This window comes from Patella vulgata, chromosome 5 (genome assembly GCF_932274485.2).
Source record: "Patella vulgata chromosome 5, xgPatVulg1.2, whole genome shotgun sequence".
Lineage (NCBI taxonomy): Eukaryota > Metazoa > Mollusca > Gastropoda > Patellidae > Patella > Patella vulgata.
This window is the reverse complement of record NC_065883.2, coordinates 27,437,581-27,696,993: the sequence shown is the minus strand read 5'-3', so window position 1 is coordinate 27,696,993 and position 259,413 is coordinate 27,437,581. Positions and strand designations below refer to the sequence as shown.

Below are 259,413 nucleotides of genomic sequence, written 5' to 3'. Positions count from 1 at the left end.
TCAGTGCACACTAATAAAGAAAACGACCGGGATTAAAGAAAGTTGTCTGCGATATCACCTCGGTGGAAGCGGACGTAAAATACAACTAACTAAGAAGAAGATTAAAGAAAATCTTGGTTGTCTTCAACAATGACCAGGGTACTTATTACATTAATACTGGCTCGTATGTCACATTTACAATGTAAACGTAAAATCGCCATAACGTAAGCTAGATTTAATAGATTTGAACAAATTTGAGACAAAAATACATTTGATAAAAGTACATTCTATATATTCAACCTTTATTCCCGGATCTTTAGGCTGTAAGAACCCCCACTGTTACATTATTAGACACCGGAATTTCACATTTTATTTCCTTAAAGATACATTAGTTAAGAGTTTAATAAAGAGTTGGTCATTCTTGCTATAATAATTCAAAAATAGATGATGAAAAAAGAAAATGTTGAAAATTTCAGACAAATTACTTCATTCTCAGCCAAATTATCATTGTTTGTAGTTTTGACAAGATCTGTACATGGTGGTAACCAGGGCACTGGTATAATCGAGACTTAACCTCGCTTTCCCATTTTTGAATTAAATTTTTAAATGGCGAACCGTTTTAATCTAGTTAAAATCTCGGGTATCCGATGCCATCGAGAGTCGATTATAGTCTTGTTTTGTTAATAAATGTCTAATTAATAGTTTGTATAACATTTCAGGCCTAAAGAAAGACCTGCAATAGGCAGATTTAGCTCTTGCATAGTGTATGTTTAAACAAAATCCAAATTTAGAAATTTCATCAACCAGAAATATTCAGTTAAAATACAAAAATTCAATGGAGGGTCCAACAATTTTTTTTTTTTCTCCACGTTTTATAAGACCTACCAAGTGTTCCAACAAGAATGTAGATCCACGTCACATATTGGATGTACTTGAACCGATTACTTTCCCAACCTAAAGGGATGATAGAAAATTTCGAATAATTTTCCATATATTCTCCTGGAGTATACAATTTTCTACGTAGATAAAGGTTGTGTCAGGTATTTTAACACTATTAACGTTTTACAACTTAGGTTTAAGGAGCTATTGAGACAAATCTCCCCCCCTCGATAAATCGTCATATCGATAAGTGGACCCTTGATTAAATTATATCACAAATTGTATCTATCATAAACACCTTATCTAACAAATCATGATGTTATACATACAGGAAACGATAGATTTATTGTCCTAAATATTACATAAAGGTAAAAAATATTGATGAATGGAACCCATAAATACAATAGACAGTTCCCCATCGCATGTATTTAAAACTTTCTACACAATCAAATGCAGATAAATGTCCTTCATTCCCCATATAAGTGTAAAGCTAAACTTTTAACAGGTAAAGTGATAATTAAAGTTTTAATGCAATAAGTACATGTACATACATATAAAACGAATGTAAAGTTTAGAACCAATAATTCTTATATTTAATTTATATCAGTGTCACGTGTAACATAATTAATTATTATCTCATGGTAATAACATATTTATTATGGAGAGATTGTTATTAATCTAATTGTAGGTCAACAACTTAATTGTTACATTAAATTACTGTTAAATGGATTATAATTATAATGCAGATTTAAAGGTCAACAACCGATTAATATTACTACACCTCGTAATTCAATCTATAGAACAAAGGGTAAATTAGAGTTTGTGTGAGGTATTTTCTTGGTGTGTTCCCACTTAGCCGGCAGACTGTTATTCCTTTGATTGATCTTAAAACTATAGTCTGTTTAAAAGTAGTCACTCAAGAACTGTTCACTAGTGTTCAGCATTAATGAGCTCTTAATCCCTCTTAATAAAATTTATTAACCAACTAATTAATGACATTTTGAACACAGTTCATGCCGGCGTTATGATTTCAAACATGAATTCAATTCACTATATTAATATAAATAGATGGTCGATCTGTGTCGAAATTATATTTATTTTAAAATGGCAAACGTTCAGGTTAATATTTAGGTTAACTTAATAAAACAAGAACAATCCTATGTCGAAATCACCATTTCACAGATATTATTTGGTGGTACCAAAAGGCCTCGAGTTAAGAAATATCGACAACTTGATACAAGAATTGAACATTTGAAAGTGTAAATCTGTATGGAACAAATATTTCCTATTTAGTGGGGCTGTAAAATGATTGTTATGTTGTAAGGCATTTATTTATAAATTATATAATGCTATTTAATAAAAGTTAAATGTGTAAATTGTAATGCATTTTTATATGTGTAAATCATTTAATGTTATTTAATAAATATTAAATTTGTTAAAATCAATATATTTTTATATGTGTAAATCATTTAATGTTATTTAATAAATATTAAATTTGTTAAAATCAATATATTTTTATATGTGTAAGCTATTTAATGTTATTTAATAAAAGTTAAATTTGTTAAAATCAATACAGTTTTAGTCTTAAAAAAGATATGGACTATAGTTTATAACACCATTGTTCTAGGATTAACTCTGGATTAGCGGCAAAATTTGACATCAAAGCCTGTCGGCTAATAGCCCGTTCAGACGCTTAAGTTGAACTGGTTTAAAAACCCCGGGGATCGTTAAACCAGTTTAACTTAAGCGTCTGAACGCAAATGTGGGGCAAATAAACCAGTTTAATAACCCCTGCTCGCGACCTGGCTTCGAGGAGGCTTTTTATTTTAAACTGGTTCATCTTAGCCGTCTGAACGGGTTGGCTTAAAAACCTCAGCTACAGCTTGCTTCGAGCATGCGCAGTACGCAGTTAGTTCCATTCATGTGAAAATATTGGGGTCAGACAGTGCCAATGTTATCGAAAGCGTGCGAGAACCGAATAAAGAATATGAAGCTACCCATGCGCAGTTAACTCTAACCTCCGACCGAAGAGGTCAGAATAGTTAAACTGGTTTGGCTTATAGTACGTGTGAACGCAACACGATGCTGTCTTAAAAACCCCAGCGATTATGAACTGGTTTAAAAATAAGCGTCTGAACGGGCTATAAGTGGGAACACGCCATTTTCTTTTTAAATTACATAACCGCGTTCACAGTTGCAGAATCTTAATACGATAAAGTGTTAATATAAAACGTTTAAGGTGACAAAATATAACATTTACCACGATAAAACGAATTAAGAAAACAGTCTTTAATACAATAAAATGGTAACATCAAATTTCTAGGGTGATAAAATGAAACAGAATCTTAATATGATAAAGTGTTTTCACAATGATAAAAAGAAACATTTATCACGATAAAAAGAAATAAGAAAACTGCACAATCTTTCATGCATATAAAATGGTAACACAAAACTTTTATATAGGGTGATAAAACATTTACTGTGATAAAAAAAACTAGGAAAAGGAATTCTTTAATACGATAAAATAACATCTCTAAAACGATAAAATAATATAATCCTTAATTCGAGAAACGAAGAGTTCAAAATGAAATAAAAAGAAATGAAAACACTTTATAAGCGACGAGCTCTTTATTATACTGGTTCCCCCTTGTCAGTGATGCAGGACGGGGGGCCTGACAAGGACAGCTGTCTAGTCCTTCGGATGATACGAAAAACCAAGGTCCCGTGTATACATTGGAATGCACGTAAAAGATCCCTTGACAGTTGGAATTCGATATAAGAGTAGGCGATAGTGCCGCTGCCCGGGCAAAATTTCCCTCATAGCACACTGTACGGCGTATGCCCGTCTTCATTAGCCCAGCATATATAGGAGCAGAACAGTATGACGTTAAACCCCATTTCATTTCATTTCATTTCTTCATTATACGTGCACTATAAAACGCACTTTTTAATGAAAGGTAAAATGATAAAATACGATTAAATAAACTTTTTGATGAAATAAAAAACGATGTTTTTAAAATGAATGAGAAGGATAAAATGAAATCTTTAATGCGAGCAAATGAAAATCTTCAATACGAAAAGATAAAACCACCACTATGATAAAACGAAATCTTTACGATTAAACGATAAAAATAAATGTTTACGATACTAGTCCAGTCAATCTTCGGTAAATTTACGGCAACCTATAGAACAAATCGCATCAGAAGTTTTACAACATATCCATCACGTTAATAGTGTTTATCTCATTCAAGTTCGAAATCTTCTTGCTTCTGCACAAAACGTGAAATCTTTACATTCGCTACCCGAGTCAGTTTTATAGATTCCAAACAATCTCGCTTCTGGTGCATTTGACTGAGTAACGTTCCAATTTACAGACTTAGTGGATGATTTTGAGGGTCGGCTCCATTGATGCGGAGTCCATTGTTTTGGGCCCTAATTTGTCTTCCGCAAGTCTCCATTTCCCCTTTTCTGGCCACAATTCACCGCCCCCCTCACCCACAACTGCACCTGGTAGCATACACGGAGACCATAATACTTTGCAACATCCGGACTTAGTGGCAAGTTCTGAATGTTTTTGCGGAAGTTCAAATCCACTTGAATATTTTTGAAAGCCACATTTGCCAATTCAAAAAAGTCTGAATGTTGTGTTACACCTCGGAATCATGCACAAAAAGGATTCAAGAGGATTCGAGCATCGAACTGTGTTTGTATGGTGGTCAAACGAATTAAAAAACTAGAAAGCTTTCGCATGGGAAATCTTAGAGAAAGGCATCACATGGTAAAGGGTAGTGAAAAGTTTGTCTTGTGTCCAGATAAAGAAAATGCCGCCAACTCCATATGTTGTAAAGTATCATGGTTTCCGTGTGTACTATAAGGTGCAGTTGTGGATGTAGAAGGGTGGTGAAGTAAACCCAGAAAAGAAATTGTATAAAATAAACATATCATGGTTTCCGTGTGTGCTACCGGGTGCAGTTAAAATGGATGGATGAATTAAGCCCGGAAAAGAACTTGCATAAGATAAACATCCAAAATACCATGGTTTCCGTGTGTACGCAGGTGCAGAGGGGAGGTGAATTAAAGGGCCAATCCCAATAATTTTTTGGAGAATAAAACTGCTTACTTTTGTGTTAAAATGCCTTAAAACCCTCTACCTACGGACCGAGCAAGTAACTCAATATTTGTGATACTTTTGCAAACAACTTAAATCCGTCAGTCTTCATCTGGAAATGGAGACCGGTGTCTCAAACTGTATTATACGGTGTCTGGATAAAACCAGACCTTTTTTTATAAAAATAATATTTAGGTGAAATTTACCGCCCGTTATCAAGTACAGCACATGGGTCATTCACTGTATCGACCTCTCAAGAAACGGGAATCGATTATCAGGTCACCCAACGAAAAAATTGACCTGAAATCTTAAAAGGGTTACGTGTCCGGATAAGCAGTTTTGACGTTCACGTCCAAACGACTCAATATTTTGAGCTGAAATTTTGAGACTAGGTCAATACACCATTCCTATATATTTTAGTGCTTAAATTTCATACGTACTCGGACTTTAATTTTTGAGACTCTGTTCTAATCGGGAAATGAAATTGTATAAGATAAACATGCCCAGTATCATGGTTTCCATGTGTACTACCAGGTGCAGTTGTATATGGGTGGGGGGTGAATTAAGCCTGGAATAGAACTTGTATAAAATAAACATCCAAAGTATCATCGTGAAAAGAACTTGTATAAGATAAACAGACAAATAGAATTTGGCACATTTGATGGACTACTAAGACTTTACAAGACATGAGACACTATCTGACTGCACTGTAATCTAATTATTTACATTTCAATTTCTATTACTTACTGAGACGGTTTCTTGAAAATTGTATCCTGGCGTCAACATTTAACGTCGAAATAAGACATGAGGATTGATTTATGTTAATTTCTGACTAGATATTCTGACTCACAGGGGTTCTGTTTCTATCTGTAATAAATTTATAAGATGAAAACTCAATAGTAAAAAGACTAAGATACATTTGGCGACCCTTTTGAATTTATGCAAAGTAGGTCATCTCCTCGCCCCGAAAATGAGAGAACTTTGGATATGTTGAAGAGATGATCGTACGAACACAGCGGTTCCAAGAAACCTTCTTTTGCAATTTGTTCTAGTTACTCTAAACGATTAAATGATAAAACGAAATCTTTAAAACGATGAAACGAAAACCTTTAAAACGATGAATGAAACGAAAACCTTTAATACGATGAATAAAACGATCTATTTAATACCATGGTACTCTTTAATACAATAAATTTAACTTAATAAGATAAATTTTACTCTTTAATACGATAATGCGATAAAAGGAATTACTTTTTAGAATAAAAAGAACTCTTTATTGCGATAAAACATCAAAGCAACTCTTTAATACGATAAAATGAACTTTAATACAATGAACTTTAATAAAATGGACTCTAATACGATAAAAGTAATTATTTACTACAATAAAACAAATTCATTATTACAATACAACGACAAAGGCATTCTTTAATACGATAAAACAAAATATTCTCATTTATTTAAGTAAGAAGTTCACATAGCTAACAAGTAGGATCGATAATAAGAAAAACACGATTTACTCCCACTGTGCCAGTTTTATTGTTTAGGGATTAATCAAATAATAACGATACAACAATGGGGATTAGTTAGGATTAAGGGTTTACCAGAGGATTAACAGTTTAATTTAATATTTTATTCCATTTTAAATCTACCGTTTTTACAACATTATTATACTAAAATACAATATTTAAAATTTTTAGCATATAATGTACAAGTTATCATTTTATTTAATCAAACATTTTCCTATTAATAATACATCTTCAACAAAATACATCTTACAATCCAACTAAATGGGAGACAGCATCCCCGTACTCGACGACGGTGTAATGCCCTTCATGGAGGCGCCGCTTTTCTGTTACCAGTCTGTCTTCCAACTGCCGGTACTTCCTTTTTCTGGGTTTGCTAGAGGCACCAGCAGCAAGCTGTTTCCCCCCTCTATACACCAGATTGTGGCCACCCTGAGCATTTGGTATGAAACTAATATCTACTTGAACGTTTGCCATCTTGTGATATCTGTCAGATCAATGTTGTTGACAAATCACAGTGGTTCCATATATATAGTGTCCTCTGAACGGAGTTCACCACTTAACTAAGTTTTAACAAAAAAATGCTTATCATCATGATAAAATAAGATGAACACAGTTACATGCCATATGCTGAACGAATAATCTGTTGAACACAGTTCTCTACACCATAAAATTGGCCCACTTGATTAAGCCAATTAAGGCTGTTAATTAAAAAATCCGATAATCCATGATAATCCAGGGATTAAAAACTGGCACAGTGGGAGTACCCCAAAAAAACATGAGAGGACATCAACAAGATATGACATATCGGAGTGTGAAAAACCGTTGAATTGTTTTCACTGTAATACAATATCGGATTAAAGAATACTGTGAAATTAATTGGCAGAAGACATAAAGGAATTTAATTATTTGATCATTAATTGATGTGTTGATTTAATTCATTTTTTTTTTGTATACCTTATGCGATTGTAAATACCATTTTCATTTGGTATTATTGAATAGGTAACGTACTGTATTGAATACAGCATACCTACAAACCACATTTAGACAAAAGAAAAACAAATGATTAAATGTACAACATTTTGAAAATGTCAAAGTAAATCAATCTGTTAGCTACAAAACAACACACCTTTTACAGAATAAAGTCCTTTGTCAATAATCTATAGATTATCATTGTTACAAAACATTTATAGAGCAATGTCTTCACCAAAAGTGATTTGCTAAGCTCTGTATAAGAAAATGTCCGTATGAAAAAAATATTTTTTTTTTAACAATTAAATGATTTTGGAAGATGAATGATAAATATAAAAAAAAACACGAAAGGGACAAATAAAGAAGTAAATGAATAACAACTGAAAGCCTGAAAAAAATAAATGGGTTTTAAATTATTATTGTGTAAATTAAAAGAAACGCTTTCCTTGGTTTTGCAGCTTGTGCACTTAAACGCAGGGCCTGATTAAATAATACACGCAGAGGCACTAGCACTTAAATGGTTTTGGCTCCCGCATATAATATGTAATTCAAAATAAAATAAAAACAATAATAAACCACAAACAACCCTTAAGCACGTGAGTTTTTCTGAGATTTTATATACGTCATTTTTACTTTTTGCTTAATGGTTGATCCAGCACTGTTTAAACGTTTACAGAAAAATCTTTTAACTAATGGACAACTTCTTACAGGCGACCAATACAGTTTGATTAAAATAGGAAATATGTGTTTGGTTTTGTACATGTAATAAGTCTAACGTCGAATTTTGTACTTTCTGTGGTTAATGCATTAAAGATACGTTATGGAAGATTAGATAAATTGCTGACAGTTCTGAGAATAATAGTTACAAACTAGATGGTCTAAATGGAATATGCTGAAAATTTCAGTCAAATTGCTTCAGTCTAAGCCGAGAAAACCTTATTTTAAAAATCACTGTAACCTCGATTGTCATTATTATCGCTGTCACGTTAATTAACAAAGTCTCGATTATCCATTTTTGCGCTTAATCATCAACGGACCTAACATAGCAGATCGAATTCAAATCCAATGAAAATCGGACACATAAGATGTCATCGAGAGTTGATAATGGTGTTTTCATGTTAATAAATGCTAATTAATAGTTTATATAACATTTCAGGCCCAAAGAAAGACCTGCAATAGGCAGATTTACCTCTTGCATTTGTAGTAAGATTGGTAGAATTTTTGCTCTTTAAATTAATAGCATTGTATTAATAATATATCCTTAAATAATTATTAGATTGTATAGAAATCATATCTAATGCAATCAAATAATGAGTGACGGATTTAAACATAAAAGAGTTATAATTTGATAAACACAGCTTGTTACGTGGCAATCAGAATATCATGTTTAACACGTGATTGGAAATTTACTAATTGCATCATACACTGTAACTATCCAATCAAATTCATTATATGCAGAATCTTAAGTCATGACGTAAGCAAATCTGTTAAAAAGCCTAAATCAGCCATTTTAGATTCAGATATCTTTGGTTTCCGGACAGATACCATCTGAGTTCCTAGAGACTGCCTCTGAATTCTCATATAGGGTAGACGTCACCTTGGTTCTTTAGACGACCGTATGATGTAGCCGTTTCCTGAGTCTAGCCATGCTGGTTAGACTTCTACAGGAGTTAGGTTGAGAGAAAGATATTGTTTTTAAGTAAGCTAATGTAATCTATCATGCTTGTAATCTACGTAACTCAGTGCTTTATATAAAGCGCTGGTAAGACAAACGTCTTAACTACTGAGATATTAAGAAGAAAATACACAACGTGAAAAGGAAGGAAAGAAGACAATTACAAATACTAGACAATCACAAGGCTATTAAGATATGTAGTACGAAAAGAGTGCATGGGTTATATACGTAGGATGTGGCGACCGCTTTTAGTACGTGTCCGCTTTCCACGTCTGACAAACGAACCATGGTACTACACATAATACACGTTTAATTAGTTTAGCGAGCGTTTGATTCGAATATTTCCGGATCTATCTATTTCTTTAGCGTGTTGGTTTGATCAATATCCGGATCCATCTATTCCTTTAGCGTGTTTGATTGATCAGTATCCGGATCTATCTATCCATGTAGCGTGCTTGATTAATATTCAAGTTGTGAAGAATCACCCCGTAGATTTCAACTTTGGCAGTTTGGCGAGAAATAACTTTTAACAGAAGCTGAATATAAAACGAATCACGCCTGATAGCGTTGCACATACTACTTCCGGTTTCGGAGTTATACTACTTCCGGTTTGACGAAGCTCATGCAAGGAAAGGTAGTATTATCTACTAGGTGTCGTGTAAAGAGTATAAGCTTACTCTGTCAAGCGGAGGACATCCACCACAAAAATATTATATTGGTTGATATAATAGCCCACTCATTTCTGGAATTCCCAATGTGAAAAGGGTTTTACAATAATGTAACTCACAAAATAAATGAAATAAAGAGCAGTCTAATTTTAATTAAAATGGGGCTGCTACCGACAGATATCTTGTTTATTTGAAGGCCATGGCGATATTGTTTATTGACCTTCTACCAGTTAAACCTTTTTCTACCACGTGATATTAGTAGTAGTAGTAGTACAGGCGGCGTGCAGAGGTTTAGTGGTGCAGGGTCCAACTCTAGTACCTAGGAAGCATTTTGAATATGCAAGAACAGATAAAATGAAATTTTTATTCAAATAAAGTAGGGCAGTTTGTACAAGAAAGTTGACAGCGACAATTTTAATTTAAAATAATTTTTATTTTTAATTTTACCTTTTGATTGCATGACCCCGTGAAAATGATGCCGGGAACGGTCGCCCCCTCTGCCCACATCTCTGCAAGTAAATGCGTATAGTGTTTGAGCGGTTAGTTTACTGAGGCCATTAGAATGTCGCGGCGCTGGCCGAGAAAAAAAAAATTATTTAATTCAACGCCTGATTCCCATGCCGGGTTAGGGATACGACAAAAGACACGGGGCCACATACATTTCCCATGGTCATTGAATTAATGATATGTTTCAAAATAATAATCGCATTGTATTACGTGGTTTAAAATCCATTTATATTTTGTCCGTTCATGGGAGCATATAACCATTTCATTTCATTTGTCCGTTCATTCACCTTGTATATGACATAGTTCTACCACACTTTATTGAAACCTGTATTATACAAGCACTTGCCTTTTCCACTTCTATAACCAACATAAAACAAATACAAGACATTGATCAAACTTTATAACACATCTCTCTTACAAAAATAAACAAAACCGTTACCTTTAGCAACCGACAACTCATTCAATAGCTGAACCCACAATGTTTATAAAAGACGTTACGTAAAATGAAAGTAGGAGTATAAAAGTGCACAATATAATCTAGATTCGAACTAATAGATCATTATAAAAGGATGCCATATCGGAATCAACTAAAAAATGTATCTGGCCCCAACCCCAACCCTGAACACTGCGGTTTGTAAAAGACATAATGTCTGAGTTGGACAGATCCAAGGCATTATTCTCGGAAACTGAAACTGCTCAGACAATGGAAAGGCAATATACTTGAGATATTATCTTGTGAATTTTTTTTGTGGTGTTCAAACAATAAAAAGAAAACAATAAATGAAACATAATGCAATATCCAAATTGGAGGAAACGAAAAGGCGAACTTCAAAAGGATACGTCGAGGAATAGTAAATGAATAAGAGACACTTCCAAATTGGATACATGCGGGTGGGATGGGTGGGACTGGTGCATCTTTTCCTAGCTTGGGATTTTTCAAATTTAGGTAAAAACCGATGAAATTCACTGGTCTTTTGAATTGGACATAAAATGAGGCACTCTGTACCAATGAGTAGAACACGTTACATGTTATAGTTTATATTCTACAACCTATGGACGGAAACACTGTCGGGAAACCTTCCCCATAAAAATGATAAAAAGTGCCGTGTTGATGGGAATATGTTCTCTTTCTGTCTTTTCGACCTTTTTAACCTGTACGACCCCTTAGACACCCCATAGAGTTTACACATCTTTATATATTGACACATTTATAGTGGGTATATTGTCATTATCATAATATTATACAAGTTAGCCATATATAGAGTTTTAAGAGATTTATAGTTATGACCAACGCAGTGAAAGCTATATCTATTTACTGCCGAAGTAGTACGGAGATCAATTAAAGTGGTGTTTATTTTTGAATTATGGCCTTACAGCTGCTGAAATATAATATCTTCATGTTTATAGATTTATAGATAGACTATGCCCATGGATCTTAAATAATGACCACAGGAAATTACACTTCAGTTGTGCGGTAACTCAGTACAAAAGGCATTCCAGGATCACAGCCACGATAAGAAGGAGAATTCCGTATACCGACCAAGTCATATTTCTAATTCTCCGGTGTGAAAACCCGAGGTCCCGTGTACGCATTTGTGTACAGGTAAAAGAAGCCTTGCCAGCTGGAATTCGAAATAGGCGTAGGCAAATATTCCCTCATGGCGTATGTCCATCATCGGGGCTTACAGTAGAACGTTAAGCCTCATTCCATTTCTTATTATCATTGTATAGCAAACAACAAATCTGTTACCGTATATTAACGTATTTATACAAGATTAAATAGGCCCATAAATATGAAAAGGCAGGAGTCACACCGACCTATCGGACTGGTCACATCAGTTAGAGATAAAATTTATGCATTCATACCGAAGTGTTAAAGGAGATAAATCTCTAACTCAGTATTTTCCATAATATTGGACTAAATAGGTATAAACGACTGCCATTCAATTTGAACTTTTCACGTATTTCACCGAACATAATTGATTAGAATAGAAATTACAATATTTTTTCAGAACATTGAACATAAATCACTTCACATACATTCATATTCCTTTAATGTGTGCTTTTGGAACCCTTTTCGTCTATTTCGAGGTTAAAAAAAACAGAGCCATACGCCCTTTAAGTGCAGATTTATCAAACGGAACACTAGGCGCGTACTTAACAAACGAATCACCACTCAGGCTATCCTATAGATCAATTAAAAAGAACAAATTTGGATTTAACCACATAAAAGTAGCAGCATTGGTTGACATAAAATGCATAACCACTAATTCTTTATTGAGGAACATCAGCTTAACAAACAACTCTATATATCAGTCCATGACCAAAGTGTGGACATCATTGGAAAGGCTCCAAGAACGTGAGAAGAAAGAAACATTTTGAAAGACTTAAATAAAGTTTTAAATAAAATCATTCCTTGGAGACAACACAAAATTGCAATAAAAATTTATTGTCATTGTGTTTTTAAAAGTACATGTACACATGTTATCTGTAGAAGTGGTACCATGTGTTCTAAAAAGAGTTACCGTATCTTTTTTTATTATTTATCAACCCGGAATTTGACCGTTATCGACTTTCTAACCTCCAAAATCTTAAATTAACGTTTTGTCATCTTTACTAAAATTTAAAATGAAACAGTCTAAAATGAAACGATAAATCAGCCTGAAATGCAACCCTTGACAATCGTAAATCGAAAAAAGAGTTCGTGGAAACACCACTGACGCACTGTTCAGACACAATAATCACCCTCGTATTGCACACATAAGCATATACAAGGCAATTACCATATTATGTTAGTCTCAAAATGGCCACTGGTTTGACAAGACGTTAAATCCTATTCAATTCCATGCATAAAATCAAAAGACCATATGAAATTTTAGAGTCTCTTGCTCAACGGGAAATAAACTGTATACGGATACATTCAATTGTTTATAACACCATAGCCAATATTTATATACACAATTATAAACTCCTACATATAAAAGAAAAAATAACCGTGTAAACAGGGCTTATATTAATATAATGGTCATTGAATATAGGTGTAAATATGGTGAGTTAATATCAATATAAATATATATGAGATAAGTACATTATCAATACAGCTATATTGCCACTACAATGACTAGCATCCGGAGCAAAAATCTTGACCGAGAGGACAATGGTTCTAGTTCCCCACCCTTTACCCATTCAATCAATGTCTGAGGACATCACGGTAAATGCCGGACATGCCCTTAGCGCAAATGGATACAGACCACCCAAAAACTCTACTTAATGAGTTATCCACGACTGGTAAGTGTTTAAAGCATTTCTTTCTATTTATACCGTTGACACCGTTGACAGAGTTAACAGGTTGGCGATGTTGAAATGTAGGGCCTTCAATCCAACGAAATGTTGGGAAAAAGTTAAAGACGAGAATTAACTCTAAAATCAAAGGAAACTTTTGTTGTGATTATGGTCTGTGAATGGTTACAGGGCTGTGACAGATTTTTCTTTACTTTGTAGATATGATAACTAAATTGTCCGAAAATGTGATATAAGATAGTTCGACCATTCATTATTTTTTAAAGCAGCATTTCAAACTAGGGAGAAAGTTATGTGATTTAAATTTCAAATTTCCAAATTTTTAACATTAAACATATATTATGCAAGAGTCAAATCTGCCTATTGCAGGTCTTTCATTAGGCCTGAAATTTTATCTAAATTATTAATTGGACATTAATTAACGTATCCAGAGCATAATCAACTCTTAATGTCATCGCTAGCCTGCGATATTTACTGGATTAGGATCCGATTTGCTGCTCAACTTTCATTCATGTTTTTTTTTATCGTAACAGACTTCAGTAATGACGATCGAGGCTAGGCCGAAAATTCAATCGCTAAATTCTCGGTTCAGAGTGGATCAATTTGACTGAAATTTTCAGCAAATTACCTTTACATTATCTAGTTTGTAACTATTATAGTGCGATCTGCCAGCTCTTTATCTAATCTTTATTAAAAAAATAATAATGTAATGCAACAGAAAGTATAGATAATGAGAAATATGATAATTTTACTCAATTTGGTCTTAAAATCAGGGCAAATTCATAGAATCCCCACCCACTCGACATGTAGAAAAGAAGTCTTTCATAAGTACTAAAATGAGTCCTAAGATTATAAGGCCTGCAATTGCGTCAAGTGGCGTGGTTTCGATCCCAAGCTTGTATGTGTAGGTAGGTGTAGGTTGCCTTCCCAACCTCGTGGGTTTTCTTTGGGTCCCCATATCCCCTCCTAATGCTAAAGACTCTTGCGCAAAAACGAATTATTATATATGTTATTCCCGAAATGACTAAAATATTCTAAAATATCAAATATTATTATGGCTTAAAATTAGGATTAAAAGGATTACGGAGGAGTCCCCCCTTCCCTTTAATTCTATCTCACTGATTTAATATAGATACTTTTTTTGTGAAATAGGTCGTCCTATAAAATTATTAGGATTTTGTTTCAGTATCATGGTCGGTTACCTTTTGAAGTTTCTTTTTTAAAAAAACAAATGACGTTTGTCACGTGTAAGCCACTCTTGTCTCATCCCCTCGCATGTTTTCCAAAACAAATAAGGGTTTGCTTTGATTAAGTTTTAGTGGGATGGTGACAGATAGATCAAGTCAAAATAAAACAATCCAGCCAGTGCATGGTACAGAGCAAATCATTAAAATTACGTACACATATGAAATATTTTATGCCGACAGAGCTGAAGTGTTTTTTCACTGGAACGTGACAAGGACGAGAGATTTTATATTTGCCAATATTTGTTTATTTAATTTGATTTTTGAAAAAAAAGAGTGATTGATCATTGACATTAAGACATTTGACATCTGATCATAAGGTTGACATGACCCATGACTCAAGATTAAAGGGGCACATAAACATCTTGTAGAAAATACCAGCATAGCCACAAACCAGTTTTTGATGGAAACGCCGAAAGGAATGCAATTACGTAACCCCTAACCCAAATATAAATGTAGAAATGCGACGACGTTGGCAACCCCATAGTTGAAGATTTCTGAGCGAGATTAAAAATGCATTATTCGAGATATAGAAAACAAGTCAAATTCCTTTATTCTAAGCGAAGTTATAAATGTTTAAAGTTTTGACAATAAGCGGTCCATATTCTTAGTGGTCAAGATCTATTTTCAGGCCTATTATCAACATTCGAGCATGGCGGGTATTTTTAAAGCCATCAGATGACTTAGAGGGTTGATCATAGGCTTGCCATGTGAAAAACTGTCTAAAAAATAATGTACATAACATTTTAAGCCAGACAAATGTCTGGAAATGGAAATAGGCAAGTATATTATAGCTGTTGCGTAATATATCTTTAAACATTTTGACTACTTTCACTTTAATAAAAGGTCCAATATCCCATCGAAATACAGGACATCAACATTACCTTATCGTGTTAAGGTCTGGTTATTAGCAGGAGAACAACGCAGCAGCTGCTGTGCAGTGTTGGCGGATTCCATAGCCGATATGTTCCGATCTCTGTTTTAATTCATCTCATTTTATTTATTGGTTATACTTTATTTTTTGCTTCAGACTGTTTATCAGAAAAATGAGTGATATTATGGTATTTTACTCAGGAGGAGGGAGATTATTAGAAAAAAAATTTCATGGTCGTCAACAAGAAAAGTGTTGCTCACGCTTCTTTAACAAATGATATGTGTAGTATATAAGATATGTAGATCTTGTCAGTCTATTAAACATGCATTATGCAAGAGCTAAATCTGATTATTGCAAGTCTTAATTTAGGCTTCAGATGTTATAGAAATTATAAATTAGATCTTTATTTAAACAACAGGACCAAAATCAACTCTGTAGACCCACGGATGGCTCGGCTACAGCTCGGATTTAAATAGGATTTCACTAATTGATTAAATCAGATAAGGGGTAACCTGATGAAAATACGTCTGTTAGATCGAGGCTAAATGATAGAGTGTACTTAGCGAGGCCGCTGTAAAGCGTTTCCGTATGCCATTGAAAACTTTACTTGATAATCGAGATATGTAGGTGGATTTAACGCCTGTCAATCAAACTATCAGCGAAGGTGAAGACACAATTCGCTACCATTTCTAGGCAAATATTACAACGATGATAACTATGTTCAGAATAAAGTAATTTGACTGAATTTTTCAATATATTCTTCTTTCATCATCTACTTTTGAACTGTTATAGCAAGAATGGCCAACTCTCTATAAAAAATCTCCGATAATGTATCTTTAAATAAAAATAATTTACTGTGATGTTTATCTTATATCTAAAGTGTAATATCACACATAATATATTGTGTAATTTACATCGACAATAACCTATACCAACTGTCAATCAAGTCTTGTTTATTTATAGATATGATATACCTTTAGTCAATATCTAGCTGACTACAATCAATATTTAAATACACAAAAAACGTTTTAAAAAAACAAGTATGACATTCAAATATTTGAACACGGGGTGATCTTATATCTTCAGTCTTAGTATGCCTTTAAATTCAATTTTTCTGGAGTAACGGTATAGGCTACGGTGGCTGATTTAGGACACGCAAAAAAAAATAATATTAAGTCGAGCGCTCGAGATACTAAGTCGAGCGCTCGAGATACTAAGTCGAGCGCTCGAGATAATTAAGTCGAGCGCTCGAGATAATTAAGTCGAGCGCTCGAGATAATACAATGTCCTTGTATTGCGTGTCCTTAATCAGCCACCGTAATAGGCATAATATTGAGGTAAATTTGGAAGATACACAACTAACGAATGCAAACCTTTGGAAATTGACCGAAATGCAAATTGAATCGTCCATAGTTCATGGTCCATCCCACAGGCCTATAACGCGCAAGAACATCTCAGCATAACTTATTTAATCCAAATTCATTATTACAATGCTACCTGGATATCGGGTTTCATTTATTATTTTATTTATTTATGTTTTTGTTTGTTTTGTTTTTTGTATTGTAATATGGGCCATACGAAGGGTGCAGGTGAGTGTGCGGGAATGGGGGAGGGGGTCATTTGGGTTTTGTCGCCTCCCAACACCCTTCCGCCCCACCCGCCCCGCATCGATCAACGGCCATGCTTGGAACACGGTCTAGGCTGGGAGTCTTAAATTGTGTTGATTTGTATCGTGGTATATTGTGGGGTTTTTTTCTATCTGATCTGTTCATCTTTATAATGAGATATAGATAAGATAAAAAAATACTCTTCTATACACAATAATTACTATCGTTTCTATGAACAATAAGAGAAACAATGACATCTAATCCAAACAAACTATTGTAGAATTTTTATTACTTAGATAAAAGTGACAGATATCAACATATTACTGTAAGAAAATATAGATGCTTCAATGATATATATAAAATAAAGCAAAATACCGCTAGATGAATCAAACTGATTTCACTGTGACTATTAAAAAAAAACATAATAAAAATATCTAATGGAGTGGTATTAAGTATTTGATTTCTGATTAGTATTTCGTCCCATCTTGCATTTTCGTTACATCTCACTTACACATATTCGTCACATCTTACATTTTCGTCACTTCTGGACATTTTCGACTGTATCCAGAGCAAAGTAAAGATTGGATTGTTTTAAAAGAATGTGGTATGTTAAACAATAGTTCATTAACCCTACAGGCGCACTTTTATTAAATCTAATTATATTTATATCTTTATTCTGTATTTATGGCTTTTATAATATATGCGATACATAAAATCTAAAATATATTCAGAACGACTGTCGTTCAGGTCGCTAGCTTCGGTCGTGTTTCGTACGAAACTTCGGGGAACATGTATGCGATGTCAGTACACGACGCATTGCTAAAACATGTCAAATTTCAAGTTAAATAAGTCGATAAAATATAAAATACAGATGAAAAACGAAAGACAAAAAGAAACGAATATTATGCGATTGACAGTCTTGGTATTAGTTTAATACTCTAATCTAAGGAGAAAACAAAACATTCAGTGATTAGTTTGAATAGATGTTGGGATCGAGTAATTTTAAAATGGGTCTGTAACATTTTCTGTCCATACCGAAAAACGGAATCACCCATAGATTTTTGTTTAAATGAAATAAGCGCATGCCTTTATAACAATTTATTATAACTTTCCTCGCCATTGAGTAAATCCCTTTGTTTTAGGTAAAACTTCAAACTGTTGATATAATTAGGTCTGGTGTTTTGGGAAAACCTTCAAACTGTTGATGTAATTAGGCTTGGTGTTTTGAGTAAAACTTCAAATTAGTGACCTGTTGAGTTATGGGGTAGTTTTGTTTAGTAATGTCTGTTGATCTCTCAATGTTTTAAATACCAGGGCCCTGTTTCTCGAAATTTTAACTAAAGATAAAATCCAAATTTTAGTAGATACTTCAATTTTGATTGGCTAAGCACTAAAATCAATCTAATATTATCCAATCAAATATCCCGTTGGAATTGAATATGTGAAAGAATTATGGGAACGATTGTAGCGTGACAATCAACCATCAAGAGAGTAATAAAACGCCTCATCGAAAGTTGGTTCGGTCATAGGGTCAACAGGAAATAAAATGGAAGGATTTAATTTCTAAAGCTCTTCATAATATAGCTACTGAAATGACATGTATCTGGCCCACCGTCCCGAAACTCCTTTACTTAGGTCAATTTAACACGACTTATGACAGCAGACTCGAATCTTAGCTGTTCTCGGGATGAGCAAAAATTTATTTTTCACGATCCCATTAATTAAAGACGCAAATCGTCATTAGAATTTTTCGAGCAATATCAAATTTTCAACGCTGTATGCATGCTAAAATTTACACAAATTGCAAGAGATAAATTTGCCTCTTGCAGGTCTTTCTTTAGGCCTTAAATGTTATATAAATTACTTACCAAGACCATAATCAACTATTGATGCCATCGCTAGCCTGCGATATTTAGCGGATTGGAATACATTTCTTGAAAAATAATTCAACGTATAAAAATGGATAATTCAAAAGCTAATATCTCGGTTCAGAGTTAAGCAATCTGACTGATATTTTCAGCATAATATTCTACTTACGTTGTCTATTTTTTTTAACTATTATAGCGAGAACTATCAACTCTTTATCTAATCTCCCATAATGCCCCATTAAACATTCTGTGATTATGTGCTGTTAATATTTTTAAAGTATTAAAATTAGTATGTGAGCGGTCCTACCAAAGCGTTTACTGCAAAAATTTGAACGGAAGATAATCTCCTGGCTTCAATCAAACTGATTAAACATAAACCCCGTTTACATTACAAATTTTAAGCGTGCCAGGAACGGTACCTGGCACGGCACGGTTAATTTTTTTGTAGTGTAAACGGGTCAAACATAAGCGTGCCGTACTGAGTACCGTGCCAATCTGGCCCACTGAAATTAGGTGGTCTCGGCACGGTACCAGGCGCGGCGCGGTTAAATTTTCTTAGTGTAAACGATATCCGGTCTGAGCACGGTTTCAGTACGGATAACTGCGCATGCGCGAAATGAACCTTGACCTTTTTCCCCGCAAACTTTGACAGTTCTATCATCAGTTCTGTCAAAATGGCTGCCCAAACTAAATCCACCATCATAATTGTTTTCATCTGGGTAATTTGTATAGGGACTGAAATTAACTTTTCTGTGAAGAGTTCCACATTTGGAGTGCTTGGCACGGTTGTTTTAGAGTAATTTAAACGGGTCAATTTCTTGAAATTTATCGCGGCCTGGTATCGTGCCCAGAACGGCACGCCTATCACTGCCAAGTGTAAACGGGCCTACAGACCCATCAAAAGATTTAGCGAACGGGGATGAGCCTTTTTTGGACTGATATTCTTTTTAGAGATTCCAATTCCACAATACCTTATATTGTAAAGGATTAATATTCTCTCAAATCCTGTTTAAGCAGCTTTAAAGAACACCCTTGGGCAACCATTCATACATAGTCATAGTCTTTGATGGTTCGATTCAAAGTAGCAAGTATATGAACTATATAATATTTGCTTCGTTTATTTAAAGACTAGTTATAGATTAATACAGATTAATATTGATCTAAATCTACAGGTAGATAATTTGTAAAGTCAACAATAGCACTCGGCAAGTGTCGATTTACTCCAACGGGAGGGGACAATATTGAATTATGTTGTATAGGAAATCGAATTGATTAGAGTTTGTTGAGTATCATTGTCAATGTGAACAGTTCGAATCAAAAATGTCACATTTATTATCGAGCGTTGAACTAAACGCTTGTTGTTTTTTACGTGTGTTGTCTGAATTTATACTTCCATGCTATCGGATCATGTAGTTATCAACAGTGATAGCTGTGGTGTAAGAGACATGATATGCTTAGGCGTTCGTATACATGTAAATCATTATTTTGACACTGCCGTAGTTTGGCTTCTTGAATATTACATCTTGCAATCAATAATTGGTCCATTTATCTGACTATAGGTATACTGATGTATCCCATCGCCGGAATGCAGCAGACGGCTAATGAACATTTTTAAATTTAGAAACAAAAGAGGATTGGAAATTGGTTTTTGGGTCCTAATTTGGACGGTTAAAACCAAAATTAATTGGTTAGGTAACATCCTGAACTCGATATTCATAGATATGAAACAGGGATTAACTGAACTCGGCGATCGCACTACGGATATACCAATATTGTAAATTGTAATCAACACTGAAAAATAATTTTATTCTAGTATTGTAATATTTTATAATAAAATAATGACATTGTGTATTAACTACCCTGATAATAATTATTTATGACAACAATGATAAGGAGTGTTATTGTTTTATTATTATTATAACAATATACAATATTATCACGACATGACACCATTGTTATTTTCTTGAACTGGCAACACTGGTGTTTGTTATCACGAATGGCAAGACTGCTTTTAGTGGTGTACGGTAACACTGATTTTTGTAGTGTATGGCAAGATTGCTTTTTTGTAGTGTATGGCAAGAATATTTTTTGTAGTGTATGACAAGATTACTTTTTGCAGTGTATGGTAAGATATTTTTGTAGTGTATGGTAAAACCACTTTTTAAAGTGTACAGTAAAACCATTTTTTAAAGTGTACAGTAAAACCACTTGTTGTAGTGCATGGTAAACCGGCCTTTTGTTGTGTATGGTAAAACCACTTTTTATTGTGTACAGTAAAACCACTTGTTGTAGTGTATGGTAAAACGGCATTTTGTTATGTATGGTAAAACTGCTTTTTATAGTGTACAGTAAAACCGCTTGTTGTAGTGTATGGTAAAACAGCCTTTTGTTGTGAGTAGTATCTGTGGCCTTCTAGCCATATTTTTACCAAGGAGAGTTGACGCCTTTGATCTATTCACTAGATTGAATAGGGGTATTGTTATCCGAACAATGGGTATATGAATATAGATAAATAGGTATTGTTATAATGAACTCTTGTTTATCCTTTGACCTCATTTGACTTCTGTTACGAGGTTAGCTGGAGGTCACGCATTGATTATTGAGAGTGAGTGGGGTGGGGTTGTCTTTATAGGGGTTCGTGCTGAGGTCAGGTCGTGCGTGGTCTAGCGTTAAGGGTTAACGTTAAGATTGACAGGTGATTGTATGAAGATTTTTTGTGCTAAGCCAATAGTTTTTTTATTCTACATATTTGGGGGATAGTTAAATTAAGTTTCGAGAAAATCTACGTATAAAAGGAGGGGGTTGTCTACATGATCAAATGTAGAATTGTTTTACGAAGTTGAGCAAGAGGCTAACATCATGGGTTCTGACTTGTATCGAAAGGATATTGGAAATGATTATTTAGTTGTGAAATGTATCTGGCAAGATGTTGTGTGTTATCACATCAGACAGTATGGTTACAGTTTTAAGCGCGATAGATTTCCAACACCCTGCGGTATCATGTTTTTCGATCGGCAATGGCAAATGTTGATAAACACCGCCCCAGAGATAGATGAGTATCTACAAAAAAACATTGTGAAGAAGTCCGTGCATATTGGTAATGATGTGTACATAACGGTTGACAATAAATTCCCTGGAGTCAACATTCGTAAATTTTGGTGGTGTGAAGAGTCCCGAATGCCAAAACCTACCCGAAAGGGTGTTCATTTAAACTTGAATCAATGGGAGGCCCTGAAAGTTAGTTTCAAAGAGCTGTGTGAAAATAATTTTACGGACGAGGAACCACCCCTGGGTGTGGTCGGCTTAGGAGTGGTGGAGACGTGTGTATAGTTTGTGTCAAACATTTTTTCATTGGCTTGACTGCGAGAACCAATGGTGTAGCGAGCTACATATATATATAAATATAAGGTATCTAACTATTAAGTTATCATACGCGACAACATGGCGGCCCCGAAGATATCGGATGTTTCAGTCGGTTTGACAATGAATTTAGAGTCAAAAGATAATACAGACCCCGAAATATACCTGAAGGCGGGCTATTTAGGTTTGAAACGAAAAATGGTTTTCAAGATGACGTTAAAAGAATGGAGTAGGGTTGTTGATCGTTTCAAGCGATATCTAGGTTGTACAAAACCTACAAAATTTGCCATCAACCCGGAACTCAGTTGTGAACTAGGGACAGCGCGTCAAATAGTACTGCAACGGAAAAACGGTAGACAGCTGGTGATGCCTGAAAAAACTTTTTCCGACCTGACAGCCGTATCGCGAGTTACAAGATCTTTCAAGAGGGGTCGTTATCAAGTGTTCGGATGCCCCCCCTCCAAACTAGGGGTTGCGGTTGAGGATTGGAGTTTGTTAAAATCGGGTCAGACGTGGTATGCGACCCCCGAAGAATGTGTTTCTGCAGCGGAAAATGAAGGTTGGGATCAGCCCGACTGTTACGCGACTCAAGTACGCGTAGAAGGTGTTTACGACGAATCTCAACTCATTTTGCACGAGGATCTTGTTGCCGAAACCGAAAATGTTACACCTCTCGTACCGTGTGCCCTGTGTTTCAAACCTGTACATGCGTCTGAAACTCATTACTGTCCGCCCGAAAATGTCCGGTCGTTAGTCTTGGAAATCTTGGCAGACTTGATCAACACTGAAATTTCAAAATGCGTAACTAGTCAGTGTGACGGTTGTCTCAATGAGCGTGGCGGTCAGCTTGAACATACGTGTTTGGGGATTGACTACTGGTTCAACGAACTCAGCTTTGTGGACTTGTATTTTGAAACCTGTTTTCTAGAGGTGAATAAAGAACGATTTTTACAGATAGCCCGATTCGTACCAGAGATTCGTGATCATAGTGAAGAATTGTTTCTACATGGAACCCTGTATTGGAAACCTCAAATCTTAGAATGTGTTCGGACGTTGTCCAAATAACTCTTTTTTTTTTATGATTATTATTTCTTTTCTATATGTATTACATTACACCATTTGTACTTTGATATAATAAAAGATTAAACATTCTTTTAAAAGGTGTTAGTTATTTTGACCCTGGCATATGAAATGGATGTTAGATTAAAGTGGCCGTTTACTTGTATGATATCAGGGCCGACGCAGTCGGGTAAGAGTCAGCTGGTCAGACGCTTGATTCTAGAACTACCCCAAGTTGTCGATCAAACCGTAGATCGCACTGTGTGGTGTTACGGTGTTTGGCAACCCCTGTACGCAGAATTAGCGGGTGTCGTAGAATTTGTCGAAGGGGTGTCGGTTAGCCTAAATCCCAAGGAAAGAACACTGTTGGTCATCGACGATCTAATGGATGAGACGTCCGATAAAGTTTCAAAACTCTTTACTAGAGGGAGTCATCACGAAAATGCTTCTGTCATTTATATTGTTCAAAATCTGTTTCATAAAGGAAAGCACCACCGGACAATTAGTCTGAATGCACATTACATGATTATATTTAAGAATCCTCGCGATGTGTCGGCTGTGACACAACTAGCTAAACAGATGTATCCGGGGAAAACTAATTTTGTTCGTGAAAGTTACGAAGATGCGACACGGAAACCCTATTCGTATTTAGTTCTCGATTTGAAGAGTACAACTCCAGAACTTTTGAGACTTCGGAGTAGTATTTTCCCTCGGGACAACCCTACAGTGTACGTACCAAAGGTATAAAAAGCAATTGCTTCTAACCCCTTCCTATACATAGTTGCCCTAAAATAGATAATGCACGGTCTAGAACGTCATGCAGAGTTGTTACAAGCACTCAAGCGTTCCAAACCCCGGCAACGATTACATATTATTAAAAATGCGAGTAAACCCGTCATTAACGCATTGTGTGAGTGCTGCCTTAACATCTTGAAAGGTAGAGTTCGACTCTCGTCATACCACAAGAAACGATTGTCGAAACATAAACGTAGCCTAAGACATGTAGTGGACCGTAAAGTCCCGCTGAAACAGAAGAAAAAAATTCTACAGAGGGGCGGTTTTCTAGGGGCCTTGGTAGCCCCGCTGGTAGGGGTTCTAGGTAGTGTGCTGCCTAAATTACTTGGGTTGTAATGGAATTTACTAAAAAGATGGCTCTAGTCCCAGAGAGTTTGTTGGAAAATTTGCAAACGCCTAAATCACAGATATTACAACCACCATCGGTGAGAAAAGTTTCGGAATTAGATGGTGAAATACGCCGCATCCTTGAGGACCCCCACTTGAGTGATTCGGAAAAAGCCGAAAAATATGGACAAAGGCTAAGAGAGTTTATATTTCATAAAAATCGCGCCATGGAACCCCCGACGGTATACGTCAAACAACAAGGGTTAAGTACTGATACACCGTACAAACAGCCGGCGGCAAAGGCCGAAGATCCAATCATCGCGCCACCACAAACGGAACAGGTGCGGGTTATCCCCCCTGAGCCTCCCTTAAAATCAGACATCATGACTACAGTTCCGAAATCTTTGAAAAATAAGGCCGCACTCTTAATAGAAAAATTATATCAAACACCAAACATCACGTGGGATGATAACGGTACTGTTACTATACAAGGAGGTGTTGTACAGGGTTCAAATATAACCGATCTCGTCAATGATTTGCTACGAAAGAGAAAATACTTTAACCCCATAGGATGGCAAGCACTAAGCAAAGCCTTGTCTACCTATAATTTACCTCAAGATTTGGTAGGTAACGCCGACAGATATCACTACATGAACAACCCGAGCCTTATGGGGACCCCCGGCCGTAAACAACGTCCACGTTCGCGCTCGGTTGATCACACACCTGAAAGTAGATGGATGAGGGGGTATATAAATGACACACCGAAAGCCGGTCGCGGCCTTGAATCCACCCCTACACGACCTAAAACACGCCGAAGGCAGGGCACCCCTGACTGGTTACCTTACCGGGCCAAATGAGACCCCAGGTAAATGAAATTTTGACAAAGATTTATTATAACCCCGAACACCCCGCTGGATATGGGGGTATGCACAAGCTTCATAGATATCTTAGACAGACCAAACAACCAATCCCTCTTAAAGATATCAGGGAGTGGTTAATGTCCCAAGAAGCTTACACTAAACACGTAATGCCACGGAGACATTACAGACGTGATAGAGTCTATGTACACGGGATTGACCATTTGTGGCAAATCGATCTTTGCGATCTTACGTCATTGAAAGAACATAATAGTGGACATACGTTCCTATTATGCGTCATAGATGTTTTAAGTAAATATGCATGGGTGTACCCGATGAGAAATAAGAGCAGTAAAAGCGTTGTCTACGCCTTCACCCACATTTTGAAAAGCTCGCAACGAAAGCCTATTACTATACAAACGGACAAAGGTACGGAGTTTTTGAACAAATCCTTTCAAGCTATGCTCAAGAAACGGGGTATAGGGTTTTATGTTAGTCAAAATGACGATATCAAGGCGGCTATAATTGAACGCTTTCTGAGAACATTGAAAAATCGATTGTTCCGCTACTTTACGAAAAATAACACGTACCGTTACAGGGACGTTTTACAAAAGCTAGTCAAGGGCTACAACAATGCGAAACACCGTAGCATACAAATGGCCCCGGCTAATGTGACACCGGCCAACCAAGATAGAGTGCTCGACGTTCTTTACAAAAAGAAACCACACGAAAACAAAAGAGAGAAATACACATTAAATGTTGGTGACTATGTGCGAATATCCGGGTCTAAACATCCGTTTAAAAAAGATTATTTGGGGTCTTACAGCGAAGAAATATTTCAAGTGGTTCAGAGATTGCGCCGGGATCGAGGCTTGTATAAAATAAATGACCTACAAGGTGTTGCGGTAAAAGGTACATTTTATCGTGAAGAACTGATCAACGTTATACCCCCTAAACATTACGATATCGAACAAGTCATTTCTAGAAAGACGGTACGCGGTTCAAAATATATATTAGTTCGGTGGAAAGGTTATGGTAAAGCCTTTGATAGTTGGGTAAAAGCGTCGGATATCCGTCGAAAATGACAACGTTAAACCCTCGAGTTCACAACCGTGCCCGTACGTTTTTACAAGAGGTAAAGAGACCCAACTGCGATGACGCATTGTGTGAGTTGTTTCTTTATATATTCACGGGGCTCCTCATACTGGCTATAATAATTGTTGAAATTTCGAATACCGTGATGCTAAACAAAGAGTTAACGATTAACAATTCATCGAGGTTGTAATATTTTTACTTAAAAGGGGGTGTATACCGTCCAGACCAACCCCACAACTCCCAAACGACAATCGTATCAGACAAGTCAGAATTAGACAATCATGTCCGAAAGAGAAAGTTTCTATTTAATATTACCTTCAAATAGTAGTGAAAGATATTTTTCTAATAATAAGATTAGTCATTATACTACCAAATTAGCAAAACCAATTCAATTAGAAGGCGCATGGACATGTTCCCTCGTGGAGATTCACTACCCTTGCAGCTGGAATAAAATCTTTATCCAAGATTGTTGGCTTTCATACAGGAGTAAGACTGGAAATGAGGGGCCGCACCGTTTACGTTTTGCGGTACCCGACGGGTACTACGACACAGGTAATGACATAATCAACCACCTTAATAAAGCTGCTTTGGAAGTTGGAGCGTCGCTATCTATTATGAAAGATACCGATGGGCATATATTATTACTTTTGGGAAAAGACGGCCGAAAAGTACATTTATCTACCAATTTGGCCAGAATATTTGGTTTCATGAAAGAGAATGAATTTACAAGCAGTGTGAAAAGTGATGCAAAGGTCGATTTAGATTCCAATTTTCACAATATTTTCATTTACACGGATATTATTGAAAATCAGTTGGTCGGGGATAAAAGCGCCCCATTATTACGAGCAATACAAGTTGACCTGACTAAACCCTTCGGTTCGGCAGTCTATAAAACCTTTGACACCCCATATTATATACCAGTTAGTCAGACCTACATAGACACCATTGAACTCGGTCTTTACACAGAATTGGGGAAATTAGTGCCATTTGAATTTGGTGTAGTTTTAGTTAAATTACACTTTAGACGCGAAGAATAATGACATGTCTTCACCCTTATAGGTGTGATGAAACCAAAGTACGTCGTTATTATCTAAGTCAAACGGGTGAAGGCTTTCCTGTATACAGCGGTACCCCTTATCAGAAAGGATACGGTGTCGGTTCAGTTCTATCAAGCTTATTTAGAGCTGCAACCCCTCTCTTAAAGTCTGCCGCCCGAACTGTTGGAAAAAAAGCGTTAACTACGGGGTCGAATATTATTGGCGATGTTCTTCAGGGTAAAAATTTAAGGACCTCCGCTAAACACCACTTACTGCAGGCGGGTCGGGATCTAGGCACAAGGGCACTTAGTTCTATAAGACACTCTACACCACGTGGTTCGGTCAAACGTGTAAAAAATAACAGAGGAAAGAACAAGAAGAGACGAAAAAAAGCAGCCCTAGACATATTTAGCTGATATCCAGATCCCTTTAGGCGTTCAAAAAATGATCGATCCTAGATCATGTGAATGTGTATCCACAGGGTTAGAATTATTTTCACACCCAAATACCAAAATAGATATCGAAAGTGGAAAATGGCACGAATATCACCCTATATCTAATCTAGACAGTGGAGCCCCTCTTGAATTTTACATGTCGGGGTCCGGGGATGAATATCTTGATTTGGCACAAAGTTTTTTTACCGTCCGGGCCAAAATAACCAATGCCAACGGTACAAATATAGCAGACGACGCTAATGTAGGTCCTGTGAATAATTTCTTACACAGTCTGTTTAGTCAAGTCGACGTAACCCTAAATGGAAAGAGAATCTCTCAGCCTGCCTCCGTCAATCCCTACCGTTGTTATCTGGAGAACCTCCTCAGTTACGGCAGTGACGCCCAAAAATCTCACCTATTATCGTGCATGTGGCGTTTAGACACCCCTGGACAATTCGACAGTCATGATGTATCAGACGCGGGGGGTAATACCGGGTTTAAGGGTAGATCCAGATATTTTTCATCGAGCAAGACGGTGGACATGGTTGGAAAGTTACACTTGGACTTGTTCAGTCAGAATAAATACTTACTTAATGGCATTGATCTTAGAGTTAGAATGGTGAGGTCTAAAGATGCTTTTTGTCTCATGGCAGACGCCGATGCCTTCAAAGTAGTCATAGAAAAGGCGTCACTTTTTATCCGGAGATTAAAACTGAACCCCTCGGTTATCGTGGCACATGGCGCAGCTCTGATGAAACGAAATGCCGTTTACCCTATTCGACGTGTAGATGTAAAAAGTTTTACCATACCTGCAGGGAATCGTAGTTTGGATAAAGACAATCTGTTCTTGGGGCAAACGCCTCGTCGAGTTCTTGTGGCATTTGCGAGTAACCAGGCCTTTTCAGGTAGTGTGGAACATAATCCCTTCAGGTTGCAAAATTTTGACATTAACCATATATCACTCCAGGTTAACGGTGAAGATGTTTTCGCTAAGCCTTTGACCCCCAATTTCAGCGAAGCTTTGGGGTTTGGATATACAAGATCATTCAATACATTATTTTCGGGGACGTCTAGCCTTTTTCAAGACAAGGGTCCTGTAATTACCCTGAATGCTTACCGAAAAGGTTTCTGCATATTCTGTTTCGATTATACCCCAGAACTCTCTGACGACAACACAGTACATCTAACCAAAACGGGTAATGCTAAACTCGAAGTTCGATTCGGGACCCCCTTGCCGTCCACTGTGAACGTAATTCTATACAGCGAGTTTGAAAATAAGATCGAGATAGACAGTGCTCGAAATGTTATAACAGACTTTTGAGATGAATACAGACCAGCTGACGACTATTTTGAAAAGTGACCCCCATACAGCCGCTTATTTTCGAGGGGTATTTGCTCGGGATAAGCTACCCAGGACCCTACAACCAGGCGTGTACATTTACAATTCTCATACCGCCAACAAAATAGGGGAACATTGGTTACTTCTTTATGTGGGCAGTCAAGGGGTGGAATATTTCGACTCTTTCGGGTTCAAGCCTTATCACGGCAATGTCATGCACAGGGTTAAAAAAACGGGGTTGCCTCTGTTATATAACAAACGTCGCCTGCAAGGATTGTTCAGTGATGTTTGTGGGCAATATTGTGTCTTTTACGCCTATCACCGCTGCAGGGGTAAGAGTATGAAAAGAATTGTAAATACATTTTCTCGAAACCACCGTGAGAATGACAGATATGTCCATCGTTTTGTTGCTCTTAGATTTAAAATGTAAATGTCCATACCTATATAACCACCCCTTCAAGCTAAAATGTAACTCTAGATGCTGAATAGATGAATAAAATGATTTTTTTTTAGAAAAAACAAAACAAATGGTTTTTCTTTTTTTATATCTTTTATATATCGTATATACACAGGGTTATCAACAAATGGTGTTACAATATACGAGATTACAGTTACAAAAAAAAACATTATTCATTTTGTTTGACGAAATCCATAAGGCATTGTATCGTAAGAATCCTTAATTTCTACGCGTTTATCGTAATTGAATGATAAGGTTTTTGACTTCTCTTTCATAGAAACCACAAACACTTTACTGCGGTGGAAAGCTTTCGGGTATGTGACTTTGACCTTACGGCAGTGGTCATGTACTAATTCAACAAACGTTCGAAACTCGATACGTTGACTGACATCATGGTTAAACGTAATACCTTTAGATTTTATGGTGTAAGAGATTTCACGTGTTTTTTTATTTTCTATTTTCAAAGCGTAGGATTTGGGGGCGGTAGCGACGTATTCAAGTATATGGCAGTCAGGGTCTATTTCGTCCGTAAGTTCACCTAAATAAACCCCGGTTTTTACAGGGGTATCATTGGCGGTCTCTGTGAAAATGATGGAATCGGTATCAAAATACAGAACCCGATGGTTCAATTTATCTAAATATTCGTACAGTTTCATACGTCCGTAAGCGGCGGTGAAAGCCCCTATAGGTACATTTACGTGAGGGGCGACAGGGACAAGATCTTGGCGGTCTGTATATTGGACCAAGACCATTTCTTCATTGAGAATTTCGATATTTTTGACAATCTTTGTGCCGTCATAAAGATAATCATAGAAGACGGTTGGGTCGTGCACGAGGGCAGCGTGTACCCTTGTATCTGTTCGTTCAGCGAATTTTCCCCATAAACTATTTAAGCAGATCTTTGATACATATCGTAGCCCGGGGTTTTTAGATATTTTATTTGCTTCGAGAGTAATGTTTTCGTGTTGTTCGTAAGCTTTAATATACGCCGCCCGTTTTCGTTCGAGATCCCCCCAATCGATATGACAACACGTATCTAGATTATCACACGAGGTACACGCAGGATTAAGCGCGTTTGGATACCCTGAACTCTCTTGTTTAATTTTGAGAAACATATTGATATATTCGCTGAACAGGTCTTTTTCGGGTAGTTGGTCAAATATATCCTTTTCAGGTATATCCTCGTAATTGTCTTTAATTGTGGGGATATGGATATCGTAGTCTTTCTGATCAAGCTGAGCATCGTTGCTGCAATATCGGCGCGTGTGTGGGAAATTCCACACCTCGAAAATTTTAACCAGGCTGTAACCTTTTTTAATTGCGGCGATAACTTCAAATATAACCCAAGTCCCCGTCAGCGCCCTATCGTCGTCATTGTGAGTACACGGCTCTTTGTTTCGGTTCAAAGCGCATTTAGAACACAGTGGAAACAGTAGCTTACCGTTAGCCCTAAACGGTAGGACTGGAATATATAAGGAGCGGGGTGGTAGAATTTGACATTTAACGAAACCTACATAATTCTCCAAAATATCGAAGTCACGCAGAATAAGCATTGGATGTCCGACCGGGTATAGCATTCTCTTATTCACAAAAGGGTAAAGCGACGTGAAATCCAGGTAACGAATTCTTTCGTTTTCACGGGCCTTGTGATAAAATTTCAATAAGTTCGTCCTCCCTCCATAGAAGGCGTCACGTACTTGCAAGGGTTCTGTCAAGGTGGGGGTGCACGCTTCAAAGGCTAAAAACATAGGGGTATTTGTGAGACGCTTGTATTCGCATTCCCATATACATCGAATACGTCTGGTCGGAGTCTTCAACCTCTCCAAACGGGCCAGGTGCTCCTCGTACAATGCGGCCATGGTTTTGTTATTGTATGGGGAGGGTTGATCTCTGTTTTTGATACAGAGACACCCGTGGAAAACGCAGCCTAAATATTCGATACACACCTCGATGTTATTTTCCATATACCAACCATCTACAGACATATTGAAAATGACCTTTTCACCACCGTTACGGGCGTGTTGTATATGACGATTTTCAACATATTCAAGATATTGCATGTACCGTATACATGAATTTGAATATTTGCGTGCGGATACATACTGACCCTGGGGCTCTATAGCTATCGTGAAGGGGGGTAAGAATTTTCGCCGATAGACGAGGTTACACAAGGATGCAATCGTAATAGCCTTTTGAAATGGCGATATTTTGGTTAATTCCATGAAAAGCTTTCTATAGCTAGCCGCGCCTAACCGTAGAAGATCAACATCCGCTTTACAGTATCGCACCAATTCAAACTTAGCGTCAAAATGATTGTTTAGAAGCACCCGCTCATTATACCATTTCATGACCTTATCGCGATCACTAGGGGACATAGATGACGTTTCGTAAAAACTTATCGAGGGCATTACGCCTTTATATTCCAGATTTTCGGGTTTAAGGAATGCATACGGAAATATACCCTTCGCAACAGGTAAATCAAATGTTTTGCTAAAATCTGCAAGTTTCATATGCATAAACGCTAGGCTATCTAAAAAACGTATATTACCGGGTATAGTCATACAAATGATTTTAGACCCGTTTGCAATGATTTCCGGTAGAATTCTAGTATGTGTGACGAAATATCTCAATACAAATAGGGCATCGAAAGCTTGACTGTTATGGGCTATGAATCTGGAATGCCTGTGGGTTAGAACGGTCGTTTTTTTACCTTCGAGGTCGACATTTATTTCGGTCTGAATTATCCAACGGCAAAACTCTGCAACGCAATATTTACCATAAAAAATCCACTCTCTCTGGGAGTTTTTTAAGTTACAGCCGACACACGGCGCGTTAATATCTATCTCCAAACATAAAGGACACACGCGATGAGCAATGCATAATATAGGAACGTGTATATTATTTTCATCCAAAATAGTCTCAAAGTCATAAAAAACAAAATATTTGATAGTCTCACCTTCAACCTCCTCTGATAACCGTTTCATATAGCATCTATGATTAGGCTTGCACAGTTGCATACAATTACGACATTTGTGCACGTCACAGGTGTGCTTATTAATCGCATCCTCTTCGTGGGTGTCTATTGTTGTATAACACTTTAAGCACGCCCTATATTTCATACACGTCGACACTGTGTATAACGGAACATTTTGGTTATGTCTCTCCAAACACTTTTTGCCTCTAAAATAACGGTGACAAAGTTCACACTGTATTCGCGGCCTATCCAGAGGGCAGGCCACTAATTGCCTGCAGCTTCGACATAGCGCTTTACACACATGGTTATTCTTATTAGAATATGGTTTTTCACACCCTGAACAATAGTATGAACGATTAAATAAGCTGTTGATTTTCTTTATATAGTAGAAATGTTTTTCCATTAAATACAGCCTTAAAACGGGCACATTGGGGTCCGCGTCACCCCTGAATATGATACAGTTGGCCGCCTGTCCATCATAGATGAGAATTTGATATTCAGCTTTTAAGTGTTCTTGAAATATACACCATTCAGGTCGACCTGCGGCTACTAGCGGGTTAACATTGAATTCTTGATACATTTCCATAGCCATGTCAATCTGCAGCGGCCTTTTCGCATAGGTGGCAGCTACACGTTTGTAATGTTTAGTTTCTTCGGCTGTTGGGGAAATTTTCTTATGATAAGAAATTTCGTTCATACCCAGGACTATAGATTGCCCAAAACAAGTTTGATAACCAGCGTTGGCTACGGGGGATATAAATGTCCGTTTTTTTCCACTCATAAAGGCCTCGTTCAAAATCGCCTTATTTGCTGAAAAACCCCCTTCTTTAGATGCAACGTAGGTAACGGTTATAGAGGTTTGATCGTCTATAACGAGGGTTTTTTTTGACTGCATAACTTTCGCAATTTCATCCAAAATTAATTCCAAAGTTAGTTCACTGTAAGGCCTAAACGCAAAATATAATGGATTGTCCAAATCAGGGTGATTTAATTGTATTCTTACCCTCTCGTTTGGTTGTACATTGAAATTTTCTCTAACGGTCGCTAATATCTGAGTGAATAGTCTCTCTAGCCAATCGGGAGTAGTAGGGTCATCCGTGTTTATAATTTCCAGACGTAGCAATTCGGAATGTATGTTAAATTTCCTTGAAAACCGTTGTTCCACCGAAATCAGCCTTACTAAATCTTCGCCGCCACGGCCCTCTTGACAAATCTTTAAAAAAAAACAAAAAAAACGGGAGTTGGTTATTTTAAAAAAAAAAAACCGGTGGGGTTAACAAATCGAGAATATCGACTACCTCCCCATCTTTTTCTTCACACGCCTTAGCAACTAAAGATTTGAACTTAGAAGGGGTTGCTATGTCACTCGTTAATAGAGCAATTAAGGGATCGTGATGTTCGCTTTCTGTAGACGAATTAGGTTCCCCATTATTTTGAGTATCGTGTAAAGTTTTTTTGCTCACCTGTGCCATGTCAATGTCACTATCGTCATCCGAAAATAATACAGGACTATCCAGTTGGCGATGACCCCTTTCGCACCTTTCGTCCTCCGTGTCGTCATCTGTGTCGGCGTCAGACCGCTGGTGTTTAGTCCCCGCTCTTTCATTATGATTACTTGTTTGATTTTCAATCTCGGCCCTGTCTAAAGTTTCGCTAATTGCCAGGACTTGACTCGGTGTCCAAAATTCAAATTCATCTGTAAGCCCTATTATTTCATGCCATTCAGCGTCTGTGTAGTTTTCAAACGGGTCCATCTTAAAAGAAAATAGATAATTTTGTTTTTTTAATTACTAATCGTGTCGGAGCCGGTAAGTATTATTATTAAACATACATTATGCAAGAACATTATGTTAAAATGGCCCCGAAGTGTATATATTAATGTTAAAAACAATTTAAAATTAACAATAATAATAATAACATAATAATTTAAAAAAAAACACAAACAAAAAAAAAAAAAAAAATGGAGCTTATGTATTAAAGGAGAGATAATGTTAGCAAAAGCCCCGATTGAAAACGTATAAAAAGGGGGATAACTCTCTTTTTTTTCTATTTCCGGGGTAAATAAAGTTAGCAAACGTCTCGGATCGAAAACGTATAAAAGGGGGATAACTCTCTTTTTTTCTATTTCCGGGGGAAATAAAGTTAGCTACCGCCCCCAGATTGAAAACGTATAAAAGGGGGGGGGGGGGGATAACTCGCTTTTTTCAAAGATTTCAAGCGCGAGTCTATTTCCGGGGATAAATAATTAAAAAAAAAAAAATTAATAAAAAAAAAAAGATTAAAAAAGAATAATAATAATAATAATAACATAATAATTTAAAAAAAAAAAAAAAAAACACAAAAAAAAAAAAAAAAAAAAATGGAGCTTATGTATTAAAGGTGAGATAATGTTAGCAAAAGCCCCGATTGAAAACGTATAAAAAGGGGGATAACTCTCTTTTTTTTCTATTTCCGGGGTAAATAAAGGTAGCAAACGTCTCGGATCGAAAACGTATAAAAGGGGGATAACTCTCTTTTTTTCTATTTCCGGGGGAAATAAAGTTAGCTACCGCCCCCAGATTGAAAACGTATAAAAGGGGGGGGGGGATAACTCGCTTTTTTCAAAGATTTCAAGCGCGAGTCTATTTCCGGGGATAAATAATTAAAAAAAAAAAAATTAATAAAAAAAAAAAGATTAAAAAAGAATAATAATAATAATAATAACATAATAATTTAAAAAAAAAAAAAAAAACACAAAAAAAAAAAAAAAAAAAAAAAAATGGAGCTTATGTATTAAAGGTGAGATAATGTTAGCAAAAGCCCCGATTGAAAACGTATAAAAAAGGGGGATAACTCTCTTTTTTTTTTCTATTTCCGGGGTAAATAAAGTTAGCAAACGTCTCGGATCGAAAACGTATAAAAGGGGGATAACTCTCTTTTTTTCTATTTCCGGGGGAAATAAAGTTAGCTACCGCCCCCAGATTGAAAACGTATAAAAGGGGGGGGGGGGGGGATAACTCGCTTTTTTCAAAGATTTCAAGCGCGAGTCTATTTCCGGGGATAAATAATTAAAAAAAAAAAAATTAATAAAAAAAAAAGATTAAAAAAGAATAATATTAATAATAATAACATAATAATTTTAAAAAAAAAAAACACAAAAAAAAAAAAAAAAAAAATGGAGCTTATGCATTAAAGGTGAGATAATGTTAGCAAAAGCCCCGATTGAAAACGTATAAAAAAGGGGGATAACTCTCTTTTTTTTTTTCTATTTCCGGGGTAAATAAAGTTAGCAAACGTCTCGGATCGAAAACGTATAAAAGGGGGATAACTCTCTTTTTTTCTATTTCCGGGGGAAATAAAGTTAGCTACCGCCCCCAGATTGAAAACGTATAAAAGGGGGGGGGGGGTAACTCGCTTTTTTCAAAGATTTCAAGCGCGAGTCTATTTCCGGGGATAAATAATTAAAAAAAAAAAAATTAATAAAAAAAAAAGATTAAAAAAGAATAATATTAATAATAATAACATAATAATTTTAAAAAAAAAAAACACAAAAAAAAAAAAAAAAAAAATGGAGCTTATGCATTAAAGGTGAGATAATGTTAGCAAAAGCCCCGATTGAAAACGTATAAAAAAGGGGGATAACTCTCTTTTTTTTTCTATTTCCGGGGTAAATAAAGTTAGCAAACGTCTCGGATCGAAAACGTATAAAAGGGGGATAACTCTCTTTTTTTCTATTTCCGGGGGAAATAAAGTTAGCTACCGCCCCCAGATTGAAAACGTATAAAAGGGGGGGGGGGGGTAACTCGCTTTTTTCAAAGATTTCAAGCGCGAGTCTATTTCCGGGGATAAATAATTAAAAAAAAAAAAATATATAGTTTCAGGGCCTAACCATATGTAACAGAGTCGTTTAATTATTATGACCGGAATAATTCTAAATGGACAGATATATGTATTACGGTATAGCCATGCCCCATATTTATAACACATACCTATTTTGAAATAAATTATAATCTAATGGAGACAACGCGGTTAACAAAAAAAAATTAATATATTTCAGAAAAAATACTATTACCTCAAAAAGAGATTAATAAAATTTATAATAATTTTCCCACCCTAGCAGCTTGGTTTTGTTTACGATACGGTTAAGAGCACGAATAATATATCCAATGACCGGATTATTAGTCCCCAAATGTTTTCATAGCATCTAGACTAATATTTTTGGAATATTTTTTGGCATGATATCGAAAACAAAAAAAAAAAATCTTACATAATGTATCTTTAAAGAATAGGCTTACCATAATTTTTTCCGAATGTGTCCTATAATGACGACGTGTATACTCAAAGACAACGTCTCACGAGTTGGGTGTTGTTGCTACTTCAAAGTCCACGGAGCTCAATGACGTTAAAACGACTGTCGCATTTTTGGTCAACAAACCATGAGAGCCTTCCATGATTGGTTAGTATGGGTCACGTGGTTGTTTAGCGCCAACTTCTGACCAGTGTCTTTGTCTCGTAAAGGGTCGTTAATCCTTTAGTTCCAGTCGACAGAGTAACTACAATGTCTGACGGTAAACCCCACGACTGAAAGGTGTTATAATTATGGGGACGCGTAGTGGTGTCACGCTGTCCTTAAGGTAGTCACATCAAATAGTGCTGGTTGACTGATTTAACATAGTACTCTTTAGAAATGCCCGCGACAGTCCGAGCAATCGTTTTTATAAAACTTTTTAAAATAGCGGAGACACACCACCAATTTTTTTTTTAAAACTCACTTTACAGCGTTTGTTCAGTTTTAATGTATTTCATTTTTAAAAAGAAAATTTTAAAAACAGTTCTCGAACCCTCAATTTGCAGTTGGTCATAAAATTATGCTATACCCTTTAAAAACAGCCGTACTTATGAAAATTGTCACTTCGACTTGTGGCTGAAAAGAATACAACACCAAAACAGAAAGACTTGACGAAAAAAAACTATACAAGAAAAGACAAATAATTTAAAATGTAAGTTACTTTTTTTTCTTTTTCTTTCAAAATTATGATTCAAAACCTACTTTACAAAAAAAAAAAAAAAATCTGTAATCGTTAGACTGAAAGCATGGGGGTGCGGGTGAGGGGGGGGGGGGAGATGAGGGGGGGGGGCCTTAGACCCTACATAATTTGAAGCTTTTAAAGAGGCATAACATTGTATGAGTACGGTATGATTTGACGATATATTCGGTCTAAAAAAACATTTTCAAACTATTTAATTTATCATAATTTGGCTATAATGCATCTTGTATGGATTAACAACGATACGTGCAACTGTCGTTGGATACCGTTGTTGAATTCGTTGCATAAACACGATTTTTGACCGTGATGTGGGCCGAACCCTTGGCAAGACAGGTGCTTAGTCGTCCGGATAGGCCGAAAACAATGCAGAACTCCACGGGTACATAGTCATGTACGCGTAAAAGATCGATATAAGCATTAACCCTTCAACCCACACCCTGCGACCTAAATATTTTACGGTGAAAATATCTTTAATATTATATTTTTTTTTGTCTTTTTTTTAAGGTATGCAATTGCTGATGTAAGAAATTTTATATTATCAACCATTAGCCTGATTACGGCGACATTGGCACCATATGCACCGTCCTTAGGCACGCCTGATGTTGTTATACAATTACGGGGTATTTTGGCAGACGCAGACGCTTTGTTGTCGACCCACAACCCGTTCATCCCAACTAGACCAGCCACGCCTAGCCAGGAAAAAGAAACGTAAGTTTTTTAACTACTTGTATGGTGTTTCGGTAGAAAGGAGGGTGGGGTGGGGGGGGGGTCGCCGCCACCTTTGCAATGAGAGTCTTGTCTGTATCGGGTTGCCCATTCAAGGATGTTCAGTCAAGCAGACTGTACTTTACAGGTCACACGTGTTTGTTTGTTTGTGGTTTCTAAGTATCGATTCTTGAACGTAGTTTTGTTTTGAACGACACCAATATAGCCTATGGCATTAATTTAGGTATAGGAAACAAACAGTGAGGCAGTTAAACGTCTCACTCCATTTCACCTCCCACCATTTGAAGATGCTTGCGTGTATACCCTCCGACCCCACACCCACACACCTTGTCGTCAATACCTAAATGAAATGTAATATGGGGTGGGGGGGGGGGGGTAAAATCCTACTGTTCTACTCCTAACGTGGGCTTAGGAAGGACCTGGCCTAAGACAGACCGTGTGCTATGAGTGAAATTTTGTCCGGGTACCCCGACTACGACCTACTCCTATATCCTTTTCCGACGGTCAAGGGATCTTTTACATGCACGACAATGGGTACACACGTCACCTCAGTTTTTCGTCCCATCCGGACGACTAGACGGCCGTCCTTGGCTGGACCACCGACCTGAATCACAGGCAATGGGGAAACCCCTCCAGAAATCGGGGTGACCTTTCTCAGCCAATGCTAGGGATCGAACACCCGACCTCTAGGCTAGCGAACCCAAGACTGTAATCAACGCTATTCTTATAATATTAATAATATTGCTTTATTTACCTGATACCTATTTGTTTTGTTCTTTTCTGCAGATTGTTAGCATACACTGACTACATATTGGCACGTTTGAGGTTGGTGGCCGACACAAATCCGGGGTTCAAGAAGCCAATGGATATTTTAGAGACTTACAGGGAATTGGCCGACTGGAACTCACCGGCACTTTAAAATGTAAATCAAAAATAAAAAAAAAATATTGAAAAAAAAAAAACAAAACATTGTTAGCTTCTTGCTTGTCACTAATTGAAAAATATAGAGGAATGAAATGGGGGGGGGGAGGGGCACGTTGGGGGTGAAGGGGGAGGGGGGGTGTAACTAATTGAAGAATATAGAGGAATGAAATGGTGGGGGGGGGAGGAGGGAGGGGGGGGGGGGGGCTCTGTGGTGAAGGGGTATGTGGGAGAAGGAGGGTAACTGAGTGGAAGGGGGGGGGGGGGCCAACCCCGGATAAACAATCGCAACCCAATCAATGGTCAATCTTAACGTTAACCCTTAACGCTAGACCACGCACGACCTGACCTCAGCACGAACCCCTATAAAGACAACCCCACCCCACTCACTCTCAATAATCAATGCGTGACCTCCAGCTAACCTCGTAACAGAAGTCAAATGAGGTCAAAGGATAAACAAGAGTTCATTATAACAATACCTATTTATCTATATTCATATACCCATTGTTCGGATAACAATACCCCTATTCAATCTAGTGAATAGATCAAAGGCGTCAACTCTCCTTGGTAAAAATATGGCTAGAAGGCCACAGATACTACTGTTGTGTATGGTAAAACTGCTTTTTTGTAGTGGATGATAAGACTTCTTTTTGTAGTGTATGGTAAAACTATTTCTTTTAGTGTGTGGTAAGACTATTTCTTGTAGAGTATGGTAAGACTACTTTTCGAAGTGTAGTGTATTTTTCTCTACGTAGGATATTGTGTCTTTAAAGTTGAACAAAATTCGTTGTTACTATAACGTAGGTTTCTGAATTATTACATCGTGTTATCTACCTCCCATTCAACAGTATATGTAATGCCCGGAGTAGGAAATACTTACTTTTTCAGTAGCATTAAATATTTATAACTGCATCTCAATGAGTGGAAAACTTCGCATATTTGCACTGCTTTACTTTTATACAATATGTACTTTAGATAAGATGGTTTATTGATTGTAAAGACTGAACATAGACCAAACCTTCTTAGTAAATACAAGATAATGATTCATGTATAATTTATCTTATGAGTCAACGTGAATAACATCATCGTTATTATCAGGAACCGTCCCTCGAAGAGCAGCAGTAGCCATGTGGTTAGACACTTTTCGACAAGCTTCGCGTAGGCGGGGATCTAGCTCGTATTCAGATCTTCAGGGTTATGACCTCTAATGACAATGGACGCATGTGTAGTCATTCGGATGAAACGAGGTCAGGTTTCAATCCCCACGGAAATTGGAATTTAATTGCCGGTCTGTGAAGATTCTTCCATGCATACTATATCACGAGAAATGTTCTCGGCTACCATCGGGATTGAATTCGAGACTTCCAGTTTAATAAGTCAACACCAAACCCAATAAGCACACGAATGAACTGATTTAGCCACACACGTAATATTCAAAAGAGTTTAAACTACAATTTATTGCCGTTCTCGGGCCCGGCGGAGTTGGGGGGGGGGGCAATAATTTGGCCGCAAGTACTCTTTTCTCCCCTGGACCCACGCCTATCAGGACCTAGGAGGGAAGCCCCCCCCCCCAATCAAGAATTGCTTCCGCGGGCCCTGGTTCTAAAACACCAAAATGTTACACATTTACTTGAAGTGCTCTTTCCACTCAACTAGTGAGACGAGTTTTGGATGCTGTAAAAAGGGTTTTTATATCCCTCCCCTTTAACTACATTCGTTATTGTTGATAGAAAGATGACAGGATGCAATGATTTTAGAAACCTACGTTATAGTGTTAAAACATACATTATGAATTATTGTAGCACAAATCAGAAATTTCCTCGATTCTGATTGGTCGAAAGTGTGGTCGAATGGATAATAACCCCCCTCTAAATTATTACGGCGAATTACTGCGTATAAATACAACAGTGTACTTTTTTTTTCATTTATGTGCTCAGTTAACTTTCTCAACTCTAATCTTTATTGACAAATATCTTCAAGAATTTCTGCATACATGACTATCACACCATTTTTTCAAACGCCATCTTTTATGAAAACACATTCCTGAAAAACATTAAAAATAAGTCATTAGTCACAAGAAATCGCTTGAAAATATAATGAGGGAGTCGAAAATAGTAGCTGAAATAGGCCTAATAAACAGGAATTCTATGGCAAAATTGACATTATTTTGTTGACAACACGTCAGAACAGTATAGCCTACATAGAAACCGCTAGAATCATAGACATCACACATTTTAATAGGGTATTTTTGAGGGTGTAAGCATGAAAAGCAATTGTCTGAACAAAAACGAGACACAGAATTGTGATAACTGTCTGCAAATAAAATAATAAAGTCTGAATACTTACCAATTTTATTATGAAACGCTCGAAGCGAACTCATTCATCTTTTTTGCCAAGAGTCTCGGTTAACAGGTCGAAACTATTTCATTCGAGGCTGACACGGAAACACCTCAAAACACCGAAATAAGACTAATTTCATGTTCTATTAAAAATCTCCAAACGTTAAATGTTCTTTTTGGCGATATATGAATAAAATTTTCTTTCATAATTCATTTAAATTTGCAGGAAAGCGAAGACGACTTAATCTACTGAAAATATTTTGAAAAATGAACGCAAGCAAGTTCCGGAGAAAATCCCTAAATATTTGTGCCACAATATCGATAAACACGTTCTAGTTTCGTATATCGAGGGGGATTATTGTCCATTTAACCATGTTGTCGCGCCTAGTGTTCTATCGATGCAAGCATGGTTAAACTGACAATAACCCCCCCCCCCTCCAATACAAAACAGGAAGTGTTTATCTCTTTAAACTACAGACACACTACCCGAGATTAAAAAATAAAATGGGGTTTTTAAAACGTCTTACTGGGCTTATGGCGACGAGCAGTGTGCCTACTCTTATGTTTAGATCTATTTGATGCCAACAGAGCTAGCGTTAATCCCAACCCTAAACCTAACGACTTTACGTTGACCCTTGCCAGGCCCCACTGACAAGGGGGAACCACGCCGGAAAATCCCGATAAACTTTCTCGGCCAACGCAGAGATCGAACACGGGGCCTCCAGGCCAGCGAACCAACATTCTACTCACTGAGCCACCGTCGCTCCTCAGATAAAAAAGAAAACATAAAGAATAAAATGAAATTGGGGGGGGGGGGTAACGTCCTGTGTTTTTCTGTGACGACCGGGATATTAATGGCGGAGATAATTTCTTGCCTATTAATCATCAAATATCGACAGCCAAGGGTTCTTTTACATACACGCCAACGTGTACACCGGATCCCACGTTTTGTCCCCTACGAGCAACTAGACACGATTCCTTTCCATGTCTTCCGCACGAAAACTAGATGAACAAATGAAATGGAATGAAATGAAATGAAATGGGGTTAACGTCCTACTGTTCTACTCCTATACTGGGCTAATGAAGACGGGCATACGCCATACAGTGTGCTATGAGGGAAATTTTGTCCGGGCAGCAGCGCTATCGCCTACTTTTATATCGAATTCCAACTGCCAGGGGATCTTTTACGTGCATTCCAATATATACATGGGACCTCGGTTTTTCGTCTCATCTGAAGATGAAGACGCCACTGTCCAAAATGTCCCTCATATCTATAGCACACTGCATGGCGCGTGCCTGTCCTTATTAGCCCTGTTTGTGCAGAAACGTAAGACGTTAAAACCCATTTCAGTTGACAGTATCCTGTAGTTTTAATCAATTACTCTGTTGATAAACATAAATGTCGATGAATTTTATTGTCAAGAAATGTTTCCTTTTTTTTCAAATTAGCATGTCTAAAAGAAAATTGGATTAAGTGCTTCAGAAAAATGATGTTAATACGGACAATAAACACTGCAGGCTTGTCAAATGCATTAAAAATCACGAATATCGAAAAACAATTTCTTCAATGCAGACACGGCAATCAAGTACGACATCGATAGAATACCGCCACGGTTGAAGATTTACTTTGTATTGGTAATCAAGTATGACAACCTAGAAATGAATAAAAGATGTGTAATGTGATTGAGAGTTCACAAGAACTTATAGATGACGCAGTTCCTTCTTGTTCGGTCATCTGGAACAGAAATAAAGTCAATAACTCTGCACCAGAGAAACTTTTACCGCAGCGTGTTTGATCTTTAAAGACAAATGTGAAGCTATATGGTTGAAGTATACTTATGAAGTATTAGAATTCAGTAATATATAATTAAGTCAAAATAAATTGTGGAATTGTTTTTTATCTTTTTATCCCGCACCGAACAAAGCTAGGGAGGGATATTGAATGGGGGGTCTGTCCCGATTTCGTTTCCGGAGCATATCTTATAAACCGTTCAAGATATTTATCTGAAACTGTGTACACACCTCAACCTGTTATAGTAGTTGTGCCTTTTGCTATTTAGGAATTTCTGGGATTTATATTTTTGTGTTTCCATGGAAACAAATTTGACTTAGTTTTGGGTGTATAATTTTGTTTCCGGAGCATATCTCATAAACTTTTCAATATTTCTCTCTGAAACTTTGTAAACATATCAACCTATTACAGTAGTTGTGCCATTTGCTATTTAGCAATTTCTGGGATTTATTTTGTTGTGTGTTTCCATGGAAACAAATTTGACTTAGTTTTTGGTGTTCAATTTTGTTTCTGGAGCGTATCTCCTAAACCATTCAAGATATCTTCATGACACTTTGTACAAACATCCATCAACCTGTTATAGTAGTTATGCCTTTTGCTGATTTAGAATTTCTGGGAATTAATAATTTTTGTGTTTTCATGGAAACAAATTTGACTTAGTTTTGGTGTTCAATTTTGTTTTCGGAGCATATCTCATAAACCGATTAAAATAGTTGTGCTTTTTGCTAATTTGGAAGTTCTCGGATTCAATCATTTTTGTGTTTCCATGGAAACAAATTTGACTTAATTTTTATGTACAATTTTGTTTCCGGAGCATTTCTCACAAACCGTTCAAAATATATTTTTGAAACTTTGCACACACATCATTCTATTACAGTAGTGATGCCTTTTGCGAATTAGAAATTTGTCGGATTTAATAATTTTTGTGTTACCATAGAAACCAAATTCTTTGTTGAATGATCTTTACTACACATTTGAAACTGTTCGAAGTACCTTTATAACACTTTTCTGATGACCGTCATTCCGTTCCGATTTCATTTCCGGAGCACATTTCATTATCCGTTCAAGAAATCTTTTTGAAACTTTGTAAAAACATCAAACTATTATAGTATTTTATTTTCTGGTGTATAAGCTATTAACATACAGCAGCTGATTGAGGTAGGTAAAGGCTGTTGTGCAAACCTTATAAGGAGATCGAGACTTGCTGAGCTACTGTGATCAGTGTATGAATCTTCTGACTAGTCTCATTGATATGCCAAGAAGTTGTTTTTCCTTATGCCTTCCAAACAAGTGCAGGGGCGCGGGATAGCGGTGACTGGCCATCTTGTTGTTATTTCATTACGTAATAGCGCAAGTATTATTCTCTTAAATGTTCATTTTGGCAGACAATGCGGAAGTTTGTCGACTATTAAAGTCTCATTGCGTCATTTTACTTCATTATTGTGAAAGACGGATCTGTAATTGGAATGTCGGTCCAAAAATAGTTTTAATAATTCCGCCCAGTATTTGCAAAGATCTATTGAATTGAAATTTCATTTCAGCAAGCCGCCATTTTGTTGTGACCGACAGAATTGATAGACCTATGCTAAATCCGGTTGAATCAAATAATTTGCAAAGTATTTGCAAAGATCTATTGAATTGAAATTTCATTTCATTTCAGCAAGCCGCCATTTTGATAGACCTATGCTAAATCCGATTGAATCAAATAATCAACGTGTGTACATATCAGCGTGAATTAGGCCGTGAGAAATTTGCAAATGACGCATCGTTGCTTTAATCACATCGTTTTACCACAATGACGACTGTTAAACACAATAATACCAATGTGTACACGTTAATGTTTTGTTTTAAATATGTATCCATTTCTCAAGACAAAATTTGTTATTGTTAGTTTTATATGGCATCAATTCAAAGTAGTTTGCAGCTATTCAATTCGCGGTTCTTTGCTGAACCAAGCCGATACAAGTTGTCAAGACGAAGAGAGAGAGAGAGAGAGAGAGAGAGAGAGAGAGAGAGAGCTTAACGTCCACTCGATAGAAACTAGATCATTTCGGGACTAACATAATAATATGGTTCAATTTTATTTCAGTAATTCGCTTGCGCGTAGGGGTTTTTAGCAGTGGCAGGAAACCGGAGCACCCGGAGCAAACCCACGAGGTTTGTCAGGTGACCCTACTCCTTGACACGTACAACTAGGGAATCGAAACCAGACCTTATGATACAAAGCACACGCTAACCGCCAGTTGACTCAATGGCACCTTATGATACAACGCACGCGCCAACCATTCGCCATCCACCCCCACCCCCACCCCACCCCCCATCAAGACAAAGAGAAACTGTTTGTGCAAGACTACCATGTATGATAATTCAAATACAAGTGCTGATATTGAATTACCACAAATGACCGATGACAACGTTTACGACTTTAAGAATACATGTATATACTGTCAATTCATGCATTAATTTTGATATCATGACCGATGACAGCCTTTACGGCTTTGAGAACATATACTGTCAATCAATGCATTAAATTTGATATCATTAGAAGTTCGAAGACCTAGACATAATTGATAATTGAAAAGAAAACAACATAATTGATTAATTGATTGATTAATGCAAAAATGTATACTAGTTAACATACAGACGCAAACATGTAGACGTTTTCTGTGGTTCCGTGTTGGTCGCGAATAAATTCACTGATTATTATCTATAGAAAGTGAGTCTTGTTATGTAATTAAATTCTACTGTAATAATTTGATGAAATAGACATCGTATTATGTTTTAGCTACCGATAATCAAACAATTCTCTAAATAAACTATTGCACTTTTATATTATATTATTAATGTACAGGAATCATAAAATATTTAAACGATGTGTGATATTAAGATCGGTACAGGGAGAGTGGGGTATGTATTTTCTTCTCTCTACATATTTTATTGTCTTAATTACCTTTTCCGTGATTGTGAGGTAAATGCCCACCAAGGATGGTCTTATTGACCAACCATACAAACCTTGTCGGTAACTTACTCGTAGAACAGGAAGATGCAATTAGATTTATCGTGACGTAGTTTAGTTTGGATTATTTGATTAAATTGTTGAGTTTTATGACACACGCTATTTTGTAAAATAAAATGAAAAGGCCTACTCTTATTTCGGATTTCAAAGACCAAGGGTTCTTTTATGAGCATGCCAGTACACGGGATCTCGCGAACGATTAGACAGTGAACTTGTCCGGCCCTCCGTCCTGAACCACTGACTGGTGGAAACCGCGCCGGAACACCCCGAGGAACTTTCTCGGGAAACCCAAGACCTCCTGGATAGCGAACCACGGCGACTCCACAATAGTTTGTATTGATTTAAATACAATGTGTTACCACTGGTCGCAAGTTTTAGCTCCGTCAATACGAAACATTCTAAACGCTTTCCCATTGTAACATTACAAACTATTAATAAATACTTCAAATATTTTTAATAATTTACAAACTATTAAAGATGCATTATGTCAAATTCAGACAAAGAGCTGACCGTTCATGATACGGGTTTCAGATGTATTGAAAATGTCTGTCCAATTTCTTTATTCTGAACGAAGATATTAGTGTTTTAAAGTTTTTGCAAGATTTAGTCTAAATAATCTCCACTGTCAATTAGCAACATTGCTACGATAATAAACAACGTGTCGATTATCCATTTTAAAATTGAATTATTTAATAGCGCACGTGTTCTAATCCATATATTCATTTTTTATCATCTATTTGTAAACAATTGTAGCAAGAACGGCCATCTCTTTATCGGAATCTTTAACCACCAAATACATATAATATATTGATAAATTTATTTTTGTATAATTATGAAGTGTGCATTTTGTATACGAAGTGTGCATTTGTATATGAAGTTTGCATTTTGTATATGTAGTGTGCATTTTGTATTATGATAACGACTAGAAAGACGAATTAATACTAGTCCTCTGTAATACTGTAGATAACAGAACATCAGCATAATGACAGGAACTTTATTACGGATGAAAGTTGTGTAGCACTTTGTCACACCTTCGCTTGTTTTTGAATCTTTATACTTATACTGTTTATTGACAATATTTATACCTAATACGAATCTTATCTTAATACAATATTGTTCAAAATCAACTATCCATTAAATATTATAAGACAACATGGAGACAACAATCAGTGAACTTCCTAGAAAGAGGGGGGGGGGGTGGATGGCTGAATGGTTAGCGTGCATGCGCGCGCTGTATCATAAAGTCTGTCATTGAGTCGACTGGTGTGGTTTCGAATCCCCGGTTGTACGTGGCAAGGAGTAGGGTCGCCTGTCCAACCTCGTGGGTTTTCTCCGGGGCCTCCGGTTTCCTCCCACTGCTAACGACCCCTACGCGCAAGCTAATTATGTAAATAAAATTAAACCATATGTTAGTCCCGAAATGACCTAGTTTGTGTCGAGTGGACGTTAAACACCATTTCTCTCTCTCTCTCTCCTAGAAAGAGATAAAATATAATCAACACCCTGATAGCGAAGTAACATCTGGTGTTCCGGGAGAGTAAACAATCTCGGCCTTGCGCGCGAGACGCGTAACAATAGTGAATTCGCAGACAATTAAGTACCAGTAAATAAATATCAAGAAAATGGACGATCAACTCAAATTAGTTTGGATAATTCTACGGGTCCGCACATAAACCTTATAACTTGCCGCGTTATCAAAATAACTTATATGCATAATATGGCCGCTAGCGACAGATTCTATATATAATATATAAACAATTTTATAATATTCTATTTTCACATAATTACAAATATAAAAACAGCGGATACCATAAGCTATTAAGCTAACGAAACTTTGAACCTCATTTTAACATAGTAACAAAAATCTATATATGTAAGATATTCAACAACTGAAACTGTCTTGTTTCCAAGTTTGCGGACCCACAGAGCTACAAGATTTAACATACAAATCGGTATTTAAAAACACGAACAGCAGAGTCTGGGTCAGTTTTATTTTGCATTTTTACACCATAAATTTAATAATTAAAATAAACTTACCTTCTATCTTAAATAAGCCAGGTACAGCATTTCCATTACATATTATCTCTGTTTACGCCATCGTGGACGATACAAGTTTCACGGATATGTCGGACGAAAAGTATTTAGCCTGTCGGTGTAATTGAAAGCATCTTTAATTAATATTAATGAACCCTGTACTATTAATTACTGTATTAAATATAGTGTTATAGAATACGTTTTAAAGGTTCCCAATGAAGATGCGACTACGTACTAAATAGTCAATTAAACTTTTTTTTGTATAGCACAATACTAAACTAAACGCACTAAGTTGATAATCTGAAGACAAACAAACTATCTGTTTCTCGCTGTTTCTCTCTCATCAGGCAGAGTGAAAACCAAGCTACCTGTAGACACGGTGAAGATAAGCCCATCTGTATATATATATATACAGGTATAATATTGATTAGTTACATACTCTATTTACCTGTGCGATTGTCTTATATTCAAATCTACATGTTACCTGCCTGTAGAACGTGAAAGAAAGGTCTATCATCTTTTCAGATTTTAAGCAGGATGAATTGGATTTCTGGTCATCTTCCCTAATAGATCTAATAAAATTGCCTAAATTATTTTTAACGTCGTAATTATATAATTAAGCCGTCTTAATTAGCCTAAAGTATTTTTAACGTCGTAATAATATAATTAAAGCCGTCTTCATTATATAATTACGACGTTAAAAATACTTTAAGGTATTTCAATGTGTTATCAAAGGGATAAGGTTCCTCAACAATTTAAATGCATATATATTGATGTTTCTTGTATCTTTTCTGTGTACATCATTAGAAAATGGCACTGTAATGATTTACCGATAAATCGATGTTTTAAAACACACACTTAAAAAATATTTTGTGATCGAAACAGCGTTTTATTATTTACATTAGACTTAACCATTCTTAAATAGTTTCAGTATCTATTTTTAAAACTTAAAAATAACTTGTTGAGTTACTTGTTTGTCTCATATTACCTAGTTACTAGTTTACCCCGTGTTGAGTTACTTGTTTGTTTCATATTACTTAGCCCTTGTTGAGTTACTAGTTTGTCTCATATTACTCACTGTCTGATATTGCCCATCTCTTGTTAAGTTACTAGATTGTCTGATATTGCGCACCCCTTGTTGAGTCAATCGTTTGGGTGATATTACTCACCCCTTTATGAGTTAGTTTGTCCGATATTATTTACCCTCTGTTGAGTTACCAATTACTAGTAACAGTATGATACTAATGGATTGCTAAAACACACTAAACAAAATTACGTTATCAGTGAAATTTTCAAACAAGTTTAATCCAAAGGAAGTCCAAAATATAACAAATGGTCAATTGAAAACTAGTGACGATAACGGTATTCGTCCCAAACACTCAAATAATGACATTCTATATAACTTCAAGGATGTGCACCAAGTTACATGTGTCATACCTAATTAACATAAAAAAGCAAGCTGTTGTTAACCAAGCTAAATCAAATCCAGATAATCTACAGTTTTGAGTGCCACAAGGATCGGTTGTAGGCCCATTTCTGTTTACAGCCTACACTACACCTTTAGGTAATGTTATTGAAATCCATAATCTGGACTATCATCACTGTTATGTCGACGATGACATAACAGTGATAGTCCAGATTATGGATACAACTACATTTAGCTAGCAAACCAGACCCTCAATCAAGTAATATTTCCAACATTGAAAACTGTGTCTTATCAATAAAAGAGTCGATAACAAACAATTTCCTGAAACTGAATGACAATAAATTGTCCATCGATAAAGTTGTTTGTTATGAAGTGTATCCTGCTAAGAATGTTAGAAATTTATGTATTTATTTTGACATTAAATTTAATATTGATAATCATATATTCTCGTCTATCTGTAAATCAACAAATTTTCAACTGTATAAAATTGGCCGGAAAAGAAAAACATTTTTGTTAATAAAACCTGTGAAATGCTTGTATATGTACTCTTGTTATATCTTGCTTTGACTACTGTATTTCCCTGCTATGTAATCTTCCTGCAAATAAGTTGTCTCTCCTCACTAACATGCCTACAACTTCTGTGGCCACAGTACGGCCAGCAGACAAACTGCGTAAATACACTTGGAAGTACAATACACATTGTTAGTATAACTGAACATCCCAATATTGAGAGGTGGTATCAGACGTCAATAATTTACATATGGTATATTTGTTAAATTATAAAGAATTCAATTGTTTTCTTTTACAAGGTGTGCCTTAGAGCCGTCTTAACTGACGGGCACGCTATGCGTTTACCCGGGAACCCCATGCTGTTTTCATTATATTATAATACTGTTAAACATACATTATGCATGTGCTAAATCTGCCTATTGCATGTCTTTCTATAGGCCTGAAATGTTATCTAAAATTTCAATTGGACATTAATTAATTTATCCAGACCATAATCAACTCTCGATAGCCTGCCATATTTAGTGGATTTGAATACATTTTGTGGTGGATAATTTGACGTAAAAATGGATAATCGAGACTTTGTTTGTTATCACACTAACGTCGGTAATGACGAACGAGACTAGCCTAAAATTCAATAGATAATATCTCGGTTTTCATCTCTATTTTGTAACTATTATAGCGAGAACTGTCAGCTCTCTACCTAATCTTACCTAATGCCCCTTTAATTAAGGCCCTGTGGATTTATTTTTTAAATTGTCATGTTTTGTGTACCTGCAATCACATAATCCTCGGTTGTTGCAGAGGAAATTATGGGTGAGTGGATGAAGAAATGTAAAATGACTTTAAAAAGACCCTTCAGTTGCTCCTTGTTCTGTAGTGGTTATTTAGTGATGTCAAACTATACCGCCGGGACTTTTATCTTCAGAACAAAGAAACATGTCAATTAATGTGTTCTTTTCGGGTTACATCTGTACTTTTATGAATAAGTGTCACCTGTCTTTATTAGCCCAGTCGGTGCTCAACCCCAGTTTCATTTTATTTCAGTAAGGGTGATGCGTATAAGCCATCGTTGCTATAGGGCAGAGTTCTTCAAAACAGAATGTGATGTTCTGGGTACATAACATCATGTTGACAGAGACAAGGAAACATACAGCTAACCGATGAACTATATAATCAATATCTGTCATTTAATGTTAACACGTTCTAGAATACAATACGTGGCATTCAATTAGATCATATACCCCACATTAGCGCAACACATATTGCATAAAACATGAAAGTGTGGTGATAGTTAGCAATTTTACTCAGATTTTAATGTGGGGTATGTCACATAAACCGTGACATAAAATAAAACCAAGTACGAACAATCCAAACCATTAGACAAAAGCCTTAAAAAAACGGTATAGGCAAATAGTGTAATCAGCAAATGGACTGTTCACCGTGTACAAAATACACGACAAACAGTGGTAACAGGTGTCCGGAAGAGTAAGCTTATCCTGCCTGAAGCTGCACCCGCCATAGCTGCATGCAAACCATTAGACGAAAACTCGGTAAAATAGCGTATTTGGCCAATGGACTTTCTGTATACAAAATGCACATGATGATTCGGGGCGTGGAAAGCTAGAGTGAAACATCCTATATATAACACTTTAGGTCCAGCACGAGGTACGTTATGTTTACGAATTCTAGAACAGTTGATACCACTGCAAATCTAGCACGAATCAGAGTAAACTTAGTTATTCTAGAACAGTTGATATACCACTCCAAATCTAGCACGAATCAGAGCACACTTAGTTATTCTGATACAAATTCAAATCTAGCATGGATAGGTGATTCTTACTTTTACTAGAACAACGGTCACCAATATAATATCAGAGAAGATTGCCAAGGCTAAGTGGGCGTCTAGAATTAGTAGAGCGACGAGAAGTGTTATCTAGAATTGAAAAAAATTAAATAAAAAAAGCATGGCACCCCTGGCTACTTGCGACTTAATGACGTATTAGTTTGAATTTGGTAAACAATCAAATTATCTTTGTTACATAATATAGAAAAGGATTAGTGTATGACAATTTAATAAAAAAAAAAATCCATTACTAGCAACATAAAGCAATATAATGACAAAGCAAGGTCTCTTTTTTACAGGACCTTCAATAACAGGGTGTTAACAGAATGATATTATTATTGCTAGTTAATAATTCATATTGCTAATATTATGCAAACGAAGGTATGTATTGTATTCTTCTTGCAAGATTAGCTTTCATCTGGAATTACAAGAAATTATCCTCCTCTGTACGGTTTTTTGTTTGTTTATTGCAAACACATTTTAATGATATTCATCTTGAAGTCGTTAATAAATTATTATGACGTGCTATTGTTTTATTGTTGAGTAGGTCTATTCGGGGCTGGTACGATATGCATGTATAATGATGCAGTGAAAGACCTATTGTAAATAAGCATTTCTAGACACAAATGTTAAAGTGGTTTCATTCATGCCCCGTAGTCACATTCGGTCTAAGATTTCCAATCAGATAGGCAATCAGCGTTGATGTTTCTAGTGGGTTCCCCACAGTTCCGTGCTCCTCACGCCAAAATTTCGCCGTAACAGACATTTTCATTGGCTAATCCATCACATCATCCAGAACGCGGGTTATATAACAACTCTTCCAGATCCTAGTATAGTAAAGACAAGTAAAATGAAATTTTGAACTATAAAAAACGAAACGAAATAGGATCAGTGTTTTAATCAGATTGCAGTCAAAAAATAAATCACCGGTCACACTGAGGGAGGGAAGAAGACAACTTGGAAATATCATTGAATCCTACAAAGGTCCTGCCACAAATTTTGAGTTTTCTTGGACTTTGGACGCTCGCAGGGAGTTTTCGTTCATGTTCAAAAACATATCTGCGCCCAAACTGGTCCCTGAAAATCGTAATAGTCTTGGTTGATCGTGCTTTTTTAATAGTTTTTTTTTCAGCATAGCCGTCACAGAATAAAACTTGTGTCCCACTCGTCTGCGTTTTGTAGTAAATGAATAACATTCAAGGCTAGGGGGGGATTTTTCGTACGATCACCTAATAACTATATACCTTGCAGTTGTTGATATAGTTATATGAGAAAGCAGTAAAGATAAAAGATAAAATAAATGGTTGTATAAAGATATCAGACGCAGAGTCGTTTAACTAAACATTTTACACCTTCAAAACATTGATCTGTGAAAGTTAAAACACATATCTGTTTGAAGAAAGTCGTAATATAAACAATAATAGATCCAGCCACACCTAAAATGAATAAAACCCAAATAGAAATTGATTCTCAGATCGTGCCATTTAAAGTGTAATGGTCTGTTTATCTTTTTTATCTTTTTTTTTTTATCTAAAAGTGACATTATAATATCGTTATATTATCATCTTTGAATTGTTGGCTATTCTTAATTAAAGAAGCTACATAGTGATAGGCAAAAAATATGATTTAATTATCATTTAGATATACAGAGAAGGGGTTAATTCTAGGGTTTTGGGGTGGGTCTTTTGGGGTCGGCAGTGGAAAACGTAATCCGTTATAACTAAATGTGCAACTAAAATTTTAAATGTAGACAATAATGTTCACTTCATAAAGCGAAGGAACGCAACAAACTTAATTAAATCGAAACTTTTATTTTATTTTAGTATTATTATGACCAAAATCAAAGACCAGAACCAAAAATATAGATTCGACGAAGTAAAAGATGAAATGTAGAATATGCAAAATGAATCTGGATTGTTGTTTACCAATATTGAATGTTTGCACATTATACTTTCAGTATATTAAAAAATGATCTATAATTTCTTCGAAGGGCGTCATTATAACCGTAATGTTTCGTGCAAAAAGATTTTTGTTTAAAAAGACACTTCTGTGTTTCGTCCCACAGTATCATTGCAATGATTAGCTATGAGTGGACGCCTACTTAAACCTTTCGGAAATAGAAGCAGCCAAACAAGGACTGGGATCTCGTGATTTGGGAGCCACGGTGACTCAGAGAGTCTCAGGTTCGCTCCAGGTGTTGGTCAAGAAAAGTTCCTCGGTCTTCTCTGTCATGGTAGTACAGGCCCGATTCTGACGAGGAAAGAAACGGCGTATAGTCTCTTGGCGTGCTCGTAAAATAACCCTTGATACTTGCGATTGGAAATAAGAGGAGGCATAGCGCCTAATTTAGAAATAAAAGGTTAACAATAACAGCAACAGCAACATGTTCTCGATGGTGGAATAAAATCAACAGCAACCACTCTAGACTTCATTATAAACTTCAGAGATCCAATTCCGTTACGTTTTTTTTGTAGTTAAAAATTGAGCTCCGCTAAGTCATCGTATATATAAAAAAACGAAACGAGATATGTATCTGTATTTAGATCAGATTGGTTTGGATGAATCGATTTGAATCAATTTTCAATAAAACTGATAGTGCATGGTTTCAAACTCAATCTTTGTCGTTTATACCGGAATGTTCTCCTTTAGAAAATATTAAAATCTCGGTCGCTCGGTCGCTTGGTATGTTAAGGATGATTATGTCATGAATGTGAAAGGATGTATACGATGTATGAAATAATTGTTTAAATGATAATTGAAACACGTTTTAGCCCTAGGGTTGAATACGAAAAACAATACTCAATAAATTTTATGGCGACCGCTCAGGAGATGAAATACGGAAATGTCATCATTCTAAAAGAAAAACAACGAAGACGAATTGTATTAATATAACATGTTAAAATGTTTGAAGAATATCCTGACGTTTGTTTGAATAAAATGATTATCGAATATTTTAATGAATAAATGTCTTTCATGTGCTCTTCTTGTGGTTAATATCAATATTGATACATTCTTACTTTCTATTAATTATTTTGTGGACTTTTTTATAAATTTCTAGATTGGTTCGTAATTACTCTACTTGCAAGAGTTGTCAAACTTTGTCTGTTTGTGTGCGGGGTTCAGCTACCGCTTTATTTTCTTTTCCTTTTGGGGACAGGGTGTTCTTCCAACTGATAATTGAATTTAATTACCAATAGTTCCAAATTGCGAACTTTCTGTGCTACTTAGCTACTGGTGTCGCCGTTTGAATCGGTACCCGGTTTGACTCAGCAGAGCACGCTATAAACTTGCACGTCGATCGTATTTGTATTCCTGGAAGGACATTGCCCCCAAGAATAACAACAAGAAGATGGATAGGACTTGATGACCAGTCCCTGGCCAAAAGATGCGACCGTAGTCTTGACATTTTACAGTAACAATTATAGGCATACATTATATATACAATAAATCATGCAATGGCAAAAGTTAGGGCCTACGTAAACATTTCACAAGACAACATTAAAGATGAACGTGTGATGTGATATCAGGTGTTCTATATAGAAAGCTATACGTCACAAGTTTTATCTGTAGTACAGGTTTTGGTGTTGTATTTGTTGATACATACGCATTAACCTGGACAGAGATTTTAATCATTCAATGAATGTGACTGATTACTTGATAACCCATTAAATATTTAATGAGAAAATACTATATAGTACGGTAGTGTTCTGACAATGTTATCTTTCCTATTACAATTTAACCCCATGATATGCACGTATAGATAAAAGGAGTGGATCGGTCAAATCAAATGATTATTACTACAGAAAAGACTTCTAAATTACACGGAACCACGGTGGCTCCGTGAGTCTGGCACTAGCCGACTAGCCATGCAGATAGTCCGGGGACATAATCCAGTGATGACCTAGGAAATTCTTCCGGATGTGCCACCTTGAACTCCCCTTGTCAATGGTGCAGGGCGGAGGATCTGGCAAAAAAGGGAGCCAAAAGCTTGTTTGGTGAAGGGGCATTATGTAAGATTAGATAAAGAGCTGATAGTTCTCGCTATAATATTTGAAAAATAGATAATGAAAAGGGAATATGTAGAACATTATAGTAAAATTACTTTACCCTGATCCGAGTTAGCGTCCATACAATTATAGAGTAGCCTCGATTGTTATTGCTAGAGTATCCGATGGCAGCAAAAGATGGTTATGTTCTTGATAAGATAATTAATGTATAATTAAAAATTTATAGGTATAAGTCATAAGGAAAGATCTGTAATAGGCAGATTTAGCTTTTGCATAATACATGGTTAATTGCACTGTTCAGCTTTCAAAACAAATACAATCACTTATCGAACCATTAGGTTGGTAATTAAACTTAAATTAGACAGGTGATGAAGCAGATTACAATCTTTACGTTTATATAACCGACTCCAAGTCTACCCATCCCCTGTTCCATAAACCTTACTTATTATTTAACCCAATTATTCTGATCTCAGATTCATGAAAATTTAAGAGGAAAATAATAGCATTGGGTGTAGCGCGGTAGTATACAGAATAATTATATCAATATGGGTTACTGAACTTGTTATAGAAATAATATCAGGCAAAACAACATCTTCACAATGGTTTGATGTAAGAATAACAATATCGTTTATTATAATAATATCGATTAAAGATGCATCGTGTAAGAATTAGATACAGAGCTGTCCGTTCTTGCTATAATAGTTCAAAAAATAATAATACAAAATGAATATATTAAAAATTTCATTCAAATTACTTTATACTGAGCACAGATTTTACAAGATGTGGCATAGATTGTTTATTATCGTAGCAACGTTACTTGTTAATCTACACTAATCCCCAATTCACCATTTTAAAGTAAATAATTAAATGGTGACCGTGTTTTAATCCGTTCAAATACCCGCCATTTGATAATGTATGTAAATTCAACGTTTCGAACAAATGCACTTAGTCGTGTAAAGAAACAATAACACATCATCAAGAATGTGATGCCCTAATTAGATTCAATGATAGCCTGATAATGGAAACTAAAATCCTCGATAAAACAGATTATCCGTTTAATATACTATACTAATTACCGGCAATAAAGTTTTGTTGTCCATAGTGCCCAAGTTGTCAAAATTATGGAAAAATGAACTGTTGACAATTCGTACTTAAAGATGCATTATTTATGATTTGGATAAAGAGTTGCCGTTCTTGCTATAATAGTTTACAAATAAATCATGCGAAATGAATGTACTTTACTGTTCGAAGTTTTGACAAGATACGGCACACATTGTTTATTATCGTAACAATGATGCTTGTTATGTCGATTTAGCATCTTTAAGAAATATCCCTTAAATTGACAATAGCAGGTGTGGGTTAATATACATGAACCATTTCATTACATAAGTTAGTTTTTGTAATTGTACGTGAACGGATTTTTATGTTGCCAAACGGAAAAAAATCCGCTAGCATACATCGTCGTTGCATTTTTAGGGCAATCATAATTTTCAGAAACAACCATCTTCTAGGGTGTCCATGCCCAGTGCCGGATTAAGGCTCTGCTGGCCCTAAGGCACATTTTGATAGGTGGCCTGAAACTACTGACTAGAGATTTACGAACGGCTGACCAGGCTGAGGATTGTGTTTTCACAGAACCGCCATCGGAATTTTCACCTTGGCTTTCCTAGTCATATCAGCTTGATTTCGACAATGTTTCACTCGTTATGTTGGTCTATGCATGTTTATAATTACGTGAAATACATCTAATTTCAATTGCGAAATCAATGAAAATTTTAAAAAAATATGAAATTACTTACGAGATTCTTTCCCACAACATGTAAACAAACCTAACGTGTGTAAAGGGACGAAACATCATGTCAACCCTTTGCCAGAGTAGATGAAGAAGGATGCAATTTATTTACATAAAAATAAAGGCAAGCATTTTTGTCACCACCTGATAATTACCAAAAAAGTTTTACTTTATTATTTTGTGGCCTGGATTTTTGGCTGGCCCTAAGGCACGTGCCTTATTTGCCTTATGGTTGATCCAGCACTGTCCATGCCTACATCTCATATACACGATAAGTAGGTCAATCCAATGGAATCTTTGGTCTTTGTTATGATGCTCACACAATCGTCATGATCAATAGTTGTACCGGTTTTCGTGCAAATTTTGATAGATGAAGCAATTAGTTAAAACTGTTAATTGTATCGATCTATTAGAGTTCATTCCGTGCATCGTTTTGTTCTTCAATAGCCGTCTTTATTTATTGTAATAATTCGTGTTAAATAGGTCTAGCATTGTTCAGTCCAAACGTCAATAAAATCCTTTCTATTGTTTTAAAACATACCATTTCAATAGCACCTCATTCTGTGCAGTGGGCCGAGCTGGTGATGCTCTGAAAATCACTTAAAAATATAGACAAAACAATATTCAAACTGTCATTCATCATTCATACAAAAACGTAAACAATATAATATTGTTCAATTAAGGATAAAGATGCACATGGTTATTTTCAGGAACATAAACATTTCCTAGAATGAAATGACAAAAGATAAGAACATAAACATGCAAGTACTGCAAACTAAGACGCAGTGTCGACCGTTCTAGTTACGTAAAGTTCCTATGTAACTATATATACACAATCTTATGTTCTCCTAAGCGCGTGGTTTCGAATCCCCGGTTGTACGTGACAAGTGGGTTTTTCTCGGGGTCCTCCGGTTTCATCCTACTGCTAAAGACCCCTACGCGCAAGCGATTTGTTGAAATAAAACTGAACCATAGATTAGCCCCGAAAAGACCTGGTTTGTGTGGAGTGGACATTACTCCCCCCCCCCCTCTCTCTCTCTTTCTCTCTCGCTCTCTCTCTGTGTAAACCTCCGAATTACAAAGAAACTGTGCCATGTGTTACTTTCCATTTAACTGAGAAGCATTATCATGTTTTATACCTGTGTGAACTTTCTATTTAACAAAGCAGCAGTATAATATGTTATAGTTGTGTAGACTTTCCATTTAACTAAGCGGCAGTATCATATGTTATAGCTGTGTGAACTTTCCATTTAAGTAAGCAGCAATATCATATGGTATGGCTTTGTGAACTTTCCATTTAACTAAGGAGCAGTTATAGCTATGTGAACTTTCCATTTAACTAAGAAACAGTGTCGTGTATTGTAGTTATGTGAACTTTCCATTTAAATAAAAAGCAGTATAGTGTGTTATAGTTATGTAAACTTTCCATTTAACTAAAAAGCAATATCGTGTGTTATAGCTATGTAAACTTTCCATTTAAATAAAAAGCAGTATAGTGTGTTATAGTTATGTAAACGTTCCATTTAACTAAAAAGCAATATCGTGTGTTATAGCTATGTAAACTTTCCATTTAAATAAAAAGCAGTATAGTGTGTTATAGTTATGTAAACTTTCCATTTAACTAAAAAGCAATATCGTGTGTTATAGCTATGTAAACTTTCCATTTAAATAAAAAAGTAGTATAGTGTGTTATAGTTATGTAAACTTTCCATTTAACTAAAATGCAATATCGTGTGTTATAGCTATATATACTTTCCATTTAACTAAAAAGCATTATTGAAGAATTTGAGTTTTTAAATGTTGTATTTGAAAATGTGGAGGTTAGTAGATGGCCATAAAATAGTATGTTTTAACTTCATGCAAAGACCCAATGGAGTTTTCTGTCATCACGCATGCATTATGCATTATTTAGATAAAGAGCTGACAGTTCTCGCTATAATGGTTGAAAAATAGATAATGAAAAGAGAATATTATGTTGAAAATTTCAGTAAAATTACTTCATTCTCGATTAACCATTTTTCCATTTTTAAATTAAATCATTATCCGCTAATCGTATTTAAATCTGTTGAAAATCTAGAGCACCCGATGGCACCGAGAGTTGATTATAGTCTTGGCGAGTTAATAAATATCTAATCAATAATTTATATAACATTTAAGGCCTAAAAAAGGACCCTCAATAGGCAGATTTAACTCTTGGATAATGCCCCTTTAAAGACGGTAAACTATAATATGACTGGGGGGGGGGGTATTCTTTTGTCTCCTGTATCTTATTGACTACCGCTAGAATGAAATAGTCTAATAGGTCCGATAATAATGACAATTAACAGTATGTGTTTCAATCTTTTAACACGTCAATGCGTTGGTCGAATATCAGAACGCATCTCAAACATTAAAGACAAAGCAATGAGTTTTCCAATAAAAGGTTTCAAAAACTAAACAATAGAGTATCAAACCACCCATTTATCAGTTTTATTAATTATTCAGGAAAAAATTCCAAGCATTTTTCTGAAGTCAGGTGGGGGTAAATAAATGTACCAACCAGGAAGTGAGAATTGATGAAGCGTCTAAAACAATGAAAAATTCAATTTATGTAATTCTGACAATCAAAAGCGAGAAGCTGGGGGGTGTTTACCGCCTCCGGTTCAGACGACAGAAAATAATATTCTAATGACCTTTACCATTATGCAAACATTAATTTATTTTCACTAACAATAATGGAGATCTCCAATAGTACGTACAGGACAACCGTGCCCACACACATTAGCAAACAGAAACCCAGAAGACAAAACAACGGACCGTAACACGCCCGCAATGTAAGTCACAAAAACCCGAAAGCTCAAGCAGGATCCGAATAGTCATCCACCATTTCATGGTATTTTTTTTTTTTTTTTTTTTTTTGAAAATATCTTTCCTTATCGGTCACTTTTTTGCAAGAATTTGGGTGGTAATAATTTGTACGGCCTTTTTTGTCAAAATGTCAATTATCCATAATCTTGGCAAATATATATATTTTTTTTTTATGAAATCCATTAAAGTTTGGATAATATGATGTGTAGAATGTGTCGTTAAATTTTTGCAATATTTTCGGCGCTACTCACTAAAGTAAACGCTCTGGTAGGACCGCTCACATACTAATTTTAATACTTTAAAGAAATTAACAGTACATAATCACAGAATGTTTAATGGGGCATTATGGGAGATTAGATAAAGAGTTGACAGTTCTCGCTATAATAGTTCAAAAATAGACAACGTAAATAGAATATGCTGAAAATTACAGCCAAATTGCTTAAATCTGAACCGATATAATAATAGCTTTTGAATTATCCATTTTTACGTTTAATTAATTTTCAAGAAATGTATTCCATCCAATCCGCTAAATATCGCAGGCTAGCGATGACATCGAGAGTTGATTATGGTCTGGATAAGTTAATAAATAAGTTAGGCAGATGTAGCTCTTACATAATGTATGTTTAAATATCTACATTAAAATCGACCAGTGTGTTCTGGTGCAGCAAATTAAATATTTCATGTCCTGTTGAGTCAATGACAAGAAATTAGTTTCAGTATGTAAAACTTTAAACCTATTTTAAAGTAGCTAAGTCTCTTACTCAATATCATCCAAAGTCTTACATGTTGAAAACGCGAATTATTTGTCAATTCAAATCAACATTGATGTTGTCATCTTACTGGGGAAAGATAGGCTTCTGATATCCAATATTTAAGACAAAATAAACATTTTACCATTGGTACACGAATCGTGTGGGTTTCAGCGTCATTTGTAACAATTGACCAGAAAGAACGGGGCTAGACATATTCCACATCTCATGTCAAACGGTCACGCCATATCTTATCTGGAGAGCATGCGCAATAGACTGGAATAACCAGACGTTAGAAATTGCTATTCGGTTGAGACTCATGCCGTATTTCGCTGGACGTAACTGATTTGAAATTAGAGTCAAAACGGAAACAATTGAATGTAAATCAGTTTATATACAATCAGATTACGTTATTATATGTGACCCATTTGGGTCAATTTCTAGGTCCCAAATATTAGCGATTTAGCTTCTTTAAATTTGATTATATAGCTCATTTAATTAACCTATAGACTAGTTCATCATATCCGATTAAAAGAGCGTCTACCATGAAGGAGGCATAGTACAATTTACGATCACCTCCTTTTGTGATCAAACATGCGAGAAACAAATCATTTTAATTTTATTTGATGACCCTCCATAGATGGGGCTTGAAAAATGTCTTCCTTCGAAATTCGACGCTTGAATTTAATGTGTTTACCTGTCTTGTACTGTATCTAACCTCATACTAGAACACTTTCGAAAATTTTACTTTGCCCCCACAACTCATTAATTCGTCTTATGGTTTTTGAGAAAAATACCACGCACACTGAAAAAAAACCCGGGTAAACGGAGTAAAGTGTTTACGGAATGCTAAACATCAGTCGCACCTTTCAGTCGTTTGTAAGTACTCTAACTTTCGTACCATTTTTCTCAAGTTGACCGATTTCTCTGTAAACATGTAGGTGCACGGGTTCTATTATTGATTGCATTATTTCCTTTTGTAATAACTTGATGACGTATGTTATATCTATTATTTTATTGATATGAACGATGTATTAATTAATAACGATCATAAAGGTTTTATGTAAACTATGATAAACACTGTACCTGGCACAAAATACCAATAATAAAACAACCATGGTCTAAAAACAGAGTTACGTAAGTTATCCTAACAGCAAATTGTCGAAAAGAAGTTGCTAAAACTATAAATATTCGACTACGCGTCACAGAATTGTCGAAAAGATATTGCTAGAAATGTTTAAGATCCCGACTAAGATGGAACGGTATAAACACAACAGAAAAGCAATAGTGGGTGAGCAGATGGAGATGGGCCCCGTGGTGGGCTGCATACATCATCCTCCTCACACCAAATATTAGTTTTTCGAAGTGACATTGTGTCCCCAAATAGATGATAAAAACTTAATTCGGGGTCCCTTTTACCATTTAATTAATATCTGTCCAATGGGAGTTCCCTCTGCCTGCGAAATGAGGGAATGATCTTTTCCGAGACTATAGAATCCTTTTATGAATTACATTATGGTATATACCGATTGAAATATATAACTTAGTGTAGTAATTTGTTATATAAAATCAATCAAATTTTATCCTTTGAATACATTAACATATTACAGTAGACTTTACTTCTCCATTCAACTGGTAGAGTACATCGCTTTATAATATACATGTAGATTTATTTTGACATAACAGTAATTAATGGAACAGACAGGGGTGAACACATAATATACAATATTTGGATCAATAAAAATATTATTATATTAAACTGATCAATTATGACAAAATTCCAGTATAGGATAATTATATTTAATAGTAATAATACTAAAGGTTGACCCGTTGTAGCACGGGTATAGCCATGATGTAGCACCATGGGCCTTCTGTCAGAAGTGGAGAGCGGACGTTACCAAACCGGTCGCCACATCCTACGTACGACCCATGCACCATTTCTTACTACATATCTTAGTAGCCTTGTGATCGTCTAGAATTTGTCTCTAGCTGTCTCTTCTTCTGCTTCACGTTGTGTATTTACTTAAGACGTTTGTCTTGCCAGGAATAACAATGCAACAGTTCGTTTTTACATTTTATATATCATAGCTGCTTACATATGGTACAATGCATAATATAATAAGTCATTCTCTCAAAATTCATTCAGCCAGACTAGCTTGGCGAGTCTGCTGATTGAAATTGCTACATCTTTCCCCTTCTGGAATCAAGCTGCTGTCCAGGAACTTAGATCGTAATCTCTCCGGAATATAATGAAAATCTGTCTTAAAAGTTTACCATGAGTTCTTCTATAGGACTCATGGATATCACGCACAGAATAAGCTAGTCATGACCCTGAACCTGTGCAATTACTGATTATGATTGATTACTTTAGCCAAATGATGCAATTAGTAAATTTCCAAGCACGTGTAATCTATGATATCCTTATTCCCACAAAACCAGCTAATGTTTACCAAATTATACTAGTAACTCTTTTTTATGTAACCATCTGTCATCCATTCACTAAGTTGATTTAAGTACATACTACATATATGTGAATCTACTAACTTGCCAAAGATATTAAATTATGAAATATAATGTCACCATTAATTTCAAGAGCAAAAATTCTAGCAATATTAATACAATGAACCGGGGTAGCATAAACCAGGATGTGGCTGCCCAACGCCACCAGGCCTATGCTACTCTCTATGCACCAAATTTCAGCCTCGGGACAACCCTATAGTGTAGCCGACAACCCTGAACAGACAGACAGACAAACAAACGACCGTCACAAATATTAGTATAGATATGGTCACGTCGATACATCTTCACCCCATCAAGTATTGTGAGAGTAACATAAAAGATTTGCTGGGTTTTGTTTTTATTCCAAAGGGTGTCAAAGCACTGAATTTCACCGTGTTCATCCTTATGAGTATGTGATTACACCGTGCAAATTTCGAAAACAATCAGTGATAACTTTTCTGATAATAGGGCAATAGCTCCATAACAAAATTTCTGACGCATTTAAAGGGTCATTTTGACAAGGGCGATAACATTGTAAATAATTGTAGAAATAGACTTATTTTAATAGCATTCGTTTTACGGTGGTAAGATTAATCATATATTGCCCGAAAGATCAGGGGGCTTGACTGGTCAAATGGACGTGCGCTTTGGGTCATAAGGTTTGCCGTGGAGCAAAGTGGCGTGGTTGCCCGTCTGTACGTGACACGGAGTAGGGTCGCCTGTCCAACTTCGTGGGTTTTCTCCGTTTTCCTCCCTCTGCCTGCCAAAGGCCACTACGCGCAAGGAAATTATTGAAATAAAATAGAACCATGTTAGTTCCATAGTTTGTGAAGAGGAGACGTTACCCACCTCCTCCCCCTCTATCTCTGAAAAAAAAAAACACACACAAAAAATAAGTTAGGTTCGGGGAAAAACCGCCATCTTTAGTTTTTCTTTCAATTGATGTGTTTACTAGGTTTTCGCGACAAGGGCAATTGCTTTGTAAATTTTTACTTTCTGAAAAATCCTCACGATGATCTGATTAAGCCATGTCAGTTGCAAAATTATTCATGGATAATAACCAAATCTGTAGAGCGCGCATAACATTCCCGAGGGCAAAAACGTTGTAAATAATTGCAAAAATCACAATTAGATCACATAAGTTTCGGGTCACCATGCAGGACTTACCAAATAAAGATATTCATTTTCTTATTTGTGAACTACTGGGAATTGCTCAAAATTTACTCATCTTTAATAATTATGAACACGTCCTAATGTTTATCATTTGATTGAGACCTCTCCCTTCACGATTATACAAAAAAGTAGGACGTTAAAACCCATTGTATTTCATTTCATTTTACGATTAGACCTCTGTGACCTACAAAAATACCTCAAAATGGACCCACCCCAAATCTTTACCAACACATTCTAATGTCTACTTTTTGATTGAGGTCTCACCCTTCACCATTAGCCAGTTCGTGCTGTTTTGATCTTGAAATTAATTGACCTTGTTTAAAATATTTAAATATATAGTGTAATTAGTAATGTTTACACCTAGTGAATCTTCCCCAGTGACATAAATTTCTCGTAAGATATTTATCTAATACCTAATTAAAAACTCCATTCGGTCCCTCAACGTGTGTTTTACATGTTTGTCAACACGCACCATGATTGACTTCGCAAAAATATCGAAATGGCGCTTTAAAAGGCAAGTACGATGGGCCAGTAACCGAGCATGCTATGCTGTCATCGCCACCATCTGCGAATTATCATTTGTCGAAAAGCGTCGCACGCAAGAAGGATAATAACAACAAGGCGAACAGCGATTGGGGCCCAGTTCATACATCAATGCTGACGGGAGACCATGTTTCTGCTCTTGATCGGTGTGTCTAAATACTATTTTCATTGCGATCAACGGTTGCCTTGGACCAATATGCTACTGAACATGAAAATATCAAACAATAAAAAAACAGTTTTAAATCGGGTTTTCCACAAGAAATTGTTCAGGAACGTAGGTCTGGTTCCTTTAACCAACAGACAGTCTAGTTGTTTATCATAGGTATTCTAATTGTGTTAATTGTATAAAAGTTTGATCAGATTTACCGCTCTGTCTCCATTAATTACCTTATATAATACTTATATCTCAAATTACGCCCGATTGCGTGAGCACGAGCTAGTCACGAGAAGGTGAAGGTTGAAATATATTCAGATAGATTGTAAAAGTGACACATTCCTGAACAATACATGTTTGGAAGGCTGACTAGGTTCTTCCATATAACCATTCAAAAATCGCACCATTAGCACGTTCATGAATTTGGAAGTAAACGTACAAATAACTCCGAAATATACCATTTAATTCTTCTGAACTATATCGTGTTCACAGACTTTAACTCAGCAAAATACATTTGGGATTTGTGATCCGTACATTTTGAACCTAGAACAATCTCACCGAGTTTCAAAAGCTTCTTTTAAGAACTTTTTTCCTGTATCGCGTTATGAATTTGAATGTAAACGGGAGATAATTCATAGATATAGGCCTACCATTGAAATGAACAACCCCATCATGTTTTATTAAATTCCGTTGAAAAAATTGTCATATTTCGCCGTCCCAAGCCTTAGCAGTCAAAATGTAAACGGCGAATTATGATCTTAAAATTATTTAGGGTTCTTTCGTATGTCACTATGGGCAATTTTACAGTTTCAAAATCAGCTGGCAACAACTCTGTATTGTATCGCCCTGGTAAATCGTTTTTGCACTTTGAGAAGGCGCCTCCTCGAGTTTAAGTGACAAATATCACCAATACCACATGATTTCAAGATATTACCAGAAAGAATAACTAGCAAAAGACGTTCGAAATTTACGATGTTAAAGTTTGGAAATTTGATACAGCCCTCCCTTATAGTCCGATGAACAAGCTCACCAAGTTTTAAACATTTCTAGCTAGAACAAGATTCCACATTCCCTAACTAAACTACCAACGAGCGTATTCGATGACAATACGTCTATCAATGGTAGTATCATTAAATGTGAGCGTATAGAAAGTACCAAATACTACCCCTTTAATCAATACGTGCAAATTGTATTATAGCTAAAGGTCGCCGTAGCCTTCAATCTGTTTGACCTTTGAATAAACAATAAGGTCACAATGATCTACCCATAGATCTGTCCATAGGATGGATCAAATTTCGACAAGTAGAAAAAAATGTTTATACACAAAGGAAACTGCACCATGCAAATAAACTAAAGAAAATAAGATCACAAATTAAATATTTTAAACGATATGCTTGATATCTGTGTGTAAGTAATGATGATAATAAATTAGGAATATAAAAAAGAAAATAAATCAATTTTTAGGTATAATATTTGTACACATACAAAAGTCCAGTTTAAATATATATACACCAAATATATTAACATAAATAACCGATTATTTAAATTTGGAAAAGTGGCCTCGGGTCTTTGTGATTTCCGCCACAGTAGAAACTGAAGAGCATCTATTTATTCAATTGCCGTATCTTGATTAAAAATAAAATATAAGCTTACAGTAATCTATTACCTTCTGTCATAAATTCTGCATATTACAACTTACATGATGATATTAACTAAATATTTCATTTTCAAATTAAAATGTACTGGTAAAACACCGTCTACCAAACATTTTATGGCAACTAAACAGGGTGGCTGAGCTGGAAATGTCCGCAAACCCTAACTTGAGTCCAAAATGACAACATTAATTATGTTCTATCTTAAACATACATTAGGCAAGAGCTAAATCTGCCAATAGCAGGTCTTTCTTTAGGCCTGAAATGTTATCTAAATTATTAATTAGACATAAATTAACTTATCCAGACCATAATCAACTCTCGATGTCATCGCTAGCCTGTGATATTTAGTGGATTATAATCCGATATGCTGCTCAGCGCTCATTCATGATTAAATTAAAAACTGGATAATCGAGACTTATGTTTCTTATCGTACCGACTTTAGTTATGATGATCGAGACTAGGCCCAAAATTCAATCGCTAAATTCTCGGTTCATAGTAGATCAATTTGACTGAAATTTTCAGCAAATTCCCTTTACATTATCTAGTTTTTAACTATTATAGTGAGAACTGCCAGCTCTATCTAATATTATGTATCTTTAACTTCTTAAAGCCACTATCCCCATAAACATTGCCACATGGGGACCATATGGGGAAAAAATGGGCTGTGGGCCCAGGTGATACCACAAGGTCCCCATATAGGACCCATATTATCTTACCACATACAAATGTACGCAAATACACTTTATTTTCATATATATATTAATATCACAGAGATAAACCAAATGATATAATGGTTACTTCTTTTTTACATTGATAATCTGACCGTATAGTGTGTGTATCAGGGGCCAATATGGGATCTATATGGGATTTCCCACATTAACAACTCTGTTTTTGTACACTTGGGGCCAATATGGTGTCCATATGGGATTACCCGTGTGTGTATCTGGGGATAATATGGTATCTGTATGGGATTACATATAACTTTTGCATATCTGGGGCCAACATGGTATCTATATGGGATTACTTATTAGTCTATGTATGAGTTCATTATTGAATCCATACTTTTAGTTGTGTATATATTAATATCACAGAGATAAGGCAAATGATATAATGGTTACTTCTTTTTTACATTGATAATCTGACCGTATAGTGTGTGTATCTGGGGCCAATATGGGTCCTATATGGGATTTCCCACATTAACAACTCTGTTTTTGTACACTTGGGGCCAATATGGTGTCCATATGGGATTACCCGTGTGTGTATCTGGGGATAATATGGTATCTGTATGGGATTACATATAACTTTTGCCTATCTGAGGCCAACATGGTATCTATATGGGATTACTTATTAGTCTATGTGTGAGTTCATTATTGAATCCATACTTTTAGTTGTGTATATATTACTATCACAGAGATAAGCCAAATGATATAATGGTTACTTCTTTTTTTACATTGATAATCTGACCGTATAGTGTGTGTATCTGGGGCCAATATGGGATCTATATGGGATTTCCCACATTAACAACTCTGTTTTTGTACACTTGGGGCAAATATGGTGTCCATATGGGATTACCCGTGTGTGTATCTGGGGATAATATGGTATCTGTATTGGATTACATATAACTTTTGCATATCTGGGGCCAACATGGTATCTATATGGGATTACTTATTAGTCTATGTATGAGTTCATTATTGAATCCATACTTTTAGTTGTGTATATATTAATATCACAGAGATAAGGCAAATGATATAATGGTTACTTCTTTTTTACATTGATAATCTGACCGTATAGTGTGTGTATCTGGGGCCAATATGGGTCCTATATGGGATTTCCCACATTAACAACTCTGTTTTTGTACACTTGGGGCCAATATGGTGTCCATATGGAATTACCCGTGTGTGTATCTGGGGATAATATGGTATCTGTATGGGATTACATATAACTTTTGCCTATCTGGGGCCAACATGGTATCTTTATGGGATTACTTATTAGTCTATGTGTGAGTTCATTATTGAATCCATACTTTTAGTTGTGTATATATTACTATCACAGAGATAAGCCAAATTATTTGATGGTTACTTCTTTTTTTACATTGATAATCTGACCGTATAGTGTGTGTATCTGGGGCCAATATGGGATCTATATGGGATTTCCCACATTAACAACTTTGTTTTTGTACACATGGGACCAATATGGTGTCCATATGGGATTACCCGTGTGTGTATCTGGGGATAATATGGTATTTGTATGGGATTACATATGACTTTTGCCTATCTGGGGCCAACATGGTATCCATATGGGATACTTATTATTCTATGTATACTATAAGTTCATTATTGAATCCATACTTTTAGTTGTGTGTAAATCAATATCACAGAGATAAGTCAAATGGTATAATGCTTACTTCTTTCTTACATTGATAATCTGACCTTATAATGTGTGTATCTGGGGCCAATATGGGGTCTATATGGGATTACCCACATTAACAACTCTGTTTTGTATACATGGGGCCTATATGGTGTCCATATGGGATAACCCATTTGTGTATCTGGGGATAATATGGTATCTGTATGGGATTACATATAACTTTTGTATATGTGGGGCCAATATGGTATCCATATGGGATTACTTATTTGTATGTATAAGTTCATTATTGAATCCATAGTTTTAGTTTTGTGAACCAATCTGCACAGAAAGGATTACGCATATGTGCACCAGAAGCTTGTGTGGTATGGATATGATATAACCACATTCATGTATATTATGTTTATGAGTTCAATATGGTATTAATATGGGATTACCCACATGTGTATCTGAGGCCAATATCTTATCTATATGGCATCTACCACATATAAAATAATACATCTGGGTCCAATATTTTACCCATATGGGATTAGTCGCACTTGTATCGGCTTCAATGTGGAATCATACCCATTGCATTTGGTAGATATTAATAAGTATTCAGAAAATTAAAATCAGAATGTCATTAAAGTGTTTATTTGGGATATGTTAAACTTATTGGGCCCTCAACAGTTGTATTTACATGACAAGTAAACAGTCGCACATACAGGTGCGATTTACATTAAACCATGTTACAACTACACAGATTTGTTAAAGAGCATAAGAATTTTTACAGGTAAGGTCTTTTTGCAATTTCTTTATTGATCTACTTTACTTAAAAATATTTTCAATTTCCCATTTCTCCTTCATTAAAATTTAATGTTTTCGATTAATTAAACATAAACATTATGCAAGAGCTAAATCTGACTATTGCAGGTCTTTCTTTAGGTCTGAAATGTTATATAAACTATTAATTAGACATTTATTAAAAAGACCATAATCAACGCCCTCGATGGCATCTTATGAGTCCGAATTTCATTAGATTTGAATCCGATTTTCTGTCCAACGCCTTTGATTAACCGCAAAAATGGATAATCAAGTCTTCTTTTTATTATCGAAACAGCGGTAAAAATGACAATCGAGGTTACTGTGTATATGAATCAGATTGAAGCAATTTCACTAAAATTTTCGACATTTCCCATTTACATTATAATCCGTTTTTTATCTATTATATATTGTCAGCTCTTTATTTAATCTTCCATAATGTATTTTAAAGTCAAACAATTTCAGGGCAGGTAACCTAACAGGTTACCGCAAAGGCTGTCTGGAAATTATTTGTAGCAACCTAGATGTATTAATGATGAGACCGTCTTTGTATGTAACCTGTAGGAATTGAGAAGTAAGAGATTAGAATTTAATAAAATTGAGAAATGAAGTCTTTTTTCTTTGTTTTGTTTTAATTTATAATATTGAACATGAACATAACTTTTTAACACAGGGATCACGTACAGGGGTCAATGGCACAAAATTCTTGAATTAACAATGGATCGGAAGCACATACTGATATAATACCTGAACAAAATATCCAATCTTGCTGAAAATTGGTACAAGGCATGTTCGATCGACTGTCGATGTATACAGGCTAATCACGATGTCGGCCATTATCAATCAATTAAAAACAAAAAAATGCGTTAGATTGTTGAAATCGTAACTGGTTATATTCATGGTGATGCGACTATGCAAATTATAGGTGAACAAATTCATCACCAACATATCAAACTCAAAATAAACAGCATTTATAAAAATAACACTTTTGTACTTCTAAAACCAATACAGTAATAACAAATCAGAAAAATATTACTTAAGATTAAATTAATTTTCAAAAAGTATATAATATTATGAAGCCATACTTGCAAAGCTGCTAAAGCCTTTGCGCGCAATATAAATTGGTACTCCATAGGTAGATGATTTATTCTACTGCCGTACTGAAATTTGTTTTATATTTTAAATAAAATTAAAATCCAAACAATTTGGAGATCTTTTATTAATATTTTTAGATTACTATAGAATTAAGTGGTGCACTAATATATACTTTGCAGAGATTAAACAGATTACAGCAGAATTCTCCTTATCACAGACTATAATAAGTTTACCATGAATAAAAAATAGAGTTTGTTTATGAATGAAATTGTGACACATATTTTCATTTTAAGAAATATGTACTTCTCTCTACCATTCAAAATAAATGCCCGTCTCTGTAGAGCTTTAAAGCAAAAGAATCGTAATACATTATTCTTTAAGGAAAAAAGTCAAAGAAATCAGGACTAAAACTTATTATGAATACAGCCTGGCTGGTATAGGTTTCTTGCTAGTTAGATTTTAATGACTATAGCAGATTCTGTACTCAAATTATATAATATCTGACCATACAGCAGAGTTCATCAAGTCAACCGTGAATACCTGTCAGCGCGTCATCCTATAACAACCAATTTAGTCTGGTCATTGGTTTAATTTTAGATTCTGAACTGCAGAAGTATATGTGTATAGCAGCTAGAAACAGACCAAAGTGGTACACATCTCTGCAATCAGTTCACAAAATTTAATCAAAGGTAAATTTGTCCCATCCTTCCTATACTACAATATATACTTTTTGGTGTATCATTAAATTTTGAAAATTTTTGCTTTGACCTATAAAGGCTATATCTGTTACTTAACTGACTTGATCATTATATAAAAGTTTTATAATAATATGAGGATGGATTTGAATGGATGTTTCTTTTTTTCAGATATTTTGAAAATATTGGCAAATTCTGAAACAAGAAAGATGTCATTTCAAGAAAGGTGTCTTTTTACTTTTTAACTTATAACACGCATTAATGTGTGTCATGGCAATATATAGGTTTCTTGCTCTCGCTGGAAAAAAACGTCGGAAAATTTTATCAGCTATACAACGAAATACATATAATATGTATAATATTATTAGTCTGCTAATTAATTCCGGTACAGTCTGTCATTTATTTCTATATATTTGTATATTAAATGTGATTTGTACAATGATGTGGTGTATTATTAAGTCAACAATGTGGTTTTCTTTGGAACATCCGATGACGTCGAAGAAAGGTTTCGGCAGGTTTGCGTAACATACCCTCTAAAACCCTGCTGGTCCCTTATTGGACTACTACGGTATGTTCTCTGGTAATTTATAGTTTCTGCGGGGGCGTGGGCGCGATTTTGATGTTGTTTGGGCACAAAATGCCAACTGTTTAATGTGAGCGAGAAAATGGTAGCCCAACACCACACCACCCCACCCCACACGTCATACGTCACTGGTTGTCTGTGGTATTGTATTTTTTTTGTTTGTTTTATATCGTTGCTTTACTTTCGTTTTGTGATAACTGTAAATCTATAAGTAAATATAGAAATAGCTGAATTTCAAAAAAAGAGAATTTAGTTTATTTAAGTTGAATTGTTGTTTTAATCCGAAATTGGAAATCTGAACAAAAACATCATAAATATTTTAATTTAGCTGCACCAAACAGTCGATGCAATCTGTAACCATGGTTGCTCTCAATTTAGCCAAGTTGTCACATTTCAATGGCCATGGCGTACTTATTTTTGCTTTATTTTCGAAGATGTTTTGGTTTCGTATCTAGAGGAAGAATAACAAGTTCATGACGCTTTATACCTGCCGAGAAACACAATGTGCTAAGGAAACACGTGTCAGGGTGTCGTAGCATAACTGACACGTCTTTAGTTACGTACAGCACAGCCCGACAGTTGCGCAACTGATCATCCAGAACACCAGCCACGGTTAAGGGGAAATAAGCGATCATTGATCTCCTTGGTAAATGTCTGGCTAATTTGTCAACCCACATTACTTCGACGTCTGCTAAATTCTTAAAATAAACTCGTAAACAATTTAAAATAATTTCAGTCTTCTGATGACAAAGTTGGCGAGAAAACGACAATGTTTCTGGTGAAATGCAAAATTCCATTAGATTTTTCTTGACTTTGTCTTGTGGATTTTTAAATCTACCCCCCTGGGTCTGATTTTTAAGAAGGACGTCCAAATATTCCATGTTTGAGAAATATCCCAATCTGGGGTGATCTAGTATATTATCATCAAAAGAAATAGTTTTGTCGTTCGTATCGACATCTAAAACATCTCCGTAGATGCTGAATCTTGATTTATCCTTTTTGCTTATCAAGAGGGTCTCACTCTTCCTAACCTCTGGACTGGTCAGCTGTCTCTTTCTCTGATATTTTGAACACCATGCATTGATTTCAATCCAACTAGATTCATTTATTTTTTTGTCATTTTTTCTGATGAGTTGATAATCTGAATTCACTGGGATATATTTTAAGAATTGTTCTTGTTTGTCTGAAAGTAACGGGCGTTGATAGCTTGTGCGATTATATTTCTCCTCGCTCACCGTCCTCCTGGGCATGGACAAACTATCCGATTCTTCTACTGGCAATGCATCATTTTCCCAAGCACTGTGATTGTGATTTTTCTCAAATATATTTGGGCTTTTGAAGTTTGTAACTCTAGTTTTACCTTTTAAAGACATGGGTATGGGTGAAGTTTTCGGCGAATTTCTAAATGATCTTCTGCGGCGCTTTGAGTTTGAGCGACGTTTTAAAAATATAAATTTTCTGAATTTGATAACTCTCACAACATTGTTATTTTTATCGCATTTCCAAACACATATTATATTATTTTCTAGATTATCACAAACATTTAGGGGCCCTAACAAGGAATTGAATTTGTGCAATTTATAAGAAGAGGATTGCGTCGTCTGCTCTTTAAATTCTTGATCCTGCATCACTTTTCTTTCAACCAAAATGCCGATTTTTCTCGATTTTCTACATCTAAATCTTCTTATACTGGAAAACCTTTGTTTAAGTTTTCCTAGTAACAACATAATGTACAGATTATATTAAAAGTTTATGTTTATAAATTTTTGAAGTAGCGCGTGCATTTGTTTACATCGGTGGCGCTGTTTAACGACTTCCTGATTATAATATAACATAAGGGACCTAACTCCCAATAGATTTTATCTCTCCATGCTTTCTGAAGTTTGTAAACAATCTCTGGATTATTTTCAGAAAATCCTTCAAATTAAATAAATAAACATGACTGAAAATGTAATAAAAGAAGGAACCCGAATCATTCTACAGAAAGGTGATGACTACAAATCATGTATTGTCCAGAAAGACAGGTAAAAAGTATTAAGAGATGAAAATTAACAATTTAAAATTGCAAAAGTTGACCATGCCATCTGCAGACGCAGTTTAACTAATCCCATTTTTTTTTGTTTTTTTTTGTTTTGGTGGTGGTGGTAGTGGGGGGGGGGGGGATATATAGTTCCGCTACAAAAGCCAAGGGGTTGGAACAGTAGTCAGACTTAATGGGCATTATGGGAAATTAGATAAAGAATTGGCAGTTATTGCCATAATAAAAGTAATAGCCTTAGCCTAGTTAAGAAATAGAAAACGTAAATAGACTGCTGAAAATTTCAGTCAAATTGCTCCACTCTGAACCAAGATATTAGCTTTTGAATTTTAGGCTAGCCTTGATCTTCATTACAAAAGTCGGTATGATAAAAAACAAAGTCTCAATTATCCATTTTTATGTTTAATTATTTTTCAAAAAATTTATTCCAATCCGCTAAATATCGCAGGTTAGTGATGGCAACAAGAGTTGATAATGGTCTGCATTTAGTTAATTAATGTCTAATTAATGATTTACATGTAGATAACATTTGAGGCCGAAAGTAAGACCTGCAATAGGCAGAGTTAGCTCTCTGAATAAATTGAAACTCTACTTGAAATATTTTTCGAGACTCTGTAGTCATGACAACTCACGTCTTAAAAGTGCTAAGGACTTGAGTTGCTGTGAGGGGACATAGCTCTTAACATGCCTTATTCACCATGAATGGTTGACTCATTTAATGAACTGGTGACTACAACAGCTCTTGGGCTTTGTACTCAGATTCCAGTCCCGTGACTTGTTCCCACGTCTGCTAAATCCCATTACAATCATTCATAAAAGCATTCAGGAAGTTTCCTAAATGCTTTTATGAAAAGATGCAATGGATTTATTGGAGGACACAACAAAAAAATATCTCCGGAACTAAATTCCATATTGGATTACTCAAGGCATGAGGATAGAATATTGACTCAGATTATATAATCTGTTTCATTCTGTGACAATACAGCAAAGCTCCTCTCTAGAAATTGTAGCTGTCTTAGTAGGGTATTTGACCTTTTCACTATTAATATACTGTAATGTAGAGTTTCAAGAGATCCAAGATGTCGCACGTGGGCTATCGAAATTGGAGCAATTTTAGAATCTGAGCCCTAATTTTAGAATCTGAGCCCTAATAATTCTGGCAAAGTTTACCAGAATTCAAACCATTGTTTACCGTACAATGAAATATGGGTATTGTCATGGGTGAGACATTAATTCTGATATTTCACTCTTTTATTTTTTCAGTTTAATAAGAATGGCTAAAGTTCGATTTAATTTGAGTGGTTTGATTGGGACAAAATTTGGAACTTTGTTAAAAATAGAAAATGAAAATTTAGTTGTACATTCTGAGGGACAAACAGAAATCCAGCCTATGGACATACAAGGTGAAGCTTGCTGTCATACAATTTGAATACAGGGAATTGTTCTTAGTTGGATAAGGCACAGATTTTGGTGGGTTTTTCATTTAGAGATGCCTTCCCACATACAAAGGGTGTGATTTAATGATATGATATATTTGAACTAAAAATTTATTCAAACTAATTTATCTATCAAGAGTTTTCTTCAAATTCCTCTCAAAACATTTTAGTTGGAAGAAAAATACCCTGCGTTGCAAAAATCTATTTTTATCACCGTTGTTTGTCATGTTGGGGTTTGGATGGCAGTTAGCATGCGCACATTGTATCATAAGGTCTGTCATTGAGTCAACTGGCATAGTTTTGATTCCCCGGTTGTATGTGACAAGGAGTAGGGTGGTGTGTCCAACATCGTGGGTTTTCTCCGGGTCCTCGGTCCCCTTCCACAGCTAAAGGCCCCTACACGCAAGCGAATTATTGAAATAAAATATATTTTGGTCCCGAAATGACCTTGTTTTTGGTCAAGTGGACGTTAAACCCCATTTCTCTCTCTTTTTTTTGTTTGTCATGTGACTTGACTAAGGGAGAATCCATTCCTAATTTGTACCATAGATATCGAACCCTAAGTAAATACCAAAATTGTCATACTTTTATTGGAAATAACCAGAATGTATCATTAATGTTTTTACATATTAAAAGTTTTTTGGGTTTTTGTTTTTCTGAAATTTGTTTTATTTCCTGTTTTTCTTTCTGTAAAAGGCTGTAGTACAGATAGAAGTAATAAAGAATTAGTGGAATCAGACGAAAATCAAAAGATTAAACAAGAAGAAATACAACAGATGAAAGATTCAGGCATGAAAGGGGAGGTAATTCCATTAATCTTTATAAGGGGAGATAATTGTTAACTTACCTAATGATGATTGATGTTAAGAATGGTTCTGTTCACATCTGGAGAATTGTACTGAGAAAATACCATGTGCAAAGAAAAGATAACTTGGGAGAAAGTCGATGTTATAGACTTATTGCTTTCAAATTTAATGATCTGACTATATGTTACTATTATTCATAGATAATTGATGATAACTTAATTCACAGTACTAAAATTATACAATAAATTATTAAAACAATCTATTTAATGGGTATAGCAAAATGTAGGGTACTAGCCTACAATCTATAACAATCTGATACTCATGGTTGGACAAGATTTTTTTTTCAATTAGCTATACAATACATGATATTGATTATGTTATTGTTTAATACTTAAATATTATTATATTTTAGCAAATAGTAGACAAATTGGTAGAAAACAGTCAAACATTTCAAAATAAAACAGAATTCTCGCAAGACAAATATATCAAGAAGAAAAAACAAAAGTAAGCCATTTCTTTTCCTTACACAATCAAGCATTCTTAAAAGATATATAACAAGTACATAAAGTATGTTGAGATGTGAGAAAATGACTCTAGCAGAAATCTAATTAAACACTTTTCTTGATAATGCCCTTTTGACTAATAAAGAAAATGAAGCAAACAGGGCAGAGTGTAGAATGTCATGCCTGGAGGTTCTGTTCATGATAACATGGGAGCCATGGTGACTCAGTGAGTAAGGTGGTGGTTTGAAAAACCAGGAGGACCTAGGGTCGATCCCAGTGTTGGACGAGAAAGTTCCTTTTGATGTCTTATGGCTTAATCAGAGAATTCAGATGGTTTACTTGGCTTTTTAGATACCAGTTTCAGAGAAGGGCACCCATCTGTGTCTAGTGAGTTAGTCAGTTAGTTAATTTGGCGTAGTAAGTTAAGTCAACAGATTGCATGATATCACACGATAGACTAACTTACTATAAGGCAGCAAATCATTATGAAAATGAAATGGAGTTGATGTTCTAATTAATGTTCTGCTCTCTCCGGGCGAATGAAGACGGGTGATCATTATAAGCTGCACAATACATGTAATGAAGCCCTGGTTTACAGATTATTGCCCTAAGATTGTCCTAGTAAAACTATTCACTAAATAAAACACTGCTTTGAATTTCAACTGCCAAGGGTTCTTTTATGTGCATGCCACTTTTACAGACAGGCCTCGGTTTTTCATCCCTTCCAAATGACTAGAGGCTTTTCCTTGTCAGACCCCCTGTCTTGCGTCACTGTCAAGTGAAAATCATAGCAGCTTTCTCAACCAACACCTGGCTTGAACACAGTACAACTATTGGCAAACTTATAAAGAAAGGTATGTTAAAGATACATTATGGGAGATTCGGTAACGAGTTGGCAGTTCTCACTATAATAGTTAAAAACTAGATAATGTAAAGGCAAGTCAGTACGATAAACAGCATAGTCTCGATTATCCATTTAATCGTTTAATCGAGAAGGAAAGTTATGCAGTAAATCGGCTTACAATCCACTAAAGATCGCAGGCTAGCGCTGCCATCTAGAGTTGATTATGGCCTAGATAGGTTAATTAATGTCTAATTAATAATTTAGATAACATTTCAGGCCTAAAATAAGACCTGAAATAGGCAGATTTAGCTCTTGCATAATGCATGTTTAAATTATCAAGCATTTATTTGTTTTGTAGACACATTCTGTTGGTTCGTGTTTTAAAACCTACAACACGATTAGTGTTTAATCTGTTTTACAATCGAAACCCTGCTGATATTGGGTAAGTATAACATTAGATTTAATTAAGACAACACCAGAAGTTCATATACAAAGTGTTTTGAATTCATACATGTCTACAATGGCACTCATAGTTCTGATTTTGTAAGAAAAAAAAAGAAATTATTCCAAATGTGATTAGACAGCTGAACCTTAAGACTATCGATTATAAAACTATCTACTGTCAGAACAATCAGTATTAAATATAATTTAACATCCTATCCACACATTGTTACATCAAATGTTTCATCTTAGACAAAGAGTGTTGCAGAATATTGCTTTGAAGATACATTCCCGGGTACAAACTGCGTGATTTGATGATATATTTGGACTAAATACATATTCAAACTAATCAATCTATCAAAATTTTGCTTCAGATCCTTCTCAAAGCATTGCATTCGACAGGGAATACTCCTGCTATAAAAATATATATTAAAAGAGGTCATGTTTGTGTCACGTGACATGGATAACACAGTACCTAGCAACGGGTGCGAAGCTGGAGGAGAATTCATTGCATATACAAGATGATGTTGTCTTTAATCACTGTCCATTTATTATAAATATCGAAGCCTAATTAAATTCTTGGATTATCCACTGACCACGTCTTTTTCTGTGGTTTTTATCTCAGAAACTGTTGTACGCTTATGCTCAACATCTATTTTAGCAACATATACATCAAGCACTCACTAACGCTAAGAAATCAGACAATCTTCGCGAGCAACCTTTGACATCACTGGAACAGACATCTGTAATTGTCGGGTTGCCGGTTAGGTAAACTCTTACATTTTTGTCCTGTATGCGCTCTATGGGTGTTTTTCAGGGAATCCAATATTTTTCTAGTAAGATTCAATGTTTCTACTTATATACCAAAATTGCCATACTTTTATTTGAAATAACCGCCTGAAAAATACTTTTGTGGGAAAGTAGCTTTAAACCAATACGCAATATTCTGCAACACTCTTTGCCATCTTGAATAAAATGTCTGAAATCTCACCTTTCTCTGGTTGCTGGTATCTTGTAAATTCTGAATACATTTGTGAAATCCCCAGTCAACTAAACAGTATTATAATATCAGTTGTTTTGAATATGGGTTCCCGAATACAAACTGGGTGATTTAATGGTATATATGGACTAAAAACATATTCAAACTAATTAATTTGTCAAAATTTTGCTTCAAATCCTTCTCAAACATTGTAATTGCGAAGGAATGTCCTGCTATAAAAATTCGATCAAACTAGGTCATGTTTACATCATGTGACTTAACTCTCTTGGAAGTCAGAGGAGAATTCATTGCATACCTAAGACAGTGTTGTCTTTAATCGTTTACTATTTATTACAAATATCAAATCCTAATTAAATTCTCGGATTATCCACTACCCGCGTCTTTTTGCTTCATTTTTATCTCCGAAAGTGTTGTACGTCTAACTCTTCATAAAGTTTATCAGCTTGTACATCAAGTGCTCAATGTTCGCATGTGACCTTTGACATCACGCATGCAGAAATTCCTTATCGTTGGGCTGTTGATTGGGGGAATCCCTACATTTTTGTCCTGTATACGCTCCATGAGTATTTTTCTAGTAAGATTGGATATCTCTACTTTCCATATATACCAAAATCACCATACTTTTATTGGAAATAACCACCCGATAAATACTTTTTTGTGAACCCATCTTTAAATGACATGAGTATTTGATTATGATGTATATTTAAGGTATATGAGAGTAGACACGTATTCACAGATTTTATCATTTGCTAATTTAATACCTGGTAGTAATATTGGTATTATTGATACATATAGAGGTTTATTGGTGGCTGCTGCTTTAGAATTATTAGGAGGTAAGTTAATGTAATAATTTTTTAATAGATGATAATCATGTATAATAGAGAAAAGTCAGTGCCATATTATCCTTAAATCTGAGGTGAGCCTAGGAATCTAGGAATCCATCAATCAGCACAGAAAAGTAGGATGTTAGACCCCATGTCATTTACTTAGTATCACTGACATATAGATCTGTATCCACTAGACATAACAACAACAATATACGACTAAATATGCCAGTCAGATATGAAAGCTTTCTAATGACATCAGTCAGATCTACTTATATTCCAAATTTCAAAGAAATTAACAAATTCGTCTCAACTTCCGGGACAAAATCACGGCAAAATCAAAGAAAAAAGAATTTGTAAAATAGGTAAAAAAACAACCTTACGACTGTATTATTAACTTTTTTGTTAGTAAAATTCGGTGATTTTGGATTTGTAAAACGTTTTAAAAATATATTTATTCCAAAGCCACCACCAATTCATGCGGGTGGGGGTGCAAAGTTTCAAAGAGATCCTATGGTTAGATCCTGAGATATAAGCTTGGCAGCAAAAAAAAAAAAAAAAAAATAATATTAATATTAAGAAAAACAGTAAGGTTTCATATGAAATATGAAAGCTTAAACATACATTATGCAAGAACATTAATTAACCTATCCAGACCATAATCATCTCTCTAGATGGCATCGCTAGCCTGCGATCTTCAGTGGATTATGAGCCGATTTACTGCATAACTTTCCTTCACGATTTAACAATTAAATGGATAATCGAGACTATGCTGTTTATCGTACTGACTTTAGTAATGATGGTCGAGGCTAGACGGAAATTTCAATCGCTTAGTTCTCAGTTCATAGTGGATTTTAAATTGCCTTTACATTATCGAATCTCCCATAATGTATCTTTAATGATGTGATTGTATGTTTTGTTTTATTCTAGGTACCGGTAGTGTAATACAGTTAATACCAGATAATATATTTCTCAAGTGAGTTTATCTTTTCATACACCCTCATCCATAATTCTTGTAAAAACTCTACAGGTCTGAGTTTTTAAAAAAATTTTGAAGACTTCATTTAGAAAAAAGTTGCTGTCATTGTTCAGCTGTACATAAGGAAGATGGCTTTTGGAATTCGAAAAAAGCAATTTTGTGTTGGTTTTTTTTTCACTTCTCCCAAACTGACGTATGTTGGTTTACAAGTAGTGCTAAGATTTTTTTAGTGGTCTATTAAAAATCATTATATCTTCAGCGTTTTATAAATACATTTTTGGGTTCATTTTCTTGAATGTACTTGATAAGAGCAGTAAGGTTGTTTGTCTAATCTCATGGAATTTTTTTATTTTCAGAGATTGTTTAAAATATTATAATTTATCAGAAGAATCATTAGAGACTCATTATCATTATAATATTGAAAATCTAGCTACATTAGAAGCTGAAATTAATAAAGATGATACGTTAGATCCCATGGGTAGCTCGGCTACAACTTCAACAAACGTTGCTGATATGGAGTGTGAATCATCAGATAATTTAGTCATAGATGATAACCAATCAGCAAATGGTAACGATGCAACCAAACCTGAGACAGAAATTAACAACAGAAAACGTAAACGAGTAGAAAGACAGAAAAAGGTATATGTCATTTTAATAGTTTGTTTTTAATTTGAATTTTGGTTATATTGTTCCTAATGATCAATAATTGTATATTTTTGTATTGCTTTATCATGCCACATTGCATGAAGTTAATAGGAAAGGATATTGAAATGGGCCATGTATGTCTGTCCATGTTATATTTCTGGACCATATATCTCATCATAAACTGTAATAAAACTTTGTACGCTCATCAACCTATTATAATAGTTGTGCTTTTTGTTAATTAGACATTTACCTTTCATTCTGTCATTACGAAACACACTTCAACCTGATGTGTTATTTGTACCTTTTGCTAATTAGAAATTTCTCTGTTGAATATTTTTTATGTTTCCACCAAAGCAAATCTTGTCTGATGTACTATAGGCTATACATCTTAGAACATATACACTACCGTTCTAGTATTTGGTTGTTGAATGCCAATAACACAGAGATTGTCTATTCCTTTGTTTCGAACATGTTGTTGATGACTTGAGTGTTCTTACATAATTTACATTCGTATGTATGATTTGAACTTTTCACAGACACCCGAAGAACTGGAAGCTGAAAGAGCACAGCGTGTCAAGAATTCTATAAAAAGAAAAAAAGCTCAAAAGATTTTACTAGATAAAGATTTAGATGGGTAAGTAACCAATTTGAAAAGAACAAATCTTTTGTAGTTTTGACTTCCATCCAGTCAATAATCACTAATCTATTACATGTGCTCAATATTATCTATTGATTGAACAGTTTGGAAATAATCACTCGATTCCATACACTGTAAGCCAAGTATCATTTAATCTTATAGCACTAATTTCTTCCTCATATGTTTTTTATTAAATTTTTGTTTAAAAATTCGTAAAAAACGTTTAGAATCACCATAAACCATCTAATTTGTACTTGTGTCCAGTTTAAAGCTGACCATTCAATTTTGATAATGAGTGTCCAATTTACAAGTGTTTAATTTCTCAATCATTGTTAAAAAATAAACAACCCAATGGATTAATGATGTATAATGATTAATCTTTGGACAGTGATCCGGAAATTAAATACTTGTAAATTTGACACTCATTATCAAATTTAATCAGTCAGCTTTAAACTGGACACAGGTACAAATTAGATGATTTTTGGTGATTTTAAATGATTTTTTAAACAAAGATCTGATATTAAACAAATGTGAAAGAAATTAGTGCTAGATACACAAAACTAAATGATACCTGGGTTACAGTGATAACAGCATATATTGTGTAACACATTACATTAAAGGAATTTCATTCTTCAATTGTATGATTCCCAGGTTATACGTGACACTGCGTGACAAGGAGTAGGGTCGCCAGTCCAACCTCTTGGGTTTTCTCCGGGTCCTCCGGTTTCCTCCCACTGCTAAAGACTCCACACATAAGGGCATTATTGAAATAAAATTGAACCATATGTTAGTCCCAAAATGACCTAGTTTGTATTGAGTGAATGTTAAACCCCATTTCTCTCTCTGTCTCTCATCAATTGTATGAGGAATTTTTAACCTTGACATTCATAAACTGTGGCACAAATGTAGACATGGAGTTTGGGTTGGGGACTTATGGCCAACTCAACATGGAAACTAAAGTATTTATTTCTTTGAAAAAGTATCACAGAGCTTCAAATATTTGCACAGGATTATGGGTTTGTGGAATTTACCAATTTTATTTGCTAAAATTATGTCTTGGACTTCTCCTTTAAACTGCAGATGTTTGATGATGAGCATTTCCTGCTTAGCCCAATAATATTTTCCACTGCTTTATGATGCTTGTAATTAATGTATAGATTCATTACATCAATATCGTGACTAAATTTGATAACAAGCCTTTTCTGCTCAGGTTTGACGATAAACAATGTGATTTCTTTATGTTTTATAAAAAAATTAATGTGCAAGTAATTAATAATTTGGTGGGGCTTATATGAGGCTACCATCCTTACCATTGTCTTGTTAATGCTACAGACAAGTGCGATGAGTAAAAGCAGTGGAAAATTAAATTTGCCAAATTAGAATATTTCAAATTCTGTTTCCTAAAGCAATTAGTATTTTAATGAAAATGTGCAGAATTTGATAAACGAAAGGTTAATGTCTCTAGTAATATATGCCACATAGAGCTAGCTATAATAACTGCTGAGAGGGGTTGCATGGCTATAATAAATGCTGAGAGGGGTTTGGTGGCTATAATAACTGCTGAGAGGGGTTGGGTAGCTATAATAAATGCTGATAGGGGTTGGGTGGCTATAATAAATACAGAGAGGGGTTTGGTGGCTATAATAACTACTGAGAGGGGTTGGGTGGCTATAATAAATGCTGAGAGGGGTTGGGTAGCTATAATAAATGCTGAGAGGGGTTGGGTGGCTATAATAAATACAGAGAGGGGTTTGGTGGCTATAATAACTACTGAGAGGGGTTGAGTGGCTATAAGAACTGCTGAGAGGGGTTTGGTGGCTATAAAAACTGCTGAGAAGGGTTGAGTGGCTATAAGAACTGCTGAGAGGGATTGAGTGGCTATAAGAACTGCTGAGAGGGGTTGAGTGGCTATAATAAATACAGAGAGGGGTTTGGTGGCTATAATAACTGCTGAGAGGGGTTGGGTAGCTATAATAAATGCTGATAGGGGTTGGGTGGCTATAATAAATACAGAGAGGGGTTTGGTGGCTATAATAACTACTGAGAGGGGTTGGGTGGCTATAATAAATACTGAGAGGGGTTTGGTGGCTATAATAACTGCTGAGAGGGGTTGAGTGGCTATAAGAACTGCTGAGAGGGGTTGAGTGGCTATAATAAATGCTGAGAGGGGTTGGGTGGCTATAATAAATACTGAGAGGGGTTTGGTGGCTATAATTACTGCTGAGAGGGGTTGAGTGGCTATAAGAACTGCTGAGAGGGGTTGAGTGGCTATAATAAATGCTGAGAGGGGTTGGGTGGCTATAATAAATACTGAGAGGGTTTGGTGGCTATAATAACTGCTGAGAGGGGTTGAGTGGCTATAAGAACTGCTGAGAGGGGTTGAGTGGCTATAATAAATGCTGAGAGGGGTTGAGTGGCCGAATTGTTTAACACATGCACTTTGAATCACAAGATCTGTCATTGAGTCAAGTGGCGTAGTTTGATTCCCTGCTTGTACATGACAATGAGTAGGGTCATAGGTCCAACCTTGTGGGTTTTCTCCAGGTTGCACTGTTAAAGACCCTCCCAAAATGACCTAGTTTTTGCCAAGTGGATGTTAAACACCATTTATCTCTCTCTCTCTATAATAACTGTTTTCTTTACAGATTAATTATTTCTAGTAAATTTCATCCAACACCGTTATTAATGAGGATGCTAGAGTTTATTAATCCTTCTAGACCTGTTGTTATTTATTCACAACATCAAGAGGTAAGAAAATCAGTGGCGTTAAAATAATGAATTATATCCAGAATTAAAGATAGATTCCTAAAATCCATTGAATATAAAACTTGTCTCTAATTTCTTACTTTCATTGATTTGAATATGAGAACTTTCATAACTTGCCCTTGTCTGTATGACCACCTAAATTTATCACAATAAAATTATAGAACTCCAGATTAACATTTATCAGCAAAGGAAATTCATTTTTTTGGTGTGGTACAAACTATCTTGTGCTAAAATCATACAAACTATTGAGATTCACATGCATGATTTTATATTACAATGTGTGTCTAGTATATAAAACATGATTTATTATTTAACAGCCATTGATAGATTGTTACATGAAAGTGAAAGGATCAGGAAAGGGAGTTAATCTACAACTAACAGAAACATGGTACCGAGAATATCAGGTAATGAAACCAAATCAAATTCTCCTTCTCGTCTATAATTCTTAATTGTGTTCTTTATTTTTTGGACTTTCTAGAATCTTTAGTTTTACATAGAGTTAGACAATGAATGACCTGATTGCCAGCTGTTTTGATTACATAGGAGGTACTTTCTATATAGTAGACAGGTTTAAAGTACATTCAGATTTCAAAACAAGAGAGGTATATTTTAACTATGAACAGGGCTTTATTGATAGTTTAAATGTACATTCAGATGTCAAAATAAGAGAGGTATATTTTAACTGTGAACAGGGCTTTATTAATAGTATATATTATAGGTAATTTTCTCATGTTACAGGTTTTACCACAAAGAACTCATCCTGCTGTTAGAATGACTGGTAATGGTGGATATCTTCTAACTTTTACAACTGCTGATGCATCTTGATATAAATAACATCCAAATACTATCATCATCATCACACTTATGTACAATCATAATATTCAGTCTATTTTGAAAAACCTTTATTTAACTATCTGTGAGAAACAGTATTGTATATTTAAGGAACTAATCCCATTTTATGTTAATCTACATGCAATAAAAATAAGTTGGAAAAGAACCTAACAAATACGAAAAAGCAGACAATATGGTTGGCAATTGTCCTGTCGGCAGATGTACTTGCAGGAAGTTGTCTGCCGGTTATTGTCCTGCTCCCTGGTCTACTAGTAAGCGGGATGGATATTGAAATGGCTTTCCATCTGTCTTCTCTTCCATCCTGGGTATTGTTTCCAGAGCATTTATTTGGGGAATTAACTTAACATCCCACTATCATCATTCTGTAAATTTATATCTTGGAAAAACTGTTCAATTCTAATGGTCAAAACAGAAGGAGCTACCAAATTTATTGTAGGATGGATTAAGAAAAACATGCATCATGGCACTAGTTATGTTGATTACAGAATATTCATTATTGGGTTAATAGATTACAATTGTGTAAAATAAACACAAAACTGGTATTCAATTAAAGACACATCAATCTCAATTTCGACAATAAATATCTGTGGAAAAAAGGTTGATTAGAATCTGTGGTATCATTTGTTTCATTTACAGGAATTGAAATATTTTCTTACAGATAAAAAATGAAATATATGACTGTATTTATATGATTAGGCTTTGAAATAATCATTTGTTGTATTTTGTTATTCATTGTTTGTAATTAAAGTATGATTTGTCTATTTAGTTCTAAAATCAATAATTATTGTTCCCATATTATTTGAAAATCAACAAAATTGAATAATAGTTTACTAAACAACTGTATGAACTTACATATTCAAAATGTTCTTCAAATTCCTTCTGCTTCGAGGAGCCGTTGTGGTTCAGTAAGGCACAGGCTCGGTCACATAGAGGTCCCATTTTCAGTCCCGATGTTCATTTAGAAAGTTTCTATGGATTTTTGGGCATGGTTTCTCCCTTGTCAATGACACAGGATCTGGCAAACAACAGCGTCTTGTTATTTGGATGGGTTGGAAACCTCGGGTCCTATGTACCCATTGGCATGCATGAAATAGAACCCTTGACAGTTGGAATCGGAAATAAGAGTAGATCATAGCCCTTGTAGTAGATTTCCTTCTACTAAGATACTTTATTATATTAGCACCTTCCTGTTGACATCTGTATGACATTCAGAGTGGTCACCGATATATTATCTCTTGGCATTAGCTTGAAACAGTAAGTCATGACAAATACTGATGTTATGATTTATGTTATTGAACAAAATATGAAAGTAATTGTAATGTAATCGACCCTATGTCTATACATTTATTTAAGATTACTAGTATTCTCCAGTCTGAGAATATAAAACTTGTAAGAAAAGGGTTCGAAACCTGAGAATCTCTCCTGACCAGAGCTCGGGTGTCAGTCTTTTTTGTGAAAATTACCAACTGAAGAATTAACCTGACAGTCTGCCAGTGTACATGCCGTAAAATTTTAATTTATCACACAATAAATACAGTTAAATTTATAGTTGCTATGGGATATTGCTATGTTAACCAGCGGTTGCCAGGCAAGAAACACTCACATTTTGCAAGAGGTAGAGATAGAGAACAAGCTAAAAAAAAAAAAGGAACCAAGATCTTTGGGTAATATACATACATTTCAAGTTTCATTAAAATTGTGCCCCCTAGAGTGTCCACATGCTAAAAACGTGATTTTTCAAACAATCGGGGACCATAATTCATGAAGCTACGGTCCAATACATGCCGATATCGAAAGGAACCAAGATCTTTGGGATATAAATCTATATTTCAAGTTTCGTCAAAATCAGATAAAAATTGTGACCGGTATAGTGTCCTTAAAGTGATTACAGACAGGCGGATGGGGGCGACGACAATATACATCCACAGGAAAATTAGTCTTCTGACAAAATTTTTAAATTGGTAACGTTTAAAGTACAAATCCCACTTCAAGATACACGACAAACACAACTCATTTGAAAAATAATATTTAATGCAGGAAGCTATAAATATAAAATAATTCTTTTTTTACATCATAGAAAAGATACAATTTTCTTAGAAGAAATGGCTAACATTGATCTGAATTGGAAATTGTAAACACTATCCAGCAAAGTATTACATGTATATATTGTTCATTTATTACTTTTGAGCAGAAAAGACTATAGCATTCTGTTGATTAAATGATCAGGATTGATATAAGATTAAGAGAATATAACATACCATAATACTTAAAGATTTAGTCAACAGTATTATAGCTTCTTTAGATATTATATAAGCATATTAAAAACATAAGAAATTAAATGAACATGGTAGACTCCACTGATTTAATACTTGATATTACAATGTAACATGGGTCAAAGTTAAAGCAGAGACAGTTTATCAAGTTTTTCAACCCAGAATATATCATATAATCATACATGTGTGTCTCATTGAAATAAAATAAGGCACTTAATCTATTCACTCTACATAATCAATATTTTACAAAAAATGTCCAACTTTCTTGGGTTTCTATAAACAGCAGTAACCTTAATAACAATTAACATCATATCTACATTCTTTGTTTTGTCATAGTCAAATATATCTGCCTTAGGTATATTCATTTAGTTACCATGTATACTTTGGTCAGTCTAGACAATGGGCCATTTTCAAGGATTTTCTAGTTGTAAGAGTTGTTAAATATGCATTATATAAGAGATCAACATCTGGCCTTTCTTGATCGAATTTTGAAGTTTTGACAATAGTAATGATTATGATTACCAGTGCTAGAATAATAAAACAAAGAGTCTTAATTTTTAGTCTTTCAAACAACAGTCTCTGTGAGTGCCGTCCATTTTAATGCTTAAATGGACAATAACACTCTTACTGGCTTGAAAGCTCCAGAAAATAAATAATATCTCTATCTAAGTACTAGATGTTTAAGTGTCCTACCTGTTGTGTAAATTATCCATTACATCCAATTTTACTTGTCCAGAGGGCTCGAAAATATTTTTAAATTGAAGTTTCATTTGAAAAGGTTTACGTTAGACGTTTCAAACCATTATGTTGAATTTTTCAAAAATTTTAAATAAGGTGTGTTAAGATGAAATTTGTATCATCAATTAATTGAAATATTCTAAAATAGTACAATTTGTTGACCAGAATAAAGATTGGGACATACTATTCAGTTACAACAAGAGTGGTATTGAGCCTTCAATGATAATATGGTTGACATTGTCTAATCCACTCAATATCTTAGCCATCTGATTAGCTAGAGAGTTTAGTCCCGAAATGACCTAGTTTGTGTCGAGTGGACTTAAACCCCATTTCTCTCTCTCTCTCTCACCTGGAGAGTTGATTATGGGCTTGTCATGTGAATAAATGTCTCATAACATTTGTAGCTAGACGACCTGCAATAGGCAGAATTAGCTCTTACATAATGCATCTTTAATAATCAAATTTTTAAAAATAATACTGTAGGTTAGTGGCTATGATTGCACTGAAGTATGTCTTCGGACACTGTTTGTAGAGGTATATTGATAAGCTGGAGGCAAATATCTAACAATTTCTTTTATACAAAAACAAAACAAAGGTAGTTCTAATTATTTTACCCTATTTTACCATACGGTCTTTGCTTCAAGTACAGCAAACAATAGTCTGAACAACATAGCATCTATTGTACATATAGTAACTTTGTGTTCACTTACTGGAAAAGTTTCAATCCATATCCAAGGTGACGGTCATTTTTCAAAAAAATGTATACATTTGGGTGTTAATTTGTCCAGACTATATTTGTTTGAGTTGAAGCAGTAACAATATAAGCGGACGTAGTAGAGATTTAACAATGGTACTAAACTTTCTAACAGCAGATTCAAATCCATTATAAACTATGGAATATTACTATTACCCTTAGAATAAAAAAAAAAGAACTATCTTTCCAACGATAGTTACTTTCTATATCCTTTTAATAATAACCCTGGTAATCATCCTGTGAAAGCTTCAAACTTCTTTAATAAAACAATTATATCTATAATGTCTTATCATTTTACTCTGTGTTACCATTACATACAAATAACTTAAAATACAATTTTTAGTAAAATAAAGACAAAGAATATTACCCACGTAAAACCAAACAAAAAACATCAAAACAAAAAACAACTACCGGTACATGACTAGGGATTTGAAAACTCCACACATTAAAATTAAATTCTCTAATGATTTCTTAAATAAATCTTAAATTTTGCTTTTAAAAATTGTTTGGAAAACATAATTAAAGTCTGTGATTGTCATTTGAGGGATTTTTAATCCCTTGTTAACTAAAATATTGTGAAAGTTGAATCTTTAAACATAATATCAGTCCAAAAATGGTTCAATTCCATTCAGTACTTACTGAAAATTTGATAACAAACAGCATCCTGTATAATATGATATGAAGGCTTATATGGTCAGACAAGACAGCTCTACCATTGATATTGTGATTTGGTTTTCTTGATTACAATTTTAAATGTTAAATAATCAGTTTGAGTACATTTTAGTTAATTGTCTGAAAAATGCAAATGTCAATCAGCAAGCTTTAAATATATTCACAAAATAAACAAATCCAATTACACTCAATTCCAATGTTTAAAACTATGTTAAAATAATAATCCTTAATAACATTTCATACATTACATCAATTGTAAACTAAATATAAATTGACTCATAGAAAGTTATAAAAGTTGAGTATTATTTTAAAACAAAAGAAAGATCATACAGCATAAAATCACATAATCATAAATATTTATTAAAACAAAAGAACTGTCATGATAAGCTATTGTTGACACAAAAAATACTGTCATGAAGGTTGCAAAACAGCCATCATAATAATATCCATGAAGCTAATGTCTGACAAAAATAAATACTTGTATACTGATAGTGGCCATACTGGAGGACAGACATTAGGTAGATCAACAAAGGAAATAATAACAACAATGTTATGATAATTATTACAAATGTCAAGCTGTAGGAATAATACCAATAAACATAGGAATAATAAAATAATATGTGATAGACAGTAGTAGACAGGTAATGAAAATAATAGATGATAGTAATAGTAATGGTAATAATAAATAGGGGATGAGCAGAAGTAAGGATAACTAATATGGAAATGATTGATAGAAAGTAGTAATGCAAATAATAGACAGAAAGTAGTAGTAATGATAATAATGATTAATAGACAGTGGTTTGTAGTATATATAATAAAAAGAGGATAGTCATAAAAATGATTGATAGAAAGTTGTAATAAAAGTAATGGTTGATAGTTTGTAGTAATGCTAATAATGATTTATAGTGTCTGATAAGATGATTAATAGAGAGTAGTAGTGGGAGTATTAATGATAGACAGTAGTACTATGAGAATGATAGACAGCAGAACTATTAAGAATGGTAATGATAGACAGTAGTACTATAAGAATGATAATGAACGACTATAATAATGTTGACATTTAAAAGAATAATAACAAGCAAACAGTAAGGCTGATGTCCCCTGCCGCAATCCCAAAATAAATAGATGACACATATTAATTAATTACACTTTTAATTTTATCTTTTTGAAAAGTATTGTGTAATCAAACTGATTAACTATACTTGGTCTAAGCATAAAATGTTCACGACCAAACTCTATCAAGGTTCTGAAGTACCTGGTTTTGAAACTATACACAAAGTTTCATCACTCTCCATCAGTTAGAATAAAAGTTATTGACCTCCAAAGTCTCAACCAATCAAATTGCTTACCTCTCGGCTAACGCTTAGCAGAAAATGATCATTATGTAACTTAGTCAAGGTACTGATGTAAGGAAACATACACAAAGTTTCACAACTCTCACTCAATTAGAATCAAAGTTATCGAGCTACAAAGTCTCCATCAATCAAATTGCTTATCTCTGCTTACCCTAAGCAAAAATGCTCATCTTTAAGCTTCATCAAAGCATTCACCTAATAAACACCTACACCAAGTTTGTACATTCTAGCTCAATTAGAAGAAGAGTTATTGTGTCTTAAAAAGTTGACAGGCAGATGAACAGACCCATTTTAATAGTCCACTGCTTTCTTCGAAAGGTGGGGGACAAAAACAATGGAATTTAAAGATCCTAAATACAATAGCATCTAATATCAAATGGTGTGTATATTGGTATACATGTATGGAACTTATAACCATCATCTAAAATCTAGTTTTACTTATTGTTAAGAGAGGCCACTATTGGCCCATTATTTTCTGTTAATAATTCTACTGACAAAATGTGAAAATACAGTGAACACACTTTAACATATATGAAACAAGGAAGACGGAAAACTGAACGCACTTTCTAAAAAATTAAAAAGTAGCAAAAATATAGGTGGAAAACGAGGATAATGACATAATATATCACAGAAAAAAGAAAGGTGTCATATGACAAATGATATCAACCAATCCGCAGATTTTCTTTTGGATCTCACAAATTATTGGCCTAATAATGATGATGAATCTTAATGATAAAATCATCCAGAAGTTCATCAATCAAAATAAAGCTTGCATTTGTCTGAACTCTGAACCAATGACAACACTTCTTAAATGTTTATTAGAATCAACTGGAAATAATAACCAGTTTATCTACGTTCCTTCTGGGCAAACAAAATGGTGCCTCAACAAAGAATAATAAAGCTTGTTTACAATGTAAACAATATGAATACTTTTAACTAGATAGTAACTTGTCGCGCTAACATGACAGCTGGTTGTAAATACTGTTGAAGGTGAAAAATAGCCAATGGTTGTTTACTGATCATATCTTCAAATGGAAATTTATCTGAATTTGCTTTCCTTGGACCAAAATCCATCTGAAAAGAGTAAAGAAGTACATAATGATAAAAAGTGTCAAGGTTATAATATTTCTGTACATCACATGCACATAAATTATAACGTCTACCATTGAGTCAAGTGGCAGGATTTCAAGTCTGCAGACATGTATGTGATAAGGGGTAAGGAGGTTGTCTGCCTAACATAGTGGGTTTTCTCCGGGTCATCCAGTTTCCTCTCACTGCTAAAGACGCTCATAAGCGCAAGTGAATTAATGAAATGAAATTGTCTCATATTTTAGTCTCAAAATGACCTAGTTCGTGTTGAGAGGACATAAAAACCATTTCGCTCTCTCTATACTATATAGGTACCTAGATAATCATATCTATAAAGTCATTGTTTTAAGTGATCGTCACGATTATCAAGTCAATCAAACAGTTTAACAATGAAATTCCCTAAATGAAGTTTGTACAGTACACAAACTAACCTGCATCAAGTATGTTACAATAGAATAAACTCTTTTATCTTTTCTTGCTGGTTCTATGATCCAACCACTCGGTAATAACTAGAAAATATACCAATAAATACTACACAATATGAAAATGATAATTACATTAATAACAAAATTAAAACAGAAATAAAAAATGCACCAATTCTATTTGTTTTAGTTTAAATTCCACAATTAGACACTATAGGCCATCAACAAAATACATTTTCAAGAAAAACAAAGTGTCTTTAAGTTTTTCTTAACACAAATCCATACAAACTCAAATGAACTATAAAGTTTGGGGACATTTTCCAGCTTATGATAGTGCTTTATATAATTGAATTTGGGCCTTAAACATACATTATGCAAGAGCTAAATCAGTATATTGCAGGTCTTTCTTTAGGCCTGAAATGTTATCTAAATTATTATTAATTAGACATTTATTAACAAAACAAGACCATAATCGACTCTCGATGGCATCAGATACTCTAGATTTTAACTAGATTAAAACAGTTTGCCATTTAAAAATTTAATTTAAAAATGGGAAAGCGAGGCTAAGTCCCGATTATACCAGTGCCCAGGTTACCACTGTGCACACATCTTGTCAAAACTACAAACAATGATAACTTGGCTGAGAATGAAGTAATTTGAATGAAATTTTCAATATTTTCTTTTTTTATCATCTATTTTTGAATTATTATAGCAAGAATGACCAACTCTTTATTAAACTCTTAACTAATGTATCTTTAAACACTGGTGCATAAAAATCATGAAATATGCTGCAATTCGGATTTCCCTATAAAAAAACAGCCATCATAAGTTGGTAACTAAAGGAGAACTCATGCCATCGAGATTCCCCTGTAATGTCACAGACATGATACTTTATAAATTAAAGGAGAACTTGAGCCATAAAGATTCCCCCTACATCACAGTCATCATCCATGTTAATTAAATACAAACCAATTTGTACATTGGGTTGTGAATGATAGAAACTATATATTTCAGTAAAAGACATGAATAAACAATTGCAAGGGTTGAAGTTCTCCTTTAAAGTGTAATCTGATGAAAACCATAATGTTATTGATACATACCGTAGGTTTAATACATGATTCACTTGAAGGTTCAGTTGGTTTATAATCTATAGTTTGATATGAGAGAGTATACTTTTCACTGTCTTTTCTCTCACTCTGTAAAACACACATCTCACAACAATCTTTACGTAATAACTGTTGTACTTCATGATACTGATAAACTGTTGATAAAAACAGATATTATTACACTGATAGATTGTTGATAAAAACAAGTATTATTACACTGATAAATTGTTGCGAAAAACAAGTATTTTTACACTGATAAACTGTTAAAACATAATTGTGTTCTATTGTGTTCAACCACAAAGCGGTGATAATTCGATCCTTTTGTCATGCACAAATGATTTATTTGTGAGTTTTAACCTATGAGTCATATATGAGCAGTCACACTGATCCTACAGAAACTGTATCTATACATACCTATTTTCATTCTATCAGAGATTTTTTCTAAAATATCGACTTTCTGAAATTAAAATACATTAAAAAATTAATTCCAACTTGATCTTTTCCTATCAGCAACATGTAACAAACAGCAACAAAAAATATTCATGAATTATATAGCATGAAAACAGTGTTAGTCCTGAAAAATAATGCTTTTTATTCATGTTACAATACAGAGCTATCATACATGTGGAGGTGCTGCTTTTGGTGGACACTAAACATTTATAGCATACCAAAACGTTTCTTCATTTGTATGCTAACCTACACTCATTCAACAACAGAGATTTGTGTCAGAACCAGTCGATACCTTATGAAAAAGGTAATATCCTGAATTCAGATATCCCAAATAAAAATATTGTTTCAATAACCCCCCACCCCCAAAAAGACCCCAACAAAGTAATATTTTGAAAACAAATTTACAGGTCAGGAGATATACCTCTTATTTTCCTTGTAGAGTCTGAAATGAATAGTTTAAAAAAAAGGTCACCAAATTTGGCAAATCTCCTTTAAATATTAAACCATATTTTCTATTTCCAGTGCACTACAGTTACCTGGACAATGATATAACATATTGTGAAAGATGAACAATATCTACAATACCATTCATTAACATACCTTTAAAGTCTCATCATATGTAAATCTTGTTCGTGGATTTTTTAGATTCTCCCAGACTATTTTAGGTGGAGCTTGAATTAAACCTTTACCCATATAACTAGATAAAGAATAAAATAATTGGCAAAACATTTTACAAAAATACACATATTCAAACAGAACAGTAACAGGTTGCCAGGCAATGAAACACAGACCACAGTCGTCAGAGCCGTCTATTAGTTATATCACGCTATGAATTTTTAAGTAAATAAAAAGCAAAATCTTTATAATATAAATTATGTGTTGACAAGATTTTGTGTTATAGTCAATGGAAATAAATCTACAAGTAGTTGTCAGGCATTGGTGTAATTGTTATTCATCGCAATAATCGAAAATAAGAACATAAATCTAAAGTAGATCAGATAATGACTTTCTGTGTTAAAAAATTCGCAAGTTTCTGCAAAGTCAGCTAGATAAATTTCAACTAGATTGGATTATAACGCTGTTTAACCCTTTCATTGCGTCTAACCGGTAGTACCGGGTTTTATAAAATGTCATTAAAATACACGTACCCGGTATTACCGTGTACTCAGTAAAGCCCTCGCTAAAATTAGTACCGTAACTGCAAGTGCCATCTATTGTATTTTCTATACACTATAACATATTTCCACGTGTTTCAAAGCGGCAAACCGTAAAATGGCGGAGTGCATAGTGACAACGTACTTGAACGTAGACAATGCACTCTCGATGAAGTCGTGAATGACGTCTTGCGGACCAACACGTGGACAATTTCGAGGCGGGTGATACACATAATTCGTTACTTGATAATGATAGTAGTAAGGACAGTGATTGGTATTCCTGAGTCCCGAACGTGTAGATCTATTGACTGACTATATTGATAATGATATGAGACTTGGGGATGAAAGTGAAAGTGAAAGTGAAAACAAGGTATTGCAATCTGCACGTGGTGATGACAGCGGGAGACGTGATACGCGTGTTCGTGGTGGCATTGCTCATGGCTGCTATTGATATTTTTGTTCAATTTATATATCTAATGAAAAAAACAATATCTCATAAGTATTTCATTGAGAAAAATTCGTTTTCGTGTTAGCTTTAGTGAAAAATGAGAAATCCAAAATGGCCACCATGACGTCACGTGACTACATTATTATGCAAATTTCCAAAATGCTATTTTTTCCTCTTAGCCCAACCTCATGCCCATCTATTCCTTTCTTTCAATCTTTTGCATGTTTAGATGGAGTAATGTTGTCAGTACTTACCACTGAACTGTACAGGGTTCTTTAAAAACTTTCTTTAACATAACAATATCATTCTCTATACCAGTAAATCTGTATGTAAAAAATTATAGTATAAAAACAGATTTATAACTCTAAAAGTTGTGTCAGATATTTCAACTATGGTTAAAGTCAGTGATCCTGACTTATAGTATACCATCACACTGTGTGCTTTAGTATTTCAAATCATTGAAAGTAAATACATAAACAATTCTCCCTGAACCGAGTACAGACTAAAATCATTCGGAATAACAATATGTTATATCCTGTTTGAATGATAGAAATGGAGGATGATTATGGGTGAGGTATTTAATACTTACACCCAACCCCTAGGTGATTAAAATGAGTTATCAAATAGTTGCACCAAACAATTAGATGACTATAATTTGATATCTAATACTTACACCCAACCATTAGCCGATTATAATGCCATTAGATGATTACAATGAGGTATTGATTATAAATACTTAGATCATTATTATGAGGTACTAAATACTTACACCTAGCCATTAGATGATCATAATGAGGTATAAAAATACTCATACTCAAACATTAGATGATTATAATGAGGTATCAAATACTTACACCCAACAATTAGATGATTATAATGAGGTATTAAATACTTACTCCCAAATTCTAGATGATTATAATCGGATATTAAATACATGTACACCCAACCATTAGACGATTATAAGGTATTAAATACTTACACCCAACCATCGGATGATTATAAGGAGGTATTAGAGGAATATAAATGAGTATTAAATACATAGAGCCAACCATTAGATGGCTATTAATGAGGTATTAAATACTTACACCCAAACATAAAATGATTATGATAAGGTATTTAATACTTAAACCCATTAGATGATTATAATGAAGCATTAAATACTTACATCTAAACCATTAGATGATTATATAAATACTTACACCCAACCATTAGGTGTAGGATAAAGCATGAGACTGAGGTTATGCTGGGGAAAGAAAGACAGAAGAAAATAATCTGAGAAAAAGAAAAACTGAGATTGACAGGCCAAGGTTTTTCTTTCAAGGTTTTTTCTGAAGTCTTTCTTCCCCAGCATAACCAAAGTCGAGGACTTATAAACCGCCTATGTTTACATGTATGTAAAATTAGAATATCCCAGAATTCCAGTAAGAAAAACCTTATTTCATGTTTTCTTATGGAAAATAAAAACCTACCCGGAAGAATAACCTGTAACAGGTTTAAAGAAACATTTCTAGAAGAATAAAACCAAATTCCCCTGTATATATTCAGAGTGGCCCCCAACTTTCATACTGCAAGTTATTTCGGGCATAGAATATACCTCACATATCAAAGAGATTTAGCGCTATAGGTTTATAAATAATTATAATGAGGTATTAAATACTTACACCCAACCATTAGATGATTCAGCTTGTTCTTCAACAGATTTATCTAGTTCTATATTAGAGGCTTTCAACGCTTCAGCCATTATCTCTCCTGCAGCAAAATTAGCTAATGTTTTATACTGACTTTCGCTTGGATCTGTAATGAATTAATAAACACAACACTTAAAACCCATTACAGTATTATTATGAATTTTCATTTGACAATGAATATATTTAAATGTTGTGATAAATCAAATGAATTGGGATTTAAGAAAAGTTGTGGTAATATAGGTAATAAATTCAGTGTTATCATCAAACTGAATACTTATTTTGTCATTTGAATAATCACTGCATATTCAAATATTTCATTCAATTCAAATGGTCCATGCTTTGATTGTTTTTGGCATATTTTTAGATTTCTAGAAATTGTGAATCCCTGAAAGTAATATATTTCATTATCTGTGTATTTATATTAACATTTGTTGATTTCAATAAATTTGTAATCGAATAATAAATAATATCAAAAACTAATTAAATTCAAATATTTGTGTTAGCATTAATGTCATCCATTACAATCATTTTGATTTGTTAACAAGTTTGAAAAATCCAGAAACGGTATATATTTTAATACCTGATGGTGATCTAGTCAAAGGAATAGATTTAGTTTGAGATCCATCTGTTTCACTGGCTGATACATTACTATCTACGTCTGCTTGATCTGTTCTACTTATATTGGTGGCTAGATCATCGCGGTCTTGACTAGATTCATTACTACTGCTTCTCACTAAAGGCTCTTTTTTTTTCACGCTGCTACTTCCCTCATCTCGCTGTAAACTAGATGAACGATATCGTAATATAGAATTGTATCGTTTTAACTCTGATTTTTGCAGTTCTAAAAGTTTTCCCGAGTTTCCTGACATGAAAGAACGAACACGCGTGAGAAAACGTGTTGGATTTCGTTTTGTCCCGTCAATTTGATCGACAGAGCCGTTTGGCTCTGACTTAGTTTCTATTTGAGCTGGACTTGGCATTGTGAGTGTTGATAGCGGTGTTCCCACAAGTTTTCGATTAATTAAATATTCCTCTAATGCTGATAAATTTCTAGCAGAATAACTGCTTGATTTTGTTTCATCTTCTTGTCCACAATGGCTGATGATTGATAACATACATTGGTCAGTTTCTGTTAAGTAAAAATAAAAAATAAAAAAGGAAATTACTTTCAGAAAAACATCAGTTCTAAAATAGTACATATTATATTACATTGAAGAGTACTTCTCCGTTATTTTCATTCTCATTAAGAAAATAAATGTCATTAAATTTTGTTTATAATGTATCATATCCAAAATAAACTTGGCTAAACTTTTTATTAAAAATCTTAATTCTATTAAGTTTAACATAGATAATAATATGACTGTAGCATGTCCCTACTTATACATGTAATTAGGCCACATAAAGAAATTGTTTTAACAGGGTCGTATGACATGTTTGCATTTCTTGAACTGAGGTGAGGCATTTATATTAGACATTCCCAGTTGAATTTGAAAGTGTCCAGCAAGCTCAGCTATCATGTACACAAAACCAATAAATAAGATTAATAATTATAAATGGCGATATGCGATTATGGACAATGATGAATTGACTATTTTTTTCAGGAAATGGCGATCGCTGATCCTTCAATTTAAGTCCTCGAGATATTTTCAGACCATTCTTTTGCATATGATAATTATCCTGCAAACTTTATCTAGTAATCTGTGCTTTTGTTGCTAGACTGAGAACCAGAGTATTCATTTAGTACGGCCTAATATACATCAAACTCTATACAGAATCAAACATAACTTGACACTTTAAATGGAAAATGTTTCTGTTTTGATTGATTTCCTTTAGAAATATATAATAAAGAGAATAATTTAAATGACAAATAAGATAATATAAGAAGTAAAAAAAGTAAATATCCAGAGTCAAACAAAAAATAAATATAGATAGGCATTAAAATAGCTTCTTTAAATACAAATCTGATATCATTAAAATGAAAAAACAGTTGTTTTTCCCCGTACAGACATTCCCTAACATTCCAAACAGGTGTTATATTCAGATAGAATCAAGAAATAGTTAAGCATTTAAAATATTGCTACTGTTTGTGAGTGAATATTTATAATTTTGTTATATAATTACAATAATGATTGTTACATTGGTTTGTCCAAATCATGTCTCTAGTCTTCATCAGCGTACCGTATTCAAGCAAATAAGCAATTACCAGTATGTACTCAAAAATTTTGATGCAAGAAAATATTCAAATATGCACATAGTTAATAAAAAGGCTTCATTTCACATCTTAATTTGTGCATTACCGATATCAATGGCAATATATTTCAATAAAAAAAGTACACCTATTTAAAATGATGTAATCCTTCCTTTTATCGAATGTAAGAATCAGTTTTGAAGCCAATAAACCAATAATCAATCCCCTACACAGTTTCTTAAAGAAATAAATAATATAATAAAGATACCGTCTACGTTACCCCCATAACCATCCATGCCATGTGCTATAAACAGAGAGGGGAGATAACTCATTATAAACGATACCGACCAAACCAACCTTCTACAGGCTGAGCGAGATAAAATGTCCATTTCTGTCCAGCTTCATTTATTTGTAACAACCAACAGCATCCATTCTCTTCACGATTAGAATACCTGTAATGTATTAACAAAGATATAGATGTAAATTAATATTCAGGGAGTGAGTACTGAACACTGAATTTGTTGTACTTTAATAGAATTTTTATTTCAAATTTGAAATAAATTTTTCCCAGATGCAACATCAATTTATCATTTTCTCTTCATCCCAATTCTTAAACTTTTCTCTTTTTTTTTTCAGCTACTAAAATAGACATAGGGCAATTAGTTATCCCTTCTTGATGAAAATATACAGATTAGAAATACATTTGGTTAGATTACTAACTTATCAATACTTATCTTCAGTTAACTATTTCAGATCAACACTAAATCTTCAGTTCATTATTTCAAGACAGATTCAGTGATGGGATTTTCCCGTATATTCCGGACATGTCCGACGCTATTTTCCAAACGTCGTAAATTGTCCGACCAGGAATATGCCGAATCGGACATCAAGACATGGTAAATAATATTCAAAATTCCTAAATTAATATAGTGTACTGAGTGTACAACTACCACTCAACCCGATTATCGTTGATAATAGGCTGGATTGATTAGGTAATTAAGTGATCAACGTATTTATCGTTTTATACGGTCTATACACATACCTTGATTAACTACGTACTTAATCTACCTTGATTGACTGACTTAATTCTTTGTCGGACAATTCATCAATTCAATCCTGAACAGAAGTCATTGCTTCTCCTTTGTCAGGCTATATATCAATCCAATAAACTTAATCTATGTGATTAATCCTTGATTTCTTTATTGTCTCACGTTTTAATCTCCTTGATGTTGGCTGTAGTCATATATGTCACATATCCTGATAGTATATAACACCCCAAATCAATATACATTGTGTCTGATAACTTGTCTGTGATATTTCTTCAGTGGAAGGAAGCCGAAGTTAAATAAAGCTATTTCACACACACGCAAAATGAAAGTAGAAATCTCGCGAGACACGTGGAATTAAGAGGTGTAAACGTGCCGAATCTAATACGTCTGTTGTCGGGAGAAAAGATTCTATTTTGATGGCATATTGTCGGATTTATGATCATATTTTGAATGGGGTTTATGTTTTTAAATAAATAAATAAACACGCTAAAACATGTTGACGAATATTTTGATTGGAATAACGTAAGTAGTTACGGTAATTGTTTTAGACGATAGCACATGCTTCGAGTCGAATGGGATTTTTTAGCACTTGGTGTCACTCGCTCGTTGTATTATAGAGCAATGTTTACTACCGTTTACGGTCAATTATTTTACCTTCCGTATATAAATCGAAACAGAGTATAGGACGAATGCCGGACTTCGCTGAAAAATGTATCAACTTATGACCCGAAAAATACGGTAAATTTGGGGGAATTTGAAACCGGTACGGATGGGCAGTAGTCGGCACGCTTTCATTCTATACTGTCATGTAATTTTGTAGGAATATTATTGACATAAATTTGAATACCATACGGGAATTAAATGTGAAAAATAACGAGGTGCACCTACTTTTTTTATTGCGTATGAATTTGAATATTTTGTTGACACGTGATTCTTAATTGTGGTTTGAAAACGCCTGCTTAAATAATGATAAGAGTTATGTCCCTTTATTTTCGGGAAGAAAATGTCCGACAACTAAAATTTTGAAATCCCATCACTGGTTAGACTCCTTTATTCAGTTAACAATTTTAGATCAACACTAATTAAATCATTTCAGATCAATGATTAATCTTCAGTTAATCATTTCAGATCAACATTTAATCTTCAGTTAATTATTTCAGATCAACATTTAATCTTCAGTTAACTATTTCAGATCAACACTTAACATATTCAGTTAACTATTTCAAATGCAGTTCAGCTACTGAATATTGTCGGATTTGCTATTTTAGGCAAACTTCTGACTTGTACGGCATCTCCCAGGTTAGAGTCACTGAATATTTTAGCGACATGTACACAAGGTTTGACAAGTGTGTTTTTAGTCTATTACCATATAGCATTTCTAGCATGCCGAATTTTGAAAGAAAATTTACTAGGTTTACCTCCATTATACCAATAAACTTACCGACTGTATTCTTCGGTGACTGTCTGTGTAACAAGTGACTCCCAAGATGGCTGATTTAGCCATGTTGATTTACGATAAACCTTTTCTTCCTTGATAATATCATGATGTACATGAGGCGTTGTTCTGGATTTGGTTGGAGTTTCTTGCGGCGTTGTTGAGGTGAGGACGAAGGACGTTGCTATGACGCCAGGTTTCCATTCACAAGTTAAAGAAATGTCTTTTAACAACTGAAGAACAAACTGGAAAAAAATTGCATATTTGTTCCATTAAATTTTACTACTAACAGAAAGAAATTTATTATTATAGAATTATTTCAACAGTATTGATTTTACAATGATTGAGAGAGAGAGAGAGAGAGAGAGAGAGGGAGAGAGGGGGAGAGAGAGAGAGGGAGATGGGTGTTAACGTCTCGACACAAACTAGGTCATTTCGGGACTGGTTCAATTTTATTTCATTAATTCGCTTGCTTGTAGGTGTCTTTAGCAGTGAGGGGAAACCAGGGGACCCAGAGAAAACCCACGAGGGTGGACAGGCAACCCTACTTCTTGTCACGTACAAGTGGTGAATCGAAACCACACCACCTGATTCAATGATAGACCTTATGATGCAACCCGCACATGCTAACCATTCGGTCATTTAACCCCCCTCATAGATAAACAGAAGACAAACGCACATACAAGCCAAATAATACCACAGTGAAATTGTAGGCTATAAACATTAAAAGTATGATCAAATCAAGAGAATGATGGTTTTGAATCTTCCAAGAAGTTGGTCAAATAAAGTTGGTTTATTCAAAACAGTAATTAAAACACATTTCGGTTTCTATTAAGGGCGCTAAATCACTAATATTTGGGACTTAGAAATTGACACAAATGGGTCGCAACGCATATAATAATGTAATATGAATGTATTTTTACTCTCATTTCAAATCACGTTATGTTTGGCTAAATACGCTGGACGTCTCAATCGAATGGCAATCTCTAGCGTCTGGATATTTCAGTCTAATAATAGTATTTATCGCACATGCTCTCCAGATAAGAATATGATGTCCCTGTTTCACATAACTTGTGGAATATGTCTAGCCTCGTTTTTCGAGTCCCTTTATGGTACAAGATTCGTGTACTAATGGTAAAATGTTTATTTTGTCTTCAATATTTGATATCAGAAGTCCATCTTTTCCTGGTAAAATAACAATATCAATATTGATTTTAACTGACAAACAATCGTGTTTTCAATTACGAAAACTTTGGATGATCTGGAGTTAGAGACTTTAAGCTGTTGTCATGTATGGGGCAGTCCTCTTGAACTATTAGATACCATTATTAGATCTTTTCTTTTTTGTCTGTTGTGTGGTAAGATTATAGTTCAATCATGATCGCTCATTTGCAATCCATTATTTAGCTCACCTGTGAGGAAGCACGGACTTTACTGTAAGCTCCATAAACTTTGACATTGTTGAGAACTTGATGACCATCGGGCTGAGTGAGAAAATGAAACCAGACTCGATGTCCATGAGAGAAGCTATCAATCTTCCAACCCTTCTGACAGGATACTGGAAATGGCTGAAAACAGATTCCAAAAAGGTAAAGGTCTGTAGACAGTCTAGGTACATAATTAATCAATACCGCACAAATTACTAATCACTTTCTTTTTTTAGATACTGAAGATTTATGATGACTTCTTTCAATTAATGTCCAATACTAGTAAATGTCATTAAAGTGAATACCGATAGTTGGATCTACTTTTCAGTGTCTGTTCTACTGAATTGAAAAGCCCTTCTTGATTATATCATAATTAGTACATTTACAATTGAGAGTTGTGAAATGCCATGTACCCAAAGTCAGTGGCATGCAAGGTGTTGGTTATTGATTGTATGTCATCATGGCTCAAGTATAATGTAGGACTCAGAAATGTGAGAAAGTATATAAAACAGATGAAATAAACTTTTCAATCAAATTAAGTATGGCACCTTGTACTCGAGCTCGAACATCAGACACAGTGTCACAGACATTGTCGGGTACAAATTAACATACTGTATAACATATATATATATATATACATTGTGATAATTTGTACTCGACAAAGTCTGTGACAGGTTCCTTATATCCAGGCTTACGATGATTTCAAATAGCCAAATTTTAATTTCATTCTTTGATTACATGCCACTTCCTGTCACTGAAATTTAGTCAGGCATGTTTATACAATATGAAATTCTACAGAAGTATTTATAATACATGTACATCATATGAGAGAGAGAGAAATGAGATTTAACGTCCACTCGACACAAACTAGGTCATTTCGGGACTAACATATGGTTTAATTTTATTTACATAATTCGCTTGCATGTAGGGGTCTTTAGCAGTGGGAGGAAACCGGAGGACCAGGAGAAAACCCACGAGGTTGGACAGGCGACCCTACTCCTTGCCACATACAACCGGGGATTCGAAACCACACCAGTCGACTGAATGACAGACTTTATGATACAGCGCGCACGCTAATCATTCAGCCATCCAACCCCCCCCCCGTACATCATATGGGAGTTACATGTACGTTAAGACTTCATTACAGCATTCACTATACCATGGCATGGGTAACACCATAATATAATGTTCACTTTATTAAAACAGGCTTTTGTGGCATACCATACATGCAGGGCTTGTGCTACCATTAGGTCAGGTGAGTGCATGCTGACCTTTGACAGTCACAGTTTTTGAGAAAATAATCAAATATTGATATACTACCACACTTTATAATCTAAAACTAATTAAACTGTTTCAAGCTCATGCTTTCATTTTTTTTCCTGTAAACATCTTTCTGTAAAGATCAATGTTAGCACAGAAATGAGCTGGCCTTGTCCTGGGAACAAAATAGGCTGGTCTGGAAAAAGCCTTGTATGTTACATGTACCAAGTTGATTAAATTATCACCTTTGAAAATTTTAAAAGATCTAAAACATCCTTTGATGTCAACCTTCCTTCAATCTGAAAATACAAAATAAAAACAATATATAGATTTAGCTTACATATTATATGAAAATGATTACATTAATACTTTAAATGAAATGTATTGGCTCAGTGTGTAAGGTGCTAGCTCATTTAGCCAGGAGGTCCTGGGTTTGATCTGAGAAAGTTCCATGGGATTTTTCAGGCTGTTTTCACATCATTATAAATTAGTGGTATAGGAAGAAAGATACTGGCAAGAAAGAGTGTCTGGTCATTCAAACAGAATGAGAAACAAAAAGAACTCTTGTCAAATGCAATTCAACGAAGACTAGACGTAATGTTGCTGTCCTCGCAAAAGGTCACTCAAAGCACACTGCTTAACACTCCCACCTTTATGAAGACTGCATTTGTCAGAATAACTGTATAAAAATCTCCTAAAAAACATTATTATAATAGAAATATATGTTCAACTGGTTTTAAAAACTTGTTTCAATTGAGTCTCTAAGTCCGATGTAAAACAAGCCAATAAAGAGGCTGATGTCCCCTGCTGAAATCCGAAAATAAACAGATGACAAATATTAATTAATTACCCATTTACCTTTTTCAAAAGTATCAAGCAAACTAATTACCTATACTTAGTCTAACCAGAAACTGTTAACGGTCAAACTCAGTCAAGGTTTTAAAGTACCTGGGCCCTGTTTCACAAAAACTTCAATCTCCTTAAAATCATCTTAAACTAAAATTCCATCCTAACTTAAGGTAGATGTGTTTCACAAAACGATTTTAAGCATTTTAGATAAAATCCACTAAAATAATATTGTAAGTTAATATTCTATCTTAACTTAAAATAGTGGCGTTTCACAAAGCTATTTTAGGGACAATTTTACCTAAAATCAATTTTAACTTAGGACAGCCGTCACCCTCTCCTAACTTAAAATCACGACATTAACAAACATTGATTAGAGCTACGTTGTGGGATCTATTGCGACATATGGATATATTTGGAATAATGATAATATTGTCATTGTCCCGGGTTGTATAATTTAAACATACTATCATTCACAAAAATAATTTTCATTCATTTTTTTTTTCATTTCATGGGAAATGGTAATATAAGCAATTAGATGATACCCCAAATAAAAACCCCAAGAACAAAAGAACCCCTCAAAACTCTTTGTTACTATTTTATATATTACCATGATTCAAGTATAAATAATATTATTTTCAAATAATTAATAGACCCCCCTCCCCCTCAAAAAAAAATCCTAAAAAAATCTAAACACACTTCATATCTAATGTCTAAAAAAAAATATTTTTGTAGGCCTACAATTGTTTAAAATGAGAGAGAGAGAGAGAGAGAGAGAGAGAGAGAGGGAGGCTTTTCAGGACTAACACATGGTTCAATTTTATTTGAATAATTCGCTTGGGCGTAGGGGTCTTTAGTAGTGGGAGGACACCGGAGGTCCCGGAGAAAACCCAAGAGGTTGGACGTATAACCGGGCAATCGAAACCCCGTCAGTCCTATAATACTAGATACGCCATATGCAAAGTAAATGAAATGAAATGAAAATGAAATGAAAATGAAATGAAATGGGGTTTAAGTCCTACTGTTTTGCTCCTATACTGGGCTAATAAAGATGGGCATACGCCATACAGTGTGCGATGAGGGAAATTTTGCCACCTATCACCTACTCTTATATCGAAATCCGACTGCCAGGGGATCTTTACGTGCATTCCAATATATACACGGGACCTCGGTTTTTCGTCTCATCCGAAGGACTAGACAGCTGTCCTTGTCAGGCCCTGCCTCCTGCATCACTGACAAGGGGGAACCAAGCCGGGAACATATGCAAAGTATTTATGGCTTTGGGGTTATGATGATTTATATCGGAGCCAAGGGTATTTTATATTGGGAATAGATAGGCATTATCCAATAAGGAGTGTGGCACTTTGGCATTTTCAAATTAGTATTGAAAGGGTCCATGGGACTGACATTTCAAATCTAGGCATCGCCGGGACATTGGTTATTTCGTGTATTAATTTAAAAGTTATTAAATACTTTTAAAAATCGACAATAGTTTAGTCTAGATTAATCGTTTGAGTCAGAAATATCACATGTTTGTGACAATTTCTCAGTAGTTTCTGTTATCTAAAATACCATAAAACTACGAAATTCAAGCGATTTAGTTTATCGATACACATTATTTCCATTGAAGCCTGCGAGTAAATCAAATGCCAAGGTCACGAAAGCAACATGCAAGTTCAAGGCCAACCAACTGATACATTTCAAAACAAAAAACATGTAAAAAACTTATTTATTTCATCTCTCTACGATTGACTGACCATGTGCAGACATTGTTACAACGTATGAAACCCCCTCATTGGTATTGTAACGGTTAGTTCAACCTGGCAACAGTTTTCAGTTCCGAAGCGTGTACACTCACACCCTATGTGCCCTCACTGGAATTGTGCACTGTGCGAGAGCGAAAGCAATTTTAACTAAAATCTATTCAAATTGCATTTTAAGTTACAATCGATCTTCGTGAAACGCTTAAAATTTAAAATTTCATTTTGATTTTAGTTAAAATCTATTTTAATGATTTTAGTATAAGTTTTTGTGAAACAGGGCCCTGGTGTGAAACTATACATTAAGTTTCATCACTCTTCATCAGTTAGAATCAAAGCATCGACAAATGAAATTACTTACCTCTGCTTAGATTTAGCAGAAAATGTTAATCCCTGAATTCAGTCAAGACATTCACCTAATGAACATCAAGTTTAAACATTCTACCAGTCAAATTGCTTAGCCTATGCAGAAAATTCTCCTCATCGAACTTAGTCAAATAAGATATTGATATAATGAATCTATACTCAGTTCCATCACTCTCACCCAATTAGAACCAAAGTTATCATTTTCCAAAGTCTCAACCAAATTGCTTATCTCTGCTTAGTGGAAAACGCGCATGATCGTACTCTGCCAAGGCATTCACCTAATAGACACCTACACAACGTTTGAAGATCCTATCCCAATTAGAAGGAGAGTTATTGTGTTCCAAAAGTCTCAACTATTCAAATTCTTTATCGCTCTGCTTACCCTAAGCAGAAAATGCTCATTATTGAACTTAGTCAAGGTATTGATGTAATGAAACTATACACCAAGTTTCACCACTTAATTAGAGCTAAAGTTATTGTGTCCCAAAGCATCAACCAATCAAATTGCTTACCCTACGCAGAAAATGCTCATCTTCAAACCCCACCAAGGCATTCACCCAATAAACACCTACACCAAGTTTGAACATTCTAGCTCAATTAGAGGGAGAGTTATTGTGTCCCAAAAAGAGTGATGGATGGACAGACAGACCCATTTTAATAGTCCCCTGCTTTCTTCGAAAGGCGGGGGACAATATAATTTAACAGTTTATTACCTTACATAGGTTGTTGTTTAATGTCTAATACATAGTATTATGGACAGGTTTATCAAGTTATTTACATATGAAAGAGTAATATACAGAAAATGGGTGAAAACACGAAAAAAGTACATGTAGGTCTAGTGCTTTAATAAAATAGTGAAATTGGTGTCCAATAATGACACTCACATTATACACGAAGAGAGAGAGAGAGAGAGAGAGAGAGAGATGTGGTTTAACATCTACTCAACATAAACCAGGTCATTTCGGGACTAACACATGTTTCAATTTTATTACAATAATTTGCTTGTGCGTAGGGGTCTGTACGTAGCAGTGGGAGGAAATCGGAGGACCCAGAGAAAACCCACTAGGTTGGACACTGGACAGGTCACCCTACTCCTTGTCAGGTACTAGTGAGGAATTGAAACCACACCACTTGACTCAATGACAGACTTTATGATGCAACGTGCAAACGCTAACCAATCTGCTCCCCCCCACACACACATTATATAGTATAGTATAGTATAATATAATATAGAATAGTACACATAGTTCTACTATATTCTAAACTGCTTTATGGCTAAATAAAAGTACAATTATTTTAATTAAACCACTTCTGATAAAATTACTCTAGATGCAAACTATTAAATGGATTTCATGTAAACCTTGATAATTTTCAAACAGCTGTTGGGAGTTTATTTATAGCTGATTCATCTGGCAGTTTACTGACATCTTATCAATTTTATAAAAAAATAAACTAATATCCACTTGGCTAATGGAAAAAGCAGTCAACCGTTTGGAAGTTTAATTTGAAATTAAGGTGAACCAGACATTGATTGCTAGGGTGTACTAGAGCCTGGTCCACCTAAAATTATTTTCTGAAAGCAGATTTATAGTGCTCATTTAGAAAACTTTACAAATGAATATGTAGAATATACAAAGTAATACTAATATGTGGTATTATTTGCAAACCAGTTCATTTGATTTGATTGAGAAGCTTACCATAATTATATACTACACGTATAACATGTTTTAATTCATTGTCTCTATTTTCATTAATAAGATAATATACACAGTTTACTACAATTTAAAACTATTTTTTGCCATGATCTACACATTACTATATATACATGCATATCTATTATATTTTTACTGTACATCCCAATTGTAAATGGGAGTACACTATCTGGCTTACATGACTGTGGTATTTTATTTAATACAATTGGTGATTCATCTTGTCAAATAAATCATAATTACTCTGAAAATATAGTATTGTTATCTTAAATACATTACATTACAGAGAATAAACAGTAAATATGTAATAAAATAAATCAATTCCTTAATGATGTGTTAATGACCTGTGTATAATTTATACACACTAACACTGAATAAATTTTATATGTCCCAGTTTAGAGAAGTATAGAAAAGCCTATAGTATAGTGTTAGGGTTGTCATACATGTAGAACTCCACCTGTTATACAAGTGGCAATAACCTCTGTAAGAGTTTATTAGGGTTTCACACTGGGTAGCCAGTGTGAAACACTATTGTTTTTGTTCGGATTATTATTGTCATTAGGCTTTCAGACTTTCGTCTGAAAGCCTTTTGAGATTACTAAAATTATTATTAGGCTTTCAGACTTTCGTCTGAAAGCCTATTGAGATTACTAAAATTATTATTATTATTATTATTATTATTAGGCTTTCAGACTTTCGTCAGAAAGCCTATTGAGATTACTAAAATTATTATTATTATTATTATTATTATTATTTACCGCGGGAGCCTATTTCTCCATGATCGAAAACAGATATCGATCTAGGGTTCAATTTTCTCTCGGGAAACCATGTGGTGGTTACTCGATAAAGTACTTTTGAAACTTCTGCGCAGACCGGAAGTGGCCGAATTTTGAACGGTAGCAATAAATCAAAAATCGGCCGTGGTTTCGCAAATTCTTTACCTACTTTAAAACAATTCACATTTTTGGAAACCCCGAATCTTTTCCGAGACAATGGCTATCTCACATTTTTCAATTTCGAACATTCATCTATGGCTTTTGTCGTTCGAAATTTGAAAATTTAAATTTTTACAAAAAACTTTTTTATTAATGAATATTTTTTAGTCGTGTTTTACACAAAATTAACGAGTCAACTGACTTGGGCAAAAATGTGATTTTTTTTGTCTCAGTAATTTTCCTTGGCCGCCATTGGCTAATTCAGTTTTTCAGTCCTAGATTAATTATTTATTGCTCAATTTGTATAAAACAAAGTTCACATACTCCATTGTCTCAATTGTCATTTTTTTTGTTACCAATAGAGTTATCTGTCTGCACCGGAAGTGGCTTAATTTTACCAAAAACTACAATTTTGACAGTTAGGTACCATTTTTCGAAAGCAAATATTATTTTTTTAAAAAACTGATATAACTAAAAGAGTGTGCCCTTTAAAGGCGCACAAAATGTTGGGAACAGTTTTTTTAATTTCGATTTCATTTTCGAGCAAATTCGATTAAGAGGTGAAAAAAGGTGTAAAATTGACCTATTTACAACCCATTCAGGCTTTTCAGATTTTCAGATATTTCTACGTAACTTTTATAAACTTGTAGCTATAATCTATACGAAGAAAATGTATGTTAAAATTAGTTTGTAATATAAGCAGTTACCTAGAAATGAGCAATTTTGCATAAGTCACTATTTTCGTTATTTTGCCTGTAAAATAGTCAATTATTATTGGATTTTCACAAAAGTGACACCATTTGATTCAAAAAGCAAGTATGCGTCGTATCAAATTGATTACAATTTAAAATTGACACCGGCAGTGACGACATTTTGTCAAAAAGTGCATTTTTATCTTTTAAAATCAATATTTTTTTCAAACAAGAATTATTTAATATGTATTAATAATTTTAATTTTTTGTTTACATTCACATATTAATATAATCCACAAGGTCATATAGATTTCACAAAATTGTTTCTAACTTGTTCAGTTGCGGAGAAATAGGCGATTTTCAACATTTCATTTTTCAAGGTTTTTGGTCCATAAAAGTGTCAATTATTATTCGATTTTCATAAAAAATTTCACTGTGTGATACCTAATGCCATTTACAATGTCATACAAGTAATTTAAGATTTTCCTTATCACCGGAAGTAACGTCATTTTGGCAAAAACTGTATTTTTAGCCTTCAAAACAGATATTTTATTCAAATGAGTCTAATTTGTAATGTTTTTAAAATTATGATATTTGATTCCAATCAACAAATAGATTAAACCCATACGATCATACAGATACCAGAAAATGGTTTCTAACTTGTACGGTTGCAGAGAAATAGACGGTTTTATACAAGTCACTTTTCAAGGTTTTTGGTCTATAAAAGTGGCAATTATTATTCGATTTATATAAAATTTTCACCATGTGATGCCTTATGCCATTTCTGATTTCATAAAACTAATTGGACATTTTCATTATCACCGGAAATACTGTACACTTACATGTAACAAATGTATAAAATGAATTGATATTGCTGGATTTGGTTGATTCAGCGTCCATTTTATTTGATGTGTGCAATGCTTATGTGGAAACCTGTTTAATGGTTTCATTGGTACCGGAAGTGACATATGTTTAGGGTAACGTGGCACCGGTGAAACCGTAGTCATATAAATATATACTATTCAAAAAAAGTAGGGGATATTTGATTTTGGGGGCATAATACTAAAATATGCAAATGACTACGAAAAAAGTCACTATAGAACCTAACAGAAGAAACATTTCCAGTTACATGTGACGCCCAAACGCACCAATAGCTACCGCGTGGAATGCAGGTGATGCTTGGGATCATCATGGGGGTCCAACCCAAGATTTGCACGACTCTGACTTTGAATGTTACAGTCATTGTGGCATTGAATTCCAGGGTGGAAACATCAGTTTAATTGTTTTAGTGACCAGAAAACAAATTTTGATATGCGTCGGCTTACCCAAAATGAAAGGTTACGTGCCCTTGGCATGCTACAGATCGGTACAACACAGGCGGTTGTGGCGCGGACGATGAATGTTTCTCAGTCTGTCATAAGCAGGCTATGGTCCAGATACCGTGATACACAATCTGTACAGGACAGACCACGCTCAGGTCGACCAAGGGCGACAACTCAAACCCAGGATCGATTTATCCGTACCTTGGCCTTGAGAAATCGTGTCATCACAGCAAATCAGATCAGCGCTCGTCTTCAAACAGACACTGGTGTGAGAGTGAGTGACCAGACGATTCGGAATCGACTGCATAGGGGTCACCTTCGCGCCCGACGTCCTCGCGTGATCCCTTGTTTGAGAGATCATCACATTCAGGCAAGACGTCGTTGGTGTAGGGATCGTCAACACTGGGATAATCGACGCTGGAGCAATGTGATGTTTTCAGATGAGTCAAGGTTCACTGTTGATTTTTTGGACAGACGTAGGAGGGTGTGGCGTCGTCGAAACGAGCGCTTCCAAGCCGTTAACGTCATCAGACATGATCGATTTGGGGGTGGTTCTGTTATGGTGTGGGGAGGCATCACTGTTGCTGGAAGAACGGCTTTACATGTTGTTGCAGGGCGTGTTACAGGCCAGTACTACCGGGACAACATCTTGACAGTCCATGTTGTGCCGTTCGCACGACGTCATGGCCGCCGTTTCATCTTCCAGGATGACAACGCAAGATGTCACAGGGCCAGGATCGTTACAGGTTACCTCCAACAACAGAACATCACCACATTACCTTGGCCAGCACTGAGTCCCGACCTCTCCCCCATCGAGCATGTCTGGGACATGCTTGGACAGAGGTTACGTCAACGTCAACAACGTCCTGCCAATGTCCAAGAACTTGCTGCTGCGTTGCAACAGGAATGGGACAATCTGGACCAAAATGACCTTAGACGTCTCATTAGGAGTATGCCACGTCGGATCAATGCTTGTTTGGCAAACAGAGGAGGATTTACCCGTTACTGACTTGGTTGTGATGCTGTGGTAACTTTGCTGTTTGACCCCGGGTATCATTTTACCCTTATAATGGTCAGTCTGTGCCTTACTTAGTCTAACGATCATTTGGAATAAATCGATGAATGTGAACTTCATTTCATTTTGTCATTTGTTTCTTCGTCAGTTTCATTAGGTGACTTTAATAACACTTAAAAATCAAATATCCCCTACTTTTTTTGAATAGTATATTTGATATTAAAAAAAAAAAACCAGTTAAAATCGGTGCTCTTGCAATAATCGTGATTTCACGGTCGGGTGTGACCGGATTAAAACACCTAAAGTATCGTTTAGCAGCTCGATGAATGGGCTATTGTATGACACACTTCCTGTCTGATTTCTGAAAGCCGGTTCAGTGCTGCTTGCAGGTCTAGTTATTATTATTATTTACCGCGGGAGCCTTTTTCTCCATGATCGAAAACAGATATCGATCTGGGGTTCAATTTTCTCTCGGGAAACCATGTGGTGTGGTTACTCGAAAAAGTATTTTTGAAACTTCTGCGCAGACCGGAAGTGGCCGAATTTTGAACGGTAGCAATAAATCAAAAATTGGCCGTGGTTTCGCCAATTCTTTACCTATTTAAAAACAATTCACATTTTTGGAAACCCAGAATCTTTTCTGAGACAATGGCTATCTCACATTTTTCAATTTCGAACATTCATCTATGGCTTTTGTCGTTCGAAATTTGAAAATACGTTGTTTAGGAGACAATTTTTGTAATTTTTCAAAATTTGACCTATATTTTTGGATTGCTGAAGGCAATCCGATTCCAGTAATATAACTTTCATTCAAAGTTATCACCCTTTATCGCCCATTTTGTGTGCCCGAATTTCGTTTTACGGCAGAATTGACGTTTCTGAAACTTATGGAACATGAAGTTATAGTCCAAAACCAACTGATAAAACTATTTCGACAAGAATCCTTAAACCGGAAGTGGTCGAAAAATTGTCTGATATTTTGAAGAAAACGCAAAAAATGGGTGCTTTTGGGAAAAACGTGATTTCTCCATGCGATATCAACGGATTAAAGAAATTAAGGTATTGTTGGGTGAACCGCGGATTTGACCGTCATATGATACCCATTTCACACAGATCCTATGAGAGGGCAGCAAAATATGACATGCTGAAAATCAGGTATTTTCTGATTTGGAGCGTTTTTGGACGTCTGTATCTCGAAAACTGCTCCAAGGATTTTTTTTAAACTTTCCCTATCGAGAGTCCCTCTGGTAGTCTTGTGCATGAATCCGTCCAATAAGACATTGAAATTTCTGGAATAGGTAAAATAACGTACTGAAAATCGAAAAAAGTTGAAAAATCATGAAATTTTGGAAAATGCTCTATTACTTTATTATTTAAACAATTTTTTACAAAAAAGTTACATATAGCTGACGTAATTATGATTCTAACGATGTATTATATGTATTGAAATATTTAAATTTAATTTTCGATATATTGCCATTTTTGCATTTTTGGCACTATTGAACATAGGATTTCCCAGGGGCATTTTATCTGATCAGACAATGTAATAGATCATTACATAGCCCTGTGGCTATTTGATAAGCCAATTCGCTTATTAAAACTATCCCGACAATAATCTCCATACCGGTAGTATGCAAAAAAGGTTTAAAAAAATAGCGCTCTTGCGAAAAACTTGATTTCTCCATCAGATGTTAGCAGGCCAAAAGACCTAAAGTATCGCTGGATAGCCCCATGAATGGACTATCATATGACATCTGAATGATACGATTTAGATGGCTAGAAAATAATTTATGGTACGCCGAAAATCTAGTATTTTCCGTTTTGGAGCATTTTGAGACGCCATTTTCTCGAAAACGAAAACTACGATTTTTCTTAAACTTCTTTTACTTAGAGTCCTATCGTTGGACTATGGCGTGAGTCCAAAAATAAAAGCATTGAAATAATATAAGTGGTCCAAAAAGAGCCTCAATCTTGGAAAAAAGTTGAAAAATCCTTAAATTACTGAAAATGCTCTTCTATTTTTCTTTCTTTGGAAAACAGCTAAATGGATTTTTCTGAAACTTCCTGTACAGAAGGATAGGTAACCAAACAACTTGTTAAAACTATCCCGACAATTTTCCAAAAACCGGAAGTAGTCGAAAAAATATCCGATATATTGAGAAGAAAAAAACATAAAAAGGAAAAAAAAATGGTGATTTGCGAAAAGAGTTATTACTACGTAATATTTCACCGAATCAAAACAACTAAAGAGTCACTGGAGAGCCCGAACAATGGACGATCGTATGACACCTAAATGGTAAAAATTCGAGGGTTAGGCAATATATAATGGAACGCTGAAAATCTATTATTTTCCTTTTTGGAGCCTATTCAGACGCTTTTATTTCGAAAACTTCTCTTATTTCCTTTCTAAAACCTATGTTACTTAGAGTCCTAACGGTGGTCTATGGTGTAAATCCAAATTTAAAAGCCTCAATATTGTATAAATGGTCCAAAAGGGCCACAATCTTTGAAAAAGGACGAAAAATCGTTATATCTGTAAATCTGCTTCTAATGGTATAAGGGAGGTAAAACTGTCCAATGGATCTTTCTGAAACTTCTGGTACAGGAAGTTAAGTTCCCATTAAACTTGTTAAATCTATCCCGATAATGATCCGTAAATTGGAAGTAGTCAACAAAATATTTGATATTATTTTTTTTTTAAAAAGACAGTAAAAAATCGGTACTCTTGCAACAATCCGGATTTCACCGTCGGGTGTGACCGGATCAAAACATCTAAAGTATCGTTTGGTAGCTCGATAAATGGGCTATTGTATGACACACTTCCTGTCTAATTCCTGAAAGCCGGTTCAGTGCTGCTTGCAGGTCTAGTTATTATTATTATTTTTCCACTTGAGCATATCTCAGAAACTACTTGTCGTATTGATTCGATGTCTTCGGTTTTACTGGGAAAGACTTAAATTTTAAAGCTATTTGAAACGTTCTGCGACAATGACAAAAATGTCCGAAATCACCGAAGTTGTCGTTTTTCGAAATTTTGCCGTAATGTTATCAATAATTGTCGGATTGTAATATTTGATACATTTTGACATAGCCGGAGACAAGGCACATAGCTACAGTTCTTTACATTTTTTATTTTCGACGAATCTTCGGAGATATAAGGCGCCAAATTTTGAAAATTTAAATTTTTACGAAAAACTTTTTTATTAATGAATATTTTTATGTGGTATTTTGCCTAGGGTTAAAGAGTCATCTGATTTGACCAAAAATGGCAACATTTTTTGTCACCGTATTTTTCCTTGGCCCCCATTGGCTAATTCAGTTTTTCAGTCCTGGATTAATTATTTATTGTTTGATTTGTATAAAACAAAGTTCATATGCTCCGTGGTCCAAAATGTCATTTTTTCTTTACCGGTACATTTTCCGTTCGATAGCGTAAGTGACGTAAATTTAGCAAAAACTGCAAATCTGACAGTTCGGTACCACTTTTTGAAAGCAAATATTATTTTTTTCAAATCTGGTATGACTGAAAGGGTGTGCCCTGTTAAGGCGCAAAAATCATCGCGCTCAGTTTTTTTAATTTTTAATTCGTTTTCGGACTATTTCGATTTAAAGGCGAAAAAGGGTGAAAAAATGAGCTATTCACAACCCATTCAGGCTTTTCATATTTTAATATATTTTTTCGAAACTTTCATAAACTAGTAGCAATAATCCATACGAAGAGAATGTATGTGAAAATTAGTTTGTAATATGAGCAGTTGCCGAGAAATGGGCAATTTTGCATGAGTCACCCTTTACGCTAGTTTGCCTGTAAAAGAGTCAATTATTATTCGATGTTCATAAAAGTGACACCATTTGATGCGTAATGTCAATTTTAACAAGGTCAAACCAATTAAACATTTCCAATGTCACCGTAAATGACGTAATTTGGGCAAAAATTGTATTTATAGCCTTCAAAACCAGTATTTTATTCAAATGAGTCATATTTGTTATTTTTTTAAAATTTTGATATTTGATCCCAATCAACCAATAGAATGAACCCATACGATCATATAGATATCACAAAATGGTTTCTAACTTGTTCAGTTGCGGAGAAATAGACGATTTTCAACAGGCAACTTTTTAAGGTTTTTGGTCCCTAAAAGTGTCAATTATTATTCGATTTTCATAAAAAATTTCACTGTGTGATACCTAATGCCATTTACAATGTCATACAAGTAATTTAAGATTTTCCTTATCACCGGAAGTAACGTCATTTTGGCAAAAACTGTATTTTTAGCCTTCAAAACAGATATTTTATTCAAATGAGTCTAATTTGTAATGTTTTTAAAATTATGATATTTGATTCCAATCAACAAATAGATTAAACCCATACGATCATACAGATACCAGAAAATGGTTTCTAACTTGTACGGTTGCAGAGAAATAGACGGTTTTATACAAGTCACTTTTCAAGGTTTTTGGTCTATAAAAGTGGCAATTATTATTCGATTTACATAAAATTTTCTCCATGTGATGCCTTATGCCATTTCTGATTTCATAAAACTAATTTAACATTTTCATTATCACCAGAAGTAATGTAATTTTGTCAGTATCACTTACATGTAACAAATGTATACAATGAATTGATATTGCTGGATTTGGTTGATTCTGCGTACATGTTATTTGATGTGTGCAATGCTAATATGGAAACCTGTTTAATGGTTTCATCGGTACCGGAAGTGACATATGTTCAAGGGTAACGGGGCACTGGTGAAACCTGTCATTACTGCATCGCAGTTCTAGTTGTTATTTGTTTATTAACTACATGTAGCACTCCTAGTCCTTATACCTTATTATTATCCTAATCTGCATGTAAACATATTCTCTTAGAAAGTTTAAATAAGTCAGTGTGTCCCTATTGCAATTATGGAATATTTTGTTCGTCGTGTTGCAATTACTTTTTGATAATTTGATATCAGTATTATAATCAATATTTTAAAGACCATGCATGAGTATAGTGCTAATGAACTCCTATGAAACTACAATATTCTGAAAGCTGAATCTCTAATAGGAATATCAGTCCAAAATGGTTCAGTTTCATTCAGTATTTAAAAAGATATGACGAATTTAAAATTTCATCGAGCTATGTAACAAAATGCTGCCATCTATATTTGTTGTGACAGAATTGATAGGCCTGTTTTCAACCTGACCGAAACTAAGCCAGGAGATTATCTAGCATTGGTATTTTGATTATTTTTTTTTCTTAAATAAATATGTTAAATAATCAGTCTGAGTACATATTAGCGTGGATTAAGATGTGAGAAACTTCCTATTTTCAGAAAAATGAAAATCATACATCATTACTATAAATCTACTATTTAACAAAAGGCAAATGCTTCTAGTTCTACGCAAATATATGGACCGCTGTGATACATTTTAAAAAAAATATCATAATGATTAATTGATAGAAATAAAGTGGATCTCTGAAATACCACTTGAACATTCCCATTAGTTTTCAAATGTTATGTCATGTTTGTTTCGATCCACCCATAGTTACTGTTTACAGGTTTAAACCAATATGGAAATGTTTCTTTATTTATGTACAATGTACAGCCCTATGCCATACATACATGTACAGTGCAACGCGCAGCTGTATAAAGCTTAGTAGTTAGTACTGAACAATTAGGCAGTCATGCAGAATGTTCAGTAAATATTTCTACATGTGAGACATAACTACATGTGAGAAATAACAGCAAATTCAAAAGTGCACTAGGTGTAAACAATTTAACCCAAAATGTCAAAAGTGAATCAATATGTCAGCTACATCTACATGACCCATCCTCTTGACGGTTCAGACTGATGGTACAGTGTCTTACCCTCCCAATTTGTGAGAGAGAGAAATGGGGTTTAACGTCCACTCCACAAATCTAGGTCATTTCGGGACTAACATATGGTTTAATTTCAATAATTCGCTTGTGCATAGGGGTCTTTAGCAGTGGGAGGAAACCGGGGGACCCGGAGAAAGCCCACGAGGTTGGACAGGCGACCCTACTCCTTGTCACGTACAACCGCGGATTCGAAACCACACCAGTCGACTCAATGACAGACTTTATGATACAGCGTGCGCACGCTAACCATTCAGCCATCCACCCCCCTCTCCCAATTTGTAGCCTAGCTCAAAGTGTTTGTGAGCAGAATGTAATAATGGGCTTTAACCTACGTTATTCTCCACACAATACTTTGGTCATTTTCAAACAGACATAATTGTTATTTCTCTGGTAGGAGAATGGCTTTCCAACTGCCAAGAAATCTTTTACAAGCACAAAAATGTTTACACGCATAGACCTTGTTGGGTTTAGGGTTTTTTTTGGTCCCTTCTGAATGGTTAAACACATCTTACGGTAATAATACGAATATCTAATGATTAAATGATAAAAACCTGATAAATGAAAGTAAATTATATTTTGATTGGCATCTATAGCTACTTGAATGATATGCTGATCTACGATGATAAATATTTATGATATAGGCCCTAACCGGGAAAAGCAAGAAACACTGACATTGTAATTTTAGAGGACTTGGTCCCTTAATAAAATCCTGTCAAGTTGTACTGTGATCAGCTATTTTCTCTATCAAATATGAATTGCAATCAATATACCAGTACTTTTATCGCACATGATGCTGTTGGTTGTGCTGTCTAAGCATAATTTAAGTTCATATATTTGTCAAAAGAATGCCAGTGGGCATGATTTCTTTTTTTTACTAAATTGACCTGAAGTCGAAGTGAAATCTTATTGAGAATCAAACTATATACTCAGTTTCGATTTAACAGTGCTGTTAAGTTAAGACATTGAAACCATTTTGTTTAGATCATCGTAAAGGCGAAATCTTTTTGATCCATTATCCCACATACATGTATATTGGGTACACGGTCACACTATAGGACACAGTTAATCAACTATAGGACAAATTAATCAACTTACAACAATTCATTGAATTTAGGAGTATAAATTGGGGCTATAATTTATAAATATAAAGGGGAATTCTCCTCCTCTCCCTTAGATCTTAATAGATCTACCTTTTTTTCTCTCAGAAATGTACATGTTTTTACCTCTACCTTGAACCTTCATGTTTCAAATTTAGTTCACAAATACAATGAATACACAATACAATGAATACACAATACAATGCATCCAAAATATGCCAACATCTACATGTATGGCCTACTGATGGAACTGGTTTTTGCATTTCAACTTCAAGAATTCAATGGAAAAGTATAAACTCAGTGTATAATTAATTGCACAACCTGCTGGTGTACGTACATTTATATATTTAAGTCCATGATATTAGAATTCATCAGCAGCCAGACCGAATATTACCTAAATTGGGCTGTCAGTGTGTGAATTAAATTACCATTTACGTTCTATAAATAACCCAGTTTTTCCCATCACAATAAACAAGACAAATGAATGATGTAAAAGTTCGTATACAAATAATAATACCTTGCTAAACACATAGGCACGACCACTTATCCATCTTAATAACGACAAATATCGTAGACTTATCACCAAAATACTGAATAGAATCGCTGCAACAGTAGAAACATAGAGCAGATCCATTTCTCAGTTTTTAATATGTCTATGGTATTGTATTTGATTCACATTTAATACATCTATTTCTCCTAAAGGCGTAACAGGTTTCAAAGGAACAGACCATGTGACTAGAGTCTCATTTATCCAGACATGGAAGTTTCTGGGGAATCCCGGGGATTCCCTTTCTTTGTTTTCAGGAAGTTCTTGTAAGAGTGATTTCCCTTTTGTAAAATGGCGGCCTCCATTAAGTCATTGTGAAACTAGAAATTATTGAATGAGAAAAGGATGTACTAGGTTTGAAAGAAGAGGAATAGGTAATCTTTTTTTTATTCCACTAAATGTTGCCTTTTCTTTGCACAGGCTAACCTCGAAAGATAAACTACTAGACTGTCGGGCGGGAATTTGTTACTTCATCTTGATCAAAATATCTTGTTATTCATTCATCTTTCATAACTCTAAATAAACTCATGTTGTCAAATATATAAAACCTTCATAATTAAGGTTTTCAAGTGATGTAAAAATTGTTAATTAATTTCGTTTTTATTCGCCCACATTGAAATGTGATCGTAGTCATGTGGTCATAACGGTATCACGTCATTTGGGACTCAACATAAACGACATTTGGGACTCAGTTGACGACGTTTGGGACTTGATTGGCGTCAATTGAGACTCAACACAAACGACATTTGGGACTCAATATAAGCGATAGTTGGGACTATTTATTTATGAGATATATAGTAACAGCTGTCTTAGTTGTCTTTCGTTTTATTTATTTGATCGGTGATTGTTGAGACCTCGATTAACTCTGCTAGTGCTAGTTCTCCTTTGTTTTGTTTTATCTGCGAGTATAAAACTTGACAATAATATATTGTTGAAAATTTGTGTATATTTAGTAATACTTCGTTGTTTTTCTTTTATCAAATAATAATCAAGCTTGATTGACCGTCCACTGCTAATGTTTTTTCGTGAAACGGTATAACTGCAATCAACACACGGCCGCCATTCTTGATGATTCAATTGATTGACAACTCACGTTTTTCCTCATCCACCAAAGAACCGTTAGGTTTCTTTGAACATACTGCAATAACATTGGGATTATCAGTTAATCAGCTTTAATTATCCCGCTTTGATCGTTGCGATTTCTTATATTTTCCACAAAAAAACTTTGCCTTGTACGCACTAATTTATCGATTGGTATTGCCAACGGATTGTCGTTAACAATTTCTAGGGGCTTGTAAAAAAGATTGCATGTTGTGTAAATATTTATTTGTTTTTTTGTGTAGGTCAATTTCAAATAAATTCATCAGCATATTATTCGTTTTAAATAAATATATATATTATGAGGAACGATGATTATCAAAGAACCGTAAGTGCAACTAATGTTTTATCGTTTGGTTGAGCCTTTTACTAACCACGTGTTTCATGTTAATAAATATTTTCTTTCGTGTTTTGAATTGGCCTATTTCTAATAAATTATCCCGAGTCCCAAACGACTTATACCAAAGTCCCAAACGTCGTATACCCGAGTCCCAAATGTCGTGGTCATATTTTTTTTAGTCCCAAATGACGTGAGTCCCAAATGACATGTAATCGTCATAACGGCCCTAAGCCATAACTGCCAAAATTGATTTTAAAGCGGCCTGACTTATTAAACTAATAAAAGGTTACAAGGTAGAGTGGTTCAATGGTCAATTAATTGTCCTTATAATATGTAACAGGCATTGCCTGAGTAGAGCGAAGCTGATGTGATTGTTGTTAAATATAAAACCTTCGCAATTAAGTTTCTCAAGTGATAAAGTAATGTTAAATAATCTTGTTTTTCGAACTGATTTTAATTTACATCTAAATTGTATGATTAATTTTGTTTTAAAAACAAAAGAACATTAAAGTGTGATAATTATTTTCATTGACGTCAGAAATATGTGACGTCATTGATTAACATGTCATAAAAATGTTTCTATTAGATGCATAATCTTGCTTGGGCGAGATTTGGTAAGTTGGCATGCGCATTGCCATTTTTGCCCAGTGTATCCGGTTCCGGTCTGAATTTTTTTTTAATCAAAAGTCTGTGGTGACAGTTTTAGTTATGCTCCTGTGTTACCGGAAAAGCGCTTTGCTCAAGCACCGCACTTCGCGCAAGCACCGCACTTCGTGCGATGCTTTAGAGCTTCGCTCTATATAAACATACACAGTTATCTACCTGACTGCACCGTCCGTGAGATTTTCTGAAGTGAGCAAAATGTTGTCCCGCGCACATGAGTTTGGATGTCGCAGCAAATATACGTCACAAGTAGCATTCCACATGGTATTATACAAACATGTATTGGTATATAAAGCCAAGTAAAAATACACTCATTACTGGTTTCGACTTTCGTGTTTATTTAATAGCAAACATGAGCAAAAATTTCGATTGCACTCTTTGATTTAATTTTTGATTTTGGCGGTTTGGGTACAGAGCTAACTGTAATAGCTTCGTTTCATTTCTAACTTTTAAAACCATGAGCGTGGCAAGATAAACACATTAGGGCTGGACGATATTTTCGATAATTCGATAAATCGCAATATTAAAATTTGAATTCCGATATTTTATAAACCACCTAAAAAATCGCGGTATAATGATATATCGTATTGTGTGTTTTTCTATCAATATACCGGTATTTTACACGATATAATCACAATGTTATGTGCTGTATTTGGGATGGGATTGACATCAAACAATTTACAACATTACGTCACAATCGATGACTCAGATGACTTGTCACTTGTTCATTGACAAGGCCTACTAAATACATGACTAGTCTAGTAGTTTTCTCGATTATTAAACTTGATAAATAAATATATAATTGAAATTTATTATTTAATTTATAGAGGCATTCCCCTCTTGCCGTTGGAATTTGTCATTATAATGTCAAACCCGTCGCTAATGCTGTGCAACACTCGAATAACCAGCCAAGTAAGTCATGGCGTAATATCTTCTTGTCGCCGTCTTCGGTCAATTTATCATTGGCACTGTTGGGAAACAGTTATTATCATTTAATGTATGATGCCGTTTGTTAGTTAACTATCATTTTGTGTGTGTGTTTGGGTGGGGTTTTTTTTGCCAATTTTTAAACTGAAGCCGATTTAAATAAAAGTAAAATGTTATTTGTAAATAAAACTAAATTGCGTCTAGATATTTGAGATTTAGACAAACTCCAGAGTTATGCGCCGTTGTAGTGTACCGAATAGGAAAAATTACGTCTGGTTCTTTGAGTCTACTCATACCCACATGTTATTCAACATTTTGAAAGATGGCTGAACATTGCGAAGCTCAAGCTGATCGAACAGTAGTAATAAAGCCTAAAAAACATTGCACGAGTAACCCTTGAACTTAATTGTCGGTCTGTGCTTTTGAAACAGGGATAATGTACCCTAAGGGGGGAGGGACTGACCTGTTTTTAACACTTATATAATCACATCTTTTATAATAAAACTAAAATATCGGGATATTGTGATATATCGCGATATATCGTTAGCTTTTTATAATAAAACTAAAATATCGCGATATAGTGATATATCGTCGTTTTTTTGGGAAATATCGCGATATTTGATTTTACCAATATCGTGGAAGCTCTAGGTTAAAGTTAATATCCAATTGACTTTAAATTTATACACAGTGTTTAAGGTCATAAGACGAAGAATCCTATAGATTTTCAATGATTTCCAATAATTACTGCCATAGTTTTGGCCCTTGATCACTTTGAAAACTCTTGTGGACCCTCTGGAGGCTAAAGTTAATATTCAATTGACTATATATTTATACAGCATTAATAAAGGTCATGAGACAAAGAAGCCTATCAATTTTCAACTATTTCTGATGATTATGGCAATTGATATTAAATGTTTTGTATGCTAAATGTTAGAATAGGACAGAACTAGAAGCCACATGGGTTGTTACTAGTAGTCGTAATCAGATTTTAGTGTGTTGTAAATGTTTTCATTTCTGACAAAAGAACAAAATATGAGAGAATCCTTGTTGACTCCCCGAATGACTTAGCTGCTGTGGGCATATGTTTCTTTGCCTGGCAACCTATCTTTATGACAGATGCCGTTCACTTCCAAATTCAGAATATTATGTTGTATACGCCATCATGTGAATGTGAATAAATATTGTAATCAACCTTTCTGTCCGCACAATAGAGGCTAGAGTTCTACGGTGACATCTAAGTAGAAATTAGTCTAAAGTAGGAGTATTAAAGTATCAATTCACTCTTTGGTAGCTCTTTACGACAGATGTCTGTCAACTGTCAAGTCTGAAACTTATGTTTTTACACACTCACATTTACAATCACATTTTCTGTCAGTGCAATAGAGCACAATTTTTATAAGAATATTCTGAAACTTACAGTTTAAGTTTTGACTCATAAATTGACAGATCAGTTGAATTAAGTTTTCTCCATATATGGCTAAAATAAGACCCCCATGTAATAATATTTTTGTAGATGGTAAACATGATTCTTGTTTGATTTCTTTTTCAGGTACCAATTAGCATTGTTATCAGGAACCAAGATGACATCAATAATAAAACTTCATGTTTTTTCTGGAGCTCTAGATGAATCTCCACCATGTTATCTTCTACAAGTTGATGAATTCAGATTTTTATTAGATTGTGGTTGGAGTGAAAATTTTGATATGACCATGATTAAAGAATTAAAACGGTAAGTATTTTTGTTTTGTTTTAGAGTTAAAGCTATAGGTTGACGTTCTGTGTTCTAATTACATAATCATTGTTTATTCCCCTTTATTAAATTAATTTATCTCATTATTCTGGGGTAGCTGTATTGCAAAATTGACTTGCAGCATTTCAATGTGCAGATTTAACTAACTTTTAAAGTTATCGGCAAACTTGGATATATCTTTAAAATGTTAGATACTGTAGTACAGCCAATTGAATACTTAATGGCTAATTCCTTCTGTGTTGGCCGCGTAACTTTATCAAAATCTGCTACATGTATAATTTGCTGCTTGACATCCAGTGTCAAATCTGTACTGCCGCACTTTGCAGGACGGTCACACATTATGAACACAATATTGTAATATAATGATAGTGATTCTTCATCTTGTGGTAATAATAAACATATTTTTTTCTAATAGTACCGGTAACAGGCAAACAGATGGTACATGTATGGCAGCATCTGAAAGCCTGAATATATGTTTTTAAAGCCTTATAAAGTGAAATGGGGTTTAGCGTCCTACTTTACTGCTCTGACTGGGCTAATGAAGACAGGCATATGCCATTTAGTGTGCTACAGGTATAATGGACAGCAGTTCTGTAGCCAATTCCTAATTCAAATTCCAACTTGTCACAGGTTCTTTTACGTGCATGCCAATGTGTACAAGGGGCCTCAGTTTTCCATCCCATCCAAACGACTATACACTGTTCCTGCCAGGTCCACTGGCACTGTCCTACACCTCTGACAAGGGGAACCACACTTGGCAATCCAGGCCAACACAGGACCTCCAGGTTAGAGAGCCAATGTCTTACTCACTGAGGCATAGTGGCTCCTATAAGGCCTTTAACGGCTATCATTCTTTTCTATCTGATAATATATTTTACACATGTTCTTTCTTTATTTTTTCCAGATATGTAAATCAGATTGATGCTGTATTATTGTCCTATCCTGATAATATTCACCTCGGTGCGTTACCGTATTTGATTGGTAAATGTGGTTTAACATGTCCAATATACGCCACAATCCCTGTTTATAAAATGGGACAAATGTTTATGTATGACTTGTACCAGGTGAGTAGCCTAAAATAACTTCATTTGTTAAATGGTTGAGGCTTTAATGCTGTTGATAGTAGCCGAGGAAGCTATTGGGATATTTTTATGAAGCACTATTTGTGCAGATGTACATGTATATACCATAGTAATCATGCTTTTGTCTCAAATTTCAACGGTGTTTTGTTTGCCATAGTCTTGGTGCTAAGATTGCAAAATCGATTAAAAATAATCAAAACCCATTTAGAAACCATTTTAGACCGTAAAAATGTTCCTCTGAAAGTCAGTTGAAAGATACTGTTATAGGTTATTCTCAAAATTACCCATAAAGCATTTCTGTATTAGTTTATGGATATATTCCTGTAAAATGTCATGTTGATAATTAGAGGTCTACTTTCATTTTAGTCTCAACACAATACATCAGATTTTGATTTATTTACGCTGGATGATGTGGACTTGGCATTTGATAAGATTACCCAGTTGAAATACTCACAGACGGTGACTTTAAAGGGTAAAGGCCATGGCTTACAAATAACGCCGCTACCAGCTGGTCACATGATTGGAGGTACCATATGGAAGATTGTTAAAGATGGAGAAGAAGAAATAGTTTATGCTGTCGATTATAATCATAAAAAAGAACGGTAAGATGATCATTTTTTTTATTCATGTCAAAAATGAGAGCTGCAGATTATTGAAGATACAGATTTTTGTATGTGATGTGGTGTCACAAACAAGATAGTCATATGACTATACAACTTTTTCGTGCACTCATCCCACTCTACAGCTTTGCTTCTTTCTCTGCTTGAGTTATTATTACGTTGAAACAAATATTAAGTAACTTTACACACCTTGGGATGTTATTTCCATTGATCTCCATGCATGTTATGAAAGTACCAACGTCATCTGAGGGTGATATCTGATATCGGATGATTTCACCCTCTGATGATGTCACAATAGGTTTATACCACTCTGCAATGAAAAAGGACACAAATTTTTTCTTTTAACATTTTATTCACTTATTTGTATAATGTTGTCAAATGATTTGGACAACGAACTTTGCCAGGCTCATGTAACTTAGTTTCTTCATCTGACAATCCATAACTTTCAAATTTTGGATTGTATAGTATATCCACATAGTTTTTTTTGCAATCCGTAAATGTTGAACTATTCCCTTAACTAAATATTGAATTCCTCATTCTATTTTGCTTACTTCCAAGACAAATCTAGACATCCAAAACTAAAATCTTATATAATCATATTTTCCAGCTCACACAGGATTTTTTGCTCACTATTGTGTTTATTATTCTGCCACACTGACCAACTGACCAACTGACCAAAGCGTTCACAGCCCACTGCGTTAGGTATTTATGGGCACAGCATTGTTGGCACATTCACTGACATCTTTTTGTCACTCGAAATTGAAAAGCGTTTATCATTTTTATCTTCCTCAAAATCCAAAATATCCGAGTACATTAAATCCTTGTTAAATATTTTCTGCATAAATTCTACACTTTGACTAGCTTTAACCCTTTTAATGCTAGACGTAAATCCACTGCCTGTGCTAGACCCTTTTTTGAGGAAAAAAGTGGGTTTGGAACTAAATGCCAAACAGTACTTATGGAAGCTTTTATGAAAATTCTTTTTGTGTGTTGGGATGGACATGATGTTGGGCTAAGAGGAAAAAATAGAATTTTGGAAATTTGCATAATCATGTAGTCACGTGACGTCATGTCGGCCATTTTGGATTTCTCATTTCTCACTAAACCTAACACGAAAACGAATTTTCCTCCATGAAATACTTATGGAATAATGTTTTTTTCATTGGATTATGATAAAGATATATAAAATGAACAAAAATATCAATAGCAGCCATGAGCAATGCCACCACGAACACACGCACCATGTCTCCCGCTGCCATGACCACGTGCAGATTGCAATACATTGTTTTTACTTTCACTTTCATCCTCAAGTCCCATATCATTATCACTATAGTCAGTCAATAGATCTACACGTTCGGGACTCAGGAATTGCCTATGTTTTTTTACGATCCAGCAGGCCAACATTATTATCAACATCAGAATTATCGTCAGAATCTACTGAAGACATACTACATAGGGCTGTCATGTTCATGTTGGGCTTGTTCATCATGCACGGGAGACATAGCCATAGGCGGAAGGTCGCGCAACAAATCACGCATTTCATACTACCAATCACTGTCCTGACTACTATTATTATCAACTAACTGGAAACGAATTATATGTGTATCAGTACCCGCCTCGAAATTGTCCACACTGTATTTGTCAGCGAAGATGTCATTCACGACTTCGCCGAGATTGCATCGTCTACATTGTTACTATGCACTCCGCCATTTTACGGTTTGCCGCTTTGGAACACGTGGAAATATGTTCTAATGTATAGGAAATACAATAGATGGCACTTGCAGCTACGGTGCTAATTCTAGCGGGGGCCATACTGAGTACCCGGTAATACCGGGTATGCACATTTTAACGACATTTTATAATACCCGGTACTACCGGGTAGACGCAATGAAAGGGTTAAATAGTTCTTTGTCATAATCTACATTTTCTTTTTCAACCATATTTTTTACAAACTGACTAGCTCAGATCAGTTCATCGTCCAAATCATTTGACAACATTGTACAAAATAAATGCCAGTTTGTGAATATGTGTTACTCTAAAATGTAATGCACATGCAACTTACGACTTGTTTTCTTTCTTAATTTTGTCATATCAGTCGCAGGACCGATATGGGTTAAACCATTGTCTGATAGGTGAAATCAATTAGGATATATTTAACATTGATGTCGGTATGTAAGACAAATATTACCCTAATACCCTCGGTCGATATTTCACATATCAACCCTCGATGAGAGTAATATTTATCTCATACAATGATAGGATACTTGAAAACCATTTTCGAAACAATGTATAGTGTATTGAAAAAGAATTTACCTGTTTTCTGAATTTAAATGATTTCTCAATATTTGTAAATTTTGAAAATATTGACTGATGTTATGATCTTATGTGTGTTTTTAAAACCATGTTTTCTTCTTTTTTTTGGCAGACATTTAAATGGTTGTTCACTGGAGATGTTTAATCGTCCCTCGTTGATGATAACAGATACATATAATGCTAGTTATACACAATCACGTCGTAGACTTAGAGATGAACAGTTAATGAGTAAGTTAGCTCACACAAGATGTTTAAGCAGACAATATTTTTTTTATGGTTAAACCTTTGTTTTATTGTCCTCTACACTATGATCTAAATTGGATTTTAAACAGATATTCAATGGGTGAGGTCAAATGGAGTGTTGGTCGTTGGAGTATAATAAGAATATTGTACCACTTCTAACTTTTGACCTCAAATAAAGTGTTAAGCAGAAAGGGGGAAACTTACAGCTTCATTATCATTCAACTGTGGATAAAATAGCAAGATCAGACTCTCCTGACAACACCGATTATCGGTTTTGATAAGTTCTTGATTTATTTGTATATAATTGACCCAATAAAATCTGGGATTTTGTGTATAAATCTTAAAGGGCTTTTAATCCTGAAAAATGATATTAGACGAAAAACATAACCACATTTTGTGAAAATTAGATAACACTTGACATCTTACTTTTGACTTGGATAAGGACTTAAGGTGATAATTCCTAGGAGATAGAGGTTCTGTCCTATTGAAAGATTAGGGAAACACTAGAGTGACACTAGTGTTGGATTCACTTCACTTGAGTGAGAGAGAGAGAAATGGGGTTTAACGTCCACTCGACACAAACTAGGTCATTTCAGGACTAACATATGGTTTAATTTTATTTACATAATTCCCTTGCGCGTAGGGGTCTTTAGCAGTGGGAGGAAACCGGAGGACCCGGAGAAAACCCACGAGGTTTGACAGGCGACCCTACTCCTTGTCACGTACAACTGGGGATTCGAAACCATGCCAGTCGACTCAATGACAGACTTTATGATACAGCGCGCGCACGCTAACCATTCAGCCATCCAACCCCCCCTTCACTTGGGTAGTTTAACGCTAAGACTACGCTATAAATCTGTGAGTTAGTTTTAAGGTTTGAAGTAAATAATTAAGTAAAGAAATTAAGTTTTAACTTTGAGAGTCTCAACCGAATCATATAATTACCCACTAATAATGCTCTGATATGTAGATAGAATAAACTAGATATTCAAACTGACCACAAGTTTCAATTTCAAACTTTGATAATATGTGACCAGCTCCCACAAAATCAAACTCTTGGTCATTTTTATTCAAATAGAGCTGGCAGCATATTTGAATAGTCCACAACATAAGCTTTCCCAAAATGCAATTCATTTTGAATTTGTTGTATCATCTGGATTTGAGTTTGGTTCATTCACAGCAACAAGAAGGCATACAGTTTATGCTTTTGTGCCCGTAGTACAAAATGAAGTCGTGCAACAATCGCCTGGTTTTGTGGGAGCAGGTCACATATTTTCAAAAGTGTAATGCTAAATGATATGATAGATTGAAGTTATCTCCCCTGGATTGCCAACTTTTATGTACATTATTAATATTCCTCATGACCCAACATGTCAGTTAGAAATACTATGATACAATTAACTGTATTTACACTAATTCTGATTTTATCAAATTTTTGTTTATTCTATTTTAGCCACCATATTACAGACAATGCGCAATGATGGAAATGTTTTAGTTGCTATGGACACTGCAGGTAGAATGCTTGAGTTGGCCCAGTTACTGGTGAGTTTGTTATATTAGTTTGTTTTCCATGTATCTGGGTTGGTTTTTTTTTACCTCAGATTGTGATGTGTTTGTGTATGTGGCAGGATATGCTTACATATTCCAATACACTTTATGCCACTTGATTTAAAAAGTTATATTATTTTTTGTCAGTTTTTGGGGGGGGGGGGTGGATGGCCGAATGGTTAGTGGTGCGCGCTGTATCATGAGGTCTGTCATTGAGTCAATTGATATGGTTTCGATTCCCCTGTTGTATGTGACATGGAGTAGGGTCGCCTGTCCATCCTTGTGGGTTTTCTCCGGGTCCTCAAGTTTCCTCCCACTGCCAAAGACCCCTACGCACAAGCGAATTATTGAAATAGAAGTGAACAGTGTGTTAGTTCAGAAATGTCATTTCTCTCTCTCTCTTTTGTTAGGTTAAGTTGCTTATTAAGAACGAAACAGCCTCTTTTAAAAATTGTTTTTTAAGCTGTGGTAAAATATGGCGAGTTCAGATGGAAAACCTTGTGACTTTTTAATGTAAGAAACTTACATTTTTTTTTGTTTTTCAACAGGATCAAATGTGGAGAAGTACTGAATCTGGTTTATCAACATATTCTCTTGCATTATTAAATAATGTCAGCTTTAATGTGATAGAATTTGCTAAATCACAGGTGAGGAATATATTTGTATTTATTTGTTATTGGTCTTTATTAAAATATATAAACAATTCTTCTTTTCTTTTTCTGAAACAGCCATTGCTTTACTTACCAATAGAAAGTGGTCTAACACAGGCATAGTGTCTATCCCAGGCTTGTATAGTCAGTCCCGACATGGCCTAGTTTGTGTTGAGTGGGCGTTAAACCCCATTTCTCTCTCCCACTTCTTTTTTGAAATATATACGTACCATATGTTAGCCCTGAAACCAACTTTCCTCGGGATCAATGCGACAATGACTTTGTTAGTAAAGCACTGGCTCGCTAACCAAAAGGTCCTGGGTTTGATTCAGGTGTTTTTCGAGAAAGTTCCCCATCATGGTTTCTCCATGTCAGTGCTACAAGACGGAGAACCTGGCAATGCATATTGTCTAGTCACTCAGATGATACGGCAACCAAGGTTTTGAGTACATGTTGGCATACACATGAAATAATACTTGACAGTTGGAATGCTAAGTAAGAGTAGGTCATAACACAGCTCTCCAGGCAAGATTTCTCCCATGCTACACTGAATGGCAATTGCTTGTCTTGGGGTTTTCTTGACAAAATTTATTGTATTGATGGTTTATATTTTTGTATTAGTAATATTTATTTTTTATCTTGTAAGGTTGAGTGGATGAGCGATAAAATAATGAGAGCATTTGAAGACAACAGGAATAACCCATACCAATTTAAACATTTAAAATTATGCCACAATTTGGCGGAACTTTCACGCATTCCAGAACCAAAGGTAAGTTATATTTATTTACAGTAAAATGTAAGATAACCTTTTACTGGTATATACAAGCAGGCCATACTTCTGCTGTACTGGTCTGTTGTATATGCAGTTCTATGACAGCCTAATTGTTGAGATATATTGTTATCTGAAGATAATACAACATTGTCATACACAAGTCTTGGAACAGAGCAAGTAATGTTGAAATAATAAACTGGTAAAGATGACTTTGGGATGTATTGAAATATTAAGGTCAAATATAAATATCGATTTCGGAAGCTTATTTCGTCAATAGGCAGACGAAGTGACTTATCGTCAATAGGTTACGGTAGGAAGATAAGTCACTTCGTCTGCCTATTGACGATTTAGGCCAAAATAAAAGATACTTTGTGTTTATAGTTACCCAATCGGCCCCCTTCTGTTTAGCCAAAATCGTTGACCCTAAACCTTTTCTCTCTCAATTTTCAGGCTCTATAGCTCAGTATTGGCGTGACTTTCTCTAGACAGATTCCAACATATAAATTTTGGAATTATTTTCAAGAACCTTGTTCTGTAATTAAGCTTGAAATGCTGGGAAATAGATAATACAAACCCCAGGAAAAAAAATAATATGAAAATATAAAAAAAAATTCTGACGAGCCCACCATATTTTTGGGGGCCAAGTAGCCGTAAACACAGGTATTTTTTTTCTTGGCCTTGGCAAAATTACCTGACAGATAAAGCCATATCAAAAGTATATACTGATTCTCAGACCTTCTTTGAGCAGCATTTAGCAATTGACATACGTAATAAACACAAAAACATAATATGGAACACAATTACTATTTTAATTAAAGTGACGTTTCATTGATTGCTCTCTCAACATTTTCAAGCAAAACAAAACTTTACCTTAATTAAAATAGCAATTGTGTTCTATATTATGTTTTTGATTCTCAGATATTGGCATGTCACTTGAAAAGTGCAGCCTCACCTCTTTTATTCTTATCGGTTACTGTGTTCACTATAATTAGTTATTGTTTGTAAATAAACTTGTTTTCAGCTTAGCAAACAGTAACAGTAAAATTTAGATATGTAGCACAAGAATTTGCGATTGTATAAGTAAATTCATTTAAACTGTGTAAAGAAACAGATGATTACATAAATGTAGAACCTTGAAATGGGGATATTAGTGATAAGTCACTAAAGTGATAAGATTTTTTAAAACGATTTTTGAAAAACATGTCTTTCTTTGTGTGGCCTAAATGTTGAATGTCGGATAATCTACTTATAAAATATAAGTACTCACGAAGGGGTGAAATTAATAAATTAAAATTTGTTAAAGAAAATTTTCGTTGATGTTAAGACTTCCAAAAATAATCCATATAAATGGCACAACAGTAAATGTTGAATGTCGGATAACCTACTTATAAAATATAAGTACTCACGAAGGGGTGAAATTAATAAATTAAAATTTGTTACAGAAAATTTTAGTTGATGTTAGAGTTCCAATATATAATCCATATAAATGGCACAACAGTAAAAACAACAATAAATCATTTTTAAATTTTTTTATTTAATTTAACAATAAATTGAGTGATGAGTTTGACAATGTAAATCATTGTTAAGATAGAGCATTCTACTCTTTGTTTACTGTGGTAAATAAATAATAAGCTTGAATGAAATTAATTAAATTAGAAAAAATTCAAAATTTATTATTAATAAGTGCAAAAATATTGTTAAAGGTGTTAAATATGTAGTAGTAACATTATAAATTTGAAAAAAAAAACCAACATAACTTTACCATTTGACACACTATAAAGTATCTATCTATATTAATTGATCACATTTATTATATCTAATTACAAACTACACACTTGCTATTTAAATGATATCTGTTTTCATATAGCGCTGCTTGAGGGCCTTTGACTTATGTTACGCTTTTATAAAACTTCAGCTGTCATTCTGTATCGTCTATCCTTCAGTCATGCTTCTGATTATAAGACACAATACATATATCATAGTATCACCTCAATATTTTATCCCATATGTAAATTAACACAAAATATTGTCTTTATTATTTAAATCACAGGGAATCAAAGTGATAAAATAAAAGAAAAAATGGCTATTCTTCATCTTCGATTATTATCCTTTTCTTTGTCGGAGTGCCGAGCTCTAAAGTATTATTATAACCGGTGGTTCGTGAATATTCCGCATATGTTCCATTCATTTGAATTTTTTTCAAACCACTTCCCAAAAGTCGCCCAAATTCTTTTCTGAAATTGTCATTTAACCAGCCGTAAAGAAATGGATTCACACATGCAGAACTCATCGCAAATATTTTAATCAGTAAATCTGTCAGACGTAAATATTTCAAGGGAATACTTTTGGGGAAAAATTCTGTCACTAAACCAAAGATATTCCATGGTAACCAACACAATGTAAAAGTTAAAACAACAGATATAAGAATCTTATTGGTTCGTCGATTCCTTCTTGTTTCATGTTTTTTGATTGGTCTATTTTTTAATACAACACAGATTAAGCTGTAAAATATAGTTGTTAACAGCAATGGAATCACAAATTGTAGAACAAACACAGATAAGGCGTAGATTCTTTTTGATTTTTCTTCCCATCTTTCAACACAGTAAATTTTATAAAGTTGTATCATTGGTTCGTCAATGATGTCAAGTTTTGTAAATACCATTAATGGAATAGCCACTATTAAAGTTACCATGGTGATTAACACAACCAATAACATGGCTTGAATGTTGGTCATACGATTTTTAAAGGGATAAACAATAAGAATAAATCGATCTATTGCGATGGCAAGAATAGAAAGGCTTGACACAAATACCGGTACACCAAATGTAGGATTGATCACATGACACAGAATGCGACCAAACGCCCAGTTGTCCGTCAATTGGTAGTGAAGTTGAAATGGTAAATTGAACAAACACAATGCTATATCAGCTAATGCTAAATTCACAATAAAAATATTAGTCACTGTGTGAAGTTGTTTATAACGGACTATCACTATGACAACCAGTAAGTTACCGATAAATCCGAACACAATAACGATTACATAAAGTAAAATTATTCCGATCTGCCATCTTTTATCGCGTAAGATGTCAAACTCTGTTTCATCGATTCCTTTGGAAAAGTTAGCATACACTTTGAAATTTTTCAGTAGATCTGCTGTCGACATATTCTCAAAATCCAGAGACAGAAGGCTGTATTCTGCCTCAGCCATTTTGAAATGTCTTAAGCCTAAAAAAACAAAAACAAAAACCTTTTAATAACAAATTTCGCTAATATTTGGGACCTAGAAATTGACACAAATGGGTCGCAACGCATATAATAATGTAATATGAATGTATATAAATTGATTTGCATTCAATCGTTGCTGTTTTTACTGTAATTCTAATCAGTTAGGTTCAGCAAAATACGCCAGTATTCTCAATCGAATTTAAATCTCTAGCGTCTGGTTATTCCAGTCTACGCCGATAGTATTTATTGGGCATGCTCTCCAGATAAGAATATAGCGTCACCGTTTGACATGACTTGTGGAATATGCCTAGCCTCGTTTTTCGAGTCCTTTATTACAAATAGCGCTGAAATGTTTATTTTGTCTTAAATATTGGATATCAGAAGGCCATCTTTTCCCGGTAAAGTCACAACATAAATGTTGATTTGGGGATAACGTGGCTAAGTGGGTAAGACGCTAGCTCGCTAGCCTGGAGGTCGGGTGTTCAATCCCTGCATTGGCCGAGAAAGTTCATCCAGATTTTCCGGCGTGATTCTCCCTTGTCAGTGATGCAGGACGGAGGGGCTGACAAGGAAAGCTGTCTAGTCGTTCGGATGGGACGAAAAACCGAGGTCCCGTGTACACATTGGCGTGCACGTAAAAGATCCCTTGGCAGTTGGAATTCGATATAAGAGTAGGCCGTAGTGCCGCTGTCCAGGCAAAATTTCCCTCATAGCACACTGTATGGCGTATGCCCGTCTTCATTAGCCCAGGTTAGGAGCAGAACAGTAGGACGTTAAACCCCATTTCATTTCATTTCATTTCAATGTTGATTTAAACTGAAAAATAAAACTTGTTTTCAATGTCGAAGATTTCGGATGATATTGAGTTAGAGACTTAGCTACTTTAAAGTTGAATTTTCGGGTTAAAACAATAAATTTAACCCTGTCCAGCTTAGATTTATTTTTTACTTCCAAACATACCATACTATAAATAGTTTTAATATCATTTGATGTCTTTCGTGTAACACAGATTCCATCGTTATTAAAGTAAAGGCTGTCATATCCTTGATGAAAATCCAAATTATGAATTACCTTATTACTGGTACGACAATGGATACAAATCACTGTTTCAACATCATTATTAGCTTTATACTATAGTCCATGGCACACTGCTGAACATTTTTCACATGGACGCTAAAAGAAAAATTACATTTAATTACTTATTCTATTGCAATTTATTAAAGTTATGAATTTTGAAATCGCAATGATTTTTTAAATCAAATAAACATATAAATGGTATTAAATTCTCCCAAACTCATGCATTATCTGTAAAGAGTTTAGGTTGACCGTTTTTCTGATGTGCATCATGCGTTTTCATTCTACTTTCAGTAACAAAGGTTTTTTATTGGTTTTTGAACTTAAAATATTGCACTTTTTTCCTGAGTATTGATTTATTTTGTAGCAATTTCTACATGCATGTTTTTTTGAACAAATTGTTTAATAAATTGAATATTCTCAGTGTTGTTATATCTGCATGATTGCGATTCCAGTTTACAAGATTACATAACTGTTCTTGTTTCCTAACAATTCACGGAAATAACAAACTTTTATCCAAAATTTTGAGAGCTGATTAGTGCCAATCAATAATAGGTCTGATTTTACAGCTGAACTTACATTTCAAACAAACATCATGACAAACAATAGTTTTAAAGGTAATCCTAGTAAGTTTATGAGAAATCATTGATTCTATTCAAAAATACAACAGATGTTGTAATCTCACCACCGATGGACACATTGTCAAAGTTTTATCCAAGTTGTTGTCCCTTGTATAGCTCAATAAATCTATTTAGTAATTACTGTAACTGAATTGTTGAGTTTGACCGAGCATGAGATATTGCGGTTATCTGTGAACAAGATAAGCAGGACTGGCTTACCTACTACTATCACTATTTACATTGATTGAATTTTCTGTCCTTCTTGCTGTTTAGTAAAACTCTTAATATCACTCTCAGAAATTGGCAATACATGTTCTGCATTTTATCAAGTCTATTGAGCAGCTGTCTCTTTTCTCTGTATAGGCTTACTCGAATTATATGTATCACTGTCATAAATATTGCCAATATTATATGTTTCAATAGTAAAGAGCTATTATGAATAATACAGTCATAAATAATATGACATCTTGTAGATCAGAGAGTCAGTGTGTGTACATCCACTCATAACTCATAACCACACATAGTAGAATTAGTAAAGGCCACTGTCATCATTTTTTATCTTTTACTTATCTTTGTATACAGAGGTCTATCTCTTGACATCTTATTGTTACAATAGATATATAATAGATCTAGTTAACATGTACATGTAATTTAGGTTGGGGTCAATAGTTGAAATATCACCTCGATTTTGTTATATTTTAGAGTTTTTTTTATAAGGTACTAATAATAGAGTAGTGATAGGGATGCTTTTAGGTCTTTGTCACTTTGTATGGTTTTCCTGCATTTCATCGTATTATGTTTTCGCTCTCAACAATCTGTAATATAAAAAATAATGTAAAATTATCAAAGTGTAAAATTATAAAAAAAAGATTTCATGTGCTAGAATTACTGAGATTTTGTTTTTATCCCATGTGCTCTGTACATATAAACTGTAAGTCCTGTTATCTACAATGTATGCAAGTTAGATCCCAGGTTTGTACGTGACAAGAATAAGGTCTGCCTACCTAACTATGTGAGTTTCCTCCAGGTACTCTGATGTCCTATGACGGACATCTGTGCACAAGCGATTTAATGAAATAAAAATATACCATATGTTAGCCTTGAAATGACCTAATTTTGAATGAATGTTAAACCACATTTCTCTGTCTCTCCTCTTAGTAAAATGCATTTATAGTTAATTGCATGTACATGTACCTTACTAGAAATGAATTGCAATCCATAGTTAACAAGCAACCCTATCCTGTTCTTCAAGGTGTTATAAGAACAGTTTTTTGACTGTGATGGAATACAATGCTTGATTTCCTTCTTATTCTTAGACCCCCTCATCTTTTCCTCCTTCTTGCAGCTGTCTTTAAATTACAGTTGTATTGACCAGAGGTAAAATAATTACCAAAATATTCTCAGATTTTCCATCATAGTTTCTGCTGTGCTTGTATCAGGTATAATCATCTAAACTGATGGATGTAAAGATTGTACAGGTAAACATATCAGCATATTTACACCTCTAATCAATTACCCATCACTCAAAATATATATCTACAGGTTAAGTTACAGTTTGTGTACATGTTAGATATGCTTTTGCTGAAGTTAGGTATTTAAATGATTAAAACAAATAACATAGGCTATATATCATATGGTCCGGATGTTTGTTGATAGAAATGAGTTAATGTTTAGACATCAACAGACAATTATAAGAAATCAATATAAAGTACATGTAATGTTAACTTTAAATGGCCATAACTTAAATGTATGTAAGTTTTTATCACCTATGTATTTGCATTTTTGTCTTAAAGTCTATAATATTAGCCATTTGTTCTGGAGAATTGAAAAATATGACTACTGGGAGGGTAAATTAGTATTTGATAGCAATGTTTTGTGCGTCCAACCACTTTCACCATGCTCCATGAGCGAAACAGATTAAAAGATGTCTCTACCCGGAATGTATCACTGAAACATTTCTCAATTGGCCTCAAATTCTTTACCAATTGCCCAATTTAAAATTCTAATTATATATTAGTCTTTCAGAAGATTATATTTATAGCTCTGAACACAACTATGGTTTTCCATAAATATAACTAGTGAAATTACTAAATATATAGTAGTGAAATTACTAAATATAAGTAGTGAAATTACTAAATATAAGTAGTGATATTACTAAATATAAGTAGTGAAATTACTAAATATAACTAGTGAAATTACTAAATAGAGAAATTACTAAATATCACTAGTGAGATTACTAAATATAACTAGTGAAATTACATGTACTAAATATAACTAGTAAAATTACATGTACTAAATATAACTAGTAAAATTACTAAATATAACTAGTAAAATTACTAAATATAACTAGTAAAATTACTAAATATAACTAGTAGTGAAATTACTAATATAACTAAAATTACTAAGTATATACTGGCAGTGAAATTACTAGATATAACTAGTAACATTACTAAATTAACTAGTGACATTACTAAATTATCTAGTGAAATTACTAACTGTATTAACTAGTGAAATTTCTAAATATACTAGTGAAATTACAGAGAAGTGTCCAATGGTGCCCCGCAGAGAAAATCCTGTGTGGAAGCTTTAAAACACATATGCAAGTTTCTATGAACTTTATTATTAGTCTATAGTAGAATAAATGTTAAATTGTTTTTTGACCAGCTGTTATTTCAAAAAATGTTAATATCTGATGGTTCCATTCACTGATCAACCTGTATGCTTCCATATTTCACCTTTCATTAATTTTATTGAATTTAAATTAAGTTCATCAAGTTTTAGCATAATAATGATATATAAACATTCCAATTTATATGACAATTTACTGTATATTATTAACTTTATTTGAATTTTAATGATATATTGCTTTGACGTTTGACAACCATTGACATATCCATTTAAGGTTTATATCTAAACTGAAGGGACAAATATACAGGTTAATGAAAACAAATTATAAGTTATGAATGAGAAGGCCATTCTGTTTCAAATTTAAAAATACAGCCATTACAGAGCCATCACTTAACCATAGGTGTGTGTGCTGTTTGTAGCCTGTAGGTAGATAGCTTCATTGTACACCACAGCTATCTCTTCACATTTTAACAACTATATATCAAAGAGTTTTCAGCCATCTGCCAACTTGCATTTGGCAGATAAGGATTTTGTTCTTATTTTATTCCAGCCTATAATTTTACTTTTTCACATCATAATCTTTTAAAATCGTTTTCTTTTTAATCTTATTATCTGCCATTTATTTTTTTTTTTCTTGATGAAATGTCAACTAATCTATTTGGATACTCTTTAGTATGAATTAAGCCTTAGATAATTAGATAATCTCTGAAAAATGCTGATCAGCGGCTTTGAATAAATGTATGTATATACAATGTATGTATGTATATTTTTATGACCGCCAAAAATATTTATCTTAAAAGATATTAAAAAATAAAGTAAAAAAAAAAATACTTCAGCATTTACACCTACACATTTGATTTATTCATTTGAATTTTGTTACCATTAAATGTTGGCAGATTAAATATTATATACATAGTAAATAGTATATCTACATGTATTAATATTAAAAAGGAATATGAAGCACTTCTAAAAGTAATATGCGCCAATAAAAATTCATAATAAAATTTTATTGAAAACGGTATTAAAGGACATTAACTCTATTATTTAGAATATTATAATATATGAAATTGGATCTAAAAGTAATATGCGCCAATAAAAATTCATAATAAAATTTTATTGAAAACGGTATTAAAGGACATTAACTCTATTATTTAGAATATTATAATATATGAAATTGGATCTAAGAGCAGATATTAATGTGATATGAATATATAAAGTTAATGTACAATTCTTCAAATTGAATGGCAGTCGTTTAAGCCTACTTAGTCCTTTTTGCATGTTTTTTGTTATTATTTTGTCATTTGTGAATCAGTCATTACTAATTACTTCTGTATTGTCTTGTAGCATATGTTTTTCTTTGTTGATTACAAATGGCACCCGCAACCATAGAATACACGACTCATGTACTGATTTTAAAATGTACATTATGTCTTAAATTAAATATTAGATATTAGGATCCCATATTTTCACGTCAAGATAACAACATCAATATTTTGGTTGAAATGGACTAAAATATTGAATTCTAATTCATGTTTTTAATTTCAAATTATATGGAAAATATTGAGTTAGAGGTTTAACTCCTTTAAAGGGATAAACATACTGTTGTCTTAAAAGATATTAAACAGAACATTTTCTGTGACTTAAATTTTATTACATCTGTCTTAGGACATGGACGTTCTTTCTTCATGAGTTGGGTCTTTGCCACTCATTTTGACATTTTGGATTATCTGTGCAGTTTTTATTTGTCAGTTGGTGATACACTCTTCATACTGTACAATATTCTTATTGTTGGGGTGTTTTATCGCTAGTTATCACCTCATACTCATAGCTACAAATTGAGATACGTGTTCATGTGCTTACACTTTTTTTCTGTGTTTTTATAGATATTTTTAATATCAGTACAAATACGTCTCAAAGTTAATAAGGATAACTTGGTTGAGCTTGTCAGGTTCAACTGAAATTGTTATTTCAAGTCCTGGATTTTTGATGCTATATTAATTCTAGCTAGGGCTTGTTCATACAACCATCTGGTTACTGGTCTAAATTGCTGAGGGCTAATCACTGTTCCGTTTATTACATTTAATTTCAAGTTAAAACAAATAAAGCATCTTCAGAATAGTACAAAAAATCAAGGTTAATTGCTACTGCATATACAAGATCTCATGGCGATTAAATTTTGAAATATATAGGAAGAAACATCATCTCTCTTTACACTGCACATAATCATGTACCAATAGAAATTTAAAAAGGTCTGTTGGTATTGTGTTTACATGATGTTATAGCTCTGTTCTTTTCTTTTTTTATTATAGACCCCCTTTAAATCAGTTGATGATTTTCAAATTTAAGTGGTGGGGGGTAGATGGACGAATGGTTAGTGTGTGCGTGCTGCATCATAAGGTCTGTCATTGAGTCAACTGGTGTGGTTTCGATTCCCCGGTTGTATGTGACAAGGAGTAGGGTCGCCTGTCCAACCTTGTGGGTTTTTCCAGGTCCTCTAGTTTCCTCCCACTGCTAAAGGACCCCTACGCGCAAGCTAATTATTGAAATAAAATTGAACAAAATGTTCTCGAAATGACCTAGTTTGTGTCAAGTGGACATTAAACCCCATTTCTCTCTCTCTCTCTTTTTCAAATCTAAATTGATCGAAATTAGGAACTGAAAAACTAGTAGACGTATTAAGTGTCTCTGACATCGTTTGACATTTTGTAATACAATGAAACCTGTCGGAAATTGGATAGATTTTCTTTAGTTTATTCTATGAGATATCAGGTGTGAAATTAGACCATTTAGAAATCTAGTCCACTCTAAGTGTCACGTAGCTTTAACCAATAAAACTAATTATAACATACACAGACTAGTTAAAGATGTCCTCCAGGATCTTATAGAAATATCGTAATTACTCGATCGATAGCATTATTACAATAATAGGGCTATAAAAATTTTAATGTGGGCTTGAACCTAATGATGCTTTGCCCGAAAGTATATTGAAAGTACAGTCAAAGTGATTGATAGTTAATTTTGATGAACTTTTATACATCTTTGACATTTTTTTAAATGCTGTTATTTTTAAGTAAAAGGGACCCAATGAACACACTGTCTGTGCGAGTTTAAACAAGTTGGAATATATAGGAACAATAAAAATATGTAAGTCTGGAAATATTGCATCGGTCACAGATGCAGATTTGTCTTTTTCCTGTGTTTAATTTATGGTACTGTATACAAAGTGGAAGATTGTCAGATACAACCAGAATGGTTCCTGACATTTTGTCAGTTAACATTTAAATTTGCATTTTCAAGACCTGACTATGTAAATTTTCCAAATATATATTAAAAAAAAAAACCCCTGATATCAAAACCTGTAACTGCAACAAATATTTTCAGATGAACATTTTTTATGCATAATTAAACTTTGATTGAACAGAACTTATGACCTATGGTGTTTTTTCGTGAAGTTCTATAAAATACATAAAATTTGGGTATTTTAATTGAAATTTGACAGATATTCAAATTAAAGTATATAAAATACATGATTTCTATATCTAAAAAATAAAATTTCTTCTTTTGTACAATCTGATTAAAATACAGATCTATATTTCATTTCGTTTTTTTTTATATTTTCGATGGCCTACACTACATGAAGATCTGACAAGTTATAGCGTTAGGTCACGTCAGGGATCAAAAGACCGAATTATGACCCTATGATGTCAGACATTTGATTAACCAATCAGCATTGATGTTACTAGTGGATTACCAACAGTTCCGTGAAAAACACGCCTAAAGCTCGCCATAGCAGACCGTTTCATTGGCTTATCCCTGACACCATTCAGAACACGAGTTAAATAACAACTCTTCCAGATCCAAGTGTAGTAAAGACAAGTAAAACGAAATTTTGAACTATAAAAACGAAACGAAATAGGATCTCTGTTTTAATCAGATTGTCTTTTGTATATTGCAATACATTCTTTTCTACATCAATCAAACACTGATTAATTAACTGTAGATAAGGGCCAGTTTTAGACTATTTTGCATACTATACAAGGCCAGCTACTTGCACTTCTTCACCTCTCAAGAAATTAACATCTTCAAAATGTCGAAAACATGAAAAGCATATTAAGTCTTTAAGTATCACTGGCTAGCTTAGACTATTTTTATTAACTGCCAATATTTATAAGGAATTATAATTACTTAGAAATAAATGTAAATTAATCTGGATATAATACCGTCTGGTTTTCCCTTATGATCAGATGGTAGCGTACATGGATTACACTTCTTAGCTAATCTCTCGACTTTTCTCATCTACTTCTTTGCCAATAATTATTATGAATTATCAGAACATGTGCTAAGAACTAAGTTAATCTACATATAATACCGTCTGGTTTTCCCTTAAGATCAAATGATATCTTAAATGGATTATCTGGTTTCATCACTAATCTCACTAACATTCACTTCCACTATTTTTATACGTCCACATTCATAATGTGAACGTATTATGCCGTCGCCCCTGTCTGTGTGTGTGTGTGTGTGTATGTATGTATGTGTGTGTGTGTGTGTGTGTGTGTGTGTGTGTGTCTGTGGTTCGCCTACAGGGCGCAATTCTTCATGGATTTTCTTCAAACTTGGTATACTTATTCCTTATACCCCAAGGAAGATCCCTATTGTTTTTGGTGCATGCCCGACCCCCCGGGGCAGAGCCACGCCCATTTCTAGTATTTGTTTGTTTGTCGTCTACAGGCCACATTTCTTAACTAATAATCTTGAAACTTTGCATACACATTCTTTGTACCCTAAGGAACATCCCTATCGTTTGGGGTGCATGCCCAACCCCCAGGGGCAGAGCCACGCCCATTTTCTTTTCGTGTGTCTTTGTGTCGCCTACAGGGCGCAATTCTTACTGGATTTTCTTCAAACTTGGTATACTTATTCCTTATACCCCAAGGAAGATCCCTATTGTTTTTGGTGCATGCCCGACCCCCAGGGGCAGAGCCACGCCCATTTCTAGTTATTCTTTAAGTGGCATTTAGCGATCAGGGAACAAATTAACAGAACACAGTTTTTATGGGATACAATCACTAGTTTATTCTAAAAGCACGACGTTTCCACAAGTATTCTCTTATCGTTATCAATCAAGCAAAAAAAAACAAAAAAAAAACGTCATGCTTTTAGAATAAAGACATCGATTGTTTTAAAATAAAAATTGTGTTCTGTTAATGTGAACGAAATGTTATACTGATAGCAGTCCTACAACCCAGTTTTATTTCACAGACCCTCAATGCAAACTGGACCATATCAAACAAAACAGGAATGTGGACGTATATTGCTGCGTTAGCGATGCTCTTGTTGTTATTTAACGCTGAATATATACTAAATCGACATCGAATTTGTTAATTTCTAAACTTTGCAATTTTCAAAGCTGTTACTAGAATTTTTTTTAACCAAACACATTTGATGATTAAAAAGTAACTTTAAAATATATCATCCACCATTTTTATGCATGTAAGATTTGTAAAAGTCAAGTGACTTCTGTCACATTGCTCTGACTCTGATATAATAAATGCAGGACAACCACACCACACTATACGGTCCATGCACAAATTCGAAGATATTGAAGTCTGAGTATCCCCTGCACAATGTTTACACTTTGTTTTTGTCTCATGATTATTCTTTTTATGTACCATATGATAGTGGAGATTTGCATTATGCTTAATTTTTTAATCATTAAATTGTAGTTACTAATTATTGTATAAATAACTGTCGGAAGCTATGGGCAGAGAAGCATATTTTTTTTGCTTGTTCGGGCCGATTGAAATTTGCTAGCAATTTTTTATGGTTGATCATGAATGGGCACACGTTGTGATCTTCTTGAGAGTGTAGACCTACACCACTCTGCAAGTAAATTACATTGATCACTTATAACTTTAACAAAATGGCGGATCTTCAAAATCGAAAGATTGCTGTGGTAGCTGCTATTTATTTGCTACTAATGAAATGCAGAATATATAGAAGAGTTCGTTGGAGAAATCACCAGTTCTAATTCTTTTGTTAGATTCCACGATTTTGCAGTTGAGGCAGATAATAGAAATGGTTCGCTCAATAATAATCGCCTGACAGATTTGCCAGCGTAAAATATTCGTCCGAAAATATTTAACATGCTAGATACGGGCAATCAATCAGGCGGATGGTTCGCTGAGCAGAATCTTCGTCCCCATGAATGGGCACACAAGCGATATTTTCGAGTGATTTTAAAAATCGGTGCAATTGAACGCAAAAATACTATCCTATAGGCTTTACTTCAGTTCAGTAAGAGCCTAGTGGCGAAGGTGGTCATGTGGTTATAGGACACTAGCTTCACAAACAGAATGTCCTAAGTTTAAATCTAAAGGCAGAGGACAATTTTCATAATTTAGTAAGTCCCGTTTTCATTTGTCAGGTGTGTCACCTGTGGAGTTCAAGATTATTTCTATTTCTTGTGAGTGACTGTATGTGAGTCCATTTATATTGCTCTAATTCCACATATAGTCGTGCTCATATATAGTGCTACAAAAAACACAATCACTTTTGCAAATATTTCTCATTGTCCTCAATCTGGATTTAAAGACATCTAATGATGGACTGGATCTAAGATTTTCAGGTAACAAATTCCACAAATTGGCAACAACAATGTCAAATGAGCAAGCTCCAAATTGGAGCTGAGTTTATATTTTGGGAAACCAATGTTGTGATTAGTACTTGATCTTAGATTTTTATTTATTTGGGCTAGTAAACTATTGCAGCAGTATAATCAGGAAAATACTTACTAATAGAGTGGACCAGTGTTGCCGTGGCAGAAGGAGTCATTTTATTTGGGATGGAACAAATATTTTGAAAAAACATTGTCAACCTGTTTATTCATAGGCAAAGATGGATCAAGAATAAGGATGAAATACAGATGCTTGAGTCAGCAATTTAAATGGGCCTGGTATTGTAATTAGACACTTTAGTTGTTCCAAATATTATAGCTTCAGTCTTGTTTTCGTTTAGCTTGAGAATATTGGAGTTCATCCAAGTCTTGATCTTGTCGGAAGACTCTTCCAGTTGAGACAGTGTTTGATTATATTAAGATAGATTGGTTGAAAAACTATATAATAATTGGGTATTGTCAGCGAACAGATGGTGTTTCGCTTGTTCATTACTTGTTCAAAATAGGACCAAGGACAGACCCTGTGGTACACCACATGTTAATTCAGCTTCTGAGGATTGATGTCGGTCGGTTAAATAAGAAGCGAAGCATGAGAGAACTGTACTTTCGACACCAAAGTCGAGGGCGAGAAGATTTAAGAGTAGTTTGTGATCAATTGTTTCAAACACAGCAGAGAGATCTAACAGTTGCAACAGAAATATGTCACCGTTATCAACTGCCATCGAATGTCACTAAGAACACGAATTAGAGCTGTTTTTGTACAGTGTTTAGGTCATTTGAAATGTTAGTTGCAATACATTCCCGTTCTCGTCGGTAACAAAGGCTATTAATTTAACAGTATACTTCCAAGAGTTGCTATTATTGAAAGACAGATAAGTATATGTTGTTGAGCAAATTGTGCCTTTATATGCTTAGAAATATGGAAAATGTCATTAATTTTGAATAATAATTGCCTACACACACACACTTTTGTTAAGCACCTGGGTGTTTGATATATTGAATACTTGAATTGATGCCTCAATATTGTAAAAGTCAAATACAGTTTCCGTTTGATCATGATGATCAAATTCTTAGAATCGATGAACCATAATGTATGTTAAGCAGTGATGGAATTTCGCCCGTATATTCCGGACATGTCCTACGCTATTTTCCAAACGTCCTAAATTGTCAGACCAGGAATATGCCCATCAAGACATGGTGAATAATATTCAAAATTCCAAAATTAATATAGGGTACTGAGAGTATATCTACCATTCAACCTGATTATCGTTGATAATAGGCTGGATTGATTAAGTAATTAAGAGATCCCTGTGATGCCGTCTATACACCTACCTTGATTAACTACTTAATCTGCCTTAATCAATCCAATAAGAGTGATTATGAATTTAATCTGTGTGATTAACTCTGGGTTTCTCCATTGTCGGATATTTTAATCTCCTTGATGTCAGTCAACAACATGTAGAAACTAGTCAAATATGTCATATTATCTCCTATTACATCTATTAATTTCCCCTGAACACACATATGCATTGTTATAATACAATAACCGAAAATTAAAGTAGAAATCTCACGAGAAGAGTGAAATGACGAGAGATGTAAACAATACAATTATCACATGAAAAATGTCGGGGAAAAGATTCTATTTTGATGTTTATTCTCGGGTTTATGATAATATTTTGAATGGGGTTTATGTTTTTTTTTAAAAAAAAGAAACAAGCTGAGAAATTTCGACAAATATTTCGATTGGCATCGTGTAAGTAATTAATAGTTTTAGATGATAGCAAAATACGGTAATTTTGGAGGAATGTTACTGGTGTGAATTTCATAAAATAAAAAGTACGGGTCGGCAGTAGTCGGCACGCTTTCATTCACATAATTTTGTAGGAATATTACTGACATAATTTTAATACCGCACAAAAATTAAATATGAAAAATAAGGAGGTGCACCCATTTTTTATTACATACGAATTTAAATATTTTGTTGACACATGATTTTTGTGTGTAGTCTGAAACTACTGCTTAAAAAAACTATAAGAGTTATGTCCCTTTACTTTCAGTACAAATGCCCATCTATAGTTCAAATTACATTCTATTGATTTAATGTTGCCATCTTTATTGTCTAAGAATCAGCAGTCAACAACTGTCCATGAACATGAAGGTCAAAATGATATGTAACCACATGTTTTTGTTTGTGGTTTTGTTCTCATCCTTGACAATGTTATTTGAAATCGGGAAAAAAACCTAATGGCCTTCTGGCACACTGCGTTCTTAAGTATTTTATTTCACATCTCTAAAAAATAACTAATTCGCTGCTTTAAAGTTATGTAGTTTTTGATCAAAGAGTTCCAGCATGAAATTTAAGCCAACAGCAATGTTTAATTGCTGAAAAACAAGAAAAATTAATTTCGGCTTAGTTTTTTTTTTTTAGAATATTAACATCTTTATTTATTGCATTGTCACAAATTTTGTAGTCAAGTCTTTATCTGGGAATAATAACAGTAAAAAACATTGATTGTACATGTATGTGATTTTTTTTAATGAATAGCAAAAGCTTAATGTAGATTTTAAAGAATTAAGCCAGTGTTAAAGAAAAGAAAATTGATGGTATTCAAGTAGCTAATAATAACAGTAAAAAAAAAAACTGATTGATTATCATATATTTTAATTTGTTTTTAATGGCTATAAAAGATTAATGCAGATTTGAAAGAGTTAAGCCAGTGTAAAAGAAGATAAACTTTTTATTTCGTATGGCATTTAAGTCTTCATCTGTAAACAATAACTGTAAAACATTGATTGTATTTGAATTTTAATGGCTATACTAAAGATTGATGTAGATTTGAAAGAATTAAGCCAGTGCAAAATAAAATAACATTTTTGTTCCCCGCCTTTCGAAGAAAGCAGGGGACTATTAAAATCGGTTCGTCATTTTATATGGGATTAAAGTAGCTACATGTACCTACATTAGTAAAATATGAGATGCCCCACATTTTCTCAAAACACAGCCAATCTATTATTATACAGAGCTAGATATACAGGTGTTAAAGAGAAGAAAATTACACCCCCGGGTATTGCTCAGCGCAGATATAATAAAGATATTATCACTCACATCTCTAGCAGTGTGATATATTGCGTGAAGATCCTAATCACTGGAGGCTAGAACAGATTTTACATTGTTCTAATTACTTGTTAATTATCCAATCATATGGCTATGTACAAAACTAACAACCAGAAGATGTAGATTTTGCTAATTATCTCCCCTAGTGTGTCAATCCACTCACAAACATGTTTTATGGTCTCAGCATTATGAAACACTCAAATTATCCATTTTTTATTATTAAAATATATCTGAAATAGTGCTTGAAATTCAGGCCTTCTTAATGCCGCTCAGATTTTTAATTATTCAAAAACAAAAAAATGTAGTTTTTATGTCTTACTATAGTCATAACCCATGTCCGTCATTAACTTTTTATATTCTCAAGTTCTTTCTCCTGAACTGCTTGATGAATTACAAAATAGATGGTAATTTTCTTGCTTGGGTAGTCAGCTGATTGATATTTTTTAATATGAAGTAGATTAATTCATAGAGTTGTGTTAAGTCTTTTGAATCTTAAAATGGCCATTTCAAATGATTAATTTTAACCAAATTCATAAGTTTGTTCCTTTAAATCCTTTCTCTAGTATAGATCGTCAGATCTGCTTTTAAATCAGATTGGTATTTCTTTGTTTCAGACGTTTGTGTATCTTAAATTACAAATGAAGAACTGAACTTTCAGTAAAAAAAGGGTAAATTAATCTGTTTTCAGTTGGAATTTGAAAGTTTTTTGGGTTAAAATATATTTTGAACTCGGTGATAAAACTTTAACCTAAACAGATTTATCTAAAAATCCATGTTTTTTTTTTTCTTTTTGAAAACCTTCCAAATTTTTTTAGTTGAATTTCATGCCAAATATGTCAGGTAAACATTTCCTTTGTTCCTTGATGTACATGAGTTTTGTTAACTTCTGATTTACATCATCTATCATATGGTAGTTTTATTGGCATCGTATGATGCCGAAATTTTGTTTTCAAGTTGCCCACTCTAGAGGCTAAGGTTATCATCTGATCAACGGATTGAAATTTATACCCAAGAATTGACCAACAGATTTTAAGCGATTTCCTTTAATTACTTCCAGAGTTATTGCCCATGACCACTTTGAAAAGACTTGTGAATTCTCAAATTGCATTGGCTTTAAAGTTATGCACATTGTTTATGGTCATGAGATGAAGAAGCTGATAATTACCTTTGATCACTTCTGATAATTTTGTGGTCCCTCTAGCTTGTGGCTACAGTTATTATCTGACTGATCTGAAATTTATGTGTAGTGTTTATATTCATGGGACAATTTTCAATGATTTCCAATAACACAAACGGCAAAATTTACCATTTGTTTATCGGTACAATTTTTGATTAATATATATATTAGCACTAAGAATAGGACAAGAAAGTGTCCATAACTTCTAACAAAAGAGCATTCCTTTTAGTCCTCACATTTTGCTTGTGTACTGTTTTGATCTAGCTATGTGTAAACAAAGTGTTTGTATATGACTATTGTTTATTATAATATTGACTATAAGTTATGAAGTCTATTAGACAGTGTGTTAGTTTTTATATATGATAAATTATAGATAAGTAGGTAATAAACATAATATGTCTGTAAGTAAAGATGATAATGGTAATATGTCTACAAGCTGATTATTATAACACATGGAAATACTCATAACAGTCCTACAAATATAAATATATACCAGATATTGTTAAATCTAGCTCAAAATTACCAGATACGTATATTCTCCAAATGAATAAAGACTATAAATATTAGTAGCTGCAGGAGGACCGTGCCACAGATAAAAAAAACCCATACAAGAAACCCTCGGACAAGACACAACACAGACATTTGAAATACATATATCATCAAATGAATATTTCAAATCAAGTGAATGGATCTGTGGGCCCACTGTAAGAGTTCACTGCACTCACACACACCTACCTCTCCCCCATGTTTTTTTAAAATAAAGGTGAGTTGGGTGGATGAATGGTTAACACATGTGACATCCACATGAAATATGTCGTCTTCAGTTAGAATTTGTTTAGCACCCATAATGGATTGTTAATGGTTGGTGTCGAAAATACCATCCACAATACAATTCATGTCGTGTGACTTGCAAGTTATGCACAAAATATGAATTAAAAAAGTACTGTTTTCCAAAATCACAATAACCGAATAACTTTACCATACTGTAATTTATACGCTATTGTGGTTAAAAAAAAGTGAACTGTTACATTTAATTAATGTTGAATATTCATGGTAGATTGTAATTAACTGCACCTCAAATGACCAAACTGCTACCAATTGAATTCATCTGACAAGATCAGAGACAGCACATGGCTGCATATGGTAAACAGGAAATAATTTATATTGTGTCCATGCCCTAGATAAAATTGACTAATGGCAGAAATGGTTTAACAGTTTATTGCGTCTGAAATTCAAATCGTGGATGCCCATCAGCTATTGAATTTATGACATTGAATTATAGTGGCATCATTATTCTTTAAGGAATATTGACCTAGTTGTATTTATTAAAGTAGACAAAAATTGTTAATGCAATAAAACGGCAGATCTTGGACAAATAGAAATTAATTGCTATATGTTCGTCAGCCAGTGTCTTGAGGCATAATTTGGAAACGCTATCAAATGTTCATAATGTGTTGAATTGGTTCAAATCTCAAGTGGTCGATCATGCTATGAATGCTAGCAGATAATTTGAAATTGCTAATGATTCTCATAGGCGTAGGGCAATGAAAAATTCGACGACCTTTTTTTTCTATTAATGTTTAGAGAAAAAATATAACTAGCTTATTTCTATGAGATCCACACTACCCGAAAAGTATTTTCTCGTCTTTTTCTTGTCCACTGCATGCCCGAAAATATGCCCGAAGCTCTCTTATGATAGGTATGCCCGAAAAAACGGTATTGATTTCGGGCAATTTTCTCTTATGCCCTCCTGAATTACTTTGAGCTCCTACGCCTATGATGATTCTGTTAGGACCAAGTCGTACTCTATTACGTATTTATTGTATTTTTTGAAGATGTAAATTCACAATGCTAAATTTTACAATTTATTATTGAAAAAGGATGTTTAATTTTCAATAGATGCATGCTAAAATGATTGGAAAAAAAGTGGTTGGATTCACTATTGAATGTTTATGTTGGCATCTGGGATTCTATTTTCTGACAAAGTAAATGTATTTACTTTGAAAAATGCATTTTTGTAGAAAGGTATACCCTACTATTATATTCTTACAACCTACAATAATGGTAATATAAATAGATTACTACATTAAAAAGTGATACGATAGACATTTATCCTCATAAGTGGATTTGTACTAAAGTGAAACTTACATTTGCTTTATTTCAAATATTCTGGCTAAGTTTGTGAACACTTAAAATTGTTTCAACCAAAATAGAGAGTAGATGAACTGGTACCACTACTTGATTCCTTAATCTGTGTTTGTTCTTGATATATTTTGGGGAGACTATATCATTATTATAATAATTAATTGAAGACTGATCAAGCAATGCTGTGCTTCCTTGAACTTGATAGACTTTTAGAATTATTTCTACAAATTAATACATGTACACCATTATAATAATAATTATTTGAAGACTGAACAATGCTGTGCTTCCTTGAACTTGTCATTTCCATTTTCAGTCTTTCCATAAAACCAAGGGTCCTAATGGTCACTATCAACCAGTGTCAAGAACAACTAACATCAAATTACTCATAATTTCTATATAGAATATAATATAATAGGCAGATATTACCGCTTGAAATTGAGTAAATGACTTTTAATCACCTCAGATTAGCCCTATTTCTCTCTCCCTATGGGATTGAAGTGGAACTCACTTTCCAGACAAGTATTTAAAATTAAAATCTTAGTATTAATTTTGAATTCTTTTCCCACAAAACCATCTTCAAACTTAAGTCTGATGCATGTCCTTAAAATTATTCCCCATGGTAATGTTTCCTTTTACATATCCTTTGTCTGTTGATAGAGTTATTAAATATTAAATGGTGTTGATAAAGTTAAGTTGAGGACACAACAATGATAATTACCTGATAACAATGCTCAATTAATAATTGATACCAATAACACAAATAGTTACCATGTCTCACCTGGCATGGGCTCAAAAAAACATTATTTACTTTATTGACTTTCTTCTGTAATTATTTATTGGCTGTAGGTAGGCAACTGAACTTTCAAAATGGTACTAATAATAGTATTTTAGCAGTAACTCGTCTAGTTTTCTAGATAAGCTCATTAACCTCTATTATGTCAGTCTTTTGAACAAAATATTTGTTGTCTAGATTAGGAATTTTATGTAATTGAAAACCCCAATTTAGAATTATACAGATTTAATGTCTTTGACATTTAAAAATGTCAATTCAGGAAATATGTGCATATAGGAATAATAAGCCATAAACATATAATTATTTATGTAAATGTCTTTTTATACGCCCACATTGAAATGTGCCGGCGGCCGGCGTCCACAAGCTCTAGAGGCTAAAGTTAATATCCCATTGACTTTAAATTTATATACAGTGTTAAAGGTCATGCGACGAAGAAGCCTATTGATTTTCGGCAATTTCCGATAATTACTGCCGGAGTTATGGCTCTTGATCACTTCAAAAAAATCTTGTTGACTCTCTAGAGGCCAAAGTTATTATATCCGATTGACTTTAAATTTTATACACAGTGTTTAAGGTCATGAGACGAAGAAGCCTATTGATTTTCAATGAATTTTTATGACTTGGAACAGCTAAATCCATGATACAGTATTAAAAGTTTTGTATACAAAACGTTAGCATGGGGCAGAACTTTATAAAAACTAAACAAATTCTAATGGTTTTCTGAGTTGTTGCTCTTAATCAGATTTTAGTGTATTATAAATGTTTCATTACCGAAAAAAAGTAAAAATATGCGACAACTCTTGTTGACTGCCCGGACGATTTAGCTGCTGTGGGCGTATGTTTTGTTGCCTGGCAACCTATCTTTATTTTTGTTCACATAATTATTTAGTTACAGCTGGATATTTAATTAAATATACTCAAAAATGATTTGTAATTTCAAAATATATGTTTGTCGATTTTATGTGAAGATTGCTAGATGATAAATTAAATTGACTTAAACTCTTTTGTTGATCTTTCTTTTACAAAATATTGGAAAAAAAAGTTGAATAAATATTTCAATTTAAAGATCAATAACTAATATATATGTGTGATTGGTTTTGAATTTAAGTCTTGTTTTGTTTGTTTTGTTTTGTGCTTGTTTACTGTTGTGTTTGATATATGGTTTTGCAGTTGTGTTTGATGTTTTGCTGTTTGACAAAATTTCAGTGCAGAATCTTTAGGGGCATTCACTGGATGAAAAAAAAAAATTAATTTCAATTTAACTATACAGTTATACAGGCATTATGGTATTTTAATTAGATTGTATGCAAAATTTGATGCAAACCTGCCAGTCTATCGCTGAGATTTTGATGTTTTAAAGATTTTGTATATGTCATACATATTATTGTATACCTTGTAGATGTTTCCTCAAATTCACATTGCCAGTCTGTGGATTTTCAATAAATTGAATGTTATCATATAATGTTATTTGAAATTAATTTCATCCATGTTCTTGAACAAAGTTCATATGCCTCTTCAACCACTCAAAACACATACAAAAAAATTCTTATCTCTCCCCGTTTATATAAAAAAAAAGACTACAAAAAACTGGAAAAGAAACAAAACAGTACTTACATATCTATTTAAATTTTTCTTACATTTGTGAAAATGGAAAACCATTGTACATCCTTACTATAATAAAATACTGGTTATAGATATAGACGCTTCATACAGAGTCTTCAACATAACAACACAGTATTACTATAGTCAGCAGTTTGATTGACAGCCTTTTTATTGGGTTTTAACCAACCATTATTTGTATGAGATAGACACAGCGCTTTTAACACATCCACCAATCATAGCCCTGCATGCATCACATGGGGCTCATCCAGTTACCTCCATTGACATTACATGATGGCCCATGTAGAAAGATAATTATTCTTGATGGTCAGTGCAGTGTAACTAATTGTTTTACTTTATATCCTTTCATGATTAGAGTTCCTTCCTATTAATGGTCACATTGAATAATGATATCACCTTTTTATGCGCCCACATTTTCATGTGGAGGTATATTGTTGTCGCCCATGTCGGTCCACCGGTCCGGACATCCGTCCACAATTGTTTGTGAACAGTCTACAGGTCACAATTTTTATCCGATTTCAATGAAACTTGAAATATAGGTTTATCACCTATATTGGCATGTATCGGACTGTAACTTCATGGATTATGGCCCCTGATTGTACGAAAAATCACGTTTTTAGCTTGTGAACACTGTAGAGGTCACAATTTTTATCCGATTTATTTTAAACTTTAAATGTATGATTATAACCCAAAGATCTCGATTCCTTTCGATATTCGCGCATATCTGAACGTAACTTTCTGAATTATTGCCCCTGCTTGTACGAAAAATCGCATTTTTAGCTTGTGGACCCTATAGAGGTCATAATTTTTATCGGATTTAAAAAACGTATTACTATATCACTGTTCAACTCTAAGGACGGCTGAGTTCGAATTTCGTGAAAATCGGCCTAAAACTGACAGACAAAATGGCCGCCGTTCGTTCTCAAACAGCGTAAAAATATGGTATATCAAGGTTGTGGGCCCTATAGAGGTCACAATTTTTATCCGCTTTTGTTGAAACTTGAAATGTAAGTTTATTTCAATATTTTCATTTATCATTATTAATGATTAAACTGTTATAGTAAGAATGGTCAGCTCATTATCAAAATCTTACATAATGCATCTTTAAAAATCATCGGAAAATTTTTATATAATTTTTTTAAGTAATTATGTCAACGCATATCCTTTCCAAAAGTATAACACAAGCCCATGTAACCATTTTATTGGGACTTCATTATTTTAATTGTAGGTTACAAGCCTAGGGTTTTAATATTTGTTCTGTCTAAATTTGGATTGTCTGAGAACAAAAAGTAATTTCCTTACTTTTAAATGAGTTTGCTTCTTTTGGTTGATTGTCTTGAGACATGAACTATTGCTAATACCTAATTGCTCTTTTACCATGAGCAAAATTACCCTAATTATTCATTCTTAGCTGGTTTAAGAACTGTGTTCCTACTTCAAATCTATATGATTAAATCATTTTTGGACTCACACATTTGAATCATCTTTTTGTCTCCCACTTTGGATGTTTTTGGATCATCTTTTTAGCTCCCACTTGGGTTGTATTTCGATCCTCTTTTTGGCTTCCACTCATAGGTTGTGTTTGAATCATCTTTTTAACTCTCATCCGGTTGTGTTTGAATTATTTTTGGTTTCCACTTCATGGGTCCATTCATTCATCTGTTTGTCTGTCTGTCTGTCTCTGTCTCTCTCTCTCTCTCACACACTTTTGGGAAATAAGAATGTGCAAACTTGGTGTGGGTGTTTAAGGTAAATGCCTTTACTGCTAAGGCAAAGCAGAGATGAACAATTTCATTGATTGATACTTTGGGACAAGTTTGATAATGAGTAAACTGTTTTCAAACATCTGAACAATTTTAACATACAAATTTAGTGCAGAACTTCGCAAATTGAATACAAGACATGTGTTTAATATGTATCTGAAATTTGCAGAAGGCTATAGCTATACGGTCTATCTTTTTGGTTGCAGTTGGAAATGGCATTTCAGACACAGGTTTGCAAATGTTGTATAATAAGAATTTGTGCCTTAGGCTAAGTAGCAATAATTGCCTTGATTATTAAAGTTTTTGGAGCACAATAACTGGCTGCACTTAATTGAGGTAGAATGTTCAAACTCAGTGTAGATGTTCAATGATTATTACCTTTCATGCCATCTATTTATTTTGGTTTCCCAGTCAGGAATTGTGGGGGCCCAGGGGGAAATCAGCTTAACAGTTGGCTAGTTAATCCCCCATAATGTTTGAATCATCTGGCTCTCACATTGTTTGTGTTTGAGTCCAACTTTGGTTGTGTTTGAATCATCTTCGATTGTGTTTGAATCAATTTTGGCTCCAACTTAGGTTGTGTAATTAATTGTGTTTGAATCATCTTTTTGGCTCACACTTATCACATGTTCACATTTATTTCACCTGAAGCAAATGGCATGAACAGAATAGAAATGTCAATTTGTGGGTTATAGTAGGAAACTGGAAATAGATGCAAGAGATTTGAATGAAGAGTATTCATTCCGTGAAAAGTTATTTGTTAATTATAGACAAATAATTGTTATTAACTTCATTATAACAACACATTTAACTCCTTTAGATCCCGTTATTGGTTCAATGTTGCATGTAAGTAGATTTTTGCAGCCCTTGTAAAGAGCTATAGAAGAAAGCATTACAGGATAGTATTAACAATATGTTATGGTAGGTTGATGTGTAATTATTTATAATTGAAGATATGACCAATCTTTATTAAGATGTTTTACTGTGTACTTATTGTGAACTCATCATTACAGATTACTTGACATGAAAAAGGGGGGAAGATAAATTTCATTACGAAAAAAAGTAATATGCTCTTAAAAAAGCCATTTTAACCTATTGTGCAATAAAATAAAATATCAAGCACTGATATATAGGCTATGAGCATCCAGTTGAGTGGTTCAGAGATATATTTCCTTGAGAATATCAAAGACCAGATGACCTCACGGATATATCACTGTAATTTAAGGATTTTTTTCTGAATGAGATATTGCTGTGATTCTTTAGTTATGATTAGGATTGACTCTATCAAAAGAAGGTGAGAGAATTGTTTTGATTTTGCAGAGTTATTGCCAACCAGAAGCATGTAACACAAGTGCTAGGATCTGTTCAGTAAGTCTTGATGACAACACTATCTAGAATGATAGAATAATGTGACAGAATAATTAGAGTATGTGGACAGTAATTGATGTATTAATATACAAGAGCATGGAAAGTATTATGAAACAATTTTTAACCTCACATCAAATTGATAAGAGCCAGTTTGATAAAGGATGTGAAATATGAAACATACTTTTTCCATTAACAACACAAGCTTTAATATAAAAACTACAAGTTGTGACCTTCAGTATAGTGTACTAAATTTTGTACACTTATTGTATAATTACAACAGCTTTCGCATGTTATATAGATAAAGGCACTAAATCTCTTTGATTTAGATCAAGATAAATTTTTTAATAGGTTGCAAGATCTTGTGTTCTTTTGATTGGGCATGGTGAAAGTTCAAATGATTAAATTTGAATAGATTAAACAGAGTTTGTTTACTAGTTTTAGTTTTAATTTTTGACATGTCGACAGTGAAATTTGAAAGAACAATTTTGTAGTGTTATGAATTTTAAAAAGATAATGTTTCTTGTTCAAAACAATTTGGCTATTAGAAAATAAATTTGTGCATATATACAAAAACTAAAAAAAGCTGTTATTCATTATACAAGATGCACAGACAGGCAGACTAATAAATATAATTTATGATTGAATTAGCACTATCCTTGTAACAGCAATTGTACATCCATAAATATTTATTGTCTTATAGCTTATCAATTTACTTATGGTTTAGAGTTTTATGCAGTCTTGGATATTTGATACAAATGAAATTTGTGCATATGTACAAAAACTAAAAAAAGCTGTTATTCATTATACAAGATGCACAGACAGGCAGACTAATAAATATAATTTATGATTGAATTAGCACTATCCTTGTAACAGCAATTGTACATCCATAAATATTTATTGTCTTATAGCTTATCAATTTACTTATGGTTTAGAGTTTTATGCAGTCTTGGATATTTGATACAAATGAAATCAAATAAGTAATGATCTATGTTTGATTTACCTTGGTATGAAAACTCTGTCCTGAAAATTTTACACCTATAGATCTGAGACCCAAAAAAAATTGAACTATAATTAGCAAACAGTTAAGCTCATAGTATATTAAATCTTTGGAAATATAATTTAATTGTATAAGCTTGTCCCATCACAATTCAGAATAACACTCTAGATTAAACTTATACTTATACAACATTTATGATTACCTAATCAAAGAGGATTTCCGTTATGGTTAAAGAGGATTACAAGTTTATAAAGCAGAATTGTCATTTTAACATGTGAAACCCCAGAGAACAATCACGGAGGTTTGAAATTTGTGGATTGCTTTAGAATTTTAAAGCATCTAATTTCATTCATTGATCCTAATTTGTTTTCTTTATTGTGGTGATATACCCCATATATTCTGTAAGATGTCTGAGTTATAGAAGAACCATAACATAATTTACATTACGCCATTTACGTTTTACTTAACTATGTAACTCTTGAAAATATTTTCATCTGACTAAACTACAACATGTCGAGAGGGAAAAATTGATCATGTTACTTGAACTGTATGACAGTGCATTGTCCTTAATTATCCATCAATATCACAGCTAGCCTTATATCTCTTGTGAATTAAAAGATATTTAATTTGACATAAAATCTAATTTTACGGACATTTGAATACCTCCCTGGATGTAAAAATTTATTATTGACACATCTGGATGATGGTGATAAGTCTCACTGCATCTTGAGTGATTAGTTTGAAATTGCTCATTGATATGTCAAGATGAACAATAGATGTGTATTTATTAGAGCATATTGATATTATATTGAGATTGATTCAAGCTATTCTCAGATCCTTGTTTCCATATTTTCCAGTCGTAAATAGATGCCAGCAGGACTTCTATTTGACCGTTTCTGCTTGCACTTGTCATATTTTTACATCATATCTTTATAAATAGATTTGCTAAGCAATCTATTCACCAGTAGATATGATTATGTTGGTCTCTCAGATGCACATTCAATATGCTGAAATTTATAACAACCGGTAATAAGCAAATAGTATTGCTAAATTGTATTGTTTTTCTACCAAAGTGTACAACTGGTTATACAGCAATTGAATCAAATTAAATAACCCTTATTATGATGATGAAACAAGAAGTTGTTAGACATCAAAGTTCAAAGCATACAATGTACACTCACAAGCCTTGCTTTACATGCTGCATAGTCATCAGTTTTTCATAAAGAAAATGTAGTATAAAATATCCAAAGATGTCAATCACTTAAGTTTTCAGTTTTTCCCCTCACAATTTTAACATTTAGCCAAAGGTAGAAATAGAAGGAAATAATGGAAGAAAAAAGGGGTTATTGCTCACACCTATCTACATCCCTTTAAGCATTATTCATATTGGATGAGTTATTTGGTGACACCTGGTGGAGATGATCTCTAAAAATTAATCCATAACTAGATAAGACTAGCAAACACTTAAACTTCATGCTGATAATTGTTCACTTTGTTTAGATGCCAAGATCATAGTCTTGGATCATGTCTAAACATGGTCAACTTAGGCAACTACTTTGACATCAAAAAATTTTGTCAAAATTGTTTTTGATACTGTGTATGTATATGTTTAACCAGGAATCAGCTGATAATTATTTTGATTATTTGGAATACTTCCGAGACAAAGATAACTGTACATAAAATTGATCTCATAATTTTCAGCCCCCCCCCCTTCCCAAATAATTTGGCCTGTGACTGCTGTAATTAACCAGATAGTGTGTGCTGTGAAACTCCAATCATGTCTTTGTCTTTACCAAGAAATTATAGTAGGATCAGCAGACAAATTATTAAAATGTAAGAATGTAGATGTAGCTATATCCTTATCCATAGACCTTTTTACTCCCTCTAAAAGAAATGCCTTCCATAGCTTACCAGTTACAGCAGAAGAATTTAAGATTGGTGTGTGTTTCTTATGGATTAGATTTTAGCACATGTGTATGTTTTACTAAATATCTGTTTTATTAAATTGTAGGTTGGTTTTCTTAATGCTTGCTTACCCCCAAGAATTTAGATACCTTTATAGGAAAACAAAACCAGGACATATTATTTATATGTTTTTTTCAGAAGCAAATCTATAATAGGCTATATTATAGAGATACCAACCACCCCGGTGGTAATGTGACTCCTCTCTCCAATCTTCATATGTTGGCATCTGTAATAGCGATATTGATGGTAAAAACTTGACCAATAGCTTGGAAATGGTTGAATGCAACACTGAAAACATTACAAAGTTTTCCAAAATTTTTGGAGATGGCATCAAAGAATATTGATTATAAACAACAAAATTACCATTTCAAATGTAAATTGTTTTAGCTGGGTCATGTATATTTTTCTTTGGTTTAAAGTTCATCTTTCTACTTTGTATTATTTAAAATGTCCACAAGTTAAGTTTCAGAATAAAAAATGTGTGGGGAAAGTTCCTCCATGGCTTTAAATTGTTTTGTACATATTTGTAAAATGAGGCCAATTCAATTATTGCTTTATGTTGTGTTTCTCAATTGTAACTAATCCTATAAAGGTTTGCTGAAGTTCATTTATGTTTGAGTAGTGGGGTTAAATGTGGAATCAGATAACATAGTCATAGATTTGTATTTATACAAAATTATTCCCAGAAAAGATTAAAATTACATGTTATTGCTTTACTTGAAATTTGCCTCGTTTATCATTGGTTCGATCAGAAAAACAGACTAAAAATGTATAACATCAGTGCTCAATTCTTCTGTTACTGTTATCCGTTTTCAATTGAATTAGTGTCCAAATTGGAACGAGAATCTGTCACTTTTTCCTAAGCAAAAAGTACATTTAGTTAGTTGGGTAAAACAATATTGTTATTAGGAAATGGTAATGTGATAAACATGCCTTTGTAAACAGTCTGTGCACTATAAAAAATGCATATTATATCATGTTTTTTCTGGCAATCTCATAGATTGGTTTTCCCAGACTAAATAGTAATGTAAAGAAAATACTAAACGAGGCAAATACTTGGTAACAAAATGTTCTCAATATATATTCTGGTTTATTGAAAGAATTATAAAAATAGAAGTTATTTTTATGATAACCAATTTTGTGGAGGAAATTTCTGTTTAATGTGTGATAGCAAAATCCTGTGTAGAAATTTCAGTCATATCTATATATTTTTTCTGATCATGAATATTGTTACATAAATGTAAAAGGGTATTTAGTTTTGATCGAGTAGTAATCTGCTTACAGTTCAGAAAGTATTCCAGACAGATTAGCCGTAAATACATGGTTTTAATAGCAGATTGGAGGAATGAGGGATTATCAAAACAGTAATGTGCCAGTGAAAGTAACCCATACTTATCATTTAGGACATAATGCATAGAGATGGATTGTGTTCCAAAAACCAAAATAAACCTGCAATGTTAAAGGGACAATAACACTCTTGCTGGCTTGAAAGCTCCAGAAAATAAATAGTATCTCTATCTAAGCACTAGATGTTTAAGTGTCCTACCTGTTGTGTAAATTATCCATTACATCCTATTTTACTTGTCCAGAGGGTTCAAAAATATTTTTAAATCAGTTTCATTTGAAAAGGTTTACGTTAGACGTTTCAGACCATTATGTTGAATTTTTCAAAATTTTTAAATAAGGTGTGTTAAGATGAAATTTGTATCATCAATTAATTGAAATATTCTAAAATAGTACAATTTGTTGACCAGAATAAAGATCGGGACATATTATTCAGTTACAACAAGAGTGGTATTGAGCCTTTAATGAGTAAAAGTCTCAGACAATTGAACAGATCCACAGCAGTCCATACAGACCGTCCCATTTTCTCTTTTGAGTAGTGTGAGCATATGACATGAAATGGTGGTTTATAAAACTAGAGTTCATCTGATATCTATACAGTCCAATATTATAAACTATAAATTCCAGAAAATATAAAATGGGTCTATTTGTCCAAGTGAGAAGAAATGACAATATTCAAGAACACTACAGATCAAGACTAAAAGGCTTCTATTGGAAATGATGTGTTTCTAATAAAATAGAAAATGTTCTGATTCTAAAATAATGTTAAATTCATCATAGATTCTTTGTCAATAAATGGTGCTAATTTCACCCAATTGCTTATGAATGTTCACAGACTTTCATGAACTAAATGCTACATGTAAGTATATAAATCTTTTGAGTGTGGCCTACATTTAACCACTAAAAGAATACATACATGAATTTAATGTCATATAAAGATGTTTTCAGTTTGCTTTTACTTTTCTAATTTCTCCCATGGGCCATAGCATTATTTGTAATTCTTCATTATGGTCAATTTGTGCTCTAAAGAAACATATTGTTATATTTTAACATTAGATCTGCTGAGAACTGAATATTTGATAATTTGAGCTATTATATTGGTTCCCAGTATGAATGGAAAAAGCCGTTAATAATCAATTTCATGGATAAATGAAGGATTATTTTTATTATCAATACTACTGGAAACAACAAACTCATCTCTTAACCAACAAACATTAAAGCTATAACAAACTTGTATCTTATTATACACTTGATCATCTTGTTAATTTTATAGTAGATATCACACGCCTAAAGCATGTTAATTATACCATTATTATTGAGGACTGAACCTTGATAGTACATGAAGCTTATTTTACATACCTCATCAACTTATACCGCTTTCATCTTTATTAAGATACATGAAAACAAATTCTGCTGGCAGGTAGTAGATAAGAAATGTAAAATACACCCTATTGCAGATATATTATAGCCTCAATATAGTCATTTGCAATAGGTGCCATTTAGAAATGCAAGTCAAATGTCTTAAACCATAAATCTTTATTTCTTAAAGTGGCATTTAGTAATTGAACAGTAACACACTAACACGTATTTATGGAATAACAATTGCTGGTTTATTAAGATGCAACGTTTCGACGATGATACTCAAGCAGATGATAAAGACAAGAGTATCATCGTCGAAACGTTGCATGTTAATAAACCAGTAATTGTTATTTAATAAAAAGTGTTAGTGTGATAAATCTTTATCCAATGTACATAAACAATAATACTTAATTATTTGATAAATACCCACAAAAAATCGTACATGATATCAAATGTTCAAAGAAAACCCAAGGATTATGAGAGTATAGTATTTACAATTGAGGCATTGCAAATACCAAAATGATTTGACCCCAGAGACCCCAGGATGATACTGATTGTATATTGTTTAATATTAGGAAAAGTATAATCTTTTAATTTTAACATTGGACAATAAAATTATTGTGTTATACAGCATGTACATTTACGCTTTGAGGCTTTATCTATTTTGACAGAGCCTGCAACCAACAGGAAATATAGAATTAAGAATGTGTAAAATGTAGGTTAATAACAGTAATTAAATCCCAATAAAATTACTGATTTAAAATAATATCATGGATTTACCATGATTAATGTTTATGAACCTAACAAGTTTATTGTTGTGGATATAAAAGAAATAATTAATTGGATTGGACTTGTCCGTGTAGAGAATACCATAGTTTATTAGAGTGTCCAATAAGGTGGTCTGCCAAGTTTATATACTTCTTGTAATGTCAATAATGATGAATGTAACAAATTGTTAAATGTGTCACTGGAGTAGAATTGAGATCTTGGAAACCAAAGCCATCTGGATAATAAATAATCTCCCCTTATGTGCTGTTGTGTTAGTGCTTTTATTAATAGGTTAACAAAATTGTTGTTGATTGTCTGTTGACATAATTACATTAAAGGGCAAGGTAGTAGGGTAAACAGGAAAAAAAATGGTTTTATTGAATTATCACTTTATAGTGCTCAAATCTATACACCCACATTGTCCATCATCGGTTGGTCCTTTGTCCACCACTGCCTTTCAGGATCTAGAGGACACAGTTATTATTGATATGGACTGTTATATTATTAAGCAAATGTTGATTTTCCAACTACCATTATTGTTGATAGTTACTGTCAGGCATGGAAATAATGATTTCAGTTGTACCTGACAAAATGTTGGACACTAATGAACCACCCTGATATTTTGACCTCTGTGCCTTACCTGTATTAATAAAATCAATTAAATCGGTGAATTTGTGTCCAAAAATGTCTGTGATGAATGTCACATTTCCAGGCTTGGTTTGATACTACAATGTTAATTACTTGCATCTTATCATGTTAGTAATATAGATTATTAATTCTTAATACCTGAGGAAATATTAATGTAATTGCACGTACCTAAAAGGTTACGGTTGTAGAGATAGTTAAGTATGGTGATACATGATTCCACTTTGATGTACTGCTTGTTTCGAGTAAAGATATACTGTTGAAATAAAATGGACTGAACAAAGGATAATAACTGTGACTCAATCTGTAATACGAGGGCTGTTATAATAAATTGGCCTTGGAAATGAAAATGCACCTAATTTTTGTTAAAATTGTTCAAAACCTTGTAATTTAGAACTTTATGAAAATGACTTTCTTTTTTTTTTTAAAAGTTGGCTTTATACTAACCAGGAAATCCCAGGTTCACTCTCAGTGTTGTCCAAGTAAGTTGTTCAATATTTTTCGTCGTGGTTTCTCCGTACCATTGGCACAGGACAGTGGACTGACAAGGTTACTTATCTGGTTGTTCTGATAGTAAGAAAAATTTCCATTGCAACACACTGCATGGTGTATGCCCATCTTATTAGCCCAGTTGGTGTAGAAAAGTATGACATATAACCCCATTTCTAAAACTCCTTATAAATATATACTCTAGTTCGAAATATACTGATTAAAGCATGTATATATACAGCTATTTCACATATATCAATTGGTTCCTAAAAAATGCCTCATAATATTGTATCTTGTGTGACAAAGTGCTCTATAACTTTCATCAAACTGAACGATTATTTAGTTGCAGTGAACATTTTGACCTTCAGCTGGTTTTGATAATACATGTATATGATATTATCTTTTCAACTCTACGATAAATGTATTCGCTGTGTTGGAATTACGGAATTAATTAATCCCATGTACATGTATATAACCTGGCCATTGTCTTAAAATGAAATGCGTATATTGTCAGCTATACATACAATGACCTAGTAAATAAACAACAGATAGAGAGACAAGCGAAGAGGGGCAGAGGAGAGCGGAGACCATTGTATGACCTCACCCGAGTTCAGCCGCTGCCGTGGCAGAGGAGCTGAATGATTATAAAACCATTCATGTACTGTGTTGATGTTATTGTTTATGTTCCTGATATAGTTTAGTTCCTGTTTAATTTACGTAGCTGTTTAATATTCATGTTCCTTATGTAAATAAACCTTATATTTCAGAAACTGATCTCTGTTTCACTATAATAAGTGTTACACTTGGTAGTTTTATACAAAGTTCTAAAAACAGCCCCTGTAGTAATATAACTTATCAAAACAACAATCAATTAATTCATTCAATTTAATTTTATTTGGTCCTTGATTTCTCCTGAAGCATAAGAATATATTAATTACATGTAGGGATCCTATGCAGTCTTCTTAAGTCCCACCATCTAATGACTATCATCCTGGAACTAGAACAGACATATAATCAAGTAATATAGAGTTACTAAGAGTGACAAGGACTACAATCAAGCAATATATAAAGTATTTAGTAGAAGTGACAGGTTAATTTGTGTTATTAGTAGGTTGGTTCAGTAAAAACTAAAAGAAATGAGGTTTCTGTGTCAAGTATTGGTGGATTCTGCTCTAGGAATTTTACTTTGGTAATGATTGGCTATCATTCATTGCTTTTCATTATATAATTTAAGCTTACTTAGGTCATCAATAATATTGAAAGCAAACATCTAAAATGTGTAGAATGGATGAAGTCTTACAGTGAGTTGAAGTTGCTGACAGATTGATTGACTCTTGACATTTTGGATATTTTTAATCTGTTCAGACACTTATATTTAAACTAGTTCAAATACTGGTTTTTTTTTAAATTTAAAGACGGGATAGTGTTGCATACACACATATGCTATAAATCAAACCAGTATAACTATTTTGACCTTGTTGGTTAATTATGGTTAGAGTTAATTATGCATGGACACTGTGTCCTTATTTTGCTAGGAAGATAGATAGTAGGATGTTAAACCCCATTTCATTTTAACTTTACATTATGCAAGAGCTGCCTATTGCTGGTGTTTTTTAGAGGCCTGAAGTGTTAAACTATTAATTAAACATTTATTAACATGACAAGACCATAATCAAATCTTGGTGCCATCTGATGGATCCGATTTTCATTTGATTTAAATCTGATCTTCTGTTCAACAGTTGTTGAAGATTAACCATAAAAATGGATAATCAAGACTTGGTTTATTATCGTAACAACCCTAGTAATGACGATCGAGGCTAGCATATATTCTCTTTTCATTGTCTATTTTTTATACGCCCATCCATCTGGCATCAGTCCGTCCATCTGTCTGTCCACAATTTGTTGTGGACACTACACAGGTCACAATTTTTTTCCGATTTTGACGAAACTTGAAATACAGGTTTATATCCAAAAGATCTCAGTTCCTTTTGATATTGGCATGTATCGAACCGTAACTTCAAGGATTATGGCCCCTGATTGTAAGAAAAATCATGTCTAGAGGTCACAATGTTTATCTGATTTTGATAAAACTTACAATGTATGTTTATTACCCAAAGTTATTAGACTGTAACTTCTTGGATTATTGCCATTATGCAGCTGATTGTACAAAAAATCATGTTTTTCGCTTGTTGACACTCTAGAAGTCAAAATTTTGATCCGATTTTAAGTAACCTTTAAATGTATCACCAATACACCCTAATGACGGTTGAGTTCCAATTAGGTAAAAATTGGACCAAGACTGCCTAGCAAAATGGCTGCTCCTTGTACACAAATAGTGCAAAAGTATGTAATACCAAGGTTGTGGACCCTCTAGAAGTCACAATTTTTATCCTATTTTGATGAAACTTAAAACATATCTTATATCCCAAATATCACAGTCCCTTTCGATATTTGCGCACTTTAGACCATAAATGCCTGGATTATGGCCCCTGATTGTATGTTCTCTATCCATATCTTGCAAAATTTTGCATAACTTGCCTATCAACTGCTGGTTAACTATTAAAGCAAAAACTGTCAGCTCTTTATCTAATCTTACCTTATGCCCCTTAAAGAAAGACCTTCTTAAACTGTTTTTTTTTGGTTTCAGATGTGCAAGTTTAACGATCCCAGTTTGTTTTTTTTTAAGCCTGTTTAACTTATGTGTCTGAATGGGCTTTTAGTGTCTGCACCTTACTTAATTACACCAAGTAAATGTGTGCTTCCTGAATTTGTCCCTATAATGCCCCAAAATAGTCACTTCAATCAGCACCAAGCAAAGATGTACTTTCTCGATGTTTCCCTGTAATACCAAAAACATTTCATCCAGTTCTGGTCAACACCTAGAAAATGTGTCCCTATAATGCGAACAAAATATTATTCCCAGTCCGCTTGACACCCACCAGATATGCCATTTCTAAATTTGTCCACCAAATGCCAGAGGAATATTCATCCTATTCCGTTCAACAGCAGAAAAAAATGTGCTTTTGTAATTTTCCTAAAAAAAAGAAAGTTCACCCATTCTGTTTGATTTCAAGGAAATTTTACCATTCCTAATTTGTAAAAGAAATATTCACCCATTAATGCCAAGCAATTATGCTCTTTTTAAATTGCCCTCCATTACAAATTTCCTACCTCTGCGCTTGTGTTAATTTGTTTCGCTGCATTATAATAATATCAGATAGATATTAATATATGTACAACCATAAAAGTCATTATATATGTTATGCATTAGATACTGAACAAAACTTTGCATTGTCCCCTGTGAAAATACACACTGAAATTTCAGTGAAATCTCACTGAAATTTCAGTGAGAGATTTGGTCAAAATATTATTGAAATTTCAGTGAGATTTTACTGAAATTTCAGTGAGATTTCACTGAAATTTCAATGAGATTTCACTGAAATTTCAATGAGATTTCAGTGAGATCTCAGTGAAATTTCAATAAAATTTTGACCAAATTTCTCACTTAAATTTCAGTAAAATCTCACCGAAATTTCAGTAAAATCTCACTGAAATTTCAATAATATTTTGACCAAATTTCTCACTGAAATTTCACTGAAATCTCACTGAAATCTCACTGAAATTTTACTGAAATTTTACTGAAATCTCACTACTATTTCAAAGTCTTTATTAACATGCATTCTGAAAAAATACCTCCAAACAATTGCAATATTACTATTATCCCTCAAATTTCTGTATTCCATCTTCTAAATTTTCTTTTTCTTCTAGTGTTGTCCTTTTCTTCAATGATAATAAAAATATATGGCCTGATAATAAAAATATATGGCCTGAAATGACACAATCAAAATAATATTAAATAAAGATAGGCACGTGCCATGCAGTGTGCTCTTAGAGCATTCAGCTCAGCAGTTTCAAAATTATCCTGTCAAAAACAAAGCATATATATAAATTTTGGGATAAATGTGCATCAGCTGTCACCAGTGGCAGGCATTTACTTCTGAATACACAAGGTTATAACACTGATAATTTACTCTTAAAATATATTTTTAGTGGATCCGTAATATATATACACAGAACCGTTTTACCTTATTTTTTAAAAACTAAGCATTGCCAGGTCACACAATTTGCATGACGAAATTAATTTACCAATACATAGCCCGATCTACTAGAATTTAAACAACTATACTCACCAGTCACCATGGCTGCTTTTGAAAATACGCCTTATCAGTACATCCATTTTATAATTAACTACTTCGAAATTTATCCATATAATCCAAAAATTTTCGTGCACAAACAGTTCTATGACAAACACAAACGTATTATAAATTACGCGCCTATTTTCCAGGAATTTCAACATTTGATTAAAAATTCGGAAGCCTTTAGCGAAACGGTGAAAAGAACTTAGGTTAATTAAGCCCGTTAATCTGTTTAAATAGCGACACCGGTTTATCAATTTAGTAATTTAACATGCACGCGAGGTCATTTTGTTTGCATGAGAGTTTCATATAATTTACAACCATTATAGGTTTAAAAATTTCTTCGTTTGTTTTCCATTCCAAAATTTTTAAAAACAGTGCCTGTAACTCGACACCCTTGGAATCTCGGCATCATTGACATACATTGTTTACGCTAATCGGCAATGACCTCAAAATTTGAATTTAAAATGAGTTAGGTTTATTCTCTCTTTTCACAATAAAATAGGTTGATTTCAAAACATGATTATATTAATTGATCGTAAAATATTTACCGTAAATGAAATTTACTGGTGCCGTAATTGATGAACTCGTTTCCAAGTATGGCTTTTGAAACACGTGTGTTACGTTTGATAGCCATTCTATCATAATATTAATACAATGATTATCGGAGCATATCGGAAAAAATTTGGACGAATAAAATAAACGTCAATGAAATTGTCTACTTCAGGAAATAACGTGTTAATTAATGGAAATTAAAAACATTTCGTCTTCTGACACTATTAGGCTATAATTTCGAAGTGCTCTCTTTCACAAAGTACAAATCTTTATATGCAGTTATTAAAATATTTGCAATGAAAAAATGACATTTTTATGTTTTGTAATTTCAGTGAAATTTCAATGAAATTTGCAATATAGATATTTCAGTGAAATTCCAGTAGACCAAAATATATTTTATTTCAGTGAATTTTCAGTAGACTTGTTTTTTATTTGAATCTAGAACTAAATAAAGCAAATAGAGAATCCTTTAAACTGTTATCTTATAGTTATTTATCTTAGAGATAATTAGCTTATATTGATCTATAAATTTACTTCAATAGTTTTAAAAGAAGGAATGACAATAGAAATTAATAGTTTCTTGACATGAAACACTTATATCTCCTGTTGTATGAGTTAAAAGAGGCTGCTCCACATAAACTAATATATAGATCTGGTTCTACCAAAACATCAATAAGAAGATGCAGAGCCTCGTTTTTGTTGCTTTATCAACTTGTGTTGATATTTTTTGATATCAAAAAAGATGAGTAGGAGATTTTATTTATCACCCAACCCCTTCTTACATGCACAAATAGATAAATATAATTCTTTGCTGTAGATTTCACTTTTACTGAACATTACACTGTAACCCAGGTATCGTTTAATCTTGTGTATCTAGCACTAATTTCTTTCACATTCGTTTAATATCCAATCTTTGTTTAAAAATTTGTAAAAACTGTTTAAAATCACCATAAATCGTTTAATTTGTACTTCTGTCCAGTTTAAAGATGACCATTCAATTTTGATAATGAGTGTCCAATTTACAAGTGTTTGATTTCTCAATCATTGTTAAAAAATAATCAACCCAATTGATTAATGATGTATAATGATTAATTTTTGAACAGTGATCAGGAAATTAAATACTTGTAAATTGGACACTAATTATCAAAATTAATCAGTCAGCTTTAAACTGGACACATGTACAAATTAGATGATTTTTGGTGATTTTAAACAATTTTTACGAATTTTTAAACAAAGATTTGATATTAAACGAATGTGAAAGAAATTAGCGCTAGATACACAAGATTAAACGATACCTGGGTTACAGTGTTACGGTGTAGTGATACATCAATTTTGGACAGCAATTCAACCATTGCAAAGTCCTTTATATTGCATGACCCAGTGTTTCCATCAAGGTCAATTGAATAAAAATAGTTCATTTTTAATTTTAAAAAAGTTACTTTTAATAAGAAATGAACTGTTCTTTGAAAATAAAAAAAAGTAGTTCCTTTTCAACTGATCAATCAAATTCATATCGCAGTAGATTATGAAATATATCACACAAGCGATATCTACTTTAGAATGTATTATTGGGTGATAAAACCAAATTCAAAGCTAAATATATCGGCCATGTTTTAAAGATCAATGTATATCACATACATGTATCAATATTAAGGTCTTTGCATTATACAGAGATCAAATTTATACTTGGCTGTATTCTGATTTTTTGTATCTTGTTTAGTTATCATATATGACTATAGTATCAGTCAATTTAATATTTAATAGAAGGATTGAGTTAAAGAAGGGATTTTCAAGGAATGAAAAAATTAATATAATAAATATAATACATGAAGGGAGTAATGAAATTTTCTTTGCCAGAACTGATACAAGGATATCTTTTCTTTTTATTGAATAATTTTCCCAGAAGCATTTTATTAAATTTATTTTTTACAATCATAAAAGCAAGCTTTACTATAAGTTTTCTCAAATTTATCATGATTCCAATCAATTTTTTGTCATATATTGTCAAGATGCTTTATAAACGATATCGTAAAGGAAAAACCCCGAAAATGATCTATGGAAGTTTAAACCGGATCTCATAAAACTTTTTACTTCTAGAAAGAAATGATTCTCAAAGTCAGTTAAATCAGTCAGTACTCGTAAACATTTTATCTATATAGTCATATGCCCCTCTTAAACAGAATCTCCATTAGGCCAAACAGAAAATGGTTCAATGGTTGACATTTTGTTAAATGTGTCCTATATTCGTTTTTTTGATGTCCACGTGCGTTTTTATATGTTAACAGTATTTTTCATATAAAATGTAATGGTGTCGATGTGTTTAATTTCAGGCTATTGATAAATGCAATAATTATATTTATCACATTTTATGGATGATATTACATAATTTCAATTATTATTAAATTTTCAATTTTTATTTAGTTGCAAAATTATTATTTATGGACATTCTTCATATTTATTCAGATTTGGAAAGAAAATTGTAGAGCAGTGAAACGATGATAAATGGGGGTTTAGATAAATGGGGTTTTACTTAGGAGATTTATATGAGCCAATTATAGGAAATTAAAAGGTTTTCTCTCAGCATCTAATTTAAGTTACTGAGCTCTTGTAATTTACGTGGACAAAAACGTGATGGTTGTCAGATATATCACGTTCTAAATGTACATTTACTTACTTAAATCTTTTTATTAAATTTAAAATGACAGATATGAAATAAATCAATAAGATTATAAATAATGAACTTTAATGTTAGTCTTATCTGAATCTACAGCTTTTAAAATCAATGATAACATTTGAGATTTTATTGTAAGCTTCTGGTAATTCATATTGCTTGAGATAAAGAATTTATCCTGTTTCTATACTGTACAGTAGTTTTCTATCATGCAGTAGTCTGATTGATTTTGAAATTTTTAGGAGTATAAAATTTGTATAGTATAGAGACATATATCACTGTAACCCAGGTATCATTTAATTCACATATGTTTAATTCGTAAAAAACGTTTAAAATCACCATAAATGATTAAATCATCTAATTTGTACTTGTGTCCAGTTTAAAGCTGACCATTCAATTTTGATAAAGAGTGTTCAATTTACAAGTGTTTAATTTCTCAATCACCCCATTTGATAAATGATGTATAATGATTAAATTTTGAACAGTGGTCGGAAAATTAAATACTTGTAACTTGGACACTCATTATCAAAATTAATCAGTCAGCTTTAAACTGGACACAAGTGCAAATTAGATCATTTTTGGTGATTTTTACAAATTTTTAAACAAAAATTTGATATTAAACAAATGTGAAAGAAATTAGTGCTACATATAGCCTACAAGATTAAATGATATCTGGGTTACAGTGTATGTAGTTGGAAGAGAGAGAAATGGGATTTAACGTCCACTCGACACAAACTAGGTCATTTGAGGACTAACATATGGTTTAATTTTATTTACATAATTCGCTTGCGCGTAGGGGTCTTTAGCAGTGGGAGGAAACCGGAGGCCCCGGAGAAAACCCACGAGGTTGGACAGGCGACCCTACTCCTTGTCACGTACAACCGGGGATTCGAAACCACGCCAGTCGACTAATGACAGACTTTATGATACAGCGCCCTAACCATTCAGCCATCCAACCCCCTAGTTGGAAGAGAACAAGCTAATCTGAACAAAAAACTTGGTGAACGACAGTGCCCTTTGCATGTTTGGAAAGATACATTGAAAGACATTCTCAAATTTTTGATAATCAACAACCAACTAGGGTCATTCCATGTCAAGTGGACCAGATGGAAACTGACCCCCTCAAAAGATTCTGAAAAAATATATGTACATATATATGTACATGGTCTAAAACTAAAAATTACCAATTTTCAGCTTCGTTGGTCAAATATTGGCAGAGATAATACCATTTGAAAAAAAGGTTGCCAATTGGTATTAAAAATTCTCTTACCGATATTTCTGTTAGTTTTCAGCTCTGTTGTTTATATATTTCTAAAGTGTCTAGAACCCCCTAACTTGGCAATATAACAGAACTGCAAACATAGATACCCCTTGGCCTTACCCCAAATTTTATCAAAAAATCATGATCTACATAAATTGAGTTCAGATCACCATTGTTTTTAAATTAAAGTATCAAAAGTCTGAAAAGTTATGATTTAAAGCTTTTGGTTATATAAGTTGCTGAATATGAGTGACCATTGGGGCACGTTTGACTGTAATGTACTTTAAGTAGCACTTCTAAGAAAATAATCTATTTATACTAAAGAAAGGCGAGCCACTAATCTAATTAATAGAGGCATTGAACCAGCTACTGGATAATCTATTTATTACAAATATAGTACACACATTTAGCCCAACTTTGATTCAATAGATGATGAATTAGACAGGGGCCCCTGCAATTCCAGAGGCACAGCCAGTGAATGTCAGATGTCACCTTAGGTCTATTAAGGATGTTCATGATCTGTAACTTTATAGAATTCTTTACTCCATGACCCCATGAGTTACTGATGAAATATACCATATCAGATCTAATTCCACTTCACTCTCTTAATTAATCAAATCTCCTTGGACCTGATCTCTCTGTCACTGGCCTGACACTTTTATCAAGATCCCAGTTTTACAAATTCTGTATGAAGGAACAAGTTGTTCCAAACAGACCAGATAAGATGAGAGCTTTCAAGAGTAGTCAGGGTTATTAGATGAAGCCCCTTGAATAAAGCTAGAGCAGTCATATTTCATCAAACCATTTATGAATGTTTTTCTTTGATTGCGAGAGGCCAAGAAAACTGTTCAGATTAACGCAAATAAAAAGAAATGACATACATGTACAGTAGCTTAGCAAGGACAATGAAAATATTAAAGCCATCTAATAACACAGCAGGTGCACAAAATACTAGAGCCCCGTTTACACCTGGCCGCGATAAGCGTGCCGTTCTGGGCACGGTACCAGACCGCGATAAATTTCAAGAAATTGACCCGTTTAGATTACTCTAAAATAACCGGTCTCAGAACCGTGCCAAGCAGCTCAATGTGGGGGGGGTGGGGGGCAAGGTTCATTTGGCAGTAATCCGTGCTCAGAACGGTTAGCGTTTATACACTACGAAAATTTAAAGCGAGCCGGTCCTGGTACCATTCTGAGACCACCTCACTTCAGCAGGCCAGATTGGCACCGTACCAGGCGCGGCACGCTTACGTTTGACCCGTTTACGCTACAAAAAAGCGAAGCGTGCCGTAACCGGTACCGTGCCTGGTACGATTACAATTTGTAATGTAAACGGGGTTTAAGATGATAAAATCATCCAGTGTTGGGGTACCCCTTCATAAATAAATATCTGAAAAGGTAAACGACAAGCAGCCATTACATCAGATCATTTTTTATTGTGAAACAGGTTATGTGCTCGTGGTTTGAAATTAGTCCTCCGTAAGCAGTCTACCGACCGACTGTACTCCGACTAATTGACAGGCCGGAATAATCAATAAATCTAATTTAGTAACTTGTGAGTTAGGCAACTCAACAATTGTTTTGCGAACCCTGAAAAAGCAAAAGGTAAATACTAGTATTCTATTCTTGCTGAACAAATGAGCTTCGGAGATATTAATTTTACTAAACCAACAGATGCTGCTTTTAACGGTATAGTTAATAATAAAGAAAATTAAAAAAACCCAAATGAACATAATATTCTAAAACATAATAACCTAAAAGTTGAATGTAACTGTTGATCAGAATCGTTAACCATAGATTTTTAAGGCTTTGATAGATGTGTAGAAGATTTAATAGGAGGACACTAGTCGTTTTTTCGCTTTGATGAGTTCAACTTGTAATAGAGCAAATTTCGACTGTGTGGGGTACCCTACAAATGCAGTTATAAGAAAAATCAAGTCAACTATTTGGGAGATCATGCAATAAACCCCACTCAAAAAGGGTGATGAGGTAGCCTTATGATTACATTACCACTTTATTCTACATCAAGTCTGTACTTCTGTTGATCGATTGGTGTCTACTTTCTCCATCAGCATCATCTTTTTATTCTGCAGCCACAGAGATCTGCCGGCCTGTCGAGCCTCATAGCTACTCTTTTTAATGGAGGGTTGCTGATCTTCCTCCCATTTCTTTGTAATTGATACTATTATGTTGCTTAAATTAAGTTTTTGATCAGTTTCAAATTTCAAAATGGACCGCTCTATTGAATTGAAGGGGGAAATGAGACCAATTTGAATCTTTCAATGCCATTATTCTTTTCTCCGCAAAATATGTTTGTAAGCCATAAGAATATTAAGCAGATAATTAAACGAATGTCTGATCCGTGGCAAGCATGGTTAAAGTTTTATTGATTCACATTATCTTGTTTTCTACAAAACAGGTGGCAATTGTAAAACAGACTGTAATCCTTTAATGACAGGAGAACAGTTTTATTGATGTCTCTTTTAAAGGAGTAGGATATATGGGTTCAATTGATCTAAAGTGTATTGCAGATTATCTATGTGAGCATGAATTTGATGTCACAAGTTTGTCAACGCTACATGTGAAATCATGTCTATAGTTAAATCTTAAAATAAAGACTTGAAAATTAAATTACATATTTTGTACAAATTTGTTGGCATTTTTAATAAATATAATTAAATAAGATCATATGTCATCCAAAAATTAAAAATATTGAAAAGGCCCTTTGTAGAGAAGTATTACATATATGAACTGGATCTACGCTCTCTCCAAATAAAAAGCCAAATTCCCTTTGATCAATTAACTAGTTGTCATCCTGCAGCAAGGCCCCTTTTCCATTTGGCCTGTTTTCACACAACAGAGGGTAGATAAACATGCACAACATAAATGACCAGAAATAACAAGGTATTACCAACAAGAGAAGGCCCCTGCCCCATTTTTGAATTAGGACTCATCAGACAGCTTTTCATGATTAGGCCTAATATCAACAATATAATGTTGGGTTCTTAAAGGAGGCAACTGCAAGTCATTAAGTTAAGTCTCGGACATTGCAACACGACTTATTGGTCAATTTAAATCAACATTGATGTTGTTATCTTACCATGAAAAGATGGGCTTCTGATATCCAATATTTAAGATAAAATGAACATTTTAAAATTGGCACGTGAAAAGCGTGCCAGAATACTTTCCAGTGCCATTTGTAATGAAGTGATTCGATGAATGAGGCTAAACATAGGAGAATACTACTGGTGTAGACTGGAAATCCCAGACGCCAAAGACTGCCATTCAATTTGAACTCTTTACATAATATTTCACCGAACATAACTGATTTATAGAAATTACTGTAAAAACAGAAAAGATTGAATGTAAATCAGTTAATAAACATTCATAATATATTATTATTTGCATTGCAACCCATTTGTGTCCATTTCAAGTACCAAAGAATAGTGATTTAGCCCCTTTAACTGACTGCATTATAGCATGTAAAGAAAATCAACTGTATTGTACATTGTATCATTTTATATATACTATTCAAAAAAAGTAGGGGATATTTGATTTTGGGGGCATAATACTAAAATATGCAAATGACTACGAAAAAAGTCACTATAGAACCTAATAGAAGAAACATTTCCAGTTACATGTGACGCCCAAACGCACCAATAGCTACCGCATGGAATGCAGGTGATGCTTGGGATCATCATGGGGGTCCAACCCAAGATTTGCACGACTCTGACTTTGAATGTTACAGTCATTGTGGCATTGAATTCCAGGGTGGAAACATCAGTTTAATTGTTTTAGTGACCAGAAAACAATTTTGATATGCGTCGGCTTACCCAAAATGAAAGGTTACGTGCCCTTGGCATGCTACAGATCGGCACAACACAGGCGGTTGTGGCGCGGACGATGAATGTTTCTCAGTCTGTCATAAGCAGGCTATGGTCCACATACCGTGATACACAATCTGTACAGGACAGACCACGCTCAGGTCGACCAAGGGCGACAACTCAAGCCCAGGATCGATTTATCCGTACCTTGGCCTTGAGAAATCGTGTCATCACAGCAAATCAGATCAGCGCTCGTCTTCAAACAGACACTGGTGTGAGAGTGAGTGGCCAGACGATTCGGAATCGACTGCATAGGGGTCACCTTCGCGCCCGACGTCCTCGCGTGATCCCTTGTTTGAGAGATCATCACATTCAGGCAAGACGTCGTTGGTGTAGGGATTGTCAACACTGGGATAATCGACGCTGGAGCAATGTGATGTTTTCAGATGAGTCAAGGTTCACTGTTGATTTTTTGGACAGACGTAGGAGGGTGTGCAGTCGTCGAAACGAGCGCTTCCAAGACGTTAACGTCATCAGACATGATTGATTTGGGGGTGGTTCTGTTATGGTGTGGGGAGGCATCACTGTTGCTGGAAGAACGGCTTTACATGTTGTTGCAGGGCGTGTTACAGGCCAGTACTACCGGGACAACATCTTGGCAGTCCATGTTGTGCCGTTCGCACGACGTCATGGCCGCCGTTTCATCTTCCAGGATGACAACACAAGATGTCACAGGGCCAGGATCATTACAGGTTACCTCCAACAACAGAACATCACCACATTACCTTGGCCAGCACTGAGTCCCGACCTCTCCCCCATCGAGCATGTCTGGGACATGGTTGGACAGAGGTTACGTCAACGTCAACAACGTCCTGCCAATGTCCAAGAACTTGCTGCTGCGTTGCAACAGGAATGGGACAATCTGGACCAAAATGACCTTAGACGTCTCATTAGGAGTATGCCACGTCGGATCAATGCTTGTTTGGCAAACAGAGGAGGATTTACCCGTTACTGACTTGGTTGTGATGCTGTGGTAACTTTGCTGTTTGACCCCGGGTATCATTTTACCCTTATAATGGTCAGTCTGTGCCTTACTTAGTCTAACGATCATTTGGAATAAATCGACGAATGTGAACTTCATTTCATTTTGTCATTTGTTTCTTCGTCAGTTTCATTAGGTGACTTTAATAACACTTAAAAATCAAATATCCCCTACTTTTTTTGAATAGTATATAAGTAAAGACATAAATATTCTTATATATCTAAAAGAAAATATAACCTTAACGCTATACATGTATCTTTGAAAGAAACATTTTTATTTTCATATCTTTTTCTCTGAGGTGATGATACCCACTTTAATTTACAGTAAATATAATATGACAAACAGTCTTGTGTTTTAAATGAGTTAAGGAAATCCCTATACAGTCTAATTTTATCAGAACCAATTTCCAGAATAACTTTAAGTCTGATAGATGTTCAAAACATTTAAGTGAATTGTTGTTAACAAGTTCTATCATAATAAACTGATTCAAGAGACATTTAGTTTAACATGATCTGACAGTTTAAACTGACTACTGGGCTTATAAAACCTGGATTTGTATTTTTAGACTGACACTCCATTTTATTGTCCCCTACCTCTCAAGCAGAGCATGGGCATCACTCCGGGCCTGTTTACGATGTGTTTTATGTGCGGGCATGGGGGGGGGGGGGATTTTGCTAAGACAGGTATCCATATCTAACTACCAAATGATCTTCCGAGAAAATAATTAGACATGGACACCAGGCAAATTTATGTAAAATTGAAATTATGAGTATGCTTCCACCGTTAACTCTAATTCATACTGAGTAAAAAAAGGTGCCTTTCAATTAATACATATATAAAACAAAATTAGAGCACAGAGACGGTGTCAAACTTTTATTGATTTTAATTTACAAGCACTATCTTTTATTCCTAAATAATAAACACTGTATAGCAGTATTCCTGTGGGAAGGTCATGATCATTATATTGCATGATGTCTCTTTTATAGTGAATTGTATGGTGCTACATCTCCCTATGTCTAATGCTGATAATTGTATTGAATCTACTTTAATCTAGCATAGATGATCAGATTATCATCGCATCCTCATTCCTAATACCCAGTGGTGCGTGTGATAACGTTCAGTTTTATTTCCCATGATTGCTGTTATCAAGTTACAACATTTATGTTAGTAAACAATTAGATCTTTTCAGTTACATTATCTGTTGAAAAATGTTTTTAGTTGACTGCTTTAGGGACATACTAGTTCTGAGTTCAATATATGATTAAGAGCTTTTATCTAGAATGTGATAAATGCCATCAACACCTTCCCTTTTTCAATACCATACTAAATTCAAGACAGTTACAGTTATCAGGTTCTCTCATTTTTTTTTAAAAATAGTATTTATTTGTAAAAGATCAAATGAAATATTGTCTTAAAATCATTGGCTTTACAAATGTATGTAATTTTTATTTTGAAAGAAAACTCACCTTTACGAGCATTTAAGTCATCTATTTGACTTTAGAAAAATTATATATCTTAATTATTAGGTTGATATCTTAATTATAAAGATTGTGTAAATATTTTTCTGATAAACAGGGGAATAAAATATAGATTCAAAGTGGCAATAAATCAAACTTTGATGGCATTTGTATATATTCTATTCCATGCAATGCAGTAACTTACATTTTCTTGTTAAAAAAAAGAGCAAAAACAAAGGCAGGCCATGCCAATATCCAGTATATGGCATGTTTTATTATATTATAAAGTGTACCAATAGGTATTTAAGAAATGTCCAGTCCACACAGGATATGGATAATGTGACATCAATTGATAAGATATGCCATTTTTACAGTTGTCTGTCTGAAAATGTAATGTTAGCACTCTTGATACGTTAGCACAACCAATCTGACTTTCATGGCGGTATTTACTCATAATGTACCACTTTCTTTATGGCAAAGAAAGCCATATTTCCGATGCATAAACATGGCGGTTGGCATTTTCGCCTTATTCACTCGATCATAATGACTTTGACCCCTGTCCTGTCCTTATGTAACATTAGCACATGATTTTAAAGTTAAAACTTGCTCCAGGGTAGACATACTATATCATATTATTAATACCTTTCATTGCAGACTATTTAAAATTTTAGTTAAAAACAATAATTCTAGTAATTGCAGTTATTTATGTAACATTAAAATGCAACATTTGCATGCCCAATAAATGTTTAGATTTTAGGTTATTAAAATATGATTATATATAAATCTTAAATTCTTAATATTATGCTTTTTTTTCATATAAAAAGTCTCAGGACCTACTTACATTAACAATATAAAGAAATTTTCTTTAAACTTTAGATAATGTTACAAATTTGCCAGAATGTCCACATGTAACATTATATAGCAATGCACTTATTTTATTAATTAGATGAAATAAGCCAACCAAGTGAAAACATACCTATTTGATGGAGAGAAGAGCCGTTTTCTGGCTGGTTTGGATACATTTTTAATACTAAATTATTTGGTCTTTCTACGTTGTTGTGCAAAACATTTCACAACATAAAGAATTGAATGGCATTAACATACGGTTGTTATTGTTTGGGGTAAGACAGTTTTCCTCTTATTTTTTAGAGCAAAAGTAAATTGTGGTTGGCTTGTTTCATCTAATTAGTAAAATTATAGGTACCTGATCAGACAAAGAAATTGTGTAGCAATAATATTTTCAGTAAGGTAATAGTGAAGAAAACCTCATCCAGTTGAGCGAGTGATGGTTGAAATATAGCTAGTCGGATGTGGACTCTGTGCTTGACAAGGCATACACTGCCTATCTTCTTATACCGGCCATCAGTCGCCATATTTGTTCTACAAATTGAAAAGAAGTATGGTGACTGTTTAGGACGTTATCTTTTTTTTATTTTATTATTTCTGTAGTTTTGTAATCAGAATTCAACTTTAAGCAACAGTACCAGTAAACATAATATAACATTTTTATTTCTCTGTCATTTGAATGAATTTTGGAATCTATTTTCAGTATGCCTTGTAACAGTTGTGTGAACTTTTTCATCTACATGGACAGTTGATATGCCAACAAAGTCCATTTAGAAATTAAAGTTCCTATTTCTGATCTCTGTCATCATCTATAAATAAATATCTAAGATCAGTATCAGTATATGTAAAAGTCTTTGAAATAGATTAGAAATGTGATAGACTGGTTCTATGGCAGAAAGAATGTTATCCCTTGTTATGTTTTGTTATTTCAAGTTCTTTATTCTTATGAAGGTCTTTGTGAAACCTGATCATATTACTAATGAAATACTTCCTCTAAAGAACATAGATGTGCACTGCATAGAACACATACTCAGAATGAACTAATTTCTATTATGAACATCCAGTAAACTCGAGATATTATTTTTATACACCCCACATTTAATGTTGTTGCCAAGTAATTTTAGTTTCTAGCAAATTTTAACTTTGTATGAAGCATATCAAGCACTCAATCGAGTGTCATCTATTTATTTTGTAATTATGGTGTGGGAACGTCAGCCTCACTTTTAGCTTGTTTCATTAATTTCAGATCATATTTGGACTTTCAAGGCATGAATGTGATACAAAACAATTTCCCTGTGTAAAATTTTAAAACTTGTTCTTTTGAGCCTATTATTTCCTTTCAAATTTTAGAATCTTGTAAACACAGAGTTCTCAAAACAATATACCGGTAATTCAGTTGTTTTTGTTGTGTTTACTGACACTGTATAACAAAGAATCTTGCCTCATTTCAAATTTTGACTGCTAAATGATGTGAACATGATTCACTGTAGATAGCTTTTGTGCTATGGATGTATAACCGGAGTTTTGATTGTACCTTCCTTTTTTATTACTTACACAATCTGTGGGTGATGTTTATTGTCCTCAGATTTGTCTTCTTGGGTTTAGTTTGTTTCTTTATCTGTGATGTGGTTCTCTGTACTTACAAATAGACTTTAAAATGCGATTTGGGTAAATTAAAAATGTATTCTTTCAGAGCGAAATAGTCAAAAATCTTCATGATTTGTAGGCTACATGAACTTATAAGAAATTCATTCTCTATTGTATTATAATTTCAGGTAGTTTTAGCCAGTACACCAGATTTACAGTCCGGTTATTCTAGAGATCTATTTATAGCCTGGTGTGGTAATTCTAAAAATAGTATTGTCCTGACCACACGGACATCACCTGGAACTCTCGCTCGAGAACTCATAGATAATCCACAGTTACGATGTATTACTATAGATGTAAGTTAATACATTTTTATTTATCATGCTCATCTCTGAGAACAGCAAAGGAGAAACCCAGTCTGCTTCCTCAAAAGCTGCCCAAAATGGCCATGTTCTTTGACTGTGATGTAGAAAAAAGATTCTGGGCTAAAGTTGCCTGTGAAAAATAAACGTTATTCTGACCAAATAGAAATACATGTGGAAGAAATGTCAGACTTCGAATTAGTTTCTTTTTTCTTACAGGTACAGCGTCGTGTGAAACTGGAAGGTGCAGAATTAGAAGAATATCAGAGAAAAAAACAAGACAAAGGTTCAAATGACTCCAGATCAAAAATACAACAAATGTAAATATGAAACGTAAACCATTGGTCATGTATTTTATTTTCATGTGAAAGTAAAAAAATACATGCATTTAATTCTGATTAAAGATTGTCGAGTCTCTCTCAAACCCACCAGCAACATTTAACACAAGCAGGATATGGTCATCATCAAATTTAGTGTTCTTGTCAAATTTTGCCATTTTCAAAGTGAGCTGAAGTATGTTTTTATTACCCACAATTCATTTTGGAAAGAAAATAGAATGGCACTTTTGATCTTGTTTCATGGTAGTTGCAGAAATAATTCATGGGCACAATGAAACACAAAACCAGCCCCCCCCCCCCCTCTCTCACTCTCAAATATTTGGCCTACTGAATGTGGCTTAGTGAGTAATGGCACTAGGTGAATAACAAGTTTTGTCCCAATGTTGGCCGAGAAAGGTTCCTGGAGAATTTCTAGTCTAATCAGCCTTTGTCAGTTGTTCAGGACTTACGGCAAGAAAAAGTGTCTAGTTATAGACTAATATCTGAGGTCCTGTATATAACATTGACAGGACGTCTGGGGGTTTAGTTCACAAGTACCTTTCTCTGGTTTCATTAATATATTACAAACTTCTATTCCATTTAATCTAACAATTTTACATCATATTCAGTAAACTAAAGACTTTGTACAATAACAGTATGTTTGTTTATTATTCAGGACTATAGAAGATGAGTCCAGTGATGAGAGTGAAGCTGAGATGGATGTGGATGGTTTATATCATCTTAAAGGAAAACATGATCTTATGATGAAATCAGAGGTTTGTATTTAATGTATTAATGTACAAGTTGCGAAAACTATTATTCTACCCATGGTCTATAACAGGTATGTCATCTGATCGGCTCATGCTAGATGTCAACAGATCAAACCTTTGAAAGCAAGACATGCAAAAGTCAACACAATCGTTCAGGCACCTTACAAAATTTAAAGTGATATGATTATGTCATGATATTTGGCTCTGATTCCAGGTGCTAGCTTTATGCAATTGAAAATGGCAGTACCTCCTATTTCTCTTGCCTTTGCTTTCTGGGTCATTCCATGTATGTTCACTTCAGAAATCTGTAATTCTTAACCCGAACATCTCAGATTTTAATGAAATTTTGTATATAGGGTTGTTATGCCTTAAAAAGTTGAATTTCATCAAATTTTCAACTCACTCAGACTTATGGTTTGGTGTTTTCCTGCACAGCAACCATATTATATACCATGTTTGATAGAAATCTGAGATGACAGGGTGTTAGGTGAATTGACGTGGAATGACCCTTCTGGTACTGCTATTGAAATGAATATACCCCATGTTATAACATACCGGTAGTCCCTAGGAGACACGGTGGCTATGTGAGTAAGATGCTGGCTCGCTAGCCTGGAGATCACAGGTTTGCTTCCGATGTTGGATGAAAAAATTCATCAGGATTTTCCAACACGGTTTCACCAATACTGCACGCAGCTATCATCTACATCATACTTCGAGAATACATAACTGCCCTAAATACCATCCATTTAAAATGCTCACATGATCATTTTGGGGTGGAACTTATCGACTGGCCTACTGCTTTGTACACTCGAAGCACGTGGTTTATGTAAACAAATGTCAAGTTAGCAAAATGTCGACTTCTGCCACTCCGGTAAAAGCGATATATAATATGTGCTAGTGCATAATATTGCAATACATTCTTTACCATTGTACACTGTCTTTACAGTTTCAATGTGTTTATCTTTCAAAACAAGGTTAGATACTCCTGAATTTGTCTTTGCAAACAAAACCGCTTCTGTGAAATTATCTTTCATGGGCGCCGCCATATTGAATAATTAGTGGACTATTTCGTGATTCTGCTCCGATCAGTTTGACATCTTTCATACACACAACGGCTAAATAATCACATTTAATTTCATTCAATATGAAAATAGAAGAAAAATAAATACTTCTAAAAATTTCTAAAAGCATACTCAGTGTTTACAACTAAAATCTTCGATGTAGGAATTTAAGTGTCGGTCAATCAGGTTATGGCCTGTTCTCAGGCGGAGCTAGCTGTAGACAGGCAGCCTAAGTTTGGGATGAGTTTCGCCTTGTCAATGGTATAGGACGGAGGTCCTGACAATGAAAGCTGTCTAGTCATTCAGATGGAACAAAAAACCAAGGTCCTGTGTACATATTGGCATGCTCATTAAAGATCCTTTGGCAATTGGAATTCGATATAAGAGGCAGTAGCGCCCCCTGTCCAGGCAAAATTTCCCTCGGAGCAGAACAGTAGGATGTCAAACCCCATTTGATTTCATTTTTTTTATAAGTCCCAATATAACCTAGTCAGTGTTCAGTAGACATTAAACCCCATTTATCTCACCCTTTCTCTCTCCTTTAAATTTTAAAAGATGCGCTTTTAGTCATGAAATAAACTAGTTAAGCCCATCGCAGACCGGCTAATACTTGTTTGATTTTAAAAACATTGTTTGGTCAACAAATGTTCTTGTTGGTCTCATTTTCATTGAATTTCAACAAAGAGTGACACATTTTAATACAGATATCCAATCAGTATTTCGCCATTTTGTTACCAAGAGATGTTTAGGTCAGTCATGTGACATCAGCATCAGTCTCTTTTGAACAGATGTTGGTTGTTTGTCTTAAACATTCGTTGTTTTCTGGAAATTTAAAAAAGGTTGAAAACATTTGGTTTTATAGATGCCAACAAATGTTAGTCGGTATGCACTGGCCATGGGCTTTAGTGGTTTAATTTAACCATCTCTCTCTCTCTCTCTCTCTCTCTCTCTCTGGAAACTTGTACAAATCTTACAGTGCAGATAATAACCTCCATCTAGACAGCCAGGTCTGTTATATCAATTACTTAGTCTTCCTGTCTCATAATCATTGTCCAATTATATCTTATAGTCATGTGACATGTTGACCTTTGGTGGGGGGTCAACTGGTAATCCTGTCTTTAATTTGGCCACATGTTAAATTGACCTGTCAATCACCTCTCATCACACCATCAATGACATCTGTAACTGATGAATTAAGACACTGAGACCTAATAAGGAGTTGATCTGTGCATGTACCATATATAAATTTCTATCTAGCTGGATTGTTATTTATACGTCTTTTGAAAGAAAATAAATTTCCTGATTATTACTCAGCATTACCGCATTAAAATTATAAATAAAGTATGTTAATTAACAAGGGTGAGAAATTGAGGGGTGAGTTAATTAATGCTAGGGGTAAAAAAACTGTGTGATGGTGCATTTTCTGTAGAGGTGTGTTAATTAACCGACCGGTAAAAAATGAATGTCAAGGTGTGTATTATTCAATTGATGTGTTTTGTCGATAGTTGCGATAACTGCACCAAAAGGTTATTATAAAGGACCAGCAGGCTTTTTCTGACATGTACGTGTTAAATCAAAATTTAGGTAGTAAAACTGTTTTACCGTGCAATTTATCATTCGATCGTGTGTTTTACGCAGGTCTTTGTATAATTAAAGACAGGTCTTTAGATAGGCGTGTGTGCTCGCTATGATAAACGTTTCTATTCTTTTGTATTGCTTTCATATATAAAGTTGCATTTAATGAAATAAAAATATGGACCTTTTATCTATCCTTCGGAAAGGTGAATGTAATGTCGTCATTTATAAATGCCCAGCAGTCAGAGCCCAATTTGAATATAGCGGGAATGTAGAGAGTATCATCCATCAAAAACTAATTTTTCTACAACCGAAATATATTACTGCTTCATAACTAAAAAGACGCGCATTGACTGTTTCATATTCATTAAAATTATAAAAACGTGCCACTATGCGTAAATTGTGCATACGACACAAGCAACCGAACAGTGGTAATTCACTTACAATCGAACGATCCTCATTCCAGAACTTTTAACTTATAATGTAGCCGTTTTCATGCAATTACAGAATTGCCCAATGATAAACCAGATCAAAGAAACACCTACGACCGAATTCACATGTAATCATTTTCCGAGACTTGTTGTATTCTATTCTTACGACTACCTGGTGCCTGAAATAACCCAACCATATCAGAAAGCATGCAGTTCCTCCTTACAATGAGTTTGATCAATTGATTTAAGGTTTATTTGATAATGTAGTTTAAACCCTGATGTTGTTGTCCGCGATATCACCTTATGAGTCGCATTTTGAAATTTTAAGTAGATTCTTATACAGAATTCCGGGTGCAATGATAGGTTGTTAATCAGGTCTTGGGATGAATAGACCTGCTCCCATTTAAACTAGATGATATATTACTTGAATACTTGGGATGTGATATGGATATTTAAATAGTTCATCAATAACACGTCTGTATTTCTAATCATTTTAAAATTACGTTATTAGTGTACTAGTATTCTGTATATACAGTCAAAATGGGAAAAATATTGTCATCTTTTTGTCATGGTTGATTGATCAGAATGTTTAAATACGTTAACCTAGGTGTTAGGTAACAAATGCGGTGTTGTCATACCTGATTGGGGCCATAAATTAATTTAACAAATTAACAGCACTACATGAATTATTTACTTCAACCAAAGTGTGTATTAACAGTTGCTGTCTGAATTATTTACTTCAACCAAAGTGTGTATTAACAGTTGCTGTCTGAATTAGGGTTGTTAATTTTGTTTATAGATTTATTAATTGGTTGATTTCGTGCAAAATGAAAAATAAGGTAATTTATTGTTAAAACTTTTATGGCATGTAGATAGAATACATAGAAACGTGTATAGTAAAATTTACTGCAACCAGTAACAAACTATCTCTTGATACAAGTGTACCTGTTTTATGGTATAATCTACCATTTTGTTTAATATGTTGTATATATCAATATTCTTTAAAAAAAAAATTATTTGAAACACATTGATTTAAACAGGTTTTTAACGGACTCTGTATACATGTCCATAATCTTGTTTTTTTAAATATGATTAAATTGTCACTTTGTAAAGTGTCCCTAAACAATTTGCATGAAAGGGTGCGTAGGCCATAGTACTACTGTTCGGGCAAAATTTCCCTCATAGCACACTGTATGGCGTATGCCCGTCTTCATTAGCCCAGTTCGAAGCAGAACAGTTAAACCCCTTTTCATTTAATTTCATTTCATGCACTATTCATATATTTAATGTAATTTGGGAGCAGGACAATTGCAGGCAGGAGAACTGCTGGCGAGGACAACTGCCGATGATATCATTTGTTTTTCTGTATTTATGTCCTTTTTATTAAAAAATAACCAATACATAATGATTAAATATTCTTTATTATTATTATACAGAATCAGTTTACTTAACACATTGTCTATAATAGCACTCAGTAAATGACTGACTGACTATCTATAATAGCACCCCCTAGACACAAAGTTATCACAGCTGAATATTATGTGCAATACCACTAAGTCCAACACATGGCAACTGTTGAACTTACAACAACTTTAACTGTTGCCTCATTTATCATTTAATAAACTTTACCAAAAAGAACAAACAAAATCACTGGCAATAAAATCAACAGTTATAAACTGTAATAAAATAAAATAAATAATAAAAAGGTTGGCAGTTGTCCTCACCAGCAATTGTCCAACCAGCAGTTTTGATTTATATTTGATATCTGTGATTGATATCCAAATATCATAAAAAAAATGACCTATTAAAAATTAACATCTAACTCGTTAGATGTTCTTTGAAAAAATGTTCAAATATCATAAATTATCCGCTAACTGTTATGTACAATACACAAACAGGGTAAGCGATATTATCAGGGCTTCCCAGAGACATAACAATTTATCAGAATTTTCAAAGAAAAAATTTACAAACTTTATAGTTTACTATCAGTATCTTTTCAAATAAAGCAACCAAACAGTTTTCCAATATGTGCGAACAAGCTTGTGCACACTTTTACATGTATAAATAGAATTGTTACTTTGATCAAGGAGCCATTACTGACCCCTTGACTGCACACACTATTAGTGAAACAGTGGGACGTGAAGTCTGCAATGCTTGGGTTGACATTTGAATTATATTATTCAGGAATCCGTTTATATGGTACAAATTGGAAGACACCAATAATAACTTGTCAGCAGACTAGAATCGGTATATTTACATACAGCAAATTTGGCCTATTCACTAAATACCCAGGGATATTCAAATCGGGGCCTACCTGTTCGATATTTATAAATGACAACATTGCACATTTCGTAAGATAGACTAAGGTCATTATTTTTAGTTTATTAAAAGCAACTTTATCTATAAGTAGCGTGACTATATGATACGCAGTATAAATGCCAGATAGTCGTAAGAATAGAAGACAACAAGTCTCGAAAAAAGATTACCTGTGAATTCAGGCGTATTTGTTTCTTTGATCTGGTATATCACGGGGCAATTTTGTAATTGCATGAAAACGGCTGCATTATAAGTTAAAGTTCTGGAATGAGGATTGTTCGATTGTAAACGATGTAAATTTAGTGAAAAGTGAAAGTAATTTTAGTTTAAATATATCATTGTGTGTGAATTACCACTGTTTGGTGGGCTGTGTCGTATTATTTATCAATATGGAAATTTCTATTTTGGATATTGCTATTGAAGGTAAGATGCATAATTTACGCATCGTTGCACGTTTTTATAATTTTAATGAAATAATCAATGTGCCTCTTTTTATTATACGGCCACATTGAAATGTGGTCGTATATTGTCGTCGCCCACGTCTGTCCGTCCGGCGGTCCGGCGTCCACAAGCAATTGTGGACGCTCTAGAGGCTAAAGTTAATATCTGATTGACTTTAAATTTATACACAGTGTTTAAGGTCATGAGACGAGTTATGGCCCTTGATCGCTTCAAAAAATCTTGTGGACGCTCTAGAGGTCAAAGGTAATATCCGATTGACTTTAAATTTATACACAGTGTTAAGGTCATGAGACGAAGACGCCTATTGATTTTCAGTGATTTCCGATAATTACCTCCAGAGTTATGGCCCTTGATCACTTCAAAAAATCTTGTGGATGCTCTAGAGGCTAAAGTTAATATCCGATTGACTTTAAATTGATACAGAGTGTTTGAGGTCATGAGACGAAGAATAATATTGATTTTCAACGATTTCCGATAATTACTGCCAAAGTTATGGCCCTTGATCACTTTGAAAAATCTTGTGACCCTCTAGAAGCTAAAGTTATCATCCAATTGACTTCAGATTCATACACAGAGTTGAACAGCAAAATCCAGGATGTTTAAAGTTTCCTATACTAAACGTTAGCATGGGGCAAAACTTTATAAAAACCAAACAAATTCTAATGGTTTTCTGATAATTACTTAATGAGTTGTTACTCTTAATCAGATTTTAATGTATTATAAATGTTTCATTACCGAAAAAAGTAAAACTATGTGACAACTCTTGTTGACTGCCCAGACGATTTAGCTGTTGTGGGCGTATGTTTCGTTGCCTGGCAATCTATCTTTAGTTATAAAGCAGTAATATATTTCGGTTGTAGAAAAATTTAAATGCAACTTTATATATATGGTAAGCAATACAAAAGAGAAATGTCAATCATAGTGAGCACACATGCCTATCTAAAGAAGCGGCAATACTATATACCGAAAAACAACCAGAAACACCATGTGATACTGAATACCGGAAAACACTTGAAAAACACTAAATACAGGAAAACACACTAAATACCGAAAAACACCCTAAATAGGTAACCCGGAGCCTGGTCCTCTGTGTGCGTGGGTTAGGGTTAGGTTTTTCCAGTGTTTTCCAGAGGGCTAGGGTTAGTTTTTTCCGGTGTTTTCCAGAGGACCAGGCTCCGGGTTACCTATTTTTTTTGTGTTTTCTGGTATTTGGTGTGTTTTATGGTATTTAGTGTTTTTCAGGTGTTTTCCGGTATTCAGTATAACATGGTGTTTTTTGGTGTTTTCCGGTATATAGTATAGCCCCTAAAGACCTGTCTTTAATTATACAAAGACCAGGGTAAAACACACAGTAAAACAGTTTACTACCAAAATTTTGATTTAACAAGTATGTGTCAGAAAAACCCTGCTGGTCCGTTATAATACACCTTTTGGTGCAGTTATCGCAACTATCAAGAAAACACACCAATTGAATAATACACACCTTTGACTTTCATTTCTTACCCGTCGGTTAATTAACACGCCTCTACAGAAAACCCACCGTCGCAAAGTTTTTCACCTCCAGCATTAATTAATTCACCTATCAGTCAGTTTCTCACCCTTGTTTACAATTTTAACACAGTTATGCCAAGTAATAATCGGGAAATTAATGGGGTTTTTAACAGACGTACAAATAACATCCCGGACAGAGATTTATATATGGTCCATGCATGGATCAGACCCATATTAAGTCTCAGTGAGAGGTGAGATGGGTATTGAGGGATTTTGCCAGATTGTAAAATTAGTTCAACTACATGCAACAGCATGGTCTGTCAGCCACAAAAAGTACAAAAGAAGCTTCTATGAAGTCCAATGTTCATGCATGATAATTTGTATCAGGTGTTCTAGCGAGTTTAATCAACATCTTGATTGTGGACATTATCCGGCAGAAGCAGAAGTAAACCTCAAACTCAATATATTCCATAATGAATTAGAATTTAATATTGGTGCATTTCACTCAATACTGATGCTGTTATCTTGCAGTGAAAATATGGGACCATAATATTATAATGAGCATTTTATAATCAGTACACGAGTGGTGTATTCTATGGTTTCAGGCACCATGTGTAATGAACAAAGAAAAACATATCCTGAAAGACAATGTGGAAGTAATAAGTAATGGCGGATTCACAAATGACCAAACTATAATAATAATAAAAACAAATCGTGTAGAATGAAGGAAGCAGGTGTAAATGACTGTCGTTCAATTTAAACTGCTCACATATTTCACTGAACATAATTGATTAGAATAATTAGCAATAAATTTTTAGATAACTGTATATAAAATGATTTATTTATATATTCTTATATAATAATATGTGGTTTAGATCAATTTTCATCCATTTTAAGGTTCCAAAGAATAGAGCCATACACCCTTTAAGCTTACCCTGCCTTGTGGACTATGAACAACTGATATCAATATAAGTAATTCACATGTAACAGCAAAGCATAGGCCTAGCTACTATTAGAGTACAGATTATGTTATGGCCAGATCGTAAATTTGAAACAAATATCCCAGAGATATGTTCAATGATTTCTGATTACTAACAGCTAAAGTTAGTGCTCCTACGGTTAGGACTTTTTATATACGCCCACATTTTCACAGATAACTTCCTGAATTATGGCCCTTAATATATGAAAAATCACATTTTTAACTTATGTTCCCTCTAGAGGTCACAGTTTTTATTTGATTTGATAAAATGTTTGAATATATCACCGTTACACCCTAATGAAGGTTGAGGAAGAATTTCATGAAAATCGGACCAAAACTGCCGGACAAAATGGCCATCCCTTGTACGCAAATAGTGTAATTATATAGTATATCAAGGTTGTGGACCCTCTAGAGGCCACAATTTTGATCCGATTTTGATGAAACTTGAAACCCATGTTTATAACCTAAAGATCTTGGTTCCTTTTGATATTCGCGCATATCAGACCTTAACTTCCTGAATTATGACCCTTGATTGTACGTTTTTAACTTGTAGTCCCTTTAGGGGTCACATTTTTTATCCAATTTAAAAAAACATTAGTTCATATCACCATTACACCCTAATAATGGTTGAGTAAGAATTTTGTGAAAATCTGACCAAAATGGCCGTCCCTTGTATGCAAATAGCGTAAATATAGGGTGTGTCAAGGTTGTGGACCCACTAGAGTCCACAATTTTGATCCGATTTTGATGAAACTTTATATTTTTGTTTATATCACAAAGATCTTGGTTCCTTTCAATATCGCGCATATCTGAACGTAACTTCCTGGAATATGGCCCCCGATTGTTCGAAAAACCTCATTTTTAGCTTGTGGACAGGCTAGAAGTCACAACTTGTATTGTTTTTTAAAAAACGTTTAAATATATCACTGTTGCACATCAATGAAGGTTGAGTTCGAGTTCTGTGAAAATCTGATCTAAACTGACAGAGAAAATGGTCGGTCCTTATACGCAAGTAGTGTAAATGTATGTAATACCAAGGTTGTGGACACTATAGAAGTCACAATTTTGATCCGATTTTGATGAAACTTGAAACATATGATTATAATCCAAAGATCTTGGTTCCTTTCGATATTTGCGCATATCGGACTATAACTGCCTGGATTATGACCCCTGATTGTACGAAATATCACATTTTTAGCTTGTGGACCCTCTAGAGATCACAATTTTTATCTGATTTTGAAAAAAACATTTAAATGTGTCACCGTTACACCCTAATGACGGATGAGTTTGAATTTTGTGACAATTGCATCAAAGTTGCCTTTCTGCAAATAGAGTAAAAGTATGTAATACGAAGGTTGTGGACTCTCTAGAAGTCAAAATTTTTATCTGATTTTGATGAAACTGAAAACATATCCCAAAATTACTGGATTATGGCCCCTGTTTGTACAAAAAATCACTTTTTTTAAGCTTGTTCTCTGTCCATCTCTTGCAAAATGTGGGCGTATGTCCTAAGGAGATATCGCAGTAGATTATGAAATTGATCACACAAGCGATATATCTACTATAGAATGTGTTATTGGGTGATAAACTACAAGGTCACTTTCTAGCCTTTATGATTATATTTTGAATGGTAGTTACAATTTTAAATAAATATTAAACAAAGTAGAATATAGAAATGCCGAGAAGTACTTGGATTGGATTAACAATAGCAAAAGTCAGAACAAGGTCCGTTGACCTTGCCGTTCGACTACGAGTGCTGTTAATAGTATTACTTTTTCGCAGTTGACATCGTAGGGCAACAATTACATTCTAAGATTTTCAAACATTCTAAGATTTTCAAACATCAAATACAAAAGGACAACGGGCAACTTTTATTATAAAGAGGAATATAATTTGAAACATCTCCGAATAACTGTACCGTTCAATTTGAACTGTTTATCCATCCGATTATAAACATTTACGGTTATCCATAGGAGCACTAGCTAAAATTGTTATCTGTTGCCTTTGATCACTTCAATCACCAGTTCAAAAATAATAATGTGCCAACCTTTAATGACTGCTCTTATGACATGGCTATTGTCTGCATTTTTTTTTCATTTGCTAGCAACCTTTGCTCGAGACAGAGAGAATAAATAAGTGCTAAAAATGTAGGATATAAGAAAAGTGTTTCATCTAAGTTATCTTAATAGAACATTGTCTTTAGATTTGATATAGTTTTAAACGATACTCCTTCTTGTTGTCCCTGTAAGTAACCAATCAAGACATAGACCAGAGATTTTGATAAAGATTTACCATCGAATGTACAGCTTTTATAAACTTACTGATGATGAGGTCTGTTTCATGTACTAAAAGCCTTATATTGTTAGTTGGATCATTTAACAGTGAATTACGAGATAGTTTGGGTGTCTGTAACCATTTGCTTCACAGATCGTTTTTTAGATTTAACAAATGAGAAAATAAATTGTTAATCACAAGAATGTAATCATATTAAGGGGCCCCCAAATTAGTACATTTTTTTTTATTTACCATGAATAGATATTTCATTATTTTATATTATTATGTCTGTGCTAAATAAATCTATCTAACGTCCATACTGAAATACAAATTGCATTTGTTTGACTGTAAAGGTCAATGACCAGAACATGCCCCCTTTTCAATGTTGATGTAAGAGTCTCAGTAACATTTTCAGCCTGGGGCCCCCTTGCAACTTAACTTGGTTATGTATTCATCAAATTGCTCGTTGACACAAGAAAGACTAAACTTATCAAACGATTTACTTAGATTTACAAACAGGTTTTATTTTCAAGAGATTTATAAACAGGTTTTATCTTCAAGAAATTTACGTTTTCCTCTGGTTACTTTCACAATATTGTGGACCCTCTTTTGGCTAAAGTTGTCATCCAATTGACTTATATTTTACATTCATTGTATGGACCATGTTTTGTTTTTACAAAGATGATGCCCTTGATCACTTCAAACATTCTTGTGGACCCACTATAATGGCTAAAGTTATAGCCCAATTGCTTTGAAATTGATACACAGTTTTTATGTTTATGAGAAAAAAACACTATTGATTTTCAACAATTGCTAATAATTAATGTCAAGAGTTTCTGCCCATGATTGTTTTGGGCCTCAAAAAGATAAGGTTATCATCCGATTGATTTAAAATTTATATGCAGTGTGTTTATGTTCATGAGAGGTAAAAGTCTATTGATTTTCAATGATTTCCAGCTAAAATTATTATTTGATTTCTAGTTCATGTTTTGTTAATATTCCTGATAATTGCTTTTTAGTGTCATGTAAAAGCTTCCATTGCCTACAAAAAAAATAAAATTTAACAATCGGCTACCTGTTGTGGATGTATGTTTTGTCGCCTGGCAACCAAGCTTCCAGATACACAACTGTTTTCTTCTGTAATCTGAAATATTTATATAAATGTTTACAGTATGCCATATGTTTGACTCAAAATTACCTAGTTATGCTGACTATGATTTAAAATAACTTAGTTGTGCTGACTAGAACTTAGAATGACCTAGTCAGGTTGACTAGCATTTTAAATGACCTAGTCAGGTTGACTAGAACTTGAAATGACCTAGTTGTGCAGACTAGAACTTAAAATTATATAGTTGTGCTGACTTAAACTTAAAATGACCTGGTTCTGCTGATTAGAACTTAAAATGACCTAGTTGTACTGACTAGAACTTAAAATGACCTAGAACTAGAATTTTAAATGACCTAGTTTTGCTGACTAGAACTTAAAATGACTAAGATGTGCTGACTAGAACTTAACTGACAAAGATGTGCAGACTAAAACATATGATAATCCAGTTGTGAAAAATGTTTGAATTTTGCAAAATAAAAACATGGCGTGTCAAACGGCATACAATCGTAGACAGAGACTAGTCATAAACACACAGACTGACTCAAACTACATAAAGAAAAACACAGCTATGAACTTATCAGTAGACACCAGTGAATACTCTATTGGGATCATGTGGTTTTTCACATTTTCTTAGTGTGCCATTCTAGATTCTGTGGCACACTGGTTGAGAATCACTGACTTAGAGTGATCTAGTTGGGCCGACAGAACTGAAACTGATGTTGTCCTGACTAGAACCTACAGTGACCAAAAAATTTATTTTGCTATTCTGAATATTATGAAGAAAATAAACATTAATATTTTTGTTTCAGGGTAAAGCACGCACAGGTTTCTTTAAACAAGCTAAGAAAGCCTATCCCATGTTTCACTTCCACGAAGAAAAGATACGCTGGGACGAATACGGTGAAATAATCAAGTAAATTGAAATTTTATGATCAAAAATGTAACCTATTTGATAAGTCATATGTTGACATACAGAAAAATATTATGTGCTCTCTGCCATGGAAGACAATTTTAAAGATGGGTTCCCAGGAAAGTATTTATCGGGTGGTTATTTCCAATAAAAGTATGGCAAGTTTGGTATATATGGAAAGTAGAGATATCCAATGTTACTAGAAAAATACTGGATTCCCCGAATCATGGAGCGTATACAGGACAAAAATGTAAGGGTTCCCCAAATCAACAGCCCGACGATTAGGAACTTCTGCACGCTTGATGTCAAAGGTCACAAGTGAACATTGAGCGTTTGATGTACAAGTTGATAAACTTTATGAAAAGTTAGACGTACAATACTTTCTGAGATAAAAAAGACGGAAAAAGACGCGGGTAGTGGATAATCTGAGAATTTAATTAGGATTCGATATTTGTAATAAATAGTAAGCGATTAAAGACAACATCGTCTTATGTATGCAATGAATTCTCCTCTGACTTCCAAGACATGACGTAAACATGACCTGGTTTGATCGAATTTTAATAGCAGGGCATTCCTTCGCAATTACAATGTTTGAGAAGGATTTGAAGCATAATTATGACAAATTAATTAGTTTGAATATGTTTTTGGTCCATATATACCATTAAATCACCCAGTTTGTACGCGGGAACCCATTTTTAAAACAAATAACAAACACACATGGTTTATGTGAACTGTCATTTATTAAATGATGACTGAAGCATATAGGTTCTGACAGTAATTAAATGTAATTAGATTGCATTAAAAATATGTGCATACTAAACTGCTTATTAAAACTATCAAGCAAATACATTGAAGAACTGCATGCTTCTGAGGATCAACAAATCATTGGGCCGAATCGAAACCCATCTAACCGTCCAGACACAGCTCTAATCACACCTCATTTGCGCAGTTGTGCCCATATTTTCTTTTTTTAATACTTTTGGTGAGAAATATTTCATGTTTAAAATTTTAGACCAGAAGATTACACTATAGCTGAAATAGTGCAACCAGAAGAAGAAGTTAAGGTAAAAGATACTATTTTTTTTCCTCAATCTTTTCAATTTTAAACTAGTTTATAATTTTACTTGCTCTTGGTAAAATAAAACAAATGGATTTGAGAAAATTTGACATATAGTATATTTCTGACGTTCATTCAAGTCCCGAAAACTGTGTTAATAATAGATATTGTTTTTTTAGAAACCAGAAAAGGGTCCAGAAGATGAGAAAATGCAAGGTTAGACCCTATATTTAATTAATACTGCATTTTTTGTTGATTCAGTTGTTAGTAATTTGATTGAAATAATGTCTTTTTAAACAAAACCTTTATTGAACTTGTATGTATTCAAACTTACACTTATTACATCAACAAAATAGAAATTGTCTCTGTTATTATTTTTCTAGAAGTAACAGATTTACCTACTAAATGTGTCTCATCAACTGTAACCCTAGATGTAAATGCTAGAATACAGTATATTGATTTTGAAGGCCGATCTGATGGAGAATCTATGAGAAAAATTTTAGAGAGAGTCAAACCAAGACAATTGGTAAGTAGATAAGATATTTTTAGTCAAACTAAGACAATTGTTAAGTAGATAAGATATTTGATAGAAAATCAAACAAAGACAATTGAAAGGTAGATAAGGTATTTTAGAGAAGAAAGTTAAAGGAGCTAAATTGCTAATATTTTGGATCTAGAAATTGAAAAATATGGGTCGCAACGCATATAATAATGTAATGTGAATGTATATAAACTGATTTACATTCAATCGTTTTTGTCTTTACTGTAATTTCTAACCAGTTATGTTCGGCGAAATACGCTAGAAGAAGTTTCAATCGAATGGCAATCTCTAGCATCTGGTTATTCCAATCTATACCGATAGTATTTATTGCGCATGTTCTCCAGATAAGAATATGGCGTCACCGTTTGACATGACTTGTGGAATATTATCTAGCCTCTTTCTACGAGTCCCTTGTTAAAATGGCACTGAAATGCACCATGGTACACGATTCGTGTACCAACGGTAAAATGTTTATTTTGTCTTAATTATTGGATATCAGAAGCCTATCTTTTCCCCGTAAGATTACAACATCCATGTTGATTTAAATTGACAAATAATTCGTGTTTTCAATGTCAAAGATTTTGGAAGATATTGAGTTAGAGACTTAGCTACTTTAAATCAAAACAATTGGTAGGCAGATATATTTAATAGTGTCAACCTGAGACAATTGATAGGTCATTGTAGTAAGATGATAGATATGTTAGAGTCATGGCAAGATAATAGGTAGGTAGATATATTGTAAGATATGCTATTTTAGAGGGCGAAAAATAAAAATAATTCGTGGGTAGATGAGATATTTTAGAGAGGGTCAACCCAAGACACTTCAAAGGAAAATAAGATATTTTAGACTTAGAGTCAAACCAAAACAATTAGTTGGTAGGTTGATACATTGTAAAATGAGATATTTAGAGAGAGTCAAATCAAGATAGTTGGTATATATAGCAGTTATTTTAAAATGAGTCAAATCAAATTACTGTTATTATTCATTGAATAGTGCATTCATCAAAGACCATACAATGGAGTTATTCCTATATACTCTTATTCTTCTTTAATCTATATAGAGAGAGAATCAGAGTTTTGTTCAGTGATGGGATTTCGCCCATTCCGGACATGTCCGACGCTATTTTCCAAACGTCCTAAATTGTCCAAATTGTTATCATTTAGTATCAATTATTGTGTCACAAAGAATAAATCAGAAACAGTTATTATTTGTCATCTCGTTTTAAAGGATGAAAATATCAGATTAGCTCTCTGCAATGTAATCATTATAGCGTTACAATAAGAGAGATGACATGACAAAGATTGCTCAGCTGTTTAGACATTTTGCCAGGAAGTACTTAGTGAAGTATAAGAGGTTTCTACTATTTTTATCTTCAGGTTTTAGTTCGAGGTACACCAGCTGCTACTGAGACATTAGCCGAGTTTTGTACAAGTTCTTCCCTCATTCAGGGAAAAATATTTCAACCTAAAGTTGGTGATAGTATTGATGCAACAACAGAAAGTCGAATATTCCAGGTTTGTTTAGTTTGTTTCAATCTAACTTTTAACTTGATGGCTTCCAACAATCAAAATGAACCTGTTGGTACAAGGGAGATAATTCTGTTAGAGTAAATAAAAAAAAAATAGGATTGAGACACATAAATTGTTATTAACATGTTTCAATAAATTTGTGGAATTTTCGGCATATTTAAATTTTTAATTATCCAAATTGATATTGATAAAACTTATTCAGAATATCAAAGAGAATAAAAAGCAAGAGATGTTTGATGGAAAATGTTTATCTTTTCAGGCCAAATTACGAGATCATCTAGTGACATCATTAAATTTTTCTACAGCCCGTGATGTGGAATTAGCATGGATTGATGCCCAGTTGAATTATATAGAAAATGACGAACCAGTCGATTCAAATACTTTATTGGAGGAGAGGAATAAAAAAGGTACTGATAAGGAAAGTGTGTCCAGTCATACAGATGGGATAAAAAAAAAAGTCACTTGTTTATATCATTAAGCATGAATGTAAATAGACAATTTGAATTTAAAGAATAGTAGCCAGAAACACTGCTGCCCAGGCAAAAGTCTCCTCCTCGAATTGAAAATGTACTCATAAAAATATAAATTTTTGTGTGTTAGTAGTATTATTATGACAAAATGTTAAGTCTCATTCTGTTCTTATCATTTGTTTATATCTTGAGTTAAAAAAACATTGTAAAAAATGAATACATGAATTGTAGATTTATTCTTCTCATCTACCCTTCTATCTATATCATTCTTCTGAACCTCTATAATAACATGTGTATTAGTCCCAAAATAATCCACTTGTGTTGAGTGGACATTTAACTCCAGATTTTACTACTGTATAGAATTTGCATAGTTTTAACTACAAAATATGTGAGTCAACAAGGAATGTTTACGTTACGGATATTGATGGATTTATAGTGATTTCTTATTATTTTCTTAATTTACAGAAAAAGATTCGGAAATAATACCAACATTAGATTGTCTTCCATTAAATAAGGTAATATCATAGTTTATATAGTTCTATATGGGCATTTATTGTTGTAATCCCTTCCAAATCTGACAGACTTTGAATTTATACTATATTTGAACCATATACCTTTTATTTTAATTTTAAGCTAATCTATAATGAAAATAAATGTCAAGATGTACAATTTGAGTAAGGGTGAAACTCGATCAACTATACAACAACAAAGGTTTGGTTGTATAACTGCTATTGTTTAGAATTAGTACTCCCATAATTCAGCTACATTAATTGGCATATATAGCTGCTAGTGAATGGAATTGGTACTTCCAAGAGTTCAGCTATTTCCACTGAAATACTCTACTGTGGTTGTAAAACTGCCAATGACTGGAATTGGTAGTAATTTGGTACTTACACTGGTTCAAAATTGTTACATGAATTACACACAAATGATAGAAATAAACTAGAATGATGTAAGGCTAAGTTTACTTTCGAGTTCAATACATGACACTTGTCAAAGAGAGATAAATAAAGTGTCTGTTCAGAAATAACAAAACACCAGAATATAGTTACTATATATATATGTCATCAAATAATATATCCATATGTAGTGTTACCAAGTTTTTATGTACGGGTACTGCTCAAATATATATTAAATGAAGAAATGATACACTTTCTGTTTTCTAGGTACCAACACATACATCTGTATTTATTAATGAACCAAAATTATCTGACTTTAAACTGGTCTTATTACAAGAGAAAATACCATGTGTGTTCGTTGCTGGTGTTTTAATATGTGATAACAAGGTGGCAGTCAGAAGGGTTAGTATGATTTGAAATCAGTTTTATCAATAATGTTGCAATATAAGCTAATATAATTTTTAATTATTTGGACTTGTCGAGACTCGACTGGGACTCCGCAGTCACGACAAATGCTACTTGAAAGCGCTAAGGACTCAAGTCGATGTGATTAGACATAAATCGTAACTTGTATTATTTGCCATGAATTTGATGAAGACTTGCGACACGACTTGACTCAGCACTAAAGTCAGTGACTTGGAATTGAAGTGCAACAACTTGTAACATTGAATCATCTGAGTTTACGGAAATTCAAGCAGAGAATTTAATGCAAAATTTATTTGTAATATTTGGTTAATTACAGTTTTAATGTCTTATTTATAGACCATTTTATTATTCTATTTTTTTTTCTCTTGTAGAATAAAGCTGGAAAAATTCAGTTAGAGGGGACATTATGTAATGAATATTATCGTGTCAGAGAATTACTATATCAGCAATATGCTATTGTTTAAATCTGTATATAAATCATTGTTAATAAAACTCATTTGTCATATCATTATAATGTATACCGGTAGTTGATTTATATAATTAAAGAGGCGTTATTCAAGAGCTAATTAGACATTTATTAACATGACAAGACCATAATCAACTCTTGATGCCATCAGATGGCTCTGATTTTAAGTAGATTAGAACAGTTTGGTCATTTAATGATTTAATTTAAACATGGAGAAGAGAGGCTAAGACTCAAATAAACAGCACCGTGGTTACAATAATAAACAATCAATGCAGACATCTTGTCAAAACTACAAACAGTCATTATTTTGCTCAGAATAAAGTAATTTGAATGAAATTTTCAATGTATTCATTTTGCATTATCTATTTTTGAACTATTATACATGTAGCAAGAACGGCCAGATCTTTAAATCTTACATTATGTATCTTTTAAGATGATTTAGTATTGATATTATGCTGCTGATTATTGGCTTGGCATGGATAATCCACTAGTCATTCGGATGGGGAAAAAAATGAGGTCCTGTGAATATCATTGACAGTACATTAAAGATCCACTGACAGTTGGAAATCTGGGTAAAACTTGTATACAGGCCAGACAAATTAGTAGTTGGACTGACCATAAATTGCAATAGAAATTTACACCTGCATTCATTCAGATCGGATGTGACGGAAAACTGAGGTCCTGTGTATACATTGGTGTACACGTAAAAGAACCCTTGACAGATGGAATTCGATATAAGAGTAAGCCGTAGCGCCGCTGCCCGGGCAAAATTTCCCTCATAGCACACTGTATGCCATATGCCCATCATCATTAGCTCAGTCAGTGCAGAAAGTAAACTCTGGGCTTTAGCCCCATGTAATTAAAAAAAAATCATTCTACTAAGAAAATTCAGGGTCCACGAAACCAAATTATGGTATTCTAATGACATTATAAAGACTGCATAATGGAAAATGTGTGAGTTAGTTGTATTTTACATCCACTTCCACTGAGGTGATATCGCAGACAAGAATGGAAAATGTTCTCATTAGCATTATATAGCATCAAATTATTGTGCAAACATCTCCCACCATTTTGCCTGGAACAGACTCTCTCAACAAATTAGATATAAATTATGGAAAGAGAGAGAGAGAAATGGGGTTTAACGTCCACTCGACACAAACTGGTTCATTTCGGGACTAAAATATGGTTCAATTTTATTTCCCTAATTCGTTTGCGCGTAGGGGTCTTTAGCAATGGTAGGAAAATGGATGACCAGGAGAAAACCCAGGAGTTTGGACAGGCAACCCATTGTCACATACAACCGGGGAATCAAAACCAGGCCAGTTGACTGAAATGTTTACAAAATGAATGGAAGTGTGAATTATGCTGCCATGTACCCCAGGAGAAAGTGAAATATTGGATATGATATGTACAACATGTATATTTGTAAAATATCTTTCCTTGTTGGTAACTTTTTACTAAACTTTGGGCCTATTGACGAAACACCGTCCTGACGGTTCTTGGAGGTGATTAGTAAGACCACCAAGGAGGTAAAATCTTCTAAACACTACATACATGTGTATACCTTATTACTAGAGATAGACATACATGTATTTTTTTTTCAGCGATATGCATATTGACGAAAGCAACCTCGCTTAATAACTATTCATACCACTTTAACAAACGATTCGATCATTGTTGGTGTTAATATATGCTTTTTCTCGAAATACATTTTACATGTAGCTTGGCCCAGTTTGTCACAAATTCAGGTATAGCTATAAAAAAACAGCTTATTTTGTGTCGGGATCGTTTCATATTTCACTGGTATTAACTACATGTTAAAAAAAGCTATATGCAGGCATCGTTCGTGATAAAAGTATATTCAATTACCCCAACCCAATGGATATTTATAACTTCAATAGTATTCATCAGCAGTGGGTATTTATAACTTCAATACATGTAGTTGTATTCAGCAGAGGTGAAATCGTGTTTAATTTAATAACAGGATTCACCACCCTGGTTTCCCCTTACCTTTAAACGAAATTTCGTGTATACCATGGAACACGTTAAAGCTTCCTTGAAACTTTGAAATCTAAAAAAGAGTAGTCTGGAGGTGTCTGTATCAGGGTAAAATTTCCCTCATAGCTGTACATGTATATTGTATACCTGTCTTTATTATCCTGGAAGGTGTTGAAATTAAGACGCTAAAAGCTCGTGTCATTTCAACAATGGCATTTGATTATCCCTTACCGTAATCGTAGACGTTTTGGTAAGCGGAATTTAGTTGCGTCAATGTAGTTTTAGAGTTTTGGCAGATTTTAGCTACGCGTATAACGTATGGGTAGTTGAGCTGACCTTAGTTCTATTACAGCATGGTGGCAATTATCTACCAAGATCAGTACTAGTCATGTGCCGAACCTACAAATTACTAGAGGAGTGAAATCGCTAAACAGTCGCTGAGCTATTAAAAAAAAAATCTTCGACTTCGACTCGACAGCAATTTTTGGTTCATTTCAGAAAGTTTATACCCCTTTACCATAGAATCACATCATTAATAGATTTGCAAGGCCCCACCTCCCTAAATTTAGCAGGTAGATCAACCAGCATGCAGACAAACAGGAAAAATATGAAAATTCCGAAAAACTCATCAAAAATAATGATTAAACTCCCGTTTTTATCATGGTTAAAATTACATCAAATATGCACCTTCGGGTTCTAGGATACACATAGATTCAGCGTATAAAAAACCATGTTATACGGACCTTTTACGTATGAGAGCTGTCGTATCACGTATGAGAAATGCACACAAATCGACACGGATACGCGATTGGGACCAGAAATTTACCCTTGCCAAAAGTCTCTAATAATTCCATTCCATCCCATTTCAAATAGTGGGGGGGTTGGGGATGGTCGAATAGCCTATGGTTCGCCATTGAGTAGACTTGCCCACGTCGTGGGTTTTCTCTGGTTTCTCTGGTTTCTTCCCACTGCTATAGACACCTGCAAGTGAATTATTCAAATAAAAACTGTAGCATCCCCCTCTCTCCCCATCTCTCTCTCCCCAAAATGTTAGATGACTACTGATTTATCGAATATAGTACTGCGTGTCTCTTTAAATCTATAATATATTCAGATTTCATAATGTTATACGAACATTGAATTAATTGTATAGTGCACCGATAAGAAATATCAATAGCAGAATCAATAAATTCAATGACCTTTTCAAAAGGTATGAAAATGTGGGTCAGGTGTAATATTTATAAAATGATTCACTTCTTTTCAGGTGGCCAGTTTTAAAAGCAAAACGCCTTCATTCATACTTAGAAAGGGACGTAAATTCCGTAATATAAACTTTCATTGATTTGGTGGGGTGAGGAGGTGACATGTTAACCCCTTCCCTCAAGTATATATGAAAGAAGAGGGAGATATAAATGGGGTTTAAAGTCCACTCGACACAGATAAAATTGAACCATGTGCTAGTACCGAAATGACCTAAGAAAATAAATACAATTCATTATATGATATCAGATCGTCAATAACCTAATTATCGAAAATCGAGGCACATTTCGATTGAAATGCTTAACTCCAAGAAAACTACTAAAAGACATCACCGATTCGTGAATTAAAGAGTTAAAACGTCTGTATCTCAACAATGGCTGCGCCGATTTTGTCTTACATTTACACACAATCTAATAAGAACATCATCGATGTAGCTGATAGTCACCCACAACAAAATACAAGATATTAGTCAAATCACGTCATATCGAGATTAAGATCTTTACCATTCGGTCGAGGCTTCAAAATCACCAAGAAAATAGATGTAAGCAGGGGTGGATCGTGAGGAGGGGGGGGGGCTGGTCTCACGGTCGTGTATCTTTTATAATCAGTTGGATCTACTATGACGGATGGTCGTCTGACAAGCTAATTAGTCCTAATGAACGAGCTAGATATCGATGACATTATAGAACGGCTCACCAAAAAACTCCCGCGCCGCTTATTCTCCCCATTTGGAGTAATAGTGCAATACTCTATTTTATCTGTGCCCCGGCGTATTGGAAAAAATAAAATAAACGAATAGTTTATGTGATGAATTTTCATGACATTTTGGTTTCCGACACAGTCGCGGTTGTTTTTTTTTCTATTTCGCTCCCTTAAAGTTTCCTGTCAAAATCGTGGAGAACTGATTTTATTGCTTATCAGTAAAACTAAAACGTAGCGTAGTAGGTACATGTGTATAATATGTCTTTATGTAACATCTCAGTCCCTCCCCACCCCACACTCCAAAGATATATTGTCTCAGAAACCTGCAAAGCCCCTCCTGCAAAAATTACTGGATCCGCCCTTGGTAAATATTCGAGTAGTTATCGCAAGAAGTGGCCGACAAGAAAAGATATGTTTATATACATATTCCAGACTATCATAAAAATGAAATGAATTCATAAAATAAATTATAAATACAATTAAACTGATTTAATGGAATGAAAATGAAATGGGGTTTAACGTCCTACACTTCTGCTCCGAACTGGGCTAATGAAGACATGCATACGTCATGCAGTGTGCTATGAGGGAAATTTTACCCTGACAGCGGCACTGCGGTCTACTCTTATATCGAATTCCAATGTGTACACGGGACCTCAGTGACCTCGATTTTTCGTCCCATCCGAACGACTAGACAGCTGTCTTTGTCAGGTCCTCCGTCCCGCATCACTGACAAGGGGGAACCACGCCAGAAAATCAGGATGAACTTTCTCGGCCAATGCATGGATCGAACACCCGACCTCCAGGCCAGAGGCTTATACATAAGTCTTTGCTTCAGGCTAGTGAGTCAGCGTCTTACCCACTTAGCCACCGTGATCCCCGAACTGATTTCATAAGAAATTGAAAAGATTAGCTACATGTACAATTGAAATGAAATGAAATGAAATGGGGTTTAACGTCCTACTCTTCTGCACCTAACCTGGGCTAATTGAAGACGGGCATACGCCATACAGTGTGCTATGAGGGAAATTTTGCCCGGGCAGCGGCGCTACGGCCTACTCTTATATCGAATTCCAACTGCCAAGGGATCTTTTACGTGCACGCCAATGTGTACACGGGACCTCGGTTTTTCGTCCCATCCGAACGACTAGGCAGCTGTCCTTGTCAGGCCCTCCGTTCTGCATCACTGACAAGGGGAAACCACGCCGGAAAATCGAGATGAACTTTCTCGGCCAATGCAGGGATCGAACACCCGACCTCCAGGCTAGCGAGCCAGCGCCTTACCCACTTAGCCACGTGATCCCCATGTACAATTGAAATTTTGACGTAAATTTGACTGATTCAAGACGACTGCATGCATGCAGTTTATAATACAAACTGGTTTATTTTGGATATCTCCTTTAAAATTGATTCCAACGTGATAAGTACCATATAGACTATATAATATACTAAACAGCAATACAAACGGCAGTACGATTTCAATATCAGAGAGGCACTTTAATCAAATCATTTTAGAAAACGACTGGTTCAGGCCGATTCCACCCCAAACCATTATGCTTGCACCTCCCAACGAGTCTCGTTCCATGACCCTTCGGTCAGAATAACGCTGGCCACGTCGACGCCATATTCTGGTCCTGCCATCTTCAGTTGATACGCAATACCGACTCTCATCTGTGAACAGAACAGCTCTCCATTGTGTCCCCAGTTCTGATGTTGTTGGGCAAACTGTAGACGTTCACGTCGATGGCGAGGGCTGATGATCGGTCCACGGTAAGGTCTACGGCAACGGATGTTCTCTCTGGTGAGACGTCGGCGCATTGTATCGGTACTGATGGGTCTTTCGTGTGTTCCCACTGTCTGGCGTGCTGTCTCAGATGCCTATGTGAAGGGATTCTGCACGTGCTGTCGGACAACATGGCGGTCTTGTCGCCTTGAGGTAACCCTTGGTCTACCAGTTCGGGGCGATCATCCGTGGTGTTGGTGGCCCGAAAGCGTTGCTGAAGCCTGCAGATGGTCCGACCATTGACCTGAAAGTGATTGGAAACGGCTTGGGCAGTGTAGTCAGATTCGTGACATGCTGCTGACGTTGTAGTGTGAATGATTCAACCAGGTATGGGGGTGCATTTTATAGGGCTGGTCCCAGTGAACAGCACGTGCAGCATGAGTTACATGTACATGAAAATCATGGAGAACACATATCCCAGAAGTCAGGTTGCGTTTTTGGGAACATATCCTGGGTTCAATTCTGTGTTTGGCAAGGAGCCTTGTTGCTCAGGTAAAGTTGGAGATGTGGTCACAATCATACAATACAAATTATTTGGCAAGTTTTATGCAATGTGTCTATTCAGAGTAACATACCAACCTGGCGTTTCTTTTGCTGCTTAGTATATTACTTCATGTCGGTAGGTTTATTTCGTATCTTTGTGATTCTATTATAAGTTAATAATCGATTTTCAACGATTCTCAATAATTACTGCCAGAGTTATGGCCATGAAACGAAGAAACCGATTTTCGATAATCACGGCCTACAGACCAAAGTTATCGACCGATTGACTTTAAATTTACACGTAGTTTTAAGGTCCTGGGACGTGGCTACCTATCGATTTTCAACTATTTCTGATAATTACTGCCAGAGTTATGGCCCTTGATCACTTCAAAAAATTTTGTGGGTGCTCTCGAGTTCAAATTTATCATCTGATTGACTTTAAATTTGTTCAAAGTGTTTAAGGTCATAACACATTCTAATAGGTTGTTACTCTTAATCAAATTTGAGTGTGCTGTAAATGTTTTCATTACAGATATTATAATAAATATACAACCCTTGTTAACGACACGGATGACTTAGTTGCTGTGGGTGTGTGTTTTGTTGCATAGCAACCTACTTTTTTGCAGGAATTGCATGACATACATGTCATTTTATATTTGATAACTTTGATTGATGTTATTAAAGAAAGTATTTAGGCTGACTATAGGCGTACATTTAATGTGCTATCATTGTAAATTTGTTAAACCTTTTTTGATCTCGCTGTCCGGTTTTGTTCTTGCTTTCGACCTGGCCAATCTGTTGAATTCACACATTTTAGTTTATTTATGACCTCGCGTAATTTTTGATTCGGACATCTACCTTAAAGTAGCTAAGTCCGTAACTCAATATCATCCAAAATCTTCGACATTGAAAACACGATTTTTTTTTCAATTTAAATCAGCATTGGTGATGTGGTCTTACCTGGAAAAGATGGGCTTCTGATATCCAATATTTAAGACAAAATAAACATTTTACCATTGGCACACGAATCGTGTACCATAATGCGTTTCGTTGCCATTTGTAACAAGGTGCTCAAAGAATGAGGCTAGACATATTCCACAAGTCATGTCAAACGGTGATGCTATATACTTATTTGGAGTGCATGCGCAATAAATACTATCGGTGTTGACTGGAATAACCAGACGCTAGACACTGTCTTTCGGTTGAGACTTCTGGCGTATTTCGCCGAACATAACTGATGACAATTCACAGTAAAACGGAAACGATTGAATGTAAAACAGTTTATATAAATTCATATTACATTATTATTTGTGTTGCGACCCATTTGTGCCAATTTCTAGGTCCAAAATATTAGCGATTTAGCTCCTTTAAATATTACATACGGTTGCTGCAGGTTACCTACACACCTCTTCATTGAATTAATAATTGGCGCATGACTGTAAACAAGTTGGGACGGGGCTACTCTTTACAAAATAAGGTATATGATATAATATATAACATATGAAAAATGTTTTCCCTAACAACAATTTGACAATTGAGGGCAACATCTTACCATACCCTTTAACTATATTACGTCGCCCCTTCAATTGAACGCGGTGATTTTGTTTTAGAAAGCTGTTGTGTTTAACTAGAAAAATACCTCCGGGAATATTTAATGCATTATATTATATCAATAATTCCTAGATACGTGTTTAGAGGAACCTAGGGTAACAGCCATCTAGAATATTAAAAATATCGAATCTCCTTTAAGTTCAAATCTAGAGGAAAATGTTAAAATTGAAGCTACTTTTTCCATACATGTGCAGTAGCAAACATTTGCTGAACCTGGCCAAATAAAGTCTTTTTTTTTCATTTACAAATACATACTTTAATTAATTAAGTTTATACAGATGTGTTACACTTAGCTGTTGAGTAAGAATGTTGATGAATTGATTGACAATTTTTAGAAATCATCCATGACTACATTTTCGAATGATTTTAGTTGCGTTTAATTAAAGAAACTTTGGAGATCTTTACCGTTCATTAAAAAATGTCGATTGTACCTGATTATACTCTTAATTATAATTGGGGTGTTCAAATTGGATTCCACGCAAACTTTAAAACAGATCTGTCAATTCACCTCTGAGATATACAAGTTTAAAAATTCCAATTCAACACTGATATATAAGAGTTATAAGATCACTGACATATATAAGTTTTAAGGTAACCTCTGAGATATAAACGTTTTAAGATAACAATTCACCTTTAAGATATAAAAGTTTTAAGATAAAATTCATCACTAAATATATTATGTACCATATATTGGTCCCGAAATGACATAGCATTTTTTTTGGTGGGGGGGGGGTCGAGAGTAGGTAGCCGGACGCGTTGTATCATTGAATCAATTGACGTGGTTTCGACCGATTCCCCACTAGTACGTGACAAGGAGTAAGGTCGCCTCTTCAACCTAGCTGTTTTTTTGCGGGGCCCTCTGCCCCCCCCCCACATACAGCTAAACAGTCCTATGCGCAAGTGGACCATTGAAATAAAATTAAAAACCATGTTAGTCCCCCCCTCTCTCCCCTCTCTCTCTCTCTCTCTCTCTCTCTCTCTCACACACACACACACACACACACACAACCCCATTTATCTCTCTCTGATAACGAGCTATTTATATTATAGTCTTATTGACTGTTCAAACGCACCTTTAAGTTTTCTGGGACATTTTCAATGATGAATATATTCAGTTGAACCTTTAGAGAAAAAAAAATCTTTACAGTGTAAATTAGGGAAACCTGCAGATTTCAAAGCTAGACACAATGAGGCAATCAAATGTACATTTTGACCACCAGAAAAGAGGGATGTAATAGGTTATGGAGAAAAACACACAGCTATGACAATATGGCGCTAAGTTAGACGACACCTTAGTCTTCATTCATGAGGATTAGCTATATGTACATTATCTGACCGAATGAAAAAAAATACGATTTGACAAATCACGAAGACATCTTACTAAACAAGTGCTAATTAGAAGGCATGTCTTGTAAACACTGACAACACCCCCTATAGAACAACATCTACCTCCGTTAGATTGTTTCTAGTTTTATTTTTTAAAAGTTGGTTTAATGTCTCGTAAATCCCATGTAATTTACATGTTTCAGATTTTCGTTCCAGTTAGTAATGGATGTTGTATACAAGGAATTCCAATAACTATATACGTTCTCGCCTCCGAATAAACCGGATACCCAATAGATAAACAACTTACGCGATTTGACTTGAATTCCATGCAAAAGAGCCGAGAAAAATAGCAATTCCTAATATTTTAGTGAATAAATTGGTTAAATCGGAGTAAAAGTGAAATGAAATGGGGTTTAACGTCCTACTGTTCTGCTCCTAAACTGGGCTAATGAAGACGGGCATACGCCGTACAGTGTGCTATGAGGGAAATTTTGCCCGGGCAGCGGCACTATGGCCTACTCTTATATCGAATTCCAACTGCCAAGGGATCTTTTACGTGCACGCCAATGTGTACACGGGACCTCGGTTTTTCGTCCCATCCGAACGACTAGACAGCTGTCCTTGTCAGGCCCTCCGTCCTGCATCACTGACAAGGGGAAATCACGCCGGAAAATCTGGATGAACTTTCTCGGCCAATGCAGGGATCGAACACCCGACCTCCAGGCTAGCGAACCAGCGCCTTACCCACTTAGCCACCGTGATCCCCTCGGAGTAAAAGACTCTTGCAAACTATATCCTAGGCCTGTGGAGTTATCTGTGGTACACGTTCAAAGAAATATAAAGTTTCAGTTTTCGTGTAGGGTTTAACCATAGCTCCCAAACCTCACCACTTAACTGACGGGATAACAATGCAATTCCTTAGATGAGTTACGCATTCCCGGTGATCACTTCCGTCAGGCTGTTTTTTTTTATTATTTGAAGCTTTAAGAAACTTTTTTGGCGTTTGATTTATATACAGTATGTTGTGTTCAGGGATATGAATTTGTACGCTTCACTGGAAATGGGCTTGTCACTAAACTTTATCGAAACAATATCACCTTTTCTGTCATATATTATTAGATACCGCACCCATTAAAATATCACTCCTAGATTGCATAATATAGTATTCATTCAAATAAACCATCACATCTAAGTTTACAACTTAAAGTATCTTTATCGTTCTACATCAGATTACAGGGCGTATAGCTCTATTCTTGGGAACCATAAAATAGAAGAAAACGGGTCTAATAGCACATATTAATGTAATATGAATGTATATAATAAAGTGACTTATTTCAATATTTAAAAAAAAACAAATATTGTAATTTTTAATCAATTATATTTGGTGAAATACGTGAACAGACTAAAGTGAACGACAGTCGCTAATATTTGGGACCTAGAAATTGACACAGATAGGTCGCAACGCATATAGTAATGTAATATGAATGTATATAAACTTATTTGCATTCAATCGTTTCCGTTTTTTCTCTAATTTCAAATCAGTTATGTTCGGCGAATGGCAATCGAATGGCAATCTCCAGCATCTGGTTATTCCAGTCTACACCGATAGTATTTATTGCGCATGCTCTCCAGATACGAATATGAGGTCACTGTTGGACATGACTTGTGGAATATGTCTATAGCTCGTTCTTCGAGTCCCTTGTTACAAATGGCACTGGAACGCAGTCTGGTACACGATTCGCATACCAATGGTAAAATGTTTATTTTGTCTTAAATATTGATTATCAGCAGCCAATCTTTTCCTGGTAAGATCACAAAACCAATGTTGATTTAAATTGACGGTGGATGAGATTGAGTTAAAGACTTAGCTACTTTAAATAATTATTTGGTCGTTTCTGAATAAGCCATTATTAAATACTTACACATTGTTCGGTAGAATACATTTTTCTGCCTTCATTGCAATTGGCGCCCGAAACCATAAAATACACGACTTGTGTACTTACAGGGGCGGATCTAGGAATTTTGAAAAGGGGTGGGGGCGCTGCAAAATGAAGGCATTGACCGCGGCGACGGGGCACGCCGCTGTGGGGGGGGGGGACAAGACAATTATCCGTCATTTCCTTGCATCTGTAGCCATTCCAAGAGATATTTCCCAGACTGGTGTGTTTGAGTCGATGGTTTGAGTCATTCGGGATCCCTACAACGGGTTGGGAACGGACATATTTGAGTCTGAGAAAAGGCACTTTCAGCAGTAAAAAAGGGCACTGTCGAAAATTGGGGGGGGGGGGTCTCCCCTCGCGCCCCCCATTGAATCCGCCTCTGACTTATTTTAAAATGTTCATTGTGTCTTAAGTATTGGATATTAGGATCCCATATTTTCACGGCTAGATAGCAACATCAATATTGATTGAACTGGACCAATATTTTATTCTAATTCGTGTGTTTAATTTCGAATATTATGAAAGATAATGAGTTAGAGGTTTAGGTAAATTAAAATAACTATAGAACTCTTTGAATTTGGTCATTGGCTTTTTGGGGATGGGAATCTGTCTCCATTGGAAAAAGTACGTCTACAGTTAAAATTTAATGTTTTACTGTCGACTTCCTGTTAACCTTTGAAAAACAATGTAATCGTCTGGAGTTTGTCTCATCACTAAACAAAATAACACGGCAAATAAACTTAAATTTAATACTTTATTGTGACCCAAATAAAACAGATTTAGCTCCTTAAGCTTTTTCGATAAATCTTTTATGTAAATAAAGATTCTTCTAATATAAACTGATATAGGAGATCTTTCTGATATATGAGACTTCCAATAATATGTAATTATTGAAATGAAATAAATCATTTTAAAGTATTATAAATGGCGGTTTAAGAACAAATATAAAGCAAGACCGTGTTCCTTTATCCATCTTCATAAGATGTTTTACTCCCTTTGAATAGAACGGAAACTCTTATCATTATAGATATAGAAACTAGCCGCTGCCCGGGCCAAAATATTTTCGTCTTGCCCTGTAGATTCATGGGGACTGTCTTACATTAGATTTTTCTCGTCGCAATACAAACACCACCTCTTTCGTAGACAACTCCTACAAATTCCAACAAGACACCTAGCCCCATCCCACCCCAATACCTTACGTGTATCTACGGCCCTGTTAAAGTGAATCTAGTCATCACCGTGGGCTATATTGCATTGCCTTACATTGTCGTTTAAACAGATAAGTACGGTAATGTACAGGTTTAGCTTGGGGGTCTATATTGTCACAATGAAAGGTATCGAGACTTCTGTACAGGAGATAATATATTATAACACAAACATAAAATAAATCAAGCGTGACATTATGAAAACCGGATAACGTCATGACACTAACAGTCAAGATGGTTTCCACGAGGACGTGTTGTTTTGTAGGATTAATATTCGTAATAACTTTAATACAGTTTTCACAAGGTATTTATTGTTAAAACATTTAAAACTTATTGTATACTTTATCTGTAGATATATATATATATATATATATATATATATATTAAAATATAGCAATATAGGACGTTAAATCTCATTTCATTTCATTTAAAATATAGCTTGTTTTGCTACCTGCAGTAGACTAAATTATCTTAATTTTTCTGCTCGATTGAGCGGGGGCATTAGATTTCTTTATTATCCACAAATATGTGGTAAGTATCTTGACGGTGGCGTAGGGGGCGGCGCCGCGGGAGGTATCATGGAGTATTTAAGCTCACATCTTTAAATCCCAACAAGGAAGACAAACTAAAAGTGTTTTTTTACAATTATAAAATTTTATGGGTTAGAGGGGGGTGGGGGGATTTTCCTTTAGGACTTATAGTTCGGCGCTGGATGATGCATTTATACTTATAGAATGGTATGCATATGAGGGATATATTAGAAAGGTTAATAGATTGCACTTAGTTTTCACTTTAAAGCCAAGTATACATATTATACGACTCTTGTTTATGGAAATGATATTTATGTTGACTTCTCATCCAACACAATTTCATGAGGTCTATATACCTACTTCTTGTTTATTTTAGGCGACATTTTTAACGAATATATATTTTATTATTACCTTAATTATGTCATGCCAGGAGGATTATGAAACTTTTATTGTGAAGGGCTTTTTCTGTTTTATGCGTGTTATTTTTGTTGGGCATTTATGGATGAAATAAAATGAAATGGGGTTGAACGTCCTACTGTTCTGCTCCGACTGGGATAATCAAGACGGCCATACGCCATACAGTGTGCTATGCGTGAATTTCGGCCGGACAGCACGGCCTACTCTTATATCGAATTCCAACTGCCAGGGGATCTCTTACGTGCACGCCAATTTATACACGGGAACTCGGGCTTTCGTCACATCCGAACGACTGTACGTTGTCCCTTGTCAGACCCTCTGTCCCGCACCAGTGACAAGGGAGAACCACGCCGGAAAATCCCGATGAACTTTCTCGGCCAACGCAGGGATCGAATACGGGACTTTCGAGTTAGCGAGCCAACGCCTTACTCACACAGCCCCAGTGACCCCCCAGTTATGGATAGGTCCACTAAAGAAGTTGTAAATAGTATGGGGATTTGAGCAGATATAAAATATAATCGGGATATGTCTGGAGATGCCCGTCGGGGCCAAATGATGAGATGTGAAGGGTAGTGGAAGTTCATTTCTCTGATAATGTATTATCCTTCGAGAAATAATATGGTCGCTTCGACAACCCAGAGGGCAATGTATCTTCATTGTCTTACAACATGTTTTTATTTTTTATTCTAGCCTTTCAATGTTATTCCTGTACCTATATATTCGCTGGTAATGATGGAACTTATGATTACGGCTGTGTAAATGATACACAAAATTTTACCGTGAACATGCAAAAGTTTGAATGTGAATTACCGAAACAGTGTGTTATTCATGCTGTCTTCGCAGAAAGTAAGTTTAATTCAGTTATCGCCATCAGCTTACGGGGTCTTCTTTTCCTGTTGGTATTGGATCCCCTTTTATAATTATCGGTTTAGTGTAGGCTTCTAAACCTGTAGGCACATTACTAATTCCAGTTACCCCAGGTAAAGTATGTTTTAAATTAATTCTGGCATCTCTCTCACACCAATTCTCTGACATCTTGGAAACGCGGGAGGCAACTTAATTAACTTACAAAATCTCTAATAATGGCCCTTAGTCAGTGATGCATGACGTAGGGAATGCCAAAGAAGACAGTGCCTGGTCGTTCTGGTGCGACAAAAAACCCAGGTCCTCTTTATACGTTGGCATGCACGTAAAAGAATCTTTTGCAGGTGGAATTCAATTGCTGTCAGGGAAAAATTCTTCCCATAGCATACTGATTGGCACATATCAATACCATTGCCCGTTTTCAATATCCCGGTAGGTGACGAAAAGTAGTGCGTTAAACACAATTTCATTCAGCCCACTAAAATATTGTTGTCCAATGACCCATATGTACATTTATTTGTTACAGGTTTTGGCACAATGCAGTCGATGGATCGGGGATGTAGAGAACCCGCAGCTCCTGACGGTTGTGTTGATGTCTCAACCAGACCTGCTTGCGACTTCAGTTGTTCCAGTGAATTATGTAATGATATCAATGGTGATTTAAGGTATAAATACAACGTATTCGACAAGAATGCTACCAGTTCAACTTCTTCTTTAGGATTAACTGGTTTAATATTTTCCACAATTGTGACGTTAATATTAAAAGAATAATTTGTCTCGTTGTTTCATATTTGTTCGTTGTGTTACAGTATGTAACTTTCTGAAAGAGTGTTTTTCGACATATTTAGTAAATAGAACAATCCATGATTTGGTGTTATCCATTAAATATGTTATTATTATTTGTATAATATTCTTCTTTAATCTCGTTGACAGTCAAGCCATTATCACAGTGAATGTATTAATCTATAGGAATGTGTTCGTATATTGCCTTCAACCTGTTCCCTGTTTATCGATCACATTTCTTGTTAGAAAAACAAAGACTTTTTTCGACAACTCTCAGAGTTGTCCCCCCCCCCTCTTTCTTGCAAACTCTTGTTAATGCTCGTAACCCCATCTAGCGTTGGTGGGCGTAAGTCAGAAGCCAGGTTGTACAACAAGGCATGCTCATAATCCCAGACAATGATTACATTATATCTGTGTCACTCACTCAATAAAACTCAAAATATATTCTAATAATGTGAAAAAAAACCCTTCATATTCTTCGTCATATTTGGCGTTATTGTTGTACATAATAATAATTAATACCAATTAAATGTTGTATTATAGGTCATGAGACATAATGAAATTAATTAATCAGATTTTAAATTAAAAATATTCTTATTTATGTATGACATAATAATGAAGACGGATCATTTGACGAATATTTTATTTGCTATAATTCATTAGCATGTGTATATATTTAATTTCATTTCGTTTATAAATAGAGAATCTCCTACCAGTCTATTTTGATATCAAAAAATATCAACACAAGTTGATAAAGTAACAAAAAACGAGGCTCTGCCGAGTTTTTTTTTACTTTATCAACGAGTGTTGATATATTTTGATATCAAAAAAAGACGAGTAGGAGATTTTATTTATCACCCAATCCTTTGTTACATGCACAAATAGATAAATATAATTCTTTGCTGTAAATTTCACTTTTACTGAACATTACGGCGTAGTGATACATCATTTTTTGACAGCAATTCAACCATTGCAAAGTTCTTTATATTGACCCCAGCGTTTCCATCAAAGTCAATTGAATCACAATAGTTCATTTTTAATAAAAAAAAAGTTACTTTTAATAACAAATGAACTGTTCTTGGAAAATAAAAAAAAGTAGTTCCTTTTCAACTGACCAATCAAATTCATATAAAGCGATATACCCTAAGGAGATATCGCAGTAGATTATGAAATATATCACACAAGCGATATCTACTGTAGAATGTATTATTGGGTGATAATAGTATTTAACATGTACATTTTTTTGTAACGTGATGTATTTCTATTAAAATATTAACATATTTATCAGAAAATTATGTTGAGAATAATGGGGACGGATTGGGGTGCATTGGTAAGATAACAGAAGGAAACTGTATAGAACTTACTGGCCCAACTCCTCTATTGCAGTGGAGGAATACAATAGTAAGTTGAACCTGATAAAGACGGTGCGGCATGTAGGGCACGTGCCGTGGGCGTAACGATGGTTCAATTATAATTTTCATGCAGTGCCATAATTTGTTAGTTAAACGATTAAGGAATTGAAACAGTTATTGTTTTGGGCTGATTTTATAGGAAAGTTATCTAAATAAGAAGACAACCATGGAAATACGACCAGGCAGCAGCTATGTCTCGACAACAGGTTATCTGAACAAAAAAGAACTTGGATGTTGACCAAATTTGATATGGATCCTATATGCCTTGATGAATCTGAACCCGAACTCCGAAATGAAAGGTAGCGGAACGCTGAATATCAATTAGTTCACCCTCTTATAACCACAATTCTCACACCAATTTGAAAAGAATGCATTAGAAGTTCTGGCATCTACTATCGTCTTCACAAGGTTTGAGGCAATTGGGGGAAATCTCCGCAACGACAATTCGACCAGCACTGAATATCGATAGAGTTCGTCCTCTTTTCACGGCATCAAAACCGTTAAACACTATAGCCTGTATCGCTTAACTGTGGTACGGAGGGTCATCTTATATTATAAGAATTGACACAAGTATCATCACATTAAAACAGCAAATCGTTAAAGTTTGCTTCTGACATTTATTGTTTCCTCCGCCATTCTTATCAAAATCTAAGATTTGTGGTGTTGGTTGTATATATCAGGGGCGGACCCAGGAATTTTTGCAGGAGGTGGTTTGCTACGTTCCTGAAACAATGTATATTTTAAGGTGGGGGATCTGGGGTGGTGTGGGGGTGGTTTGCTTCCCCCGGTCATTTTGACGTACATCTGGGGTAACCAGAGATCACTTTGACAAATCAAGATAGTTGGTATAAATAGCAATTATTTTAAAATGAGTCAAATCAAATTACTGTTATTATTCATTGAATAGTGCATTCATCAAAGACCATACAATGGAGTTATTCCTATATACTCTTATTCTTCTTTAATCTATATAGAGAGAGAATCAGAGTTTTGTTCAGTGATGGGATTTCGCCCATTCCGGACATGTCCGACGCTATTTTCCAAACCTCCTAAATTGTCCAAATTGTTATCATTTAGTATCAATTATTGTGTCACAAAGAATAAATCAGAAACAGTTATTATTTGTCATCTTGTTTTAAAGGATGAAAATATCAGATTAGCTCTTTGCAATGTAATCATTATAGCGTTACAATAAGAGAGATGACATGACAAAGATTGCTCAGCTGTTTAGACATTTTGCCAGGAAGTACTTAGTGAAGTATAAGAGGTTTCTACTATTTTTATCTTCAGGTTTTAGTTCGAGGTACACCAGCTGCTACTGAGACATTAGCCGAGTTTTGTACAAGTTCTTCCCTCATTCAGGGAAAAATATTTCAACCTAAAGTTGGTGATAGTATTGATGCAACAACAGAAAGTCGAATATTCCAGGTTTGTTTAGTTTGTTTCAATCTAACTTTTAACTTGATGGCTTCCAACAATCAAAATGAACCGGTTGGTACAAGGGAGATAATTCTGTTAGAGTAAATAATAAAAAAAATAGGATTGAGACACATAAATTGTTATTTTAAACATGTTTCAATAAATTTGTGGAATTTTCGGCATATTTAAATTTTTAATTATCCAAATTGATATTGATAAAACTTATTCAGAATATCAAAGAGAATAAAAAGCAAGAGATGTTTGATGGAAAATGTTTATCTTTTCAGGCCAAATTACGAGATCATCTAGTGACATCATTAAATTTTTCTACAGCCCGTGATGTAGAATTAGCATGGATTGATGCCCAGTTGAATTATATAGAAAATGACGAACCAGTCGATTCAAATACTTTATCGGAGGAGAGGAATAAAAAAGGTACTGATAAGGAAAGTGTGTCCAGTAATCCAGATGGGATAAAAAAAAAAGTCACTTGTTTATATCATTAAGCATGAATGTAAATAGACAATTTGAATTTAAAGAATAGTAGCCAGAAACACTGCTGCCCAGGCAAAAGTCTCCTCCTCGAATTGAAAATGTACTCATAAACATATAAATTTTTGTGTGTTAGTAGTATTATTATGACAAAATGTTATGTCTCATTCTGTTACATTTGTTTATATCTTGAGTTAAGAAAACATTTTAAAAGATGAATACATGAATTGTAGACTAATTCTTCTCATCTACCCTTCTCTCCATATCATTCTTCTGAACCTCTAGGGGGGTTGGATGGCTGAATGATTAGCATGTGCGTGCTGTATCATAAAGTCTGTCATTGAGTCAACTGGCGGGGTTTCGAATCCCCAGTTGTACGTGACAAGGAGTAGGGTCGCCTGTCCAACTTCGTGGGTTTTCTCTGGGTCCTCCGGTTTCCTCCCACTGCTAAAGACCCCTACGCGCATGCAAATTATGGAAATAAAATTGAACCGTATGTTAGTCCGAAATGACCTAGTTTGTGTCGAGTGGACGTTAAACTCCATTTCTCTGTCTCTCTCTCTCTGAACCTCTATAATAACATGTGTATTAGTCCCAAAATAATCCACTTGTGTTGAGTGGACATTTAACTCCAGATTTTACTACTGTATAGAATTTGCATAGTTTTAACTACAAAATATGTGAGTCAACAAGGAATGTTTACGTTACGGATATTGATGAATTTATAGTGATTTCTTATTATTTTCTTAATTTACAGAAAAAGATTCGGAAATAATACCAACATTAGATTGTCTTCCATCTAATAAGGTAATGTCATAGTTTATATAGTTTTATATGGGCATTTATTGTTGTAATCCCTTCCAAATCTGACAGACTTTGAATTTATACTATATTTGAACCATATACCTTTTATTCTAATTTTAAGCTAATCTATAATGAAAATAAATGTCAAGATGTACAATTTGAGTAAGGGTGAAACTCAATCAACTATACAACAAAGGTTTGGTTATATAACTGCTATTGTTTAGAATTTGTACTCCAATAGTTCAGCTACATTAATTGACATATATAGCTGCTAGTGAATGGAATTGGTACTTCAAGAGTTCAGCTACTTCCACTGAAATATTCTAGCCTACTGTGGTTGTACAACTGCCAATGACTGGAATTGGTAGTAATTTGGTACTTACACTGGTTCAAAATTGTTACATGAATTACACACAAGTGATAGAAATAAACTAGAATGATGTAAGGCTAAGTTTACCTTCAAGTTCAATACATGACACTTGTCAAATAGAGATAAATAAAGTAACTCCTTTAAACTGTCTGTTCAGAAATAACAAAACACCAGAATGTAGTTACTATATATATGTCATCAAATAATATATCGATATGTAGTGTTATCAAGTTTTTATGTTTGGCTACTGCTCAAATATATATTAAATGAAGAAATGATACACTTTCTGTTTTCTAGGTACCAACACATACATCCGTATTTATTAATGAACCAAAATTATCTGACTTTAAACTGGTCTTATTACAAGAGAAAATACCATGTGTGTTCGTTGCTGGTGTTTTAATATGTGATAACAAGGTGGCAGTCGGAAGGGTTAGTATGATTTGAAATCAGTTTTATCAATAATGTTGCAATATAAGCTAATATAATTTTTAATTATTTGGATTTGTCGAGACTCGACTGGGATTCGCAGTCACGACAAATGGCTACTTGAAAGCGCTAAGGACTCAAGTCGATGTGATTAGACATAAATCGTAACTTGTATTATTCGCCATGAATTTGATGAAGACTTGCGACACGACTTGACTCAGCACTAAAGTCAGTGACTTGGAATTGAAGTGCAACAACTTGTAACATTGAATCATCTGAGTTTACGGAAATTCAAGCAGAGAATTTAATGCAAAATTTATTTGTGATATTTGGTTAATTACAGTTTTAATGTCTTATTTATAGACCATTTTATTATTCTATTTTTTTTTCTCTTGTAGAATAAAGCTGGAAAAATTCAGTTAGAGGGGACATTATGTAATGAATATTATCGTGTCAGAGAATTACTATATCAGCAATATGCTATTGTTTAAATCTGTATATAAATCATTGTTAATAAAACTCATTTGTCATATCATTATAATGTATACCGGTAGTTGATTTATATAATTAAAGAGGCGTTATTCAAGAGCTAATTAGACATTTATTAACATGACAAGACCATAATCAACTCTTGATGCCATCAGATGGCTCTGATTTTAAGTAGATTAGAACAGTTTGGTCATTTAATGATTTAATTTAAACATGGAGAAGAGAGGCTAAGACTCAAATAAACAGCACCGTGGTTACAATAATAAACAATCAATGCAGACATCTTGTCAAAACTACAAACAGTCATTATTTTGCTCAGAATAAAGTAATTTGAATGAAATTTTCAATGTATTCATTTTGCATTATCTATTTTTGAACTATTATACATGTAGCAAGAACGGCCAGATCTTTAAATCTTACATTATGTATCTTTTAAGATGATTTAGTATTCATATTATGCTGCTGATTATTGGCTTGGCATGGATAATCCACTAGTCATTCGGATGGTGAAAAAAATGAGGTCCTGTGAATATCATTGACAGTACATTAAAGATCCACTGACAGTTGGAAATCTGGGTAAAACTTGTATACAGGCCAGACAAATTAGTAGTTGGACTGACCATAAATTGCAAAAGAAATTTACATCTGAATTCATTCAGATCGGATGTGACGGAAAACTGAGGTCCTGTGTATACATTGGTGTACACGTAAAAGAACCCTTGACAGATGGAATTCGATATAAGAGTAAGCCGTAGCGCCGCTGCCCGGGCAAAATTTCCCTCATAGCACACTGTATGCCATATGCCCATCATCATTAGCTCAGTCAGTGCAGAAAGTAAACTCTGGGCTTTAGCCCCATGTAATTAAAAAAAAATCATTCTACTAAGAAAATACAGGGTCCACGAAACCAAATTATGGTATTCTAATGACATTATAAAGATTGCATAATGGAAAATGTGTGAGTTAGTTGTATTTTACATCCACTTCCACTGAGGTGATATCGCAGACAAGAATGGAAAATGTCTCATTAGCATAATATAGCATCAAATTATTGTGCAAACATCTCCCACCATTTTGGCTGGAACAGACTCTCTCAACAAATTAGATATAAATTATGGAAAGAGAGAGAGAAATGGGGTTTAACATCCACTCGACACAAACTGGTTCATTTTGGGACTAAAATATGGTTCAATTTTATTTCCCTAAATCGTTTGCGCGTAGGGGTCTTTAGCAATGGTAGGAAAATGGATGACCAGGAGAAAACCCAGGAGTTTGGACAGGCAACCCATTGTCACATACAACCGGGGAATCAAAACCAGGCCAGTTGACTGAAATGTTTACAAAATGAATGGAAGTGTGAATTATGCTGCCATGTACCCCAGGAGAAAGTGAAATATTGGATATGATATGTACAACTTGTATATTTGTAAAATATCTTTCCTTGTTGGTAACTTTTTACTAAACTTTGGGCCTATTGACGAAACACCGTCCTGACGGTTCTTGGAGGTGATTAGTAAGACCACCAAGGAGGTAAAATCTTCTAAACACTACATACATGTGTATACCTTATTACTAGAGATAGACATACATGTATTTTTTTTCAGCGATATGCATATTGACGAAAGCAACCTCGCTTAATAACTATTCATACCACTTTAACAAACGATTCGATCATTGTTGGTGTTAATATATGCTTTTTCTCGAAATACATTTTACATGTAGCTTGACCCAGTTTGTCACAAATTCAGGTATAGCTATAAAAAAACAGCTTATTTTTTGTCGGGATCGTTTCATATTTCACTGGTATTAACTACATGTTAAAAAAAGCTATATGCAGGCATCGTTCGTGATGAAAGTATATTCAATTACCCCAACCCAATGGATATTTATAACTTCAATAGTTGTATTCATCAGCAGTGGGTATTTATAACTTCAATACATGTAGTTGTATTCAGCAGAGGTGAAATCGTGTTTAATTTAATAACAGGATTCACCACCCTGGTTTCCCCTTACCTTTAAACGAAATTTCGTGTATACCATGGAACACGTTAAAGCTTCCTTGAAACTTTGAAATCCAAAAAAAAGTAGTCTGGAGGTGTCTGTATCAGGGTAAAATTTCCCTCATAGCTGTACATGTATATTGTATACCTGTCTTTATTATCCTGGAAGGTGTTGAAATTAAGACGCTAAAAGCTCGTGTCATTTCAACAATGGCATTTGATTATCCCTTACCGTAATCGTAGACGTTTTGGTAAGCGGAATTTTTCCCGCGATACGGATACGTTTTAAGGTACTGGGACGTGGCTTCCTATCGATTTTCAACTATTTCTGATAATTACTGCCAGAGTTATGGCCCTTGATCACTTCAAAAAATTTTGTGGGTGCTCTCGGGTTCAAATTTATCATCTGATTGACTTTAAATTTGTTCAAAGTGTTTAAGGTCATAACACATTCTAATAGGTTGTTACTCTTAATCAAATTTGAGTGTGCTGTAAATGTTTTCATTACAGATATTATAATAAATATACAACCCTTGTTAACGACACGGATGACTTAATTGCTGTGGGTGTGTGTTTTGTTGCATAGCAACCTACTTTTTTGCAGGAATTGCATGACATACATGTCATTTTATATTTGGTAACTTTGATTGATGTTATTAAAGAAAGTATTTAGGCTGACTATAGGCGTACATTTAATGTGCTATCATTGTAAATTTGTTAAACCTTTTTTGATCTCGCTGTCCGGTTTTGTTCTTGCTTTCGACCTGGCCAATCTGTTGAATTCACACATTTTAGTTTATTTATGACCTCGCGTAATTTTTGGTTCGGACATCTACCTTAAAGTAGCTAAGTCCGTAACTCAATATCATCCAAAATCTTCGACATTGAAAACACGATTTTTTTTTCAATTTAAATCAGCATTGGTGATGTGGTCTTACCTGGAAAAGATGGGCTTCTGATATCCAATATTTAAGACAAAATAAACATTTTACCATTGGCACACGAATCGTGTACCATAATGCGTTTCGGTGCCATTTGTAACAAGGTGCTCAAAGAATGAGGCTAGACATATTCCACAAGTCATGTCAAACGGTGATGCTATATTCTTATTTGGAGTGCATGCGCAATAAATACTATCGGTGTTGACTGGAATAACCAGACGCTAGACACTGTCTTTCGGTTGAGACTTCTGGCGTATTTCGCCGAACATAACTGATGACAATTCACAGTAAAACGGAAACGATTGAATGTAAAACAGTTTATATAAATTCATATTACATTATTATTTGTGTTGCGACCCATTTGTGCCAATTTCTAGGTCCAAAATATTAGCGATTTAGCTCCTTTAAATATTACATACGGTTGCTGCAGGTTACCTACACACCTCTTCATTGAATTAATAATTGGCGCATGACTGTAACAAGTTGGGACGGGGCTACTCTTTACAAAATAAGGTATATGATATAATATATAACATATGAAAAATGTTTTCCCTAACAACAATTTGACAATTGAGGGCAACATCTTACCATACCCTTTAACTATATTACGTCGCCCCTTCAATTGAACGCGGTGATTTTGTTTTAGAAAGCTGTTGTGTTTAACTAGAAAAATACCTCCGGGAATATTTAATGCATTATATTATATCAATAATTCCTAGATACGTGTTTAGAGGAACCTAGGGTAACAGCCATCTAGAATATTAAAAATATCGAATCTCCTTTAACTTCAAATCTAGAGGAAAATATTAAAATTGAAGCTACTTTTTCCATACATGTGCAGTAGCAAACATTTGCTGAACCTGGCCAAATAAAGTCTTTTTTTTTTAATTTACAAATACACACTTTAATTAATTAAGTTTATACAGATGTGTTACACTTAGCTGTTGAGTAAGAATGTTGATGAATTGATTGACAATTTTAAGAAATCATCCATGACTACATTTTCGAATGATTTTATTTGCGTTTAATTAAAGAAACTTTGGAGATCTTTACCGTTCATTAAAAAATGTCGATTCTACCTGATTATACTCTTAATTATAATTGGGGTGTTCAAAATGGATTCCACGCAAACTTTAAAACAGATCTGTCAATTCACCTCTGAGATATACAAGTTTAAAAATTCCAATTCAACACTGATATATAAGAGTTATAAGATCACTGAGATATATAAGTTTTAAGGTAACCTCTGAGGTATAAAAGTTTTAAGATAACAATTCACCTTTAAGATATAAAAGTTTTAAGATAAAATTCATCACTAAATATATTATGTACCATATATAAGTCCCGAAATGACATAGCTTTTTTTGGGGGGGGGGGGGGGGGTCTAGTACGTGACAAGGAGTAAGGTCGCCTCTTCAACCTAGCTGTTTTTTGCGGGGCCCTCTGCCCCCCCCCCCCCCCCCACACACATACAGCTAAACAGTCCTATGCGCAAGTGGACCATTGAAATAAAATTAAAAACCATGTTAGTCCCCCCCCCCTCTCTCTCCCTCTCTCTCACACACACACACACACACACACACACAACCCCATTTATCTCTCTCTGATAACGAGCTATTTATATTATAGTCTTATTGACTGTTCAAACGCACCTTTAAGTTTTCTCGGACATTTTCAATGATGAATATATTCAGTTGAACCTTTAGAGAAAAAAAAATCTTTACAGTGTAAATTAGGGAAACCTGCAGATTTCAAAGCTAGACACAATGAGGCAATCAAATGTACATTTTGACCACCAGAAAAGAGGGATGTGATAGGTTATGGAGAAAAACACACAGCTATGACAATATGGCGCTAAGTTAGACGACACCTTAGTCTTCATTCATGAGGATTAGCTATATGTACATTATCTGACCGAATGAAAAAAAATACGATTTGACAAATCACGAAGACATCTTACTAAACAAGTGCTAATTTGAAGGCATGTCTTGTAAACACTGACAACACCCCCTATAGAACAACATCTACCTCCGTTAGATTGTTTCTAGTTTTATTTTTTAAATGTTGGTTTAATGTCTCGTAAATCCCATGTAATTTACATGTTTCAGATTTTCGTTCCAGTTAGTAATGGATGTTATACACAAGAAATTCCAATAACTATATACGTTCTCGCCTCCGAATAAACCGGATACCCAATAGATAAACAACTTACGCGATTTGACTTGAATTCCATGCAAAAGAGCCGAGAAAAATAGCAATTCCTAATATTTTAGTGAATAAATTGGTTAAATCGGAGTAAAAGTGAAATGAAATGGGGTTTAACGTCCTACTGTTCTGCTCCTAAACTGGGCTAATGAAAACGGGCATACGCCGTACAGTGTGCTATGAGGGAAATTTTGCCCGGGCAGCGGCACTATGGCCTACTCTTATATCGAATTCCAACTGCCAAGGGATCTTTTACGTGCACGCCAATGTGTACACGGGACCTCGGTTTTTCGTCCCATTCGAACGACTAGACAGCTGTCCTTGTCAGGCCCTCCGTCCTGCATCACTGACAAGGGGAAAAATCACGCCGGAAAATCTGGATGAACTTTCTGGGCCAATGCAGGGATCGAACACCCGACCTCCAGGCTAGCGAACCAGCGCCTTACCCACTTAGCCACCGTGATCCCCTCGGAGTAAAAGACTCTTGCAAACTATATCCTAGGCCTGTGGAGTTATCTGTGGTACACGTTCAAAGAAATATAAAGTTTCAGTTTTCGTGTAGGGTTTAACCATAGCTCCCAAACCTCACCACTTAACTGACAGGATAACAATGCAATTCCTTAGATGAGTTACGCATTCCCGGTGATCACTTCCGTCAGGCTGTTTTTTTATTATTTGAAGCTTTAAGAAACTTTTTTGGCGTTTGATTTATATACAGTATGTTGTGTTCAGGGATATGAATTTGTACGCTTCACTGGAAATGGGCTTGTCACTAAACTTTATCGAAACAATATCATCTTTTCTGTCATATATTATTAGATACCGCACCCATTAAAATATCACTCCTAGATTGCATAATATAGTATTCATTCAAATAAACCATCACATCTAAGTTTACAACATAAAGTATCTTTATCGTTCTACATCAGATTACAGGGCGTATAGCTCTATTCTTGGGAACCATAAAATAGAAGAAAACGGGTCTAATAGCACATATTAATGTAATATGAATGTATATAATAAAGTGACTTATTTCAATATTTAAAAAAAAACCAAATATTGTAATTTTTAATCAATTATATTTGGTGAAATACGTGAACAGACTAAAGTGAACGACAGTCGTTTACGCCTGCTTGGTCCGTTCTACACCTTTTTTAAAGGAGCTAAATCGCTAATATTTGGGACCTAGAAATTGACACAGATAGGTCGCAACGCATATAATAATGTAATATGAATGTATATAAACGTATTTACATTCAATCGTTTCCGTTTTTACTCTAATTTCAAATCAGTTATGTTCGGCGAGTGTCAATCGAATGGCAATCTCCAGCATCTGGTTATTCTAGTCTACACTGATAGTATTTATTGCGTATGCACTTCAGATACGAATATGAGGTCACCGTTTGACATGACTTGTGGAATGTGTCTATAGCTCGTTCTTCGAGTCCCTTGTTACAAATGGCGCTGGAACGCATTCTGGTACACGATTCGTATAACTATGGTACAATGTTTATTTTGTCTTAAATATTGGTTATCAGAAGCCAATCTTTTCCGGGCAAAATCACAAAAACAATGTTGATTTAAATTGAGATTGAGTTAAAGACTTTGCTACTTTAAATTATTATTTTGTCGTTTCTGAATAAGCCATTATTAAATACTTACACATTGTTTGGTAGAATACATTTTTCTGTCTTCATTGCATTTGGCGCCCGAAACCATAAAATACACGACTTGTGTACTTATTTTAAAATATTAGGATCCTATATTTTCACGGCTAGATAGCAACATCAATATTTATTGAACTGGACCAATTCTAGTTCGTGTGTTTAATTTCGAATATTATGAATGGTAATGAGTTAGAGGTTTAGATACATTAAAATAACTATAGAACTCTTTGAATTTGGTCATTGACTTTTATATGTTGATTTCTTTTTGGGGATGGGGATCTGTCTCCATTGGAAAAAGTACGTCAACAGTTAAAATTTAGTGTTCCACTGTCGACTTCCTGTTAACCTTTGAAAAAACAATGTAATCGTGTGGAGCTTGTCTCATCACTAAACGAAATAACATGGCAAATAAACTTAAATTTAATACTTTATTGTGACCCAAATAAAACAGATTTAGCTCCTTAAGCTTTTTCGATAAATCTTTTATGTAAATAAAGATTCTTCTAATATAATATAATATGTAATGAAATAAATCATTTTAAAGTATTATAAATGGCGGTTTAAGAACAAATATAAAGCAAGACCGTGTTCCTTTATCCATCTTCATAAGATGTTTTACTCCCTTTGAATAGAACGGAAACTCTTATCATTGTAGATATAGAAACTAGCCGCTGCCCGGGCCAAAATATTTTCGTCTTGCCCTGTAGATTCATGGGGACTGTCTTACATTAGATTTTTCTCGTCGCAATACAAACACCACCTCTTTCGTAGACAACTCCTACAAATTCCAGCAAGACACCTAGCCCAATCCCACCCCAATACCTTACGTGTATCTACGGCCCTGTTAAAGTAAATCTAGTCATCACCGTGGGCTATATTACATTGCCTTACATTGTCGTTTAAACAGATAAGACAAGTACGGTAATGTACAGGTTTAGCTTAGAGGTCTATATTGTCACAATGAAAGGTATCGAGACTTCTGTACAGGAGATAATATATTATAACACAAACATAAAATAAACCAAGCGTGACATTATGAAAACCGGATAACGTCATGACACTAACAGTCAAGATGGTTTCCACGAGGACGTGTTGTTTTGAAGGATTAATATTCATAATAACTTTAATACAGTTTTCACAAGGTATTTATTGTTAAAACATTTAAAACTTATTGTATACTTTATCTGTAGATATATATATATATATTTTAAAATATAGCAATATAGGACGTTAAATCTCATTTCATTTCATTTAAAATATAGCTTGTTTTGCTACCTGCAGTAGACTAAATTATCTTAATTTTTCTGCTCGATTGAGCGGGGGCATTAGATTTCTTTATTATCCACAAATATGTGGTAAGTATCTTGACGATGGGGTAGGGGGCGGCGCCGCGGGAGGTATTATGGAGTATTTAAGCTCACATATTTAAATCCCAACAAGGAAGACAAACTAAAAGTGGGTTTTTAACAATTATAAAATTTTATGGGTTAGAGGGGGGTGGGGGGATTTTCCTTTAGGACTTATAGTTCGGCGCTGGATGATGCATTTATACTTATAGAATGGTATGCATATGAGGGATATATTAGAAAGGTTAATAGATTGCACTTAGTTTTCACTTTAAAGCCAAGTATACATATTATACGACTCTTTTTTATGGAAATGATATTTATGTTGACTTCTCATCCAACACAATTTCATGAGGTCTATATACCCACTTCTTGTTTATTTTAGGCGACATTTTTAACGAATATATATTTTATTATTACTTTAATTATGTCATGCCAGGAGGATTATGAAACTTTTATTGTGAAGGGCTTTTTCTGTTTTATGCGTGTTATTTTTGTTGGGCATTTATGGATGAAATAAAATGAAATGGGGTTGAACGTCCTACTGTTCTGCTCCGACTGGGATAATCAAGACGGCCATACGCCATACAGTGTGCTATGCGTGAATTTCGGCCGGACAGCACGACCTACTCTTATATCGAATTCCAACTGCCAGGGGATCTCTTACGTGCACGCCAATTTATACACGGGACCTCGGGCTTTCGTCACATCCGAACGACTGTACGTTGTCCCTTGTCAGACCCTCTGTCCCGCACCAGTGACAAGGGAGAACCACGCCGGAAAATCCCGATGAACTTTCTCGGCCAACGCAGGGATCGAATACGGGACTTTCGAGTTAGCGCGCCAACGCCTTACTCACTCAGCCACAGTGACCCCCCCCCCCCCCAGTTATGGATAGGTCCACTAAAGAAGTTGTAAATAGTATGGGGATTTGAGCAGATATAAAATATAATCGGGAGATGTCTGGAGATGCCCGTCGGGGCCAAATGATGAGATGTGAAGGGTAGTGGAAGTTCATTTCTCTGATAATGTATTATCCTTCGAGAAATAATATGGTCGCTTCGACAACCCAGAGGGCAATGTATCTTCATTGTCTTACAACATGTTTTTATTTTTTATTCTAGCCTTTCAATGTTATTCCTGTAGCTATGTATTCGCTGGTCATGATGGAACTGCTGGATACGGCTGTGTAAATGATACACAAGATTATACCGTGAACAGGCAAAAGTTAGAATGTAAACTACCGAAACAATGTGTTATTCATGCTGTCTTCGCAGAAAGTAAGTTTAATTCAGTTATCGCCATCAGCTTACGGGGTCTTCTTTTCCTGTTGGTATTGGATCCCCTTTTATAATTATCGGTTTAGTGTAGGCTTCTAAACCTGTAGGCACATTACTAATTCCAGTTACCCCAGGTAAAGTATGTTTTAAATTAATTCTGGCATCTCTCTCACACCAATTCTCTGACATCTTGGAAACGCGGGAGGCAACTTATTAACTTACAAAATCTCTAATAATGGCCCTTAGTCAGTGATGCATGACGTAGGGAATGCCAAAGAAGACAGTGCCTGGTCGTTCTGGTGCGACGAAAAACCCAGGTCCTCTTTATACGTTGGCATGCACGTAAAAGAATCTTTTGCAGGTGGAATTCAATTGCTGTCAGGGAAAAAATTCTTCCCATAGCACAATGTTTGGCACATGTCCATACCCTTGCCTGTTTTCAATATCCAGGTAGGTGACGAAAAGTAGTGCGTTAAACCCAATTTCATTCAACCCAATAAAATATTGTTGTCCAATGACCCATATGTACAATTATTTGTTACAGGTTTTGGCACAATGCAGTCGATGGATCGGGGATGTAGAGAACCCGCAGCTGCTGACGGTTGTGTTGATGTCTCAACAAGACCTGCTTGCGACTTCAGTTGTTCCAGTGAATTATGTAATGATATCAATGGTGATTTAAGATATAAATACAACGTATTCGACAATGATGCTTCCAGTCCAACTTCTTCTTTAGGATTAACTGGTTTAATATTTTCCACAATTGTGACTTTAATATTAAAAGAATAACGAAGTTGGAATTAATTTGTCTCTTTGCTTCATATTTGTTCGTTGTGTTACAGTACAGTAAATAGAACAATCCATGATTTGGTGTTGTCCATTAAATATGTTATTATTATTTGTATAATATTCTTCTTTAATCTCGTTGACAGTCAAGCCATTATCACAGTGAATGTATTAATCTATGAATGTGTTCGTATATTGCCTTCAACCTGTTCCCTGTTTATCGATCACATTTCTTGTTAGAAAAACAAAGACTTTTTTCGACAACTCTCAGAGTTGTCCCCCCCTCTTTCTTGCAAACTCTTGTTAATGCTCGCAACCCCATCTAGCTGTTGGTGGGCGTAAGTCAGAAGCCAGGTTGTACAACAAGGCATGCTCATAAATATTTCTTTATTTAACCAATGTATATGGCACCGTCCTAATAATATATTAAAGTAGCGTAATCCCAGACAATGATTACATTATATCTGTGTCACTCACTCAATAAAACTCAAAATATATTCTAATAATATGAAAAAAACCCCTTCATATTCTTCGTCATATTTGGCGTTATTGTTGTACATATTAATAATTAATACCAATTAAATGTTGTATTATAGGTCATGAGACATAATGAAATTAATTAATCAGATTTTAAATTAAAAATATTCTTATTTATGTATGACATAATAATGAAGACGGATCATTTGACGAATATTTTATTTGCTATAATTCATTAGCATGTGTATATATTTAATTTCATTTTTTTGTAACGTGATGTATTTCGATTAAAATATTAACATATTTATCAGAAAATTATGTTGAGAATAATGGGGACGGATTGGGTTGCATTGGTAAGATAACAGAAGGAAACTGTATAGAACTTACTGGCCCAACTCCTCTATTGCAGTGGAGGAATACAATAGTAAGTTGAACCTGATAAAGACGGTGCGGCAGGTAGGGCACGTGCCGTGGTCGTAAGTTGTAGGGGGCGCCACTGATAGGTAGTGGCTGAAAGACCATTTCATCAGTGAAAGCAACGATGGTTCAATTATAATTTTCATGCAGTGCCATAATTTGTTACTTAAACGATTAAGGAATTAAAACAGTTATTGTTTTGGGCTGATTTTACGGGAAAGTTATCTAAATAAGAAGACAGCCATGGAAATACGACCAGGCAGCAGCTATGTCTCGACAACAGGTTATCTAAACAAAAAAGAACTTGGATGTTGACCAAATTTGATATGGATCCTTTATGCCTTGATGAAATCTGAACCCGAACTACGAAATGAAAGGTAGCGGAACGCTGAATATCAATTAGTTCATCCTCTTATAACCACAATTCTCGCACCAATTTGAAAAGAATGCATTAGAAGTTCTAGCATCTACTATCGTCTTCACAAGGTTTGAGGCAAGGGGGGGGGGGGGAATCTCCGCATCGGCAATTCGACCAGCACTGAATATCGATAGAGTTCGTCCTCTTCTCACGGCCACAATGCATCACAACAAATTTGAAAACAGCCCGTTAAACACTCTAGCCTGTATACCTTAACTGAGGTACGGAGGGTCATCTTATATTATAAGAATTGACACAAGTATCATCACATTAAAACAGCAAATCGTTAAAGTTTGCTTCTGGCATTTATTGTTTCCTCCGCCATTCTTATCAAGATCTAGGATTTGTGGTGTTGGTTGTATATATCAGGGGCTGATCCAGGAATTTTTGCAGGAGGGGGTTTGCTAGGTTCCTGAAACAATGTATATTTTAAGGTGGGGGACATTTTGACGTACATCTGGAGTAACCAGAGGTCACTTTGACAAAACACAGAAACTGGGATTTTACATAAAAAACATGCTAAATACATGCATCTACTATGCTACGTTTTAGTTTTATTGATATGCAATACCATCAGTTCTGCACGATGTTAACATAAGGAAGCAAAGTAGATAAACAAAAACCGACCGCAATTGTGTCAAACACCAAAATATCAAGAAAATTCATCACATAAAATACGTCGGGCACGATAACTTAATTGACACGAGCCTAAAATAGAGTTTTGCACAATTATGACTCCAAATGGGGAGATAAGAGGTGTGGATGTTTTTTGATGAATGGAAAGCATTAATTGTGATATCTCATATGTCTATATCGGTGATTCTCAACCAGTGTGCCGCGAGATCTTCCTAAGTGTGCCGCGAAATTTTGAACAGCACACTAACAATATTGCTCATTAAAGAAGCCAGCTATTTGACTGATGAAATTCGAAACACTGCTATAAAGTATAAGTTCATAGCTGTGTTTTTCTTTATTTAGTTTGAGTCATTCTATGTGTGTATGACTAGTCTGTGTCTACGTTTGTATGCCTTCTATGACTTGACATGTTTTTATTTTGCAGAATTCAAACATTTTTCATATATATTTAGCCGATATTTTTTTATGTGTTCCAAGGTGTGCCGTTGGCAAAAAAAGGGTTGAGAACCACTGGTCTATATCACTATCTCCGCTTTGAATGCCCATGCCATCCCACTACTGACGATAAAGGATAAAGCACACGACCTTGACACTTTTCTCATAAAAAGAGTTGTTTTACAATTTTTTTTTGTGGCTGAGCAGTGGGGGTGGTGTGGAACCCCCAAACCCCCCTCTGTATCCGCCTTGTATATGTTACTTATAAAACAATAAAATGTTGATTTTGCTCCTTTTCTTGTCTCCCTTTTGCTGCCAACTCTGTTATAACGACTTTTTTTTTAACTTTTTGCACAACGATTGATACCTCTGAGGTTTGAAATCTTGGAAACATTAAAATATTCCCAAATTTGAGAACATTGTGTATTATGTAACCTTTTTGTTAGAGAGGGGTGATTATCTACCAAATTGTCATTTTTCTTCAGGCCTATTTTTAACAATAATTCGTATTTATTGAAGAATGTTAGTTTATATGTACATAAGTTAGCCAGTGATAGTAAAACATAGCTGTTACACATATTTCTTTTGTAATGTTTGATTTACAACCAAAGATTAAATTGATTCAGTCGGTGACATTTTAGGGGATTGGGATACACGTTGCAGTGTAGATCTCTAATGTTACAATCAATACAACTGATTTGAGATTTTTCTGTTTGCATATTACCCAAAGTTTCTCTAAAAAGTGGAAAATTATTGGCAATTGAAAATACTATATGTAAATTTTCTACATTTTTCATGGTATGATACAAATATGTGAGTATTTTCTTGAAATCCATTATGGTGGTAGTTTGACCGGATTTTTGATAATTCCATAAAATTCCTTGGTATTGAAAACATGCAATGGATATAGACATTTGATTTTCTGTCCGCAATGCAGTAGTTTATTTTGGTGGCTATTTTGGATATCCCCCCCAACCATTTGATAAGGAACGTGTTGAAAAAATTATAGATATCATCGTCGATATAAGAAGTTAGCCGCTGCCCGGACCAACCTATTCTCGTCTTGCGCTAACATCAACAAATGTCACCCACTCCCCGTTCTAGGAGGGCTGGCTGAAAAGTTCTAAGTCTATCCGTGAAAGTCCTGTAAAAAGTCGATCGTTTCCATTTATTATTCTACATGACCCCCTTCGATGCCGGTAAGGAATGAATTTTCTTCAGCCATCATAAAATGTCGTTTACAGCTGACACGACGTCATCATTACTAAAATAATGACGACCGGCTAGTTCCTTTTTTATTTTTGGAAACAGGTCTCATGCATGGTTCCAAATCTGGCCCCAAAATTATCAGGATTTGCTTCAAAACGGGTCGTCATGAATCTGACATATTTCTGATCCACAGTCAAGCGCTTTGGCACCCATCTTCTAGAAACTTTTGTCATCCCTAACTCATTGGCGATAATGTGCTAAACACTCTCATGAGAGATGCTCATAACACTGGCAATATCTTACGTGGTCAATCGTCGATCAGCCGCCATCACCATATCATGCATCCGGGTATATTTGCAATTCTTTACTCATAACTCCTTTTCACGCTCGTTTTAACATTTTATATCAAGCACTGGATACATAGGTTACAATATAGTTTACAATAAAGTCATTCTCTACCATCTCAACTCCACCATTTCGCAGAACGAGTTTACCGACGGAATTCTTACATCATGCATCCGGGTATATTTGCAATTCTTTACTCATAACTCCTTTTCACGCTCGTTTTAACATTTTATATCAAGCACTGGATACATAGGTTACAATATAGTTTACAATAAAGTCATTCTCTACCATCTCAACTCCACCATTTCGCAGAACGAGTTTACCGACGGAATTCTTACATCATTATGGCTCTCCTACAACCTAATGGGGCATTCTGAATCCAGATGGTGTCTCTTCAACCTCAACGATATCCCCCAACACAACTACATGATATCTCTCTCAAGAACCCAATGCGTGTCTAACTCTAGGATCTAAATCTTTTAATCTTTGGCAGTAGCCTTGAGACAGCTCCGTCTCAATATTGGACAAATATTACGTAATTAATTATGATGATTGGTTACAAGGCCTAATGATGTCGAGAAGCAGGAGTGTCAGACTTGTTATTTTGTTTACCAAATTATCACTGTTTTTACACCCGATTAGATTGTATTACATACTTACCGCACGGTACAAATAAAACCTTCTAGTAGTTTATCGAGGTTCGTGTGTTTCCGAAGTCTAAAATGGCCGCTTTATATAAATGAGAATTTTGGGGATAACTAACCCGAACCCTAACCTAACCCTTTTTAAAAGACTGAACTTGGGTCTAATTTAGTTTTTACTTCTCTTAAAAGGGTTAGGGTTCGGGTTAGTATTCCCCTAAATACTCATTTGTATAAAGCGGCCATTTTGGTATGAGTTCTGGCTTGTTCTGGAATTTGTTGCTTCTAGTGGTGATAATATTTGTACCGTGCGGTAAGGACGGCCAGCCCTCGATAAACTACTAGAAGGTTTTATTACTCAACAAATACCTTCTCGAAGTATGTAATAAAATCTAATCGGGTGGTTTTTATATATAAACCTATCACTCATTCAATTTAAGTCCGTGAAATATGACCTCTACAATATGTGGAACCAATAATCAGATAAAGACATAAGAGACAATATTGTTACACACGTAGTTTATTCTGCTGACATTAATATCAGCAAACAACCATCTATTATTTCATATTCCGATCAACAATTGGCAGTGCTAAAAGAAAGATGTAAAGTCACATGTCAAGTGTCATTTTTTAAATTCGGATGAAAAGACACTTATACGTTCACAAGCGATTTTCGATGTATTTTGACTTATAGAACAATCGAACAATAACTCGATCAATGAATTACGTTCCAATTCGGATTTGTGCATGGTCCCATGTATAAACATTAACATTACAGATTACTTCAAAATCTGGTGAAAATGTACACTGCGTTTTGAGGAATGTCAGTCGACGAAAAGTGATGACAACATAATATTCATCTACATTAAATATGGACATATAAATTATAAATGAGTTATAAATTTACATGATATAATGTGTATGTATCTTAACGATAATTATATGACATTATAAGAGAGGTACTGGTGGTCTACGCGTAATATAAATAAATATATATAAATAGCATACATCACGACGTTAACCCTATAGATGTCGACCACGTGACATCGATCTTTATCTGCCTTTATATTATTTTGTATTGTATATTTACTGCTTACGCAAATATGTGACCGCTTAAAATACGTTTTGCATTTATAACACTGTTAGTCCCTTTTCAGGTCACACACTATCGATTAGATACAATAGGTTACAAGCGAATAATCATGTTTAAAATGAGGATGTGACGTCATGCTTTGATGTCCGCATACCATTATACGAAATAATGGGACGGGCACTTTTCCAATCGTATGTTACATATGGAAGATGAGGGTCACGTAATGATAACATACAAACGAACCTGCGTTATAGTGTAACGCAAGAGTGGCCAACCAAGAGCCAGTGACGAAAAAACTGCCTCATAAGTAATAGAAGGTTTGACCATATTAGTTGGCAGGTATTGGTAGGGCAAATTCAAAACACCCAGTCTTTCGAGGTTTCAGTGGGGCATTTGGTAGGGAGGCTTGACTTGGAATTTGACAGCACGGGGCATTTGGATCGAAACAATCATCAATAATACTAAATAGACCCCATAATTCCACGAACGATACGAATGGCTTAATTTTTAAATCGATTTCACTTGCAGTTTTTATTTTTTGCGATTTCAATATAGATATGTTAACAAAATGTAACACTTTGATTCATACGTCGATTGCTTTTTTTATTAAGCAAATAAATAGAGAATCTCCTTTTGATATCAAAAAATATCAACACAAGTCGATAAAGTAAATAAAAAAACGGGGCTTTGTGTAATAATGTGGTTGGCGAGATTTGTGCAATAGAACACATATGTATAATAATATTATGGCCATGGCCAATTATTATTGTTGATTTATAGACAAGCACAACAGAAATCTGTTATTTTTATGATGCATGAATTGAACTAAAGGTTAATGAACACATTAAAGTCATGTGCCGTCTTCATGGAATGTGTCTGTGGACCAAATTTAGTAATACGTCTCTACCAGTGTGAAAGGTATGAGGCATGTCCATTCCATATTTGGCTTATTCTTCACATCATCAGGCTTAGTAACCAATCATCATAATTAATTACTTAATATTTGACCAATTAAATAATAGATAGGAGATATCGCTCAGTAGATTATGAAAGTTATCACACAAGCGATATCTACTTTAGAATGTGTTATCGGGTCATAATAAATTATGTGGGCGTATCTTGCCTGGCAATCGCTGGTTAATTGACCAATCAAATTCAAGTAAAGCGATATCTCCTAAGGAGATGTGTTATTGTACTGTAGAATGTGTTATTGGGTGGTCATAATAAATGATCCCACACGATATGAAAATAACGCAAATAAAAGTTTAATAGCTATTATTCTCACCAATTGTCAAGGATATATTTCTCAATCTGGTTGTTTAGATACCGTTTGAAGACACCATAGCCCCCTATTCTCTGGGTTAACTTTTAAAAAGTAATTGTAAAAAAATAATAATATGACATTAGTGTATTTAGGCAGAGGCTTTCACATCCGGGCGGCAAAGAGTAATTCGCTATCCGTTTTCGTTATTTGCCACATTTTTTTTTAAATCCATATGCTCTGGACTTTCATGATGCCTGGTCAAGCGTGATGTTACCAAGCACTTAAAATAGATTAACAAAGGTGGCAAACATTCGCCACCCGGATGGCAAAGCGCAATTCGCCATCTGTTTTCGTTATTTGCCATTCTTTATCGATATTCTCTGCCCTTTTACGATGTCTGGTCGAAGGGCAATGCTGGTAGTTACCATAGTTTAACTTTGTTATAAAAAATGAACAGACATCATTTTCTTTGCAGTAAAAATGTGAAAATAACTACTATACAACAAACGCTGATTGACACAGTGCCTTTTGAAGGCTGTTTATAGTTCGGCCGCGACCCGAATAAGAGTCGTAACTGAATAATATGTCCCAATCTTTAGTCTGGTAAACAAAATGCACTATTTTATAATATTCCAATTAATTGATGATACAAATTTCATCTTAACACACCTAATTTAAAAAAATTGGAAAAATTCAACAAAATGAATTGAAAAGCCTGACGTAAAGCTTTTCAAATGTGACTTGGATTTAAAACTATTTTTGAACCCTCTGGACAAGTAAAATAGGATTTAATGGATAATTTACACACCAGGTAAGACACTAACACATCTAGTACTTAGAATAAGGCTATTTTTTATTTTCTGGAGCTGTCAAGCCAGCAAGAGTGTTATTGTCCCTTTAAGACCTGTCTATGAATTTTGAATTTGCACCCTTTTTACGATTTTTTCTGAGAAGAAAAGCAACGGCAAAGTAGACTAAAAGTGCTATTTGTTACAAGTCACACATTAACAGTTATTATTTCAGTTTCATACGTTCGCCCAGTATTGTCCGTAGCGTAGTCTTAATTTCTGACTGCCATTAGGGGTCACCTGTACGTCCATCTCTCGGGTTTTCTCCGGCTACTTCCGTTTCCTTCTGCTACTTAAACCCCAATACACAAGCGAATTATTGAAATAAAATTGAACCATATGTTAGTCCCGAGATGAGTTAGTGAGTAAGACACAGCCCTGTTTCTTTCCGGCATGGTTTCCCCTGACGGAGGCCCTGACAAGAACAGCTGTAAGGTCGTTCGGATGGGAAATAGCCGAAACCAACTATGATGAAGCCCGAAAAGTTACACGTTTAGAGTCCACGGAGCCGCGGCCTGCGAAGCCGATCGCCCAAAGAATAATGATGATTCCCGAAAAAATATCACTGTTTATGAAATTGATTTTAAATGTTCTAAATCTTAATATATTTGTTAATTTAAAGAAATTACGATTCCCGAAAGGTGATGAAACAAATAATGTTCGATGCCCAAAAAATGTCGCAAAACAGTTAAAGCAGTTATCAACTCAAGTATTTGGGATTGACTTTGCAAAAAAAACTGTAACTATACCTCTTTTATTCTTCCACATGTTGACTATTGTGACGTAATATGAGATAGGTGCATAGACGAACCAAAAATTACAGCTGGATGCACTCAGGACTATATGCGGAGCTGTAAAGGATACCAGTCATAGGTTACTACAATTAAATTCATTTTTCCCAATCTCAATATACTATTCGTAATAGTAATAATTCAACTGATAACCTTTGATAAACAACTTAATTTTCTAAACCCTGTATACCTTCTACGATAAAAGAGTGGAATAAACTTGATCTAAGTTTTAAATATTCAACATCTATATCCAAATTTAAAACTAAAATAACTGATAAAGATAAACCTATACCCCCTGATTTAAACTTTGGGGTTAACGCAAAATTCAAATATTACATAGTTGTCTTCGTCTCCTTTGCAGCGACTTAAATGGGCATATATTTTTGATGCATATTTCGGACAGCCCCGAGTGTGATTGTGGTCATTTCCTCGAAGATACCGATCATTTTTTTTTACATTGCTCCTTACATTCTGATCTACCCATAATATCTATATATGTCTTTTACTACCAATTTTATTAATACACATAATCTGTTATGCGGTGTTAGCAACAATCATAGTTCGTAAGGCATCTTTGGAAAGGTTCACTTGTTTTTTGTTATAGATCAGCAGAAGGTTTTAAGATTAGTGTAACATCTTTATCAATCATAATCAAAATGTGGACTGGAACAACTGTGTAGCCAATGGGTAATTATGTATATACAAAATCCATTTTTTTGTTTTGTTTTTTGTCCATAAAGAGATCTACAAGGCTGAGAAAAACTGAGTGACTAGAAGAATCAAAATCAAAACTGTATTCAAACAAAACTGATAACAGTAAAAATAATGAGAAAGCTCCTTTCAAAGTCGCGAATTCCTTAATAATTAATTGACATAAATATTGGCTGTAAAATTCTACTGAATAGTATATTTTATTGATATGTACCTCATAAAAACATTTTCTACATGTCTTTAAAGAGATCTACACGACAGAAAAACTGAGTGACTAGAAGAATCAAAATCAAAATTGTATTCAAACAAAATCGATAACTGAAAAAAGAAAGAGAAAGCGCCTTTTAAAGTCGTGAATTCCCTAAACATACATTATGCAAGAGCTAAATCTGCCAATTGCAGGTCTTTCTTTGGGCCTGAAATGTTATCTAAATTATTAATGAGACATTAATTAACTTATCCAGACCATAAGCAACTCTCGATGGCATAGCTAGCCAGCGATATTTACTGGATTATGACCCCATTTGCTGCTCGACTTCCATTCATAATTTAATCATGAAATGGATGATCGAGACTGTTTTTTATCGTACAGACTTTAGTAATGATGATCGAGGCTAGTCCGAAATTTCAATCGCTTAATTCTCCGTTCATAGTTAATCAATTTGACTGAAATTTTCAGCAAATTGCCTTTACATTATCTAGTTTTTAACTATTATAGTGATAACTGCCAGTTCTTTATCTTATCTCCCATAATGTATCTTTAGTAATTATTGTTAATTTTTAAATATGCATACACTTGGGCGATTTTTATGTTCTTCAGATGATAACTTTTCTTTTAAAGCCCTGTTTTATAGAACAAGTTACCATATGACATCAGTAATAATGTTAATAACTGTTTAGAAAAAGTATAGTTTATGGAGAAGTTTCACACGAGTTACAGGTTGGGCCAAAGGGGTGCATTGATCGAACATGTCATAATTATTGAACCCTGTTCAGAAATAGTGACTAAATAGGAGACTTATATTTCAATAAAAACTTCTTGCTTCTGTTACATTTTTTTGAAAAAAATTATTAAAGTATTCACATTTAAAAAATTAGAGTACAATCAGAATGGGTAACATTTTTTTGGCCAACTCTGTAATGGCCATGAATTTGATTATCTGACTTACATTGATAGAAGCTAATAGACATTAGGCATAATGTTTATCCCCAGCTTCAAGCTATTTATGAAAGAGCTGTCCCATCTCACACGTGCTTGTGATCTTAACGACTAGACCCACGTTCATTGTCGGACCCATAGAGGCTGCCGTTATTGTTAAGCTAGAACTCGATTCGAATCTGGTAATTCTAGTCGAGAGGCTAGTGCTCTTCCGCGGCCTTGTACTGTACAAAAACAATGGTTTACTTATTAACGAATTTTATTTATTTCAGGCTATCCGTGTTACACATGTACATATATCTTTGCTGGAAATGACGAAACTTATGGATATGATTGTGTAAACAATACACGAAACTTTGTCCAAACTTCAAAGACGCAATGTCAGGCACCACCCCAGTGTTCTATAGATGCTACTTTCACATAGAGTAAGTTGAATATATGTTTTTATATATAAGCACAACTTTTCTAGTGTATGACACCCGTCAATACTTAAGGATATCTGGGGCGATAGTTTAGACCAGGATTTCAGAAGCTGAAACGTTTTTGTAGGGCAATTGAATTTTAAACGACGTCCCTGGCATGAGTGGGGGTAATGGTAGTCTGATAATTAGTACCTCTTTATTAATGTGGATACTAAATGAATTGGTAAGCTTGGTACACGGATTTGGTCTATCTCCCTTAGTATTTGTAACGTATATCACCTTCACATGTCATTGTAGATTTTGAAACCCTGCTGTCACTATCTCGATCCTGTAAGATACCGCCTTCTTTGTCTAATGGCTGTGTTGGTGGATCAACTCGACCATCCTGCGCGCACCACTGTCCTACCAATCTGTGCAACCATATTGATTTAAGAGCAAAGTACGGTATTGTTACAACCAATGATGGTATAGCTACAACAAATGGTGGTATAGTTACAACCGATGATGACATAAATAGTACATCAAAACCACTGTTGTCTTTAGTGTTATATAGTTTAATTTTATCCACAGTCGCATGGTTAATTTTAAAGGAATGATTTAAATGTCAGCAAATTATAGTAGATATAATCAGTATTGAATAGCCTGTCAAGAATTCCTTAATTTCGGGCTTATTCAAAATTGTGTTTTCATATTATAAACTATAAGTCTTTTCAGAATAATTGCGTCTAATCAAATTAGACCATACCTTTTCCCGCTTATATAAGAAAGTAGTTAGTTCTTTATCTAGTGTAGACCAACCGAATTAAAAACTTGAACCAAAATATTACGTATGAAATACGAAGCCTCCTTGAATTAACTGAGGGTTTCGTTAATTCATGATAATTTTAAAACTTTAGGCCACCATAAAACCCCAGTGAGGTCTAAGTTCGCGTGGACAGAAAACAAAATGTTTGAAGGTTTAATACATAACTTGATACCAAACCAGAATAATATTAGCGGAAGTCATTGTGGACATTTGGCGCACATACATTATTTTCCGTTGATTTCACACCATCATCTATCAAAATATATGACATTTATCCTTTCACACAACACTTTATCAAGTTATGTTACCTACAAATGTTTGGTATATTCTACTATCTTAAAGTAAATTTTAGTGATTTGTCCCATTGTTCTCTTCATCGCGCAACGATTATCCAGACGTAATGGGAAATAATTTCTTGGTTGACATTATTTGCAGTGTACCGCGAAATGTTTCAAAATAATCTTAAAAAAATAATCTTAATTTAATCGAGGAATACCGATTGCTTGTGTTGATGTAAGTATTATATTTAATTTGTACAAAGGGTATGGTACAAGCGCTGGCTTAAAAGTTCTAAGACAATCTGTGAAAGACCTGTACAAAGTCGATGGTTTCCATTGATTTTTCTACATAGTCCCCTTAGCGGTGTACACACTTTTGCCAACGATGTTGCAAGGCTTGGATACCAACCAGGAAGAAATTTTCTTCAGCCGCCCTAAAAAAGTTATTCACAGCTGACATTATTACTAGGAAAATGACGACTGGTTAGTTTATTTTTCATTTTTGGAAACAAGTCTCATCCATGGTTACAAATCTGGTAAAAATAAAAAAATTACAAGGATCTGCTTCAAAGCGGCACAAATCGTCACGTTTTCGATCCGCAGTCAAGAGCTTTGGTACCTATCATGCAGAAACTTTTGTCATTCGTAACTCGTTGGCGATAATGTACTCAACCCTTTCATGATAGATGCCCACAACACTGGCAATATGTCGACTGGTCAATCGTCGATCAGCCATTACCATGTCATGCACCCGGGTGATGTTTTCTTGAATGGTTGCTGTTGATGGCCTTCCAGGGCGCGTGTCATCGTCAAGGCCTCTCTGCCACGCGTAAACTTCGCAGCCTACTTCTTTACTGTGGAAAAGGAAGGGGCATCATCTCCTAAAGTGGAGACCATTATTATCGACTTGTATCTGTGTTGAGATAAGTCCTTTCAATTGCTGGTACTTGATGACTTCCCTATAGCCAGTTTTGTCCATTTCTTGTGATTTTAATGGGTAGGTTCCCAAGATGGTCTGGTACGAAGTCAATAATAACACTACAGTTGTAGTTCTCATGTTTATGATTCATTCAATGATTGCATGTACTTGTTAATGGCAAATGTTTGTTTCAACTCAATTGATCTGTCCTTTTCAGCCAGCCCTCATATTGTAAGTACATAGTTGTTCGAGATGCAGCCCAATTCTGAGCCTTATAATGCAATTTTACAATAATCATTTTGATGTCCTATCCGTCTATTTTTAAAATGTGTTTAAGGCTTAGCATTTCTTGTTTAATATGTGATATGTTTTAATGTATGCAACTTTACGTTCAGATGGATATTAAGCGTTCTCCAAATGAATTAAATTATCATCATCATCATGATCAATATTATTATTATTAGTGTTGTTGTTAATTATTGTGCCAGAAAAGAATACGATTTTCAACTTTTAGACGATTATAATAATTCAAATATACGTATCAAAATTTACAAGCGTCTAATTCATAAAGGTTAATTTGACTGCAAACCTTGTGTAAGTTGTATTTTTAGTCCAATTTCTCATATCATATAAAGAATTAGTTTTCGAGATAATATTTTTTTTTTAAATAAATCATAACACTGTTTTAGTTCAGAATTTATTTCTAGTATGTATGTTCACATCCAGAATTTTTTCTAATGTTTCAGTTATCAATAAGTTGGCCGTTGTTTTACGTATAAGTATCCACGTCGTCGCATATCGTCAATGTTAGTGCATTGCATCTTTGCATATTATTTATACGCCCGTCTTCATTCTGTGTTCTGTGCATTTTTATTGCTGAATTATTGGATAATCTATATTTGGTTTGGCGTTAGTTAAATTCCAAAATCGCAAAAGAGTTCGTTCATCCGTACGGTCACCGTGCAATCAAATGGAGGCAGGCCACCTTTAAAAACAGCCAGGAAATACCATGCAATAATACTCCCCCCCCCCTCTCTCTCTCTCATTTTCCTTCAGCATGACCAATTTTCTTTAAGGTGTTGCTCCGTCTGTTATGGAAAGCGTTCAGCGCAACGAAAATGTAGGTTGGAGCCACGCAGAGACAGCATTCATGCAATAATAAAGATCATACGATGTTGCGATTTGGATCTACTGATTTACTGACTATCGTATAGATTGGTAAACTTTTTACATTTTAATGGAGCTAAACCTCTAATTCAATATTTTCCATAATATTTGAAATTTAAAAAAAAAAAGAATTAGAATTCAATATCGGTCCATTTCAATCATTTCTTTCCGTGAAAATATGGGACCCTAACATCCAATATTCAAGATAGACACAATGAACATTCTAGATTGGGCGTCATTTGTAATGAACAAAGCAAACCATATCCTAAAAGACACTGCGGAAGTAATTGGTAATGGTTGATTCACAAACCATAAAACAATAATGATAAAAACCTTGTATAATGGACTAAACCGGCGTAAACGACCGTCGTTCAATTTGAACTGTAATTGATTAGAAATTACAATAATTGGATTAAGAATTTAATATAAATCACTTTATGTACATTCACATTAAATGAATATGTGCTTTTAGACCCATTTTCGTCTATTTTAGGTTCCAGTGAACACAGCCATGCGCCCTTGTCCCCAAATAATGCTTTCTTCCTGGAGGTCGCGTGTTCGATCCCTGCATTGAATGAGAAAGTTCATCTTCATTCGAGGCAGAACAGTAGGACATTTACAAACTGATCAGCAGTAAATATTCGCTTGGTCGATACCATCACTGACAGCGATGACCCCGGGGCCAGTTAATTAGTTCTCAATATTAACAGCGTTCTTCTGTAAATAAAATTCTGTAAAATATATTTGAATAAAAAAGATTTCTTACTTAGTGTAAATGCAGGGCCTATTTTAACATGCCTTGGGGCACGTCTGTGGTCTAATGAGCGAAAACCGTGCTCTGAGAAATATAGGACGTGCTCTCAGAAAGTTTCAATCTGGACAAAAAGGCGCACCAGTTATCACTGAAGAGTGGCCCATCATTGTACCAAACCCATATTTGAAAATTTGAATCTGAGTTATGATACGTTGTTTTGTCGCTTTACGGTGTGTCCAGCTAATCATTCCCAGTCCCCCATAAAACTCGAGCTCGCTAGAATTTGCATGCTTCTTTTTCACATTTCTGTGTCTGTGGCGTAACATCAATATCATACAGTAGAAGAGCGATAATTTCATTCTAGAATGTCTTTAATCAGAATCACTTTTATTTCGAATTCTTATTGATTCAACGGAATTTATTGTTTCTGAATATTATACGCTAGAGATTCTACTCTTGAGGAAGTATTAAATTTCAAAAATTTTCTAATTTCCGCCGAATTATACTTGCAATTCGACCTTATTATTCTTCAGTTGCGCCAGTCATGGGTATGAATTAATATATAGGTATGGACAATAGGCTCCCGCACAGATTAGTTTGTCATTGTCATTTTCTGTGTTTTGACAGTGACCTCGTTAGTTTCCGGACCCCCCCCCCCACCACCACCTGCAATTAACGTTTCCACAGGTACGTGCTCCGGGAAAATTTAAAATTCTGCTCGGACCAGTTTATGTTACTATTTCCGATCCGATGTAAACAACGCTCGTGTTATCTATGCCGTCATAACCATTGTGAAACAGATTGACAGAGCCATCTTTTACATAACAAGATGTTGATGTCCATGAAATTAATTTAAAAATGCCATTTCAAAAAATCCATTTGATTGCATTGCCAGTTCAATATCCAACATTCTTAATTTTTTTTTATTGTAAAATTTCTCTCTTCATGGGCCATATCTATGTTTTTTTTTAATAATTAATCCTAATTCGTCGTCACGATTCGTGTTTGTTTATACAAGAATAATAGGATTTATTGGGGGAAGGGGTGCAACTCTTACTTGACTTGGCCAAAGATACCGGATAATCAGCCACATAAAAAAAACCCAAACTCCCGGTTACGCATAGGAATTGGACTATTCGTCAAATATTGACAACGGTCCCAGACCCTTCGCACGTTAAAGACTAGGAGCTACTGGGTTACCGAGACTACGGATAAACTAGTGATCACACGGCAAGCGGTATATGGTAAGCTTTATTTATCTCGACAATTGGTGTATGAATACTGTCAAACTGCATTTCCGGCAGTCTATTTTTCAAAATTTTCTGTGGGAGATCCCCCATACCCTCCGTAAGGTCTTAGCTGATGTTTGCAAGTCCGTTTTTTTGGTGTCTGAATACTGTCAGACTGCATTTCAAAATTTTACTGGTCGAAGCTCGCGCCCCATACACTTCGTAAGGGCTCGCTACTTTGGCGCTCATGAGGTTCATCTGACACTTTCCGCTCTGATCAGTGTGGTCCTGATCTGGACGATCAGTGCCTGAAATGCTGCCTCACTGCATTTCCGGCAGTCTGTTTTTTTTTAAATATTTCTGGGGGGGGGGGGGTCATACCCCTGCTTGAAGCTCGCGCCTTTGCCACCTTAACCTTGAACTTTGCCCCAGCTTTGCTCCTCCAACCACCGGCGGCTGGCGCCGCCTTAGTTCAGCTCTGAACGTAGGTCTCATTACACACGCCCTGTACGTTCTGGAACCGGCCTATTCTCAGTAAATCTTACTGGGAAACTTTTTACTGGTAAACGGTCGCGTGTCAGTCCCTGTGAACGCCTATACAATGTAAAGGAACGTTTTAGTGACAAAATAAGACATTACTTACCTCGCTCGAGTCAGTATGTGTGACACAACATGCCGTTAAAAACACGTCCCCTTCTGCTAAACAGCTTTGCAGACGCCATTGAAATCTAAATATAGGGTAACGCAAAATTTAGGTAACTCGGTCATATATGACAAAACGAAATTTAAGTAAGCAGGAGGGAAAACAATTGAAATCTTCAGTCATTTATTGTTTTGCCTAGCCCAATTACAGTCGAATTTTTTCACAAATTCCAATTTTGATTCACCTGCTTACCTAGATTTCGTTTCGTCTTATATGGCCGAGATACGTAAATTTGTGCGTTACCCTATATTTAGATTTCAATAGTTTCTGAGAGAGAGAGAGAGAAAGAGAAATGGGGTTTAACGTCCACTCGACACAAACTAGGTCATTTCGGGACTAACATATGGTTTAATTTTATTTCTATAATTCGCTTGCGCGTAGGGGTTTTTAGCAGTGGGAGGAAACCGGAGGACCCGGAGAAAACCCACGAGGTTGGACAGGCGACCCTACTCCTTGTCACGTACAACCGGGGATTCGAAACCACGCCAGTCGACTCAATGACAGACTTTATGATACAGCGCACGCACGCTAACCATTAATGGCTTCTGCCAGTCTGTTTAAAAGAAGACCTTCGCATTACCATTGTGAAACAGATTGACAGAGTCAGATGATGGATAATGGAGTTATGTCCATTTATTATACTTCAAGGATTACTGTCGCCGGAATGTACTCTCCCCTCCCTTCCGACATTTCCGTATTTTCTGTAACGCTTCACCGACAGTGCTTGTCGGCTTTCATAAAAAAAACAACCATAACATTGTTAATGCCCAATGTTCTCCTAGTTAGAGTAAAAACGATATATTTGTAGTGTTTTTATATTTTTCAAGGAACACCTAGGTCGGGCAAATTTTGACATCTTCTAATTAATAATTGTGTGAGAACGTTGGCTTTGTAGTACCAGTATTCTTTTGTAAATGTGAGGGGCAATATGTAATTATCTCCCTAATCGAAATAATATTGATTGAAAGTCGCCGAAGGGCGATGTAACATACTTTAGTTTTATATTTACGGAATAGAGCTTAATGGTATTCAGATAAACATGATACCATCTTTTAAATAAAGCGTACGTGGCATGTTTAATGGGTTTAAGCCTCTGGGATCTTGATTTAATCATCCAAAGCAATCTTAGGGTTTTATTGTCTTGTTTTTTAAACGATATCTAAATCGAAATTTCTCCTTAAATACTTTACGTTAAAGGGACTATCCCGATTTCAAGAGAGTCTCAAAAATAATAGTCTGAGTACGTATGAAATTTAAGCGCCAAAATGTAGAGGAATGGTGTATTTACCTTCTCTCAAAATTCTAGCTCAAAATATTGAGCCGTTTGGACTTGAACGTCAAAACTGCTTATCCGGACACGTAACCCTTTTAAGATTTTGGGGCAGTGTTTTTTTTTTTTCGGTGACCTGATAATCGATTCCCGTTCCTTGAGAGGTCTATATAGTGAATGACCCATGTACTCTACTTGATAACGAAAGGTAAATTTCACCTACACATTATCTTTATAAAATAAAAGTCTGGTTTTATCCAGACACCGCATAATACAGCTTGGGACATCGGTCTCCATTTCCATATGAAGACTGGCGGGTTTAAGTTGCTTGAAAACTTATCACAGATATTGAGTTAGTTGCTCGGCCCTCAGCTAGAGGATTTTAAGGAATTTTAACAGAAAATTAAGCAGTTTTATTCTCCAATAAATATCGGGATTAGCCCTTTAAAATATATAACACCCGGGGTCACTCTCTTATGACAGACAGTTAAACTAGCATACGATTTGATGTATATTAAAATGAAGAAATAAAATGGGTTGCATTTTCTTTTGTATGTATTTATCTACCGTAAACATAGGGTTACTTTTACTTTATCTACTTTAATATATATTTAGATCGCGTTTATAGTCGTTTTTAATCTCATATATATTTTATTGGTTAATAAAACCTGTTAATGTTAAATCCCACTGGAATCACGACAAGAATAAACTGATTGCGGTGCGGGCTCCGAAGAACCAATTGTTCTCACTTGTAAGGGGTGGCGTCTGTGAGGCATTCAAGGAAGGTGTCTTTAGTCGTTCAGTTTGAAAAATAGTAGAGACAATATAATTCATAATTCTGACGGGAGACCAGGGTTGGGGTAATGGTAATGGGTAATGGCGACGGAATGTTTGATGTAATGGCCATGTAATGGAAGATTTCAAAAGTAATGTGTAATAGAAATGTAATTAATCACATTCCAAAAAATATTCGAGAAAATTTGAATTGTCCATAACCGTAAAAACAGTATAGTAAAGTGGATTAGCATAAAACACGTTCACTACTTGAGTAAAGCACGGAAATTTGCACAGGGGTACTATGACTATTAAGGATCATTAAAAACAATGGACCACAAAAATGACCCGCCCTGGTGGCTGTCAACTTGAATTCCAAAATGGTCACCAAAACAACCCTTTTTTTCAATTTTCAAATTCTACTGCATTTTGGACAGGATATCAAGTGTCTATGTCCATATTTTCAATATCAAGGAACATTATTGAGGTATCAGAGATTTTGTCAAACAACCGCCATATTGGATTTCAAGGTGGCTGTCAGGGTTTAGAAATTCGTTTGTATTTCAAAGACTATAAATACCAGAGCCACTATTCTAACATTTACTGCGCCTGCTGAGTATACCTGACTATTAGCATTTATAGTTTTTAAGATACAAATGAATGTATACAACTTGGTGGCCATCTTGAAATCCAATATGGCGCCTGTCGTAAGCAAGTTTTAACAGTCTGATATACTCAGTAGGCACAGTAAGCGTTAGAATTTTGTTTGTTTCATTTATAGTTCTTGGGATACAAATGAATTTCTGAAACCTTGCAACCACATTGAAATCCAATATGGAGGTTGCCTGATCCCTCAATAATGTTCCTTGGTATTGAAATTATGGGTATAGACACTTGATATCATGTCCGAAATGCAGAGGAATTAAAGGATTGAACAAAATAAATAAGTTATTTTGGATGAACATTTTGGAATATTAGATGGCGGCCACCAAGACGGGTCATCTTTTGGGGGTCCATTTTATATGATTCTTAGGTCTCATATATTATCCATGTGCAATGTTTCATGCTTTACTCAAGAAGTGAATGACGCATGTAGCTTCTCTGTTTTAAACCTTCCCACAGCTCCTTCGGCGGCTTAAACTCGAGCTGCTTTGCGGCATCCGTTTATGGAACTCCCTCCCACAATCACAACTTCTCTTAGAAATTGCCCCGGCCACAGTAGTGGATAGTTCTAAGTACTTCATTTGCGCAAGTTACGGGCCTAGAACTCCCTTAATTTCCAATTAAACTGCTCGCACTCCCTTAATTTCCAATTAAACTGCCCGCAAAATGAGCAATCTCTGCATATACAGTACTGGCCAAATTAATAGCAATTTTTTCTAAAAACGTTGCAGAATTAACTCACTAAAATTAAAGTATGGATAAAATCATACACCGTGAATATATTGAACTGAATATTCTTACACATAACCATATTGACATCTACTTCACATTGCATGGTTGGTCGACGTAATTCATGACGTCGTAGCGGCTGATGACGTCATCGATGTCCGTCATGTTGGGTTTTTTTTGCCGTTTTTGGAATACAGTCATTAGGGAATTCTCTAATACAAGAACATCAGTTACGTTTTGGGGAAAATACAGGACAAGCACACTCAAAAAATAATGATTTCAATGGTCGGGCATGACGTCATTACGACTGTGTGACTCACAATGACGTCATCTCGCCGAAACAGGTGTTTTACGCCAAAACGATTCAACTTGTAAGTTGATTGATTTCCACGTTTTTGGTGTTTATTTATATATTTTCTTGGGCGCCGAATGCAACTACGGCTTTTAAAATGTTCAAAATCGACGTAAATTGATTTTTTCAACGATAGTTGGTATACAACGATGAGCACATGAGCGAGTAGACTGTGGGAAAGTTACGACAACTCATTTCCAGGCGCCATTTTGGGTCCCAATTATGCCGCCATAAAAGCTATGACGTCATGGTGAGGGATAACGTTTTACCCTAAAAAAAATGCAAAAGAAACCAATGCAGTTTGGTTCAGTGATAAATATATCAAACAAAATCATACCCAAAATCGGGGAATTTTCTGAGAACGATATCTCGTAATCAGTGTGTTTTACTATTTACTCGTTGGATTATAAATGATTTCTTCCTCAAACACAGAGTGGTTATGCAAGCGAAATGTGCCGAAAAATCGAATTTGACAAACATCAATTAAAAAAAAAAGAAGCATTTTTTATATGGTGCCGGGCGTTTCTTTCATAATGGCCGCCAAATTTGGTAATATTATTATTATTATTACAGCATATTTCTAGCGCGCCCTTTCATAAAACATGTTCAGGGCACTTTTCAAAGTGACAATGTAATCATAAATAAACAACAAGATTATGGACATGTTAACAATTGTATACAGAGTCAGTTAAAAGCCTCATTAAATAAATGTGATTAAAGTTGTTTTTTAAAACAATATAGAGATGTACAACATCTTAAACTAAATGGTAGATTATCCCATAAAACAGGTGCTTGATAACTAAAAGAGCGCTGACCAGAAGAGACTAGTTGAACAGTTTTGGGCTTTAAAAGTAGTTTATCTGATGTACGTAATATCGTGGTTATGTACGCGAAATGTGCGGAAATCAAATTTGACAAACATCAATTAAAGAAATGTATTTTCCATGTGGTGCCGGGCATTTCTTTTAAAATGGCTGCCGAATTTGGTAACAAAGGCAATTTAACAAAAAAACCATAAATTTGGTAGACTAAAAGGGCATCTCTTAAGATACGTAAGATATGACTTTTGCTATGTCCTTTATATGGTTTTCGATGTCTCTGAATTTGAAGATAAATTTTGAAAATACAAAATAGCAGCAACACAAATTGGCGGATATTAAATTAATCGTCATTTTTCCTGTGGGATATTAGATAGTGTCTCTAAAGCATGATGTATACTGTAGTTCGATGTACCCTGTAGTTCAAATACAGTCTCCAAACCGTGTTTAAACTGTAGTTTGGGTGTAGTTCGTCAAATGAAGATGAATTTTACGATATATCCATCCTGAATTAACAAAAAAATGAATATATTGTAAACGCGCTTTAAATATCTGGATGCGATAGACTTCGTGATAAAAAATTCAAGGTACATTATATCATTGGCAATAATAAGATCCAATTTTAGTTTTTAGTTACACACTGTTAACCACCAATAGATGTTTTAATGACAATAAATCCTAAAATGTATTCAGCTCGACGTAAGACTTAAATACAGATATAGATACAGTTGGTTTAACTTGAATAGAGATTTTAATTATCAATGCATATATCACATTACAGTCGAATCACATTACATATCTTTTTAGTTGATGTTCATATCGTCTTACGTATTTGTCAACATCAAGGTGAACTTGCTCTATTGTCCGATTAGCCTATTCAGACTTGTTTCCATGAATTTACTCACCCCACCCTCGCATAGTTATGAATTTATTGTTTCACTTGACTAAAGAAACATTTTATAGGAATGTATGCTTTTATAGATTGAAAACTTGTTTGCGATATCATTGTCGGTGGAAACTGGCACTATACCTAAAGAATGATTGAACAAATAGCGGAGACGGGGTTTCAGCCGGCTGATTTAAATTATTTCTTTAAATACAGTAAAGCTTGAAATATGTCAGTTTTCACTCTTTAGAATGTTTTTGTAAATAAGTTTTTATTGTAGTTTCCGTGGCGTATTCCCAATAAGCGTTAGAAACAAAGATATATATCCTTAATCCCGGTGTCGATAAATGTTGGGTTGTGTGGAACATGCTAACAAATCTCAGGTACGATATATGTTTGATTCTGGTTGAGAACAGCATGAGAGCAACATGATTGTTTTCAGTGGAGATGAGACGCAAATATTCAAAGGGGTCAGACAAACTCTAAACCAACCGCGTTCCCTTCACTGAGTCCCTTCAAAGGAGGCCCTGTCTGTCTACCTGTGGAATAACATGCATTTGTATCTGTTAAATTTGTGTGGTAGACAGATTGATATTATTTATACATAGGCGGGAAGTGATAACGTCTTACCCCAAACAAATTGCAAAAGAAACCATGAAGTTTGTGAGAGCGATATTTCGTAATTAGTGTGTTTTAATGGTGGGGGAATAAACAATTTCTTTTTAAATTTTTCAAACACAAACTGGTCATAGAGGCGAAATGTGCTGAAAACCGAATTTGACAAAAATCAAAAAATGTATTTTTCACATGTATGGCGCCGGGCATTTCTTTCAAAATGACTGTCGGGGGATTTGTTGGGGCCAGTGTTTAAAATTTACGTCGGTCCGTCGGCCGACATTTGGCGGGCCGACATCTTTTTATTTTGAAGATGGTGGGTCGGCCCTGTGAGCCGACTGTTTTTGTCGGGAAAAATATGTGTCATGGATATTTTGTTCATGGTACTATCAAATTCTCCTTTGAAAATATTTATATTGTC

The 259,413-nt window shown here is 34.6% G+C and overlaps 4 protein-coding genes and 4 long non-coding RNA genes across 10 annotated transcripts; 6 read left to right on the top strand and 2 right to left on the bottom strand.

Moving 5' to 3' along the window:
• The first annotated feature begins 36,491 nt into the window (after positions 1-36,491).
• LOC126820952 (uncharacterized) lies at positions 36,492-39,677 on the top strand. The gene is made up of 3 exons (XR_007680204.2): positions 36,492-37,917; positions 38,470-38,673; positions 39,478-39,677. It is a non-coding gene; the product is annotated as an uncharacterized LOC126820952 (long non-coding RNA).
• A 35,704-nt stretch (positions 39,678-75,381) lies between these two features.
• On the top strand, positions 75,382-88,059 carry LOC126821685 (tRNA (adenine(58)-N(1))-methyltransferase non-catalytic subunit TRM6). The gene is made up of 12 exons (XM_050550160.1): positions 75,382-75,553; positions 76,831-76,970; positions 77,700-77,806; positions 78,222-78,313; positions 79,515-79,598; positions 81,306-81,430; positions 82,352-82,397; positions 82,757-83,039; positions 83,582-83,679; positions 86,328-86,430; positions 86,766-86,852; positions 87,187-88,059. The coding sequence occupies exons 1-12, from the start codon at positions 75,468-75,470 to the stop codon at positions 87,271-87,273; spliced, it is 1,338 nt and encodes a 445-aa protein (XP_050406117.1). The 5' UTR covers positions 75,382-75,467; the 3' UTR covers positions 87,274-88,059.
• A 1,251-nt stretch (positions 88,060-89,310) lies between these two features.
• LOC126822503 (uncharacterized) lies at positions 89,311-123,157 on the bottom strand. Of its 2 annotated transcripts, none has more exons than XM_050551441.1 (13): positions 122,935-123,157; positions 107,054-107,107; positions 105,534-105,689; positions 104,128-104,366; positions 101,986-102,089; positions 100,030-100,578; positions 99,423-99,555; positions 98,016-98,084; positions 96,760-96,856; positions 96,124-96,166; positions 95,704-95,864; positions 94,613-94,690; positions 89,311-94,166 (listed from the first exon to the last, which is right to left on the bottom strand). In XM_050551441.1, the coding sequence occupies exons 1-13, from the start codon at positions 123,049-123,051 to the stop codon at positions 94,029-94,031; spliced, it is 1,938 nt and encodes a 645-aa protein (XP_050407398.1). In that variant the 5' UTR covers positions 123,052-123,157; the 3' UTR covers positions 89,311-94,028. The 2 variants fall into 2 exon arrangements, with proteins under 2 accessions (XP_050407398.1, XP_050407399.1); XM_050551442.1 differs by having other exon boundaries at positions 101,995-102,089.
• Positions 123,158-123,218: 61 nt separating this feature from the next.
• LOC126822502 (cleavage and polyadenylation specificity factor subunit 2) lies at positions 123,219-205,677 on the top strand. The gene is made up of 20 exons (XM_050551435.1): positions 123,219-123,338; positions 127,542-127,721; positions 128,647-128,806; positions 129,191-129,426; positions 131,870-131,985; positions 133,454-133,542; positions 134,097-134,195; positions 134,845-134,967; positions 186,369-186,536; positions 186,762-186,862; positions 187,536-187,635; positions 200,136-200,239; positions 201,249-201,300; positions 201,473-201,509; positions 201,677-201,819; positions 203,212-203,349; positions 203,624-203,771; positions 204,300-204,349; positions 205,001-205,135; positions 205,531-205,677. Exons 2-20 carry the CDS (start codon positions 127,573-127,575, stop codon positions 205,621-205,623), a joined length of 2,241 nt encoding a protein of 746 aa, XP_050407392.1. The 5' UTR covers positions 123,219-123,338; positions 127,542-127,572; the 3' UTR covers positions 205,624-205,677.
• LOC126822505 (neuropeptide Y receptor type 5) lies at positions 136,589-140,658 on the bottom strand. Its single transcript, XM_050551443.2, has 3 exons — positions 140,109-140,658; positions 139,267-139,368; positions 136,589-138,195 (listed from the first exon to the last, which is right to left on the bottom strand). Exon 3 carries the CDS (start codon positions 138,176-138,178, stop codon positions 137,054-137,056), a length of 1,125 nt encoding a protein of 374 aa, XP_050407400.1. The 5' UTR covers positions 138,179-138,195; positions 139,267-139,368; positions 140,109-140,658; the 3' UTR covers positions 136,589-137,053.
• Positions 205,678-218,041: 12,364 nt separating the features above from the next.
• Positions 218,042-226,894, top strand: LOC126822507 (uncharacterized). Of its 2 annotated transcripts, XR_008788326.1 has the most exons (9): positions 218,042-218,234; positions 219,568-219,723; positions 220,268-220,406; positions 222,076-222,235; positions 223,227-223,364; positions 223,643-223,790; positions 224,605-224,654; positions 225,319-225,453; positions 225,849-226,894. It is a non-coding gene; the product is annotated as an uncharacterized LOC126822507 (long non-coding RNA). The 2 variants fall into 2 exon arrangements; XR_008788325.1 differs by lacking the exon at positions 222,076-222,235 and having other exon boundaries at positions 218,047-218,234.
• Positions 226,895-233,672: 6,778 nt separating this feature from the next.
• On the top strand, positions 233,673-236,883 carry LOC126822506 (uncharacterized). Its single transcript, XR_007680848.2, has 3 exons — positions 233,673-233,894; positions 235,223-235,378; positions 235,923-236,883. It is a non-coding gene; the product is annotated as an uncharacterized LOC126822506 (long non-coding RNA).
• Positions 236,884-244,695: 7,812 nt separating this feature from the next.
• LOC126822509 (uncharacterized) lies at positions 244,696-249,606 on the top strand. The gene is made up of 4 exons (XR_007680851.2): positions 244,696-244,820; positions 245,343-245,425; positions 246,881-247,033; positions 247,328-249,606. It is a non-coding gene; the product is annotated as an uncharacterized LOC126822509 (long non-coding RNA).
• The last annotated feature ends 9,807 nt before the right edge of the window (positions 249,607-259,413 follow it).

What these genes read in the sequence shown, in the direction of transcription:
- LOC126821685 (XM_050550160.1), top strand. Translation starts at nt 75,468, where the DNA reads ATGACTGAAAATGTAATAAAAGAAGGAACCCGAATCATTCTACAGAAA. An exon ending in ATTCAGGCATGAAAGGGGAG is followed by an intron (nt 77,807 to 78,221) that starts GTAATTCCATTA and finishes ATTATATTTTAG; the next exon opens with CAAATAGTAGACAAATTGGT. An exon ending in CTAGATAAAGATTTAGATGG is followed by an intron (nt 83,680 to 86,327) that starts GTAAGTAACCAA and finishes TTTTCTTTACAG; the next exon opens with ATTAATTATTTCTAGTAAAT.
- LOC126822502 (XM_050551435.1), top strand. Translation starts at nt 127,573, where the DNA reads ATGACATCAATAATAAAACTTCATGTTTTTTCTGGAGCTCTAGATGAA. An exon ending in TAGAATTTGCTAAATCACAG is followed by an intron (nt 134,196 to 134,844) that starts GTGAGGAATATA and finishes TTATCTTGTAAG; the next exon opens with GTTGAGTGGATGAGCGATAA. An exon ending in GAATACGGTGAAATAATCAA is followed by an intron (nt 200,240 to 201,248) that starts GTAAATTGAAAT and finishes TTAAAATTTTAG; the next exon opens with ACCAGAAGATTACACTATAG.
- LOC126822503 (XM_050551441.1), bottom strand. Translation starts at nt 123,051, where the DNA reads ATGGATCTGCTCTATGTTTCTACTGTTGCAGCGATTCTATTCAGTATT. An exon ending in GTGCCTATGTGTTTAGCAAG is followed by an intron (nt 107,108 to 122,934) that starts GTATTATTATTT and finishes TTGTATTTTCAG; the next exon opens with ATTGAAGGAAGGTTGACATC. An exon ending in CATATGATGAGACTTTAAAG is followed by an intron (nt 96,167 to 96,759) that starts GTATGTTAATGA and finishes TTTTAATTTCAG; the next exon opens with AAAGTCGATATTTTAGAAAA.
- LOC126822505 (XM_050551443.2), bottom strand. Translation starts at nt 138,178, where the DNA reads ATGGCTGAGGCAGAATACAGCCTTCTGTCTCTGGATTTTGAGAATATG.